Here is a 266,445-nt window from a genome sequence, read left to right on the forward strand (position 1 = left end):
TCTTTAAATAGTGTGAGTTTTCTAACATGATTACAGTATAGTTATCAGTGTCACAAATTTACATTGGTAACCTACCATTTGTTTAATAGTTTTATTATTTTTTAATTTTAAACTTTTTTGCATATTTGTATGTGTGTATATTAAAAATAATTTTTAAAGAAAAGACTTTCTCACTATGTTAAGTAACTGCCTTAAACATTAGTTATACTCAAGTAGTACATTGTATGTCATATAGATAAGAACCAGCTAGATCTACTTAAAAACTAAACAACTGATATTAGGAGAATCTAAAAAATAACTTAGAAAAACACTAAGTGGAGAAGAAAGTCAGTTCAGTCTAGTCTTTTCATGTCAACATGAACTATGTAGCTGCCTTTTTTCTTTTCTTTCACCATATTCTCCTCATATAAAATAATAGCTTCCAAACAAGGTGACCAAGGCTTTTTCTTTACTTTCATTGAACAATGTGCAGAGATTGACTAGAACACTGTGGCAGAGGCAGTGTCAGCTGTCTGGAGATAAGTGCTCAGAGCCTTGCTCCAGTCCAAACCTGAACCTCCAGAACAAATATCAGGAAAGGCTTTTTAATAAGTTAAGATTCTGGGTGAATTGATTAAATTAGATATTGTGAGATTTGGTAAAGGCTTGCACCTAAGTAGCTGTTCATTGTGAAATGAAGTCCTAATTTATTGTTTTGAGTTTAATACGTGGTTGTTTTAAGGAGTGTATTTTGGTAATGATATGCCAAAGCAGAAAATTATTGGCAAAATTAAGTTGAATCAGGCTGGAAATGATCTTTTCTTGTTCAAGTAAAATTCAGTTTAGTTCTTTGTTTAAGCTTGAGAGACATCTTCCCTGTCTCAGACCATTACTGCTACCCTCCCAAAAGTCAGCCAAACAAGTACAACTGAACCAACTCCTTCCTTGTCCCTCCCTACCTCAGCTCCAGTCATAGAATTTATAATAAATAAAATACACTTCAGCTATATGCAAGTCAGATCAGACTATTTCTCCAGAACTTGTCCTCTCCATAAGCCTTTATTCTAATCCATTCTCTTCCACATCCCTGGTTTTTATCCTATTGGCCTCATGCCTAGATTTTTTATTTCTATAACTCCTTTTAACTGAATAGTCTTTTTAGACAGCCCACTTTTTCCATCTATTGAAGTCCTGAGTCAAGCGATGTTCCATATCCAAACCAGTCTCCTAGCCTAATAGGATCTCCTAGGAGATATGTCAGTTGCTATCTCCCTGTACCCCAATAGGGTAACCTAGCCTAACCTAGATCTCAGGGCTTCAGACCATTCTGTTATCTTATCTGAAAAGTGGGCTTTCAATAGCCGATACTTAAGCCTTCAAGTTTCAACCTGTAGTATACTAATTCTTCCTGTTGACAGAGAACTTAAATTGCAGAATCAACCTTTTTTGGTAATTTCTACAGTCAAATATTTGTCAATCAACAAATATTTGCTAAGCAACTACAGTAAATCAGATATTGTGCTATGTGTAGGGATTCAAGAGGACCAGTAAATAAGAGCTTTTTCCTCCCTGTCTGGATTCTGAATAATTTAAGAAAAAAAATACCAAGGCAGATGGAAGCAAAGTATCACCTCTGTTGCTCATAGAACAAGATTGAGGACGTAGATTCGTGAGAGAACCAAGTGGGCTGATGAACTGAATCTCAGATTTAGAAATACCTACCCACATGGTCCCTGCAGTGCTAGACCAGGATAGACCTTTCCTGCACAGGGACTTAGGTCCTAGAGGTGAAGTGAAAAACATCCTCTTGCAGACAGGCAGCTCCCAAGAGACAGAACAGTGCAACTGAGAATGCCCAATTGTTCTTCCCAATTTTTCATTTCTCTTACATGAGGAGTGTGTAAAGGGACAAAGAGATGCTGTAATTATGTTTGGGGAAATATATTCCATGTCAACCAGGAATGGGGTAATGGAATTCCCTTCTGACTGAATGCAGAAGTCTTTTTGATGGGCACAGTGGTGCACAGACATGGTCCCTCCCCTCATGGGGTTTATAATCCAGCAGGGGAAGGCAGATATCAAACATTGCAATTACAAATGATAAAGTGGGATGCAATTCTTTTGTGCATTGTACTTTCAGGGGGCAGAACTTGAGTGATGAATTGCAGATTTTTTTGTTTTTTTTCGGTACGCGGGCCTCTCGCTGCTGTGGCCCCTCCCGCTGCGGAGCATAGGCTCTGGACGCGCAGGCCCAGCGGCCATGGCTCACGGGCCCAGCCGCTCCGCGGTATGTGGGATCTTCCCGGACCGGGGCACGAACCCGCGTCCCCTGCATCGGCAGGCAGACTCTCAACCACTGCGCCACCAGGGAAGCCCGAATTGCAGATTTTAAAACTATTTTTTCTTTACCAATCCTTTTGTCTCTCTTCACCTGGTTAAGGCTGGATAAATGCTATGACCCTAAGACTTTCTTTTTGTGTGCTTTCGTCTAAATATCCTGTTTCTACTCATAGTCTTTCCTTACATTAGACATAATATAATTGATTGTCTCATTTTACTAAGTTATAACCACTTTTCAGTCTGACATCGTGGAGATTACACCCTGGTAATGCTCATGGAGTGTTGGGTGTTCCAAACTTTTCAGTTTCATATTTACAATCTCTTAACTTACTCCTCTTGGGAGCTCATAATATTTATTGTGTGTGGATTTTTACAAGTGTAAATCTCAGATTTGTTTTTGTTATTTTAAAATTTGTGAGCAACAATTCATGGAAACCAAATTGATTTTCAGAAATAACTATCCTCTATCAGTTCATATTAAGATATATGATTAATTCATAAAGGACCAATGATTATATAGTTCACCCTATAAAGAAAAGGCAAAGCATATAGGAAGTGTTATCAAAGTAGTGAGATCAAGGAAATAACACTGCTGAAGTCAAACACAGAATTTTTTGTTTTGTTTTGAAATTTCACTAAGTGTGAGGACATCCTTTGGAAAGCTTGTGCCATTTCTAATGCTGACTCTTGCTTCATTAGATTTTAAAATGGTAGATAAACAACGGTTGTTAGAATAATCAACAGTGATTGGTAGATTAAAATGGTTGAATAATAAATAGGAATTTGCCAATTGTTTCCACAGTAGCTAATCAGCAGCTTGGCGATATTTCTATTCATTAATTATAGAAATGTTTATGTTACATTGAAACATTGTTTACCTAAAATTTAGAAAGATAAGTTGTAAAGGAAAAGTGATTGAAAATCAAAGTATAAACAATTTTGTTTTTATGTACGTTAAAATTCCAAATAAATCCTGCCATGCTAATGCTATGCCAAGAGCATTACATGTATAAGAAAACAATTCAGATGGAATTATTTAGAAATCTGTTTTTCCTTCTCTTTAGCTTAGGTGGAAGGTGTTAAAATTTTAGTGTTTTCTTTTAGTACATGACTTTTAAGTGTGCATGACAATTTCTTGCTCTACTAAAACTTTGCAAGATGAGCTGTCAGAATTTTTATGAAACATTCGTAAATAAAAAGTACGCATTTATTGTTATCCCGTGCATCCATTCCTACAATCAGCAAATCTGCTGTCTCCACATTCAAAATATATCATCTGAATCCAACCACTTCTCTTCTTATCTGCCCCTGTTATCCTCATCCAACTCACTGTCATCTCTTGCCTCAACTAATAACAACCTAATTTGTTTCTTTGTCTCTGCTTTTTCATCTACACTGTGGTCTCCATATACTTCCTACTGCCAGAGTGGTCCGTAGGTGTGAACCAGGGCCTGCAACATCCTGGCTCCAGTTCTCCATGGCTTCGCATTACACACAATTCAAAGTCCCTACCACGTCTCCTGGCTACCCCTCTTCCTGGCTACCCCTCTGGCCTCATTTCCTACTGTTCTCCCTTTCCTTCCCGGCCTCCTTGCTGTTTTTTGAATATACCAAGCTCTGTCCAATCTTAGGGTTCTTGCACTTGTTATTCTTTCCGCCTTGAATATGTGAAGTTCTCTTCTTAAAGGCCTGTCCGTTCTGTTCCTGCAATTATAATGTCGCCTTTATGTAGCAGGAACTCCTTGCTATTTCCCAGCTCCTGGTATATAGCACCTGGCACATAGGAGGCACTCAATAGAAATTGCTAAATGAATAAACAGGCTGATGACAAAATCAAAGGTAACATTCTATATTTTAAAGATGGCCCAGATAAAAGACAGTAATGGTGATGTGTCAGGAGAGCTTTCATGTTTCTCCAATGCTTGTAATATTTAAGTGTACTGTAGAAACTAGTGAGCACTAAATAGTCCATGAAACTTTGGGATACAATGATGAAAGAAATGATGCCTTTTTAGATTGTTGAAAAATGAGAGCGAAGAGATGTGAAGATTAAAAATTAATCAAAGAAGATAAACAAGGCCATTTAAGTCTTTACAACTGTTATACACTTTTGTCATATATATTTGCTCTTTTGCCTTTCAACTATGGGTAAGCTACATTATGTCATCTCTATTTATGATTGTCTAAGTTTTCTTTTTTTATTATTTATATTTTTGGTACTTCACCCAATTCTTTGTAATGACATTTAAAGTTTTTGCAAAGTAAATTTCCTGCATCTTCTTCCTGTATTAAATCTGTGTTCAAAGGATAAAATACAACTGAAGAAAGGAATACTTTTAATTTTATTCTCTATTGAAAGCAAGCAAAATTTAATGGTTTTGATGTCATATCTAGGTGTTGTAGTTTATTTATTTGTGGTTAATATTTCATCTGGAATTGACATAGAAGTACAGTGTTTATTTTATCTTACTGGATCACACTTAGGTCATATTCTTCATGAAATTAATAACTGTTGCCTTTCCAACATTAAGATGCTCCATGGAAAAATATAAAAATAGAAACCAGGAAGTAAGTTGAGTTTATAAATCATTTAGCTACCTGCCCAGCTTATGCTGAGTGGAAAAGGAGGGCTTGAAGGGTTAATAAAAGAATAGGTGGTTAGGTTCTACCCTTGCCTGGGGAAAGCTTGCTCAGACAGCAGGGAGATCCTGACAGCCATTGTTGCCTAGGTCACACAGCACAGAGGCACCATTGGAAGGCTAATGGATTTGCCACTTGCTGGCTGCTTGGCCTAGGGTAAATACTCAGTACCTCTTAAGGGAGCAGTTTATTGGAAGAAGCTTGCATTCTTCCAGTCTTGTACACAAAGGGAAGGAAAATAAAAGAACAGGCCTTTGTGGAAAGGAAGCCTGTTGTATGTCTGAGACTACATTTATTTTATTTAAGTCAGTATATGAGTATCTTCTAAGTACTTAAAAATTCTTAACTGAATATAATTCTATAACAATTTTATGAAATATGTAGTATCATTGTCCTTATTTTACTGATGAGAAAACTAAAGCACAGAGACATTAAGCAGTTTGCTCAAGGTCACACAGCAAGTAAGAAGTATAAGATTCAGGGATTTGAACCCAGGCAATCTGTCTCTGGATTCATGCCCTTAACACTACTCTCTGTTGCTTCCCACACTGACCTAAGAGTGTGGTTCTTGGACATTAGCGAGCAGCAGAATCACCATGACAGGAATTAGATGGGTCATAGTCTCAGATGAAATGTATGCCTGTCTTGGTAATGATAATCCATTTGTACTGCTGTAGTTACTGCTTATTTTTATTTTAGTATTTTGAATGATATTATTTATTTATATATTTACTTACTTTTTGCCTTTTTAAACATTTATTTTTGTCATAAAATACACATAACATAAAATGCACTATTTAAACCATTTAAAGTTCAATAGTGTTAAGTATATTTACAATTCTGTGCAATCAATCTCCAGAACTTTTTCATCTTGCAAAATTGAAACTCTATACCCATTAAACAACTCCCTTCCTCTAGGCCCTTGCAACCACCATTGTACTTTATGTCTCTATGAATGTGATTAATTTAGGTACCTCACATAAATGGAATCATGTAGAATTTGCCCTTTTGTGACTGGCTTATTTCACTTAGCATAATGTCCTCAGGGTTCATCCATATTGTAACATGTGTCAGAATTTTCTTCCCTTGTAAGGCTGAATAATATTCATTCTATGTATATGCATAGGTACAACATTTTGTTGATCCATTAATTTGTTCCTTCCATCTTTTGGCTATTGTGAATAATTCTGCTATAATTGTGGGTATACAAGTAAGCTTATTTATTTTAAACGCTAGTTTAATTTTATTAACTAGATTAGTATGCCCAATAATTACTTTTTATTTCTACCTTTTAAATTTTTCTCTGTTTAAAATTTTTCCATAGTTCAAATTACATTTGTTACAGAAACTTCTGCATTTTTTTTGGTGAATTCTTTTATTATTACTATTAGTGTGCCTGGTTTGCCTGTTTCATTTGTTTAACTTAGTTTCATATATAAAATAAGGAAGTTCTACCAGATAAGAGATTTTCATAATATTTTTCATGAATATGAGGTAAGGATTGTGCGAATATTTGAGTCAGATTTTATTTCTTGACTGTATTTTAAATATATTTTGTTTGTTTAACAACAAGAACACTCAAATGTGATCCAAAACAAACTTTACATAACAAAAATCACCAGCACATTAACATATGCTGTCAAGTTAACACACTCATTCAAAATTCAGTTATTCATCATATGTTTATTGATCTCCAACTTTATGCCGCCACTGTGCTAGGTGGTAGTTGAATTAGCAGTCATGGTCCATATCCTTAAAAGGTTTTCAGTCCATAGGTGAGGCAGATATTAAAAATAAACAGACACATAAAATCCGTAATTGCAAACTGTGATAAGTTCTGAGAGTAAAAAACAGGGAATAGTTAGAATAATCAGTGAGAGCTTTATTTAGCAAGTGGTGGGGCTGGCTAGGAAAGGGCTTTCTGAGTAGGTGCTGTGTAAGCCTGGAGTGAAGAATGAGTGGGGGGGTCAATGGCAGGTCAGGTCGACGTAGAGCAAAGAGTTGTGCTGAATATCTTTTGTTTGCCCCTCCAGATCCACTCTCCTCCTTTCTCTACCTTTCACTTTGCTCTGGGCGGCTGACCTGAATGGACTACAACAGGTAGTTGAACTTCAGTGGTTCTCAACTGGGGAGTGATTTTGATCCCCAGGGTACATGTGACAGTGTCTGGAGATATTTTCAGTTGTCACAGTATCTAATGGAACGCCACTAAAGACCCTACAATGCACAAGACAGCCTTGCCTCCCCACACAGAATTACTGGCCCGAAATGATGTCAATAGTGCCATGGTAGAGAAACCCGGTGGAGGGAGGAAAGCAATGTCAGGGATTTTATCCCTCTGGCTCTTTACCTGTAGAGTTACCTTCAGGTGGCTGTATCTCTTGCCTGAAGGTGCCTGCTCCTTATGAAATGGAGACTCTGCTTGATTCTCTTCTTATCACTGAGTCTAGGAGTGCTAAACACTATCCCCTGTGGTTCCTCTTTACCTACATCTTCGTAAATAATCCCTTTGTAAGTAAATACACTTCGAATTATCCTTTTCAAATGTGCCATCTATTTCCTGTTGGAACCCCAAGACTATTCCCGATAGAAGAAATAACCTGTGTGAGGACTTCATGAGACAGAGCCATGGGAGAGAGATTCTTCTGTTAGAGATGCTGCATGAGGCAGAAAGGAGGGACACAAATACACAGGCTTTTCCTTTTATTCCACCACCCAGTCTCCTGTAGTGTCTCCCATTGGCTGAACCCAATCAGAAGACAGCTAACACGTGTGTTTGGGAAATGCAGACTACAGGAGTCACTGAAGGACAAGGAATGGATCCAAGGGCAAATACAAATAGGCTTGCACAGAGACAGTATCCCTAGAACAAGAACATTAGGTTACTGCTGTGGCCCATGAGGAGCCTGATGGTGGCCTGGATTGGGGTGATGAACTAGGTTGATGGAGTAGAGACAGAGAGAAGGGAATACAACTTCTCCCACTATCTTTGGACATGCTCAGGGAACACAAACTTAATGCTATAGGACCCAGGTGGGGATTGAGTGTGTGTGTATGTGTGTGTGTGTGTGTGTGTGTGTGTGTTTGTGTGTAAGCCCATCTGGAAAGAGCAAACCATCTAAAGTAGTCATAGGTAGGAATATGACCCCAGTATTTCCAGATCCTCAGAGATTTCAAAAGAAACCAAAAATCCAGATTTTTAAGTAAAATCTTTCAATTTTTAAACAATGGCAATTAATTAAAAAACACATGCTATGAACTAAACTGGACTCTGGAGTCTAGAATGATGAGTTTACAACCTCCAACCTATATAAGCTAATTGTAAAAAAGATATAGGATAAAGTTTCTAGCTCTGCTTTGATCTCTATTCTCTATTTCTATTTTTTTTTAAACTCAGGATCTATGAGTCAGTTCCATCAAAAAAATGTATTTTCCAACAAAAAAAATTATAGAACCAAATTTCATGCTGATATTGACTGGTCTGCCACTGTCTTTCCATAGGTCAGGCCTGAAAATATTTGGTTCATCAAAAAAGCCACGTTGTGCTTATTGATCACTGTTACTATAAACAAATGGTACAAATTTAAATCTGCATAATGTAGTTATAATGAATTAAACATTGCTTTACAGATTTTATACAGTGAGCTCTGTGTGAGATTTTTCTGAGGAAAAGAAAAAAGGGTTTCATTAAAAAAATTGAAAACAAGTAGACTAGATAAATGCACTAAGGTTTGTGATTGGAAAACTGATAAGCAGAAGGCCTGAAGCTCAGGACTAAAATAGAAAAATCAATCTGTCAGTGGCAGTCCTTAAGTATGATTGGCCTGTTCTCTTTGTTAATACTGGGGCTAATGCATAGTTTAGAGCTAAATTACTCCAAGCAAAGTCAACATATAGGACATATATACACTAATATGTATAAAATGGATAACTAATAAGAACCTGCTGTATAAAAAAATAAATAAAATAAAATTCAAAAAACAACAACAAAAGAAGTCAACAAATAATTGTGACATGCTGTCTCCAGAGATGTGTTGATGCCAGGGAAATCAGATCTACATAGAGGAGTGGGAAATATGAAATTGGAGACTCTAAGCCAACATGTAATAGAACTTGACCAAATCACATTTTAATAGAAAAATTAAAAGAAATCAAACAACAACAACCCAAAAGCTCCCATCCCTAACCAATCAAATTGTTTTCATGTTTTGGGGTTCCTTTTTAGCTGTTATTGCAAAATGGTTTTACAATATGGTAATGCTGGTAGCAGAGTTGTGATACATGTTGTTAGAGATTTAGGTTTCATCCTTTTCAGACTTTAAAGTAGTAATGTGTCCATTAGGCTGGGTCTTAGGAAAATACTTTGGGCCCTAGGATAAACTCTCAATTCCTTAAATAAGCTATCTGTCTCCTGCTTTTCCACCGAACCTCAATTCTCACCACGCAAACATTGCGCTCTTGTGCCCCTGAGCTCTTGTGCTCCAACAGTACTTAAGTACTTTCTGTTGTCTGATATCACCAGCCTGTACCATGCTACCCTGGGCATGTTTATGTTGCCTTTTTTTTTTAAACATCTTTATTGGAGTATAATTACTTTACAATGGTGTGTTAGTTTCCACTTCATAACAAAGTGAATCAGCTACACATATACATATATCCCCATATACCCTCCCCTTTGAGTCTGCCTTCTACCCTCCCTATCCCACCCCTCTGGTTGGTCACAAAGCACTGAGCTGATCTCCCAGTGTGATGCAGCTGTTTCCCACTAGTTATCTATTTTACATTTGGTAGTGTATGTATGTCAGTTCTACTCTCTCACTTCGTCCCAGCTTACCCTTCCCCCACCCCGTGTCCTCAAGTCCATTCTCTATGTCTGCGTCTTTATTCCTGTCCTGCCCCTAGGTTCATCAGAACCATTTTTTTTTCTTTCTTAGATTCCATATATATGTGTTAGCATATGGTATTTGATTTTCTCTTTCTGAATTACTTTACACTGTATGACAGACTCTAGGTCCATCCACCTCACTACAAGTAACTCAGTTTCGTTTCTTTTTATGGCTGAGTAATATTCCATTGTATACATGTGCCATATCTTCCTTATCCATTCATCTGTTGATGGACGCTTAGGTTGCTTTCATGTCCTGGCTATTGTAAATAGAGCTGCAATGAATATTGCAGTACATGACTCTTTTTAAATTATGGTTTTCTCAGGGTATATACCCAGTAGTAGGATTGCTGGGTCATATGGTAGTTCTAGTTTTAGATTTTTAAGGAACCTCCATACTGTTCTCCATAGTGGCTGTATCAATTTACATTCCCACCAACAGTGCAAGAGGGTTCCCTTTTCTCCACACACTCTCCAGCATTTATTGTTTGTGGATTTTTTGATGATGGCCATTCTGACTGGTGTGAGGTGATAACTCATTGTAGTTCTGAGTTGCATTTCTCTAATGATTAGTGATGTTGAGCATCCTTTCACGTGTCTGCTGGCAATCTATATATCTTCTTTGGAGAAATGTCTGTTTAGGCCTTCTGTCCATTTTTGGATTGGGCTGTTTGTTTTTTTGATATTGAGGTGCATGAGCTGCTTGTATATTTTGGAGATTAATCCTTTGCCAGTTGCTTCATTTGCAAATATTTTCTCCCATTTTGAGGGTTGTCTTTTTGTCTTGTTTATGGTCTCCTTTGCTGTGCAAAAGCCTTAAAGTTTCATTAGGTCCCATTTGTTTATTTTTGTTTTTATTTCCATTTCTCTAGGAGGTGTGTCAAAAAGGATCTTGCTGTGATTTATGTCATAGAGTGTTCTGCCTATGTTTTCCTCTAAGAGTTTTATAATGTCTGGCCTTACATTGAGGTCTTTAATCCATTTTGAGTTTATTTTTGTGTATGGTGCTAGGAAGTGTTCTAATTTCAGTCTTTTACATGTAGCTGCCCAGTTTTGCAGCACCACTTATTGAAGAGGCTGTCTTTTCTCCATTGTATATTCTTGCCTCTTTTATCAAAAATAAGGTGATCATATGTGCGTGGGTTTCTCTCTGGGTTTTCTATCCGGTTCCATTGATCTATCTTTCTGTTTTTGTGCCAGTACCATACTGTCTTGATTACTGTAGCTTTGTAGTATAATCTGAAGTCAGGGAGCCTGATTCCTCCAGCTCCGTTTTTCTTTCTCAAGATTGCTTTGGCTATTTGGGGTCTTTTCTGTTACCATGCAAATTGTGAAAGTTTTGATTCAAGTTCTGTGAAAAATGCCATTGGTAGCTTGATTGGGGTGCATTGAATCTGTAGATTGCTTTGGGTAGTATAGTCATTTTCACAATGTTGATTCTTCCAATCCAAGAACATGGAATATCTCTCCATCTGTTTGTATCATCTTTAATTTCTTTCATCAGTGTCTTATAGTTTCCTACATTCAAGTCTTTTGTCTCCTTAGGTAGGTTTATTCCTAGATATTTTTTTCTTTTTGTTGCAGTGGTAAATGGGAGTGTTTCCTTAATTTCTCTTTCAGATTTTTCATCATTAGTGTATAGGAATGCAAGAGATTTCTGTGCAGTAGTTTTGTATCCTGCTACTTTACCTAATTCATTGATTAACTCTAGTAGTTTTCTGGTAGCATCTTTAGAATTCTCTATGTATAGTATCATGTCATCTGCAAACACTGACAATTTTACTTCTTTTCTGATTTGGATTTTTTTTTTTTTTTTGCGGTACGCGGGTCTCTCACTGCTGTGGCCTCTCCCATTGCGGAGCACAGGCTCTGGACGTGCAGGCACAGCAGCCATGGCTCACGGGCCTAGCCATTCTGCAGCATGTGGGATCTTCCCGGACCGGGGCACGAACCCGTGTCCCCTACATCGGCAAGCGGACTCTCAACCACTGCGCCACCAGGGAAGCCCCTGATTTGGATTCCTTTTATTTCTTTTTCTTCTCTGATTGCTGTGGCTAAAACTTCCAAAACTATGTTGAATACTAGTGGTGAGAGTGTTCATCCTTGTCTTGTTCCTGATTTTAGAGAAAATGGTTTCAGTTTTTCACCACTGAGAACGATGTTGGCTGTGAGTTTGTCATATGTGACCTTTATTATGTTGAGGTAGCTTCCCTCTATGCCTACTTTCTGTAGAGTATTTTTTCATAAATGGGTGTTGAATTTTGTCAAAAGCTTTTTCTGCATCTATTGAGGTGATCATATGTTTTCTTTTTAAACATCTTTTTTGGAGTATAATTGCTTTACAATGGTGTGTTAGTTTCTGCTTTATAACAAAGTGAATCACTTATACATGTACATATGTCCCCATATCTCTTCTTTCTTGCAATCATATGGTTTTTATCCTTCAGTTTGTTAATATGGCATATCACATTGATTGATTTGCATATATTGAAGAATCCTTGCATTCCTGGGATAAACCCCACTTGATCATGGTATATGATCCTTTTAATATGCTGTTGGATTCTGTTTGCTAGTATTTTGTTGAGGATTTTTGCATCTATGTTCATCAGTGAAGTTGGCCTGTAGTTTTCTTTTTTTGTGACATCTTTGTCCGGTTTTGGTATCAGGGTGGTGGTGGCTTTGTAGAATGAGTTTGGGAGTGTTCCTCCCTCTGCTATATTTTGTAGGAGTTTGAGAAGGATAGTGTTAGCTCTTCTCTAAATGTTTGATAGAATTTGACTGTGAAGCCATCTGGTCTGGGCTTTTGTTTGTTGGAAGATTTTTAATCACATTATCAATTTCTGTGCTTGTGATTGACCTGTTTACAATTTCTGTTTCTTCCTGGTTCAGTTTTGGAATGTTGTCCTCTTCTAAGAATTTGTCCATTTCTTTCAGGTTGTCCATTTTATTGGCATATAGTTGCTTGTAGTAATTGCTCATGATCCTTTGTATTTCTGTGGGGTCAGTTGTTACTTCTTTTTCATTTCTAATTCTGTTGGTTTAAGTCTTCTCCCTTTTTTTCTTGATGAGTCTGGCTAGTGGTTTATCAATTTTGTTTATCTTCTCAAAGAACCAGCTTTTAGTTTTCTTGATCTTTGCTATTGTTTGTTTCATTTTTTTTTCATTTATTTCTGATCTGATCTTTATGATTTCTTTCCTTCTGCTAACTTTGGCATTTTTTTGTTCTTCTCTTTTAGGTGTAAGTTTAGGTTGTTTATTTGAGATTTTTTCTTGTTTCTTGTGGTAGTATTTTATTTGTTATAAACTTCTCTCTTAGAACTGCTTTTGCTGCATCCCAAAGGTTTTGGGTTGCCGTGTTTTCACTGTCATTTGTTTCTAGGTATTTTTTGATTTCCTCTTTGATTTCTGCAGTGATCTCTTGGTTATTTAGCAGTGTACTGTTTAGTCTCCATGTGGTTGTATTTTGTACAGATTTTTTCCTGTAATTGATATCTAGTCTCAGAGTGTTGTTGTTGGAAAAGATACTTGATACGATTTCAGTTTTCTTAAATTTACCAAGGCTTGATTTGTAACTCACAATATGATTTATCCTGGAGAATGTTCCATGAGCACTTGGGCAGAAAGTGTATTCTGTTGTTTTTGAATGGAATGTCCTATAAATATCAATTAAGTCCATCTTGTTTAATGTATCATTTAAATCTTGTGTTTCCTTATTTATTTTAATTTTGGATGATCTGTGCATTGGTGAAAGTGGTTGTTAAAGTCCTATACTATGAATGTGTTACTGTTGATTTCCCCTATTATGGCTGTTAGTATTTGCCTTATGTGTTGAGTTGTTCCTGTGTTTGGTGCATAAATATTTACAATTGTTATATCTTTGTCTTGGGTTGATCCTTTGATCATTATGTAGTGTCTTTCTTTGTCTCTTCTAATAGTTTTTATTATAAAGCCTATTTTGTCTGATATGAGAATGGCTACTCCAGTTTTCTTTTGATTTCCATTTACATGGACTATCTTTTTCCATCCCCTCACTTTCAGTCTGTATGTGTTCCTAGGTCTGAAGTGGGTCTCTTGCAGACAGCATATATATGGTTCTTGTTTTTGTATCCTTTCAGCTAGTCTATGTCTTTTGGTTGGAGAATTTAATCCATTTACATTTAAGGTAATTATTGGTATGTATGTTCCTATTACCATTTTCTTAATTTCTTTGGATTTGTTTTTGTAGGTGTTTTCCTTCTCTTGTACTTCCTGCCTAGAGAAGTTCCTCTAGCCTTTGTTGTAAAGCTGGCTTGGTGGTGCTGAATTGTCTTAGCTTTTGGTTGTCTGTAAAGGTTTTAATTTCTCTGTCAAATTTGAATGAGATATATCCTGGGTAGAGTAATCTTGGTTGTAAATTTTTCCCTTTCATCACTTTAAATATGTCCTGCCACCTCCCTTCTCCTTTTAGAGTTTCTGCTGAAAGCTCAGCTGTTTACCTTTCTGGGATTCCCTTGTATGTTATTTGTTGCTTTTCCCTTGCTGCTTTTAAAATTTCTTCTTTGTATTTAATTTTTGATAGTTTGATTAATATGTCTCCTGGTATGTTTCTCCTTGGATTTATCCTGTATGGGACTCTCTGTGCTTCCTGGACTTGATTAACTATTTCCTTTCCCATATTAGGGAAGTTTTCAACTATAATCTCTTCAAATATTTTCTCAGTCCCTTTCTTTTTCTCTTCTTCTTATGAGACCCCTATATTTCAAATGTTGTGCATTTAATGTTGTCCCAGAGGTCTCTGAGACTGTCCTCAATTCTTTTCATTCTTTTTTCTTTATTCTGCTCTGTGGTAGTTTTTTCCACTATTTTATCTTCCAGGTCACTTGTCTGTTCTTCTGCCTCAGTTATTCTGCTATTGATTCCTTCTAGAGAATTTTAAATTCCCTTTATTTTGTTGTTCATCATTGTTTGTTTGCTCTTTAGTTCTTCTACGTCCTTTTAAAATGTTTCTTGTATTATCTCCATTCTATTTCCAAGATTTTGGATCATCTTCACTATCATTACTCTGAATTCTTTCAGGTTGACTGCCTATTTCCTCCTCATTAGTTTGGTCTGGTGGATTTTTACCTTGCTCCTTCATCTGCTGCATATTTCTCTGTCTTCTCATTTTGCTTAACTTACTGTGTTTGAGGTCTCCTTTTCATAGGCTGTAGGTTCATAGTTCCTGTTATTTTTGGTGTCTGCCCCCAGTGGTTAAGGATGTTTCAGTGAGTTGTGTAGGCTTCCTGGTGAAGGGAACTGGTGCCTGTGTTCCGGTGGGTGGGGCTGGATCTTGTCTTTCTGGTGGTTAGGGCTGCATCAGTGGTGTGTTTTGGGGTGTCTGTGAACTTAGTATGATTTTTGGCAGCCTCTCTGCTAATGGGTGGGGTTGTGTTCCTGTCTTGCTAGTTGTTTGTCATGGGGTGTCCAGCCATGGAGCTTGCTGGCCATTGGGTGGAGCTCAGTTTTAGTGTTGAGAAAGAAGTCTTTGCGAGAGCTCTCACTGATTGATATTACATGGTTCTAGGAGGACTCTGGTGGTCCTATGTCCTGAACTTGGCTCTCCCACTTCAGTGGCTCAGGACTGACATCATACCAGCACACCAAGACCCTGTCAGCCATACAGCTCAGAAGAAAAGGCAGAGAAAAGAAAGAAAAAACAATAATTAAAAGAAATAATTAAAATAAAAAAATAAGAAAGTAATTAAAAAAAAGAAAAAGAAGAGAGCAACCAAACCAGTAAACGAATCCATCAATGATAACAAGCGCTAAAATCTATAGCAAGATAAACATAAAAATCAGAAATAAGTCAGTTGCAGGCAGCAAACCCCAAGTCTACAGTTGCTCCCAAAGTCCACTGCCTCAATTTTGGGTTGATTTGTTATGTATTCAGGTATTCCACAGATGCAGGGTACCTCAAGTTGATTGTGGGGATTTAATCTACTCTTCCTGAGGCAGCACGAAGAAATTTCCCTTTCTCTTCTTTGTTCGCACAGCTCCTGGGGTTCAGCTTTGGTTTTGGCCCCTCCTCTGTGTGTAGGTTACCCTCAGGCTTCCAGGTACATGGGGATTTTCTTGCCTTTTGGGAAGTCTGAGGTCTTCTGCCAGCGTTCAGTAGGTGTTCTGTAGGAGTTGTTCCACATGTAGATGTATTTTTGATGTTTTTTGATGTATTTGTGGGGAGGAAGGTGATCTCCACGTCTTACTCTTCTGCCATCTTGAAGGTCTACTTCTGTTGCCTCTTTTTTATGGAAAGTTCTTTTAAGCCTACATTTACTTGTTACTTACTCCATGAAGACTTTCTTACCTGTAAGGTAGAACTGACTGTTTTCTCCTTTTAATTCATGGAATATGGTTACATTCTTCTCATGCTTAAAAGCTTCTTGAGGGCTGGGTCCATGACAGATTTATATGTATCTCTCTGGTGCCTATTCCAGTCCCTGGTACAAAAGAAGTGCCAAATAGATGTTTAGTGACTGAATGGTGTCTGCTTTTTGTAGCATTTTCAAGGATGTCAGAGCAAATGTGTAAGATTGTTGCACTCAGCAATTCACCAAATATTTATCTAGTGTACCTACTATGTGTCAGACATTGTTCTGGATGCTGAGGCTATACCAGTAAACAAAACATTGTCCACATCCTCATATATTTTAGAGGGGAAGACAGAAAATGAACACATAAACATTTACTGTATCTGGAAGGGGTAACTGCTCTAGAGAAAAACACAGCCACCAGATAAGGGATAGAGGTGATGTGGGTGGCTATTTTAGAGAGGCTTGCCAAAAAGTCCTCCTAGAAGCCCTTTCCATGAGTTCTGAATGAATTGAGGTACAGATAACGCACATATTAAGGAAGAGAGTTTTAGAGAGGAGCAACAAGTGTGAAAGCCATGAGGAGGAAGCATTCTTGACTTTTTTGAAAAACAGCAAAGAGGCCAGTGCTGGCTGGAGGGAGAAAGGAGCTAAGGAGAGAAGGGCAGAGAATAAAGTCAGTGAGGTATCCAGTAGTCAGAGCCTGATAGGTCACTATAAGGAATTTGCATTTTATTCTCAGTGTGGTGGAAGCAATTGTGTGTTTTGCATGGGGAAGAGACATGGTATAATTGATCACTGTGGTTGCTCCGGGGAGAATAGACTATGGGAGCAGGAAGAGAAGCTGGAAGATTGTTTAGTTTTGCTAGGGCTGCTGTAGCAAAACACCGCAAATTGAGTGACTTAAGCAATAGAAATTTATTGTCTCATGGTTTTGGAGCTAGAAGTCCAAAATCAAGGTGCTGGCAGGACTGGTTCCTTCTGAGGTTGTGAGGAAAGAGTCTATTCCAGGCCTCTCTCCTTGGCTTGTAGATAGCCATATTTTCCCAGGACCATTTCACATCATCTTCCTTCTAAAACTGAGCAGAACCCTGAGCACGCCCCCCACCCCAAGTACAAAGACCCTTCCATGTCTCTTGCTTCTTATTTACAGAAAAGCTGTAGTCTCCCAGGCCTCCCTGAGTCACAAAAAAGCAGGCTCAAGCAGCTAATGATTAGGACAATAATGTCTGATGTATATTCCTGAGTTGTTTTATAAATACTGTAACTGCCACCAGAGGGAAAAAACTAACTGCATGATGAACAGACTGCAGCCATGACATAAACTGCTCCTTCTTGAGCAATACTCAGTCTATGGCTGGCATGGTTCCAGGAACTGACCTTAGGAGAATGGGATTAACACTATTGCTTAGAGTAATCTATGTCTTTGTGGACATCGAAATAATTGTAGCTTGTTCTGCCTGTATATGTAAATGGGCAAGTACAACTGTCAGCAAAGAGATGCTACAGACACATGTTGATATCTTCAACTCTGAGAATACAGCGCCCTATGTTAGCATGAAGAAGTTACAGAAGACGGACCTTTGCCCATGATCCCAAAGAAATGGAATGATGTTCTGACAAGTGGGGATTTATGAGCAGCGTTTGGCAGGAAGAAAATCTTTGCAGGAAAGAGCTCTCTGCAGGAGGCACCCTTTTGTCTTGTCACTAACCTTAAACCAGTCACCCCCAAGCTCTATACATCTCCGGCCCTAGCACACCTTTCAAATCTTGTAATCACACAATACCTTGCCTAACTTTTCAGTTCTTTCTGTAGATCAATGAAGTAGAAATGAAGAATAAGTAATTAACAGATACCAGATCTCTTCCCTTCAGTAATCTCACGAACAAACTGTGTGACCAACCTGTGAAAAACATCTAGAGGAAGATCACAAGAAGTTGAGGAGCCTGCACACAGTGGCAGATGGCTCTGGCCCCCATCTCAGTGATGAACTGAGATGACTTCCCTTCTTCTCTTTAAAACTTTCATTGCCAAGCAGAATATTCAGAGGTGATTTTGGGGGACACTGAGTCCACCATCTCCCCAGATTGCTGGCATTCTGATTAAAAGCACCTTTCCTTTTTACCAACACTTGTCTCTCTATGGAATATTGACTTGTTGAGTGGACCTGATTTGGTAACATGTCAATGCATGTCTGTCTGTGTACAAATTTCGCCTTTTTGTAAGGACACCTTGTTCTTAATGGATTAAGGGCCCACACTGTATTGGATTTGAAGGTCATTCTACTCCTGTATGACCTCATCTTAACTAATTACATCTGCAAACCATCTGGACTCTATTTCCAAATAACATCACATTCTAAGGTACTGGGAGGTTAGGACTTCAACATATCTCTTTATTTATTTATTTTTTGCGGTGCGCGGGCGTCTCCCTGCTGTGGCCTCTCCCGTTGCGGAGCACAGGCTCCGGACGCACAGGCTCAGCGGCCATGGCTCACGGGCGCAGCCGCTCCGTGGCATGTGGGATCTTCCCGGACCGGGGCATGAACCCACGTCCCCTGCATCGGCAGGTGGACTCTCAACCACTGCACCACCAGGGAAGCCCTTCAACATATCTTTTTGAGGGGACACAATTCAATCCATGACAGAAACTTTGAAACACTTGCTCCTTATATTGTTCATACTTGATTGTCTTATTGATTCACTGATTCATTATTTTTCATTCCTTTAACAAAGGTGCATTAAGTGTTTTCCAGGAACTTTTGGTATGGTGGATATAGCCATAAGTAGACAGAAAACATTCCTGCCCTTATGAAATGTACACTCTGAGATAAACACTCCTTCCTCCTCCCAGTAAGATTTTAGATCATCTAGCCTTTCAGGCTCTGTTCCTCTTTAACCAAGGTCTGAAACTCAATTGCAAACTCCTGACAGCAGAAGCTCATTAGGAGGCTCTGTTGGTGGCTGTAGTTGATCACTATGCTCATTGCTATAGGTCAGCTTCTCTGCAGGATGTAGTGGAGTAATAGAGCTCTCCTGGAAGCTGTTGCAGCTATGAATATGTGTCTTCAGAGATCTGTGCAAGAGTTGCCTTAAATCAAGGAGAATATGGATGGCCTTCACTATCACAGTGCTAGTGCTAACCTGATGGGAAGACAGTTCTTAGGAAGTGGAGAAGCTTCATCAAAGTCCTCCTCAATCTCTTAAAGATAGCTACCTCACAGGGAATGACTGGCTGCTGTAGAATTTTTGATGAGTCCAAGGTATTTAGTTATCCATGACATGCTGGACATTCAGCCTTGGAAATGGGTGCCTGCTTATAAAGCCATAATGTTTCTCATTGCCTTTGTTGGGCTACTCTGGAGCAGAAACCCCCAGCAAGGGTCAGGAGGAATCTAAGAGAAGGATTTCCCACAGGATGTTTGTCTCTTGTGGTTGCAAGGCGTAGAATGGAGTGATCTTCACTCTAATGGTTCAATTATGTTGAACTTAAATGATTTTCTCTGTTTTCAAAAGACATGGCAGAATGTGATCCTCTGCAAAATATTTGTTTGAGAGATTCTGAATTAGCCTTGGGATAGTGAATGGTTGGTTCTTAGAATATCAAATGCTAGGAACTTTAGGCAACTATCTTAAAAAGGATATGATTGATTATTTAAGTCCTTACATAAGTATGAGTTCTTCCTATTTCTTTTTTACCAAGCACTATATTAGCTGTTGTGGATGATGGGATGTCTGAGACAAGTTTTCAGTCTAGTTGAGGATGTAATCTTAACAGCCAACTTACACATGTGCTTTAGACAAAAATTTTGAACTGTCATAGTTCCTTTCTCATGAAGTCTGAATATGGTGAATTGGAGTCCTCATATTTTAGGAAACTTTTTGTTGGGTTTTACAAGTGTTTACTTAGCTTTAGACCTCAATTTCATGATGCCTCCATTTCCAAGTGGAAAAATCAGGATACTCTTATGTTATTCACTTAGATAAAATAATGTCTTATTTAGGGGTGCTATGTGTGTGTTTTTTGATATTATGGAATATATTTTGACCAGATTTTGAGTTGGGAGTAAAAAAGATAAATATATTCCATAATACTATCTGACTAGACCCAAAGATAAGTCTTGAGACTATCTAAGGAGGAAAAAAAGGGAATAATTCCCTTTATTTTGGAATCTTTTCCTTTATTTTAAATGATTACTGGAGTTCGAGTTGGCAAATCTCAATTCTTTCTACCAAATGAGTGTGATTAGTTTCATCAGTAGAATGGGATAATGCCCAGAATAGAATAAGTGTGAAAGGCCATAGCACAATGCTTGGCACACTGAAGATATTATTTTGTGTTAAACTGTTGTGAGACTGAGGGAATTAATTTGTACTTCTATCCACTGTGTTAGATTGACAATAAGTTCACAGAATTCATTACAGAAAATTGTGAGAGGTTCACACAGAAGGTAAGGGGATACTTAACACGATGGACTGAGAGAGTATTTTCTACTGGACTGTTACATTTCTTGCAAATTGAATCCAGTTTCCTCTGAATTTTTATATGTTTTGTAACTCAGACTTCATTTGTGATTCATCTCTCCCAAATTCATCACTAGAAGCTGTTGCAGTCTCTTGGTGTTATTTGTGACAGTGAGTCACCTGGCCCATTTCTGTGTTTAAAGTATTCCTATTTGTGTTACATATATCTTTAGTCAGTGGTCTCTTCATTACTGTAAGCTAGTTCCTTCTCTACATTCCTAGGAGTTTCCCACAAATTATATTACTGACTATGGTATGTGTGTGTGTTGTGTTGTATGTGTGTGTATGTGTGTTTTGTGTATGTGTGTGTGCATGTGTGTGTGTTGGTGTTGTATGTGTGTGCACGCATGTGTGTATGTTGTATGTATTGTGTGTATGTTGTGTACATGTATGTATGTGTTGTGTGTGTGTGCATGCATGTGTGTATGTGTTGTGTGTATGTGTGTGTAAAGGAAAACTTACTTCTATTTTTCTCTACTCATACTCATAACACTTTATGAGTCACTGGTGTAACTCTGTGACCCTGACCAGTGTGGCACTGGTGTCACTTCTGATAACGTGTGGATTTTTCCCTCAGACAAGTAATTCTCTGACACCAGCCTGCAATTCAGTTTGATTCTGACACTAACTGGAGTTAGTGCAGAGCCCACTGATTAGGGCTAAGTCCCACAAGACTTCCCTCCACTTCAGCTACCAATCACAAGTAGTAGGTCCCCAGGTTACCCACAACGTCTGTCCAACTTGGCTATAAATCAGAGGTTTCCAAGAACCTCTCCTTGTATTCAGTCATTTGCTAGAACAACTCACAGAATTCAAGGGAAACATTTATGTTTATCAGTAAGTGGAAGCTCTCTGAATTCCATACTTCTGGGATTTTTTATGGAGCTTCATCACATAGGCATGACTGATCATTAGCTTAATCTCCAGCTCCTCTCCCCTTCCCGGGGTATGGGGGGATGGGGCTGAAAGTTCCAAACTTCTAATTATGGCTCAATCTTTCTGGTGACCAGCCCACATCCCCAAACTATCCAGGAGCTCACTAAGAGTTTCCTCATTAGAACAAAAGATACTCTCTCCTAATACCCAGGAATTACAAGGGCTTTAGGAGCCCTGTGTCAGGAACCAGGTTCAAAGACCAAATATTAGAACAAAAGATGCTCCCAGTGTTCTGATCACTTAGGAAATTATAAGAATTTTAGAAACTTGTGCCAGGAACAGGGTGGGAGATGGGGGAGAGGCAGAGAACAATATATATATTTTCTGTTATTTCAGTGTGCATTTCTAAGGCTTCCCTGATCACCCCAGCTAAAAACTCTCCTTTTTCCAAACTTTCATTGGTTTATTCCCACTGCTCTAATGATTTAGCAATTAAAAAACCTTGCTGTATGGTTATTCAAATCCATGCCTAGTAAAACACTGACCTCCTTGAAAGAGCAGAAGCAATATCTGAACAAGTTTTGTCTTTACCATGTATAGTAGATGTTCAGTGACTTTTTACTGATTGAATGAATACTTGTTTGTCTTTGTGTATACATGCATTCATAACACCATGGCATTTCATTTCTATAAATGATGTCTTCAATCAAAGTATACAGCTGTGTTTGAGAGACTCCTGCCAGTATGTTTTCTACACTGTATATAGGAAATGCGTTTTCAGTTTAGGAACTGTAGCTATTTGAAGAGATTGAAATTTTGTCTCTTAGATTTGCACTTCGCCTAAAATCTTTGCTGAAAAAAGAGCAGTCATGTTCCTTACAGAGGAGCACCAGGTGTTCTATTAGCTGCTGCTGTTTCTCAGTAGTTCACAGTCATATCATATTTTTAAAAAGCTGTGTTACACTGTTACACTACATCCTTGAAGGGCTTCTTCTGCCTTCCTTCTTGGGGGTTTCTCTGCTTCTGCTCACAGGTTGTATTGCCCTGAGTGCCAGTTTTCCATATGTACCACACAAGGCAACAATAACAAAAGGACATGATTAGTGCTCCCATTTTGAATGTGTAGTATCCTCATTGGAGGATACTACTTTTATAATTTAAGCTCACTAGCATTTTCCCCCTTAATCTCTCAATGTAGGAACTTCAGTCAGATATGCATGTATTTAAATTCTGGTGCATCTAGTTATTAGCTGTGTGATCCTGGACAAATTGACTTAAACTCTAAGTCTTAGTTTTCTTATCTATAATGTAGGGGTAATAATCCTACCTACCTGATGGGACAGTAATGAGGACTGTGGTCATGTAGCACGGGCCCAAGCACACAGTGGATGATCAATAAATATTAGTGAAATATTGATCAAGAAATGCTGTGAGTTTGGAGCTGATGTCTGTAAATCTAGCCTAGTGCCTGGGACAGAGTGTGTTCTCAAAAGATAGTAGCTAGTATTACAGTAAAGATGTTTGTGATGATATTGGTGATAACAGTGATAAAAATGATAGCAACTATGACTTTATCATTGTCAAGTAATATTTATTAAATGACTCAAAAAGCCAGAACTGACTTCAGCCATGTATCCTGTTCTCTCTGCCTTACATTTTCATTTATAATATAAATGTGTGGTTTGCATCTTTTGCCCCATAGACAATCTGGTTGAAGATTTTCCATTTCTCCTGCTACTTTCCTGCTCCCTTCAACTAGGGAAGTATTATCTCTTTACTCTCATCCAAACATGATATGTTTTCCCTCACTTTTAAATTCATTCTCCTTAAATCTGCAACTGTCCAAATTCTATTCAGTGCTCAAGAATCATCTTAAGGCTCTCTCTTCCATTATGTTACAGAACTATAATTATCATGTAACCTAGACCCAATATTTTACAGTTGAAGAAACTGAAATCTAGAGAACACCTGCCTGCCCAACATCTTCTGGGTTGTCAGTCATAGTGGAACTAGAACTTAGATCTCCATTTTTATTGGACCGTGCTTCTTCTCAACATATACAGGATTTAAGGTCCATGTTTTCAGCATGGATGCCCATGTTGAGGTCTTCCCTCTCTGTGCTAGAGACTTCATTTTTTTATCCTATGCTTAAGGACTTATTAGAGATTTTTTTCTCTAGTGGGCCAGTCTTGACTCTGCAATAAGATCATGAGCTTCTTTTTAATGTCACCATGTCTTGGCCTTCTTTTTCAAATCTCCAGCACAGTGTTTTGTACTTATACGCTACTCAGTGATTTGCTAACTGAATTGATTTTAATTAAATTGTAAGAATGTCACGCAATTCCAACAGCTGTATTATTTTTTTTTTTTTTGCTTAGTTTTCTTGATCTGGTTCTCTATTTCTTTATATATTTGAAAGAGTATATCTCTGAATATCTGCTGACCAAGTAGCTGAATTTTCTCCGGGAAATTTTCAGGGAGGCTTGCTGATGTCCTGAATACTTTCTCAAGTGTAGACTGGCAGGTTGGCTCAAATTCCTTCAAGTTTATTATTAGTTCCATAGTGCTGCTTCAACACTGCAGAGTAGCATACGATCAATTGCACCTCCTCATGTGTATCTACTTTAAGAACATTATCAAGCAATAGAAGATGAATGCTTCTGGGGCACTGCACAATGTTCATAGCTTACAAAGTCATAACAGGAAATTTAAATTTAAGTGTGTGTTACATCTTTCTTACTGCAGATGGATTCAGTTGAATATTGATTGACTGTCATGTGCCAAGTGTTGTGCCAGGCACTGTCATATATGTCATTTAATTTGATTCTCACAAAAATTCTGTGAAGCCAAAGTTATTACACCCATTATGTCGATGTTTAAATTAAGAAAGGGAGAGGCGGGCTTCCCTGGTGGCGCAGCTGTTGGGAGTCCATCTGCTGATGTAGGGGACACGGGTTCGTGCTCTGATACGGGAGGATCCCACATGCCACGGAGCGGCTGGGCCCGTGAGCCATGGCCGCTGAGCCTGCGCGTCCGGAGCCTGTGCTCTGCAACGGGAGAGGCCACAGCAGTGAGAGGCCCGCGTACCACAAAATAAATAAATAAATAAAGCAGATTTAAAAAAAAAAAAAAAAAGAAATGGAGAGGCTATGTGGTCTGTACAAGTCACACAGACAGGAAACAGGATAGCTATTTGAACAATAGATTTAAACAGAATCTGTTGCTGAGTCCAATACTCTTTCCACTATCCAGTATTCCAAATAAGCTTTAAAAGTATTTATACTTTGTTTTATAATTTTAAAAATTTCCTGTACATACACAAGACTTTCATTGAATGTATACTATCATCATTGCTATATCTTTGTAAATTAAGATAATTTTCAAAATTGGATTCCTATTTCCCTGTCTCCCTCTTGAGTATAACATTCCAATAAAGGTTAAATGGCATGGTTAGTATACACAGAAGTTTTTGGTTAATAATTTGAAAGTCTTGCAGGCGTAAGCTGTATATACAAGTTAATGCTGATGATTTTTTGGTTTAAAAATATAAGACCAAATATATCAAATCCTGTATTATATTATTAACTCTGATTACCGTTCTTTTGATTGTTAAGATACTATCACTATGCATTACTATTATGTAGCCTATTGTTCTATTGAACAGACCCAGAATTCACTAACTAATTTGGTGATTAAAAAAATCTTCTCACATCAGTGTTTAAAAATAGGCTCTCTAATATTCGGAAATTTCATTTAGTGGTGAAGAGGATCTATATCTATAAAAAGGATATTATTAACCTTTTATCTTAAATTTAATTACAAAAATTTGGGCTTGTGTTTTGTCTCTTGGTCTGCCTCAGTGGCTGTTTACCTTCTGAGCACTGTGGTGGCAAGTCAGAGTCAGTGGAGAACAGCCCTTTTAGAAATCCTGCCATGTACAACAACACAGATGGACCTTGAGGGCATTATGCTAAGTGAAGTAAGCCAGGCAGAGAAAGACAAATACTGCATGATATCACCTATATGTGGAGCTTGAAAAAAATTGAACTTATAGAAACAGTGTAGAAAAGTGGTTTCCAGGGGCTGGGGGTGGGTGGAGAAAATAGGGAGAGGTTGGTCAAAGGATACGTACTTTCAGTAATAAGATGAGTAAGTTCTGAGAATCTAATGTATAACATGCTGACTGTAGTGTATAACACTGTATTGTATAGTTGAAATTTGCTGAGAGTAGATCTTAAATGTTCTCACTAAAAAAAAAAAAAATGGTAAATATGGTATGTGAACTGATGGATAGTTTTAATTCAATGGGGAGAATCCTTTCACAATGTATGCATACATCAAGTCATCACGTTGTACACCTTAAATATCTTATAATTTTATTTGTCAACTATACCTCAATAAAGCTGAAAAAAAAAGAATAGTCCTTTTAATGAAGATGCGAATTGCTGCAAAGTTGTAAGAAGTTGAATTTCTAGGCCAGATTCAAATATGATCTATGGTATCTCCATGCTTCTGTCATGCCTCTGGGCACTGCAGCAAAGCCAAGGATAAGGAAAATTGAAATTGTTGCAGATGTACATGGATTGAAGTGTGGATAAACCTGAGGATGTATGGCAAGAATAACTGTTTATCTCACACACCAGCTTCTGCTGGGATCTAAGAAAAGGCAATTTTCTATTAGCATGATTGTTCAAAAGACAAATACTCTAATTAGATTTTTTTTTTTTTTTTTTTTTTGCGGTACACGGGCCTCTCACTGTTGTGGCCTCTCCCGTTGCGGAGCACAGGCTCTGGACGCACAGGCTCAGCGGCCATGGCTCACGGGCGGGCGCAGCCGCTCCAGGGCATGTGGGATCTTCCCGGACTGGGACACAAACCCACATCCCCTGCATCGGCAGGCGGACTCTCAACCACTGCGCCACCAGGGAAGGGAAACCCTCTAATTAGATTTTTTAAACTGTTGCTACCTGAGGAAGTTTAAGATACTTTGATATTATTTTTAAATAGAATTTCATCCCCCCATAATCATTGTAAACTAAATCCAGACTTTCAAAAAAGTCTACCAGGCTACTGAAAAGCTACCGTTTTCCAAGCAGCAGATATTCTGCATTTATAATCAAAGTATGTTTAACCAAAAAGGGATATAATTTAGCTAGTTATGGGTGTTGCCAGTGAAAAAAAATCAATGCTTTTATAAGCTTAATAAAAGTTGGTTCAAAATACATTTTCTGCCACTGAATTCTAACAATAGTGCTCTGTCCACTAGGAAAAACTTTCAGTGGACCAATTTTATCTACTTTCTTTTGATGTGAACACAGTTGTTTCCCGAATGTAAAATTGACTCCTAAGCAAGAAGAAAATTATAAGTGAGTGCAACATGACATTATACATTTGTCAAAACCTGTAGAACTGTGCAAGACAGTGAACCCTAATATAAACTATGGGTTTTGTTAATGATAATGTATTAATATTGGTTCATCAATTGAAACAAATTTACCACACTGATGCAAGATGTTAATAACAGGGGAAACTGTGGGGAGGGAAGCTGGGTATATGGGAATTCTCTGTTCAATCTTCTTGTACACCTAAAACTACTCTAAAAAAATAAAGTCTGTTAATTAAAAAGGAAAGGGAGTGCAGAAGTAGATTCCTTCTCTTTCTGTGACATTGAAAGGTCACAAAATTTATTCTTTTTAAAACCATTAGATTTAATTTTATTTTATTTTTTATTGAGTATAACTTACAACATTACATTAATTTTGGGTGTACAACAATGATTTGACACTTGAATATATTGTGAAATGATCACAATAAATGCAGCAAGCATCTGTCACCATACATAGTTACAGAATTTTTTTTCTTGTGATGATCACTTTTAAGATTTACTCTCTCAGCAACTCTCAAATATGCAATATGGTATTATTAACTATAGTTTCTAGGCAGTATATTACATCCCCCATGACTTATTTATTTTATAACTAGAAGCTTGTATGTTTTGATCTCCTTCACCCATTTCACCCATCCCCCCTGCCTTTGGCAACCACCAATCTAGTCTCTGTTATCTATGAGCTTTTTTATTTGCTTGTTTTAGATTCCACATATAAGTGAGATCATATGTATTTTCTCTGTCTAACTCATTTCACTTAGCATAATGCCTTCAAGGTCCATCCGTGTTGTCACAAATGGCAAGATTTCATTCTTTTTATGGCTGAATAATATTCCACTGTGTATATATATATCATGCCTTCTTTATCCATTCACATATCAGTGGACACTTAGGTTGCTTCCATATCTTGGCTATCATAAATAACGCTGCAACAAACATGGGAATGCATATATCTTTTCAAGTTAGTGTTTTTGTTTTCTTCAATTAAATACCCAGAAATGAAATCAGATTATATGAGGAACCATTGATATTTTAAGTTCACTACACTGAAGATTATTATGACCATGGTAAACTGTTAGTTATGTGTTTCTTATCCAAGTAGAATGATACAAGATATTAATTAAAAATTGCATTGTGGAAGTTATTTTGAGATATAAATTTTGATTTAATTTTAAGAAATTTAAATAGTTTTTTTTAACCTCAAGGTTTCTCAGTGCTTTTAATTTAGTAATGTGCAATACGACTTTCCAAAAGGGAGATACTGTTTCTGAAAGTTTTAAATTGTGGAATTGTTTTGCAAAGGACAAGTGTTTCCCAGGTGGAAACATCATGAAAGATACATGGCTGACTTTCTGAGAGAAGACATTATTATATATGTTGAAATGATAGTGAATCTGAGTCAATACTGACTCTCTGAATTCCCCTCAAATTCATTCACTCCTCAGTTCATTTATAATTTTGCTTGTGTTTATCAAATCATTTGCATCCTCTTACCAGCATCCTAATTTATAACCTAAATATCTAATTGTTAAAAGAGTAGCTAGGTGACACTCCTCTTCAGCAGCGTCACTGTTATAATGACCTCTTTGACTTCTTTTGTAAATTTATTTGCAGGTGGAACCTTTAACTCTCATCTGAGGGTTCAAGTCCGTTCTAGGCTCTGGGCTAGGGTGGTCAGCCTTCCTGGTTTGCCTGAGACTGAGGGGTTTCCTGGGATGTGGGACTTGCTAAAACCTGGGAAGTCCTTGGCAAATGAAGACTAGTTGGTCTCTCTACTCTGGGTCCGATTTTGATAAGAGACCTTAGTACTGTAGTTGGTTTTAATGCTAGCCCCCCATGAAAGAACTTGAGACTTAGATTCAGAAATTGAATTCTTACTTGGCAGTCCAACCTCACTGACTTGATTCTTTTATGCTCCCTTATTCCTGAGTCCTTTGCCATTTACTGTTTGTAAAGCCAGGTCTTCAGCACCTTCATTTCCTTCAGTCTTGAGTCCTGCCATTGAATTATAGTCCTTACAGAGGAACCTGGGAATCTAGTTCTTGCCAGGCTTCTCTGAAAAAATCTCTTTTTTAATATCTGAATTCTCATTTCTTGTTTGTTAGGTAAACCTCCATCAATTGTCTGCCTCACTTCAGTGGGGTTGCTGTATCTCTTAAGATCCTGGTGACCCTGAGTCTAGCCCTTCCTATTGCTGGGTCTGCTTGGGTTTGAAAAATCAAGACTCAAGGTATAGGACCAGATTTGCAAGTTTAGAAACTCTAACTTATTGTTCACTCAGCAATTTCTTCTTGGGAATTGACTTAATTTTTTAAAAACAGCTATTTAATTTATACAGAGTGAATACACTGGTCTTAAGAGCTAGACTTTGAAGATTTTTGACAAATGCTTACATTTATGTAATAACTCACACCTCTGTCAAGATGTCAAACATTTTCATCACTATAGAATTTCCCTCAACTGTGTGGCTCCCCCAGACAATCATAGTTCTGATTTCTATCACCATAGAATAGTTCTGTTCTAGAACTTTATATAAATGGATTTATATAGTAAATACTCTCTTTTGTCTCATTTTCTTCACATAGCATGTTTTTGAGATTCATGTATGTTGTTGCATATTTCCATAGTTCATTCTGAAAATGTAATATCCTCTCATTGAGGACTTTAAATGGTTTTATCCAGTAAGGAGTAGGATCTATTTAGGTGTCATTTTTTTTTTAACTAACATATTAAATGATCTAATTTTAGGAAATTATTTTTTCTGTGGTGTATAAAATAGATTTAAAAGAACATTTTAATCATCTAAATATTACTGAAATGAGTAGGCTGAGAATTAAAGCCCTAAATAGTAAAATACACCCCAGTACAATGTTGGCATCTATCACTCTGTCACTTGTGCCTTCAAGAATTAACACCTAATAGAAGAAAAGTAAATGGTTTTAGCCTATTCATAGTTGTCATTCTTTTTTCATTGCTGAATAGTATTCTATTATATGAATATACCATAGTTTGCTTATCCAGTCTTCTGTCGCTATACTTTGAGTTGTTTCCAGTTTTTACCAATTATCAATAAAGCTGGCATAAACATTGATGTATAACTTTTTTTTTGGTGGACAAATGTTTCTATTCTCTTAGGTGACTATCTTGTTGTCATACTGTAGGTGTATGTTTACCATTAAAAATCATCAAACCATTTCCCAAAGTAGTTTTACCATTTTATGCTCCCACTAGTAATGTAGGAGAGTTCTGGTTTCTCCGTATCCTACTCAATACTTAGTGTTGTTAGTCTTTCCAATTTTAGCCATTTTTTGTGGGTGTGAAATGGCATTTACTGCAGTTTTAATTTGCATTTCCCTGATGACCAATTCCATTGAATACTTTTTAATGTACTTATTGACCATTTATATATCTTCCTTTGTCAAGTCCTGCTCAAGACTTTTGCCCATTAAACAAAATTGTTTTTATCATTGAGTTGTAGGATATTTTTATATAATCTAGAGTTTGTGAATATCAAGAATATTTTCAGATATGTTTATCAAGAGTATTTCCTTCTAGTCCGTGGCTGTCTATTCATTTTCTTAATGGTTACCTTGGAAGCTTTTAATTTTGATCAAGTCTATTTTTTTTTCTATTACAGTGAGTGCTTTCTGTGTCCTAAGAAATCTTTGCCTACTCCAAGAACAGAAAGCTATTTTTTCTTCTAAAAGATACATTTTATTCTAATAGCTTTATAGATTTTGGCTTTCATGTTTCAGTGAAAATTTATCTTGAATTAATTTTTGTGTTTGCAACATGAGGAGTTGAAGTTAATTTTTTCCTCACTGATATCCAGTTATTGGGAATTGACTTCTGATATCAAAACTTAGAATAAAGTAAATTAAAAGCTGGAATGCCAATTACATTGTGCTATATAAAGTTATTTGGCTAATCAATACATATTTTTGCTTGAGACATAGTCTTGTAGGTAGGCCCATTGCCAAGACTAAAAGTTAATACTCACCTGCTTCTTGTTGAACTTGAAATTAGAACAAAGCAACCTCCAAAAACTTATCCACTGGATGAAAAAGAAAACTCATGCAAGACTTTTTTTTCTAGATTCCCTCCTGAATGAAATTATGGCAGCAGCAACAACACAAAACCTGATGTGGTCCTGCATGGTTTTATGATGTGTTTCAGTGTCTACAATCACTGCTTGGTTTATATTTTTTGCATGTTGTATCCTTTCTGTTAACATGTGGTAGAAGCTCCTTATTCATGTAAGTATGCTAGTTCCAAAACACAGTGTAGAGTGGTATAAAACTCAGTCTTACTTGGTTGCAATTGACAGACAACCTACCGCAAAGTTGTTTAAGCAAAAAAGGAATTTGATTCAATTATGTAACTTGAGAAGCCCAAGGGTTGAGGTTGGTTAGGCCATATATGTATTGAAAATTTCCCTTAAGTAGAAAAATATTTTTAAACAGTTAAAAAATTTTGGTAATTAAAAAAGAATAGTGGAAGTAGTCCACTGTTCTGAGCTCTCATTCTAGAAAACTAATATTTATAGATTAACATTCTATATTTAAGAACTTATGACATATATATATATATATATATATATATATATATATATATATTTTTTTTTTTTTGTGGTATGCGGGCCTCTTACTGTTGTGGCCTCTCCCATTGCGGAGCACAGGCTCCGGACGCGCAGGCTCAGTGGCCATGGCTCATGGGCCCAGCCGCTCCGTGGCATGTGGGATCTTCCCGGACCGGGACGTGAATTCGTGTCCCCTGCATCGGCAGGCGGACTCTCAACCACTGCGCCACCAGGGAAGCCCTATGACATCTATATTTAAACATCTATATTTAACATTTAGCAAACTATATGGAGACTTAAAAATATACTCTAACAGTCAAAGACAGGACAGATTACTTAAATAAAATTGAGATATCTGTCCCAAATAGTACTCTAGCAATTTGCATCCATTCCCTAAAGAATTATCCCAATTTTAAAAAAAAGAACCCTCATTTGTTAACTCAAATTATTGGTATTTTCTTTCCACATTCAAATTACAATCTAAGAATCAGTTTGCTGAGTTTGGTTTAGTGGGTATTTATTCAGGATTTTTATGAAAGATAAGGAAACAGAGAAGAGGAATTGTGCCGTTCAAATGACCTCTGCAGTCCAGGTGGGACCCAAATGCTTACTTCGCTTCTGAGGTTATTACATTCTTGTTTGCTTTGACATTTAGAGATACTCCATATCTCTCTTTGTGCTGTTTGCAAAAAGCTGAGCTAGTTGAAAAGCACAGATTGACTATATTTCCAATGGTGTTTTGGTCTGCAAGCATTTGTTTCTCAGCCCTGCTGTGTGCTGAGCCAGGGCTGCATGGAGTGGGGTTGTTTCTCCCGGTTGTGCAGCTCCCGGGTGTGCAGACTGGCTGCCTGATGTCGTAGCTGCTAATAATAGCTGCCAACGAACCCTGTCCCTTTCCACTTTACCTGGTCCTCTTTTCATTGGAAAACACTAGCTGTAGCCGCACATAGACTTTTTCCTCTTTTCCTTTCTCCCTCTTACCCCTCCCTAGACCTCTCTGGGCTTTGACGTCACGTGTGCTCCTTTTGGTTGCCATAGCAACCCCATTCCCCAAGCCCTCTGTCTGTCTCCTCTGGTAGGTTCCACAATGGTACAGGCAGCATCACGCTGCACAATGGTTTCCAGACAGTGAAAGAGGGTGATTCAGCAAGCCACTCTTCTTCTTCTTCTTCTTCTTCTCCTTTTTTTAAAACCTCCCCTTCTCTTTTTATTTTTATGGGGGTGGTTGGTGCTTGTTATATGCTTACCTTTTTCCTTTCCTTTTTCATTTTTACACTATTCCTTTTTTCTCCTCAACCCTCAATTCCTAGTGGCTTGAGTGACTTTAGGATTGGCTTTTCTTGGAAATCACCTGTCCATCATTAATTTTAAACAATTTCCCCACCTCCAAAGAATCTATTCCTTATTACAGTTTGGAATGTGGTTAATGAAAAACAAGTAGGGAGGATTTCTGGGGCAAACACTGCTGGATCAGGATCGTAGTTCTCAAGCACGGAATGGTAGGTGGCTCTTTGCTCATTCTGGGTTCTAACCTGTTTTATTTGGAGGGTGGGGGTGATGTCTATTGATTGTTTCTGGTGGGGTGGGAGAGTGAGCATGGAAGAGGGAGGCAGAGATGGGGTGGATAGGAGGTTAATGAAGTGAACTACCTCTGAGGCAAGAAGCCACCAGCCTTTCCTTCTCTGCGGAGCATCTCTCCCCAGACTTGGGCATGTTGAAACCTTTCTGTTTGGAGTGAGGTTTGGCAGAGGGTGGGAGGGAGCATTTTTATTGTGACCAGGGATTTTTAGACTAATGCAGAGCTACAGAAGGGAAGAGAAAACCAAAGAGACAGAGAGAGAGAGAGAAAGAGAGAGAGAGAGAGAGAATGAGAAACAGCTGTACTTGTTAGAAGTGCTGACCTCAGTCCCAGATCTAAGAAATGCCATGGGTTCCGTAACACATTAAAAAATCACATCTTTAAGATATGTAGAGTTTAAGTTATTCAAGTTTACTTCCTGAGAGATGTAGCTTAAATAAGTATTTTGGGGCATATTTACATATTTTAGTTCAGGAGTGGTATTTTTAGTTGGAAAACTAATGGCATTACTCTTGCAGAGACGCTCTAGGCTAAATTTGGGCTGGGAAGAGGAACACAGAATGGGGGTCAGGTTAGAGATAAAACATTGGCACTGCAGTTGCATAGGTAAGGGGTCCCTTTAAGAAAGTGATCTAGTCACAGCAGGCAGCATTTTTTTTTTTTTCTTCATGGCATGGTTCCCAGGTACTCTGTACTAGGATACTGTGTCCCCTAGAAATGTCAGAGCTCATTTGGGAGAAAAAGATATATCATCAAAAATGAGCATGGCAATGTATTTAGCAGAATTTATGTATTTGTGCCTGCAGCAAAATAAATGTGATTTATTGGAAAATCTTCAAGTAAATCAAGACTAGAGCTATTTAAAGAAAATTACATATATATATTTCTTTTTTCCCTCTCCCTTTAAGTCTAGAGACTGAGTCTCTGTTTTTACCCCCTTAAAGGCATAATTTCCTAGGGTCCTGTAATTTAACCACAGAAAAAGAATGGCTTATCCCATGGCAGTTGGCTCTGAAGCAATCACAAGGTTGTTTACATGGACTGTCTTTGCTGCAGAGCCTGACAGTGTCTTTACAGCAGCCCTGCCTGCTTTGGTGTGTTGACAATAACTTTTATGAACAAACTGGATAGAGTCAGACTAAGTCCTATGGGACAGGCCACAGTTCAGACTGAAGGAAATTGGGTCTAAGTGCACCAGGCATTGCCAACCCAATATCCAATTTCTCCCTCTGTCCCTAGTCTGCTAGTTGTCAGACCCTGAAAGACCTCACAGAATGCTGATCCATGTATTAAAATGGTTGCAGGAAAGGCCTGCATTTCTCTCAGAGAGGCTTCTGTAAATTTTCTGCCTTGGGTGAATTTTTGTGTTATAAATATAGACAGTGATGCTCATGCCCATGAATGAGCTCGCAAGCTTCCGACTCCACTTTGGAGCCATTGGATTATTGGGGCCGGACAGTTTGGATGTAGCAGTTTTGCTGTCTCTGGTATGTATTCCCTCTACCTTGATCTCACTCTTAAAATTGATATAAAGTCCTAGATTATCTTATTTTATCACAGAAAGCAAACTGGATTTTCTCTCCTTCACAACAGCACTGGAAAATCCAATGACAAAGGTGGTATGACCTTAGGTATTAAAGAGGCTTCATGCTTCCTCATTTGTACATCACTCCCTCTTGTTATTGCAAGGAATCTTTAATTTGACAATCTCCTGGTGTTATAAAATCTTCACAGTTTTGGTAAAAAGATTCTTGATGATGGGCAGTAAGAAATGATATGCAGAGTGGGAAAAATCAGCTGCTTCCGGCTTCCTGCTTGCCTGCCCCAGAACAGCATCTGCTGTGGGGAGGAGTGTGTTTGCCACGCTGGAAGCTGGGGCTCATGAACAGATCCCAGAGGGACCAAGTGTGTTTTTGCTGTCATTGTCTGGTACGTCTGCAGCTATTAGTATTTAATGGTTTCAGAATACACGGTCAATAATTTTCAAGGTTAAAATGAACTGAGAATTGATGGCGGATGCCATAAAATATATGTAGATTTTAAAATTACAGGAAAATTCATAGGATTTCCCTTGTTAGTGTATCCTATAGGAATATCATGAGCAAAAGGAATCTGCCTAATTTAAGTAATGTGAAAAAGCCTCCCATATTTAAAGGGAAAGCCTCCCATATTTAAAGGGAAAGCCTCCCATATTTAAAGGTTTTTTTGTGCATGTGTGTGTGACTTTATGTAAATGAATCTTAGTGGAAAAGTCTTTTAATACTGATGATGGATAAAGACGAATTGGGTTTTTCTTGTTAAACATGAGGGCAGATGCTCTCCCTTCCTACTCTACTTCTGGCTGCAGGTCACATTTGTAACTATAAGACTTTACATGGAATTGGTGTGTTCAAATTGAATGATTGCCTAGGTGCTAATGAGAATAATGGACTCCTTCAATTAGAATAAGAAGTAACAAATTGACATTTTAAATTCTTTCTCTGTTGCCCCTACTATTTCTTCTTGCTATCTCTTTTAAGCTTTTGGTTGGACACTGCAACACTTATGCAAAAAAGAGGCACAAAGTGTCCAGGAATGACAAGAAAGGAGTACAATGCTGTATTTGTTGTAGGCTGAGTGCTTCCTTCCTACCATACCACGCTTGCATCTCTTACACCTTCTTCTGAGGACCAAGGATTCGTGGAAAAAGTTGGGCCTATAGACTACTGGGGGAGATGTTTATTGATAAAGAACAAAATCCATTTTTTTTTAGCATATTAGAGATATTTGTTGCATTACATAAGTCTGAGATGAGACACTGCTGCTGATTCAGATAAAAGATCTTGCTGCATATTGATTGAAAGAGAAATTGTAATTTAGAATTGGAGCTTGGATTTTCAGAAATTTACCTATCTGTACATATTCTCATAACCAAGTTATGAGAAAATCTCTATGTTTCAGGTTCTGTTTCTCCCCCCTCTGTTTAATGGAAGAGAACTCCATTTCTAATTGTGAATCTTGGTAGAAACTCTAAATGGAGACTTCAGGTGATATTGAAAATCCTTAAATTGAAAGAAACATTTTTAGTTTGAAAAGTGGACTGCAAGTTTATGATTATTTTTGATAAAGGATTTTCTAGTTGAATTGACATTTTAGATTCATAACAAGCCACTATGGCCTTTCTCACTGATCTTATCCCTGGTGACTATGAGATGTAAAACCCATAGGCTTATAGAACTAATGCTCCTAGGAATGGAAATTAAAGTTTTGAATGGAAAAAGAAAGGACTGAAGTTTCCTTAGAAATGTTTTTAACCCATAGTTACTCCAAAACCCCATATGTACCATAATAAACAGGATTTTTTCTACATTTTGTGTGTGTGTGTGTAATTGCTTATTCCTGGGCTTCCTGTATTCACTACTAAATTATAATCTCTGTCAGGGACTGACTGTGTCCGCCTGGTGCATAGTAGGGGCACAATCAATATTCCTTGAATGAATGTCTCCCATGCACATAGTTCTCTAAATACTATGGGTGAAAGAGTTTGGGAAACTGTAACACAGTTTCTGCCATTTGGGAGCTTATAGTCATTTAGGGTGATGAGGTTAAATAACAAAGTGGTATATGATCAAGTGTCCATACTCAATACATATAATAGGAATTCAGAGGAGAAAGACATTTACCTCCTCTGAAATGGTGGTAGGCCACACTGGGATTGTTGCGGAGAGGGCAGGAAGATGTGGTGTGGCAGGATTTCCAGCAGCAGCAATCGTAAACACTTGGCCTGGAAAGGGACTCTTATTTGGGGCAGAGAGGACGTTTATTTGGGGCATGGTGACCATACTTTTCCAAACTAGAAATCAAAAGCTGTGGGTTGATAATGGGTAGAACATTGGAAACTGGAACAGTCTTGGAGAATCGGTCCGGTATAATGTCGAAAAGTAACAGTAACAGACCGAAGTTACAAACTACTTTTGTAACTAGATCAGATTATGGAAAAACATACATAACAGGTCTCCTTCTAGCTTCAGACCAACTTCAGTGTAGTTTTATTTTACTTCACATACTTCAGAGATTTCCAAACTTCTCCTCCTTTAGCCATAACTCTGTAACCCACTGTTCCAAATGAACCCATTGTTTTTAAATGAGAAGCAGACTGTGCAAACATGTAACAGAGAGCTGTCTCAGTTGAAGCTGAATAGGGTGCCTCCTATCACAAAACCAATCCATATCAACCAAGGTAACAATTACTAATTGGGCTTATATTCAGATTGTAAAATTCTAACTATTCTGGTGTTGGTAACAACCAAGTTCTTGTGTTTGTGATAAATTTGAACAGAGTCAACTACCTTGAGATGTTTTATTCCCTCCCCCTGTGTCCCATCACCCATCACCCATTGTCTTTGGCAGTCTTTTGATTTTCTAAATGCAGGTGAAATTCTTATTGAAATGTTAAAATAAAACTTGGCTGTGTTTTTGCTTTGATTTTAGGCTAGCTTGAGAAACACCAACAGCAGGACCATCTCAGATCTTTGTTATGGCAACTCAGGCAAGAAGCTGTTGAATTAGACCCATTTCCTGTAGATGAGAAACCATACAAGCAGTGGTGAGTTGCAAATTTAAAAATGTTCCTTAGCAGGAAACATGTGATCTATATCACCAATTTAAATAGTGCATGTGATTTACTGTATAGATTGGAAAAAAATACTGCTCCAAATAATGTCAACTAAAGAAGTGAAAGTCAACAGGACAGAAAGCTTAACTGATGGTGTGGTGCTATTAATACCACATGTAGGAGCTACAGGTCTTTAGGTGCATAAGTGCATCGTATAACACCATGATGCTACCACTCTGGATGATACCAGCCTAAGTAAGGTGACTACAATGAATAATTTCATGAGGCTGCATAACAGTTGGGTAACAGTATTTTTCAGTGGCTTTTATTATTTGCAGCATAATTCTATATTTTACTGATTCATCCTCTCTAGGAGAAGAATTGGTTCTGAGCTAAATTATAATGCTTAATTCCTTTTAGGAATATATATATGTATATATAGGGTATATGTAATATATATTAACATAACATTTAGATCTTTAGACATAAGGGAAGAGAAATCAACATCACAGTTTTATAAAGCTCAATTTGTGGACATTTTAGCCTACAAATTCTTTGCTTAATAAAAACAGTATTAAAAATAGATCCAGTTGCTTTGCTAGTTGGAATAATTTTAAAATCTTCTTATTTTATAAAATATCAGCACACACAGGCAGAGTATATTTTTTAATCAAATACTTGATGCTTCATAGTCACCAATGTCAATAATAAATAGATTCCAGCAGAGATGAACTAGTTATAATCCGTCAAACAACATCTTTGAGAAATAAGAGTATGACAGTGGTGCTTGTAAGATTCCAAAAGAAGCTGTTTTGAACTAGTGATCAATATCTCTCTTTCATTTGTTTAGTGGCTTATATAACTCTGAGTATATAGGCTGCCCTATGAATCAATGCATAGCCCATAACTGCAGAGCACTGATGAAATTAACCTTATATGAAATTAACCCTATACTTTCTTCACATCATGATTCTCATTACAGTCTGCTTATAATTATATTGAGAAAGCAGATATAATAGTCATCACTATGCTGTGCGTAATCAATATGTATTAGATGTGTTTGTTATGACTGAGAATCATATGTAATTACCAGTAATCAACAATTTCAATTTAAAAGAAGGGTGCTTTTTTATGGCTGAACTTAATATTTTGAGTTATGTGTGCATCCCAGTGATGTAGAAAACATATATTGCCCCATCTTAAACATATATTCATTAAGCAAACATTTATTGAGAATCCATGGTGTAGATATCATCCTTAGCTCTTGGGACAGCTGAAAAAGACAGTACCTGCCTTAAAGGAGCTATGTTTAAAGAATGTGGCACTTATGATAAAGTATGCCATTAGAAAAGGGAGTTATTTCTAAAGAGTGTGGTACTTATCCACTGCTATTAAATGGGTAGGCATTGGGTGATAAAGGAAGTGCAGCAGAGGAGAGTCTAAGACAGATCGGATGGGGATTTGTTAAGGAAGGCTTCCCAGGGGGAGTGATATTTTAGCTGAATGTTAAGGGCAATAAGAGGTTAGCTAGAAGAAGGGGAGCAGTGAGAACATTTTTCATGGGCCCAGCAACTTGAGAGAGTCTGGGTGTTTGGGGGCACTAGATGCTATTTACTATGCTGGGGCATAAATGAGGGTGGTAGAGATAAAGCTGAAGAGGGGTACAGGAGATATATCATGAAGGATCTTTTAAACAGAGCTAAGGAGTTTGTATTTTATTCCAAAATGAAGAAGCTTTGAAAGATTTTAAATAGAATGACATGATGAAATTTATTTTTTAGTAAATATCATGTACCTAGAAGAGTGTATAAAACAAATGCAGTTTAAGGAATAATTATAAAGCAAACCTCACATAACCACCATTCATATTAAGGAGCAGACTCCCAGAAAGCCCTTTGTGCTCCTTTAAGATCACATGCTTTTCCTTTCCCGCTAGAGGTAACCATTACCCTGCCTTTTGTCACGCTTATTCTCTTACTTTTCTTTGTAGGTTTTCAATCTTGTAATCATAGTAGTATATAGTGATATATTCTTAATCACCTGATTTTGTGAAACACTGTAAGATTCTTCCATGTTGATGTATGTAGTTTATTCATGTAACTTATGTAGTATTTTACTCTATGAATATATCCAAATTTACTTAGCCATTATTATGATAGACATTTGGATTATTTCTATATTACTTATGTGTGTGTGTGTGTGTGTGTGTGTGTGTATATATATATATATATATATATATATATATAAAATAACCTGAGTTATTTATGTACTAAGTAAATGTTAAATAAATACATTTACATATAATAATATTAAATATACATATGATACTTTTTATGCACATATATTATTGCTCTAGTATACATGTATAAGAGCTTCTCTAGTATACACATCAAGGAAAGGAACTCCTGAGTTTGCGGGTATGTGCACATTCAGTTTTTCTAAATAATGCCAAATGTTTTCCTCAATTGGTTGCCTCAATTTATATTTCCATCAGCAATATATAAGAAGCTCTATATACTCACCAATACTTGGTTTTTAAGTTCTTAAAATTTGCTGATCAGGTGGGTACCTAATTGTACTCATGGAAGTATTAATTTGCATTGTGCTGACTACTAATAGAAAGCACATCTTTTCATTTTTTATTGGCTATTTGATCTTCCTCTTTTGTAAAGTGCCTGCTCAAGTCTTTATGAGACTTGTCTTTCAAAATAATAACTAGCATTTATTGAGTTCTTACTGTGTATTAAGCACTGTGCTAAGCACTTTACAAACATTTAATCTTCATATCAACCTTATGATTCATAGATAAGGAAACTCAGGTTTAGAGAGGTTAAATAGCTTGCTAACAATCACACAACTATGAAACAGTGTATTTAGCATTTAAGCCCAGGTCTTTCTGACTCCAGAGTTCTTCAATTTCTTGGATAGTGTCTGGAAAGAGATTAGATTAGAGCCAGAGAGAACTTGTAAGGTGCTATTGCAGGAATTCAGCTAAAAAATAATAAGGGCACAAACCAAAGAATCATCAGTAGGACATAAGTACAAAGCAGCTAGACTCAGTAATGAACGTCATGGGTGAAGAAGGGGGAGGATTTTAGAAGTCTCAAGTTTTAAGACCTTTTGGCTAGGTAGATTCAATATTAGTCATACAATGTATATTTATATTCCAGGTGTTGTGGTAGTTTTAAGAATATGTTTTATGATTCCATGATTCAATGAGAGATGAAGTTAATTCACAGTATTATAAAGTTTAGGGTTTAAAGAGACCACAGTGTTTTTTGGGGTCAACTCTTTACTGTTTTAAAACGTGGAACTTGGTGTGAAAAGAGGTTAAGTGTCTTGTTCAAGATCATATGTTACTGTTAGGTTAAGAATAGACACTAAGCTGGCAACGAATGCAAAGAAATAGCAACTTGCTTGATTTTTTACATTAATAAGTTAAAATAAAATCAACCTACTTTATCTCTTAAACATTTCTCACATCAGTTTCCTTTGAAATAAATCTGTTGCTACAGCCAAAATTAGGCCTCATTATCATTGTTAGCAGGTTTACTTAAAGTAGTCTAGCATATTATCTTCTTGCTCATGATTCTACCAGCTCTTATTTGCAGTTGTTACCATGTGACTGCCCTGCTTACTTTGATATGCTCTACGGCCTATGTAATAAATTCCCTTCTACTTAAAATATACCATACTCCCATCCACCTCCAGTTTAGGAATTGATGATTTCTCGAATTGCCTGGGGACACCAGTGTGCTTCAGTCTTATCATGCACTCAAGTGTTTCTTACCTCTGTGATTTACTTCATACTACCTATTCCGCCTGTACTCACCCCACCCCTCCTTTACTTAGTCATTATTCATCGTTTAAGACCTTTGCGATTCAAAGAGTGATCTGGGGACCAGCAGCACGGACATTATCTGGGAACTTGATTAGAACTGCAGCATCTCAAGTCCCACCTACATCTACTGACTCAGAATCTTTCAAACAAGATTCTCAAGTGATTTAGTGTTTGGAGGTGCTGCTTAGACTCACTTTAGACTTCATCAGATGTTATCTCCTTCCAGAAACTTTTCCTGACTCCTTCCATTAGGCATTCCTTCCTGGTGTTCCCACCGTAGCCTATGCATGTCTACCTCACTGCATTACCAGTGTGTTTTATTAACTGTTTATGTGTCTGTCTCTCCACCTTAGCCTGTGAGTAATTTGAGCCAAATCTAATTGTCTTTGACTTTTCCATGCCTAGCACAGTGCCTGATACTTGGTAGTACTGCATGAATATGTGTTGAATGGTTGACAAAAGAAAGAAGAAAGAGCGAGATATATCTATCTATCTAGATAGATAGATAGACAGACAGATAGATAGATAGAAACAGAGGCAGGAAAACAAAAATTACAAGGAGAAAAAACATAGCCAAAGGGACTTTGTAGAGAAATAACTAGACTACAAAATAATGCACCAAATATTGTACCTCTGGATATAATCTGGAAAGCAGCCTGACAGCCTGACGGAGAGTCTACAATTTTTTTAAATAGATCGGGTGATAAATGTGAATATTGTTGCCAAATCCCTCAGAAGCAAGAATTACCTTAATTTCTTAATTTTACCAAAATTTCTTAATTTTGTTATTGTTGTTGAGTAAATTTTGCCAAAATTTGTTTTACTTTTCTAAACAAAATGTCTTACTGTCCTTTTAACTCGTCACAGACTGTTCGGAATATTTTGTGAAAGAAGATAGAGGATGCAGGTTTATTTTGAAGTGGTACTGGAGACAGAAGTTACAGACCTGTGAGTGGAGAGTAGGCACTTTATATAAAGGAAATTTCTGATTATTAGGATTGTTTTTCAGTCTGTGCTTTTTGAAAAGTAGCAAACTTTCCAGCACTGCAAATATTTAACTGTCTTCATGGTTGACCAAATGTACTACTTTATGTGGGAGATTGAACAAAGTGACCTCTGGGGTTTAAGGTCCTTATGAATTATGAGTCTATATATGTTCAGAGAGGTGTGGAAAGAATGAGAGTTATAATAAAGATTATAATAGTGGATAACATTTATTGAGTGATTATTTTGTGCCACACACTGTTCAAGGCACTTTCCATGCACTGATTCATTTAATCTTCATAGAAATCCCACTGAGCATTTCTATTTTACAAATCATGAAACTGAAACATAGGAGGCTTAGTAACTTGCCCTAGGTCATGCAGCTAGTGGTGGTAGCCCGAGGGAATCCAACTCTGGAGCACTTCCTTTTTTATTCCTATGTCGTATCCTTTTCAGAATTAAAGGTAAAAGTTGGACCTAAATGGAGCCTTAAACATTGATATGGTTTCCAGTTAAGGGTAAGAACAGGGATTCCAAGAAATGATAGCAGCATAATCAAAGTAAAAAGTGATAGAAGTGAGCATAACAGGTTTGTGGAACCAAATATCTTATACATGGGATGAATAAGAGAATATTCAGAAATACGTCATTATAGTGCTGCTTTGTCTTGCTTCTCCATGGCTGCAAGTTACCAAGGTGGGAAACTAAATCCTTAGGGCTATTTAACTTTAGTAAGACCAACGTAAGTAGACCTTTTAAAGGCCACTGATTGGTGGTACCTCAAGCTATATCTCTTAGGAAGATAGATTTGAGAGGTCCCAAGAATTTGATGTCAGATCAGGAAAATCATACTGTTTTCCTGGAACTTAGCTGAAGAATGAGTCAGCATAAATTTTAGGATATTTCAGATTCTTCATAAAGAATTCTCCATATTCTGATAAATAGTATCAGAGGAACTACTATTAAAATAAAAGTATGAGATATTAATGAAGATGTGGTTAACATAAGAAACCTTCTCATATTAGGGCTTACTGGAAAATTTAGTCTACAATTTAACAGTATTCATTACATGTATTATTTATGGTGTAGATGCCAGAATTTATATATGCCAGATACTTCAAAGTTTTCTTTCTAGTTGTACTTTTGGAAGCTCTAGTTGGTTTTTTGGTGCTTTTAATCCTTGAGGCCCACTTTCAAATGCCTTTAAACTTGAGAATGGATAACCTTGACAGTATTGTTTTTAGAAAGTCATTTATAAATCTTAAGAATCCACATAATTCTGCTTTGGAATTTAGTTTATTAAGATTTAAAGATATTACACTCCCCCCTTCCCCTTCCCCCCGCAAAAGTTTGAATAAATTGTATTAGGCAAAAACTATGTGAAATAGTGGGTAGGAAACACTTAATTTAAGCTGTTTTTCAGTTTTTATGAGTTTCAGCCAAATGTATCATGTCATGTGTCTGTTGACTATGCTCTTGCCCATCAGTGTTCAGGTCAGCAATGTGGAACATCACAGGCAATCAAATCTCATATGCTGACCTTCTTTTCTAGTCTTGGTCCTAAGTATAGATATCTGACGCTGTGTCGTGTTTTAAGGAGACAAAATGCTCTCTGGTTCTCAACTTTCTCTGTTTCTGAACCAGATATGATGTGTGAAATTTCCACTTACTCCTTTGGTTGAAGACTGTTCCTATTAAAGTGGAAATGTTATGGGAATTCCCTATTGGTCCAGTGGTTAGGACTTGGCGCTTTCACTGCTGGGTCCCGGGTTCAATACCTGGTCAGGGAACTAAGATCCTGAAAGCCATGCAACGGCCAAAAAAAAAAAAAAAAGAAAAAAAAAAGAAATATTATGAGGTAAAGTGGTTGGCTAGCTAACCTGATAAACTAACTTGAGTTAAGGTGTGAATTGGTGTTGATGGATTTTGAATCTAGATAACATCCACACTTGGATAAATGTTTTAATGCATTAACATAGGAGACTAAGGAAATGGAATATATAGGAAAGGTTTTTACATGGGGAAGGAATCAAGAGTGGTCTGAAAGAGAGTGCTTTCTTAGGGGTTTAGCAGATTATTTTAAAATTTTCATTATATTGTTTCTGGAAAAGGAAGAGAACTTGATATTAGAGTCTCATTGCAGCTTTGTCATGAATTAATATTCCTTTGGGCAAGTCTTAACCTAGCTGAATTTCAACTGTGTATGAGGGAGTTGTGATAGATGATGTTTAAATTTCTTTTTAACTGTACAAATTATATGAATTAAATTGTATAGATTGAATTAAAGCATGGAATAATACCCAAAAAGCCAGGCCAAGTGGAGTACCTTGGTGAGGGTAGCCTTGGTCAGTGAAGGAACTTCATAGGGATGAAAAGCTGTTTCATGGACAGCTAAAAGGAAAGAATAGGCCAGATGGCGGCTTAGAAGGATCTTGAACACAGGCTTGCCTATGCCCAATTTTTGCTTTGACCCTCCCCCTTTTATTATCTTTGCCTTAATTCTACCTATTCTCACTCTAAATCTAGAGATAATATATTTTAGTTATAGGAAGTAACTTCTAATTATTGAGACTTTATTATCCATAAGGAAGACAATTTATGCATAAGCAACCAAATTGACTGCATCTATTTCCCTAATTTGTATCTTTCTTTATCCTAAAATTATCCTCTGATAGTGAAGGACTAGTGTGCATAAAGGTTTGTTTATTGATTTATTTATGAGAGGATTCTTTAAAAATTTGTCTTTAAAATCATGGTTTCTAAGCTGTATTGGGATTTACCAACACATCAGATGAAACTATTGGTGTCTTAATCACCTTAGATATTATATCAATACAACACATTTACATGAAGGTTAATAGATATTTTCAGTGGGCAGATTACTGTGGTAGAATCTTTGAAGAATGAAAAAGACACAATTCTTCCCTTTTTCCCTCCCTCCCTCCCTCCTTTTTTCCTTCCTTTTTCCCTTCCTCTCTCCCTGCCATGCTCTCTCCTTCCTTTCCCTCCTTCCTTCTTTCCTTTCTCCCTCAGTTATTTACTGGCTTCCACCTAGCACTGCAGCATCAGAGATAAATTCATCTCATACATAGGATAGATAGTTGCTTTAACAGAGGTGAGTTCAGGGAACAGTGCAGTTACAAACGATTCACCTATCGCCCAGACATTCTCAACTGGGGTTCCACAGAAAGACATGTGTCCCAGTGCAGCAATTCTCAGACTTTGTGGTCTCATGATTCCTTTACACACTTGACAATTATTATATCCTTTGGTATTTACCATGTCAGAAATTAAGATATCAATTTGAAATATTTAGGTAATTAAGAATTAACAGCAGTAAACTGTTACATATGTTAAATAAAATATCTAGAATGTATCTTTTAATGAAAACTGCTTTTTACTAACCAAAAATAATTTAGTGACAAGCATGGTATTACATTTTTGCAAATCTGTTTAATGACTGGTTTAATAGAAGACAGCTGAATTCTCTTATCTACTTATGCCTTCAATCTGCTGTTATATCACACATCACGCAGCCTCTGGAGGACTCTACTGTACATATGAGAGAAAATGAGAGTGAAAATGGCAAACTGTGTCGTAATATTATTTGGAGTTAGTTTTGAGCTCAGGAGCACCTCTGAAAAAGTCTTGGGGACCTTCAGGTTATCTGTGTACAGTGCTTGGAGAACCACTTCTAAAAAGCATTTACTCTATGTAATGAATTAACATCTCTTTTATGATATAGAATGGTAACATTCCTGGAAAAACAGAGAAATAGTGTGTTTGGTCATTCAGAGGAGGAACTCTAGATGAGAGAGTCTATAAGATTATAACCTCTGTGTAGGCAGAGATCTGTTTCTCTTTTTTACCTACTAGCTGTCACAGGGCCTGACACACTGTTGACTCTCTGTGAATGTCAGGGATAGAACATTCTAATTAAGACAGATGTACTTTCATAAGTCACAATAGCCCTAGGTAGAATATGGGGAGTGCAATGGATAAAGGTTAAATGGGTATTGTGGACTTTGAGGGAGCAGCCATTTTCAACTGAGGTATTAGAAGGAATTCATGGAGGAGATAGCATCAGAGTGGAATTGTGAAGATAATTTTAGTAGTCAGTGTTGGATTCGGAAAGGTTACTTCTAGAAGAGGGAACAGAGTGAGAAAAGAGAAGAGTGAGCTTTGGGGTTCAGAAAGTTAGGCTTGTGTGACCTAGGCACAGAGGAGATGGCATTCAGGGAAATCACTGGGAAAAAGATTGGGGCCTGATTAAGGGAGGCTGTGAAATTCCTTCTATGAAGGAATGTGGGTCTGTTTCCATAGACAATGAAGAGCTACTGCTGTTTTCTGAGCAGGCTGAAGAAAATGAATCTGGGAGCAATATTGAGACTGGTTTGGGGAGGAGAGAGGATGGATGCAGCCTGATCTATTAGAGTGAGGGAGGCAATGAGAATACATCTTGAAGAAGAGGTAGTAAGAATCGATGCGGAAGGCTCCAGTAGATAGAGAAGGCCCCCACTTTCAGGTAATTCAGAGTAAGAAGTTGTAAAAGAGATAGCGCTTCAGTCAGTAAGGAAGGGGAATGCTTGGTTCCTTATGATTTCATTGTAGACCCAGCCACAGTATTACTAAGCAATTATACAAAGGTCCTTGGACTTTGGTTTCTCCATATGTAAAATGTAGAAATGGATTGCTTGCCTATTTGTGTCACAAGAGTCCGTGTAAGGATTAATGAGCTTTTTGACAGAAAGGTACTCTATTAATCTAAGCCATCAATAATAAAAATGAGAATGTTTGCCGGGTGCTTTTGCTCCTATGTGGAAGGCTGCTATGCAAATATGAACTACTGCCTGTAACTATTGTCATTGTTAATAATAGTAAAGTCATTACCATGAAATGCCTACACAGCAAACTTATTCTCTGTCAATTCCAAAGTGAGACGATGAAGCCAGGAATGGAAGTCCATTCTATTTTGTTCATTATGAATCTTGCTCACTGTAAACTATTTTAAGAGTATTTGTTTTTAAGAGTATTTGTATTTCATTGTATCTCATTATTTCCATCACTCTATTCTGGTCAGGTTTCTCATCGCTATCAGAGGCCTCCTTATCCTGACTTTTCTCTATGCAGCTAGAGGTGGTACAACATTTGATGTGTCTGGTACTTGCATCTGTGTTCTTATTAATTGTGGCTACTTCCATTAATTTAACACTTAGCTGTATAGCATGGTGCTCAAGCATGTACACTCCAAAGTTAAACCATCTGGATTTAAACCCCAATTCTATTAGCTTGTAGGAGATCCTGGGTGAGTCACATGATCTCTTAAGCTTCAGTTTCCTTATCTGTAAAATGGTACTAATAAAAATGCTGATGTCATAAGGTTATTGTAAGGGTAATGCATGTAAAACACATAGCATAAAGTGCACAGTAACTACCAGGTTTTGTTTTGATTTGGGTCAAATTTATTACCATTATTGTCAACATGTTTTCTTTCCTAATCAGGTTCCTGTTCCATACTTTGTTAATTCATTATTTGTTTACTGAGTTAATCTGTGACCACATGATTTATCATCAACCTTTTCTTTACCTAGAATAACATTCTTGAAGAATCCCCAAAATCTTCATTTTTTTTCATTGCCGTATATATATATATATATATATATATATATATATATATATATATATATATATATATATATATATATTCCTACTGGGTTTTCTCTTGCCTAGCAAATCAGGTATTTAATTGTGCTGTGAATATAAGGGATCTAATAACTTGTTCTAACCATCCAACTGGTATTATTTCCCATGGCACATTGTTATTTTCCCACACAATCTTCCTATAAGGAAAATTTTCTGGCCATCTTCTTTCTTGATTCTTGTATTTTATTCAATCTGTTCCCAAGATCTGTAACAGTATGTTTCTGGCCTTGCTATCCATCATGTCTTTCCAGACTTCTAAAGGCACCTTCCCATATGAGCTCAGATCCATTGGGACCCATTTGAAACATACACCAAGCCCTTGCTACATAGTGTTGAGGTTCAGTGAGTGGTTTGGGCTACAACGAAACCTGTACCCTGCTCACCAAACCAAAGCTTATTTTTATAATTTGCATAAATACTTGGACTACCGTGGTCCTGCTCAGTACCCAATCAGTTGTTATCCATTACTATTGATATGTGATGCTTATAAAGTCCTGTGAGTTTGGCCCCGTATATCATTGGCAGATTCTCCTCTTGTCACAGCTGCATGGACTGAATATTCATCCACTGTCTCGCTCTACGTTGCCTCTAACTTCTATGAGACAGGAAGCACATGAAGGTAATGGTCTTGCTTCCTATGAAAAGTTGATCCTTATTTGCTAATAGTGAATCTATTCAAATTGTAGAGGACAGAATGAAAATGACTACTGAAAATAGCTGCTGTTAGAGGTGGGAAGATGATTGAGTAGTAAGGCAAATCAGAATAAATTAGCATTTAATCAGTTCCTTCTTTTGTAATTCCAGTGTTGAATATCTGTCTTAATCATTCTGACTCAGAAATTGTTTAGATGGATATACTAGGAGGGAGTTTCCTTTTTGAAAATTGTGATGCTCAACCTGATACTGGGTCACTGAGATTTAAATTTAGCACCTCAGCTTTACCCACCTTTCAGTATGAGGTACACTTACTTTAGCCATCTGCTAATTGTGTGATCTTGGCCTGGTTTCTTGGTTTTCTCATTTGCATTTATAGGAACAATAAATGCATCTGTCTCGTAAGGTAGTTTTGAGAATTTCACTTAATTTTCATAGGAGATGTAAAATATAAGAGATCTTAAGTTATTAGAACAATGCCTGGCACAGAGCAAAACTTCAATACCTATTAGCAAGTATTATTACCCATCTGAAATAGCATGGTGGTGCAGAGCTTGATTTTGGAATCAGACTGGGCTTGAGTCCTAACTCTATCGCTTGCTGCCTGTGTAATTTTGGATTCCTCTATAACCTCTCTGAGTTCGTGTTTCATTTATAATTGTGACAGTGTGTATCTACTTCACAGAGTTTATGTGAGGAATAAATGGAAGTCACAGAGTGTAATTTTCATTGAATATTAGATATTATTTTTGTAATCCTTATGACACATGCATTATATAGTAATTATAATAGTAAATGCTCACAGAACACTACTCTTAGTCAGGCAATATCCCAAGTACATTACATGTATTATCTCATTTATTCTTCACAATACCTTACAGTGAGGTAGGTACTAATACTATGCTCCTTTTGCAGATGAGTAAATTGTGGCACAGAAAGGTTAAGCAACATGTTCAAGATTCCAGAGTTAGTGAGTGGTGGAGCAGAATCTGAACACTATGCATTACACTTTATTGCCTCTTTACTTATGACAATAAAGAAACAAGTTGACTACAGTGTCTGGAGAGTGAAATTAGACCGTTAGGCTAATGATTGAGGCTCTCACTGTGTCCTACCCTCTTTCAAACCCTAAATCTATTCATATGGTCAGATAAACCTAGTGAAAATGAAGATTAATAAGGAGCACTAAGGAAGAAGAGAAGGTAAGGCAGTTCGTAAAAGGGGGACCTGAAGTCTCTGTGGTTGAGTAAGGAAGGGAAGCCTCCAGGCCTTCTTGCCGCAGGTAAGCTCTTCCTGTCCTGGGGTGAGGTGAGAGGGCAGGTTCACACAAAGACTTCTCGTCTTGTTTATCTCCAGCTTCTCCCCTTTTCCTGCTTCTGCCCTAGTCACTGCACAACTGTCTGAAGCCCCAGGCAATCACATGTATTTACTATTTATTTATAATTAAAATAAGTGTTATTTTATTGTGCTGTAGCCTCTATGTCCCTGGCAATAGTTGAGATGACTTTGTCCTGTATTGCAGCCCTGCTCTTACACTCTGTATAACAGAATAGTGCCTGACTGCAGAGTATGGGGCCAAGGGGCTTTGGCTTTCAAGTCATACAGATCAGATCCAAATTCCCAATCTGACACTGGGCAGTTACTTAACAATTTTAAGACTTCCGTTCCTTATATATGAAATGGTTATGTTTTACATATCCCATAGTTTTTGAGAGAATTGAATGTGAAACATTTTAATATGGCTTCTGGCTAGAGCAGGGAATTACATTTTGTTATTGTTACTATAACACTAAAACTTTGAAAAATATTGGTTTGCTTTGGTTCATTACCAAGCAGTTTCATATTGAAATAACTAAAGAAACTCAGTTGTTATCATGACATATGTCTGGGGTACTTTCAATAAAATAAAATAATTTCATTTTCATCCTCATTAGCATGTATACTCTGGAGTGACCCCTACTAGGTCTGGGAAAAGCAAGCTGTGGAAAGGGTATAGGGCTGGGAAGTGCAAGAAAAAAAATGGGTCTGTAAAATAGTACTCTGCTGTTTATTTATGTAAGTGAGATGATGTATGTGGAAGTGCTTTGCAGATTCTCAAATTCTTTGCAAATATAAGATTAAAGAATAATTTCCATAGGAATTCTAACAAGAGGAGAAGTGTGGAATTAGCCAAGGAAGGTAGAGAGAAGAGGAGATCTTGCATTATATGTTAAGGAAAGTATGATAGGATTGAAGGAAACTGGAATTTGAGCAACTGGACTCTTAGAAAAAGGCAAATACGTAGATATTGGGAAAGCACATATGATAAGGATAAAATAACCAGTCTGATAGTATTTGAATATTTTGGCAAATTAATGGGGGCTGGAGTGTCAGGTAGAGAATTCTAAATGATATTCGGTCAACCTCAAACCATTCCCAGCATCAGTGCTTGGTCGCACATACTGATTCACATGGTGATCCAGGGAAGTAGAGGAAAACTTTTTCTTTCATTATACATGGAGTGGCAATTGCAGATATATTGGGAGCTCTGCTCCAGCTCTTGATCGATGTGCTGATGTAACGACTCTTCTTGGGTTGCAAGCTTGCTGAATTATACAATCATGTTTGGTGCAGATGTCCACCATCTTACGGACCCAGAATGCTTATCACTTTTCATTTCCCCATTCTCTCTCGGGTGTGAGGCAGTTTCTTTTTCATGACTCTCGAACACAAAGGGACTTACAACCCACCTTGTTCTGTACATCCACTCATGCAAGCGTAGACAGAGACCTTGAGAAGTGCCTGAAGTATCTATCTGAAGTGACTCAGGTATGACTTGCCTTTCTTGGGTGATCAAAATGATTATCAACCTCTATTACAAGTGCAGAAAACTGTTTCTAAATTTAATCTATGGAAAGACTTCTTGCTACATTAAACTTAACATATAGAGGTAAAGGTAATCTGGATGCACTGTAAGTTACCATATGATTTCAAGGATAGAATTAATTACATTTGTTCATTCAACAAATATTTATTGAACACTACTACTATGTGCCTGTTCTAGCTGTGGGGATACAATTATGAATGCAGTGGACTAAAAAAATCATTTCTGACTTCACGAGCTTAAGTTATGGTTGAAGGAGACGGACAATAAACCAAAAGAACAAGTAAAATGTGTTGTATATTAGATTGTGGAAATGGTCAAGGAGAATATTAAGGCAGGAAAATGGATTGAAGAGTGTGTTGGAGGGTTACGGTTTTGGATAGGGTGACCAGGGAAGGGCTTCCTGGAGTGTTATTGAACAAAGACTTCTTTTGATATGTCTTCATGAGCATGTGTTTCCCCTCTCTGCATGATTCTATGTTTGTCCCTTTCAAAGCCCTATACTTGATAAAGTGGAAGCACTTCCTGGATAAGTTCTCTAAGTCTTATCTTCCTGGATTATACCCTCTATTCAAGGGTCTGTGGGTGGCCCTAATTGCTTGATAGAACCTCCAAACAAGTTGCTAAGAATCACTTATAGGAGAAAGTAGTGTTGGCAAGTTTAAGTTAAAACATTCAATTCTGCTTAAGACCAGGTCTCAAACAGCTAAGACCAAGTTCTAGAGTTAGTCACAGTGGTTTAGCTTTCCCAAAATACACATATCACTAATATAAAAGAAAACAATTTAAAGCTTTAAAGTTATCTCTCTTCCATGAAACTGATTCTGCCCTTACTTAGAAATTATCTGACATTAATTTATAGAAGTAATTTCATATTCTAGTTGTTTTCTAAAGGTTATTGTATGGCATTTCTTTGTTCATTTATTATTTGATCTTACACTGATTTCAACATGAGTTATGCTTGTCTTTTTATGTTGGAAAATCTTTTGTTTCTAGTTTGATTTCTTCTGACCAATTTACAACTCAGAGGTCATCTCTGACGTTATACAAGTTGTGTAATGTATTATCCATTGCAGAGAGATAGAGATATAGACAGAGATAGAGAAGAAAAAGAGGAAGGAGGAGAGAGTGAGAGAAAAACAGAGCAAGAAGATAAAAAGCAAAATGATTTAAAAAAAAAACAACTTCTTTTTAGCCTGTCATTTCTATCTGTCGGAACATTATCTGGTTGTTGCTTGTTACCTTATACTCTAAGGCAGGATCATTATGGGCAGGTGTAAATTTTAAAAATCATTTTCACATAGTCTTTATATACCAATGTCTTTAACATGTTTGATACAAATGACATTTATCTTTAGCTTCTAAGAGTTTTGTGATCTTTTATTTATTTTTTTATAAATTTATTTATTTATTTATTTTTGGCTGTGTTGGGTCTTTGTTGCTACGCATGGGCTCTCTCTAGTTGCGGCAAGTGGGGGCTGCTCTTCGTTGCAGTGCACGGGCTTCTCATGGCGGTGGCTTCTCTTGTTGTGGGGCACAGGCTCTAGGTGCGTGGGCTTCAGTAGTTGTGGCACGTGGGCTCAGTAGTAGTGGCTCACCCGCTCTAGTGTGCAGGCTCAGTAGTTGTGGCGCACGGGCTTAGTTGCTCTGCGGCATGTGGGATCTTCCTGGACCAGGGCTAGAACTCGTGTCCCCTGCATTGGCAGGCGGATTCTTAACCACTGTGCCACCAGGGAAGTCCTGTGATCTTTTAATTTGAATAGACTTCTATGCCTAGCACAGTCTAACACATACACCAAATTGTTAATATTTGTTGACCAAATCAAAGCATATATCAGGGGTATCCCAGGCATTTTATGAGTTACCTTTCACTGCCTCAAAGCTATTGAGATGACATTGGAGGTGCAGGGTTGATGTGCAGAGATGGGCATTGACAGTAAAGTCCTGTAGAGAATCTTAGCAGGTGAGTGCAGGTAGAAAATTAGGCTTTCTTCCTTCCTCTTCCCTCCTACATCTTCCTGTTAGTATTGATGATATCAATCTTATCATCATATATGTGTATAAATACATATATATATATATTTGAATGTCTATTATTCTAGGCATTGAGCTCACAAAATGTCACGTCCTTGTAAGATCATAGTCTGGTGAGGGACATTGTTCCCTTCATAACATGTATCACATTTTGTAACTATATAATTCATTTGTATGTTTACTTTAAACAGTTAAATAAATATGAGAACTATTCCTGTGGGGAGGGCTCCAGTATTTTCAGTGCGCATATTACCAGGATACTGAATGTAGTTTAGGTCAGAGAAAGTCTCCTTGAGTAAAGTTGGTTGGGTAGGAATTATCCAGACAAAGGAAAGATGTTGGTGGAATGGGAGAAAGTCTCAGGCTGAGGAAACAGCACCTGTGAGAGTCCAGAGGTGACCAAGATTTGAAGAGCTGCACATTGTGCAAGAGAGAGAATAACAAATGAGGCTTAAGAAATATGCAGGGTCCAGATTCCATCATGAAGGGCCTTGCATGCCATGTTCATTATGACGTAGGAGGGTTGTAAGCAAAGCGTTGGAGGCATGATAAGATCTGAGTGTTAGAAGAAGGCTGCCTTGGCTGTATGGAAAATGTTTAGAGAAGGAGAGGGCCAATGGTAAAGAGACAAGGAGGCTGTTGCAGTGGTCCAGAGAGACATAGTAGTGGCCTGGACTTGCTGCCGCAGAGGTAGAAGAGAAGAGGCTGATTGCGTTCAAGGGATATTTAAAAGGGAGATAGAATCTGTAGGACTTGTTTGCATTTGGAAGATGAGGGAATGACAGAGTCAGACATGATTCCTGGTTTCTGGCTTGAATGGTTATGTAGGTGGTGGTTGCAGTTTTAGAGAAAGGGAGCACTGGAGGAGGAACAGGCTTGGGAGAAAGATGAATTTGGCTGTGGACGTGTTGGATTTGAGATATCCAGTAGGCAGTTGCATACGTATATTTAAAGTTTAGGAAATAGGTATGGGTTGGAGATTATGTTTAGGCTTCATCAGCAAGTAGAAGGACCCTGTAGCTGGTGGAGGGGCGGGTGGGGGAGAGAGAATCTAGGAACAAACCCTGATAAACACAAACAAAGAAGGAGAAACCCAAGAAGTAGGAGGGAAATTATAATAAAAAACAATAAAAGCTAAAATGTGTATGACAATGACAATGACTATGGCCAGGCACTATTTTATATGCTTTTACATATATTAAATCAATTTAATCATTTAGAAAGTTTGGTGGTACTGTTATCTCTGATTTTACAGATGAAAAATATGTGAGTCCAAAAGAGGTTACATGACTTAAAGACTGTCAGACAGCCTGTACATGTAGAGCTGATTTAAATGTGGGCGTTCTGGCTTCAGAGTTTGTGGACTCTTTCTCTATGGTCTTCTGAAAGTCATGAGGTTGTGCTATACAGAAACTCTGGAAAGAGAGGGAGTCTAGAGCCGTGTCACTTCCTAGAGGCCAAGGAACATCAGGGCTGAAAGTTGCCATTAGGTTTAATGACATTTACCACTAACAAGAACTTGTTTGCTGTTGTGGTGGCTCAAGAAGACAGATCACAGGAGGCTGAGGATCTACTGAGAGATGAGGAAATAAAGACAGCATGTATGGATGGTGTTGTCTAGCAGTTTGACAGAGAAGGTGAGGAGAGAGGAGTTGGGAAATTCTAGATGACAGACTTGGGATAGGAAAAATGTCATGGAAACGACTTGATGTGGGGGTAGAGCAGAGAGGATTTTTTTTTTTTTTTTTGGCTGCGTTGGGTCTTCATTGCTGTGCGGGCTTTCTCTAGTTGCTGCGAGCAGGGGCTACTCTTTTTTGCAGTGTGCGGGCCTCTCATTGCGGTGGCTTCTCTTGTTGCGGAGCATGGGCTCTAGGCACACAGTCTTCAGCAATTGCGGCACGTGGGCTGAGTAGTTGTGGCTCGCGGGCTCTAGAGTGCAGGCTCTGTAGTTGTGGCGCACGGGCTTAGTTGTTCTGCGGCATTTGGGATCTTCCCAGACCAGGGATCAAACCCGTGTCCCCTGCATTGGCAGACAGATTCTTAACCACTGTGCCACCAGGGAAGTCCCAGAGAGGGGTTCCGTATGACAGGAATAAATCTGAGAAACATTGCTTTTTCTAGAAAAGAAGGCAGGTATGGCCTAAAATAATCATAAGACAATCCTTGATTATAAATTAGAGTTTGTTGTTTTTAAAAAATCTTTACAGCCGTACAGTAATTAGTTGATTGCCATTACCCATCAGTCAGCAGCATTAAATTTGGATGCAGAACCTATGGCCAGAAACCTACTGATTTGTGATTTCTCTCTTGAGAACCTTGGGAACAAATACATTATAAATTTTACCCAGACATAAATAGAGTACTCTCACCTAGGACAAGTGACAATTATATTTTAGTGCATTTCACTCCATTTGCTCACTTCCTTCCATTTATTACAGATGGCAAGAATTGCCTTGGGGAAGTTTCCCTAAAAATTGCTTTTCCTTATAGCTTCAAATCAGGTTTAATTTTGACCCTAGGCTTTTGTCTTAGAAGGTCGGTTGGACCGTCATCCCTGCTATAACCTCCAGATTATTAAGAACCTCTTGCAAAAGATTTTGTGAAAGTTACAGGATGAACTGGCCTATTTCTCTGTGGGAAGGTAAGGCACAGGGAAATGTCACAAATGCCAAAATGGTACAATGATGCATCAAACCACAGTCAGTGCCTTCATAACAAAGGCGGACTGGAACATGTTCTTTAATATTCTATGGAATTTGATAGGTGGCATTCTGTCCTTTTTCCATGATAGAGAGCTAAATTAATAAGAATATATATATTTTTTGTTTGTTTGTTTTTTACTGAATCCCTAAGATGTATTAATTCCACAAGGTTTTTGTTTTCCCTATCTTAAATCCACAGCATAAGTTTGATGACTTTGTGAAACTTTAGAATAATTTAAAAAACCAAAAACTTCCTGATGGGGGAGAATGATTTATAAAATGATGAACTTAAGTGTAAAGTTGTATTTAATGTAAAGTTTTATTTAAAATAAAGTTTATTTAAAGTTTTATTAAATTTATTTAAATGTAAAATGTATTCAAGTGTGCTTTTATTATTTTAACACCTTTATTTTGTTGTATTAGTTTGTAATTTTTTAAACATCCATAGTACATTTGCACATTATTTGAAGAAAAATGTAGTGTGCCATAAAGAGCTTTGCTACATGGGCTTAATATACCTTTTTAGGAAAAAATTATCAGTTAGTAAGGTTATCAGTTAGTCATTTTCAAGTCCCCATTTGGGGCTAAAATGGGTCCCAAAGGAAAAGGAAAGTAAGATTAATGACAGAAAGACATAGTTAGCCATTAAGTGAATTTCAGTTACAAACCCTATAAAAGCATAGGCAAAACCAGTTAAAGAATCATTTTTCTTTAGTAGTACGTTTTTTTTTTTTTCTTCCAAACAGGCCTTGTAGATAATTATACTTGCTGAATCATTTGTCATATTGTGCATTTCCTCACATTAACTATAAAACATATTTCATGCGGTCCATTTCATGATTGATTTGTTGCTCTTAATAAAAAGTGCTTGAGCCTTCCCCTGTTAAAAGCCTTCAGTGACTATTTGCTTGAGGAAATTCTCAGCATATAGTCTTTGTTGAATGAAAAACAGGCAATGAAGCCAGCTGAGAACATTTTTCTTTTCAGTTCAGTGAAATCATGAGTGAAGGCACACCTGTGCTCTCAGGGTGTGCCTCTTAGTATTCTTTTCTGAGAGTCAGAAACAGAGATGGCTTTTTTTTTTTTTTCCTGTTTGACTTGTTCTGATGAGACTCTACTCTTGAGTTTACAGGCTGATATAAGGATGTGGAGGGGACTCTGTAATCACATTCAAACTTGAACATGGCTATACATCATGTTTGAGAAATTTCCTATATTCAGAGGAAGTCATGGAGTCTGCATTGTGTTCTGTGTCTTGCCTGTGTGCCATTAAGTGAGAGGATGGATGTTCCTTCCCTGCTTCTGTTGCTGTCTGCCTTGCATGGAATTATTTACACCTTTGGAAAGCCCATTTTTCCGACTCGTGCTTTGGTGAGAGCTTGAGAAAGGCTATAGAATGATTGTAAGAACTTTCCTGGTGGATTAAGTCAACCTTGAGAGAGGAAGGCATTGTTCCTACTGTCTTCACACCTCACTTTTTAGCTTCCCTGTAAAGATTAGTCATTAGCTCAGGTGTTTAAATATATAGTGGCCTGCACTCTCTGAGTTTATAGATTTATTGTAGGTCATTCACAACATTGATAAACTGCTTGTCAATATTTATGTTTTCTCATTGGTAATTTTTTTCAAACTTTTTTTATTCAGCAAACATTTATTGAGTATCTAGACATTGTGCTATAATTCTAGGATGAAAATGAATATTATACAATTTCTACACATGATCTATTGGTACCCAGAGGGAACAGTGACAAGTATATTTAATATATTTAATTAGCTTAATATTTTGACAAAAATTCAGAATCCTAACCCATCATTATGACTATGTCCAGTTAACATATAGAAATGGAAGCAACCCCCTTAGTAGTGATCCCTATAGCTTAGTTTCTACCAGAGCTTCCCTCAGGTGTGGAAGAGCAGATAGGGAAACGTAATGACAAAGATGAAGTTTATCTTGAAAGCCTGATGCTTGCATCTGTTTTTGATTCACTCATGGGTACTTACAAATCCCATTAGGTTCATGAGTTAAGCTGGCAGGTACCTGAGGTTCTCATGAACTTTTATTTGAACACAAAGAAACTGAAAATAAGTGCCATATTATTATTGTATCAATTCCCATAGAAAGATACTGATTATTCTGAACAACACAATACACATTTATGTGAATTCTCATACATGTAGATACTCATTTTAAGGGATAAGGACACCTATGTACACATACTCACACACAGCAGGGTACACATATGTTCCTCTGTGTTCTCTCTGGTGACCCCTCATAACTGAACTTTCCTGAGTTAGGGATGTAAAATTCTACTAAATTAAAAGTCTAGAAAATAGTTGCATCTGTCAGTCCTAATCCAAGTAAGCTTTGTTTTAACCCCTTCATTGCTTATGAGATTTATCACTTTGGGCATAGCTGCATTTGAAAACAATAGAAGGCATTCTTAAAATATGTTTTCCCCAAAATGTTCATCCTTCCTCCCTCCCTTCCCCTTCCTTCCTTCCTTCCTTCCTTCCTTTCTTCATTCATTCATTTTGGGAAGGTAGAAATGAGGTGACCTCTAGTAAAAACTAGAGAATAAAATTATTCAGCAAAACTAGGGGAAGAAAAGGCAAATTTGTGACTGAGGATCTTTGCATAGGGGTATGGCAGGAGGCACAGTGGAGAACAAGGTGATAAGAAGAGGTGTGGAGGGGAGGAGAAGTCACACTGTTGTGAGCCCCAAACAGGGATCTCTTTTTGCTGACCTTGTCCTTGACCATGGCAACAGGTTGTGGATAGTAAAATGCATCTTCCTCTTTATTACACAGTGCTGGTTTCCTACTTAAATAAAACTGTAATATAACAACGCAGTTTAGTGTCTAGATTAATTGTGTTCTTAAAATCTCTGTAATAGGAATAATGTGAAAAAGGGTGGAACTAAGAGATCAGTGAATTATGTATAAACTTATATACATATAAGTTATATGTAAAAACTTATATACATTTATCCAGCTGATTAAGATATGTTTAAATATGTTTATATTTGTGGAGAGTGTTTGATTACAAATAGAGTTTATAACATTTAATAAACTCTAAATAAATATTGAGATTTTAGGAAAAATAGTATTTAAAAATACAGTATTATGCTACTTAATGAAGCATTACGTAGAACGTTGAGATCATGTTGTCCTTCAAAGGACTGTATTCAATGCAAGAGTGAAACTTGTAAATGTTTAAACATTTGCAAAAGAAAGTAGTGCTATAAGTAATTCAGGGAAAAGTGTCAAACATTATAAGGTAGAATTCCTTAAGGTTTTATTGGTTAAAGAAGCATGTTGGCCCTGACTGAAGAAAAAAAATTCATGTTTTTTAAACCTCAGGGTGAGATAATTTTTTAAACCCTGGGGTAAGATAATCTGTGGTAGAAGTCAAAAACAAAAATCAAGGTATTGTGCATTTGGTAAACTTCTTTTGGAATACCCAAGGTTTCCAAGATTTGTAAAATTTAATAAAGTATTTGACTTTAAACTGCATGGATTACATACCATGTGAAATAGAAAGAGGATGAGTCCTTGTATATTACATCTACTCCACTACACAGTTATGAAAAGGTTCTTAAAAGAGCTTTAAGAATGCTGAAAGTAATATAACAAGGAACAAGGTGGTTGAATACTTACACAGTGTAGGTTTTAAATCAAGTAAGTGTATATATTTCCTGTGCTACTAGGCATATTTATATAATTGTTATCATGAACAGTTTACTCCATATTTCATTAGCTATTTTATCTCCATACTGAATGTGGTCTACTTTTAGTTCTGTTATTTCTTATTGCTTAATTTCTTTTCCAATGGTGAAAAGAGCTATAGACTTGTACTTGGTAGATTTGCAGCTATTTCATCTTAAAAGTCTCATGTAAACTGACTCCAGATGACTCCAGAGGTGTACTACTCTAAAAGGAGTTTAGGCTGTTATCCAATGGGCCTCCTTTTTCAACACTTAGGGGGAGTTGCCAGAGGAAGGGAGAAGCTATGCCACGCCACCTCACCATTAAATCTCCTCTCAAGTGCTACTGCCCAGCTCAGCCCTTACCACTTCTTGGCCAAACCACGGCAGTTACCTCCCTCCTGGTCTCTGCCTCAGCTCTCTCCACACTTGAGTGCATCAGCCACGATGATGTCAGAATGAAGTTTTGAAAATAGCCTGGACATACCTCCTCCCTGCTGACATGTATCCACCGGTTCTCAAAGTCCAACTTTCTTACCGCAGTAACCAAGTCTCTTTACATTCTTGCCAGCCTCATTTCCTGGCCTTTGTGAATCTGAGACTCTGGTTTTTCCCTGAACATGCCATGTCCTTTCATGCATTTCCTTCTGACAGGAGTATTCTGTGCCTGCTAATTTCAGGCTCTGACTGGGTAAGTCATTTATTTTGCAGTGTCTCTGACTCTGTGAAGGCCTTTCCAGGCATTTTCACACCCAGCAAAAATAATGCTCCCTTTTCTTGTTCCTCATACCTCTTTTGACTGAGATGTCCTCAAAGATAGGGTTATTTTCTTCTTACCAGTCCTCTGCCACACTGTACGAACATGCTAGGTGCTCAATTAATATTGGTTGACAAACGAATAAATTCTTCTTAGAGTTTTTGCTTTATAAGTTCTTCATGTATTCTTTTCTCTGTGATAATTTACCCATTTGATACTGGTTAAGTATGTATTAGTAATCTAAATCAAATTATTGTTTAAACTAAGGAAACAAGGTGAAATGAATTAAGGTATAGCATTCTACAATAAATTATTTTTTACTTAAAAGCTTCTTTACATTGCAACCATAATAAAAATAACAATGTTCTAATTTTATTTTTTGCAACTTTCAAATAAGCATTACAATATTATTGACTGTAGTTATTATGCTATATGTTATATCCCCTTATCTATTCTATAACTGGAAATTTGTATCTCTTGACGTCCTTCACCCATTGCGCACCCTACCCCCACCCCACACCCCTCTTCCTGCTAGCAACCACCATTCTGTTCTCTGTATCTGTGAATTTTGTTTTCTACATTCCATACATAGGTGAGATCATATGGTATTTTTCTCTCTTTGACTTATTTCACTTAGCATAGTTCCCCAAGATCTAGCCATGTTATTGCAAATGGCAAGATTTCTTTCTCTTTTATGGCTAGTAGTATTCCATTGTGTGTATATGTATGTATGTGTTTGATGTGTGTGTGTATCACATCTTTATTTATTCATCCATCCATAGACACTTAGGTTGATTTCATACCTTGGCTGTTGTAAATAATGCTGCAATGAACATAAGGGTGTGTATATCTTTTCAAATTAGTGTTTCCACTTTCTTCAGATTAATATCCAGAAGTGGAATTGCTGGATCATATGGTAGTTCTCATTTTAATTTTCTGAGGAACCACCATACTATTTTCCATAGTGGCTGCACCAATTTACATTCTCACCAACAGTGAACAAGGGTTCCTTTTTCTCCACATGCTTGTCAAAACTTACTTGTTACCTTTCTGATGATAGCCATTCCAACAAGTGTGAGGTGATATCTCATTATGGTTTTCATCTGCATTTCCCTGATGATTAGCTATGTTGAGCATCTTTTCATGTGCCTGCTGACCATCTGTATATTTTCTTTGGAAAAATGTCTTTCAGATCCTCTGCCAATTTTTATTTATTTATTTATTTATTATTTTTTTATTTTTTTCTGTATGCGGGCCTCTGACTGTTGTGGCCTCTCCCGTTGCGGAGCACAGGCTCCAGACGCGCAGGCTCAGTGGCCATGGCTCACGAGCCCAGCCGCTCCGTGGCATGTGAGATCTTCCTGGACCGGGGCACAAACCCGTGTCCCCTGCATCGGCAGGCGGACTTTCAACCGCTGCACCACCAGGGAAACCCTTCTGCCAATTTTTAAATCAGATTGCTTGTGTTTTTTTGCTATTGAGTTGTATGGGTTCTTCATATATTTTGGATATTAACCTCTTATCTGTTATATGATTTGCCAATATATTTTCCCATTCAGTAGGTTGCCTTTTCATTTTGTTGATGGTTTCCTTTGCAATGCAGAAGCTTTTTAGCTTGATGAAGTCCCACTTGTTTATTTTTGCTTTTTTTGCCTTTGCTTTTGGAGTCAGATCCAAAAAATTATCACCAAGACTAATGTCAAAGAGCTTACCACCGATGTTTTCTCCTAGGAAACATGGTTTTAGTTTTTAATCCATTTCGAGTTAATTTTTGTGTATGGTATAAGATAGTAGTCTAGTTTCATTCTTTTGCATGTGACTGTCCCGTTTTCCCAATATCATTTATTAAAGAGATTGTCCTTTCCCCATTTTATATTCTTGCCTCTTTTGTCACAAATTACTTGACCACTTATGCATGGGTTTATTTCTGGGCTCTCTTTTCTGTTCCATTGATCTATGTGGCTGTTTTAATGGCAACACTATACTGTTTTGATTACTATAGCTTTGTAATATAGCTTGAAATCAGAGAGTGTGATGCCTCCTGCTTTGTTCTTCTTTCTCAAGATTGCTTTGGCTATTTGAGGTCTTTTGTGGTTCCATACAATTTTAAGAATTCTTGTTCCAATTCTGTGAAAAATGCCACTGGAATTTTGATAGAGATTGCATTGAATATGTAGATTGCTTTGGGTAATATGAGCCTTTCAACAACATTAATTCTTCCAATCCATGAGCACAGAGTATCTTTAAATTTGTTTGTGTCTTCTTCAATTTCTTTCACCAGTGTCTTATAATTTCCCATGTACAGGTCTTTCACATCCTTGGTTAAATTTTTTCTTGAGTATTTTTTTTAATGCAATTGTAAATGGGATTGTTTTCTTAATTTCTCTATCTGGTAGTTTTCTGGTAGTGTACAGAAACACAGAAGATTTTTGTACATCGATTTTATATCCTGCAACTTTACTAAATTAGTTTATTAGTTCTAAGAGTTTTTTGGTGGAGTCTAGAGTTTTCTATATATTAAATCATGTTGTCTGCAAATAGTGACAGATTTACTTCTTCCTTTCCAATTTGGGTGCCTTTTATTTCTCTTTTTTGTCTAATTGCTATGGCTGGGACTTCCAATACTATGCTGAATAAAAATGGCAAGTGTGGGCATCCTTGCCTTGTTCCTGATCTTAGAGAAAAGATTTCAGCTTTTCACTGTTGAGTATGATGTTATCTGTGGCCTTGCCATATATGGTCTTTATTACGTTGAGGTATGTTCTTTCTATACCTACTTTGTTGACAGTTTTCATCATGAATGGATGTTGAATTTTTTCAAATGCTTTTCCTGCATCTATTGAGAGGTTCATGTGATTTTTATCCTTCATTTTTTTTTTTTTTCTTTTTTTTGCGGTACGCAGGCCTCTCACTGTTGTGGCCTCTCCCGTTGCGGAGCACAGGCTCCAGACGCGCAGGCTCAGCAGTCATGGCTCACGGACCCAGCCGCTCCATGGCATGTGGGATCTTCCCATACCGGGGCACGAACCCATGTCCCCTGCATCGGCAGGCGGACTCTCAACCACTGCGCCACCAGGGAAGCCCTATCCTTCATTTTTAATATGGTATATCATGTAGATTGATATGCATATGTCGAACCATTTTGTGGTGTCTTTGTCTGGTTTTGGTGTCAGCATAATGCTGGCCTCGTAAAATAAGTTTGAATACATTTATTCCTCTATAATTTTGTTTGGAAATGTTTGAGAAGTGTAGGTATTAAGTCTTCTTTAAATATTTGGTGAAGCTGTCTAGAAATGGGCTTTTGCTAGTTGGGAGGTTTTTGATTAATGATTCAATATTTTTTCTAGTGATTGGTTTACTCAGATTTTCTATTTCTTCATGATTCAGTCTTTGGAAGATTGTATGTTTTTAGGAATTTATCCATTTCTTCTAGGTTGTCCAATTTGTTGATGTGTAATTGTTCATAGTAGTCTCTTATTATCCTTTGTATTTCTGTGGTATCTGTTGTGATCTCTTTAATTTCTGATTTTATTTATTTGAGACCTATGTCTTTTTTTCTTGATAAGTCTAGCTAAAGGTTTGTCAATTTTTAAAAAATCTTTTCAAAGAACTATTAGTTTCATTGATCTTTTCTATTGTCTTTTAGTCTCTAGTTAATTTATTTCCATTCTGATCTTTGTCATTTCCTTCCTTCTACTAACTTTGGTCTTTGTTCTTTTTTTTTCTAGTCCCTTTATGTGTAAAGTTACATTGTTTGAGTTTTTTCTTATTTCTTGAGGTAGACCTGTATCTATGTGACCTTTTCTCTTAGAACTGCTTTCACTACATCCTATAGATTTTGGTAAGTTGTACTTCCATGTTCATTTGCCTCAATATATATTTTGATTTCTCCTTTGATTTCTTTGTTGACCCATTGGTTGTTTAGTAACATGTTGCTTAATCTTCAAAAAATTGTGATATTTTTCTGTTTTCTTCTTGTAGTTTATTTCAATTCATACCATTGTGGTTGGAAAAGATGCTTGCTATGATTTTAGTCTTTTAAAATTTATTGATACTGGGCTTCCCTGGTGGCACAGTTGTTGGGAGTCCACCTGACGATGCGGGGGACACAGGTTCGTGCCCCTGTCTGGGAGGATCCCACATGCCGTGGAGGGGCTGGGCCCATGAGCCATGGCCACTGAGCCTGCGCGTCTGGAGCCTGTGCTCCACAACGGGAGAGGCCACAACAGTGAGAGGCCCATGTACCACAAAAAAAAAAAAAAAATTATTGATACTTGTTTTGTGGCCTAACATATGCTCTATCCTAGAGAATGCCCCATGTGCACTTGAGAAGAATGTGTATTCTGCTGCTTTTGTGTGGAATGTTTTATACATATATGAAGTCTACCTATTCTAACATGTCATTTAATGCCAAAGTTTCCTTATTGATTTTCTCTGTAGATAATCTATCCATTGATATAGTTGGGGTATTAAAATCACCTACTTTTATTGTAGTGCTATCAATTTCTCTCTTTTATGTCTGTTAATATTTGCTATATATATTTAGGTGCTTCTATGTTGGGTACACAAATATTTACAAATGTTATATCCTTTTGTTAGATTGACCCCTTTATCATTACATAATGCCCTTCTTTGTTGGTTATTATAGTCTTTGTTTTAATATATATTTTGTTTGATATAGGTATAGCTATACCTATACCTATATCAGTATACCCTAGCTTTTTATGGTTTCCTTTTGAGTGCAATATTTTTTTCCATCCCTTCACTTTCAGTCTGTCTTGTTCTTATGTCTGCGTCTGAAGTGAGTCTTGTACGCAGCAAAGATGGGTCTTGTTTTTTGTTTTTAGTTTTAATCCATTCAGCCAGTCTATGTCTTTGGATTGGAGGATTTAGTCAATGCACATTTAAAGTAATTATTGATAGGCAACAGTTACTGCCATTTTGTTAATTGTTTTCTTGCTGTTTTGTAGTTCCTCTCTGTTCCTTTCTTCTTCTCTTGCTCTCTTTCCTTGTGATTTGATGACTTTTATAGTGTTATTAGAGTCCTTTCTTATTATCTTTTGTATATCTACTATAGGTGTTGGCTTTGTGTTTACCACGAGGCTTACATATAAGTCTATTTTAAGTTGATAGCAACTTAAGTATAAACTCATTCTAAAACTTTGTAGTTTTACTCCTCCCCCACCTTTTATGTTTTTGAAGTCACATTTTACCTCTTTTTATTTTCTGTATCACTTAACTGATTATTTTAGTTATAGTTATTTTTAGTATTTTTTTTCTGTTAACCTTCATATTAGCTTTATAAGTGATTAATTCATTACCTTTACTATATATATTTACCTTTACCAATGAGATTTATACTTTCATGTGCTTTCTTGTTACCAATTAATTAATGCTCTTTCTTTTCAGTTTAAAGAAGTCCCTTTAACATTTCTTGTAAAGCTGGTTTAGCGGTGACAAACTCCTTTAGCTTCTGCTTGTCTGGAAAACACTTTATCTTTCTTTCAATTCTGAATGATAACCTTGCTAGATAGAATATTTTTGGTTAGAATTTTTTTCTGTTCAGTGCTTTGAAAATATTGTGCCACTCCCTTTTGGCCTGCAAAGGTTCTGCTGAAAAATCTGCTGATAGTCTTATGGGGCTTCCCTTGAAGGGAACAAGTTATTTTTCTCTTGCGGCTTTTAAGATTCTCTCTTTATCTTTAACTTTTGACATTTTAATTGTAATGTATCTTTGTGTGAATCTTTTTGGATTCATCTTATTTAGACATTTCTAGGTTTCCTGGAATTGGATGTTTGTTTTGTTCCCCAGGTTAAAGAAGTTTTCAGCCATTATTTCTTCAAATAAGTTTTCTGCACCCTTCTCTTTCTTTTCACTTTCTGGAACCCCTATAATGCAAATGTTATTCTTCTTGATATTGTTCCATATGTCCCTTAAGCTATCTCCATTTTTTAAAACTCTTTTTTTCTTTTTTCTCTTCTGTTTGGGTGAGTTCCACTGCTCTGTCTTCTAGATCGCTAATCCTTTCTTCTGCTTCATCTAGTATAATCTACTGTTGAACCCCTCTAGTGTATTTCTCAGTTCAGTTAGAGTATTCTTCAGCTCTGTGACTTCTGTTTGGTACTTACTTATATTTTCTATTTCCCTATTGAATTTCTCACTATGTTCATCTATTCTCCTGATTTCAGTGAGCACCTTTATGACTATTACTCTGAACTCTCTTTATCAGGTAAATTACTTACCTCTGATTCATTAAGGTTGTTTTCCCTAAGGTTTTTTTTTCTTTATTTGGAATATATTCCTCTGTTTCTTTATTTTGCTTGACTTTCTGTGTTTGTTTCTATGTGTTAGGTGAAAGAGCTGCCTCTCCCAGTCTTGACAGAGTGGCTGTGTATAGGAGATGAACCTTATATTTCAACCTTGCACTAGCTCTTGGTTGTCTCTAGAAATTTTGTGATTGTCTAGCAGCCTGATTTATTCTTGAGAGGTCTCAGCTTTTGAGAGTGGTGTGCCAAGACCTGTCAGTATTCCAAAGGTAGGGATCACAGCACCTAGTTTCAGGCTGTTTGGAAGCCTGACTCTCAGGCAGCTGCTTTTAAAGTGTGCAAATATATACAGTCCCATGGGATCATGGTTGTAAACCCTGTTGCCTCCAGACCAGATGATCTGGAGGTAACCCCTGGGCAACAGTTGCAGAACTTTGGATTTCAGATGAGTATATCAACTCCTTTCTGAGAGGTACTGGCGAGTTCTAGTGAAGCTGAGGGAGAGGACAAATATGGTATTCTCTGGCCTACATTCCCTGAGAGCCCTTCTGTACCCTCTACATGTGTGGCATACCTGAAGTCTGCCCTGTAAGCTGAAGCTCCAAGACAAGTAGATAGACTTTTTTCACAGAAAGACTGGGGGTGTGTTTCAGTCTGCTGTTTGTGTAGTGCCCTGGGAGTGGTAGCCTGCCAAGAACTGTCTCTCCAATTATTACAGTCCCGTGGGACCCAGAAGCAGAAGCTCCCCAGTCACCAGGGTCAGATGATCAAGGAGCCTCCCCTATGTGGACTGTGTGTGCCTACCAGCTTTAGCAAGGCATCAGGAGAGCACAGGACCAGGGCACACCTCCAGGATGTTGTGGGGCGATGGGAGAGTACAGGGCCAGGGAGTGACCACTGGTTCTTGCCAGGCCATGGGAAGGTACAGGGCTGAGATATGCCTGCCAGCAATATCAACATAGAGGGAGAGTGCAAAAATAGTCTGTTCAAGTGCCTCTGTCCCTGGAGAAGGTCCCAGCAGGCCCCCAGGCCTCTGGCAGACATAAAGATCAGCAAATAAATCTCCTTCACATATAGTCTAGATGCTTTTCAAACTTCTGCTTCTGCACGGGTCCCTGGAGTGAGTGAGTCTATGTGTAAGCCCTTTAAGAGAAGCAGCTCAGTTCCCTCCATCCCTTTGGGTCTACTGGACATGAGCCTCGTTGGTCTTCAAAGCCAGATGTTTTGAGGGCTTGTCTCTCTGTTGCAGGTCTCCAGGATTAGCGTTCTTGATGTGGAGCACAAACCCCTTGCTCTTCAGAGAGAACTCTGGATTTGTGAGATCCCTTCCGATCCTGAGTCACTGTGCTGGAGGTGGGGTTTTTGGTGAGAGACCATGTCTCTACCTCCCCTACTCATCTCAGTGTGGCCCTTTTACTAATTGTGAAGAAACTGTTCAGTTATTTTTCATGTCTTTTTCAGAGGGAAGTTTTCCATATGTAGCTGTAAGTTCGATGTGTCCGTGAGCAGTTAAGTTCAGGATCTTCCTATGTCAACAGGTTGAACCTTCCCCCAAATTTTATTTAAAAATTCGGATACAGTCAAATCTTTTTAAAATCTATTTGAATTCCTAGATCTAAGCACGTGCATTTTTAAAAATAATAAACACTCATAAGCAATTAGGGCTGTGTCTTGACAAAATTTAAGAAGTTTCTAACACCACATCCATATCTAAGATTGTTTAGTAGTACTATTTGTTGATAATGTTAATTCAGTAAATGAAATGTGAAAGGCAGCATAGTGTAGTGGTTAAGCAAACTGATTTTAGAGCCAAACTGTCAAAATATTGGCTCCACTAATTACTACTTGAATAACTTTGAGAAGTTACTGTACCTCAATTTCTTTTTATTTTAAATGGAACAATCGTGGTAACCTTCCTTATAAGATGGTTTTATGAGTTATTTCATTTAAAAGTGCCTAAGCTTCCAGTACAGTCCATAGGTATTAGTGGTTATCATTGTTAATATTCCTAAATTACATCACCACCTGCTCTTCCTCTGTGCTCTGTGAAACCCCACTTATTTAATTATTGGTGTAGGGTGTATTTAGGAGTATTTTCCAGTTCAAATTGCAGCATTAGTTGGAAGCTCACAGGTACAGAAGGATGAATTAAAAGGACAATGAAGGGAAAGCTGGAAATTAGAAACAAAGTCGAACTCCTCATTTCCTTTGTGTAAAAGTCCTTGTCCAAAACAATATGCAATTTAGAAGACAATATGCACAACACAGAGAGTGCAATGGCTAAAGTATGAGAGCTTATGCAGGCTATAAACTAAAAAAGAATTTTAAAAAGCACAGTTTTTGCTATGAAGAGCAAATTTTATAGAGACAACAGTGTGTGTGTGTGTGAATAAAGATATGTGTTTTACAGGGTGCTCAGATTTACAAGTAGGTGGAAGAAATTCATAGATGAGAATTCCTGAAAAAGGGGAGTGACTAAGAAATGGGGGGAAAACAGGCTCATTAATGACACTCTTTATGATAGAATTTTTGCAATCGATTTTATGGATAATGTGAGTTTCTTATGTTTATGGAGATAGAATATGTCCTTCTATCCATAACAATTTATTTGGTTATTACATGCACAAAATGAACAGAAGATAATTCCTCAGAGGAAGGAGGAGGGATAAACCCAAATAAATGGCAATCTTAATATTTTTCCAGCTCTAATTATACCTCTGCCTAAACATCATCTTCTTTAGTGAGCATCTCTTTTTAGTAACTATCAGAAGTTGAGTCCAAATATTAAATATTATGAAGGCAATATGGTGTAAGGAATCTGAAAACAAACTGCTGCTTGTGTTCAAATCTTGATTCTGCCTTTTACAAGTTTTGTGATTTGGGTATTGTTTGACCACATTAAACCTCCATTTCCTCTATGAAATGGAGATAATAATAGTACATAAGAAGTAGAGTTGTTGTATGGCCTGAGATAATGAATGTGTCGTTCTAGTATCTGGCATACAATAAGTGATCAATAAATATTGGTTATTATCTCTATATCTTGTCAGTTCTGCCATTAAATTATGTCCTCTAATGCATAATATGGCCCTTCTCTTAGGCTCAGATGTTGATATTGCTTCTCCAAAGCCTTTGCCATGAACTTTCCAATCAAACAGAGAAGCTGTACAACATTTTCAATTTTACCGTTTAGAATTGGTTGATAACAGATGAAGTAATAGTTCAGTCCTGCAATCTAGTTACTTCAAAGAAATACCCCTGTAACGTCACTTGAATTTCTTAGAAAGGAGATCATTTCTCTTAAGATAGGTATTATTTTCATGCAGATGTTTTTCAGTGTATATTGTCTTTGGTGGTTTGACTCTCTTGATTATCCCCAAATCAACTTACATGTTCTATACATAATAAATAATATAGTACTATTGAATGTAATAGTAAAATAATTTTTGATAATTCTATTGTATAGAATCTTCTGACCAGGCTCTGATGCCACAGAGACATGACAGGAAACTTTGATGTCATTAGTAGAATTCCTTTCTATTAAGATTATCTTCTCCCCCGAATTTTCAGTTTTTGTTTAGTCTGTTATAGGAGAGATTATGATTGTAAAATCTGATAGATCTGGTTTAGACTTTGATTCTGACACTTGCTTATTGTATAATCTTGGACAAATTAGTTTTCCAAGGTACTCAGGATGATTTGATGAGGTTTATATGTGATTACATACATAAAACACTTAGTTTAATGTCTGGCACAGAGTTGTCAAACACTATTTCTAATTTATTTCGGACTTGTGCCTTGTCTGGCCTGCCCTGAATTTCTAATAAAAATGAAATGTGAGACCACATCGAGAGATTCAGAGATTACACAGATTTGCTCCTGAGGGACCATTAAGAAGAGAGCAGAGAGAAAGTTTACCTTTCATTACGAGCATTTCCTTTCCAACATGTGTGTGGTGAATTTCTGGTATATCTCCTGCTATAATAAATGTTATTTTTCAAAATGAACTGATTTTTTCTCTGAAATCTGAAAAGTAATACCTCCCTCATTCCTGACCTGAATATTTCAAATTTTGAATGACTTTGGTGAGCATCTAAACCATAATTATTGACCTCAGGAAAGAGAACGGGGCTTCTCTGGGTCCAAGGGCAGGTCCGTAAATAAGGTGCTGTGGTAGCATAGAGGGTAATTCTTGTCTGATACGAGCCTTCTGTAACAAGCAACAAACCTCTGCTAGAGCTGCTGATATCTCAGAACAAGGTAGTCAGTCACGAAGTGTGGACTTGAGTTCTGCCATAGGAGGGCCTCCCAGTTACTGACTCTTCTTCCCCTTTAAGCTCTACAAGGAGGTCACACTTAAGTAGAAGGCTCTTAGACTTCTGTATAGGCATTATTCAGGTTTAATTTATGTTAGAATTCATAACTTCACATGTTTTTTGGCCCTGCCTTGTTCTCTGAGTTCCATAAATAGAAGCTCTGCAGAATGTGTGGTAGCTGTCCAGATTATGTTCTAAAATCTTTCGCATATAAGGGATGTATTCTCCTGAGAAGTGAGAAACTGATGCAGAAAGGAAATTTCAAGGACAACCAAATGCAAATTTTTCTGCTATTTTTCTGATCAGTAAACAAAATTGTCAGAAACTGTTCCCTAAATAGTTTCTCATGACACAAAAAATGCTATAGTGCTGTTTAAATACGTGCATTAATTCGGGACTATATTTTAGTTATTATAGATCAAGACAGATAATTTTATGGAATTATGAACAGTTGATTTACAGTGGCATTTAAAATTTATCTGATAATTCTTTACAGAGCTTCATTTGAAAAGGAGATATATTACAAATTAGACAGTACATACCTGTCTTAGAATTACAGAATAAGTTTACAATTAGGATGTTTAGTAAATAAACCCATATAGGTTCTTTATTATCCCAAACTCTATGGCACTGAGTTCTTATTCTTTCTGGCAATAAATGTAGATATTCTACTTGATTTGGTACTAGACCATTTGGGAACTTGGAAGGGAAATAAACATTAGTCCAGAAAATGTGAATCAATTTAAATCACTGTGGGTTCTCATTAAAGTCTTGAAATATAATAGACTGTGGAGGAATTACATTTCAACAAACAAGGTATAGAGGATCTTACCTGTTTGGTCTCATTATTTCTGAACTATGGATTGATAGATACATTTTCAAATTAAAGACTATATTAATTGGAATATCATAAGATGTCTAGTTTGACACTCTCATGAAAACCACAGATTGGACAGGTTAACTGACTTGTTCAAGGTCATACAGCCACTTGGTAACAGAGCTAGACTCCATGCCTCTTCTAATCACTGTTGTTCTTTAGATTTTGCTACTGAAAATTTAGACTTGACTACTGAAAAATTACTTTCAAGAATTTTCTTGAAAGAGACAAATTTCCAAAAACTCTGAGTCTGCAGCAGAGATTGAAAAGGACTTGGGTGTAAGTAGTATATTTCAGAGATCATTGCAGAGGGCAGGAGTGAGGGAGAGGGAGAGGGGAATGGGAGAAGAAGTCTCTACTGTGGGCAGTAGGGACTCAATTAGGTCAAGACTTCCTGAGAGGCAAACATTAGGTATCCCAGGTTATCTCCTTAAGGACTTGAGACAAAAGCACTTGGGAGCAGTGGCTGCAGTCCCCTATTGGTTGAAGGTTGCCCCTGGGGGCAATAACCCCTCCAGCATTTCAGGCTGTGTTTCCTTGGGGATGCTAAGCAGTCTTTATTGGAATTGGAGAAGGCTTGGCCCATAAAGTATTATAGAAAGAGGTATGGTACCTGCTGGAGTTAGGATACTGCCAAAGTAAGTCGAGTCTGAGCTTATTTGGAACTGTTCACTGCAGCTGTGATGAAAAATCAGAGATGAGTGGAGGGAGAGGTACAGGGCACAAGCAGGGCCTCCTACATCTGCGTCCAGGTTTCTCATAGTAGTGTGTCATTGCATTGCTTCGCATCTTTCCCATGGGATGATTCAGGACCGTCTATCCTTTAGTCAAGAGTATTTATTCTGTTATTTTGCATGAATTTCCTAAAATGGAGGACTCATCTATGTGTGAGGAACGCATTGTCTCTGAAACCCTAAAACTGTTTTTCAATATCTTCTCTGTATAATTCCCATTCTTTTCTTTTTCATTTCTGCCCCTTTCCCTGCTTCTCCCTTTTACCCTTTTCAGCTAATTTGCCATGGCTACTTCCCACTTACCTCCACCCCCAATGCCCCATAGCTTACACTTACTTTCATCTGCCTCTCTGTTTCATTGTTCTCTCCCAGGTATATCTCACCTGCCTTCCTCTAACAATACATTTCCCATTTTCTAACCGAAGATTTTCTTGCCTTCAATACATCAATTGAAGTGATGTTATGAAATACATCTAGTATGCTATTCTTTTGAAACTTTGAACGAAAGACTGAGTGTTGACGGTCTCTTCCTCTATTTATCTTCTGAAACACTCTCTAATGCACATGTTCAATAAATGTAGACATTCCCTCTTTCCACTTAGAATTGGAAGGAACTTTAGAGGTAATCTAGGCTGTCCCATTTCACTTTTCAAGTGAAGAAGTGATATATAGAGAGGGTAAGCAACCTGCTCAGGTCCTACAACTAATAATGACAGAGCTGTGGGATCCCAACACTCAGGGATCTTGTCTGTCTATCAGAGGGCAAGCCTAATGTTAGTTGTTAATTAATGTGAATATTGCAAATTGCAAGCTTCTGATGGTTGGGGGATAGATCTGTTTACTTGATTTATGTAATGCTTAACAATGGGCACAGTAATAGATAACTTAATAACTACAGTTGGAGATCAAGGAAGCCCCTCAAGTAATGCAAGGAAATGAGAGAGGAGGCCATTGTATCATTGATTCCTCCTCCCCATTTATTCTGCCTGATTATTTAGCTTCTTATGGATTATTGAAGCATTAAAATCTACTGATAATTTGAGATACATGAGGCAAGACAGCTTAAAATCAGCCAAATTTTTATAATTATGCATTTTCTCTGATTTTTCAGTTGTAATATTAGTGGTGTCTCCATATACCCAGCATTAAATATAATCTTTGAAAACAATGTAAGAAATATGTACATTCATTTGATTTATTTTAGAATCTTATTTATTCTGTAGTGATTACTGATATTTCAGAATCTTCATAAAATCAATCCTGAATAGATTAGATGCTGTATTAGGTTGAATAGTGTCACCTTGGAATCTGTGGATGTAACTTTGTTAGCGTCTTTGCAGATGTAATTGAATTAAGATGAGGTCATCCTGGTTTTGGGTGGGGCTTAAATCCATTATAATTGGTGTCCTTTAAAGAAGAGGGCGATTTGGACACAGAGAACAGACACACAGGAGAGCAGGCCATGGAAAGACAGAGGCAGAGGTTGGAATGATGCATCTGTAAGGCAAGGAAAGCTAAGGATTGCTGGCAACCATTGGAAGCTAGAAGAGGCAAGGACGGATCCTTCCTTAGTGCCTTCAGAGACAGCATGTTCTGGCCCCAACTTGATTTCTGACGTGTAGCCTCCAGTACTCTGATAGAATACATTTCTCTTGTTTTAAGCCGAGCTTGTGGTACTTCATAGCTCCTCTGGGCATTTGAACTTGCAGCCCCTGAACCAAATGATATCTGCCTGCTCCTCCTGCTTTCTAAGAGAATGGCTATTTTCTTGACTGTGATGGAAATCATATCACCTAATAATTTTTTTGTGCCTGTGTGTGAGAGAGGGAGATGGAGACAGACAGAAACAGAGAGGAACACACACACAGATTGTATCTTACTGAATTTACTGTGAGATTTCACGGAAAAAGATAATTCTTATGTAGACATGTACATATTGACCATATGATAAATTCAGATTTATATTTATATGTCAACTTTCTTTCTATCTGTCCTTGATAAAAAGTTGGTTTTAAAGTATTTGGTTAAGTTTAATTTGAAATAGACAAAAATATATAAATGCCAGGTTTCACCTGACTGCAATTTTTTTTTTAGATTTAAATGTTATTCTTGGTGCATGTGGTAGTCAAGCCATCTATTTATGTGTGTATTGCTAAGGGTCAGCTATGCCAATGTGCTTCCTCTTGTAAGCTCCCTGTTTTTCTTTGTTGGACAGTGTGGTGTTGGTTTTATATGATTTGTGTTGCTACCTAAAGCCTCAGTGTAAAGTCAACTTTAGATAAGGAGAAGCACCAGTCTTTGGTTACAGAAGTGTTTCTTTTTCTTTTTTTCCCCTAGTTTTATTGAGATACAGAAGCACTTCTTAAGAAGATATCACTCCAGCAATGGAGTCTTTTTAAGGAAAATTTATAAACAAATCTCATTTAAGAATAGGTGCAGACAGAAATTAACACAACATTGTAAATCAACTATACTTCAATAAAAAAAAGAAAAGAATAGATGTAGAGATTTACCTGCACAGAAGTCTTAAGTGTGCAATTTTTATTGCTTTGGGGAAGAAACTGATATTTAATTTTGTTTTTCTGTATATATCAGAAGTTATTAAAATTGTTTTTTCAAAAGTCTAGGTGAAGAAATTTTTTTTTAAAGATTTTTTGGATGCGGACCACTTTTTTTTAAAGTCTTTATTGAATTTGTTACAATATTGCTTCTGTTTTATGTTTTGGTTGTTTGGCTGCAAGGCATGTGGGATCTTAGTTCCCTGACCAGTGATCGAACCTGCACCCCCTGCATTGGAAGGCAAAGTTTTAACCACTGGACCACCAGGGAAGTCCCTAGGTGAAGAAATTTTAATGCAAATATGCATTTGAGGCTGAGTGATCTCTGTACACTTAATTTTGCTTGTTCGATATATCTGTCTCAGCATCGAAAATGTATAACTTTACCAAAGTTAGACACTTCTACTTACTTACCTTAGAAAGCAACTTTATACATACATATAAGTAAAATTAACAGGCAGAAACTTTTCTAGTACAACATTCTTGGAAGGTAATTTGACAGTGCAGTATTTAGCAAGGGAACAGCAAAATGTTTACACTGTTGGGTTTAGAAATTCCACTTCTAGAATGTGTGTGTGTAATCAAAAATTATATAAGGATATTTATTCAGTGTAATTTATAACAGCAAAAGTTATGAACAGCCTATCTAGGAAGTAAAGAGCCTCAGTGTGTCTACTGTTATGTGTGTGGCAGAAACTCTAAACTATATGGTCTCTCTGCAAAGGGGGAGAATAGAAGTTGGCATCATTAGTCACAGTCTTTTAAAGTCTCATTTTCTCTTGGCAAGTTAAAAAAGTTTTTCTTAGGGGCAATGTTGGGGATGGAGGTCCTCAAACTCCATGCAGGAGTTATCTCAAGGGTGTCCCATAATGTAAGGTCAGTGTCATTTAAAAAATGTGTGCAGCCATGATCATAGAAAAGATAGAGATTCACCTGGGATTATCTACAAAAGCTAATGAAAATTAAGAGCCTAAGATTTCCATTTTATAACTTTTTTCTGTGTAATATTATTTTATCCTTAAGCTTCATTATTAATGTTTAGCCATTTTTTTTGTTGTTAACACATTTATACTATTCAGGGAATATAAATATGTTATTTTTATTATGTTCTCAGAGATGTTGTTTTTGAGGACAAATATGTGCAATGCTCACAATTGTGTGTGTGTGTGTGTGTGTGTGTGTGTGTGTAACTTAAAACTATATCATCTAAACTATATGATATAGCACTTGGGAATTTGGCTTCCTCCTACTTTGTATCTCTGAGCCTGCTCCTGACTTGGGCTCTCACAAGAAACCTACATAACAACCCATCTTAAAAGTAATGTGACCTGTGCCACAGTAGGAGGTATGGAGTAAATAATTCAAGGCTGCTTTCATGAAAAGCATTCCATAGCAGGAAAGGAATAAAGAATCTTCCTTGAGAAGAAAAACCACTAAATCACACAGTGAGAAATTAGGAAAAAAATAACAACGGAGAGTAAGCCATCATAAATAGTGCCTCAAGGAAGTGAACGATATTTTAAAAACAGGACTCAAGCTTAGAAAGGCGAAAACATTTCAATGAATTTTCAGCTTGCCAGCAATTTTAGAATCAACTTCTCCTTTGACATTCTATTGGTATCATATTTATGTTGCTTGTAAGGAAATTACTAATAGAGGAGCCAAACTATACATTTTTATCAGAAACCTTCACACTTTATCAAGTCTCTTAGCCATATATTACTTGGTATATAAAGGGAGACCCTTTTTTTTTTTTTTTTTTGCGGTATGCGGGCGTCTCACTGTTGTGGCCTCTCCCGTTGCGGAGCACAGGCCCTGGACGCGCAGGCTCAGCGGCCATGGATCACGGGCCCAGCCGCTCCGCGGCATGTGGGAACTTCCCGGACCGGGGCACGAACCCGCGTCCCCTGCATCGGCAGGGGGACTCTCAGCCACTGCGCCACCAAGGAAGCCCCTAGATTTTCTTTAATAAATACAGTACTATAGTATCTGTGTTTGAATCCATAGATGCAGAACCGTGGGTATGGAGGGCCGACTGTGAAGTTATAAGTGGATTTTCCCCACTGTGTGGAGGGTGACCGACTCTAACCCTGTGTTGTTCAAGGGTCAACTATATTTTAAATTGTGATATTAGGCATGAAAATTGATTTCATTTACTTGATTGTTTAAAAGTAATGAGTATTAGTAGAGACTCCTGTTTGTCTTAAAAAGAAATGACAGTGTCAGTTTTGATTTTAATTTTTATTGAAATGTGAAATAATCAACAATGAAATCATGTATCTGTTCTCCTGCTTTACCATCATGTTTCAGAATTACCTTTTCTTTGATTCTTAATCATTTTAATTTTAGTATATGAGTAACTATCATTTAGTTACTGAAAATGATTTTTATATTCTTACATAATGGAAACATAATCTTTCTCAAGGGAGTAATCTTAAAAACAATCCAGTGACAGTTGCTTGAGTTCTAGAATCTACATGGCTTTTTCCTAGGGTAACATTTATGGATGGAAATAGGGAGAGAAATGGAGACATTTTTAAAGGTTAGAAAACAAACAGGAAAAAAATAAATATTGTATTAAGAAGAAATACTCCAAAACAAGCCATATATGTAGGAATTGCAGATTTGAATAAATTCAGAATTAGGAGTGAGGAAACAGAAAATATCTTTTAGCTTGATACTTTAAGGATCAAAATCCTTCAATGGCTTCCCACTGTTTTGGGGCAAAGTCTAAACTCTTTAGCATAGCATATGAGATCCTCCACAATTTGACCCTTAGCCCACAATTCCAGTGTAATCTTAACCTCTTTCCACGACCGCATTGACGTCTTTATCCTCCCAATACCTCATCTTCAGTCATATCCAAGTACTTACTTTTCTATATCTCTTTGTTTTTAACATATTTACCCCCAAATTTGGAATGCCTCCACTGTCAGAAAAAATTGTAAAAGACTTGGAAATGGGCTTACTGGATTTTATCTAGAGGATCCTCTGGAGATTTTTGATTCTATAAGGGTGTGCAGGGTTGATTGATTTTTCTATTGACTAGACTATTTTACACTTCTTTAGTGGTAGAAGTTAAGTGTAGAAAACTGATAGCAGTGCAAATGATTCTTGTTCATAGCAATACAAACAATTCCTGTTCATGGCAATGAAAATGAATTTTATCTAGCAGAGGATATAAATCTCTGTAAGTCAAAAAATATTTGACACATGCTCATTTTATATATGAATGAGAGTAATGTTTTTAACTTTTTGAAAAGTATATTTTAGTATCTGCCTCTTCAACTACCATGTATAAACTCCTATTTATTCTTTAAAATATGATGAAAATACCACCTTCTCAGTGAGACCTTTTCTATTTTTGGTAGCAAAATTAGCTTTTTTGCCTCATAATGCTCCCATTGCACTTTTAATCTATTACTTCTACTGTAGCTCTTAGCAAATTGTAGCAGATGTATCTATATTTCTGCTTTTCCCACTAGACTAGCTCTTCAAAAGCAGAAAACATGTTTTATTCGTCTTTGTATCATCTACTCTTTTGCCAAGCATATACAACATGATATACAGACATTTGCTTGGTAAATGTTTATTGATGAAAGTAGAAATCACAGAAGAGGGTGATGGGCATGTTTTAGCATTTGGTGATGAGGGGGAGTAGGCTTCTCACAGAAAAACCCCAGAATAACTCTTATACTTGTAGACTTTATGGGAAAATATAATTTAGCATGAAATTGAAAAATAGTTGAAAGAAGACACTTAATGAAGCCAGAATGACCTAGAAGAGATACGGATTAAGAGAGCTGAGACTTAGAGGCTTGCATTACGGCTTTTTCCCTGAATTGCTGTAGTCAGGACATTTTTCTTCTGTCATACTTTATATATCTGTAAACTAGGGATAATAATTATTGTAATTATCAAGAGAGAGGAATTCCCATAAGGGGATGTTTGAGTTAAAAGTGGGCAGGAGGCCCATCCACCTCACTACAAATAACTCAGCTCGGTGCTTTGTGACCACCTAGAGGGGTGGGATAGGGAGGGTGAGAGGGAGACACAAGAGGGAGGAGATATGGGGATATATGTATACATATAGCTGATTCATTTGTTATAAAGCAGAAACTAACATACCATTGTTTACCATGTAAAGCAATTATACTCCAATAAAGATGTTAAAAAAAAAAGTGGGCAGGAGACAGTGTTACTTAGCTCATTTGGCTATAAGTGAGAATGAGAGATTTAAAATAAATACAGCTTTTTTACAATTTGAAATATACAACTATGGCTTGAATAAAATTAAAAAGTGACTTGACTCCTTATCCTGAATTTGGAAAAGTCGTTAGGATTATCCTCACATCTTTACCATTTAAATTTTTATTTTATTTGTGTATTTTTAGGAACTAGTTTTTGGCAAAATAAGCAACCATTAGAATGAAGAGATAGACTTTTTTTTGTCAGATATTCTGCACAATTAAATTTAATTTTGTTTGGAAACCTTAAGTTTCAGATTTTCTTATGAATGTTTGGGTATTTCCTCTGAAGCAAAGAGTGATTTCTAGTATTTACTTCATAAATAGGTCACTTACAAATGGTAGACTTAAAAATCAGCAGTAAATTCTGAATTTACATCCTGGCAGGTGAGAGAACCCAAACTATTTACTAACACAGCTCACTGCTGTTTCCATGGCAACAGAGGCCAGTTACTGTCAGCCTGGTCTCTTTGACGGTTGACTTCCACAGTGAACTCTGTGTGATGCTGCCAAATGCCTGGCTTCTGTGCTTCCTGTTCCAAGCAGTTGCTTCTTATTCTGAATACCAATGACTAGTCTATAAAGGCTGTGTCGTTCAATTCCCCTGAAGACGGGCCTGGGAGTCATATATGGAAAAGCAGTGAGCTTTTTGCCTGTAATGAATTAAAAACTATATGTAATTGGATTGTATTTTCCCTAACTAGCTATGCCAGTAATTTATTAATAATGTTACCTTGCTATTATTAGGCAGCTGGGCCTAAATAAGAAATGACAGCACATCGGTCATCAACTGTGTCAAATGCATTTTCAGGAAGGCTCACTGACTGGCTAGCCAGCATCGTCATGTAAATCCAAGTGATCGTGCACATGGTTGCCAGCAGAAAAATACATTTGCAACTGAAGTGCTTTTTAGCTATTTAAAATGTTCATATATTGATTGCTCTGAAATGGAGAAAAAGCAGCTGCCTGAAATGCCAGTGAAATGGCTGAGAAATTTAAAATGAGAGGAGAAAAAAAAATAAGAGCATTTGAATAGAGAAACAAGCTAAGCAGTTTTTGCTCTTTAGTAATGAAGAGTACTATGATTTTGAAGTTTTAGTTATGTGGTGGTTATCAGTGTAGAGAACTGGGATCCTCTCTGACTGGGTCACACCCTATACCAGGAATTTGAAGACCAGATTTGTTGTAATTATATTTCTCTCTAGAGCATAAGTTCCTTGAGGGTAGACTGTTTTCATGACTGCATTCCTGATAGCCAGCACAGGGCCTGACACACACTGAGTGCTCAATAAATATTTAATGAATTAAATGAAACTCAGTGAATCGCCTGCAAGAAGTTTTTGGTATTTAGGCCCATCAAGTTTCCTGGAAGAAGCTATTAGACTCTTCCTTTCATTAAAGAGCATATAGCTGACTACCATGACCCTCACTGCTAGGTATCTGCTGTGGAGCTTCTACAGGCAGGTACTTATGGTAGGAGACGCCACTCAAAGGCAGCTATTACCATCAGCATTTTTTCCCCAGCTAGTGGATACAATTAATCATAGCTTTTGGTGGCATCATTTGCCATTTCTGACTCTTTGATTGGCCATTCCCTCTACATTGTCACAGTCAAAGCTCCCAAGGGTTGTTTTATGTAGGCACTTGCGATGATGCTCCTCTTCTTGTGCCAGATTCTGTCCCTGGAGACTATTTTGTCTGCCTCATTTCCCCTAGCTGCCCCCCCCCCCCACTGCCCTTTGTACATTTGGCAATATCTGCAGTCATTTTTGATTGTCACAAGCTGGCAGGGGGGTGGGGTGGGATGGGGAGTGCTCCCAGCATTTAGTAAGTGAAGGCCAAGGATACTGCTAAACATCCTACAATGCACAGGATAGTCCTCACGACAAAGACCTTTTTGGCACAAAACGTCAACAGTGCCAAGGTTGAGGAAACCTGCTCTGGGGCTTCACGCTCTTTCACGGAACTTCTTCAGAACCTTTCTGAATTACACTCTATGCCTTCCTCATTTCCACTCTCCTCCCCTGCTTTTTTCCCCTTAGGTTTGGCTTATTTTCTTACACTTTTAAAATTTGCTATCTTTACCTCAAGATGTTGCCACAGAGAGAGAGCCTGTCACTCGAGACTCTCACTTGTTTCTACCAGAGTCTGAACTCAGATACATAGTTATCTTGCCAGTAGCCTCAAATTCCAGAGGGTCGAAAGGCAAATATGCAAAATGAGTGCCAGGAATAATCAATCCTAAATATCCCATTGCTTTTAAGAGAGACATAAAAAAAACCTGTACAAATATACCACATGGAGTTTTGAAGCTGCTCTATAAATAATAAATATTTTGTATTGTTCTAAATCTTTTCTCATTGTAGAGAAATTTTAAATTGGGTATTTGTGTATTACATCAAATTCTGGAAAGTGAATGTGGTTCAGTAATCTCAATAATATCATTCTTAGGATGGGTATTTTTTGTCTTTGAAAACTCCAGATTGATCTGAATAATATTATAGGTATTTTTTAAAAAAGAACTGAACATTTTTATTCATGGATATGGGGCTCAAATTTTGGTTCTAACATGGAAAACTTAGATTATTGCACAGCAAACTTTAAGAAGGGAGTATTGATTGTCACTTGTTTAGTGATTTCAGTGACATTTGAAAGGAGGGAGGGAAACATTTCATCTTAAAATTCTTTACATATATTAACTAATTAAGCCTCATAACCTTCTTATAATAAGAAATGTATAGTATCTCTTTTGAAAGATTTGAACAGTGTTTACCATATAATATCCCAGTTTAGCAAATTCATGAACAGTGATTAAGGGTAGTGTTTCTGCTCTCAAATACTATAATTAAATCCTCTTCCCAGGTCCTTTCTTTGTAAGTAGTATAACAGTAATTTTTAGTTTTTGCCTTTAACCAGCTAGTCTTGATAGTTTAAGAGAAAGGAAATCTGGATAATAAATTTACAAAGTACTTAGATAAATTAATATTATACTACCATATCTATATGCTGCCAAAATCAAGTCTGTAATCTCTTTTCCTTTCAGTTTTTATTTAAAATACTTTTAAAAATTCCCTTTCATGAATATTCACATATTTAAAGTTGCAAAATGAGTAAGGTATTATTATTACTACTTTTATTCTGAAAAACTAATTTACTTATTTTAGGCTAGTTCCTATTTATTGCACTAACAAATTGCTTCAAATTGTAGACACATAACAAGGAGGTCATATCTCACAAGTAATCAAATAATTGGTAGGCCCTTCAGGTTTCTTTTTTTATAAGTAGAAATTTAGAGGTTACATTAGCACTGACTGTTAATATTGGCTTGATGGGGGGTGGAGGAAAGATGAAAATGTCTTTCTAGTTTTCCTATCCTCATTTCTCCAAATTTCTCATCTTTCCTACCTCTTCTCTCCATAACGAAAAACAAAGAACTAAATCAAAACCACTCTGCCCATCATCTGTCTTAAGTTTTTGGAAGTTGAGTACAAAGGAAGAAGAAAACAAAAACAGAAGGGAAGGTGATGGGGAGTAAAAGTATATTTGGGTGAGTCACTGAGAGTTCAGGAACCAATATCCAGTTGGCTGTCTGAATTAAATTTGACCGTGCACTAATGGCCAGAAATAAGGCTTGTCAGTAACCATAATTAGGTTACAATAGGCAACCAATGTTTACTAAGCATCTACCATGTGCTTGGCACTGAAATGCAGTGGAATACAGTTGCTACCCTCATGGAGCTCCCAGGGCAGGGGACAGTGGAGCAGTTCTTAGTTCAAGCACTTGGGTATTTAGTGTCTTCAAGGAGTGAAGGCATCATCGGGGAAGGGCTTCAGGTATTTACTTAGCACTCCAATCTTCCTCGTGGCTAGAGGAGGGTCTCAGTGGTGGTTAATGTGACAGCGGCTCGATTTATTTAAAAATTATAGAAAATTCATGGGACTTCCCTGGTGGTGCATTGGTTAAGACTCCACATTTCCACTGCAGGAGGTGTGGTTTCAATCCCTGGTCCGGGAACTGAGATCCCGCATGCCGTGCAGTACAGCCAAAAAAAAAAAAAAAAAAATTATAGAAAATTCAGACCTATTTATTCTATCATTGAGTTTTATTCTTATATTTTAAAAAGTTTGCTTAGTGTATGTATGACAAGATTTTGGGAGGAATTCAATAATGTTAATATTGATACAGCTCCTGCTCTAGAAATGTCCACAAACTCTTGGGGAACACAAACAAGAAAACAGAACATAATAACTGAGTGTGATGAATATTGTTATGGATAATCTAGAGTGCTGTGGAGGGGATCAGCAAAAACTTAGAGAGGAATTGACATCCAGGCTGAGTCTTACGAACAACATGGAGTTAAGCAAGTCCAGTGAGATTATGGGACTAGCATTCTTGGCAGATGGAACAGCTCAAACAAAGGCTTTGTACAAAAGAGAACAAACATAGTGAATCACTAGTGGTCCAAGTGACTACGGGTGGAGGTGAGGAGATGTCAGCCATGAGTCTGGAGAGATAAGAAGGAGCCAGGTCATGAAGGATGTTCTATGTCATTTTAGGGAACTTAGAATTTATCCAGACAAAAAGAGGGAGCCATTGCAAAGTGTATCAGAGGAAGGGGTCATTATAAGATTTATATTTTATACCTATCATGCTGGCTGCGTATTCCTGCAATGTAGGGAAAGGAATAGAGGCAAGATTAGAGATAGGAAAGATGGCTAAGACAATGATAACATTGGATAATGACTATGAAACTAATTACAGGGACAATATTCTCATCAGTAAATTCTCATCAGTAAACATTTTTTTAAATAAAATTATTTAAATATGTACACACACAAAACACTATATAACGTCTCTGTGTTTATAGTTTTTATATAATTATAAAGCCAACAGATTTACAAATTAAATACCAATCAAATTAAAATAATAAAGTTCAAATGAACATTAAATTAACGTGGTAGGTGGTGTGGTTCTGCTGAAAATAAATCCCTGGTATTAAGTTTTAGGGTAGAAAGGGTTTTTAAATTTTTGTTTCACTTGTTTACTTGATTCTTTGCGTATGATGCACCATCATTTGAGTCATCAATATAGTTACTGGTTTCTTTTTTCTCTTTTAGAAACAAATTAGTTTCAAATGACAGTCTCTTTTTTTGATAATGCCCAAATGTAATTGTGTATCACATAGTATAATATTAAAAAATTAAAAATATTATTTAATAAAATATTATTCTTTACTGCATGTTGTTACTGTTAACCAGCTACTGCATACAAATATGGCATCTGTGCAAAAACCTTAGCTTATGACAAGTATATGGTGATGATCCAGCCCAGGTTTTTTTGTTTTCAACATTTGCTATATTGCTGTATATGATGCGATGCCTCAAGTATTTGCACCCTCCCTTCCTTTTTTGTTTCTGAACTACTGTGAAACTTGGGTTGGTACTGCAAACAGTGATGTCATTTAGTCTTTCGTTGACTTGGTTAATGATTTATATATCAGTTCAACTTTCCCATTAGCTCAGGATAATTAAAGAAAGTATTTTAACACCTATTTTTTTATGGCATAAAATAAAAGTCTCAACTTATTAAATAACACAGAAAACTAAGCCTTATTCTATAAATATCTTTTTCATTTACAAAGTATGTTCATGATGTAGAAGTTCTATCTTTATAACTGGTAAAAAATTCAATATGGATGTAATGATATCTGATTGTTTTTGTATGATTTTGGAAACAAGCCTATCTCATTCATTCAAGAAATACTTACTGAGAGCCCACCCTGTGCCAGCAACTAAGGATACAAGTTGTATAAGAGAGACAAAGCAGCTAATTGAAGCCAAAGATGCTTATAACTCTTTAAAAATTAAATACCATACTTCAGTCAGTGGTTCTTAAAGTGTGGTACCTGGACCAGCAGCACTGGTATCACCTAGGAGTTTGTTAGAAATGCAAATGCTCAGGTCTCAACTCAAGCCTATGAATCAGAACCTCTGAGAGTGGGGCCCACCTTCAGTCTGTTTTACAAGCCCTCTGAGGGATTACCACTGCTTTGGCAGGTTGAGATTGATCTCTTCCAACACCAAGGATATAAGAAGACAATTTTTCTAGAGGCAGAGGTCCTAGGAATAGAATTTACAAAAAAGTGTTCTAAGGAATAATCAGAATTGCACATTCAGGGTCATCAAATGACTAAGATATAAGAAGTTCTTGTTATTGAAGAAGAAATGATAGTAGGAATTATTAAAAATTCTAACTTTAATGAGAATTTGACTGTGCTTTTCTTCTTAGAGTGGATTAGGTCCCTTGTCTTATCCAAGCCTTTGGCATGAGATTCCTTGTGCCATTAAATAGCTTATAGGCAAAGAAAATTATGTTTGCATTCCAGTTCTATGCTCAGCAGTCAGTACTGCTCTTTAATTTTTCTCGTTTAAAAAAAAAATCTCATCTATTAGGGAAATTCCTACGTGGTTCTGTTCGGTTCCATTTTATCAGAAGCGTGAAGCTTTTCATCATGTCCTACCTCACAAAAAGGGTCCATTTCTCCGTTTAGGGCAAAGTGTGCAGTGTAGGGCCACCCAGGGTTGGCTCCTTTTAGCTTCTTGGTGTTCCTTCAGATGGTCCTGTTCTTCCCTCCTACTTCTGAGGCCTCAGCCCTTCCTTCTTTTTTAGTTAGTCACTACTGAACTTTCTTCTCTGCTTCCCACAAATATGGCCTTAACTAATCTTTAGGAGCAGGAAGAAAAAAAGTGTGCATTGCAACCGAATTTTCTGTTTTCATTTCCGTTAATACTTTTTTTTTTTGATAATCAACTTCCAAATTTTATGCTTATCTTTTTCTATTTCCATCAGTTTCCCGACATAGTTAACATGAACAGGAAAATCTTTTCAGTAAATTAAGCAACTGAAGACTCAAGTGAAATCTCAAAGGTCTTGAAGAACTCTGGCAAGTCACATATATCCCATGTTGCTTTTGGTTTCTCACCTCTTCTTTGCTTCAAACCCCCAGGCAAGTTTCTTCTTTTTTTCAGCAGCCCATGAATTTTCAGCATCCTTTTTGGCTTTTACAAAGTTGTGGCAGGTAATCACTTTGGCAATTTTTGCACCAAGCTCTCGAGTAGCTACCTGATTGCTGAGTTCCTCAGCCTTCTCAATGTTCCACTCTTCCACAGCCTGGCCTATGCTCTTTTCAAGGCCCGACTTTGCAATTTTTTTCCTTTTAACAGGGGAGTCAAACCTATCGCTGACTCCAAAATACTGAGTAAGCTCCTTCCACTGGGTTTCACTTGAGGACTGTTCACTTTGAGATTCTTCATTCTTCAATTTACCTTTTCTGGAGCGTTTTCTTTTTTTCTTTCTGGATCTTGAAGTTGAGGTTTTCTGTTCAGAATGTTTTGTATGCAGTTCTTGAAATTTATTCCACATATTTAAGGGAATTCCAGAGAGACACTCTTCATATGCATTTACATTTGCTTCTGCTTCAGTTTTTGGTCCATCTGTAGGGATATCTGAGACCTCTGTGTTTGTAATGGTCCCATCTTCTTTACCTTCTTGTAAGTTAAGTTCAGAGCTCTCTACTGTGGCTTCATCATCAGAATTCAACTCAACATCACTTTAATTTAGGCCAGGAGGTAGCAGCCCACTCCACATCTTTTCTGCGGTCCATAGCTGGCCGTCCAGCAGCCATCTTAAGACCCCTGTTAATACTTTGAGTCTTTGTTTTGGTTTCTGTGTTGATCAGGGGAGGGCAAAAATAGTCTTTGGGTTATTAGTAAGAGAGAAAAGGAGGAAGGAAATGCTGAGAACATACAACTAGTAATATGAAGATATATATTGATGCCAGAAGGTATAATACGAAGAGATACATTATATCATATCTTTTCTATTTCTTTTGTGTCATAATAGACAAATAATATACATTGGAGCCAGAGTTATTTTTCTAAACTATTCATTTGACAAATATTCTTTGAGCACTTACTATGTGCCAGAAACTGCAGTAGATGTTAGGGAGACAGTGGTGAACACAGGGAAAAATATCTTTGCCCTCATGAAGGTTATAGTGTAGTGAGCAAAACTGACCAAATACCTCCCCCCAAAACACATACATTAAACGTAGAGCAAGTTAGATGGTGAAAAATTTTATGGTGAAATATAAAGCAGGGAAGGAGATTATGTCGGTCGGAGAATATGGGTTTACGTGGGATAGCCAGGGAGGCCCTCCGTGAGAAGGGGACGTTTGAGCACAGACTTGAGGGAGTGAGGGAGAAAGTCAGACAGAATCTGGACAGTGTTCTCCAGGCAGAGGGAGCAGTCAGCACAAAGTCTCTGAGGCCTGGGGCAAGAGGGGAAAGTAGTAGGTGAAATCCCATGGACCTCACAGGTTAGTGAAGTTTTCGACTTTTTTTTTTTAATTTAATTTATTTTTTATACAGCAGGTTCTTACTAGTCATACACTTTATACACATCAGTGTATACATGTCAATCTCAATCTTCCAATTCATCACACCACCACCACCACCCCCTGCCGCTTTCCCTGCTTGGTGTCCATACGTTTGTTCTCTACATCTGTGTCTCAATTTCTGCCCTGCAAACCGGTTCATCTGTACCATTTTTCTAGATTCCACATATATGTGTTAATATACGATATTTGTTTTTCTCTTTATGACTTACTTCACTGTGTATGATAGTCTCTAGATCCATCCACGTCTCTACAAATGACCCAATTTTTTCCTTTTTATGGCTGAGTAATATTCCATTATATATATGTACCACATCTTTATCCATTCATCTGTCAATAGAGTTTTTGACATTCATTCTTTGAAATTTCTCATTTCAAAGGTTCAATTTTTCATAATCAGGAGTTTCATTCATATATTTTTTAAAGGCTAGGGACATGTGTTCACTTTATTTGTTTATTTATTTATTTAAATTGGCTGCACTGCTTGCAGGATCTTAGCTCCCCAACCAGGGATCAAACGCAGCCCCGGGCAGTGGAATCACAGAGTCCTAACCACTGGACTGCCAGGGAACTCCCCAGGTTGTTTTCTTTTTCTTTTTCTTTTTTTAAACATCTTTATTGAAGCATAATTGCTTTACATTGCTGTGTTAGTTGCTGCTGTATAACAAAGTGAATCAGCATTACATATACATATATCCCCATATCCCCTCCCACTTGCATCTCCCTCCCACCCTCCCTATCCCACCCCTCTAGGTGGTCACAAAGCACCGAGCTGATCTCGCTGTGCTATGTGGCTGCTTCCCACTAGCTATCTATTTTACATTTGGTAGTGTATATATGTCCATGCCACTCTCTCACTTCATCCCAGCTTACCCTTCCCCTCCCCGTGTCCTCAAGTCCGTTCCCTACGTCTATGTCCTTATACCTGAACTGCCCCTATGTTTTTTAGAACCTTTTTTTTTAGATTCCATATATATTTGTTAGCATACGGTATTTGTTTTTCTCTTTCTGACTTACTTCACTCTGTATGACAGACTCCAAGTCCATCTACCTCATTACAAATACTCAATTTTGTAAATTTTTATGGCTGAGTAGTATTCCATTGTATATATGTGCCACATCTTCTTTATCCATTCATCTGTCAATGGACACGTAGGTTGCTTCCCTGTCCTGGCTATTATAAATAGTGCTACAATGAACATTGTGGTACATGACTCTTTTGGAATTACGGTTTTTTCAGGGTATACGCCCAGTAGTGGGATTGCTGGATTGTATGGTAGTTCTATTTGTAGTTTTTTAAGGAACCTCCATACTGTTTTCAATAGTGGCTGTATCAATTTACATTCCCACCAACAGTGCAAGAGGGTTCCCTTTCCTCCACACTCTCTCCAGCATTTATTGTTGGTAGATATTTTGATGATGGACATTCTGACCAGTGTGACGTGATAACTCATTGTAGTTTTGATTTGCATTTCTCTAATGATTAGTGATGTTGAGCATCCTTTCAGTCTGTATATCTTCTTTGGAGAAATGTCTATTTAGATCTTGTGCCCATTTTTGGATTGGGTTGTTCGTTATTTTGAGCTGCATGAGCTGCTTGTAAATTTTGGAGATTAATCTTTTGTCAGTTGCTTCATTTGCAAATATTTTCTTCCATTCTGAGGGTTGTCTTTTCCTCTTGTTCATTGTCTCCTTTGCTGTGCAAAAGCTTTTAAGTTTCATTAGGTCCCATTTGTTTATTTTTGTTTTTATTTCCATTTCTCTAGGAGGTGGGTCAAAAAGGATCTTGCTGTGATTTATGTCATAGAGTGTTCTGCCTATGTTTTCCTCTAAGAGTTTGATAGTTTCTGGCCTTACATTTAGGTCTTTAATCCATTTTGAGCTTATTTTTGTGTATGTTGTTAGGGAGTGTTCTAATTTCATTCTTTTACACATAGCTGCCCAGTTTTCCCAGAAAAGAGGCTGTCTTTTCTCCATTGTATATTCTTGCCTCCTTTATCAAAAATAAGGGGACCATATGTGCATGGATTTCTCTTTGGGCTTTCTATCCTGTTCCATTGATCTATATGTCTGTTTTTGTGACAGTACCAGACTGTCTTGATTACTATAGCTTTGTAGTATAGTCTGAGTCAGGGAGCCTGATTCCTCCAGCTCAGTTTTTCTTTCCCAAAGATTGCTTTGGCTATTCAGGGTCTTACGTGTTACCATACACAATGTGAAATTTTTTGTTCTACTTCTGTGAAAAATGCCATCGGTAATATGATAGGGATTGCATTGAATCTGTAGATTGCTCTGGGTAGTATAGTCATTTTAACAATGTTGATTCTTCCAATCCAAGAACATGGCATATCTCTCCATCTGTTTGTATCATCTTTAATTTCTTTCATCAGTGTCTTATAGTTTTCTGCATACAGGTCTTTTGTGTCCTTAGGTAGGTTTATTCCTAGGTATTTTATTCTTTCTGTTGCAGTGGTAAATGGGAGTGTTTCTTTAATTCCTCTTTCAGATTTTTCATCATTAGTGTATAGGAATGCAAGAGATTTCTGTGCAGTAATTTTGTTTCCTGCTACTTTACCAAATTCATTGATTAGCTCTAGTAGTTTTCTGGTAGCGTCTTTAGGATTCTCTATGTATAGTATCATGTCATCTGCAAACAGTGACAGCTTTACTTCTTCTTTTCTGATTTGGATTCTCTACATTTCTTTCTCTTCTCTGATTGCTGTGGATAAAACTTCCAAAACTATGTTGAATAATAGCAGTGAGAGTGGGCAACCTTGTCTTTTTCCTGATCTTAGTGGAAATGGTTTCAGTTTTTCACCATTGAGAATGATGTTTGCTGTGTGTTTGTGATATATGGCCTTATTGTGCTGAGGTAAGTTCCCTTATGCCTACATTCTGGAGCGTTTTTATCATAAATGGGTGTTGAATTTTGTCGAAAGCTTTTTCTGCATCTATTGAGATGACCATATGGTTTTTATCCTTCACTTTGTTAATATGGTGTATCACATTGATTGATTTGCATATTTTGAAGAATCCTTGCATCCCTGGGATAAACCCCAATTAATCATGGTGTATGATCCTTTTAATGGGCTGCTTGATTCTGTTTGCTAGTATTATGTTGAGGATTTTTGCATCTATGATTATCAGTGTTATTGGCCTGTAGTTTTGTTTTTTTGTGACATCTTTGTCTGGTTTTGGTATCAGGGTGATGGTGACCTCATAGAATGAGTTTGGGAGTGTTCCTCTCTCTTCTATATTTTGGAAGAGTCTGAGAAGGATAGCTGTTGGCTTTTCTCTAAGTGTTTGATAGAATTTGCCTGTGAAGCCATCTGGTCCCAGGCTTTTGTTTGTTGGAAGATTTTTAATCACAGTTTCAATTTCAGTGCTTGTGATTAGTCTGTTTATATATTCTATTTCTTCCTGGTTCAGTCTCAGAAGGTTGTGCTTTTCTAAGATATTGTTCATTTCTTCCAGATTGTCCGTTTCATTGGCATATAATTGCTTGTAGTTATCCATCCTGATTCTTTGTATTTCTGCAGTGTTAGTTGTTACTTCTCTGTTTTCATTTCTAATTGTATTGATTTGAGTCTTTTTCCTTTTTTTCTTGATGAGTCTGGAAATGGTTTATCAATTTTGCTTATCTTCTCAAAGAACCAGCTTTTAGTTTTATTGATCTTTGCCATTGTTTCCTTCATTTCTTTTCTTTTTCCTTTTTTTTTTTTTTTTGTTTGCATTTCACGGGCCTCTCACTGTTGTGGCCTCTCCCACTGCGGAGCACAGGCTCCAGTCGCGCAGGCTCAGAGGCCATGGCTCACGGGCCCAGCCGCTCTGTGGCATGTGGGATCTTCCCAGACCGGGGCATGAACCCGTGTCCCCCGCAACAGCAGGTGGACTCTCAACCACTGCGCCACCAGGGAAGCCCCCTTCATTTCTTTTTCATTTATTTCTGATCTGGTATTTATGATTTCTTTCCTTCTGCTAACTTTAGGGGTTTTTTTGTTCTTCTTTCTCCAGTTGCTTTAGGTGTAAGTTTAGGTTGTTTATTTGAGATTTTTCTTGTTTCTTGAGGCAGGAATGTATTTGTTATAAACTTCCCTCTTAGAACTGCTTTTTCTGCATCCCATAGGTTTTGGGTTGTCGTGTTTACATTGTCATTTCTTTCTAGGTATTTTTTGATTTCTTCTTTGATTTCTTCAGTGATCTCTTGGATATTTAGTAGCATATTGTTTAGCCTCCATGTGTTTTTATTTTTTACAGATTTTTTCTGTAATTTATATCTAGTCTCATAGCATTGTGGTCGGAAAAGATACTTGATACGATTTTAATTTTGTTAAATTTACCATGGCTTGATTTGTAACTCAAGGTATTATCTATCCTGGAGAATGTTCCATGAGCACTTGAGAAGAAAGTGTATTCTGTTGTTTTTGGATGGAATGTCTTATAAATAACAATTAAGTCTATCTTGTTTAATGTATCATTTAAAACTTGTGTATCCTTATTTGTTTTCATTTTGGTTGATCTGTCCATCGGTGAAAGTGGGTTTAAAGTCCCCTACTATTATTGTGTTACTGTCGATTTCCCCTTTTATGGCTTTTAGCATTCGCCTTATGTATTGAGGTGTTCCTATGTTGGGTGCATAAATATTTAGAATTGTTATATCTCCTCTTGGGTTGATCTCTTGATCATTATGTAGTGTCCTTCTTTATCTCTTGTAATAGTGTTTATTTTAAATTCTATTTTGTCTGATATGAGTATTGCTACTCCAGTTTTCTTTTGATTTCCATTTGCATGGAATATCTTTTTCCATCCCCTCACTTTCAGTCTGTATGTGTCCCTAGGTCTGAAGTGGGTCTCTTGTAGACAGCATATATATGGGTCTTGTGTTTGTATCCATTCAGCCAGTCTATGTCTTTTGGCTGGAGCATTTAATCTGTTTACATTTAAGGTAATTATTGGTATGTATGTTCCTATTACCATTTTCTTAATTGTTTTGGGTTTGTTATTGTAGGTCATTTCCTTCTGTTGTGTTTCCTGTGTAGAGAAGTTCCTTTAGCATTTGTTGTAAAGCTGGTTTGGTGGTGCTAATTCTCTTAGCTTTTGCTTGTCTGTGAACATTTTAATTTACCTGTCAAATCTGAATGAGATCCTTGCTGGGTTGAGTAATCTTGGTTGTAGGTTTTCCCCTGTCATCACTTTAAGTATGTCTTACCACTCCCTCTGACTTGTAGAGTTTGTGCTGAAAGATCAGCTGTTAACCATTTGGTGATTCCCTTTAGTGTTATTTTTTGCTTTTCCCTTGCTGCTTTTAATATTTTTTTTGTATTTAATTTTTGATAGTTTGATTGATATGTGTCTTAGTGTGTTTCTCCTTGGATTTATACTGTATGGGACTCTCTGTGATTTCTTGACTTGATTGGCTATTTCCTTTCCCATAGTAGGGAACTTTTCAACTGTAATCTCTTCAAATATTTTCTCATTCCCTTTCTTTTTCTCTTCTTCTTCTGGGGTCCCTATAATTCAAATGTTGGTGTGTTTAATGTTGTCCCAGAGGTCGCTGAGACTGTCTTCAATTCTGTTCATCCTTTTTTCTTTATTCTGCTCTGCAGTAGTTATTTCCACTATTTTATCTCCTAGGTCACTTCTCCGTTCTTCTGCCTCAGGTATTCTGCTATTGTTTCCTTCTAGAGAATTTTTAGTTTCATTTATTGTGTTGTTCATATTTGTTTGTTTGCTCTTTAGTTCTTCTAGTTCCTTGTTAAACATTTCTTGTACTTCCCTCATTCTATTTCGAAGATTTTGGATCAACCGTACTATCATTACTCTGAATTCTTTTCAGGTGGACTGCCTATTTTCTCTTCATGTGTTTGGTCTGGTGGGTTTTTACCTTGTTCCTTCATCTGCTGCATTTTTCTCTGTCTTCTCATTTTGCTTAACTTACTTTTTTGGAGGGTCTCCTTTTTGCAGACTGCAGGTTCATAGTTCCCATTGTTTTTGGTGTCTGCCCCCAGTGGGTGACATTGTTTCATTGGGTTGTGTAGGCTTCCTTATGGAGGGGACTGGTGCCTGTGTTCTGGTGGATGAGGCTGAATCTTGTCTTTTTGGTGGGCGGGACAGTGTCCAGTAGTGTGTTTTGGGCTGTTTGTGAAGTTAGTATGATTTTAAGCAGCCTCTCTGCTAATGGGTGGGGTTGTGTTCCTGTCTTAGTAGTTGTTTGGCATAAGGTGTCCAGCACTGGAGTTTGATGGTCCACTGCCTCAATTTGGGATGATTCGTTGTTTATTCAGGTATTCCATAGATGCAGGGTACATCAAGTTGATTGTGGAGATTTTATCCGCTGCTCTGAGGCTACATGGAGAAATTTCCCTTTCTATTCTTTGTTTGCACAGCTCCTGGGGTTCAGCTTTCGATCTGGCCCAGCCTCTGGTTAAGGTCACCTGACAACGTCTGTTCTTTGCTCAGACAGGACGGGGTTAAAGGAGCAGCTGATTAGGGGGTTCTGGCTCACTCAAGTTGAGGGGTGGGAGTGGTACGAAATGTAGGGTGAGCCTGCAGAGGCAGAGACCGGCGTGAGGTGCGCTGTGTGTTCTCCTGGGGAAGTTGTCCCTGGCTCACGGGACCCTGGCAGTGGCGGGCTGCACAGGCTCCCAGGAGGGGAAGTGTGGATAGTGACCTGTGCTTGCACACAGGCTTTTTGGTGGCTGCAGAAGCAGCCTTAGCATTTCAGGCCCGTCTCTGGTGTCCGCGCTGGTAGCTGTGGCTTGCGCCAGTCTCTGGAGCTTATTAGGTGGTGCTCTGAAACCCCTCTTCTCGCGCACCCCGAAACAATGATCCCTTGTCTCTTAGGCAGTTCCACACTTTTTCCTGGAGTCCCCTCAGGCTAGCTGTGGTGCACCTGCCCCCTTCAGGCTATGTTCACGCAGCCAACTCCAGTCATCTCCCTGGGATCTGACCTCCGAAGCTGGAGCCTCAGGTCCCAGCCCCCACCCGCCCCGGCGGATGAGCAGACAAGCCTCTCGGGCTGGTGAATGCTGGTCGGCACCAATCCTCTGTGCAGGAATCTCTCCACTTTGCCCTCTGCACCCCTGCTGATGTGCTCTCCTCTGTGGCTCCGAAGCTTCCCCCCACCCCCCATGTCCACCAGTGAAGGGGCTTCCTAGTGTATGGAAAATTTTCCTCCTTCACAGCTCCCTCCCAGAGGGGCAGGTCCCGTCCCTATTCTTTTGTCTCTGTTTTTTCTTTTGCCCCACCCAGGTACGTGGGGAGTTTCTTGCCTTTTGGGAAGTCTGAGGTCTTCTGCCAGCGTTCAGTAGGTGTTCTATAGGAGCTGTTCAACATGTAGATGTATTTGTGGGGAGGAAGGTGATTTCCATGTCTTACTCTGCCGCCATCTTGAAGATCCTCCCCCAAGGTCTTTTTATATCTTCCATTTCTCTCGCCATTATGTACATACCTTTTCTATGTACTGGAGCGCATTTATAAAATTCATAAAATCTGCCTTAAGGTCTTTGCCTACTAATTCCACCTTTTCTGCCATTCCTTGCCTGTTTCTATTGATTGATTTTTCTTCTCCTGCTTAGGAGTCATAGTTTTCTGCTCTGCATATCTGGTAATTCTTATTGGATACAGAATATTTTGAACATTGTGTTGTTTTATTCTTTGTTAATGTAGACATGAAAGCCAGGGAGATAGAAGTGTTGGGCCTGGTTTTAGCACGTGATTAGGCTACTTTGGATCATACTGACACTTTCAAATATTGCTTTTGTGCTTTATTTTGGTGGGTCCACAGCAGCCTTTAATTTAGGGATAATTTAACTGACTACACAGGTGATACCCTTCTGAGGATTCTATCCAAGTTCCATGGATTATCAACATTTTCCTCTCTGGCCCATGAAAAGACAAACTATTCCCAGCCTGGCTTGAGTTCTAATAATTTCTTCAGGTGGGTCTTTCCACAGTTGTGTGGAGTGTTAACCCAGATGTGTGGTGATCAGCACCTGGCGAAGCCTCAAAGGGCTTTCTCTTCAGATTCCAGAGCTCTTTATCTGCAGCTCCCCCTTCCTGCTACCCTGTCCCAGGAATTCTAGCTGCCTCAGCCTCCCTGAACTCTCATCTCCTGCCCTGCAACAGACTGTGAGACCCTGAGCTTCCTTAGATTTTTCCTTCCTTGTGGCTCTAAAGCTGCCTCCAATAATTTGGCAATAATTTGGAGAAAATAAAAAGATCACTTCATTTGTTTTTCTTCTCTCATCGGTCACAGTCTTGCTCTGGCTGTTGTCCAATGTCAGAAAATACTTATTTTCACATATAGATCTTTTTTTTTTCTTTTAAGCAGGAGAGCAGTATTCTTGGCTGTTAATCCCTCATGGGGAGAAACAGAAGTCCTAGTATAACTTCTGACTGCCAAACACATGGGCTAATTAAAAGCTTCTCAGACCCTAACCTGTTTATATTTATATGTGAACTCTGGCCCACACTTAAAAACCTATATACAGTGGAAGTATAAATTCTGCCATGGGTTTTGGGTTGGGTTATCGCAGAGTAAACCCAGAGACAGTGATTTAGGTGCAGAGTAATTCATTTGTCAGGCGATCCCAAGGAACACAAATGGAGGAGAGGGGGAAGGGAAAGACAATGCTAAACGGTGTGTTATCAATTCACTCACCAGATATAACAAAGGGCTCAGTCCTGCAGAGGAACTCGGGGAGATAGAATAGATTTAGCATATCTCAGAGCTATCACAACCGGGGAGTAAGGAAGCTGGGTATATATCTCTCAGCTCCTCATCCATCATTTGTTGGGAGGTGCTTCTTTGAGTGTTGATTCTCTGCACTCCTGGTTTGTTCTCCATGCATATTGAGCACATTCCCTGTAGCCAGAGAAAAGCCCTCAGGCCTTCAGGTGTTCACAAGCTTCATGATGTGAAGGTGAAAGCTAAGGGGATGTAAGTGGGTACCAGTAATGTTACTAGCACCAGAAAAAGATGTAAATTAAACTCATAAATCAGAAGTGTTCTTCTTTCAACCCAGCAAACTAAAAAGAGCTGACCTAATAGATGCAGGCTTCTGTCAATCGTCTCTTCCTTTTGTAATAATAGAGAATATTCTCTAAGTTTTTATTTCTCAAAAGTGCAGGAAACTCACAAGGAATGAATAACTCTGCATATTTGATATTTCCATATACTTGAAAATTTGACCTTCTAAGTAATGACATTTTGATATATTAATTTTTTATAGAAATACATCCATACTTTATAAATAGAGGACATGAAATAGATTTGAGATTTTGTTGGGGACTCTGATTTTATTTAATATTGTGTACTGAAACCATAAACACAGTTGCCTTTGTAGATGTGGAGGGAAGGAAATTTAGGATAGATCGGTACCTTGGTAGTAGCTTTCTTGACAAAACATCTCATGCCACCTTAGTTTTATGCATTTGTACCTTTCTCATAACAGGAGGAATGTAGTGTGACAGCCTGGGCAGGGAAACAATACTAGTGAGTTACGCAAAAAATAGTCATGAGATCACAGATACCACAGCCCTCTCTGAAGTGGTTTCACTGCCCCTCTCACCCCCAAGTTATCTCCTTTGCTAAAGCTGTCCCCACCCTCTGACTTGTCAGTGCTGTTCACAACACAACTATTATTACTGCTGTACCACAAACACACTTGATCCCAAGAATCACTTCATTCATTTACTCAAATACTTTTTCCTCCAATATTTTGTTGACAGAATTAAATGAGGATTATGCTTTGACATTTTAAGAATGGTGCTAGAGATTCAGAGGGAAGGATTATATTTTCTTAATAGTCATGGAAGTCAATATCATATTACCCTTTTTTGGACCTCATGCAGTTGCACACATTTCTGTATAGTCCTCTAAAGTTTTTATTAGAAATAGAATACTGGAAACAATTTAAAAAAGAGAATTCTAACTTTAATCACAAGATATTGAAAACTTTGCAAGATTCCTGATGAATTGGTCAAATTTCTTATAAGTATTCTTCAGAATCAGCAACCCTGTTAAATCTGAGAAGTAAGTTTTTCTCTCCATGGGCTCCATTAGTGAAAGGACATTGTGGCTTAGGAAGATTTGAAAAAAGGTCTGATGTAATGGTGGTCTTCCCTGAAGGAAGCATGATTGCCTGGAGTTTTTTTTTTCACTGTAAGCATAAAAATTTATAAAATCATTAAGAAAAAAAGTATATGGCTATCCATATATTTATTTACATTTGACTCCCAATTATTTTATTTTATAAGAATTTGTAGCATTAACCCTTGAAAATTAATTTGTTTTTCCTTCTCCTGCTTTAACCCAAGGGCATTTGGTTCCTTGGAATCCTTTCAGTTTGGAAGCTGGCAAGTACCAGTGCAATGGAATGTCATAGAGAAGAGAGCCAGTACTTAGAAATGAATTATCTGAAAAACTAAAAATTTACACTGAAATGCTATAATTTACAAGTTTTTCATCCCAACATCTAGCCTTCCCATGCCACGTCTCAGTTTGAAATGTCAAAGCTAAATGCATTTCTTAAAAAAAAAATGTGTAAAGCTCAGTCGACTGCCTTTACTCACATAAAAACTTGTACTTTTTCTGTAACTATTGGGCCAATGATGAGGTATGCTTCGACATTTTAACTAAGAACCATTCATCAAAACATCGCATTCTGCTTCTTCAGTATAGGCCAGTGAGATGTGTAATGCGGCTACCTAGAATTGGCTGACTAAGGACTTTTAAAGCATTTCGACAGCTGCTTTTTTGAAGTACTGCTTTTACACAGATAGATCATAACCCTTGCTAGATTGAACTCTGTAAGGGAAGTGACTGTGTTTTTTTTGCTTGTTATATCCCCAGGACCCAATATGGTGCTGAGATGTCAATAAATATTCAGTGAACAGATGATTTAAGTCCCAGATTCCTCCTTTTTTATTTTGAATTTAATTTAATTTATTTTTTTATACAGCAGGTTCTTATTAGTCATCGATTTTATACACATCAGTGTATACATGTCAATCCCAATCTCCCAATTCATCCCACAACCACCAACCCACTGCCCACAACTTTCCCCCCTTAGTGTCCATACGTTTATCTCTACATTTGTGTCTCAATTTCTGTCGTGCAAACCGGTTCATCTGTACCATTTTTCAAGGTTCCACATATATGCATGAATATATGATGTTTGTTTTTCTCTTTTGGACTTACTTCACTCTGTATGACAGTCTCTAGATCCATCCACATCTCTACAAATTACCCAATTTTATTCATTTTTATGACTGAGTAATATTCCATTGTATATATATACCACATCTTCTTTATCCATTTGTCTGTTGATGGGCATTTAGGTTGCTTCCATGACCTGGCTAATGTAAATAATGCTGCAGTGAACATTGGGGTGCATGTGTCTTTTTGAATTATGGTTTTCTCTGGGTATATGCCCAGTAGTGGGATTGCTGGGTCATATGGTAATTCTATTTTTGTTTTTTAAGGAAACTCCATACTGTTCTCCATAGTGGCTGTATCAATTTACATTCCCACCAACAGTGCAAGAGGGTTCCCTTTTCTCCACACCCTCTCCAGCATTTGTTGCTTGTAGATTTTCTGATGATGCCCATTCTAACTGGTGTGAGGTGATACCTCATTGTAGTTTTGATTTGCATTTCTCTAATAATTACTGGTGTTGAGCAGCTTTTCATGTGCTTCTTGGCCATCTGTATATCTTCTTTGGAGAAGTGTCTATTTAGGTCTTCTGAGCATTTTTGGATTGGGTGGTTTGTTTCTTTAATATTGAGCTGCATGAGCTGTTTATATATTTTGGAGATTAACCCTTTGTCTGTTGATTTGTTTGCAAATATTTTCTCCCATTTTGAGGTTGTCTTTTCATCTTGTTTATGGTTTCCTTTGCTGTGCAAAGCATTGAAGTTTCATTAGGTCCCATTTGTTTATTTTTCTTTTTATTTCCATTACTCTAGGAGGTGGATCAAAAAGATTTTGCTGTGATTTATGTCAAAGAGTGTTCTTCCTGTGTTTTCCTCTAAGAGATTTATAGTGTCTGGTCTTACATTTAGGTCTCTAATCCATTTTGAGTTTATTTTTGTTAGATGTTATTTTATGGTGTTAGGGAGTGTTCTAATTTCATTCTTTTACATGTAGCTGTCCAGTTTTCCCAGCATCACTTATTGAAGAGACAGTCTTTTCTCCATTTTTATCCTTGCCCCCTTTGTCATAGATAAGTTGACCATAGGTGCGTGGGTTTATCTCTGGGCTTTCTATCTTGTTGCATTGATCTTTGTTTCTGTTTTTGTGCCAATACTATATTGTCTTGATTACTATAGCTTTGTAGTATAGTCTGAAGTCAGGGAGTCTGATTCCTCCAGCTCCGTTTTTTTCCCTCAAGACTGCTTTGGCTATTTGGGGTCTTTTGTGTCTCCATACAAATTTTAAGATTTTTTGTTCTAGTTCCATAAAAAATGCCATTGGTAATTTGATAGGGATTGCATTGAGTCTGTAGACTGCTTTGGGTAGTATAGTCATTTTCACAATATTGATTCTTCCAATCCAAGAACATGGTATATTTCTCCATTTGTTTGTATCATCTTTACTTTCTTTCATCACTGTCTTATAGTTTCTGCATACAGGTCTTTTGTCTCCGTAGGTAGGTTTATTCCTAGGTATTTTATTCTTTTTGTTGCAATGGTAAATGGGAGTCTTTCCTTAATTTCTCTTTCAGATTTTCATCAGTAGTGTATAGGAATGCAAGAGATTTCTGTGCATTAATTTTTTATCTTGCAACTTTTCGAAATTCATTGATTAGCTCTAGTAGTTTTCTGGTGGCATCTTTAGGATTCTCTATGTATAGCCTCATGTCATCTGCAAACAGTGACAGCTTTACTTCTTCTTTTCCAGTTTGTATTCCTTTTATTTCTTTTTCTTCTCTGATTGCCATGGCTAGGACTTCCAAAGCTATGTTGAATAATAGTGGTGAGACTGGACATCCTTGTCTTGTTCCTAATCTTAGAGGAAATGCTTTCAGTTTTTCACCATTGAGAATGATGTTTGCTGTGTGTTTGTTGTATATGGGCTTTATTATGTTGAGGTAGGTTCCCTCTATGCCCACTTTCTGGAGAGTTTTTATCATAAATGGGTGTTGAATTTTGTCAAAAGCTTTTTCTGCATCTATTGGGATGATCATATGGTTTTTATTCTTCAATTTGTTAATATGGTGTATTGCATTGATTGATTTGTGTATATTGAAGAATCCTTGCATCCCTGGGATAAATCCCAGTTGATCATGGTGTATGATCCTTTTAATGTGTTGTTGGGTTCTGTTGGCTAGTATTTTGTTGAGAATGTTTGCATTCATATTCATCAGTGATTTTGGTCTGTAGTTTTCCTTTTTTGTAGTATCTTTGTATGGTTTTTATATCAGGGTGATGGTGGCCTCATAGAATGAGTTTGGTAGTGTTCCTTCCTCTGCAATTTTTTGGAAGAGTTTGAGAAGAATGGGTGTTACCTATTCTCTAAATGTTTGGTAGAATTCCTGTGAAGCCACCTGGTCCTGGACTTTTGTTTGTTGGAAGATTTTTAATCACAGTTTGAATTTCATTACTTGTGATTGGTCTGTTCATATTTTTTATTTCTTCCTGGTTCAGTCTTGGGAGGCTATACCTTTCTAGGAATTTGTCCATTTCTTCCAGGTTGTCCATTTTATTGGCATAGAGTTGCTTGTAGTAGTCTCTTGGGGTGCTTTGTCTTTCATGGTGTCTGTTGTAACTTCTCCTTTTTCATTTCTAATTTTATTGATTTGAGTTCTCTCCCTCTTTTTCTTGATGAGTCTGGCTAATGGTTTATCAATTTTGTTTATCTTATCAAAGAACCAGCTTTTAGGTTTATTGATTTTGCTATTGTTTTCTTTGTTTCTATTTCATTTTTGATTTTTATGATTTTTATGATTTCTGATATTTAAGATTTATTTCCTTCTGCTAACTTTGGGTTTTGTTTGTTTCTTTCTCTAGTTCCTTTAGGTGTAAGGTTAGATTGTATATTTGAGATTTTTCTTGTTTCTTGAGGTAGGCTTGTATAGCTATAAACTTACCTCTTAGAACTGCTTTTGCTGCATCCCATAGGTTTTGGATCATTGTGTTTTCATTGACATTTGTTTCTAGGTATTTTTAAATTTCCTCTTTGATTTCTTCAGTGAACACTTGGTTATTAAGTAGTGTATTATTTAGCCTCCATGTGTTTGGTTTTTTTAATGTTTTTTTCCCTGTAATTGATTTCTTTTTTTTTTTTTTTTCTGGGACGTGGGCCTCTCACTGTTGTGGCCTCTCCCGTTGTGGATCAAAGGCTCTTGATGCGCAGGCTCAATGGCCATGGCTCACGGGCCCAGCCGCTCCGCGGCATGTGGGGTCCTCCTGGACCGGGGCACGAACCCATATCCCCTGCATCGGCAGGCAGACTCTCAACCACTGTGCCACCAAGGAAGCCCCCTGTAATTGATTTCTAATCTCATACTGTGGTGGTCAGAAAAGATGCTTGATATGATTTCAATTTTCTTAAATTTACTGAAGCTTGATTTGTGACCCAAAATGTGATCTATCCTGGAGAATTTTCCATGCACACTTGAGAAGAAAGTGTAATCTGCTGTTTTGGGATGGAATGTTCTAGAGATATCAATTAAATCTATCTGGTCTATTGAGTCATTTAAAGCTTGTTTTTCCTTATTAATTTTCTCTTTGAATGATCTGTCCATTGGTGTAAGTGAGGTGTTAAAGTCCCCCACTATTTTTGTGTCACTGTTGATTTCCTCTTTTATAGCTGTAAGCAGTTGCCTTATGTATTGAGGTGTTCCTATGTTGGGTGCATATATATTTATAATTGTTATATCTTCTTCTTGGATTGATCTCTTGATCATTATGTAGTGTCCTTCCTTGTCTCTTGTAACGTTCTTTATTTTAAAGTCTATTTTATCTGATATGAGTATTGCTACTCCAGCTTTCTTTTGATTTCCATTTGCATGGAATATCTTTTTCCATCCCCTCACTTTCAGTCTGTATGTGTCCCTAGGTCTGAAGTGGGTCTCTTGTAGACAGCATATATATGGGTCTTGTTTTTGTATCCATTCAGCAAGCCTGTGTCTTTTGGTTGGAGCATTTAATCCATTCATGTTTTAGGTAATTATTGAAAAATTATGGTCCTATCACCAGTTTATTCATCGTTTTAGGTTTGTTTTTGTAGGTCATTTTCTTCACTTGTGTTTCCCACTTAGAGAATTTCCTTTAGTCTTTTTTGTAGAGATGGTTTGGTGGTGCTGAATTCTCTTAGCTTTTGCTTATCTGTAAAGCTTTTGATTTCTCCATTGAATCTGAATGAGATCCTTGCTGAGTAGAGTAATCTTGGTTGTAGCTCTTCCCTTTCATCACTTTAAGTATGTCATGCCACTCCCTTCTGGCTTGTACAGTTTCTGCTGAGAAATCAGCTGTTAACCTTATGGGAGTTCCCTTGTATGTTATTTGTTGTTTTTCCCTTGCTGCTTTCAATAATTTTTCTTTGTCTTTAATTTTTTCCAATTTGATTACCATGTGTCTTGACATGTTTCTCCTTGGGTTTATCCTGTATGGGACTCTCTGTGCTTCCTGGACTTGGGTGGCTATTTCCTTTCCCATGTTAGGGAAGTTTTTGACTCTAATCTCTTCAAATATTTTCTCATGTCCTTCCTGTCTCTCTTCTCCTTCTGGGACCCCTATAATGAGAAAGTTGTTGCGTTTAATGTTTTCCCAGAGGTCTCTTAGGCTGTCTTCATTTCTTTTCATTCTTTTCTCTTTATTCTGTTCTGCAGCAGTGAGTTCCACCATTCTGTCTTCCAGGTCACTTATCCATTCTTCTGCCTAAGTTATTCTGCTATTGATTCCCTCTAGTGTATTTTTCATTTGAATTATTGTATTGTTCATCTCTGCTTGTTTGTTCTTTAATTCTTCTAGGCCTTTGTTAAACTTTTCTTGCATTTTCTTGATCTTTGCCTCCATTCTTTTTCCAAGGTCCTGGATCATCTTCACTATCGTTATTCTGAATTCTTTTCTGGAATGCTGCCTGTTTCCACTTCATTTACTTGTTTTTCTGGGGTGTTATCTTGTTCCTTCATCTGGTACATAGCCTTCCTCCTTTTCATCTTGTCTATCTTTCTATGAATGTGGTTTTTGTTCCACAGGCTGCAAGACTGTAGTTCTTCTTGCTTCTGCTGTCTGCCCTGTGGTGGATGACGCTATTTAAGAAGCTTGTGCAAGTGTCCTGATGGGAGCAAATGGTGATGGGTAGAGCAGGCTGTTGCTCTGGTGGGCAGAGCTCAGTTAAACTTTAATCTGCTTACCTGCTGATGGGCGGGGCTGAGTCCCCTCCCTGTTGGTTGTTTGGCCTGAGGTGACCCAACACTGGAGCCTACCCGGGCTCTTTGGTGGGGCTAATTGAGGACTCTGAGAGGGCTTACGCCAAGGAATACTTCACAGAAGTTCTGCTGCCAGTGTCCTTGTCCTCATGGTGAGAAAGAGCCCCCCCTCCCACCTTGCAGGAGACACCTAACACCAACAGGTAGGTCTGGTTCAGTCTCCAGTGGGTTCACTGCTCCTTCCCCTGGGTCCCAATGCACACACTACTTTGTGTGTGTCCTCCAAGAGTGGAGTCTCTGTGTCCCGCAGTCCTGTCAAAGTTCTGCAATCAAATCCCACCAGCCTTCAAAGTCTGATTCTCTAGGAATTGCTCCTCCCATTGCCGGCCCCCCAGGTTTGGAAGCCTGATGTGGGTCTCAGAACCTTCACTCCAGTGGGTGGACTTCTGTGGTATGTGTTCTCCAGTTTGTGGGTCACCCACCCAGCCATTATGGAATTTGATTTTATTGTGATTGCACTCCTTGTGCCATCTCATTGTGGCTTCTCCTTTGTCTTTGGATGTGGGGTATCTTTTTTGGTGAGTTCCAGTGTCTTCCTGTCGATGATTGTTCAGAAGTTAGTTGTGATTCCAGTGTTCTTGCAAGAGGGAGTGAGAGCATGTCCTTCTACTCCACCATCTTGAACCAATCTCTCAAGTCCCAGACTTTTTCTGATGTTGTGTTCCCCATCATGCACAGGTGAAGTCTGACCCAATTCTCCAGCTGTCTGGGACCCCACTTTGTTTTGATTAGGCCTCTATTGGTTTTAACCTATGGTTGTACTTACTGCAATATTGTTCATAGTTTTCCTGTTTACAAGTCTTCATTCACCACCAGACTGAATGTTCCTGGAAAGTGCCCACCCTGCCTTATATATCCTTGCATCATCGAAGTCTACACAATGGTTTACATAATATCTGATAAACTTTTAGCAAACTTGTCTTTCAACATTTTCAAGAAATATGCAAGTATCTCTTCCTTTTATATATTTGCTTTTCACTAAAAGAAGATAGGTCTATGCCCAAAGGTAAGTTTTGATTTAAAAAGAAAGAAAAAAGGCCAACTTTGTAGAGCTCCTACAAAGGATTGATGGATTTGTTCATTCAATCAGTATTTATTAAGTGCTGAGTGCCAACTGGGTGCCAGACACTGTTCTATGTGCTAAGGAAACAGCAATGAATAAAACAGACCCAAATCCCTATCTTTATGGATTTATTCTTGTTGAAAGAGAAACTGAGGCATTTAAAAATTTTTAAGTGTTTATTTAAGCAAAAATCAATTCTATTTGGGCAGCATCCAATCTAGCAGATAGACAGGAGCTCCGAGGAGCTGTACAAAATGAAAGACTTTTATAGGCAGAAGGGAATGGGAACAAGGCAAAAAAGTGGGTTGGTTATTGCAAGGTTACTTTCCTTTAGGGGATGGCAGGGGTTTACCCAGCAGATTACCTCACTAGTGCTGATCAGGCTGTTACTGATTGACTGGTTTGAGATTTTATTTCTGGGAGAGCTGAAACTGTAATTAAGTCAAGTCTCACTTTGGTGACTTGGGGCTTGGCATAAGTGTCTTTATTTGGGGTTTGTTGCTTGTTTTTTAAAATTCTAATGAAGGAAATAGACCACAAGTAAAACATCTAGTCTATTGCATAGTGATAAAGTGCTAAGGAAAATAAATAAAGCTGGGAAAGGGGATACAAGTAACTGGGAGAATGGGTTGACATTTTTGATAGGGTGGGCATTGCCAGCATCATCAAGAAGGTAACTTTTGGGTAAAGGCCTGAAGAGATTGCCAGCGATGTGGACATCTAGAATAGCATTCCAGGAAGAAGGAACAGCATGTTAAATCCAACAGGCAGTTCTTTAGTTCTCATGTGACTTCTCCTCCTTAGCAGCTCTCGATGCAGTAGATCACTCTGCTACCACGATGCTGCTCTCCAGGTTTCCTCTTCTCTTAACTGATGCCTCCTTTGTTCGTTCTTCTCATGATTTTTAAATGTTGGAGTACTTCGTAGCTCAATCATCATAATTCTTTTCTTCTCTCTCCATTTCCTGTATCACCTCATCCACCCTGTGGCCTAAATACACCTAAATTTGTATTTCCAACCCTGACTTCTCTGACCACTTTATCGAGACCTGTATATCTCATTGCTTACTTGACAACTCATCTACATTCATCCCAAGTTTAGTATGTCCAAAATCAATCTTTTGATTTTCAGCCCCACTTCCAAAAGCTTCTTCACCTTTTCTTTGCCATCTCAGTAAATGGTATCATTATTCATATAGTTTGTTCAAGCTAAAACTTAGGAGTCTTCCACAAACCCTTTTTCCTCTCACCTCTCACAGAAAATCAGTGGGCAGGTCCTGTTGTATCTAACTCTGTATTAAAATATATTTGAATTAATGATACTCTTGGAATGTAAGAACGTTTTATTTATATTATTATAAACTAATATATTATGGTATATATGTGATTTATATAACTATTATAAATATAAATATGGAAATATTATTTATGTCATTATATATAATATAACCCGATATAATGATATAAGTACACATACATGTATATTAATAACACAAATATAAAAATTATCTTCTAATTTTTTCTCTCTGCTTCAACTTTTGTTCTCTGCCTCTGCCTCTTCCTATTTGATTCTCCATACAGCATGTAGAATCATCCTTTAAAACTAAAAATGTGATTGTGTCATTCCTCGGCTCAAAAATCTTTAGTGATTTTACATCTTCCAGAAGCAAATCCAGCCTCCTTATCATATCCAGCAGGCCCTACATAATCTAGTCCTTAGCTGCATTTCATCTCTATAACCTTCCCTGTCACTTTCCACTCCCGCACCAAGCAGGGCCCTGCCTCGGGATCTTTTCTGTGGATGTTCCCTTTGCTGGAACACTCACTTGAATATCCTCACTGCGCCTTCACTTCATTCATGTCTGTCTAAATGTCACGTCAACACAGAGGTTATCCCTAAGTACTCTATCTAAAAATGGAATCCTCCACCAGTCTATATTCCCATGTCTTATTTTATTTTTCTTAATAGCCTTCATCACCATGTGGCAATATAGTACATATTTATTTGAATTTTGAATTTATTTTGAATTTTGGCTTCCATAGCCCCCTATATACAGCCCCATCATAGCAGTTAATAAAGTATATCTTAATTGGAAGTAATTTTTCTCATTCATTGGACTGTATGCCCCTGGAAGGAAACGACATTAACATTCATTTCTGATTTGCCAATGTTCAGAAAAGGACTGCGCACATAGGGGTGCTTCATAGAAGTGTATTGAGTGAATTAATTATTACTTGGTATCATTGTTTCCTCAAGAAGCAATTCCGAGAATCTCTGGTGTTTCCCCAAAGCATTAGGCCAGTAACATTCTTATGATCAACTGTCTTCCACTGGGTAAAATGCAGCCAATTTCTGGTTTAGAAAATGGATAAATGATGTTCTGAAATCATATGAAATTTTAGATTATAATTTTTAAAAGTATGCAGTTTTTCACATGACCAAATGCAGAGTTTGACAATATTAAGACAGCAAATGCAGAGATTAGAATCTTAGATTTTGTAGAATTTGACATTCGTGATCATCTACTCCAATGCCTTGTTTTATACATGATGAAGCTGCGGGCCAGAACTCGGGAGGTGACAAAACTAAAGCTAAAGGAAGAGTTGGGATATCTGGATCACAGTCCAGTTTTTTTCCTCACTGTGCCATTCTTCCATCCTTACTCAATTTCCTTGATCTTGATGATCACATCTCCAATGGTAAACTCAGAAGCCTGTATATATCCAACCTCTTCATTCTATTGTGTTTTATCATATTAGATTTTCATTTGCTTATATAGGAGTACCAGTGATCCAATTCAGTGAGTCATACTTTTCATCAAGAGTACGATGCAGAAAAATGCAGACACAGATCTGATTTTTAGATAAATTCTAAGCTGTAGCTTGAGTCTACAAATCATCAATATTATGGAAGACCATTCTTTTTTAAAAAAAATTAATTAATTTTTGGCTGCATTTGCTTCTTTGTTGCTGTGTGCAGCTTTCCCTCATTGCGGCAAGTGGGGGCTACTCTTCTTTGCAGTGTGTGGGCTACTCATTGCAGTGGCTTCTCTTGTTGCGGAGCACAGGTTTTAGACATGCAGGCTTCAGTAGTTGTGCTCACGGGCTCAGTAGTTGTGGCTCGTGGGCTCTAGAGCGCAGGCTCAGAAGTTGTGGCACATGGACTTAGTTGCTCCACAGCATGCAGGATCTTCCCAGACCAGGGCATGAACCTGTGTCCTCTGCATTGGCAGGTGGATTCTTAACCACTGCACCACCAGTGAAGCCCCTTGAAGACGATTCTTTTTTTAAAATTTAATTTAATGTATTTTTTATGCAGCAGGTTCTTATTAATTATCCATTTTATACACATTAGTGTATATATGTCAATCCCAATTTCCCAATTCATCACACTACCACCCCCACCCACCACTTTCCCCCCTTGGTGTCCACACGTTTGCACTCTACATCTGTGTCTCTATTTCTGCCCTGCAAACCGGTTCATCTGTACCATTTTTCTAGGTTCCACATATATGCATTAATATACGATATTTTTTTTCTCTTTCTGACTTACTTCACTCTGTATGACAGTCTCTAGATTCATCCATGTCTCTATAAATGACCCAATTCATTCCTTTTTATGGCTGAGTAATATTCCATTGTATATATATACCACATCTTCTTTATCCATTTGTCTGTTGATGAGCATTTAGGTTGCTTCCATGACCAGGCTATTGTAAATAGTGCTGCAATGAACATTGGGGTGCATGTGTCTTTTTGAATTATGGTTTTCTCTGGGTATATGCCCAATAGTGAGATTGCTGAGTCATATGGTAATTCTATTTTTCGTTTTTTAAGGAACCTCCATACTGTTCTCCATAGTGGCTGTATCAATTTACATTCCCACCAACAGTGCAAGAGGTTTCCCTTTTCTCCACACCCTCTCCAGCATTTGTTGCTTGTAGATTTTCTGATGATGCTCATTCTAACTGGTGTGAGGTGATACCTCACTGTAGTTTTGATTTCCATTTCTCTAATAATTAGTGATGTTGAGCAGATTTTCATGTGCTTCTTGGCCATCTGTATGTCTTTTTTGGAGAAATGTCTATTTAGGTCTTCTGCACATTTTTGGATTAGGTTGTTTGTTTCTTTAGTATTGAGCTGCATGAGCTGTTTATATATTTTGGAGATTAATCCTTTGTTGATTCATTTGCAAATATTTTCTCCCATTTTGAGGTTGTCTTTTCATCTTGTTTATGGTTTCCTTTGCTGTGCAAAAGCATTGAAGTTTCATTAGGTCCCATTTGTTTGTTTTTGTTTTTATTTCCATTACTCTAGGAGGTGGATCAAAAAAGATCTTGCTGTGGTTTATGTCAAAGAGTGTTCTTCCAATGTTTTCCTCTAAGATTTTTATAAGGTCTGGTCTTATATTTAGGTCTCTAATCCATTTTGAGTTTATTTTTGTGTATGGAGTTAGGGAGTTTTCTAATTTCATTCTTTTACATGGAGCTGTCCAGTTTTCCCAGCACCACTTATTGAAGAGACTGTCTTTTCTCCTTTGTTATCCTTGCCTCCTTTGTCATAGATTAGTTGACCATAGGTGCATGGGTTTATTTCTGGGCTTTCTATCTTGTTCCATTGATCTATGTTTCTGTTTTTGTTCCAGTACCATATTGTCTTGATTACTGTAGCTTTGTAGTATAGTCTGAAATCAGGGAGTCTGATTCCTCCAGCATCATTTTTTTCTCCTCAAGACTGCTTTGGCTATTCGGGGTCTTTTTTGTCTCCATACAAATTTTAAGATTTTTTGTTCTAGTTCCATGAAAAATGCCATTGATAATTTGATAGGAATTGCATTGAATCTGTGGATTGCTTTGGGTAGTATAGTCATTTTCACAATATTGATTCTTCCATTCCAAGACCATGGGATATGTCTCCATCTGTTAGTATCAACTTTAATTTCTTTCATCACTGTCTTATAATTTTCTTCATACAGGTCTTTTTTCTCCCTAGGTAGGTTTATACCTAGGTATTTTATTTTGTTGCAATGCTAAATGGGAGTGTTTCCTTAATTTCTCTTTCAGATTTTTCGTCATTAGTGTATAGGAATGCAAGAGATTTCTGTGCATTCATTTTGTCTCCTGCAACTTTACCAAATTCATTGATTAGCTCTAGTAGTTTTGTGGTAGCATCTTTTGGATGTTTTACTTACAGTTTTATTTCTTCTTTTCCAATTTGTATTCCTTTCATTTCTTTTTCTTCTCTGATTGCCATGGCTAGGACTTCAAAAGCTATGTTGAATAATAGTGGTGAGAGTGGCCATCCTTTTCTTTTGCCTGATCTTAGAGGAAATGTTTTCAGTTTTTCACCAATGAGAATGATGTTTGCTGTGTGTTTGTTATATATGGCCTTTATTATATTGAGGTAGGTTCCCTCTATGCTCACTTTCTGGAGAGTTTTTTTCATAAGTTGGTGTTGAAGCTTGTGAAAAGTTTTTCTGCCTCTATTGAGATGATCATATGGTTTTTATTCTTCAATTTGTTAATATGGTATATCACATTGATTGACTTGCGTATATTGAAGAATACTTGCATCCCTGGGATAAATCCCACTTGATCATGTGTGTGATCTTTTTAATGTGTTGTTGGATTCTGTTTGCTAGTATTTTGTTGAGGATGTTTGCATCTATATTCATCAGTGATATTGATCTGTAATTTTCTTATTTTTTTTGTATTTTTGTCTGGTTTTGGTATCAGGGTGATGCTGACCTCATAGAATGAGTTTGAGATTGTCCCTTCCTCTGCAATTTTTCAAAGAGTTTGAGAAGGATGAGTATTAGCTCTTCTCTAAATGTTTAATAGAATTCACTGGTGAAGCATCTGGTCCTGGACTTTTGTTTTTTGGAATATTTTAATCACAGTTTCAATTTCATTACTTGTGATTGATCTGTTTATATTTTCTATTTCTTCCTGGTTCAGTTTTGGGAGGTTATACCTTTCTAAGGATTTGCTCATTTCTTCCAGGTTGTCCGTTTTATTGGCATAGCGTTGCTTGTAGTAGTCTCTTAGGATGCTTTGTATTTCAGTGGTGTCTGTTGTAACTTCTCCTTTTTCATTTCTAATTTTATTGGTTTGAGTCCTCCCCCTCTTTATCTTGGTGAGTCTGGCTAATGGTTTATTAATTTTGTTTATCTTCTCAAAGAACCAGCTTTTAGTTTTATTGAGCTTTGCTATTGTTTTCTTTGTTTCTATTTCATTTATTTCTGCTCTGATCTTTATGATTTCTTTCCTTCTGCTAACTTTGGGTTTTGTTTTTTCTTCTTTCTCTAGTTCCTCTAGGTATAAGGTTAGATTGTTTATTTGAGGTTTTTCTTGTTTCTTGAGGTAGGCTTGTATTGCTATAAACTTCTCTTTTAGAACTGCTTTTGCTGCATCCCATAGGTTTTGGATTATCATGTTTTCATTGTCATTTGTTTGTACATATTTTTTGATTTCCTCTTTGATATTTACAGGGTTCTCTTGGTTATTCACTAGCGTATTGTTTAACCTCCATGTGTTTGTGTTTTTTACATTGTTTTCCCTGTAATTGATTTCTTATCTCATAGTGTTGTTGTCAGATAAGATGCTTGATATGATTTCAATTTTCTTAAGTTTACTGAGGCTTGATTTGTGACCCAGGACATGATCTATCCTGGAGAATGTTCTGTGCACACTTGAGAAGAAAGTGTAATCTGCTGTTTTGGGATGGAATGTCCTATAAATATGAATTAAATCTATCAGGTCAATTGTATCATTTAAAGCTTGTGTTTCCTTATTAAATTTCTATCTGGATGATCTGTCCATTGGTGTAAGTGAGGTGTTAAATTACCCCACTATTTTTGTGTTACTGTCGATTTCCTCTTTTATAGCTGTAAGCAGTTGCCTTATGTATTGAGGTGTTCCTATGTTGGGTGCATATATATTTATAATTGTTATATCTTCTTCTTGGATTGATCTCTTGATCATTATGTAGTGTCCTTCCTTGTCTCTTGTAACGTTCTTTATTTTAAAGTCTATTTTATCTGATATGAGTATTGCTACTCCAGCTTTCTTTTGATTTCCATTTGCATGGAATATCTTTTTCCATCCCCTCACTTTCAGTCTGTATGTGTCCCTAGGTCTGAAGTGGGTCTCTTGTAGACAGCATATGTATGGGTCTTGTTTTTGTATCTATTGGTTGGAGCATTTAATCCATTCACGTTTAAGGTAATTATCTATAAGTATGTTCCTATTACCATTTTCTTAATTGTTTTGGGTTTGTTTTTGTATGTCCTTTTCTTCTCTTGTGTTTCGCACTTAGAGAAGTTCCTTTAACATTTGTTGTAGAACTGGTTTGGTGGTGCTGAATTCTCTTACCTCTTGCTTGTCTGTAAAGCTTTTGATTTCTCCATCGAATCTGAATGAGATCCTTGCCAGGTAGCATAATCTTGGTTGTAGCTCTTCCCTTTCATCACTTTAAGTATGTCATGCCACTCCCTTCTGGCTTGTACAGTTTCTGCTGAGAAATCAGCTGTTAACCTTATGGGAGTTCCCTTGTATGTTATTTGTTGTTTTTCCCTTGCTGCTTTCAATAAATTTTCTTTGTCTTTAATTTTTTCGAATTTGATTACTATGTGTCTCGACGTGTTTCTCCTTGGGTTTATCCTGTATGGGACTCTCTGTGCTTCCTGGACTTGGGTGGCTATTTCCTTTCCCATGTTAGGGAAGTTTTTGACTCTAATCTCTTCAAATATTTTCTCGGGTCCTTCCTCTCTCTCTTCTCCTTCTGGGACCTCTGTAATGCGAATGCTGTTGCGTTTAATGTTGTCCCAGAGCTCCCTTAGGCTGCCTTCATTTGTTTGCATTCTTTTTTTATTATTCTGTTCTAGAGCAGTGAAATCCACCATTCTGTCTTTCAGGTCACTTATTTGTTCTTCTGTCTCAGTTATTCTGCTATTGATTCCTTCTAGTGTACTTTTCATTTCAGTTATTGTATTGTTCATCTCTGTTTGTTCTTTCATTCTTCTAGGTCTTTGTTAATCATTTCTTGCATCTTTTCGATCTTTGCCTCCATTCTTTTTCTGAGGTCCTGGATCATCTTCACTATCATTATTCTGAATTCTTTTTTGGATGGTTGCCTATCTCCACTTCATTTAGTTGTTTTTCTTTGGGTTTTATCTTCTTCCTTCATGTGGTACATAGCCCTCTGTCTTTTCATCTTGTCTATCTTCCTGTGAATGTGACCATTCTTAACTTTATTTCTGGTAGTGATTGATTCTTTTTTCTTTTAAAATGGAGTTAGGTAGATTTATTTAGTAGTGTGCAATTTATGGATTAATGGTGCATAATTTTAATGTAAGCATTTAAATAATGAAAATTGCATTATGCCTAGAACATTTAGGGGCAATAAAAATAAGATGACTCTCTAGAAATTTGTAGAAGACCTAATGTTTAGAAATGTAGAATAAACCGTTACTCATGACTGTTTTCTGAAAGGTTGGCAGCTGTGTTTCCTATTTGGTGATGAATATTTTTAAGATTACCATATGGAAAAGGGCAAGAATGTATTTAGACAGGATGTAGAGTTCATATAGCCCATTTGTGATAAGAAAAAAAAAACCCAAAACCCCAAATGCACAAAACAACAGAAAGCAAAAACCAATAAGGTTTTGGATAAGACATTTTGATAGAAATAGGTAATAATTAATAGATGCTTTGAAAACTGTAAACTAGAATCACTCTAATACAATTTTCAGTGTTTCTGTTTAATTATGATAAGCATATACAACATTTAAAAATGTTTTTGTTGATTGATTATAAAGGGGAAATACTGGATTTACTGGTCTATGATCCTAGAAAATGGATTTGACTATTTCGAGTTTTCCTTGATTATCCTTTTTCCTCACCCAGCTGGGTAAGTGCTTGTCCTTTGTCCTTCTACAAAGCCTGGAGCAAATCATACTACTTTCCTCATTGAATGAAGTGGTGTGTTTATTCTCTGGTCTTTCATGACTGCAACTGAAGGCCCCTGAAGGCAGATATGATTCTCAATTTCTATTAACAGTGAATTCTGTCAAACAGGCTCTAACTCGCTCTCCATCCATCAGTTTACAAATCCTGTTGGTTCAGCTTTTAAATTTCTTTCCCATCAGTCTTCTCTGACATTGAAAATTATCAACAAACCAACAGAGTTACTCTGCCTAAGGCTACTCTTAGGTGGGTAGCTGGAAGGTGGAGCAGGCTCTAGAGATAACAACCTTCCTCCCCACCCCATCTCTTATGTACCTAAGGATTTCCACACCACCCTCATTCAGCACAGCCTTGAGATCAAAAGCAAGAACTCTGGAGCCAGGCCGCCTGGATATGAATCTCTGCTGTGTCATTTACTATCTCTGCCACTTATCAGCTGTGTGACTTTGGGCAAATTTCTTTCTCTCCACCTCAGTTTCCTCATCTGTAAAATGAGGATAATAATAGATCCTAACTCATATGATTGCTATGAGAATGAAATTAAATGAGTTAATATATATACATATATATGTAAATGTATATATATATATATATATATATATATATATATATATATATATATATGAAATGTTTAGAACAGTGTCTGGTACAGAGTAAGCACTACAAGTGTTAGCTGTTGTAATTTTTATTAGTTATTACTTTTCAGTAATATTGCCTCTCTAGGTAGTGATGGGAGAGAGCAATAACAGAATCTCTGTGAAAATGAGGTGGTAAGACCATGTGGCTGAAGCCCTTTGAGAGACACTGCTCTAGGCTGGAAGGCCAATGCTGCCCAGGCACTGAGCAAGTCAGCTTCATATCTAAAGAGTTGGGAGCAATCCAGTTGCCATCTACTACTATATGGGTCAAGGGATGCACACTAATAGTTATTTGATTCGGTGGCCCACACAGTTCTTTAAAAGTTCATGTAACTATACAAATATTAGGTTTCTCTAAAATTCATGAAGGGAGCAACACTGAACTTATATAACCACTCTCTTCAAATACGAAAATTTCCTTGAGTTTTAAGTAAAAAACTGGAAAGAAATCTCAGTGTTTTTAGAAGATGCAAATTTTGTTGAAAAATATCTTTTAAGAGCAAAGTTCCATGATTTTGGTTAAAAATAATGTCTCACTGGCTTTCTCTAATGCATTCATTTCCATCTTCTAACTTAAATGTCTATAACAACAGAGGAAAACATGAGAAGTCACAACAGGAAAGAACATATGGATTGACAGTTTACTTTTTCTGTATTCCAAGCGACTTTCTACTCATTGCAAGGCCATAGAAACTAGACTGAAAAAAGCAGTGGTTAGTCTCCATTGCAAGAGAGGAAAAAGCTTGCTCTTCTGAAAGTAGGTAGGAAGACCCTTTGTTTCTCAGTCATTTCATACCTAAGCAGTCACCTAAATGGTGTTATCAATCTGTTATCCATATGTTATTCTCTGTACCCACACAGAAGCTGACTCTGTGTCTGAATCAATGGGGAAAACAGTAACAATAATATAGGTGATGATGGTGACCATCATCGTTGGTATTCACCAAGCTCTTGCTGTGCAGGTTGCTGTTCAAAAGACTTCACTTCAGGTCTTTGTTTACACCTCACAATAACTTATGAGGCAGGTAGTATTATTCATGTTCTCTAGATGAGGAAATGGAGGCACCGAGTGTTGTGGAAGACAAACATGAGAAGCACTGTCAAAATGCAGAGGGAAGGGACAATGAAATGATGACAGTGCAGCTGACAGACATGGAAACCAGGGAACGTAAGTCCAACCAACCATGGAATGGAAGTCATTCAGAGGAGTAAATGAGAACAGTTGACGTGAAAGCAGTAACCTTCCCCTGTAATAAATGCACTGAGCATGCACAGCTCTCTGCTAAGGAAGGAGAGGCAGCTGAGCAAAGTCACTAGGGGCAGGCTTTCTACATTCAAGTTCTTCCTCTGCCACAAGCTGGGTGACCTTGGGCCAGTTACTTAACCCTTCTAAGCTTCAGTTTCTTCATTTGTAAAATGGAGATGGTAATGATAGCATGTTCTTCATATGGTCTTTTGAGGATTAGGTGAGTCAGTGTAAAGTAGCACACAAAACTGTGACACATAATAAGTGATAATCATTATTATTATTGAATGGGTGAAAATAAAAGGGAGGAGAATTCATGGTCAAATGATTCTGGGAGTTCTCATTAATTGGGTTTGTTTACTGCATGTCTGTCTCCTCATAGCATTTAATATGTTTACCTAGATTGGAAAACTTCAAGAGGGGGATTTTCAGATTTATTTGACCACAGAAGGAAGCTCTTCCTCTTTCCCATTTCTTTTTTTAACATCTTTATTGGGGTATAATTGCTTTACAATGGTGTGTTAGTTTCTGCTTTATAACAAAGTGAATCATTTATACATATACATATGTTCCCATATGTCTTCCCTCTTGCGACTCCCTCCCCCCCACCCTCCCTATCCCACCCCTCCAGGCTGTCACAAAGCACCGAGCCAATATCCCTGTGTCATGCGGCTGCTTCCCACTAGCTATCTACCTTACTACGTTTGTTAGTGTGTATATGTCCATGACTCTCTCTCGCCCTTTCACAGCTCACCCTTCCCCCTCCCCATATCCTCAAGTACGTTCTCCAGTAGGTCTGCATCTTTATTCCTGTCTTACCCCTAGGTTCTTCATGACATTTTTTTTTCTTAAATTCCATATATATGTGTTAGCATATGGTATTTGTCTTTTTCTTTCTGACTTACTTCACTCTGAATGACAGACTCTAGGTCTATCCACCTCACTACAAATAGCTCAATTTCATTTCTTTTTAAGGCTGAGTAATATTCCATTGTATATATGTACCACATCTTCTTTATCCATTCATCCGATGATGGGCACTTAGGTTGTTTCCATCTTTGGGCTATTGTAAATAGAGCTGCAATGAACATCTTGGTACATGACTCTTTTTGAATTATGATTTTCTCAGGGTATATGCCCAGTAGTGGGATTGCTGGGTCATATGGTAGTTCTATTTGTAGTTTTTTAAGGAACCTCCATACTGTTCTCCATAGTGGCTGAACCAATTCACATTCCCACCAGCAGTGCAAGAGTGTTCCCTTTTCTCCACACCCTCTCCAGCATTTATTGTTTCTAGATTTTCTGATGATGGCCATTCTGACTGGTGTGAGATGATATCTCATTGTAGTTTTGATTTGCATTTCTCTAATGATTAATGATGTTGAGCATTCTTTCATGTGTTTGTTGGCAGTCTGTATATCTTCTTTGGAGAAATGTCTATTTAGGTCTTCTGCCCATTTTTGGATTGGGTTGTTTGTTTTTTTGTTATTGAGCTGCATGAGCTCAATTTTGGAGATTAATTTTGGAGATTAATCCTTTGTCGGTTGCTTCATTTGCAAATATTTTCTCCCATTCTGAGGGTTGTCTTTTGGTCTTGTTTATGGTTTCCTTTGCTGTGCAAAAGCTTTGAAGTTTCATTAGGTCCCATTTGTTTATTTTTGTTTTTATTTCCATTACTCTAGGAGGTGGGTCAGAAAGGATCTTGCTGTGATTTATGTCATAGAGTGTTCTGCCTATGTTTTCCTCTAAGAATTTGATAGTTTCTGGCCTTACATTTAGGTCTTTAATCCATTTTGAGCTTATTTTTGTGTATGGTGTTAGGGAGTGATCTAATCTCATACTTCTACATGTACCTGTCCAGTTTTCCCAGCACCACTTATTGAAGAGGCTGTCCTTTCTCCACTGTACATTCCTGCCTCCTTTATCAAAGATAAGGTGTCCATATGTGCATGGGTTTATCTCTGGGCTTTCTATCCTGTTCCATTGATCTATCTTTCTGTTTTTGTGCCAGTACCATACTGTCTTGATTACTGTAGCTTTGTAGTATAGTCTGAAGTCAGGGAGCCTGATTCCTCCAGCTCCTTTTCTCGTTCTCAAGATTGCTTTTGCTATTCGGGGTCTTTTGTGTTTCCATACAAATTGTGAAATTTTTTGTTCTAGTTCTGTGAAAAATGCCAGTGGTAGTTTGATAGGGATTGCATTGAATCTATTGATTGCTTTGGGTAGTAGAGTCATTTTCACAATGCTGATTCTTCCAATCCAAGAACATGGTATATCTCTCCATCTATTTGTATCATCTTTAATTTCTTTCATCAGTGTCTTATAGTTTTCTTCATACAGGTCTTTTGTCTCCTTAGGTAGGTTTATTCCTAGATATTTTATTCTTTTTGTTGCAATGGTAAATGGGAGTGTTTTCTTGATTTCACCTTCAGATTTTTCATCATTAGTGTATAGGAATGCCAGAGATTTCTGTGCATTAATTTGTTTCCTGCTACTTTACCAAATTCATTGATTAGCTCTAGCAGTTTTCTGGTAGCATCTTTAGGATTCTCTATGTAGAGTATCATGTCATCTGCAAACAGTGACAGCTTTACTTCTTCTTTTCCGATTTGGATTCCTTTTATTTCCTTTTCTTCTCTTCTTGCTGTGGCTATAACTTCCAAAACTATGTTGAATAAGAGTGGTGAGAGTGGGCAACCTTGTCTTGTTCCTGATCTTAGTGGAAATGCTTTCAGTTTTTCACCATTGAGGATGATGTTTGCTCTGGGCTTGTCATATATGGCCTTTATTATGTTGAGGAAACTTCCCTCTATGCCTACTTTCTGCAGGGTTTTTATCATAAATGGGTGTTGAATTTTGTCAAAAGCTTTCTCTGCATCTATTGAGATGATCATATGGTTTTTCGCCTTCAATTTGTTAATATGGTTTATCACATTGATAGATTTGCGTATATTGAAGAATCCTTGCATTCCTGGAATAAACCCCACTTGATCATGGTGTATGATCCTTTTAATGTGCTGTTGGATTCTGTTTGCTAGTATTTTGTTGAGGATTTTTGCAGCTATGTTCAGCAGTGATATTGGCCTGTAGTTTTCTTTCTTTGTGACATCCTTGTCTGGTTTTGGTATCAAGGTGATGGTGGCCTCGTAGAAGGAATTTGGGAGTGTTCCTCCCTCTGCTGTATTTTGGAAGAGTTTGAGAAGGGTAGGTGTTAGCTCTTCTCTAAATATTTGATAGAATTCGCCTGTGAAGCCATCTGGTCCTGGGCTTTTGTTTGTTGGAAGATTTTTAATCACAGTCTCAATTTCAGTGCTTGTGATTGGTCTGTTCATATTTTCTATTTCTTCCTGATTCAGTCTTGGCAGGTTGTGCATTTCTAAGAATTTGTCCATTTCTTCCAGATTGTCCATTTTATTGGCATAGAGTTGCTTGTAGTAATCTCTCATGATCTTTTGTATTTCTGCAGTGTCAGTTGTTACCTCTCCCTTTTCATTTCTAATTCTATTGATGTGAGTCTTCTCCCTTTTTTTCTTGATGAGTCTGGCTAGTGGTTTATCTATTTTGTTTATCTTCTCAAAGAACCAGCCTTAGTTTTATTGATCTTTGCTATTGTTTCCTTTATTTCTTTTTCATTTATTTCTGATCTGATTTTTATGATTTCTTTCCTTCTGCTAGCTTCGGGGTTTTTTTGTTCTTTCTCTAATTGCTTGAGGTGCAAGGTTAGGTTGTTTATTCGAGATGTTTCCTGCTTCTTAAGGTGGGCTTGTATTGCTATAAACTTCCCCCTTAGAACTGCTTTTGCTGCATCCCATAGGTTTTGGGTCGTTGTGTCTCCATTGTCATTTGTTTCTAGGTATTTTTTTATTTCCTCTTTTATTTCTTCAGTGATCACTTCATTATTAAGTAGTGTATTGTTTAGCTTTCATGTGTTTGTATTTTTTACAGATCTTTTCCTGTAATTGATATCTAGTCTCATGGCGTTGTGGTCAGAAAAGGTACTTGATACAATTTCAATTTTCTTAAATTTACCGAGGCTTGATTTGTGACCCAAGATATGATCTATCCTGGAGAATGTTCCATGAGCACTTGAGAAAAATGTGTATTCTGTTGTTTTTGGATGGAATGTCCTATAAATATCAATTAAGTCCATCTTGTTTAATGTATCATTTAAAGCTTGTGTTTCCTTATTTATTTTCATTTTGGATGATCTGTCCATGGGTGAAAGTGGGGTGTTAAAGTCCCCTACTATGAATGTGTTACTGTCGATTTCCCCTTTTATGGCTGTTAGTATTTGCCTTACGTATTGAGGTGCTCCTATGTTGGGTGCATAAATATTTACAATTTTTATATTTTCTTCTTGGATCAATCCCTTGATCATTATGTAGTGTCCTTCTTTGTCTCTTCTAATAGTCCTTATTTTAAAGTCTATTTTGTCTGATATGAGAACTGCTACTCCAGCTTTCTTTGGTTTCCATTTGCATGGAATATCTTCTTCCATCCCTTCACTTTCAGTCTGTATGTGTCTCTAGGTCTGAAGTGGGTCTCTTGTAGACAGCATATATAAGGGTCTTGTTTTTGTATCCATTCAGCCAATCTGTGTCTTTTGGTGGGAGCATTTAGTCCATTTACATTTAAGGTAATTATCGATATGTGTGTTCCTATTCCCATTTTCTAAATTGTTTTGGGTTCGTTATTATAGGTCTTTTTCTTCTCTTGTGTTTCTTTTCTAGAGAAGTTCCTTTAGCATTTGTTGTAAAGCTGGTTTGGTGGTGCTGAACTCTCTCAGCTTTTGCTTGTCTGTAAAGGTTTTAATTTCTCCATCAAATCTGAATGAGATCCTTGCTGGGTAGAGTAGTCTTGGTTGCAGGTTTTTCTCCTTCATCACTTTCAGTATGTCCTGCCACTCCCTTCTGGTTGTAGGGTTTCTGCTGAGAGATCAGCTGTTAACCTAATGGGGATTCCCTTGTGTGTTATTTGTTGTTTTTCCCTTGCTGCTTTTAATATGTTTTCTTTATATTTAATTTTTGACAGTTTGATTAATATGTGTCTTGGTGTATTTCTCCTTGGATTTATCCTGTATGGGACTCTCTGTGCTTCCTGGACTTGATTAACTATTTCCTTTCCCATATTAGGGAAGTTTTCAACTATAATCTCTTCAAATATTTTCTCAGTCCCTTTCTTTTTCTCTTCTTCTTCTGGAACCCCTATAATTCTAATGTTGGTGCGTTTAATGTTGTCCCAGAGGTCTCTGAGACTGTCCTCAGTTCTTTTCATTCTTTTTTCTTTATTCTGCTCTGCAGTAGTTATTTCCACTATTTTATCTTCCAGGTCACTTATCCGTTCTTCTACCTCGGTTATTTTGCTGTTGATCCCATCTAGAGTACTTTTAATTTCATTTATTGTGTTGTTCATCGTTGCTTGTTTCATCTTTTTTTCTTCTAGGTCTTTGTTAACTGTTTCTTGCATTTTGTCCATTCTATTTCCAAGATTTCAGATCATCCTTACTATCATTATTCTGAATTCTTTTTCAGGTACACTGCCTATTTCCTCTTCATTTGTTAGGTCTGGTGCATTTTTATCTTACTCCTTTATCTGCTGTGTGTTTTTCTGTCTTCTCATTTTGCTTATCTTACTGTGTTTGGGGTCTTCTTTTTGCAGGCTGCAGGTTCGTAGTTCCCGCTGTTTTTGATGTCTGTCTCCAGTGGCTAAGGTTGGTTCAGTAGGTTGTGTAGGCTTCCTGGTGGAGGGGACTAGTGCCTGTGTTGTGGTGGATGAGGCTGGATCTTGTCTCTCTAGTGGGCAGGTTCATGTCTGGTGGTGTGTTTTGGGGTGTCTGTGGCCTTATTATGATTTTAGGCAGCCTCTCTGCTAACGGGTGGGGTTGTGTTCCTGTTTTGCTAGTTGTTTGGCATAGGTTGTCCAGCACTGTGGCTTGCTGGTCGTTGAGTGAAGCTGGGTGCTGGTGTTAAGATGGAGGTCTCTGGGAAATTTTCGCAGTTTGATATTATGTGGAGCTGGGAGGGTCTTGTTGACCAGTGTCCTGAAGTTGGCTCTCCTACCTCAGAGGCAGAGCCCTGACTCCTGGCTGGAGCACCAAGAGCCTTTCATCCACACGGCTCAGAATAAAAGGGAGAAAAAGTAGAGAGAATTAGTAGAAGTATGAGGAAAGAAAGAAGGAAAGGAGGTAAGGAAGGAAGGAAGGAAGAAAGAAAGAAAGAAAGATGCAAAGAAGGAAAGAAGGCAAGATGGAAAGAAAGGAGGGAGGGAGGGAGGAAGGAAGAAAGGAGGGAAAGAAGGAAAAAAGACAGAAAGAAAGAAGATACAGTAAAAATAAAATAAAGTATAATAAAGTTATTGAATTAAAAATACTTATTTAGGAAAAAAAAAGGGACGGATAGAACCTTAGGACAAATGTTGGAAGCAAAGCTATACAGACAAAATCTTACACAGAAGCATATACATACACCCTCACAAAAAGAGGTAAAGGGGGAAAAATCATAAATCTTGCTCTCAGAGACCACCTCTTCAATTTGGGGTGATTCGTTGTCTAAAGGAGGGAAGGAAGGAAGGAAAGAAAGAAAGAAAGAAAGAAAGAAAGAAAGAAAGAACGAAGGTAAAGTATAATAAAGTTATTAAAATTAATTATTAAGAAAAAAATTAAAAAAAAAATGGACGGATAGAACCCTAGGACAAATGGTGGAAGCAAGACTATACAGACAAGATCTCACACAGAAGCATACACATACACATTCACAAAAAGAGGAAAAGGGGAAAAAAATCATAGATCTTGCTCTCGAAGTCCACCTCCTCAGTTTGGGATCATTCCTTGTCTATTCAGGTATTTCACAGATGCAGGGTACATCAGGTTGATTGTGGAGCTTTAATCCGCTGCTTCTGCGAGAGATTTCCCTTTCTCTTCTTTGTTCTCACAGCTCACAGGGGCTCAGCTTTGGATTTGGCCATGCCTCTGCGTGTAGGTCGCTGGAGGGCGTCTGTTTTTTGCTCAGACAGGACGGGGTTAAAGGAGCCGCTGATTCGGGGGCTCTGGCGCACTCAAGCCGGGGCGGGGGGGGAGGGAGGAGCATTGTGTGCGGCGCGGGCCTGCGGTGGCAGAGGCTGGCATGCCGTCGCACCAGCCTGAGGCCCGCCGTGCGTTCTCCCGGGGAAGTTGTCCCTGGATCCCGGGAACGTGTCAGTGGCGGGCTGCACAGCCTCCGCGGAAGAGGGGTGTGGAGAGTGACCTGTGCTCGCACACAGGTCCCTTGGTGGCAGCAGCAGCAGCCTTAGCGTCTCCCGCCTGTCTCTGGGGTTCGCGCTTTTAGCTGCGGCTCGCGCCCGTCTCTGGAGTTCCTTTAAGCAGCGCTCTTAAACCCCTCTCCTCGCGCACCAGGAAACAAAGAGGGAAGAAAAAGTCTCCAGCCTCTTCGGCAGGTGCAGACTTTTCCCCGGACTCCCTCCCGGCTAGCCGTGGTGCACCAACCCCTTCAGGCTATGTTCATGCCGCCAACCCCAGCCCTCTCCCTGTGCTCCGTCCGAAACCGAAACCCGAGCCTCAGCTCGCAGCCCCGCCCGCCCCGGCGGGTGAGCAGACAAGCCTCTCGGGCTGGTGAGTGCCGGTCGGCACCGATCCTCTGTGCGGGAATCTCCCCGCTTTGCCCTCCGCACCCGTTGCTGTGCTCTCCTCCGCGGCCCCGAAGCTCCCCGCTCCGCCTCCCGCAGTCTCCGCCCGCGATGGGGCTTCCTAGTGTGTGGAAACTTTTCCTCCTGCACAGCTCCCTCCCACTGGTGCAGGTGCCGTCCCTATTCTTTTGTCTCTGTTTTTTCTTTTTTTCTTTTGCCCTACCCAGGTACGTGGGGAGTTTCTTGCCTTTTGGGAGGTCTGAGGTCTTCCGCCAGCCTTCAGTAGGTGTTCTGTAGGAGTTGTTCCACGTGTAGGTGTATTTCTGGTGTATCTGTGGGGAGGAAGGTGATCTCCGCGTCTTACTCTTCCGCCATCTTCAAGGTCCCCCCCTTCCCATTTTTTCTCATGCAGTATAAATAATGTGTTGTGGGACACTGGTGTTATACAGACCACAGTCTAGGAAATTTTCTTTGTTTCATACATATTGTACAGAAGAATAGAAAAGCAGGTGGGAGAATGTCTTTCATTGATCACCTGCTCTAGAAACAACTAGCCATCAAAGGCCCTTTTAGCTTTACAAAACACCATGAATAGGGCTTCCCTGGTGGTGCAGTGGTTGAGAGTCCGCCTGCCGATGCAGAGGACATGCCGTTCCCCGATCCGGGAAGAGCCTACATGCCGCGGAGCGGCTAGGCCCGTGAGCCATGGCCGCTGAGCCTGCGCGTCCGGAGCCTGTGCTCCGCAACGGGAGAGGCCACAACAGTGAGAGGCCCGCGTACTGCAAAAAAAACCAAAAAACCAAACAAACAAAAAAACCAAAAAACCACACAACAAAAAAAAACCCCAAAAACACCATGAATAGCCTACTTTCTCCAGTGTGCAAAACCAGGTATCTAGGCAGTCAAACCTTGTGATCACTCACCCTTGTCAACGTCACCCTTCACGTTGAAAGTTTTCTCGGCACATTTCCAGAATGTCGTAAAAACAGAGTTAAAATTGTCATGGCTCCAGCCATCTTCATTCTGGAGATTTATTCTACCATATTATAATTTCCTCAAAGTGTTTGTGGTTCATTGTCTATTATCATGTCATAAGGACCCTATTACCTTGTAAGATGGAATTACATTTCTCTAGTGCACTCTACTTTGGTATTAATATAAAAAAAACACGTTATTCAAAAGTTTTTTTTATTTTTTTCCCCCAGAACTGCTGGTAGCTTATATCGATCAGTTTGTGTTTTATTTAATGTTTCTGTATCTGATGGCCTATCCTTACCTGGCTTTCCAGAACTGGACATGAGTTTATTAAGAGAGAAGTTAACTAGCTTCTATAGGAATTATTCCCACTGTACCCCATTACTACTAATCTGGGTGGGGAAATATAATTAGAAATGAAATCTCCTAACATTCCAGTGAATCTTCTCTATGTAGAAAAGTTTTATTATTGAATAAACATTAAATCGGGCTGAGATGCAAATCACAGGCAATCTGCTAAGGAGATTGCAAAGGGAGAAACAAATCTCACCCTGTTATATAGCTAGGCAGATACAATCCATTATGTACATGTTAATTGTCTTTATCAAAAATAAAACCCAAAACTTCATGTATGTTTATGAAAAGCAGTAAGTAACATCATGAAGCCAAGTACCTAGGCTTAAATTCCCACAGAGACAGGGAGACAAGTGCCATCCATCCTCTTAGAAGTTCACTTTTCAAAGAAATGACTCTGAGCCCTCCAAGAAATACATTCCTGGATTGCAGAACTGAAATGAGGCTTATCAAGCTTTTAAAAAGATTTATGTACATCTCAAGAAGACAGAGAAACGTTTCCAATTTCAAGTTTTCTAAGGAAAATGCTAAAGGGAGAGGGACTAGTACTCTTCCTTTTGGGCACTAGGGAAAATTTAAAATAAAGTGTTTTTTAGATCTGTATTTACCATTGCAAGTTCCCATTTTTGTTACTATTTTATAGTTGCAGTACAGTTTTTAAATTGTCTCCATTACTGTTGCTACTTTTCCCGAGCATTTTGCAGTTGTATAAATATCCGTGTCTATAGTAAAATACCAAACCACGCAATTATCAGAATTACAATAGGATGAATTCAAAAAATTAATACAATATTCACCTTGAGGGAATATCTTTAAATATGTCATACTAATGGTATGATTCTTGATTAGACTTCTTGATTCTTGATTAGCAATGTGTAACATTCTTGTTATACATTAATTCACAAACCGTTGTGGAGACTTTCACTTGTACTTTCAAATGATTAACTGAGTGTTATTTTGTAGTCTTGAGAAATCTTACGCAATCTGAGCCTAAGGAGTAGTTTATAATTTGATAATCTAACTTTTTAATTGAGTTTTTTGTGAGTTTAATAAATTTCTTCTGAGCTCTTATCAATCACTTAAGTAACATTGCTAATGTTATATGCTAATCCAGGCCCTTCAGTAATTCAGTTATATGTTATATGCTAATGTTATATGCTAATCCAGGCCCTTCAGTAATTATTCCATCTTCTCAAATAATTTTTCTCACATGCAAAACACAAAGATACCCATGGCCATTCTCTAGTATCAAAGTCCTCTTATGAGGCACCCACTGAAGGGTACAGATTGAATTTTAGTGTTTAATGTACAATGAATTGTCTAGAGAACAAACCCAAATTATGGGACATTTTTTCCATTGGTTCAATCAATAGTTGTATTCTTATTACAGTCAATTAAATCCCCATGAATAACAGGCATCCACTTTTGTTTACTATCTGTACTGGGACTGGAGAGAACTTGCATGATAGGCAATTGAGACATGGCTGAAAGACTGTACCTTTCCTCAGGGAGCCTACATTCCAATGAGATTTCCTTTCCCTCTAATTTATTGTCTCAAACACCAACTCAATAAACTTCATTTCCTTTCACTCAAAGTGTGATTTGTGGAATTCACAAAGTATCCACAGAAGCAAGACTTTGGGGCACCTCTCCTCCCAGACTTTAGGAATTGGGTCATTGGATAACAGTATCAGGGCACACACACAGCATCTTTGTGCTTGGCTGCAAATAATAGAAAACAACATTTATCAACTTGAGCAGCAGAGGGAAGGGTATATGATGGCTCACAGAGTGGCAGAGCATTGGAGATCCAGAGTGAGAAGATGATCAAGAAACAAGAAAGGTAGTCAGTCGAGAGAGCGTAGCCTGATTTCCATCTGGGGGGGTGGGGTTTGGTTAGAATGCCAGGCCGGGGAACTTTCTGTGCTTTGACATGTTATCCTTTCTGGAGTCAAAATTCCAGTCAGAAGTATTTGATTAGGTGAGTCAACTTCTAGTAATGTCAGCTGCATTACAGGAAAGGAGTAAAGGGAGGGAAAGAGTTATTCCATTTTGCTTTTGTTGGGGAGAAGGAATTTTCCTCTACCCTTCAAGGGTTCTTTTGGCTGGTCTAATAATCAAATTGACATGAAACAGATTAACAGGAGAAAAACAAATTTAATTTTGTATGTACAGAAACCCCACATGTATGAGGAATTCAAAGACAGGGTAAAATGAAGTATATATGCCATCCTGAGCTAAGAAATGAGAAAGGGGACTGGGGCTTCAACTAAAAGGAGGGTAATTCACAGGACAATAAGAAAAAGAGCAGATGTTTAGTAATTAGATTTTTGCTTTGCCATGCAGATTGGTCCCTCAGATAAAATTTATCTCCTGTAATAATTTTCATTCTGGGATAGAACCCCCCCCCCCAGGTTTAAATTCTTCTAGGTAGTTAAGCGAGGGACAGAAGTTTCTCTTGAGCCCACAGTGTCTGGATTGCCTTTAGCTCAAAGTAATCTACATGCCAAGGTGGTGCGTTTTGGGGAGGCTCATTCTGAACCCCTTCACTTCCTAGAGTGTGAGACATCACTCTGCTCCCAAACTATTTTGATATTTCTGTCAAATGGTGCTGACTTTTGCACACACTGTTCTAAGTGCTTTGCACATAATAATTCATTTATTCTCAAACAACTCTATCTGGCAGATATTATTCTTCCTATGTGTACAACAAAGGAACTGGGCACAGGAAGTTAATTTATTTTCCCCAAATCACACAGTAAATGGTGGAGATGATAGAATCTGAAGCTGAGTACTCAGGTTCCAGAATGTATGCCCTTCTCCATGTTGGTCAGTCTCTTGGTCAGACATTTGGTATTAAAAAGAAAGAGAGAAAAAAAGAAAGAAAGGAAGGAAGGAAGGGAAAGAGACAAATCAACAATCAAATGTTTCTTTTGTTTGTTGATAAAATATGTGATTTTTATTTTTCTCTTTATTTCGTATATTGTAAATCCAGGTATCCTTTTAAACTTGTAATGTTGATGTTATGCTAGATTTTACAGAAGATTTTCAAAGATAGTACAGACAGTTCCCATATATAGTCTTTACTTAGCTTCTCTAAGGTTAACACTTCACATAACCATGGTACAATGTGCAAAGCAAAGAGATTAACATTGACACATCACTATTAACAAATTATAGACTTTGTGGGGGATAAATTAGGAGTTTGGGATTAACAAATACACACTACTATATATAAAATAGATGACAAGGACCTACTGTATAGCATGGGAATTATATTCAATATCTTGTAATAACCTATAATGGAAAAGAATCTGAAAAAGAATATATATATGTATAACTGAAACTAACACAATATTGTAAATTAACTATACTTCAATTTTAAAAAATGGTTTAAAAAACTACAGACTTTAATTCTATTTCCTCAGTTTTTTCACTAATGTTGCTTCTCTGTTCCAAGAGCCAATCCAGCATCCTATCAATACATGGCATTTACTTACCATGTTTCTTTAATCACCTCCAATCTGTACCAGTTCCTTTGTCTTTTTTTTTTTTTTGTCTCTTTTTAGACTTTGGTACTTTAGATGAATAATGGTCAAGTGTTTTGTAGAACATGATTCAGTTGGAGCTTGTGTGATCTTTCTTTTGAGTAGATTGAGGTTATGAATTTGGAGAAAGAATGACCTTATTAGTGCATTCTATCAGGGAGTATGTAGTATCAAATGTGTCATATTACTAATGATGCTAATATTGATCACTTGATCAAGGTGGCTATATTTAATTTTTTAATCATATTTTTTTCCTTTTAATTAACTGCTAAATTAACTTCTTTGTTTGAAACTTTGGTTAGATTAACATTTCCAATATTTAGTAAATTTTATTTATTTATTTTTTACCAGGTTTTGTTATATTGCAAAACTTCTAACTCATATGGATTCCTGGATCAATAACTCATTCTTCCCTTCTGTGTCTAAGTTTCTGTGATTTAAAACATAATCTGTTTCTTAAGCCACACATAACTAAATGTTCCTTCTGATGTATAATAAGCTGTGTGAAAGATGAGCAGTCCACTATGTCCATATTTTGGAGTAGATACTACAGCCAAAGGCAATCATTATTCTGAGACAAAATGTAGAACCACACTAAGGAGTTAGTGAATTATAGTCAATTCTGTCCATGTAGTGAGTGTCCAGGCCATTTCTTTTGCTGTTCTTGAAAGCTGCATTTGTTAGTAAGGCCTTCAGGTCAAGTTGGCTATTAGCTTATGATACTATGTATAGCTCATTTAAAACAATCCTCCATATGTAAAATTGTACGTCTGTCTTTTGATATGAGTAAAACATGTGCCAAATAGTGTAGAAAAATTATTCTTAAAGAAAATTATCCCTGTGTGAGCCCATGATATTTTGTAATTTATATGTTTTGCTTATTGACATATATACACTACCGAATGTAAAATAGTTAGCTAGTGGGAAGCAGCAGCATATCACAGGGAGATCAGCTCGGTGCTTTGTGACCACCTAGAGGGGTGGGATAGGGATGGGGGGAGGGGGGCTCAAGTGGGAGGGGATATGCGGACGTGTATGCATATGGCTGATTCGCTTTTGTGTCAACAGAAACTAACATAGTATTGTCAAGAAATTATACTCCAATAAAGATTTATTAAAAAATTAAAACATCATAATTTTATATTTATGCTTTGTGTTTAATATATATAATAAATTTATATGTATATATACACACATATATATACATATATATATAAATTTTTCTTACGTTAGAGAACCAGTCTGTAAGCTCTCAACTTTTTGCAACCTTAGGAGCAGTATTATGTGTTGTTTGTGTGTGTTTGTTTCCTTTTCGAAATAAATGGTAACGTCTGCTCCAGGTCTCCAACAGAGAGAAAATTTTTAATGTTTGGCAAAGTATTTGTTACAAAATTAAATTTAGATGAGTGATAGTGAAGGTGTGGCTAAGGGTAGAGAAAATAAAATTATATACCCATTATAAGCCAGTATTTGTTATGCTACCATTCTAGCAATGCTCTTGTGTTTACCAACTCGGAACATAGTAATATTGGTTATTTAGCATCCCATTCTGGTGTACTTTGCTTTTGTAAAACAAATTAGAAATTTTAAAAGTTACACTCTGCTTAGCCATCTAGTAACATAATCATTAGCTTTTATCTCAATGCTTAAGTACTTTTAAAAGCATGTTAGTAATAGCCAGGAGATGGAAGCAATCTAAGTGTCCATCATCGGATGAATGGATAAAGAAGATGTGGCACATATATACAATGGAATATTACTCAGCCATAAAAAGAAATGAAATTGAGTTATTTGTAGTGAGGTGGATGGACCTAGAGACTGTCATACAGAGTGAAGTAAGTCAGAAAGAGAAAAACAAATACCATATGCTAACACATAAATACCGTATGCTAACACATATATATGGAATCTAAGAAAAAAAAAACGGTCATGAAGAACCTAGGGGTAAGATGGGAATAAAGACACAGACCCACTAGAGAATGGACTTGAGGCTATGGGGAGGGGGAAGGGTAAGCTGTGACAAAGTGAGAGAGTGGCATGGACATATATACACTACCAAACGTAAAATAGGTAGCTAGTGGGAAGCAGCCGATAGCACAGGGAGATCAGCTCGGTGTTTTATGACCACCTAGAGGGGTGGGATAGGGAGGGTGGGAGGGAGCGAGACGCAAGAGGGAAGAGATATGGGAACATATGTATATGTATAACTGATTCACTTTGTTATAAAGCAGAAACTAACACACGATTGTAAAGCAATTATACTCCAATAAAGATGTTAAAAAAAACTTAGTATTAAATTTAAGTTTGTCATATAATTCCTTTTAAGTAATTTTATTATTTTGTTACTGCCAAGAGTTAGTATAGAATCCTGGAAATTTGGCTTTTAATCTTGACATTAATATATAAGAAATTCTAAAAATTAAAAAAATAACTCATTTTACTTCCCAGGATATTCCACAAATGATATATCTAAAAACCATTATTTTTTCTTTTTCTTTTTCTTTTTCTCCTTCTTTTTCTTTTCTGTTTTCAGGTGGGTGATGGGGAAGTAGGAAAAGCCATTTGGCCTCAGGGAGCTGGATACAAAATTAAATGTCCCTATAGATCATTTTTGGTTTCTGGTCAGATCGAAGAGCCCTCACTCAGAGAGACCGTGCAGTACTGGTGTGCTGGAGCCGGCTTGTACCAGCTTTAGGAACCAATTGTTAAATTCTAAGGAGTTTTTTTATCGTCCAGTTATTTAACACAGCCTTTATTAAAAATTAAATTGTATATACTCACAAAAAAGTACTATTATAAAGGAAGATAAATAAAAACTCAAGACATCATTTCCTGGTTTTTACAGTTACACTTTACTATTGCTGTGTTATTTACGTTCTTGGGGTTATTTGTCTGCTGAAATAGTCTGTAATGGTGTGCCACTGCACATCTCTTCCCAACTCTATGTACAGGGAGTTTACGTTGGTAGCTTGATAAGCTTATGACTAACAATATTAGTATGTACTTTCTTAAAGAAAATAAAATTTACTGGAAGACCATGTGATTTAAAATCACTATTCTCCTATTATTACTGACTTTTTTCTACCAAACATGCTACACTCATATCTTTCTCAGGGTATTTGAGTTTGCTGTTGTATTCTTTCTGCCTGGAATACTTTTGCCTCCAATATACACTTGGCTAACTTTTTTCCCATCTGAATTTATGTGTCATCCCTTCAGAAAGACCTTGTCTGATTATCCTATCTAAAATAGCCCACCCTGTCCTGCCCACCCCTTGACGTGGCACATTTGTCATTTCATCACCTGTCCCTATTTTTGTTATAACACTTACTACTCTCTGAAACTGCTTAGTTTATTTGTTTATTTACTGTCTTCCTCCCTTACTATAATATCAGCTACCTAAGGGGAGGAATCTTCTATGATCTTTTTATTTCTGGTTTTCAATGCCTAAAAAAGGACTGAACACACAGTAGATGACCAGCATACTTTTGTTTTAAAAAAATAATTTAAGATTTGAATTGACTGTATCAGTAAAAGGCGTCGACATTAAGATAGGGATTGGGAGAGAAGTAATATTTGAATACAAGATAAAATAAAGTTAGTCAAAGTAGTCCCACTTGAAAAAAAAGAGACCCTAAAGTGATGAGATAAGCTATTCTAAACAAAACACAGTTGTTTTTTGAGTATCTTTTATATAAATTAAAAACATTTAACTTTTGTTAAGTTTCTTTGGGGATAGAATTTAGGGATAGATTATGTTAAAATTTTAGTTAGAGATGGGATTTGTACACTGCATTAATTATGCTGTACTTATCCATGGAAATAATGCTTCCAAAGCAACACTAATTACATGAATGAGAGAGGGTTTTATTTTAAGGAACAGCAGCATATTCAGATTTTTTGTGGCATTTCTCCAGCTACAGAAGCTAGCTCTCAAGAACTATTTTCTTTCCCAGAAGAGTTTCGTAAGGTGGAAGCTGAGGCTGCAATTCTATTACAAGCCGAACTTTGTATAATTTGAGCAAATAAAATGCAAAAGAGCATTTTCAGTGACTTTGATGACGGTAGCTATTTCTAATATTTAAGAGCTTAGTCAAGTTTATTGCTAACTTTTAAAAAGTGTGATCTGGGGATGAATAGCCTATCTGTAATCCATAAACTCCTGGAATGTATGGTTCATAAACTGAGGAGTAAAGGGTAATGAGGCAGTTGCTAAAAGGAGTAGTGTGAGAATTGGCAAACATTTGGGGAAAGACCTTTATTTGTTATTTCATTCATTTATACAACAAATAGTTTTTAAGCACTGATTATGAGTTAGGCATTGTTTTAAGTGCTAGGAACACAATGAAAGAAACACTTTCTATCCTCAAACACTCTAATGGGAGAACAAAGTAAACAGACCATTGCAATACAGTGTGATAAGTTCTAGGGTGATGAAGTTCAAGGCCTTCTAAGAGCACATAAAAGAACCAACTAGCCCAGATTTATGAAGTTTGAGAAGTTGATCACATGATCATGATTAGCCCTGCGGATTACAAAGTCTTTGACTGGTATGTGAATGTAGACTGGAGACAGTGGTGTGCTAACAAATGTTTAAAAACTGGCTCTTCAGAGGAACAAAGCCCCCTGATTTGTGGTGTTTGCTCACTTCTGTAGTGTAAATATTTCCACTATGCTGATTTGAAAGCTACCAATATGATGTTGCTGAATGTGAAGGTAAGAAGGGATGGACATAGTTTGCTCTGTGAGCTGATATGAACAGTTTCTCTAGTGATATGATATGAGCACATCTCTAGTTGGAGAAGACAGAGTTGAGGCTAAGAGACTAGTCAGAGGCCACTCTGTTAAACCAGGGAAGAGATGATGTGGTCCAGACTATGTTGGTGAGATCTGAGCAATTTGTAGAGGTTTTTAAGTGATAAGGGAGCAGTTTAGAGTAATGGCTCAGAGTTAAGAGCATAGACTAAGAACCAGACTTTCAGTCCAAGTCCTGCTGCTTGCCCCTTAACTAACAGTGTGATGCTGAGCCATCCTAGCCTCTCTGGGTTTCAGTGTCTCAGTTAAAAATTGGTGATAATGATAGTACCAGACACTTCGGGTTATTAAGGGGAATAACACAGTCAGCACACATGAAGTGCTTCAACCAGTAAACGTTACCTTCAATCAATAAATTACCTTTAGCAACAGAGGAGATATTGGTGAGTAATGACTAGCATGGTGGTGGGTGTGCGAAAGAAGAGTCAAGATTGACTTGTGGTTTTCTAGCCCATCCAAATAGGTACATAGAGATGTAATTTTCATAATTTTCTGAGTGGACTAGTAAAGATGGAAACAGAATTGGGTGTGTAAATAGGAGGTGAGCAAGTACAGATGAAGAGCATACTAGGGGTTTCCAAACTGGGTGCACTTAAGATCATCTAGGGGCTTTAAAAATATGGATTCTATGCCATGCTAGGTTTACTGAATTGACTTCCCCTAAGATAAGAACCAGGTATCTGAATTTTTAGTGTTCCCAAGGTGATTCTGATGAAGTCAGTTCACAGAACAGTGTGTCCCTCCACTTTAGAGGAATATTTCAAGAATTTAAGTTTATGAAGGGAGTTATAGAAGAAAATAGCTCAAGGAAATTGAAGAATGAAAACAGAAGAGATATAAACATGTAATTCTGATGGGAAGGAGCCAGCAGACACAGCATTTGAAGTTGCAGAAGAGAATAAATGATAGAGGAAGGCTCTTGGAAAATGAAATAAGATAGATTCAAGACAAAAGGAGGATGGTTAGATTCTCCACTAACCAAAGGTCATCAGAAGGAATGGGTGTGGATCCAGGTACATTTTTGTGTGTGTGTGGTTTATGGTTAGGGTTAAAGTTATGATTTGTGGAGCTAATTTGAAAAATTCCTATCTGTTGGTTTCATGGATGTTAAATTGCCTCTGGTATTAATTTACCTTTTATTTTTATTAGCAATAGAATCCCACTGAATTTTAGCTAGGCACATAGCCACCCTTGCAGCTAAGTGTGGTTCTGTGATCATATTTGGGCCAATGGGATGTGAATGGAATGATGTGTGCATCTTCTGGGAAAGATAAAGTGGCTTGCCCCAGTCGCTCTTTCTACCCACCTGGCTGAAATGGAAGTCAGTCTTGGACACTGATGAAAACCACATTTTCATCGTGTGAGGGCATGAGCCAATGTTGGGGGTCCTGGCTGTCGTCCTGAGCAGAACCTAGACTGCTTGCTTATTTACCTTTGCATGTTATGTCAAAAACAAATAAGCAGTTGTCGTATTGAAATACTGGGTTTTAGGGCTCCTTTGTTATAGAAGTTTATGCTGTTACACAGATAAATTCTATATTCTCTATGAATGAGGAGATGACATTATTTTCTAAGAATTAAGAGTTGGTGGGAAAGGACATAAGGTTTGTAAAGAATGAAATTAGTTTGAAATAACTGGTGGGTGGGAAATAGAATAATAGAGACAGGTACTAGGAAAATATAGAAACATTGCCTGGTAATCTTGAGGAACTAGAAGACCACTGATTATGGAAAAATATGAATTAATTAAATAAACTCAACAAAAGAGTGGAAAAACAATTACAAAGGTAGGACACAAAATTTCTTTCATAATGTTCAGACTTCCATCTAAAAAATATTTCATGAAAATAAGTATCAAAAGTATATTTTCAGTGTTAACAATACTCATTGAACAAACCTATACACATATAGCTGATAGGTTTGCTTGACATTGAAGAAGTCAAACAGACCTTGAGTACCAGCTACATTTAAATGCCAAATCAAATATGAATAAAATACTAGGAAAGTTGAAATTAAGTAAGATGGAAAATGCTTTTACCTTATCACGGGAAGTTTCCTGAAGGGGATGGCTTTTTAGTTAAAACTCAAAATTCATATATCTTTACATCTTGGAAACTAGAGCACATGTTATGAATTCTACACTTCTACTCTCATACATCTTTTCCAGAGGTAGTAAAAGCAATCATATTTGGCTTCAGGATCTTTTAGGCCTGGGCAGATGTAGCACTATGGGGGCCTTTCATAAGATGGTGAGACTTTCTCTGGTGTAGTGTCCTTTGGGTCTTCCACATCTGATAAAACGTGATTTTAAGTGTGATGTTCCCAGTATGGACCATGTAGAATTAAGTATATGGAGTCACTCATTAGATGTAGACTATATCATTTCCTTGTCATAGATTTCACATTTATCTTACCTGAAAAATTACATAGATTATTTTAAGCTGTGACTTTCTTTATATTCTAGCAAGGGAACACCTAGCAGCCCTCTGTTTTACACAAAATTAGTTAGACTCTTTTTCTCTAAGTAGGTATGGAGATAAGGGTTTTTATATTTTTGCTTATTTGTCAGGCAGTGTAGTTGGAAGTGATTTCTTTAAGAATCCATCATGATCAGAATGTTATATTTATTTTGTGAAAAAACTGGTGTATGTTCACCTATTGACTACAGAAAGTGATTGCCATTAGTTTAATTTTCTTTGTTTTAATCAAGATCCTTTGTTTCAGAAAAGTGGAGAAAGTTTATAATGCCAGTAAAAGCAGTTTTGAAGATGAGTAAGATGTGTCTGTACATGAAAAGCCTTAGAGAAACTTGGTGTACACTGGGAAAATGTTTTAATTTGGGAGACAGAGCCCTAAGCCAAATTCCTTATTATCTTCAATTTAATTGAGAAAATTGCTTAACCTCAGTCTTTCTGTCAAGTCTGATTGACAGATAACTCCTAGCTGGAGGTGCACTGGAATGCTGAGTACCTTAAAATACCTTGAGACCTCTTGAAGAGAGGTTATGTGTATGTAACTGGGACAGAAAATATTAATGTGTGATGAGACATGTTTTTTCTCTGTTCCCCTGCCTAACCAATTTACTATGCAGATTGGCATAATCTCTAGAGGCTGAACAGTAGAATTAGGGGTGAGTATTTGCATGAAGATATTGTCTTAAGAAAAAAAGAGAATAGCAAGAGATAACAAGGAAGTGGGGAAAGGAAAGGGAAAGTCCCATCAAGAGTCAGAAAGATAGGGAAGGAGGTTTAGGGAAAAGATGGAAAGTGAGAGTGGGGAGAGTTAAGCAGTGGGAAGAATACAAAATCAATAGGAATGAGAAAAAAAGAGAAGATTTTAAAGAAATGGGTTATAAATTGGATCTGCTTTAACATTTTCCAAGAGGTACAACTAGAATTGGAATTACTTTTAATTACTTTTGGTTGCTGTCTTTTCTGTCTTTGAATATGACACTTTGTACCAGCTATTTGAGTTTTGTGTAAAAATCACAGAAATTATAAGTTAGGTCCCTATTTTGAAATACTTTAGATTAGTGCTGTATCAAAATCAAATATGGTGAAGGCAAAAAATTTTATACAATATTAATATCTGATTGCTCAGAGAGTCAGATTTGGTGACTCTTGGCAATAAGTCAAATTCTCTGGATGTCACAGATACCACTACAAAATTGTGTTAGTTTCTCCTAAAATACTTTATCGACTTCATGATCTTGAACCAGTGAATATCTATCCTCTAAAAATACAAGTGAAACATGTTAACTCTTTTCCATTGGTTGACTTTATTAATGGGATTTTAGAAAATCATGAAATGTGAACTGTTATTTTGAGAACTTTTTGGGCTTTGTTATTATGTGCAGCTTATATCTTGGCTTTGTTAACTCCTCAGAACAACTGTCTTACTTTTGTTTGGCCTTGGTCAAGCTAATTTTGTGCTCATACAGCTGTTACTTTCTTTTTACAGTGGAGCTGTGGTTGTCTTAAGGTGAGAATGCTGGTGTGTACCTTATAGTAAATAGCAATGGCAGATTTTAAAATATTTTAGTAAAATAATGAGATTCCATAATTAGATATGTTGAAGTGTTAGGTTTTACTTGGTTATTTCATTTTGTAGAATTTTTACAAACCCTGCAAGATAGCATTGTGTTATCTTTATTAAAAATAGATCTGGCAGTTGCCATAGACCCACTACCAGGAGGCAACTGTGTGTTTTGGCGGGTAAAGTAGATTTCTGGGTTAGAAGGTCAAATCATTTGTCAATGCCAGTGCATTTCATAAGAGCAGAGGATGATGCAATTTGCTCAATATGCATGTTGACCCCAGGATATATGAGACCTCTTAAGAAACCTCCTAAGCTTGAGCCATACAGCAAATATCCTCAGAAAAGGTGGAATTTGGCCAGAAGCAAATGACAAAATTGGTTTGCCCTCCCTAGACCTGTGAACCATCTTAGCCCACTTCTGTTTGGACTATTCTTGTATAGACATGAGTTACATTAAAAGCAACAACAATAATAAAAAGAAGGCTGGCAAAATGTAAAAGGGAAAAAAATGTAAGTGTTGACATTAGGTATATTGTGTTTTTATGTTTCTCAACAAAAATTGTAACTTAAAATTTAATAATGAGTATAAATGTATGAAAAAAATCTCAAGCTCTATTTCACATCATACAGAAATTAACTTGAGATGGATTATGGACTTAAAATATAATCTGAAGCCATAAAATTTCTGGAAAAGATTTTCAAAATATACTTTACATTTGTGGTAGGCAAAACTTCTTAGATAGGTACCAAAAAGCATTAATTATAAGAGGAAAAATATGGTAAAAATAAGAGGATAAATTCTGCTTGCCCATAGACAATTGCCAGGAAAATGAAAAGGTAAGTAAGCCACATGCTGGGAGGAAATATTTGCAATACAAAATCTGACAAAGGACTTGTTCCCACAATATATTTTTAAAAATTCCTGTGAATCAATAATAAAATGACAAACAGGTCAGTTGAAGAAGTTGGGGAAGGATTTAAACAGACATTTCACAAAAGAAGATAAGGCAGAGCCAAAAAAGTGCTTCAAAAGATGTCAACATTGTTAGTTATCAGGGAAATGCAAATTAAAATCATAATGAAGTACCATATTATGCCTGCTGGAATGTCTACCACTGAAAAGCTGACTACACCAATTGGTGGTATGAGGAACTAATGGGAGGACAAAATGGGACAACCTCTTTGAAAAGCAGTTTGGCAGTTTCTTAAAAAGTTAACACATACCTACCTATTAACCAGTAATTCTGCTCCTGGATATTTATTTAACTAAGAGACATGGAAGCATTTTTCCACAAAAAGACTTATACTAGAATGTTCAAGGCAGCTTTATTCATAATTGCTCCAAACTGGAAACAACTCAGGAATTTCAGAAACAGCTGAATGAATCAACAAATTGTGTTATATTAATTCAGAAGAATATTATCCATTAATAAAAAAGAATCAACTCTTGATGCATATCACAACATGCATGAATCTCAAAATCATAATTCTGAGAAATATCAGTTAGGCACAAAAGATTATACACTACCTGTTTCTATTTTATGAAATGCATGAACAGACAAAACTAATCTATGGTGATAGAATTCAAGATAGTGGTTGCTGATCAGGTGTGGGGACAGTCTAGAAGTGACATGAAGGAACTTTATGAAATGATAGAGATGTTCTATATTTTTATTGGAAAGTAGTTGCAGGGTGTAAATATGTATCAGAAATCATCAAATTATGCACTTAAGGTTTATGCATCTCACTGTCAATTTTATCTCAATTAAGATTTTAATTCTTAATTATTACACTGTTTCCTAAATGGTACAGGAAAATGGGTCAAAGAAGTAAGTATGAATAACATCTTGGTCTTAAAGTCAAAGGTACATAAAAAGCATTTGATTTACTTTCTATTGTTTTATCAGTATGAGTCAAGGATTTAAGCCTTTGGGACTTCTTAGGACCTAGCTTTTCCCCCTTAATTTCCTGTATTTTACAACTATCTGGATTCCAGAAATTTTTGATTAGCATTTCCATATTCTTCTGCACACAACTTTCTAGTTACCTGAATTTTAATTGCAACTGCAAATTTTACAATGGCATGCTCCACATTTCACAATAGTGCTCTCTCATTTTTGTTCATCTCTCACTTTCCTTCATTCTTTCTTGTTTTAGGCAAAAAGTAAATAAAAATTATCTCCTAAGAAATATACTAAAACGTTGAGTATCCGAAGTCAAAGTAATCTCTTCATTTTATGTGTCAGAATACTGAGCAACCTTTGAACAGTAAGATCCCAAATTTCTAGTTGGAATTAGAACATATTAAAAGTTTGCATTCCATTTCTGAGCCTAAATGGATTCTATAATAAATTGGTCCATGTAATGCTTTAAAAATATTTTTATTTTCTCTAAAAATTTAAGGTATTTTATCATAATATCTGCATTTTTCTTATTGAAATTTGTAAACTTTCTCTTATAATTTGATAACATAATATCTTCGTTAATACTTTTCATGATCTTTGAATTACAGTATGCAATTATTCATAAAACAGCCTCAGGGTAACATATTTTAATTTAAAATTTAGTCTAGCTCACTGTAGAAATATCTTTTAATTATAATTTTCTTATTAAATATTTGTCCTACTATTGTATGGGAACCTTGTTCTTATATGACCTTAAGGACACCAAATATTGAATTTTGTGTCATAGCAGCTTGTATTAGAATGAGGCTTAATTGTTTTATTATAATCTTTATTTTGTTATCTAAGATTTTATTATGAATCAGACTGAGGCTGGGTTTGGCTTAGCAAGTGGTAGTAAGGGTTGTAGTATTTGAAGTGGAAGTGCTCTCTGAATAGGAATAGACACATGGAGGAAAAAGAATATGAATTAATAAATGGGCTGCATAGAGGCAAGAGAGTAGGAACAGAGATACAGGGCCTTGAGTGCTGAGACAAGATGTACAGACTCAGTGTGCTCGTAGGCACTCAAGCACTTTCTGAGTTGAATTATTAAGACCTAGGAAGTGAGAGGAAGAGCTTGAGGAGTGCGGTGAGGTAGTCATGGTGATAAAAAGGGAAGATTTTAGAAGACGGAATTTGAATTAACTGGAAGAAGAGATTTGAAGCATTGAGGCTAGCAAAGAGAATGTTGAATTTTTCAAAATGACAGGAACCAAAAGCATTAAGGAGTTCAGGCATACGTCATAATGACAAGGCGATGTATTCACTACACAGCCTAATAGCTCACTTTAATAGACTAGTGGGTTCAAATAATTTATGTAGTTTATATATAGGAAGTGTGCAGAGAAATGCAGAGACTGTCACATTGCATTGCAAAAATTTGTTTACTTATCTTTTTATTTCATAGTATAGGTATTTTATTACTTTCATGTTCATATAGCCTCCATATTTGGAACAGGGAAAGGTGCATTTTAGCCATTTAATAAATGTTGGGAGACATTATGAAGTCAGTAATTAAATCATCACTGTATGTATAATACCATGTAGCACGCACCATTGTAGACACTGTAAACATAATGAAGAACAACACAGAAGTGGTCACGTCCCTCAAAGTGTTTATATTCTACTGGGGATAAGAGAGTAGAGGAGATAATTATATGTAATTCATTCATTCACATACTGATAAGTTCTATGAATCATTAAAAAATTGGGTAATGTATAGAAAATGTGACGGATGGGTCAGTAACTCTGGCTAGAGATGGCAGGGAAGGCCTGTGGGAGGGTGTAATATTTTATTTAAGACCTGAACAGTGAGGTGGGAGCAGCCATAGTGAAGACCTAAAGAAAGAGTATCTCAGGGAGAAGAAACATCGAAAGCAAATAAACAAAGGTGAAGTTGAGCTTTGCATATTCGAGAGAGGGAAACAAAGACAGCATGACTGGAGTGTAGTGAGTAGTAGAGGATGGAGGGACATGAGACCCGAGAGGCAACCAAAGCATTAGTGCAAAGCCTGTGGGCTGTGCTAAGGACTTTAGAGTTTATTCCAGCTGTAATGGGAAGCCAGAGAGGTGGGGAAGGGATGTGCGCTGACTATGCTTCAGAACTAACACTTTGGCTGCTGTTTGGACATCAAGATTGGGTCAGAAAGCTGTTGCAATAGTTCAGGTGGAAGTTCCTAAAGGCTTAGGATGGAATTGTGTCAGTAAAGATGGTGAGCAAATGGCTTGATGTGGGATCAGTTTTGTAGTAGAGTGCACATGACTTCCTGAAAAATTATATGTGGGGTATGAGGGGAAGACAGGATCAAAGATGACAACATAGGCTTTTCACTTGAACAACTGGGGGGGGATAGTGGAGCTATTTAGAGAGACAGCAAAAATTTGGTGAAGGGAGTAGTGTGTGTGTGTGTGTGTGTGTGTGTGTGTGTGTGTGTGTGTGTGAATGGTTCTATTTTGGCTATGTTGCTGTTTCAATAAATTACTTTCAATAAATATTGTCTGAGCACGTGACATGTTCCATCCACTAGATGCGGGGAAAACAGCCAGAAATAAAATAGAGACTCACCTCCATAGAACTTACATTGTTAGATGTTGATAAATATGGATAAATATAAAAACAGAAGGGGGATGAGAGTGCTGAAGGTGGAATTAGCCTTGTAGTTTTTTAGTGTGGTCATGGAAGGCCATTTTAATAAGGTGACATTTGAGCAGCGGTTTTAAGAAAGTGAGGGCACCAGCCATGAGGATATGCAGGGAAAAGAGTTTCAGGCAGAGGGAACAGAAAATACAAAGGCCATGAAACAGGTGTGTGTTTGGCTTATTAGAGAAACAGCAAGGAGGTCAGTGTGGAATGAACTGGGGATGGGAGAATAGTAGCAGCTGTTGCTGGGAGCGGCAGGGTGCCCCATGATGTGGGGGATTGTGGACCATTGTAAGGAATTTGCCTTATAATCTGAGTGAGAAGCCAATGGTGGATTTGGAGCAGAGAAATGCATATTTTTTTAAAACACCTCTTTAGCTGTGTTGTATGTAGCGTCTGGGGAGGCAAGAATTGAGGTAGTTAGGAGGTTACTTTGATCATTTAGGCCTAAAATATTGGCGTTTAGGATTAGGATGGTAGTAGTGAGGGTGATGAAAGATGATTGAATTATGGAAAGCAGAGCAGACAGTATTTGCTGACAGACTGGATTTGAGATATTGAAGACAAAGAGAAGAATAATTGATAACTGCAAGGTTTTGGAAGGATGGAATTGATAGTTACTGAAATGGGGGAAGACCTCAAGATGGGTAGGTTTTTAAAAGAAAAACAAATATTCAGTTTTGGGCATTTTAATTTTGAAACATCTATTAGACATATAAGTGGTGATGTGGAGTGTGTGCGTACAAACATGCATACACACCTCCCCACGCCCATGCACACACATACACTAGATTTCAATGGGGAAATCCCAACTATAACGATGGATATAAACTTGGGAGTGGTCAGTATTAGATGATATTTAAAGAAGAGACAAAATGAGACACACTAGGGAAGGAAAGGAGGAGAGGAAAGATCTGAGCACTGAGGTCTGGGCACTTCAATTTGCAAGTCAGGAAATGAGGAGACTGAGGAGAGACCAGTTAGGCAGAGAACTAAGAAGCCAAGTGAAGAAATTCTTTCAAGAAGTAGAGAATAGTCAACTGTGTCAAATGATGCTGATAGGTCAGGCATATTTGGGGTCTTACATTTGACCATTAGATTTGGCAGCATAGAGTCATTAAAATTTGACAAGATCTGTTTCAGTGGGTGGTAAGGGCAAAAGCCTAACTGGTATGGGTTCAAGAGAAAAGGAGAAAAGGGATTTGAATTAAACAAATGTAGACTTTCAAAGAGTTTTTTTTGTGAAAGCACACAGAGAAATGGGATGGTAGCTGGAAGAGGACATGAGTTCAACAGAAGCTATTGTGTTATTCTATTTTTAAGTTGTGTAATAACACACATTTGTTAACTGGTAAAAGGATTCAGCAGAGCATGAGAACTCGCTATAAGTCCTTTGAGAAAATGAGAGCATATTAGAGCAAGCACTGGAGCACAGAGGAAGGGTTGGCAGAAATCTGAGCAGCAACACTATTTGCAGTATATCAGAAGGAAAGGCAGAGAGAATGAGGAAGAATATATATATATATTCTTACATCTTTACTGGAGTATAATTGCTTTACAATGGTGTGTTAGTTTCTGCTTTATAACAAAGTGAATCAGTTATACATATACATATGTTCCCATATCTCTTCCCTCTTGAGTCTCCCTCCCTCCCACCCTCCCTATCCCACCCCTCTAGGTGGTCACAAAGCACCAAGCTGATCTCCCTGTGTTATGCAGCTGCTTCCCACTAGCTATCTATTTTACATTTGGTAGTGTATATATGTCCATGCCACTCTCTCACTTTGTCACAGCTTAACCTTCCCCCTCCCCATATCCTCAAGTCCATTCTATAGTAGGTCTGTGTCTTTATTCCTGTCTTACACCAAGGTTCTTCATGACATTTTTTTCCTTAGATTCCATATATATGTGTTAGCATACGGTATTTGTCTTTCTCTTTCTGACTTACTTCATTCTGTATGACAGACTCTAGGTCCATCCACCTCACTACAAATAACTCAATTTCGTTTCTTTATATGGCTGAGTAATATTCCATTGTATATATGTGCCACATCTTCTTTATCCATTCAACTGATGATGGACACTTAGGCTGTTTCCATCTTCTGGCTATTGTAAATAGAGCTGCAATGAACATTTTGGTACATGAATCTTTTTGAATTATGGTTTTCTCAGGGTTTACGCCCAGTAGTGGGATTGCTGGGTCATATGGTAGTTCTATTTGTAGTTTTTTAAAGAATCTCCTACTGTTCTCCATAGTGGCTATACCAATTCACATTCCCACCAACAGTGCAAGAGTGTTCCCTTTTCTCCACACCCTCTCCAGCATTTATTGTTTCTAGATTTTTTTGATGATGGCCATTCTGACCAGTGTGAGAAGATATCTCAGTGTAGTTTTGATTTGCATTTCTATAATGATTAATGATGTTGAGCATTCGTTCATGTGTTTGTTGGAAATCTGTATATCTTCTTTGCAAAAATGTCTATTTAGAGCTTCTGCCCATTTTTGGATTGGGTTGTTTGTTTTTTTGTTATTGAGCTGCATGAGCTGCTTGTAAATTTTGGAGATTAATCCTCTGTCAGTTATTTCATTTGCAAATATTTTCTCCCATTCTGAGCGTTGTCTTTTGGTCTTGTTTATGGTTTCCTTTGCTATGCAAAAGCTTTTAAGTTTCACTAGGTCCCATTTGTTTATTTTTGTTTTTATTTCCATTTCTCTAAGAGGTGGGTCAAAAAGGATTTGCTGTGATTTATGTCATAGAGTGTTCTGCCTATGTTTTCCTCTAAGAGTTTGATAGTTTCTGGCCTTACATGTAAGTCTTTAATCCATTTTGAGCTTATTTTTGTGTATGGTGTTAGGGAGTGATCTAATCTCATACTTTAATATGTACCTGTCCAGTTTTCCCAGCACCACTTATTGAAGAGGCTGCTCTTTCTCCACTGTACATTCCTGCCTCCTTTATCAAAGATAAGGTGATCATATGTTCATGGGTATATTTCTGGGCTGTCTATCCTGTTCCAGACATATTTCTGTTTTTGTGCCAGTACCATACTGTTTTGATTACTGTAGCTTTGTAGTATAGTCTGAAGTCAGGGAGCCTGATTCCTCCAGCTCCGTTTTTCATTCTCAAGATTGCTTTGGCTATTCGGGGTCTTTTGTGTTTCCATACAAATTGTAAAATTTTTTGTTCTAGTTCTGTGAAAAATGCCAGTGGTAGTTTCATAGGGATTGCATTGAATCTGTAGATTGCATTGGGTAGTAGAGTCATTTTCACAATGTTGATTCTTCCAAGCCAAGAACATGGTATATCTCTCCATCTATTTGTATCATCTTTAATTTCTTTCATCAGTGTCTTATAATTTTCTGCATACAGGTCTTTTGTCTCCTTAGGTAGGTTTATTCCTAGCTATTTTATTGTTTTTGTTGCAATGGTAAATGGGAGTGTTTTCTTGATTTCACTTTCAGATTTTTCATCATTAGTATATAGGAATGCCAGATATTTCTGTGCATTAATTTTGTATTCTGCTACTTTAGCAAGTTCATTGAGTAGCTCTAGGAGTTTTCTGGTAGCATCTTTGGGATTTTCTATGTATAGTATCATGTCATCTGCAAACAGTGACAGCTTTACTTCTTCTTTTCCGATTTGGATTCCTTTTATTTCCTTTTCTTCTCTGATTGCTGTGGCTAATATTTCCAAAACTATGTTGAATAAGAGTGGTGAGAGTTGGCAACCTTGTCTTGTTCCTGATCTTAGTGGAAATGCTTTCAGTTTTTCACCATTGAGGACGATGTTGGCTGTGGGTTTGTCATATATGGCCTTTATTATGTTGAGGAAACTTCCCTCTATGCCTACTTTCTTGAGGGTTCTTTCACAAATGGGTGTTGAATTTTGTCAAAAGCTTTCTCTGCATCTATTGAGATGATCATATGGGTTTTCTCCTTCAATTTGTTAATATGGTTTATCACATTGATTGATTTGAGTATATTGAAGAATCCTTTCATTCCTGGAACAATCCCACCTGATCATAGTGTATGAGCCTCTTAATGTGCTGTTAGATTGTTTGCTAGTATTTTGTTGAGGATTTTTGCAGCTATGTTCATCAGTGATATTGGTCTCTAGTTTTCTTTCTTTGTGACATCTTTGTCTGGTTTTGGTATCAGGGTGATGGTGGCCTCGTAGAATGAGTTTGGGAGTGTTCCTCTCTCTGCTATATTTTGTAAGAGTTTGAGAAGGATAGGTGTTAGCTCTTCTCTAAATGTGTCTTAGAATTCGCCTGTGAAGCCATCTGGTCCTGGGCTTTTGTTTGTTGGAAGATTTTTAATCACAGCTTCAATTTTAGTTCTTGTGTTTGGTCTGTTCATATTTTGTATTTCTTTCTGATTCATTCTTGGCAGTTGTGCATTTCTAAGAATTTGTCCATTTCTTCCAGGTTGTCCATTTTATTGGCATAGAGTTGCTTGCAGTAATCTCTCATGATCTTTTGTATTTCTGCAGTGTCAGTTGTTACTTCTCCTTTTTCGTTTCTAATTGTATTGATTTGAGTCTTCTCCCTTTTTTTCTTGATGAGTCTGGCTAATGGTTTATCAATTTTGTTTACTCTCAGAGAACCAGCTTTTAGTTTTATTGATCTTTGCTATCATTTCCTTCATTTCTTTTTCATTTATTTCTGATCTGATCTTTATGATTTCTTTCCTTCTGCTAACTTTGGGGTTTTTTGTTCTTCTTTCTCTAATTTCTTTAGGTGCAAGGTTAGGTTGTTTATTGGAGATGTTTCCTGTTTCTTAAGGTAGGATTGTATTGCTATAAACTTCTCTCTTAGAACTGCTTTTGCTGCATCCCATAGGTGTTGGTCATCGTGTCTCCATTGTCATTTGTTTCTAGGTATTTTTTGATTTCCTCCTTGAATTCTTCAGTGATCACTTCGTTATTAAGTAGTGTATTTTTTAGCCCCCATGTGTTTTTATTTTGTACAGATCTTTTCATGTAATTGATATCTAGTCTCATAGCATTGTGGTCGGAAAAGAAACTTGATACAATTTCAATTTAAAATATACCAAGGCTTGATTTGTGACCCAAGATATGATCTATCCTGGAGAATGTTCCATAAGCACTTGAGAAAAATGTGTATTCTGTTGTTTTTGGATGGAATGTCCTATAAATATCAATTAAGTCCACCTTGTTTAATGTATCATTTAAAGCTTGTGTTTCCTTATTTATTTTTATTTTGGATGATCTGTCCATTGGTTAAAGAGGGGTGTTAACTTCCCCTACTATGAATGTGTTACTGTTGATCTCCCATTTTATGGCTGTTAGTATTTGCCTTACGTAATGAGGTGCTCCTATGTCGGGTGCATAAATATTTACAATTGTTATATATTCTCCTTGGATCGATCCCTTGATCATTATGTAGTGTCCTTCTTTGTCTCTTCTAATAGTCTTTATTTTAAAGTCTATTTTGTCTGATATGAGAATTGCTACTCCAGCTTTCTTTTGGTTTCCATTTGAATGGAATATCTTTTTCCATCCCCTCACTTTCAGTCTGTATGTGTCTCTAGGTCTGAAGTGGGTCTCTTGTAGACAGCATATATATGGGTCTTGTTTTTGTATCCATTCAGCCAGTCTGTGTCCTTGATGGGAGCACTTAATCCCTTTACATTTAAGGTAATTATTGATATATATGTTCCTATTCCCATTTTCCTAATTGTTTTGGGCTTGTTATTGTAGGTCTTTTCCTTCTCTTGTGTTTCTTTTTTTTTTTTGCAGTACGCAGACCTCTCACTGTCACCACCTCTCCCATTGTGGAGCACAGGCTCCGGATGCGCAGGCTCAGCAGCCATGGCTCACGAGCCTAGCCACTCCACGGCATGTGGGATCTTCCCGGACCGGGGCACGAACCTGTGTCCCCTGTGTCGGCAGGTGGACTCCCAACCACTGTGCCACTAGGGAAGCCCTTCTCTTGTGTTTCTTGCCTAGAAAAGGTCCTTTTGCATTTGTTGTAAAGCTGGTTTGGTGGTTCTGAACTCTCTCAGCTTTTGCTTGTCTGTAAAGGTTTTAATTTCTCCATCAAATCTGAATGAGATCCTTGCTGGGTAGAGTAATCTTGGTTGTAGGTTTTTCTCCTTCATCACTTTAAATATGTCCTGCCAGTCCCTTCTGGCTTGCAGAGTTTCTGCTGAAAGATCAGCTGTTAACCTTATGGGGATTCCCTTGTGTGTTATTTGTTGTTTTTCCCTTGCTGCTTTTAATATGTTTTCTTTGTATATAATTTTTGACAGTTTGATTAATATGTGTCTTGGTGTGTTTCTCCTTGGATTTACCCTGTATGGGACTCTCTGTGCTTCCTGGATTTGATTAACTATTTCCTTTCCCATACTAAGGAAGTTTTCAACTATAATCTCTTCAAATATTTTCTCAGTCCCTTTCTTTTTCTCTTCTTCTTCTGGAACCCCTAATATTCGAATGTTGGTGCATTTAATATTGTTCCAGATGTCTCTGAGACTGTCTTCAGTTCTTTTCATTCTTTTTTCTTTATTCTGCTCTGCAGTAGTGATTTCCACTATTTTACCTTTCAGGTCACTTATCCGTTCTTCTGCCTCAGTTATTCTGCTATTGATCTAGAGTATTTTTAATTTCCTTTATTGTGTTGTTCATCATTGCTTGTTTCATCTTTAGTTCTTCTAGGTCCTTGTTAAATGTTTCTTGCATTTTGTCTATTCTATTTCCAAGATTTTGGATCATGTTTCCTATCACTATTCTGAATTCTTCTTCAGGTAGACTGCCTATTTCCTCTTCATTTGTTAGGTCTGGTGGGTTTTTATCTTGCTCCTCCATCTGCTGTGTGTTTTTCTGTCTTCTCATTTTGCTTAACTTACTGTGTTTGGGGTCTCCTTTTTGCAGGCTGCAGGTTTGTAGTTCCCATTGTTTTTGGTGTCTGTCCCCAGTGGCTAAGGTTGGTTCAGTGGGTTATGTAGGCTTCCTGGTGGAGGGGACTAGTGCCTGTGTTCTGGTGGGTGAGGCTGGATCTTGTCTTTCTGGTGGGCAGGGCCACGTCTGGTGGTGTGTTTTGGGGTGTCTGTGGACTTATTATGAGTTTAGGCAGCCTCTCTGCTAATGGGTGGGGTTGTGTTCCTGTCTTGCTAGTTGTTTGGCATAGGGTGTCCAGCTCTGTAGCCTGCTGGTCATTGAGTGAAGCTGGGTTTTGGTGTTGAGATGGAGATCCCTGGGAGATTTTCACCATTTGATACTACGTGGAGCTGGGAGGTCTCTTGTGGGCCAGTGTCCTGAAGTTGCTGTCCCACCTCAGAGGCACAGCCCTGACTCCTGGCTGGAGCACCAAGAGCCTTTGATCCACACAGCTCAGAATAAAAGGGAGAAAAAATAGAAAGAAAGAAAGAAAGAGGAAAAAAGAAAATAAAATAAGTAAGATATAAAAGTAAGATAAAATAAGATATTTAAAATAAAAATTAATAAAAAAAATTTTTTTAAAGTAAAAGAAAACGAAAAAAAAAAAACCCAAAAGAGACAGAACCCTAGGACAATTGGTAAAAGCAAAGCTATACAGAGTAAATCACACACAGAAGCATAGACATACACACTCACAAAAAGAGAAAAAGGGAAAATATATCTATAACTTTGCTCCCAAAGTTCAACTCCTCAATTTGGGGTGATTCGTTGTCTATTCAGGTATTCCACAGATGCAGGGTACATCAAGTTGACTGTGGAGATTTAATCCGCTGCTCCTGAGGCTGCTGGGAGAAATTTCCCTTTCTCTTCTTTGTTCGTACAGCTCCCAGGGCTCAGCTTTGGATTTGGCCCCGCCTCTGCGTGTAGGTTGCCGGAGGGCATCTGTTCTTCGCTCAGATAGGATGGGGTTAAAAAAGCCGCTGATTCGGGGGCTCTGGCTCACTCAGGCCAGGGGGAGGGAGGGGCATGATGCGGGGCGAGCCTGTGGCGGCAGAGGCCGGAGTGACGTTGCACCAGCCTGAGGCGCACCGTGCGTTCTCCCGGGGAAGTTGTCCCTGGATCCCGGGACCCTGGCAGTGGCGGACTGCACAGGCTCCCAGGAGGGGGAGGTGTGGGTAGTGACCTGTGCTCGCACACAGGCTTCTTGGTGGCGGCAGCAGCAGCCTTAGCGTCTAAGGCCTGTCTCTGGGGTCCGCGCTGTTAGCCGTGGCTCGCGCCCGTTTCTGGAGCTCCTTTAAGAGGCTCTGTTAATCCCCTCTCCTCGCGCACCAGGAAACAAAGAGGGAAGAAAAAGTCTCTTGCCTCTTCGGCAGGTCCAGACTTTTCCCCGACTCCCTCCCGACTAGCCGTGGTGCACTAACCCCCTTCAGGCTGTGTTCATGCCGTCAACCCCAGTCCTCTCCCTGGGATCCGACCGAAGCCGGAGCCTCAGCTCCCAGCCCCGCCCGCCCTGGCGGGTAAGCAGACAAGCCTCTCGGGCTGGTGAGTGCCGGTCGGCACCGATCCTCTGTGTGGGAATCTGTCCTCTTTGGCCTCCGCACCCCTGTTGCTGTGCTCTCCTCCACGGCTCCAAAGGTCCCCCCTCTGCCACCCGCAGACTCCGCCCATGAACGGGCTTCCTAGTGTGTGGAAACCTTTCCTCCTTCACAGCTCCCTCCCACTGGTGCAGGTCCCGTCCCTATCCTTTTGTCTTTGTTTATTCTTTTTTCTTTTGCCCTGCCCAGGTATGTGGGGAGTTTCTTGCCTTTTAGGAGGTCTGAGGTCTTCTGCCAGCGTTCAGTAGGTGTTCTGTAGGAGTTGTTCCACATGTAGATGTATTTCTGATGTATTTGTGGGGAGGAAGGTGATTTCCGCGTCTTACTCTTCTGCCTTCTTCCCCGCCGTCTCATCGAGGAAGAATTTTTGATGGAAAGATAAGGTAGGTCTTGAATACATCTGTTTTCTTGAATTATGACATAAGCTTATCAAGTGAGAGTGAAGCAGAAGGGGTTTTTGAAGATTTCAGAAGAATAAGAAAAAGGAATGAAGGTCATCTGAGAGAATGGGAATTGAATTTTTCAGGGAAGAATCATGGATTATTTCTGGCAATGCTGAGAAATGTGGACTCAAATTTGAAGTGAGACTAATCAATATGGTCAGGATTTTCTCCAAAAATGTTCATTTGCTCAGGTTCTGGCAAGAATAATTGGATAGTTGTCTTTAACAAGAGACAGGGTTTCTCCATGCAGATACAATAAAGGAAGAGTCTTCCCAATTGCAGTAAACAGCAACTCCATCCTTCCCTAACCTTGGAGCCATTTTTGACTCTACTCTCTTTCTTCTCCACTTCAAATGCAATATGTCAGCATATCCTATTAGAGAGTGATTATAGTGCTGGACCATGGATGAGATGCTGAATAAAGAGAAGAGGGAACCAAGATTATTGGGGGGCGTGGTGTTGGAAATGAAATGTGGTAAGAGTAATGGATTGGAGATCCTGAGTGAGGATGGTAAATACTGATATGGATTACTAGATGAGTGGTTTGGATTCAAAGGCAGCATTTTGAAATTGAGATTTGGAAGTTCTACAATTAGTGATAATGGTTAATCCTTGAGAGTAGAACCATGTCAGATTGGTGGAGAAAATGTCATTGGACCTAAGGTAGTCAAGGAACTGAGAGGCCAAAGTATTTGTTGGTGGATGTTGAAGTCACTGAGAATGATGATAAAACAGTGGAAGAGAGAAAGACAATGAGTTAAATGTTAAGGTCATCAATAAATATAAGAGGGCGACTGAGAGTTGGATTCATGATATCAAAAAGGAATGAATGGGGCTTCCCTGGTGGCGCAGTGGTTAAGAGTCTGCCTGCCGATGCAGGGGACACGGGTTTGTGGCCCGGTCCGGGAAGATCCCACATGCCACGGAGCGACTGGGTCCGTGAGCCATGGCCGATGAGCCTGCGCGTCCGGAGCCTGTGCTCCGCAACGGGAGAGGCCACAGCAGTGAGAGGCCTGTGTACCGCAAAAAAAAAAAAAAAAAAAAAAGGAATGAATGGTAAAGCCTAATGAAACAGGCTTCAAATGTTAAGATTTTGAAAGATAAAGGGCAAAAATATTTGGAAAAATCACTGGAGCGGAAGGAGCAAACTAACTTCAGTTAAAATCTTTGAGAAACAGGGTGTGAATCAAACTGTAGCTACCACTAGACAGCACTGTAAGGGAAAGCCAGAAGTCAGTCATAGCGGGAAGGTGAAAAATCATGGGGACACAGGAGGGGAAGTTTGCTGATGAAAGACTGAATTCCAGAGGGCAAAGTGGAAGGATGTAGGAGAGTGGGAACAGATTAGGGCATGTCCAGAGTAGTATGGGAATCAACCTTCCTGAGAGAATGGTACATTGGCAGGCTGGGACTTCCAGTGGTGACTGAGGGGGATGGGAAGGTAGAGGCATGATGAGATTAGTCCTGTAAGCCTCAAGGCAAGTGGTATTTGAAGGCCTCAAAGAGGCTGACCTCTTCCTTGAGGGAAAGAAGTAGCTCATAGGAATACTCAGAGAATTAAGATCTTAGGATATCTTGAGACATTGGCAAGAAGGAAAAGGATACAATGGGAGTAATTACATTTATGTGGCTTTTGATTCAGGTGCTTTGTTAGAATTTTTCTTTTGTCTACCAATCAAAAATTGAAGGAGGGCAATTTTATCTTTGCACAAGCAAATTACAGCATTTGAGGGAAAAATCTATACTAAAATAGTAACTTCTATGCGCATTTTCATTCAGGACAGCATTTATCTTGTAGCTATGAATCCATTTCTAACTGACTGAATCCATTTACATTTGAATTACACACCTGTTAATTTGTTTCATCTAATACTCAACATAGAAGCCTGGGTTGGAGACTAAACTCATCCAAACAACTTGGTTGCTCACATAAATCTGAACTCTGATATAAAGAAAATACAGTACGTAAGTACATACCCATACCACCAAAGATGGATTTGATCAGGGTTGAAATGAAAACTTTTATCCTTTTGGGGGAACATACTACTTTTTACATTGCTGTGTTTTTAATATTTTGCATTATCTAGGTCTGTTTGTATAGATGTAAACTTAGAAATCAATTAAAAACTCAAGAGGATTAAGTGAATTTCAGAGTTGCAAACAGAATGAAGCTTCTCAAAATCCTTATGATTCACCAAGATGTTATTAATACACACTAGTGAATCAGGCATAAAATAATAAGCCTCTTTTGTTATTTTTTACATGATTTGAATGGATATTTACATGATGTGTGCCAATTGCTACTCTAATTGATTTAGGATGGTAGAGAAAGTAGGAAAATGTCTATTGGGCTTAGAGGATGCTACTTAACCTCTGTTTCCAGATGTCTCTAATATCACCAGCCTGTGAGTACAAATGGGACCAAATTCAAATGTTTGTCATTATTGCTGTTACTATTCTAACCATCTGCGTGTATGAACCCTTGAAATCTCACAGCAGTACTGTGAGGTAGGGACTATTATGATGTCCATTTTACAGATGAGGAAACTAAAGCACAGACTGTTAAATAATTTGCCCAAGGCCATACAGCTATAAGCGCTAGGCCAGCATTTGAACCCAGGGACTGACTCCAGAGCTCAAGATCTTATTACAGTGCTATATTATTTCACACATCATGGCAGCTCTCAGCTCGGTACCTGCTGAAATTGGACCTCATCTTCCATTTACCAAACATCTCTCCTCTTTTCCTCAGGTATTTTGAACACCTAGCCAGTGTTAAAGGAAATTCCAAAAAGCTCCTCACATGTTCTCTTGAGCTAATCTGCCAACCCTTTTATAGCATTTCTGCCAACTGTTCTTTTTTTTAATTTCCACTTTCCTTTTATCCATCTTTCTACTTATGAAGCAGCCCTGTTGTCAGATGTGAAAATGTTGAGTTAAAAGTGCTGTTCCTTGCTGCTCAGGAAACTGTCAGTCCTTAAGGTCAGAGCAAGCCTGGCATTCATGCTGAAGGGGTAATGAACCTTGCCCTAAATCTGAGTGGCATGCTGTCCTCTTGAGACTGAAACAGCACTGCTCGTGGACAGCATTAAAAAAAAACCTCTTGAAAATAGTTTCTGCAGCTTCTGCCTCTAATGCATCTCTCAGTTTGCATTCCAAATATCCTAAGGGGTTGAATGAGAACTCAAGCATTCTCCTAATCTATTTACATCTATTCTTCTTCAGTGCCCGTGCACCAGAAACAAAACAAAACAAAATGAAATAATAATACATACGTGTTCCTTTCTCTGTCACCAAAGCCAATGCATTTTTCAAGTTGTATCAGTGGGTACTCAAGGGGGTGGCCCACCAGTTCCATAGCCTGGCAGGCCACCTTTGGGCTTAGTAGGGGCTTTGAATTCACAGACTTCATAACAGCATTTTTTTAGGCTGTTGGGCAAATGAATGCTTCTGAACAGGTTCAGAATTTCTATATAAATTCCGTGGCCATCAGAAACTAAGAGAAGGGGACATATTTTAGAAGAAAGGAGCTTATTAAGGAATTCTATTCAACTCTTGAAGAGCTGGGTGCAGGGCCATCCTCAGGCACAAATGTGAATTAGATGATGTCTCTCTTTAGTGTTCCCAGCCTCCTTCTCTCAACCACTCAGTCACTTCCATGCTGTAACTCTTTATCAGAATCAGGAAAAATAAAAGCAAATATAGCTATCCATTTAAGTTTAAGTTTAATAACTTTTTGCATTTTAAATTTATTTCTAGTTATGAGCAAATAGACTTCTTTATTACCAAAGGAGTTTCAGACATCATTGAAGAGGATTAGAAAGAAGGACAGAGGATTTAAAAAATCCTTCTGGCAGCCTTAAAATTACAATTCACAACCTACCAGCTAGTCTGACTTTAAGGCTAATTCAGTTAGTGGGGCTTTTTAAAGATTTTTCTAATGCGTACCAAGAAGCTAAACAGAAGTATCTTGTCTCTTCATGTTCTTGTATGGTGTGAAACTCATTTGGCGTGGAAAATTTTTTACGCTTTGAATGTTTGCATTTTGAAAGACCATATTCTTAATTTGCACTGGCAACTATGTCAACTATCTTGGCAACTTTACAGAAAAAATAGCTTTAATGTTAAAGAAAAATAATACGCTATGAAGGCTGTCATAATATGTTGCACTGACAGGGGAAAATGGATTAATATGGCATTTCTTGTTAACTTCAAACTTCAAATTTAAAACACATGTTATTATAAGCAAGAAATAGAAGTCCTGAACACATAACTTTTCTGCTCTTTATGTCTGGAGCAACTAGAAACAATAGAATATTTATCTCTAAGCAACAATCATAATTAGTAATTATGATCATTTGATATTGTGAGTTTATATGAGAGAAATAGGCAGTGAAAGATTTCTGCAGCTAAACAGAATTTTAAAAACTCTCTATATAGTTGAATGGACCTTTGGAAATGATCCCTTTTTTAGAATGTGCTTTATAATAGTTCTTGCGTTATAATTATGTTGTCAATAATAATAAAATCTACCACGTTTTTTCAGTGCATATTAAATTCCAACATCAATGTACATAATCTTCGGTGTTTATTAAAACCTTGTAGGACAGGTCTTGTTCTCTCTGATTTCCAGATAGTTTTGTTGAGTTGCTCAGGCACCAGTGAAGTGCTACAATTAAAATTCAAACTTTCATTTATCTAGACCTAAAGCCTTTGCTCTTTCAACTATATCCAGCTATGTCTCCAAAGCAAAAATTATTCCCTATTTGTCATGCCAGTATATAAGTGGCAGTGGCTATAAGGGCATGAGCAGTTAGTTTGGATCAAGAAAAATATAGCAAGGTCTTGGAGGATTGGGTAAGTAAACATCAAGGCTCAGGAGTGATTACAGCTAGATTAGACCAAGTTTGGAAAAATAGAAGCACTCATTGTAGATCATGGCTGGTGGCTGAATCAGCTGGACACAGTAGGAGCAGGAAAATTATTTTAAGAGATCTGAAGAATAGAAGAAGCAACAGTGTTTTAGTCAGAGTCCTGCAAGACAGCATACTCACATTTGGTAATTTGAGGAGTATTTAATGACGGGATTAACTTAAACATGTGGACAGTGTGTAGAGAAATAATAGGGGATAGTGTGATCTGAGGAAAATAACAACAGGAAGCTAAGCCTAAAGGGTTTAGGGAATAGTGGTTCCTGAAACCTGCAGATGTGACCTTTACAGTAGCAGCTTCATAGTAGTTGTGACCTTTACAGCCACCCTATGATGGCTGTGATGATGGCTTCCTTATGACGCACTCCATAAGGAGGGAGTAGGAGAAACAAATACCCCAACCTCCTGTTTTACCCTCCCTCAATCTCTATGGTGCTCCTTAGTGGCTTGATAGGAAGCTACAGGACAAGGCGGTGAATGAAGTGCATGTTAGTCAGCCTCTTGGACACAGAGCAGATTGGAGAAAGTTGGAGAGGAGATATAGAGGTGCAGGTAGAAGTTACCTAGCACAAGATATCAGGCAGAGGATCAATAACTTGATTCAAAATCAGGGAGAGAGTAGAGCTGGGACAACTGGAAAGCTGGGTACTAATGGGACTTGAGAGCTGAGGCTCTAGTTTCTTTCATTCAATGCATTAGTGAGAATCATTAACTCATTCACTCATTCATTTATTCAACAAAACATTCTTTAGTTTCTATTTTATGCCAGGCATATTGTTATTGTATTAGGTGCCGTACACAGCATGAGACCAGTCATGAGGTGTGTTAAAAAGGGCAATCATAAACATCCTCCTGGTGTGTTTATTAATTATTTATTTATTGTTCTGTTATCTATTATTACTCTAAACTCTGAAGGCAAGGCCAGGGGTTTTTTTAGGTTCCGTTAGAGAATCAGATTCACAAGATGACCATAAGTCACATATGGCATCAAATTCACTTAGCAGGACATGGGACAGAACCCCAACTGGCCAGCAGGGCAACATCAGGTATTGCTCTTGCATGAGACTAGCCCTTGCAGTAGTTTCTGAAGTCGGTACGGCAGTCCAAGAACTGTAGTCTTTGGTTTCCCAGGTGACGTCTGAGGTTTGAAAGAATGATTCTCAGATGGAGCAGGTATAAAAGTTCCCCTGGCTTAAAAACCCTCTATTCCATAGGAGCCAATATCTCTTGTAATAACTCTCTAAGCAGGGCTTCTATGGTCTTTATAAAAGACATGGTCAGTTACAAGAGTCTAAAACTATGATATCCCTGTCAGGTATTTATCATTCATTTATAGTTTCTCTCACTCCAGATGCAATTAACCAAGCAAAGATTATTTTTACCATAAGCAATGCTGCCTAGTAACTTAGTTGACATACCTCCTCTATCAGGTTGCTAAGGGAACAGATCTAGAAAGTGAATTGAATGTCAAATTCTAAGGGAGAAAGGGAAAAGATTTTGTTCAGCCTTTGCCCACACATATTATGCTTCTAATTAGTATTTGCTGGGTCAAATAGAACCAGAGAAAGACATGAAAAGGGCATGAGACAAAGTTGCTAACTGAGCTAGGGTTTGAAACATCGGAAGACCAATTCCATTTCTGTTACCAAAAAGAAAGCCCACATTCCGTTTTGCATCAGCAAATGATTTTAAATAGTCAGTGAGCTAACAGAATCTTCCAAAGAGATGCTCTGTACTAAAGTGATGAATTGTTGTTTAAACTATTATTATTTGAAGAATGGTGAGCTACAACTAATTCTGTATTCAGGCAGCCCTTGGAATTAGCTGATATCTTAATATTTAGCTTGCAAGGCAAAAAAACTTTTAAAAAGATGATGTGTTTTTCTGTGTCATAAAAAATGTATTAGCATGGCCTTTCATATATGTGTCACATGAGACATATCTCATTGCGTCTCCCATGTCCTCCTAGAGCATACTATACTCCTCTTACCATGTTGTATTATAATTTTTTTGTGGAAAAAATTCTCCCCACTGGACAATAAACCCTGTGAGGACAATACCCTTATCTGTCTCATCATTGCATCTGCAGCATCTAATGCAGTGGCCTGCATGGTAAATACTCAATAAAGTTTCTGGAATGGATGAATAAATAAATGAAAGAATGTAACTACAATGCACACTATAGTGGATTCAAACTTTGGACAAAATTTTTCTATGGTTAAGTGCCTTTGTTAAGTGGCATTAAAACTTGACTTCCCTAGAATTGTATTTTTAATAGCCAATCACATAGGTTTCCTTTTAAGGATGACAGATGGAAATTTACCTATTAATTGGTGAAGAATGCATGTAAGTTTTGAGTTGTAGTATATTTTTTCTACAGTGAACTACTTATTACAAAAGTATTTGCCAGGATGCCTAAGAGCTCGCTCCTGAATTTCAGTGGACTTTTAATGTTATCTTCAAGGTCCTTGCAGAATAATTCTGAAGACTCAACAATGAAATTCAAATCAGAGAATCCACTACACCAAAGAAATAGCCTCTCAAATCCATTTGGGGAGTGATGCAGTACCAATCCTAACTAAAGAAAGAAACCACTTCTTGGAGTTTATTAATTTACTAGACTAATAGCTTTATATCTTACATTTGACAGTTCTTTAAAATCCTTAAAAAGATATTTTCACATGTTATCTTAATTAAGACCCTATTTTAGATATGAAACCCCAATTTTATAAACAGCAAATCCTCAAAATACAATGTGGGCTCTGGACTTAAACAACCTGGGTTTAAAACATGGCTGCCAGCTACAAACTGTGATCTTGGATAAATTACTTCTACATTCCTCAGGTTCTTCATCTAGAAACTGAGGAACATGAAGGTGACTGTTTTATAGGATTATCATGAAAATTGCAAAATGCAAAACTATTAGAAAAGTAAATGGCAGATATTGTAGTAAGTGCTCAATATGTGTTGTTCACTATTATTAACTTGCTTGAAGCCAAACAATTAAGTAGAAGTAAAATTTGAACGCAGGTCATTGTTTTTCAACTTCAGTGTTCTTTCCACCAGTCCACATTTTATGTGTATTATTTATTTAAAATTTATTTAGAACGGGGTATGTTTTGCCCATGTCACACTTTCTCTGGTGTTTGGAGATTGTACTACATAGTTATAATTATATGTTTTGCCTCTGAAATGTGATCATCTTGGTTAAATTTATTAGATAATGGTTGCTTGTTGATGGCTTTCGTTTGTAGATGCAAATGGCTCGGAGGATAATGTTTTTTAAAAATTTTATCTCTATATACTTAAAACAGAAAATTCAGTATACTAAGTTATTAATTACCTGATTATCAAAATTATAAATAAAATTGAGGGCTGAAAGCAAAAGCTTCCTTGATCTACCCATAAATATTTCACTTGTATACAATTAGAACTCTAAATCTCTAGATGTGGTTTGAATGCTTCCTGGTTACATAAAACATAGATTCAATTTCACATCCACAGTATCATTCACCTCCACCATGAGGTTTTAGGTAAAATATTATACTTAACTTAGAAATGGTACTTTACAGAAGACATATAAATTCACATCTAGTGAATGGCTCTAGTAGGTTGGAGTTTGGATATGTTGAGTTTGAGTTCCCTGTGGGACATATAAGTGTAGATGTTTAGGAAGAACTTAGATGTATGGGTCTGGAATTTAGGAGAAAGATTTGGACTGGAAATATAGATATTTGGTATCTAACATAAAGGAGGTAGTTCAAACCATAATAGTGGTTGATATCTCTTAGGGAGAATATGAAGAAAGAGTCTATGGAGGGAAACTTGGGGAAGACTAAAGGTTAAGGGATGTATAGAGGAAGTTGCAAAGGAGACAGAGAAAGAAAAATCCAAGATTCACAAGAAAAGCTGAGAGAGACTTTTGTCCTGGAAACCAAGAGACCCGTTCTTCTTCTTTTTTTTTTTTTTTTTTTAAGAGACCCATTCTTTTGACAAATATTTTCTGAGCTATTACTTTGTCTGAGGTGTTGAGATAAATCAGTGAACTCAGCAGATAAACTTATTTGCTGCTGGGGAGAGATAGACAAAAATATAATAATAAGTAAATTCTATATTTTGTTAAAAGATGAAAATACAACAAAATATAATAAAGCAATGCAAGGGAGACTGAGAGTGCAGGGGTCAGTGCTGTAGTTTAAAATCGGATTACCTGGGTAGGTAGAAAAGAAAGTGGCATCTGAGTAAAGACTTGAAGGAAATTAAGGGAGAGAGATATAATTTCAAAAAGAATTCAGTAGTTCATGTTTCAGAAGGGTTAGGTAAGATAGTAATTGAATAGTTTCCATTTGATTTTTTGAGATTTGGAGTAATGTTGACCTGGACAAAAGGAAATTTGGAAGCATGGGGAGAAGGTAGAAGGTAGATTGCATTGGTAGAATAAATATAAGGTGCAGAAGGAAAGAACGTGGACCTCTCTTTCTACCAGTATAATTATGAAGGGAAAAGAAAAAACAATGTCGTATCCAGAGACATAGATTAATAAAGATTTTGTTTAGCTGGTGTCTGGAAGGATAGGACCGCTGTATGACTAGTGGTTCCCCCAGAGTGTGAGAGCACAAGAGAGGGAAAAGATTACAAACAATTTATTTTGGTTATTGAATTAACCCAAAAGGAAATGTAGATTAAATCAATGTTTAATTCAGAAGAAGTCATCAGTTTCTGTTAGAAAGCCATGATGAAATTTCAAAGAGTAGAGAGGGTGTTTATGGGGGCAGGATCTTGGAACTTCAGAGCTATACTACTGCCTTCTTTAGTGGTAAGCATGGATTGCTGTGGTTTGACATGGCAAATGATTTTTTTTAAAAAAAGAATACCAAATAAAAACGTATGCAGCTACTATTTACCTGTATTAACAAGCTTCATATAAAAGCGTAAATAGGGCTTCCGTGGTGGCGCAGTGGTTGGGAGTCTGCCTGCCGATGCAGGGGACGTGGGTTCGTGCCCCGGTCCGGGAGGATCCCGCATGCTGTGGAGTGGCTGGGCCCGTGGGCCATGGCCGCTGAGCCTGCGCGTCCGGAGCCTGTGCCCCGCGACGGGAGGGGCTACAGCAGTGAGAGGCCTGCGTACCGCAAAAAAAAAAAAAAAAAAAAAAAAAAAGCGTAAATATATTTTATGGTGATAATGAGAGAGACACCTCTACACTATCCCACCTGAGGTCAGTTCATCCCCTTCCTTTCAAGGAAAAATTTAAAGAGTGGACCATTAAGGTAGAAAAGTTTTCTATATAAGATTCATAGCATTTCTCCACATATATGGAAAGGATAAGAGAGGTACCAGTTGGAACCAAATCAACTTGCTAGAGGATTTGCAAATAGACTTAGGCATTTGATCACAACAAAACTCTATGTCTATTGATGCGAGATGCAGAAGGTCCTTGTGAACCAATTGCATCAGATGGAGAACCAGAATTCCCTGTGGAATAATCCATCAGACAAAGAACCAGAATTCATAGGAAAATGGTCACATCAGTGAGATGTGTTCCTTTCTATGTGTTCCTTCCTCTTCTCCTGAGAAGAGTTCCTTTCTATGTAGGGAATCATGGATTCTTCTTTTTAACCCTGGGCTTCACCTCCTTTCCCCAAAGCAGATGGACTTCTACTTCGCAAAAGAACTGAGGCCACCACGTGGGAATTCTCTTAACATCTACTCCTTGTACTTTAATCTCACCTATTGCAACCGCCACCCCCCCCCACCCCCCCACCCCCCCCACCCCCCCGCCACAGAGCTGCCGCAGCCCCTGCCCAGAGCTAACCCCACAGGCACCTTTCCCCCTTCCCCCTTCCCCCCGGGACTGCGCTTCATCAGTTAACTGCAGCCCTGCCCACCCTCTCCTCCCCAGCCCTCGTCGTTTCTTGCCACTGACACCTTCCTACCTGGGCTCCTGTCCTCTGGTCAATCTGTGACTTGCGGTGCCTTCTTAATGTTCAACTTCACCTCTCTGCTTAAAAGAAGTTTCTTGGCTTCCCAAATTATAAATGGGTTATATTCAGATGGTTACTAGACTTATCATGGTGATCATTTCATAATGTATTTAAAAGTCAATTCACTATGTTGTTTACTTGAAACTAACATGATACTGTATGTCAACTTTTTTTCAGTTAAAAAAAAGTGAAAGTTAAAATCAAAAAACAAAGTGGGTGAATCTAATAATTTGATTTTCACCAGCAGTATCTGAGAGTTCATGCTGTTCCACATTCTTGTCAGGACTTGCCATTATCAGGCTTAAAATTTTTTGGCTTATCAGGTGGAGGTGAAGGTGTATCTTGCAGGGGGTTTGTACTCACATTACTCAAGAGGTTGAGCAACTTTTCATTTTACTCGTGCCTTGTGGTTCCTCTTTATGAAGTGCCTGTTCAAGAGTTTCGCCACCCTTCTCCACTCCTGGATTTTTGCTTCAGTTGGTTGCCTATCCTCCTTATTGATTCACAGGCATTCTTTACATATTCTTCTTTGTGAATTTATGAGTGTTTTAAATATTTTATCTTTTCACTCTCTATATAGCCTTTTGATAAAGTTCATAATTTTAATGTAGCCAAAGTTATCAATTGTTTCCTATGTGACTTATGCTTTTTATTTCTTGAGTAAGAAATTATTCCCAACCTCATGTTAATAGAGGTATTTTTAAATATCAAAAAAATAAATAAACAGATCATACTCCCCCCAAAAAAGATTTTGTTTTATTTTATTATTGGTTAAGAAAGATATGAACATAATTATAGACAAAGAGAGGATGAAGCCAGCATAGAAGAGGTTAAAAATCCAGCTGGGCAAGAGGATGTGAATTTATAGGAAGAGGTACCTGAGGACATGGAAAATGAGGGAGAGAGAATGGGATCTACAAGGAGAAAGAGCTTTTCCACTGGGACAAAAATGAATAAGGAAATATTGAGCTGCTTTTAAATATTTAGTGTTGAAAGGAGGCAAATGATGACTTTCATTTTCTCTGTGAAGTAAGGAATTGATGCTATTCATTAAAAATGATAAAGTAGGTAATGAGGATAGAGGCTTGGGATGATTTCACATAGCTACTGTGGGACAAAGAATAAGATGACTAGGACTGCAGAACAATTTTGAGGGTACAGCTGAAGCTGGAATCCATGAATTTTTCATACCATTCATCTTCCTGATTGTGCATTCTGCCTTTTCTCTAGTATGCCTTATCAGTCTAGGCATAGAAGAGGAATGAATAGGCAGCTGAATTGATCCAGGCCTGATGTGTTGCCTGGTATGTGTGATGAATTGATTGGGAGAATGGTAGTTAAGGGGTTTGGTGAGATTGTATTTAAAATGATACTTAGGTTAGTCATAGAAAAGAGAGAGAATAAGCAGGAGTGGGCTGATGAATTAGGACCAAATAGAGATATTTAAGGGCAGAGAAGATGGAGTGGGTATGAGAGAACTGGAGATATAAGAGGATGTGGTTCAATGAATTTGACATTGGTGTTTAAGATTTCAAAAATGTGGCAGTTCTGGCTGATATAAATCCTAAGATGAAGATGCTTGAAGTGAAGTGGAGGTGGGTAATAAATGGAACTGAGGACAAAGAACCATGAGGCAAGACTATTGGGCTGGGTGGTGAGGATCGAATTCACCCGGCATCATGGCAGGGATTAAGAGGGAGGCCGTGAACTGGTATGAAGTTACTGCTGAATCAGTGGAAGATTGCAAAGAGGAAGAAAAGAAGGAGGCGTTATATGGACCACATGAGCCCCATAGGACGACTTCATGATATTTAAGACATTCTGTGAGACCCAAGAAAACTGCCTAGGAAATTCACTCTCAGTGGGTATGGTATACAGATTCAGTATCTGTCCTTTTTTAATAGCAAATTAAGCTTCAGTTTATCATAACCGAAACCAACCTATAATGATTTCTTAATTAACTGGGCTTTGCTTCTTCCACCTTTTTGGATGAGAGCAAATCACAAGAAAATAAATTATTATTAGGGGTTAATAAAAATACCAATTTATTGGTCATGTATAGTTGAGAAGATATTCATGCTTGTATCCTATATTTTCTGTGATTCTTTAAAATAGTACGGTGAGAAATGACATTTGGAATAAAGGCAGAGGAATTGAGAGCATGGCCAGTCACCTGTTATAAAGACCTGGTGCAAACATTAAAAATGGAATGTAATACATAAAGCTTCAGATACTCAATGATACATATTTTAAAAGAATGCAGTTATTTGCTCAGAAAAAAAATAGGTACTTATTAAATAAATTGAAATATTTGTTCATTTTGCAATATATATCCTATTTCTATGAAAGTCTAAAATGGAAAACTTTCTCTAGTTGTAATGGAAATCTCAGTTCTCAGAATAAGTAAAACAGAAACATAATTTTGTAATTTTGGCCAGTTTCAAAACAGATGCATTTAAGGAATGGAAACTTTTATAACATGACTTTTCAGCTATAATTTTCTCATTGTAACTAACTTCCTAAGTTTTTGACTGTGGGCAATTAAAATAAATAGGCAGATTTTAGTTAAAGGTGTATTTCCACTCTCTTCTGGAGAGGATGTGCAAGCCATGGACACCTTCATGCCCTGGTGAAGGCACCAGTTTAGTGTGTCTCTAGACATAGGGAAATTGGTTTATTGTAGAGATGAAAGCCATTGATAATGTTGTTAAACAAAAAAAATAAAACATGACTTGTGGGGGGCTTCCCTGGTGGTGCAGTGGTTGAGAGTCCGCCTGCCGATGCAGGGGACACGGGTTCGTGCCCCGGTCCGGGAAGATCCCACATACCGCAGAGCGGCTGGGCCTGCGCGTCCAGAGCCTATGCTCCGCAACGGGAGAGGAAAAAAAAAAGACTTGTGGGGAAGAATGAGGAAAATATCTTTGCTCTTGTGTGCTTGCTATACATGAGGTTTCTAAATATAGAAACTTTTGTCCAGTACCTATAAATGTATAAGTCAGCTATACTATGCCTGTCTGATGCCTGCCCTCCTTCCTTTCCATATGCCTTCTCCATTCTCTTTCTTTGCATCCTCTGGCAACTTTTTCATTGAATAATTATATATTAAACGCTAAGTACATGCCAAGTAGTGCTGGTATTGTGGATACATAGGGGAAGTATGTCCTCCATCCGTAACCTAAGTTCCACTGGGGAGAAAATGAAGGCCAAGAGATATCTGAAATGACACGAACACAATTTCTAAATCTCAAGGCAATGCTGAGTTACTCAAGAAGCAGATTTTCGTTTAAGTTTAGGGACTTAGCAAAGCAGAGAAAACCTCCACATCCTTTCCCCCAGAAAAAGAAAAGTCAATTCTGATAAAGTTTTCTAAAATTTTGTAATCAGAAAAAAAGTAGAGAGAATCATGATTTCTAAAATATTCAATATGGCTGTAAAAGCTGTCATTCAAGACAAGATTATAGCTTTAATTAGATCTATAGGGCAGGTCTCCAATGTCCCTTACCTGCTACACACAAGAGCAGGTGGAATGGAAAACGTATCATCAGGACAGCATATATACATTGAGAAAGGAATGAAGCTCTTCCACTTGAGAATGTCTCCCTCTGCCATGGCATCCTGTCTAAAAATGTCACATGCCTTGAGGAAGAAATCAGCAAGAGTGAGACATGTTATAGACTGAAAATCTCCATAACACATTCCATTCATGTTCTTCATTCATTGAGACCAGGAAATGCATTTTTAAAAACAGCTATACATTAAAAAAGCAGGTGCATTTATTTTGGAACCTGCAGTGAGTCACTACCTAGTTGTAAACTGTAGAGTAGCGATAGTCCCAGGCAAAACCAAACCAGAAGGGTGTCTCCAGTTCCTAACTCGCACCCACTCCACCCTCCATCCTACTCAGGCCTCCATTTTAGTCCTTTCCTTTTTTTTTTTAAATGAGAGTCTCTTTACCACTTTTTTTTTTTTTTCAGAAAATAGGGTTTCAAGAATATGTTACTCTGGTTAAGCAGATTGGTCACCTCAGTGATATTTCTCATGTGTTGCGTCTTTGCAAAGGAACTGCATTTGGATGTTAGTTTATCTTCTTTCTAAAAATAAGCATTATCTTAACAAGCGTTTTGATACTTTTGGAGAATATTTAGGGGAACACACTGTGTTTATTTTAAGGCTTTTTAAAAGGTATTTACTTTAACATTGAGAACTGTAGATTGCTATCTTTGCTCAAGAATTTGAAAAACCAGGATCTTTTTTAGACTTCTAATGTGGGAGCAATTATCTATTGTGATGGGTAATTCCTTCACTTCTAAGGGTTGCTCCCTGAAGTTTTATTTCAGTGAGAAAGTTATTGGCCAGTTGGTTCAAAACAACACTTTGACTGCATGATTGAGTTTACTTCTTCCCAGCTATGATTTCAACAGTTATAGCATTGGTCACAGAAGGAAAATAATAGTTTTCTCCAACAGTCAATCTGTCATGTCCCCTGGCTGTGTTGTGGCTCATGACCACTGGTGAAATTAATCAGCTTGGCTCTTTGAGAACATGTTTTCTGGACACTAGTACATCGTTAAGGCCCAGGAAGCTTGTCCATGACTTGTTTACAGCAATGACTATGTTTCCAGAAATTGCATAATTTATTTTCTTTGTTCTTTCGTTGCTACTTTCTCTATTCCATAATAAAGAAATTTAAAGAGAGGGAATATCAGATGACTCCTCTTGAAAATTTAGACTTAATCTAATTAAAAATTTAAGAAATAACTTGATTCTTTACAGACACCTGCCAAGTGGGTTGATGGTTTCATGCAGCCTGGTTCAAAATTGGGTAAATTTTGCCTGTTTGTAATGTTTTTCACTCTAAAAGTCTCTAGGCTTTCAGTCAATATTAATAGCAGAAACATAGTTCAACAGGAATAACAGCTATTTTTATGATACACTTATCTTGAGGCTGTATAATCTCCTTCTGTTAATGTTGTTTAAAATAGAACAGAGCTTGTCTGTCTGAGATGTTTTAAAACCTCTGATGTGGGTACTTAAGAAGACAGCAAATACAGTACAAGGATCACTATGAAATTAGCAGCTTGCCTCTGTGGTTACTGGACAGAAAAGTTTATTTCAAAACTCTGTAGGCTAGACAAAGATATTTAATCAATGATCACAGCTCCATGGGTTTGATAAACTCTTTGCAAAAGTTTGTAAAGATCATCATTCCTGTGAATCTAGCTGGAGAGTTTACTATGGAAAGACCTTAAAAGGTCATTTAGTCAATCTTCCTGCTTTCAGACAAAGACAAATTATAAGAAATAGCCAAAGATACTAGTTTTAGCTGCCTTATTTTTGTGTACTTCTTCCAACCTCACTTCATGTGATTTCCCCCCTTTCAGACATGAGGCTTTTTGTAGTACAGTCACTTAACATCTTTATTTAACATTCCCATTATGGTTCAGCCATGTGTAGGCTATACAGTTAGGGGTGAGCTTTTTAAGACTTCATTGTATAATCATGAAGTTTTTCCAGTTTAATCCTTCAGGTATAAGCTTCTTGGCTGAAGTTGTCATTAGGGTGCCCACCTGGTCAAGAAATCTCTCTTTAAAATATTTGAAAAGACTGTTTAATATGGGATTCAATGCCAAAGATTTGTTGGCATTGGTCAAACCCACTATATGGACCAAAAACCATATCCCATTGTAGACATCAGTTTCTGCAGCCTGCATTTGCAGGCTGATCTGGTTCTGACTGACCTCAAGTTGTTTCCAACCCCTCTTCTTTCTTCTTTCACTATAGAGGCTGGAAAAGGATTTTTAAAAATTCTCTTTCCAGTCTCTTCTGCTAAAAGTGGTGACCACTGGCACATAGTTCTGCCCAAGTGGAAGTCTGCTGAGACAGTGTCTCAGAAAATTTCACTTTGTAAGGTAACAGGGACTAATTTGGTGGGCACTGGTCCACCCCTACTTGTTTTAGCAGCTAAGGAGGATGAGCCTAGAGTTATAGCAACCATCTTGTGATGCTGAAAGACCCTGCACGGGGGAATCACAGAAACACTGGCATTACATAACTGAGCCACTAGATCAATGCCAGCAACCACCCACGTCCAGATGTCTTTTTAAGTGACAAAAATAAATTTCTATTTAATTTCACCACTAAGTTTCATCATATGTACCTGAAAGCATATGGTGTATGTGCATGTATATATATATATATATATATATATATATATATATATATATATACATATACATATAATATATATAATGTATAAATATAACAAAGTTCTGGTTTTAGCTATCAGTTTATCCTTACTAGGGATTTGATAAGAAGCTGGAGGTTGAAATGAAGAGATTTTTCTTGGATCTAGTCAGATTTCTTCTCTTTTGTTATTTTGGTTTGCTGACTCAAATTAGTTTTACAATTTCTTGTGCTAAATTCTACCTTTTAAAACAATTTCAGAGCCTTCTAAGTCTTTCTGAATTAGTTCAAAATTTAGATTTCCAATAGTATCTTTATTATATCTTTATATATAGTATCTTTATAGTGCTTCTGTCTTCTCACCGTCACAATACTGAAATTTATGCTTTGTTCTTTGAAATATGTAATAAGATTGACAATTCAGCTGCGCTTTAGTCTAGAAATAATGGCATTGCTTCTCTTTGAGGGGTCGCTAGTCTGCTTCCCTATTGCCTCTCACTACGAGAGCAAATCTTTCTGGTTGGCCCTGTATTACGATAGAAGGATATCTTGTGTCCCAATTCACAATCTAGGTGGGAAAGAAGAGTTGGATGGAGTCATGAGCTCTATGAAATTTCCTCTGTGGTACCATCAAAAATATTTTCTGGCTACAGCCATTTGAGATTTTATTTAATCATCTCCTGTGGACTTAGTTCTAGGCTACATTTTCATAAAAATCCCCAGTGTTTATCATGCATATATTAGGTGCTCAGTAAAGGTATATCATTTAAATGTTAAGTGATAAATTGAGATTAAAAGAAACTTTATTGAGTTCTCTTGTTCAGTTCTCTTGACTTGGTTAGAATATAGTCTATCTAAGTTAAGGTTGTGACTTGGATTTACAGGAAGAAGTTAGTAAATTATCTTAACACTGTAATTTAAATAACCAGAAAATTTCAAAGAATACTTCAAAACTAATTGAAGAAAAGCTTAGCAAAATTAGTAAAGCAACAATGAAGCACTGACAAATTATGATTGTCAAGAAAGTAAAGAGAGGGTCTCACAAATACCATAATGGTAATTAAATACATCTCTTGAGCTTTTCGCCTCTGGTTTTAGATGGAGAACTAGAAAAGCCAGAGAAACACAGCCTTGACCCTTTATTTAGCTCTGTTAACTCAACAGAGGATAATGGTGGTTGAGGTGAAGAAAAGTGTAAAGCTACTTGAAGTATGAAAACAAAAAACCAGAAAGACTTTTGAGACTAGGCAGGCCTGGAGTCCTAGAACTTGTCCCTTTTCTTACTTTTTGGAAGCACATTGTCACTTGGAACTTTTTGCCACTCTCAAACCTTCCCAACACTTTTGTAGTTATATGCTGCTGATGAGGTTTATCCCACTGCCTACAAAGCCTTTTCTCTACTGTAAAACTTTTAGTCAAGGAATAAAATGTTAACTCTTCTGTGAAACGTTCATAAAGTACTTCAAAATATCTTAGAGTTTCTATTCTCTGTGCTCTCAGAGCACCTGCACAGCACACACACACACACACACACACACACACACACACACACACACGAGTTTATATATTCTAACACCATCGCATATTATGGTAATTTGCTGATTTATATGTCTTTCTCCTTTCCTAGACATTAATTCTGTGAGGGTAGGGGCTGTGACTCATTTATCTCCCTAAACCAGGACCTCACAATGTCTGAGGCAGAGTAAATACTCAATAAATCCTTGTCAAGTAAATGATTGTCCTAGAAAGGGAATGACTCAGCAGTAAGATTCAGTGGAGGTCACATAAATGTATTACAACAGGTCTCAGGATCAGGGCAGAGGGAAAACACAAGTCAGATTAAACAATGATTGTTAACAAGTTAGAATTTGTGTACAAGGTACTTAATTATGCCAATAGTTATCAGATGCCTTTGGGTATAAGAAAGACACCTAGATTCAAGTTGGCTTAAACAATAAGGGAAATTTGTTGTCCAAACAAAAGACAGTGCAGAGGCAGAACATAATGAAATGGGGGCTCCAGCTTCACAGCTTCATGACTCTTTTGGCTCCTCCCCCTTCCTTTATGTGGGCTGTGACCTCAGACTGGCTTCCTTCATGATTGGCAGGTGGCTGCCAGCAGCATCGGCTGTAACACACATCTTTGTTCTGGGGTAGACCTCCCTTCCTACCACAGAGTAAACGTTCTTCCCTTTAGTCTGGTCCAACTTAGGTTGTGCACTAGCCCGGACTGTCAAGGTTGTCAAGGAATGCCATTTAATGATTGGTAAGATAGTTGGGATGACTGTGATTTGCTTACTAGACAGGAGACCCTCTTGAAGTTGTAGGGAATTAACTACCCCCAACCAAGCAGGCTGAGAGTGGTAAGGGTGTAATGGTTAAGAGCACAGACAGCCTCACTGCCTGCGCTCAAATCCCACCTCTTCAGTTTACCTGCTCTGTGAATTAGAGCAATCTAACTCAGCGTCTTCATTTTTTAGTAGGGGTGGTAATAGTACTTACTTCATAAAGTTACCGTGAGGTTTAGTGAGTTATTAGATGTAAATTATTAAGAAGCAGCGGAGGCACTCTTGAAGTGTTCGTTATCACTTTTTGATTATTTAACAAAAGTTGGTGTTATATTAAAAAGGTAAAAGCAAACATGCAATTGTAAAGCAGTTATACTCCAATAAAAATATTAAAAATAAAAAGGTAAAAGCAGAGAATAGATTCTATGTAGGCAAGCAACAATGTTCATTACATAAATTTTTGTTTTCTTTAACAATTTGACTTTAGGATTATCCAGTTTATTTTTGAATGTTTATCACTATGTAATGATAAGTTTCAAATTTAAATGGAAAGATAATCATATGGAAAAGTATATGCTTAACTGTCTCTTAATCATGTCTGCAAAGTAAAAGAGAATATTGCCCGTTTAATCTTAGAGTATACATTCTGCCAATCTTGTGGCCATGTAAACCAACTAGAGACAAAATACCTAAAAATAATTTAGGCTAATGTATTCATAGGGCTTAATCAGATTCTTAAACATCATCTACTTTACCCTTTCATTTTGCAAATAAAATTTAGACCTCAAGGAATCAAGTGAACTTGCCCAAGATTATACAGTTTGTGGCAGGACTGATCAAAGGCTTTAAACTTCACTCACATATTGTTTTACTGGTCCATATAACATGCCTCTTGAATGCTAGACCCACATGCCTAAGTAATTAAACTTAGAAATATGGTCCTTTTATTAAGAATTAGCCCTTGTGCCAGTGTGTGTTCTGTAATTTGTAGTATAGAACTATGTATACAGTAGGACTCAGCAAATCAGTGTCTTCAAAGAAACTTGAATATAAGCTGTATAAAGAGCTCTTACAGTTAGTGTTATGGCATATACACAGGATTAAAAGAGACAGGTTATGCAGGCTATTGGATATGATTTATTTAAGTCATATTTTTCAGGAAATTGGTTGCAAATACTAGCTTGAAAATTTAGATTATGGAATGACTTAGAATGTCAAGTAGATATCCTGGAGAGAACTATATTCATGTTTATAAAGAGGAAAAATGCACATCGAGACACATATTGGGTAAAATTCCTAAATATCAGATATTGGAAAATGTTATATAGAAAATATTGTGTCAGTGTTCAAGGATTAGGGAGTAATCTAGAGCTTTCCAAATTTCACAGTATAAGTTTAAAAAGAAAATTTCTCAGACTTAAAGAGATCACATGTACAATTCAAAATAGAAAAGGCAGGGACACTTAGGAAGCTCAGCCCTTTGATTCTTCCTCTTAAAGCTGCCTTTTAAATTGGTTGCTGACATTTTACTGCCTTTCCAACACGTCTTTCAGGAATCACAATATGCACATACACACTCTGTATGGTACTTTATAGTCCCTCCCTGATGTTCACTGGAAGCATCATAAGCCACTTTACAATTCCTACAGGACACTGTTTTTATTAGAGTTGCTTCTCAGCTGGCACTTCACTTATTCGTGCTGAAAGATGCTATTAAGAACTATGGTGAATTGAAACACTCGAACTGGCTTTTCGTTTGATGCATAATTAAATAGAGACCATAGATCAAGTAAGTGTTAATGAGCAGTGATATATTTAAAAATCTATTTTGGAAATTGCAGTTATCTCAAATGCAAGAAACTTTACCTTTCGCATAATCCTTGTTGCATAGGTTTTGCACCATTCAGTGTCTTCTCTGATTTCATGTTATTATTTACTAAAAATGATTTTGTATGAATGAGTTATAATTTCACAAATTTTAAGAAGCACAAATGGTTGGCATTGTTTTTCTAAGCATTTTTTAAAGTACCTAAACACTTTGCTTCTCTTTTTCATACAGACTTTCTCTCCTAGTTTTATGCTTCTTTAGTTGGAAACTAAGAGTTACAAAAACATCCAGAAAAGTGTGTATCTGTAGCACTGTGGATATGCTTGTATCAGCCTCCACTTAAGTGACTCTTAAATCAGTGCTTCCATTTGGTCTTCTTTCCAGCACTCCAGCATTAATCATGAAACAAATATTTATCAAGTTGTCAGGTCGTGTTCTCAGTATTCCATATGCAGCAGTGACTCAAAAGTCATGCCTGCCATTGTGAAACTTACTACATTCTAGTGGGTCTGGGAGGAGGTTGGGGATGTAGAGGAGGGAGGAAAGAAAATAAACAAGCAAATATACTGTAAGTTTACAGAGAATAGTGCTATGGGCTGAGTAAAGCAAGAAACAGGGATTCAGAGTAATGAGATTGGCAGTGGGGTAGCAATTTTAACTAGGTGGTCAGGGAAGATGTCACTGAGGATGCGATATTTGAATAAAGACCTGAAGAACGCCAGGGCAGGAGATATGTGGGTATCTGGGAGAAGAGAGTTTCAGGTGGAGGGAAGAGTGTGTGCAAAGACCCTGAGGTGGGAGTGTGCCTAAGGTATCTACCATGCCAGTGTGTCTGGAGTGGAATGGGTGGGTGAGGCAAGGAAGAGTAAAGAACAAGTTTAGAGAGATTGAGGGTTTGCCTCAATTGAGAGATTGAGAGATTGCCTAACCTAGTAGACTATTGTGAGGATTTGGGATTTTACTTTGAATGAGATTGCAGTTGTTTGGGGTTTTGACAAGCAAAGAGATATGCTTTAACATTTTAGCAAGGTTCCTCTGGTGGTTGTGTGTAGAATAGACCAGATGTATGATCAGCAACTTAATATTCTCACAATTAAGTCTTCTAGGCACCTGGAATTCAACATGTCCGAAACTGAACCTCTTGTCTTTACCCACTAGTCTCTTCCTTTTTCTGGAGTCCCAATTTTGGTTAATGGCACCATCATTCACTATTCCCCTTCTTTCTCACTTTCTTTTACACCCATATCTCTTCAAATTCTATTAATTTTACTTCCTAAATATCTCTTCAACCTGCGTTTGTTTTTCCATCTCCCCACGGCCCGTTGTAGTTCAGACCTCTGCTTGAACCATCACAATAGCCCCTTTGCCTTCTTTCTTTTAGTTTTTTTCTGAATCCCTCTAATTCTAGGTTATGCATATCTGTTAAAATATTTTTAAAATACATATCAGATTGCATCACTCTTCTGCTTGAAATTCTTCTGTGTTTCATTTTGGGATATGAATTTTCTAGCTTGGCATTATTAATCATTTTATAATCTGACCTTCATTTCTATCCAGCCTTATGAAAGTACAGGACTAAATGTCTGAATCCCACTTCCAGTCATATGCTCTTACCTCTTGTCCAAATGGCTAACATCTACTCATCTTTCAGGACATGTGGTAGACTGAATAATATCCCCCAACCCCAAATATCCACATCCTAATTCCCAGAACCTGTGACTATGGTACCTTACATGGGAAAACAGACTTTACAGATTAATTAAATTAAGAATCTTGTGATGAGGCTATTATCCTGTATTGTTCAGGTGGGCCCAATATAATCACAAGGGTCCTTATAAGAGGGAGGGAGGAGGGTCAGAGTCAGCAGAAAGTGATGTGATAACTGAAGCAGAGGTCAGAGAGAGAGAGATTTGAAGGCCCTACATTGCTATTGACTTTGAAGATGGAGAAAGGCGGCCATGAATGCAGGAGGCCCTAGAATCTGGAGGAGGTAAGGAAACAGATTCCCCCTTGGAGCCTCCAGGAGGAGCCATCTGTGCCAACACCTTAACTTTAGCCTGGTGAGACTGACTGTGGACTTCTGACCCCCAGGAACTGTAAGCTAATAAATATATGTTGTTTTAAGGTACTATGCTCGTGATAATTTGTTATAGCAGCAATGGGAAATTAACAGAGGACACAAATCAAGCATCTCCTCTTTCTGAAACTTTTCCTCAGCGCACTTTTCACCTGCACCCCTCTGCCTCAGGTGCTGGGGCCCCGCAGCAACTTTTCTATTCAGCTGTCAGTACCTTGTTCAAAGCATTGCAACTATTTACTTGTCTGTCTCTCCATAGATTGTGAGATGCTTGAGGGCAGAGATTTTTACCTCATTTATGTTTATATTTTCAGTACAAATCACTGGACTTTGTAAATAGAGGATATTCAATAAAAGATAAGTGGCTTTTCACTACTAAGTGATATATGTCAATTACCACTGAACAGAAAGTAGGAACTCATCTTACTACATTTTAATGCAATATAACATGTATACAGAGAAGTATACAGATCCTAAGTGTGCAGTTTGATGGATTTTCATGAGGTGAACACAGTCGTATAACCAGTAGCTAGATCAGGAAGCTAAACATTGTGGGCACCCAGGAGCCCTCCCTGTCCTAACCTCTAACACCAGGGAGTCTGTGCAAACAAAGCATACTTTTGATAAGAATTAGGAATACTGAATTTCCAAATGAATATCCCTTTTGATCAGGCGAGAGTGATTGACAGGAATGTGTGAGACTCAGATAAAACTCCTTCCTTCTAAGGCAGTGGTCCCCAACGTTTTTGGCACAAAGAGCCGGTTTTGTGGAAGACAATTTTTCCACGGAATGGGGGGGCAGTTGGTTCAGGCGGCAATGCGAGTAATGTGGGGGATGGGATGGTTCAGGTGATCATGTGAGCGACAGGGAGCGGCAGATGAAGCTTTGCTTGCCCGCCGCTCGCCTCCTGCTGTGCGGCCCGGCTCCTAACAGGCCGCGATCCCATAGCAGTCCATGGCCCGGGGGTTGGGGACCTCTGTTCTAAGGCCTCTATTTCTTTATCTAGAAAGTGAGGAGGTGCCCTGTAATCTCAGTTCATCTTAATGTGTGAGTCTAAGACCTGGTTCTTTGATATATGGGTGAATTTGTGCAGGAAACATGGATTTGGTGATTGAAGGCTTGTATAGCATTAATTTAAATTATAGGAATAATATGATTTAATCCAGATTATTTTCCCGGAAAATGAATGTAGCACCAGAGTAGAGGAGCGGTGACCTGGTATGATTTTTTTGGTCTTGATTCTTCTCTTTCCTCCTAATTTGTTGCTGCATGGCTTTCAGGAAATGTGTGAGAATAACTGCCCACTTTATGAAGTAAATAAGATGGATGAAAATTTTCTTACAAAGAGTTGGATTTCCTAAAAAGGTCTTAGAGATTGTTGATTTAACTCTAATATTGTAATTTCTCCCTTAATTTACAAGGCAGTGTTTCTAGAGTATTATAAGTTTTGAGAACTAGAGGATTAACTCTGGGATCAGTAAATAAAAATTCATATAAATAAGAAAACTGACAATGGTGATTTTATTTATTTATAATTTTTATTTTTATTTACTTATTTTTTTGACATCTGTATTGGAGTATAATTGCTTTACAATGTTGTGTTTCTGCTATATAACAAAGTGAATTAGCTATATGTATACATATATCCCCATATACCCTCCCTCTTGCATCTCCCTCCCACCTTCCCTATCCCACCCCTCTAGGTGGTCACAAAGCAACAATGGTGATTTTAAATGGAAAAGTTGATTTATTGTTCAATTGCTTGAAAAAGAAAACAAATTATCTTGTTAATACATTTATCAGAGGATCAACGATTTGTTTTAATATAGGGTTTATTATTGAAGAATTTGGGCTAGATATTCATGGTTTAGATAAAAGCACTCAAGATATTATATTAAAGGAAATGACAGTGAAAACCAAATATCTAATACGGACATAAAACAGAAATGGTTCATATTTTGTAAGTAACATTATAATATACATCAAATTCAATTGAGAATTTTGAATATAATCTATTTTGAATTTTGGAATATTTTTTGGTAAGAATATTATTGTTTATTACTCAAAAGATGATAGTGAAAATACTACTTATTGAGCAAATAATATGTATCAAAATCTTTATATTAATTTCTTATCTTTATGACTCCATATATCAACTCTGAAATGGAGATACTATTTTTCCCATTTTACATATAAAGTAATGGAATCACTGAAAGATCAAGTTCAAGGATGCATAGTTAATACATTGTGAGCCCTGCATTTGAGTGCAGGTACTCTGAAGTTTCATTTTTTTTTATCATACCAAGCAGCTTCACTCTGATACATATTATGATTGAGAGGACAGACATTTTACATATTCTTCTTGGTTATAAAGGAAAAGACCTCGCCAATTATGTTTTATTCCTCCTTTCATTTCCCCCCATCATATCTAAAATCAGCATCACCTAGAATGCATAACTCAGAAGGAAGGCACACACCTTGCGAGGCACAATACCATATCCTGGGTTTCCAAGCATCTCTTTTTTGGTTCTTGCAATGACTGCCACAAAGGTAGGTTAGGAAAACCAGGTCAAAGTGAAATGGTCAGAAAAATCTGTTGTTGCTCTAGAAGGTGCCTAGTGCAGATACATGCTAAACCAGATGGGTAAGAAATAGTTCTTCCCAGTTTGCAGTACAAGGTGGCATCTTTCCACTTCTTTTCAGACTTGGGGGTAAGGATTACCTTGAAAACCCACCACCAAAATGTGGATCAGAAGAAATCGAGCCTGCTTGAAAAACATCGTGCTCTTTTTTTCCCATTAATAGGCAAGGGATAAATTGTGGTTTATTTACTCAGTGAAATATTATACAATAGTAAAAATGATGAATTGAGTTGCATGCAACAGCGTGGATGAATTTTACAAGTATAATGTGGAGTGAAAGGAAAATTTTAAAGATTGTATATAATATGATTCTAAACATTGCCAAGCACTTGTTTGTCACTATTGTGTCAACTTTCAGAGAATGCTCTCTGGGGAGGGAGATTCATGCCTGGAAGAAACAAAATAGCTGAGACATACCTATTCAGCCAAATCTTTGTGGCAGTTATTCAGAAAATTTATTTTTCACTAGAATGTTTTTAAACGAGTTCTTCCCCATACCATAACTTTCAATTATTCCTGTAGACCTTATATAACCATCAATTATTCCGACTTCACTGAGTACTTAGGTTATATATGGATTTCTGAGTAACCCAAATTAGTTAAATGTATGGTTTTTTTCCTTGGGTCTTTGTGTTCGGTTCTTTGTCCATATTTGACTATTGGCTACTCAGAAACAAGGGCTGTGGCTCTACTTTCTGCATTTTCTGTGATACCAAGAGCTCAGAAGATTGGAATGTAAACCTGGCCTTTCTATTTCTGACATATGATACTTGGAAGACATTTAACCTCTTTGGGTCTCAGTTTCCTTATCTTTAAGATGGGAATAATAACTGTTTCACCTATCTACTATTAAAGGGCCTGCATTATGTGAAAACCCTTGGACTCCCAAGGAGGTCTTTGAGACTTGTAGACATGAACAGTCTCATCATCAGCCCTGCATGGCCTGTTACACAGCCCTCACCCCAGTAAGGACAGACCAAGAGAGTCACATCTTTATGCCTTTCTTTATGTTCTTTCCTTTGACTTTTTTTTTAACCAACAAAAAAGCATATGAAAGTAAATAAAAATTAAAAAGGGGAGGAAGATAAAAGGAACATTTATTATATTTCTCATTATGCATTCCCTGATATATATTTTTAGAAGACCTGGAAGACTGGGGCAGAAGTTTGATTAAACTAAATGGTTGAATTTAGTGTAAAGATACATACGTTAAAAGAAATAAATTCTGTTATATACTTTTGCAAAAATGTTTTAATGTCCTGGGGAAATGAGTATAATCCAAGTTTCTACCTTAGGGGTTATATTTGTGTGGAATCTAAACAAATCTAACTGGTAATTTTGCTCATGTTTGTAGTATAGTCCAGGGGTCAGCAAACTATGGACCGTGGGTCTCATTTGGTCCACCAGCTTCTTTGTAAAAAAAGTTTTTTTGGAACACAGCCCATGCTCATTTGTTTATGTATAGCAGAGTTAACAGTTGTAACAGAAACTGTATGGTCCTCAAAACCTAAAATATTTACTATATGGCCCTTTATAGACAAAGTTTGGTGACCCCTGGTATAGACCAGTTCCAGTAAAAAATGAACCCATTTATGTTTCTCTGTCATGTAAGAGCACTTGATTCATACATAACCTAATGTCTGGGATTCTAAACTTCTAAGAACGGGACTGGTTTCATGGGCACTTGGCTTAATGCTCTACTACTGCCATCTTGAAATAATAATTGTTGAAAAGGGGTCCTGTGTTTGCATTTTCCTTTTTTAAAATATCTTTATTGGAGTATAATTGCTTTACAATGTTGTGTTAGTTTCTGCTGTACAACAAAGTGAATCAGCTATATGTATACATATATCCCCATATCTCCTCCCTCTTGCGTCTCCCTCCCACCCTCCCTATCCCACACCTCTAGGTGGTCACAAAGCACCAAGCTGATCTCCCTGTGCTATGCAGCTGCTTCCCACTAGCTATCTATTTTACATTTGGTAGTGTATATATGTCAATGCTACTATCTCACTTTAACTCAGCTTCCCCTCCCCCTCCCCGCCTCGTTTCTCAAGTCCCTTCTCTATGTCTGCGTCTTTATTCCTGCCCTGCCACTAGGTTCAACAGTCCTGTGTTTACATTTTGCATGACACCCCCCCACACACACACGCATATTATGTAGCTAGTCCTGTCTAAGAACATGAATTTCTATAGCAGTTAGAGTCAAGAGTTTCTTCAACTTAAATGTGAGGGAAAATGATTAGTATCCCTTTAATTATGCTTCAACATAAGTTACAAGATTTAGCAAATAAAAATACAGATGTCCAGTTAAATGAGAATTTCAAATAAACAACAAATAACTTTTTAGTGTAAGTGTGTCTTAAATATTGCAGGTATTTTGTCTGGCAGTTCTACTTCGACACAACGGTAACAAGCTCTTTAGGGATGATAATAAATATGTATCTTAAATATCTCCAGTGCAATTACAGGACATACTATAGAAATCATTTCAATCACCAGGATAATACATTAGGCTATTAAAAATCCTCTCTTGCATTTTGACTTTCTGTCAGCATTGGTCTTGGTTGAAGATTCTAAAGCTTATCAATTCATCTTTTCTGATAAAATGCTCATATGGAACTAAAATTGTGATATTCCTTCAGCATGTCTTTTCTAGTCATGTTAGCTTTAGATTTTTGGACCACTTTTCCCAGGGCTGTTAAATTGCCATTCATTTTTGAGTAGATAGAAAAGGTCATTAATAAAACAGAAAGTAGAATGAGCAAGTATTTAAAAGTGCAGAGACTTTATAATTGCCAATAAAACTAGAGGTGAAAAATGTTGACTAGATGTTATACAATATTTTAGGATTAAAATCCCTGAAGTAGTAACGTTTTGCTGAAATTTAAATTGTGTAAAAATAAAGGTGATAAATGAAGGGTGGTTTTAAAGAAATAATTTATAAATTAGTTTTATAGTTAGGAATTAGTAAGGTGAACTTGTACAAGTACAATTTCCTTAGTACAGAGGTAATGTATTAACTTTGATCTATTTAAGTATTAGGTTGGAGAGTGATATAAATCAATAATTTCAATAATCCTCATGGTTCCTCACTTGCATAGCAAGCAGAATATTCACAAAAATAATCCTGAGATAAAATTAGTAGAGATAGTCTATTCTAAAAATGAGCAGCAAACAGTAGGTTATCAGGATAGGCATAGGTACCTCACATTCTTTACGAATATTTTCTTAGAGATGAATAAACCAAACTCTTAATATGTTATATGATATTTTCTTTAAGTGGTACAATTAAAATCATATGGTAACTCATACACTGATATTTCACATGCTTAATCTCCCATTTTAAAAAGAAATGAATAACCTTCAAAAAGAAATACAGTCCTCAATGGGAAATGCATTTTGTAATCAACCATACTGTATGAATTTAGTCTTTTTTATGATCCCTTAAAGATAAAAACTGAGAAATACTTTTTCCCGAACTATGACTGATTATTTTCAGTTCTGACAATTCAGAATTATTCTATGAGCATATCATTTTAATTTTAGTCTGAAAATTATGCATGTGGTTTTTCATAAAATAAAATCCAAAAGAGTTGCATTTATCTTCTTACAAAGTACAAAATAAGAGTACAAAATAAGAAAGTTCCTATATATTTCATGTTTTTAATGTGGTACACAATGAAAAGGCAGTTGTTTCCTTGCATTTTTAGTGAACATCCCAATGTGAATAATTTCCTTCATAAAAATATATCAGCTTCTCTTACTATAAAATGGATAGTGGGGCTTCCCTGGTGGTGCAGTGGTTGAGAGTCTGCCTGCCGATGCAGGGGACACGGGTTCGTGCCCCGGTCTGGGAAGATTCCACATGCCGCTGCGCGGCTGAGCCCGTGAGCCTTGGCCACTGAGCCTGCGCGAATGGAGCGTGTGCTCTGCAGAGGCCACAACAGTGAGATGGGCCCCCGTACCACAAAAAAAAAAAAAAAAAAAAAAAAAATGGATAGTGTTTACCTACAAAGACAGGTGCTGGAGAAAAGAGAGCCTAGATTCTAACAGAGTTTTATAAGTTATTTCAGTGCGATTAAAGCTTGATAAACATTGGCTAATGTAATAGGGCTTTCCATTTCAGGTGTGGGCATAATGTAGATTCATCTTGATGGCCCTGCACGCATATTACTGCCATGTGGTTTTTTCACAATGATTACTTTATTATTTTATTATAACCAAATTTTACCTCATTGAAAATATTTTAATGATGCATAAATGATGTATCTGGTAGTGTGGGCAGTAGATACAAAGAAATTAGACTTCACATGGGTCCTGGAATGTGACTTTGCTCTTCCCATTAGGATTTAATTGGGATCTTTATGTTTAAACTTAACAAAAGTTCAGTGGGGTGATGGTGGGCAACCTTTAGGTGCACTACAAACTCATAATGGAGGTTGAAATTTTCAATATATGGAGAATTTAGTTAAATTTTCAAGTTTTGCTTCTCTCAAAAAGCAAATTTAGAGATCTTGTAGAGCTATAATAGAATGTTACTATGTTTAGAATTATGTATAGTCTTGTTTCTTAATAAAATGAGTATCGTTGAAACATGGACTTAGCCTGTACTACATAGTCATTGTTATTCATGAAGGACTCAAATTAAGACATAAAGCTAGGTTGACTGAAACAATACCTTATCTGGGAGTTGGTATTCATTCAGCAGATATCTATTGTATGCCTACCATTGTGGCTGGTACTGTGTAAGTGCTGGGGATATAAACATGAGTAAGAAGTATTCCCTTCTTCAAGAACTCCATTGTTACAGTGGGTTACAGATATTTGTAATTGTAAGGTAAAGAGAGTGGCAGAAATATGCCTATGGTATCTTGGGAGCATACTGGAGCTGCAGTTTTCCTAGTCTGGATCTGGCAGGAGTGGTCTGATGAGGCTTCTAAGATGAATTTATATCTTAAGTGAAACAAAGTATTAATATAAAAATAGGTTAAAAAGTAGAAGTATCTGGGAAAAGGACTTTAGGTAGAAGAAATTGCACGAGGAAAGAAGAAGGGAGAGAGAACATGGTATTGTGGGATATCATAAGCAATTTAGGTTGTTAAAACAAAATGTGAGGTAAGGATGGGAAGGCAGTAAGGCTAGAGAGGCAGACAGCGGTCAGATGAGGGTCAGAGACGCTTGCTCTTAGGTAACGTGGGAAGATCCATATCAATATTGTTTTATGCTTCTTTTTTTTCCCCTCCTGTGTGAGAATAACATTCTTTGAGAATCTCTGAAGACTCTTAGTCTAGCCATACACAATCTCCAAGGCTGGCCTAAATGTCTTTTAGGGCAAACCTTACCTTGTAATTAATTTTGCTGACAGATGGGAAAATTATCTTAAAGACCTGAGAATAATACTATCTATATAACTTTTTCAAAAAGTTTTTAATATTCTGAAAAGAAGATATTTACATTTTGCCACCCCCAGGAGAACTAATATGTGAGGAACAGTGTGATAAAACCTCCTTCTCATTTCTGGTTCATCGTGGGTTTTATGTTATCACAACTGATAAGACAAATTGTGACATTCACAATGTGTTACTATTGGACATAAAATGCTTTTTGCAAAAATCAGGGAAAGTAATCCATCAAATCCATTGAAAACATGCTACCAAGTAAAGCCAGGTAAATTGGATTTACAATGCCTTGCCTTGGGAGTGTATATTTCTCACATGCAGGACCTATAATCATTTGACACGATATTGGTAAATGTTCAGGGACAGCCATATCAGACTCTTAAGGAATTCATTCTCACTATGGAAATGGTCTTCAGTTATACTCATAATATAGAATACAGAATTCTTCAGTATGCTTTCCTAACATGGAATAGAAAATTAAACTCCTGACACATCTGTCATTTCTTATTTTCTGGAACTGTCTTTGAAATTCTTGAGGAGAAATTAAAGTGATGGCTTCCTCCTGGATTCTTATAAGGCAGATCATTTAGAAACTGACTGAAATAATGTGCAATTCCCAGTGTTGAATTAAAATCTTACAAGGGAAATGTGTTCAAGATTTGATGCTCTTTACTAAATTGTGTCCTATAAAGAAATTTCAAAACATCTTGAAATTCTGGCATAATGTAATATAATGATAGGCATTGAAACAGAAAACTACTAGAGCTAATCAATGAATTTGCTAAAATAGCAGGATACAAAATTAATGCACAGAAATCTCTGGCATTCCTATACACTAATGATGAAAAATCTGAAATTAAGAAAACACTCCCATTTACCATTGCAACAAAAAGAATAAAATATCTAGGAATAAACCTACCTAAGGAGACAAAAGACCTGTATGCAGAAAATTATAAGACACTGATGAAAGAAAATAAAGATGATACAAATAGATGGAGAGATATACTGTGTCCTTGGATTAGAAGAATCAACATTGTGAAAATGACTCTACTACCCAAAGCAATCTATAGATTCAATGCAATCCCTATCAAACTACCACTGACATTTTTCACAGAACTAGAACCAAAAATTTCACAATTTGTATGGAAACACAAAAGACCCCAAATAGCCAAAGCAATCTTGAGAACGAAAAATGGAGCTGGAGGAATCAGGCTCCCTGACTTCAGACTATACTACAAAGCTACAGTAATCAAGACAGTATGGTACTGGCACAAAAACAGAAATATAGATCAATGGAACAGGATAGAAAACCCAGAGATACTCCATGAACATATGGTCACCTTATCTTTGATAAAGGAGGCAAGAATATACAGTGGAGAAAAGATAGCCTCTTCAATAAGTGGTGCTGGGAAAACTGGACAGGTACATGTAAAAGTATGAGATTAGAACACTCCCTAACACCATACACAAAAATAAGCTCAAAATGGATTAAAGATCTAAATGTAAAACCAGAAACTATCAAACTCTTAGAGGAAAACATAGAACACTCTATGACATAAAACACTGCAAGATCCTTTTGGACCCACCTCCTAGAGAAATGGAAATAAAAACAAAAATAAACATATGGGACCTAATGAAACTCCAAAGCTTTTGCACAGCAAAGGAAACAATAAACAAGACCAAAAGACAACCCTCAGAATGGGAGAAAGTATTCGCAAATGAAGCAACTGACAAAGGATTAATCTCCAAAATTTACAAGCAGCTCATGCAGCTCAATAAGAAAAAAACAAACAACCCAATCCAAAAATGGGCAGAAGACCTAAATAGACCTTTCTCCAAAGAAGATATACAGATTGCCAAGAAACACATGAAAGAATGCTCAACATCATTAATCATTAGAGAAATGCAAATCAAAACTACAATGAGATATCATCTCACACTGGTCAGAATGGCCATCATCAAAAAATCTAGAAACAATAAATGCTGGAGAGGGTGTGGAGAAAAGGGAACACTCTTGCACTGCTGGTGGGAATGTAAATTGTTACAGCCACTATGGAAAACAGTATGGAGGTTCCTTAGAAAACTACAAATAGAACTATCATACAACCCAGCAATCCCACTACTGGGCATATACCCTGAGAAAACCATAATTCAAAAAGAGTCATGTACCAAAATATTCATTGCAACTCTATTTACAATAGCCAGGACATGGAAGCAACCTAAGTGTCCATCAACAGATGAATTGATAAAGAAGATGTGGCACATATATACAATGGAATATTACTCAGCCATAAAAAGAAACGAATCTGAGTTATTTGTAGTGAGGTGGATGCACCTAGAGTCTGTCATACAGAGTGAAGTAAGTCAGAAAGAGAAAAACAAATACCACACGCTAACACATATATATGGAATCTAAGGGAAAAAAAAAAGTCATGAAGAACCTAGGGGTAAGATGGGAATAAAGACACAGACCTACTAGAGAATGGACTTGAGGATATGGGGAGGGGGAAGGTTAAGCTGTGACAAAGTGAGAGAGTGGCATGGACATATATACACTACCAAACATAACGTACATAGCTAGTGGGAAGCAGCCACATGGCACAGGGTGATCAGCTCGGTGCTTTGTGACCACCTAGAGGGGTGGGATAGGGAGGGTGGGAGGGAGAGAGATGCAAGAGGGAAGAGATATGGGAACATATGTATATGTATAACTGATTCACTTTGTTATAAAGCAGAAACTAACACACCATTGTAAAGCAATTATACTCCAATAAAATGTTAAAAAAAAATCTTAAAATTCTGGCATAATGTATTACAATGATAGGCACTGAAACAATAATCTTTTTTAAAAAATTTTATTTATTTATTTATTTATTTTTGACTTTTGGGTCTTTGTTTCTGTGCGAGGGCTTTCTCTAGTTGTGGCAAGCGGGGGCCACTCTTCATCGCGGTGCATGGGCCTCTCACTATCGTGGCCTCTCTTGTTGCGGAGCACAGGCTCCAGACGCGCCTGCTCAGTAGTTGTGGCTTATGGGCCTAGTTGTTCCGCGGCATGTGGGATCCTCCCAGACCAGGGCTCGAACCCGTGTCCCCTGCATTGGCAGGCAGACTCTCAACCACTGCATCACCAGGGAAGCCCATGAAACAATAATCTTTTAACCCGTTGCTAATAATATGCTGTTTTTCTTCTATTTTAAGATTTAATTACATTTCTCCCCATTATATTTGGCACCATCTAAGGATTCTAAAATGCACTATGATCTTGAAATATAACTGCTCACTCAAGTCTGGTAGAGTCTGGCTTTAGATGGAGAGTAAACATTGAATAAGATACGCAAGTGATAATTTCAGAAACTTGCCTGCTAGGTATCATGTGAGCCCTTACAGACTTAGATTCTTTTTTCATTAAACCATGCCTGCCAAGCTCATCTCATTGAGAATCAAATGTGTGAGCACATGCTGGAAGCCAGAAAGCCCTATGTAATGAAAAATATTTTTTTTTTAAAAAATAAAATTCCATATTTAATTAGTGTGTACAAGGACCACTTGCATTATGCTGTCATAATCAAAAAGTTTTTCTTGATCTACTGTCAGAGAAATCTGCTGTTAGAACTCTGTCTCTATTCCTTCTCTTTTGAAATGTATATGCATATGTATGTCTATGTCCCATCTAGATTTATATTTGTGTGTGTGTGTATATATATATATATATATATATATATATATATATATAAAACAGGGTGTATATACTTGGAAAAATTTATAGAGAATATGTAGGAGAAAAACTTAGCAATGAAGCTTGAATCAGTGAGCACCAGGAATACAGTATCTTATAGAAACATTCCTTAATTACTTTTAAATATGACTAGGCAAATGATATGTGTTAATATTTTTTAATAATTATTAAGTATAAGAATTTAAAAATAGGAATAAATTATATAATCATTCTTTCCTATTGTTTTACTGATAAAATATGAAAAGCATGTCAGGGTCACCAAGACTATACCCAGGTTTTGATATTGACTAGGAAGACTCACAGGACTCAGAATACAGTCATACTCACAGCTAAGATTTATTACAGTGAAAGGATGCAAAGCACAGTCAGCAAAGGAAAAGGCACATGGGGTGAAGTCTGAAGGGAATCAGACCCAAGCTTCTGGGAGTCCTCTCCCAGTGAAGTCTCAGAGGACATGCCTAATTCCTCCAGCAGCAAATTGTGACAACATGGCTACTGGGGAAGCTTGCTGGAGACTCATTGCCCAAGATTTTTTTTGGAGTCTCGTCATATAGTGATGTCTGCCTGGCATGTACCAAAATTTGAGAGTCTCAGAAGGAAAGCAGGTGTTCAGCATAAACCACATTGTTTGTGCAAACAGTTCTGGGGCTATTATCAATTTTGGCAATGGTGGGAACGTGCCTCAAATCCAAGTATCCATACTCCAGCCAATGGCCAAACTTTCAAGCAGGGCTTTTTAAGGATAGCAGTCTCAGGCCTGCTATTGACTCTTTTCTGCACAGAAACCAAATATATTAAACTATTCAGATTCTTGTGTGGGTATTGAAACCTTTTTTCCCCTTCTAGGGTATTAATATACTTTAGCAGTTGAATTTCCAAACTAATTGGGAACAGTCAAGTTCAAGGTTTCTTTAGGCCAACTAAACATCTGCTGTCTATAAATTTTCGATTACTGCAAAATAAATGAGGTTTAATTTTCATTGCAGTAGAGAATTGTACTTAAGATATTATTTCTATAAATGGTGAATCTCATTAATTTTGAGTAATTTTTTTTAACTTCCATTTCAGAAGATGAGGTTCTCTGAACTTATTTCCTAAACTTGGGAGAAAACACAAACTGAGGTATATACAGTCCCATGAAGTGACTATGTCCTCCTAAATTTGGAGGGTAAAGAAAGGGAAGAAATACATATGTTCATAATTTTAATCAATAGTCCTGATATTTGGTTATTGACACTTGATCTTCAACTACTCAACCTTCTTCAATTCATACTGACCCAGAGCGATCATTTTAAAACATAAATCTGCTAATGTCATGCTTACCCTGAAACCCTTTGATGGTATTGATTACTCTGACTTTTCAGTCCCTCACATTTCTCTTGCTCCCTCTGTCCTATGTTAGTCCTTCCTGGAATTTTCTTCGCTTCCCTTTCTATCGAGTTCACTTCTACTCATTCTTCAGCTTTCAGCTCAGGTATCAATTCCTTAATCTTCCTCACTGTCTAGGATGTGTCTAGGTCCACACAATATAATAGACTTTTCTTCCCTGGAACTTGTCACAGTTGAAAATTGGCACTTCCTGAAATGGTTTTGATAAATATCTGTCTTTCCCAAGCTCCACTGTGTCCTTGGTGTGTAGCAGAATTCCAGACTTATAGTATGTATTCAGTAAATGTTTGTTACATGAACACTTTGGAAAAGTGTCATATGTGTATGTTCTCAGATCATCAGAACTGAGGTAGGGCTCTAACTCCTGCATATGGAATTTTGGGTATTCAAAATGGTAACTAAGCCATAATTCAAAAAAGATTTAAAATAAAAACTGTGACGTGTTTAATTCATTAATGTAGAGGGGTGTTGTGCTTAGCTTGCAGAGGGAAGATGGACACTCACCCCAAATGTGGTTTGTATGTTGAGACTTATGGTGCCACTCACGCACCAAGAGAGTATGAAAAGGCATATTGCTCATATAATGGAGTTTTCTGGGGGAGAGCAGGACATGTTCCTAAGCAGGTCCAAAATTGTCATGAGAAAGCAGGGAAGAGAGACTGGCTTAGGCTTTTATTATGGTTAGGGGTAGGGCTGGGGTGAGAGTTTCTATCTGCATGGTCCAGAGCTTGTGTGATTTGAATGTCCTGCTGGTGCCAAATCAGAGAGCATCTGGGGCTTTCTTATCAGCTTACCTAGAAGCAGGGAAGAAGTGGAAATGGGGTGAGGTTGAAATAGGGGAGGCCACTTCTTCCTGCAGGTAGGATTTGCCGGGGGCCCGGGTTTGACTCTGCCCTGTAGCAAGGAGGCCTCAGTGGCCCTGCTGATTTTGCAGGGTGTGTTTACATGACCCAAGGCAGCTGAGTGTGGAGGATCTTGGACTCAGGTCCTGTGAGAGCTTATCTTTTCAGGAGAGCACAGAATACATCCAGAAAATGCCATTCTGATGGAATGTAACTGAGGAGGGCAGTTTCTTGCATCACAGTCCATGGGTAATTTATGTCCATTATCGGTGGTCCAGAGATTCCAGGAAACATGAGAGAAAGTTTCTGAAGTCTTTACAGTGAAGAAGTCTCAGGAAAGCAGGGGGCACTAGTAGAAGTGCCTTTTGTATTGCATTTTGGACAGATTCTAGAGCTTTCTGTTATAGGAGTTTCCATTTATGATGGGCTGAATTATAAGTAACAGCATAAATGGGCTTTAGTAAAATTTGTGAGGAATATGGTACCTCCTGCATCCAGAAAGACATAAAATACGCTGGGCTTATTTTAACACTGAGTGATGAGGGTTAACAAATGTTTCTTGGCAGTGTCAGGGATGGAGTGACTCTTGGCTTACCAAATAATTTTCAGGAATTTAACTGAGGTGGTGGGGTCTTGTACTATGTGTGGGGCAATGCCCATCCCATTTTTGTGAACTCATTTGTGAATGTTTGTATGTCTTGACTAAGAGTGTAAACTGAATCTCCTTGGAGGATGTCAGTGTGATGTAATACTTGCTCCTAGAGAAAGTTGGATGAAGTTTAGATCTTGCTGCAAAGATTGTGTGTCATGGCAGGGCTGTTGAATTACTCAACCATGGGTAACCAGGTAAGGGTATATAGTGTCCCTTCAAAGGTGAAGGCAAACTGTAAACTGTGACTGAGAGGCTGTTGAAATAGGCACTGAAGAGAACATATTGACCAAATCTATAAAAGCAAAATATACACCAATGGCTGATTAGATGAAATCAATAATTTTAATAATATTGGGTGTGGGGACCTTAATGGGTGAGACTACAATGTTAAGGTTACAGTAATCCACTGTGAAGTGCCATTCATTCTTCTAGGTTTAGAAAAAGGCCAAATTTGGCTGTTGATGGAGGAACAATGGTCATTACCACCCTTTTTCTAAATTGGTCTTATAACAGTCCTTGAAGGGGAAGGAGTCTATGGAGTCCCTTTCTATCAAGCCAATTGCAAGTGCCAAAGACTTAATTTAATTTTAATTTATTACTCTTTGGGTCAGAGTATCCATGACCACTATAAGGTATTATGGGCAATGGACATCATGGCTATGGGAAATTTAGGCAAGGCAATAGTTCTGGTGGTTAAGGTGAGGCATAGATATTTACCTCTATTTTATATTTTGTAACTTTCCTATGACTATAGAAAGTACTTTGTTTAAATTTAGTAGGATCCCCTAGTTTAACTGTCATTTGAGTCCTCAAATTGACTGAGGCCATGAGAGTCTGGCAATTGGTGCATTTCGATATATGTTAAAGTTGATTCAGAACCTACATTGTAGAGGCATAAAAACCAATCAGTTCTCTTTAATTTTTTTGTTGTATAAATTCTTTTAGTAAAATGTGAATTTCTAATTAGTCAAAGTGTGTACCTCTGTTTCAGTTTTTTTGTTTCCATCTCCTGTATCAGTTTTCAGTTTGTTTTTGTTGCCCTTGGGTAAACCTCAGTGGGAAGGAGGTCTTCTGTGTGCTGCTCATATTTATGTTTCTTCTTTCAGAAGCCTCAGGTCAGTATCTTAAAGATTAGGGTTCTCCTCCATGTCAATGGTTGCTTTATAGAGTTTAAGGAACCCAGGTTTATGTTGGCTTTGGATTAACCCCTTGGCTGTGTCATGGGGGGGCCATGGGTGTTTTTCTCTATAATCCTAAGGGTAAAGAGCTTGTTGTTGACAGAGGTATAGGCAGCAGTGTTAGCAAAGGCAGTTGATAGTGTCCTAGTTTCAGCCATCTACTTTTAGGAGTGTGACCTCAGCATGCCACATAGTAACTGCTTTTTCTCCACACAAGAGATCACCCAGTGGGCCTGCCTGTTGTACAGGATATTGGTCTTTCTCCTGAGCACTCTATAGAAAGGGCCAATTCCTCATTGAAACACACACCCTGAGCTTAGTGTCAGTGGCTGTATATGCTAGAATCAAGACATGATTCACAGCTATGCCCAGGTCAAGACACATGATCCACAGCCACTTTAAGGAAGGCCCCAATTCCATACTCCTGTCCTAAACGCCAAATAGTGAAACTTCTGATGTAGGTCAGTTGAATCCATAGCAGAAGCTTGAGAGAGGACCCAGCAAATGCAGCCCAAAAAGTACCACAACTCAAAGTACAAGCTAGTCAGCAGGCAGCAGAGCTGGTTAGCAAGCCAAAGCAAGAGAAGAAAGACCCCTCCCCCCACCCCCACCAGTGGTACTGTTTATCATCTAGACATGCTTGCTGTGTCAATTGTTATGGTCACCCTGAAAAGGAGAGATGGATACCCCACCCAAAATTTACTTCAGATGTCAAGATGGTACCATACTTCCTCCAAAAAGGTATGAAAAGGCTTATCACTCAAATAAAGTGGCTATCTGGGGGGAGCAGATAGGTTCCTAAGCAGGTCCAAAAATGGGTTGAGAGAGCAGGGAAAGGAGACTGGGTTGGGGTTTTATTGTGGTTAGGAGTCAGGCTGGGATGAGAGATCCTGTGTGCATGGGTCAGGGCTTGAGTGTTTTGAACTTCCTGACGTCACCAAGAGAGGGAGCATCTGAGGTTCCTTATCAGTTTTCCCAGATTTGGGGCAGGAGGGGAGGGGGAAAGGGGAAAACTGGAAAAGTGTCAGAAATCAAGCATGATAAATGGAATCAGACCCTGTATTACAATGGTGGGAAAGAGCTACATGTATAGAGTGGCCTATTTTGGTATTTGAGGTATATCTGTTTATAAGGAAATGTTGGATGTCTCATTTTTATGTAAATGCTACTTTTACTTGTGTTAAAAACCATGCAGAGATAACCTTTCTTGCTCTTTTTTAATCCTCAAATTTTGTATTATCTGATATAGAAATTTAATAATACTGATTTAATAGGTCTATTATTAGTATTGCAGACTTTAATTACTATTCTATAAGTCCAGTTTAAAATCATGAATTCCATCTGAATATTATTATGTTCTCATACGGAATTCATCTGGGAAATCAGTCAACTAGAATGGGCATAAGCAAATAAGCTTCTCATTTTGGATAATCATTATAATTTATGACTTATCTATGACCACAATATGTAAATAGTTCTTAAAAAGTTCAAATGTAAAACTGAACCAGTGGGCCCATTTAGTGAGAGTTCTCATAAGAGTGTTTTCTTTTGTGATTATGTGGATGAACTTGGTCAGCTCTGGCCTTGCAGTTTGAAGCTGTGGTTTGGCATCATTCTCCTAGAAGCTGCCTATTGGCATGGGTCTTGTACTATACCACATTTAATTTATTTTTTTATATTGTACAAATAGAATGTAAATTCAATGAAGGCAGGAATTCTTTTTTTTTTTTTTTTGGTTCATTGCTATATCCTCAGTGCCTAGAGCAGTGCAATAATAGCTACTGAAAAAAATATTTGTAATTGAGTCCCTTGGCAAGTACTTTTTACCTCTTTGATAATTAAAAACAATTGTAATTTTGATAATTATAAACCTAATTTGAAGTTCAAAATCATGGTGTCCCTGAAACAAAGAGTACCGTGGTGACTTTTTTAAAACAAAAACTTATGGAAAGTACTTTTTTTCTTTCGTGATTCTTTAAATTTGAATATATTAAGACAGGTTAGAAGGAATCATAGGTAAAGCAATTTGTTAAGCATATAGAAGTGCACATATTAATTATGTTTATTTGGCACATTTGGTTTTAAGAATATGGAAATTTTATATGAGCCCAAGGGTAGGATGTATATTGTAGTCAGTCTTCAGGGGAACTAGATATATAAGATTCTTACTTTAGATTCTCTTTCTTTTTCAGGAAAGGACATGATCTTCTTTTCTTATGGTTTCTTAGTTTCCATTTTCTCATATCACTGGAAGTATTGTACTGTGGTTAAGAATAAGGAATATGGATTCAGATTGTCAGGGGTTGAATTCTGGATTTACACAAATATTTGACTTTGGACAAGTTACTTACCTTCTCTGTGACTCAGTTTCCTAATCTGTAAAATGTGGCTAAAAAGAGTCTCTGTCTCATAGGGTTATTATAAAGATTAAATGAGATCAGGCATGTAAAGTATTTAGCATAGTTTTGGGCACATAGCATAAGCACTCAATAAATCTGATCAATTACTAAATTTTAATGATAACTGAAATGTATTGTTATAGTAGCATGTGCTTTCTTTTTACACTTCCATAGCCTCATTGTAAAACACAACTTATTCCTTCATTTAACTTACACAGTCTCTTAATTTTCCAATTCCAAATTTTCAAGAAAAAATGTGGTTGACCCAGATTACAATTTTGAGCCACAACACAAGAGATTTTATGTAGCTCTCTGTCCTAGGTCAGCCCAGTCCAATCAGCTGTGATGGTGGGGAGTGGCTCACAAAGTACAAAATATAGCTGCTTAGACAGTAAGGGCTATGGACCTAAGGACCAACATCTGTAGTTTAGTAATATGCAATTATACAGATCTACAAATACTCGTGTATATATACTGCTTGTTTATAAATAATTGTCTGGATCTACAATCAAATACTACATAATATCAACTAAACCATTCTGTTAACGAAAACTATCTTATGATCAGTCAATGATGTAAAATCTATTTATATAATTGGTTTACTTAAAGAATTATATTTTTCCCACATTTGAGAATACTTAATCCATTTGATTTTTGAAGTATTTCAAAATTGAGATAATATTTATACTAGTAGAGGTTATTTGAAACTTAATTGGAAATATTTTTATTTTACAGAACTATTTCATTGACATCCAGATTTTAACAAATAAAAAGCAAAATTGAAAAGGGATTAAATGTGCTTTAAGAAAAAAAGGCTGTGAATATATTAGATTTGCTTTGCCAAGTCAGGCTAATATTGTCTTTAACTCTTGGGTCTGTGATGAAATGCATTTCTAGGGCAGTTTTATTCTCTTTGCAGCTGAATATTTCCATGTATTTGTAGCTTAGTCTAACAGTCCTGAGTACCAGGACTATCTACTTTATATTGAATTAAAATTTTCTCAGGGCAAGTAAAGAATATCTTCTCTTGTACTTTTCTAGTTTTATTCATCTGGACAACAAATTATTGATTTTAATTATCCAATCCAGATATCTATATGTGAAAAAAAATCTAGAAGTCTTCTTTAACTGAGGATGTTATGAAAATGATGACAAAATTTGTCAAGAGCGTCAAACTAATTTTCCTAATGAGATCAACATACAATTGAATATGGAAGTAATGTGTTCCATAAGTAATCTCCAGTTCCTCCCCATTAAGGAGGAAGTTAGTGATAATCTTTAACCATTGACTGAAGAAAGCCTTTGTATTGCATCTAATTGCACCTTTCCTGGGCACCATGTAGTTTTTGTTCTGTAAAGTCTCTCCTCTGCAAAGATCTCTCTTTCTTGCTCTTGTTAGGTTAGGCAGAAAGGAATTTAGTAAAAGGTCATTAGGTGGTTCATAAATCTTCTGGATGACTGGAGGACCAAGGGTGATGAGCATAGGCAAAAACCCAAAGAAAGAAATGATTCTGGACTCTGGTGTTTCTGGACACCTGCTACCACTGCCCATTCCCGTTATCCAATGCTGCTAAGCAATATTCTCCGTCTGACCTACAGCTTTGAATTACTTCCTCAAGATGAAGAAATTTGGGGTAGTCACTTCTGACTGTGCTTAGGTCATTGACCACATTCTGTACTAAAGGAGGCAGGGAAAAGAAATATTTTTCCTCTTTCCATTTCAGTAGGAAAAGGCTGGACCCTGATTCCCACCTATTTTGGGATTCCTCACAAAGTGAAGGGTTTTTCTTACTGGTCTACCAAAGCTACAAATGTGAGCTGTACCATATTATGAAGCCTTAGCGTTTGCTTAGGCAACAGGCAAAGGCAGATACTTTGCTTGATTAAAGCATGGGATTTTTGTTTGTTTGTTTTTTAACATCTTTATTGGAGTATAATTGCTTTACAGTGGTGTGTTACTTTCTGCTGTATAGCAAAGTGAATCAGCTATACATATACATACATCCCCATATCTCCTCCCTCTTGCATCTCCCTCCCTCCCACCCTCCCTATCCCACCTCTCTAGGTGGTCACAAAGCACCAAGCTGATCTCCCTGTGCTATGTAGCTGCTTCCCACTAGCTATCTGTTTTACATTTGGTAGTGTATATAAGTTCATGCCACTCTCTCACTTCGTCCTAGCTTACCCTTCCCCCTCCCCATGTCCATGCGGACGTCTGCATCTTTATTCCTGTCCTGTCTCTAGGTTCTTCATAACCATTTTTTTTTTTTTTTTAGATTCCATATATATGTGTTAGCATACGGTATTTGTTTTTCTCTTTCTGACTTACTTCACTCTGTATGTCTTGTCAGGTCACTTTTGAAGGAAATTCTTTGTAACTGATTAACAGGGTGACACTACGTCAGCTTCACTGGCTATTTTGGTTATTAAGACCCCTGATCCTAACGGATAATATTTGGGAGGCATATTAGTTTAGAATCCCAGTTCTGAAAAGTGTAAATCTTATGCTAGTTTGTAGATAAGCATAAGTGAACAGAGTATCAGGCTTTTACTTGTAATACCCAATTTTTCTGTATGGGTGTGGTTAAGGCAAGCCTTGAAGTATGTCCCATTGAGTTATTTACAAGGACAGACTCATAGTTGGATTTGGACTGGTATATTATGTGGTAAGAAACTTGGCAAGTCAATTTGGCTAAATTCCTCTACTAATTTTTTCTACCCTGTCTTGGCTCATGGGATAGTTCAGATAAAGTGACTATCTACAAATTCTTTAAATTTATCTGAAATAAATGCAAATCCTTTGTGAGAAACAATAGTGTCTCATTATCCACATGTAAGAATGGACTGTCATCAATGTTCTAGACTTTTCCTTGGAGTTTGAACCCTGACTCTTGCAGCCAGTTGGCATTTCCTAATCCCCTTTTTCTCAGTGATCTCTATTGCAGCTGAGCTAGCCAAAGTCTGTTTTTAAAACAGGGAAAGGGAGAACTTCCCCGAACGTGTTCATTGGAGAGGAAAGTGATACAAAAAATAAAAGTGCTAATCCTCAGGCATACTCAAGTTGTTCCTTTAAAAGTCCCTTATGTTGTGAGACAATTAAGACACAACTGAATCTACTGAACATATTTAAAGGTTATAGAGAGCCTAGAGATTGAGACAGAAATAAATTAGGTAAAGTAAACAAAAAGAGAGATGTTTGCCCTGATCCAAACATTAAAATGCTAGATAGAAAGGCCATAACAAATACAGTATAATACGATACTCCTTTGTACTGAAAATGTTACTAGAAGAAACATAAAATATTGTTTATTATTAAGAAATAGTTGTACATTTTTGAACTTGCTTTTCTACCTCTAAACACAGATGGAGTTCAACATATACACATACATTTTCTTCTAACTACCAGCTAGTTAATTATATGATTGATGTATGTAGGGGAAGAAAAGAAAATATTCCTCTGTCACTTTTCATATATTAATACTGAATGGAAGTTAAGGAAGACTCGTGACATCACTGCTTCTTCTTTCCTACCTCCACTAAGTCCACTTATCAAAATGTAAAAGCTTTGTTATTATTTTCTAAAAGAGAGTGGACATGGGCTTCCCTGGTGGCGCAGTGGTTGAGAGTCCGCCTGCCAATGCAGGGGACACGGGTTCGTGCCCCGATCTGGGAAGATCCCACGTGTCGTGGAGCGGCTGGGCCCGTGAGCCATGGCCGCTGAGCCTGCGCTTCCGAAGCCTGTGCTCTGTAACGGGAGAGGCCACGACAGTGAGAGGCCTGCATACCGCAAAAAAAAAAAGAGTGGATATGATTCATGATTCTTATATTCCTTTGAAATCATATTACTCCTATAATGACCTTATATTTTTCCACATTATCCATTATTCAATTAAAAAACATAGAGGTTCAAAATGTTAGTATATTGTCGACCTTGGCTTTTTGTTCATGTTCTTTTTTTTTTTTTTTTTTAATGGTGAATGAAGCATTTGGCATGAGTAGCTCTTATAAGTGATGGCTAAATACAGGTCAGCTTTCTAATGGCTTTTTTTGAACTTTATTTTTTGTTGTTGTGACATTTCAACTAATCATGAAATATTATAGATGAAATTAAACCAAACTAAATTTATATGGCATAAAATTTTATTTTGTCATGAGTCATATTAAAATGGCTTTTGATTTGATTAGACATTTTTAAGTAATTTTGTTGACATTTATGTAGCACACATTTGAAAACAGTTTTTTTAATGCCACTTAGTATATCATAATTTACTCAGATTGGATGTGGATACAATTTCTAAACATAAGCTTTGCAAAAGTGTGTGCAGTTTTATGTTGTAGGATTAGGTGATATATTGTTATTCATATATATATATTTCTGAAAAAATATTAAAGCAATTAATTTATTATAAAAAGCACTTAACAAAGAGCCTTGTCTACAGATAACTTTCAATATATGTTTGTTCCCTTCTCTTTACTTCATTTCATAATCTTTAATTTGCTTTGGTTTACACTAGCAGGTAATTAATACAGTTTGAATGCAAGAGTATTAATATTCTACTTGAAGAATATAAAGGATTTTTTCTATAAAATAATTATCTAAAGAAAAAACCTTCAGATTGTCTATTAATTTAGTTATTATTAAAGAAAAGACCTTCCTCTAAAAGGTTAAGGTTGCTAACCAAGGTAATCTTGGTTAAACTTGCTGCAATCTTTTTAATAACCACAAAATAATAATACTGTATATTTCTATATTTCCTAAAATAATAGACATATTCTTATAAGAAATATTCTTTTGAAATATCCACTGCAACTAGGCTAAAGAATAAATTGAGGGAACATTTGACCTTATGTGAATTTATGGTTTATTCTGCTGGAAGCATTGGATTGTGATATGAGTTTGTGTTGGCAGTATCCCAAATATCCTCCTTTTCTTTCCTCACTCTATGAAGTGTTGATTATACAAAGAAACCTTAACATCGCTAAATGAAATGAGTACCTGTTTACATTTTTGATTCCTTAAGTTTGTGCTTTACATTAGAATTTTAAAAGATTTGGCTGCGCAAGATAGGATGTGTGCTAATTATGCATGCAGTAAGGGGCTAGTCAGAGAAATCTGTCTTGCAGAGAAGCTGTGAAGAAGACAATGAGAATGGCTCTGTTTTTGCATGTGTTCTTATGAAATACTACAGCAGGAAGATGAAAGTGGAAGGGACAGAGTTGCATGGATAAAAAGAAAGGGTGGTAAAGCTTGTATCTGGGCCTTTGGATGGTGATAAATATGTTCCTACAAGAAGAGTTGGCTTGAAGCCTTGGAAAAACTGCTTCCATTTCCGTCCTCCTTTGTACTTATCTCTACTTCAGAGTTTATGGTTAATTATTTTTACAAATCATTTCCCTCTTGCCCTCTTCACTCCAATTCAGTTGCTAAGTGACTGGAAGATAAAGTGACCTCTGAATTTATTCTTCTCATTATATTGTTAGATTTTTCCACATCACTTAAGGGATGGATTTGTTTGTTGTAAGTTCAACACCTCTCCAGCATTCAAGTTGACATTTCACCTAATTAATAGCCTCTATTGGCCTAGTTATTCTGGGGATGCATAATTAAGGCAATAATGCTACTTGTTCAGTGGAATTAATATTTCATTTTGCCTTTTAAATTAATTGCCCAAAGGTTTATTGCTTTTTCTGGCTATAGGCATATTATTATGTCTATTTGTGTTAAAATAAGCATATTTTTAAAGTCCACCCTTAGAAAAACTAAAAAGTTACTGTAATAGAAAATTTTGAGGATTTAAAAATAAACCCATATATATGTACAGTATTTTAATTTACTTAAAATTAAAATGGAATTCCTTAAAGGCACTAATTATGACCTTTTATCTTTGAATTGTTCACTTTTGTACTTGGAGTCCCCTCTATAGCACCTGACGCAGAATGGATACTGGATATATACATACATTTTTCACTGACTTCATGTGATGGGAATTTGAATTTTCTTTTTAAAATGAAGTTAATATAAAAATGGTTATACATAAGTAATTCTGAGTAAAAATCAATATAAACACTATTTCTATTTTTACTCTTTGGCACTTGTGGTCTGAATGTTTTTATTTTCTGTGATGTGAAATGTTAATGACTTATCTATCAAATTGTATACATGAAAACACACAGCACTTACTATATAAAAGGCACTATATACTCCATGCTTTACAAATATTATTAATGTGGAATCACTAAGGGAAAAAATAACATACTTTCCCTCAGGTAACTATTTAGAAAAAAAGACCACGTGTAATTCACATGTGTACACACACAAACCTAGAAATGCTCGCAGGTGTGGAGCATGCAGATGTTAGGTTCTGAGTGTTCTGTGTATAGAATGATGGCTGTGGTGGTGGGAGATACATAGGGTTTCCTGCAGTAACTGAGGAGCTGAGTTTTATACCTCTTGATATTTAGATGGAAAAATGTCATGACAAATGTTGAAGAAAAAGATATAACCAGGCAAAAAAATAGTGGTTTAGATCCCTCACCTGGGCAAAATACCTTTTGCGATAGATAATGAGATTTGAACTGGTGGTGTCTGTTAAATCCACTAGAACCAATTCAAGAAATATTTTATTTGTTTTATAAACTATAAGGATGATTAAAAAATCCTGTTTCTCTATGTTAATGTAATTGTATACAGGCTATTTTAGAAAAATAAGTAAAACACGTGTGTCTAGGTGCAGGCCCCATATACATGAAATTTAGGAGAAATTAGAAGAGAAAAAAAATCAGTTCCTGGGAGGCCACTGATAATATATTTAACATGTTTGCTGGCCAAGATTTTGAGAAATCTAATCTGTGTTTACCGCATAGCATTTGGGACATTTGGGACATTTGGATTATAGTCCTATTGCCTCGCTGATGAGATATGTGAATTTGGAATATTTCCTAACTATTTACCATTAGGCCTCAAGTTTCTCATCTGTGAAATGAAGTTGCTTAGATGCTTGCTATGTTTTCTTTCAGTTCAAAAGCTTTACATCTGTTATTTTACCATATGCTGTAATAACATTTTTCCTTATTAAAAGATATAGTCTTCATTGTAAAACCTAGAAGATATGTAAAAGCACAAAGCGATAAATATGGGCACACTTCTATCTCTGTAAAACTATATTCATATCTATTCAGTTTTTAAAAGATTGGGGACATATTGTGGTATTTTAAAAGTTTTTCCACTTTACAGTATATTGTGAATGTTTATCCATCTTATCATTTACAAATGCTTAAATGGAATTGTTATATGCTTTTATGATAATTATTTTATTAATCCATTTTTATGGAGCATTTAGTTTTCCAATTATTTTACTATAAATAATGCTGTGGTGAACATTTTTATAGATTAATCTTTGTACAGATACTTGATTATATATCCTTAGCATAAGTTCTTAGATATGGAATTATTTGTCTTAAATGCATTTTTAAGCCATTGAATACATTGTTGTCAAGCTACCCCCAATACTGAATGGATATTTATTTGCAACATCTATTGATTCATTCAATAAATATTTATTTAGTGCTTATTTTACATTGTGTAAACATGAATGAAGTATTGAGAGAAATGGATGTCTGGGAGGAGGAGAATAGGTAGGTCTGTTTCTCTGCATTGGATATATTAATTATCCAAAAACTTCCACAATTTGATGAGTAAAATACTGTCTTATTTTTTATTTCTTTGCTCTTAAGATAAAACCCTTTAAAAAAATACTTTGATAGCCATTTTGTATTGGGACTATTTTGTTGTACTGACTACCTTGCTTGGTGTCTGTGTCTCTCTTTGGTGAAGGAGGAAGGTGACCTCTAATGTTAATTAGTTCTCTTTCAACTGGTTGCCAATCATACTATGTTTTTGTCATGAAAATTAGAATTTTTCTTATCAAAATTAGAGCACTTTACTTCCCATTATATGTTGGTGATAAACTGACCTTTTTTTGTTTGTATGTTTCATTGTTCTCATTATATTGATTCTATACTGTGTTTTAAATTGACTTATTTCTAAAGCACCGTTTTTTCTACCTTAATACTTTATTGTATGCCCATCAGTCTTCCTTCAGTCCAATTGCTCTTTTCTGAGGATTGTGACTCCTATCTCTAGTTGTTTTTAAGATTTTATCACTGTTTGGCTCTTCTACAGTTACTTGTAATATTTCTAGGCATGGATTTATTCTTATCTATCCTGCTAAGGACTTCATTATGTTTTTCAGCTTTTTAGGAGAATTAACGGTCATTATTACTTCAGATATTGCTCCTTGTCCTTTCTATTTATTTGCTTTGTTTCTTCTGGAACTCCAATTATATTTATTTTGGACCTTGTTAATGTATTGTATATGTCTCTCAATCTTTCATATTTTCCATCTCTTTATTATTCTATCATAAATTCCTGTGAATTCCCTTCCAGTTCATTAGCTCAACTGTTTCTATTTAACCTGTTTAACCTATTAGGCTTTTAATTTAAAAGCTACTTTTTCCACAACTTCTATTTAATTCATTTTCAAATCTATCCATTTTTCCTCTAATCATAGTGATAGCTTATTTCTTATGGCATTTATTCTTTAATTATTTTATTCATTCCTACGTATGGTCTTTCCAATTGTTTTTCGTCATGTCTAAAGTTCTTGTGGTGGTAATACTTCTTTTATAGTATCTGACGATGCTCACTTGTGGTGTTTGCTTTCCTTGTGATATTTATGGAAAATATGTGATTCATTTTTCAGTGTTTTTTTTTTCTTCATTTCTTGTACCTGGTAACTTCCAGTGGTGTGCTAGTAAATGTTTAATTATTAGTTCTCTGAGAAAAAGTGCTCGGGTTTGTAGCATATCCCCAGCACAGCCAATTTTAAACTACTGAAGTGGTGTCATCAAGCATGGAGGTGGGAAGTGATGTGCACACTCAGGTTTTGTAAGCTGGTTGTAGGAGCCAACTTCAGAACACCACTGGCAATTTTCCTTTTATAATATAAATTCAGCTGTGTTAATTTTTGTTATAGTTTACCCAGTGCATGTAGAGTTTTGTGATATGAGTTTCCATTAGCTAACTCTTCCAGGACCAGAAGCAATGCTATATGTTCAAAATTAAGAAAGCTTAAAAATGTTTGTATGTGATAATTCTTATATTGGTGAATTTCACCATTTCTACATCTTTTATATGTCCTATCTCTTAATACTCCACACTTTTTCTTATGCATTTGCCTCATTCCCCCATCTCTTACATTCTGGTCTCTATTGCTTTACTCCTGCTAAATAAGCTTATCAAAGGATTTCTGTGGAAGGAATCATCTTGTTACATAAACAATATTTTAAGAGATACTTAGCTTTTAGAGGTAGACAAGCACAGACTCCTTAGAAAGAGATAGCATATCTCCTGAAGCTAATGATGTACTCCTAGATATTTGTGGGTAGAGTGTGCTAAATCAGAGGCAACCTTTTTCTGTAAATGGTGAGATAGTAAATATTTTAGACTTTGCAGGCCATACAGTCCCTCTCCCAACTACTCAACTCTGCCTTTATAGTGTGAAAGCAGTCATAGATAATATGTAAACTAATAGATGGCTGTGTTTTATTTATAAGAAGGTAATGAGTTGAATTTGGTGTGTGGGCTACAGCTTACTGAGCCCTGCTCTAAATGGTCGTCCATTATTATTAAGATTTAATTTTATATATATATATATATTTTATTTATTTATTTTTTTTGCGGTACGCAGGCCTCTCACTGCTGTGGTCTCTCCCATTGCGGAGCACAGGCTCCGAACGCACACGCTCAGCAGCCATGGCGCACGGGCCCAGCCGCTCCATGGCATGTGGGATCTTCCTGGACCGGGGCACGAACCCACGTCCCCTGAATCGGCAGGCGGACTCTCAACCACTGCGCCACTAGGGAAGCCCAGATTTAATAATATTTTAAAGTGAGCATATGCACAGTTGTTAATAGAAAATTAAATTTAATTTCACTTTCTATATCAGCACTTGAAAAGATAATTACTAGTTTTTAGATATAATTACTTTTTTCTTTTGCACATGGTTAGGAGAACCATTTTGGGCATAGAAGAGACAGTGTTTTTTGTAATTAACAGTGACTTTGTATTTTAATATTGTATATGTGCTTGCAGGCTATTAAGAGAGTCATTTATACTAAATCTGATATGCGTTAAATACAAAAATTATTTATAGACAATGAGTTTGTGGTATACGAAATCAACTTCACAACTGCTGGACCTTAGACTGTTTTTTGGAATCAGTAGTTCATTTGGTTTGCTCGTGTGTATATTGCATTTCAGTGACAAACTGTGGGAGCCTGGAGCTGCCCAGAACAATTTGATTTTTTCATCTGTGAAGATTCTCAAACCTCCTGTGGTTTAGTTGGCACGTCTCACATGCAAAAGAATTTAAGTATTGATCTAAGCTATTAAAACACATCATAGTTACATTCTTTTATAGCAACTGCTGTGCACCAGTTCAACCTAATGAATTCTCAAGTGTATCTCATTTTTACAACATGGCCTACTGCTTTGCTCAGAGTAGCCATTAACTCCTATCGGCATGTAATGAGGAGAAACTCAGTAGAGTACATAGCAGGAAATGAACATATGAGGGTTTTCCCAAAAGACCAACCAGTAACTGAAAGCACTAAGCTCCCCAAATTATCATCCCCTCCTTTTTCAAGCTACTTATAGGTCCCATATTGTACCAAAATGTTGTCACTAATTTCACCTTAGACTAATATCACGATAGTGCCCTGGCCATTTGTGTTATTCCTATGCAATGGTGCCAAATGTTCTCTGCCAGGCTACTAGGAAATATAATCACCAAACTAGTTTTCTGTAATTCACTAGGATTATGATACTGAACATTCTCTTTCCTTTAATGTCCCTTTGAGGAACAAGAAGATTCTGCCTTGACATAGTAACTTAGTCATAGAGCTACATTTGGAATCTTTATAATGCAAACCAGGAAAGGTCAAGATGCTTGCTTTTCATAGCAAGATTATTCATTCATTAAAAATTAAAATACATTTTTCATTTCAGATGGGGGGCTGGATGTTATTATTTCCCACATGCCCAGTTCAGCAGTACAGAACGAAAACTGCCCTGCATGGTAACATTTTTGTAGGTATCTTTGCTGGACTCTTTCATACTTTCATTACTGCAAACGTCTCATTCCTAATTTGTTCTCATCAAATTTATTGAAAATTCATAGGTCTCAATATGAAAAGATAATGAAAATAGTTAGATTTGTGGTAGAGAAGGAAAGAGGCTTTTTTCCTTTGATTTACTTTTTATTCAATAAACATTTACTCAACATTAGCTCTACACTAAGAATAGCACTGGGCCCTGGGGTTGTGAACATCAATAAAACATAATCACTTTCCCCAAGAAGTCAGTTTCCCCATACTACATTCCATAATGTAGTATGGAAGAGACATATGAACAAACAGTTACAATATTATAAGATACTCATAATAAAAATACGAACAAAATGCTGTGAGAAGACTAAGGAAAGTCTGAAGAGTGGCTGGGAGAACATTTCTCCATTTAACACGTGCTACAACATAGTGAAAAAGCAATGGAACCACGTATTTTAAATGCTGGAAATGAGAATTTGGAAAATGGAAATAAAATAAAAATGCCATTTATAATAACATGAAAACATAAATGCTTAAGAATAAACTTAAATGTATGAAAGGACTGTACACATAAAATATATGATTAAATATAAAATAATTTTCTTTGTAAATTCTTAATTTCTTAAAATAGAATGGCTTATGCAAAGAAAAAATCATGGCAATGTGTTGTAGAGTTTATAAAATATGTATAATTAAAATATATGACAACAATAGCTCAAAGGAAAATTGAAGCATACTATTGTAAGTTGCTTAAACTATATGTGTGAAGTAGGATAATATTATTTGAACCTAGTTTACTAAAAATAAATGCATATTGCAAACTCTAGAACAACCATTAAAAAAAGAAAAAGAAATATAACAATTTATTGCATAAAATAAAATAGGAAAAAAAAGATACACAGTTCTTCCAAAGAAAGCTCAGAAGGAAGAAAAATGGAATAAAGAATATAGGGATAGAGGAGCTTCAAGATGGCGGAAGAGTAAGACGCGGAGATCACCTTCCTCCCCACAAATACATCAGAAATACATCTACACGTGGAACAACTCCTACAGAACACCTACTGAACGCTGGCAGAAGACCTCAGACCTCACAAAAGGCAAGAAACTCCCAACGTACCTGGGTAGGGCAAAAGAAAAAAGAAAAAACAGAGACAAAATAGGGATGGGACCTGCACCAGTGGGAGGGAGCTGTGAAGGAGGAAAGGTTTCCACACACTAGAAGCTCCTTCATGGGCAGACACTGCAGGTGGAGGAAGGGGGAAGCTTCGGAGCCACAGAGGAGACTGCAGCAACAGGGGTGTGGAGGGCAAAGCAGAGAGATTCCCGCACAGAGGATTGGTGCCGACCAGCACTCACCAGCCCGAGAGGCTTTTCTGCCCACCTGCCGGGACAGATGGGCGCTGGGAGCTGAGGCTCAGGCTTCGGTCGGATCGGATCGCAGGGAGAAGACTGGCAGCATGAACACAGCCTGCAGAGGGTTAGTGCGCCACGGCTAGCTGGGAGGGAGTCCGGGTAAAAGTCTGGAGCTGCCGAAGAGGCTTTTTCTTGCCTCTTTGTTTCCTGGTGTGGGAGGAGACGGGATTAAGAGTGCCGCTTAAAGGAGCTCCAGAGACGGGCGTGAGCCACAGCTATCAGCACGGAGTCCAGAGACGGGCATGATATGCTAAGGCTGCTGCTGCAGCCACCAAGAAGCCTGTGTGCAAGCACAGGTCACTCTCCACACCTCCCCTCCTGGGAGGCTGTGCAGCCCGCCACTGCCAGGGTCCCGTGATCCAGGGACAACTTACCTGGGAGAATGCATGGCATGCCTCAGGCTGCTGCAACGTCATGCTGGCCTCTGCCGCTGCAGGCTTGCCCCGAACTCCATACCCCTCCCTCCCCCCGGCCTGAGTGAGCCAGAGCCCCCGAATTAAATGCTTCTTTAACCCCATCCTGTCTGAGCAAAGAACAGACACCCTCAGGCGACCTACACAAAGAGGTGGGTCCAAATCCAAAGCTGAACCCTGGAAGCTGTGCAAATGAAGAAGAGAAAGGGAAATTTCTCCCAGCAGCCCCAGGAGCAGCAGATTAAATTTCCACAATCAACTTGAAGTACCTGCATCCCTGCATCTGTGGAATACCTGAATAGACAACGAATCATACCAAATTGAGGAGGTGGACTTTGGGAGCAATGATACATCTTTTTTCCCCCTTTTTCTCTTTTTCTGAGTGTGTATGTGTAAGCTTCTGTATGATTTTGTCTGTATAGCTTTGATTTTACCATTTGTCCTAGGGTTCTGTCTGTCCATTTTGTTGTGTTTTGGTTTTTTATTACTTAAAAATTTTTTTTCTTAATAATAATTTTTTTATATAAATTTATTTTATTTATTTATTTGACTGCATTGGGTCTTCGTTTCTGTGTGAGGGCTTTCTCTAGTTGTGGCGAGCGAGGGCCACTCTTCATTGCGGTGCACAGGCCTCTCACTGTCGCGGCCCCTCCCGTTGCGGAGCACAGGCTCCAGATGCGAAGGCTCAGTAGTTGTGGCTCACAGGCCCAGTTGCTCCGCGGCATGTGGGATCCTCCCAGACCAGGGCCCGAACCCGTGTCCCCTGCATTGGCAGGCAGATTCTCAACCACTGCGCCACCAGGGAAGCCCCAATAATTATTTTTTATTTTAATAACTTTATTTTATTTTATCTTCTTCTTTCTTTCTTTCTTTCTTTTCTCCATTTTATTCTGAGCCGTGTGGAGGACAGGCTCTTGGTGCTCCAGCCAGGCATCAGGGCTATGCCACTGAGATGGGAGAGCCAAGTTCAGGACACTGGTCCACAAGAGACCTCCCAGCTCCACGTAATATCAAACGGTGAAAATCTCCCAGAGATCTCCATCTCAATGCCAAGACCCAGCTAAACTCAACGACCAGCAAGCTACAGTGCACAACACCCTATGCCAAACAACTAGCAAGACAGGAACATAACTCCATCCATTAGCACAGAGGTTGCCCAAAATCATATGAAGGCCACAGACACCCCAAAACACACCATCAGATGTGGACCTGGTGGATTGGCAACTATATGCCAATAAAATGGACAACCTGGAAGAAATGGACAAATTCTTAGAAATGCACAACCTTCTGAGACTGAACCAGGAAGAAATAGAAAATCTGAACAGACCAATCACACACACTGAAATTGAAACTGTGATTAAAAATCTTCCAACAAACAAAAGCCCAGGACCAGAGGGCTTCACAGGTGAATTCTATCAAACATTTAGAGAAGAGCTAACACCTATCCTTCTCAAACTCTTACAAAATGTAGCAGAGGGGGGGACACTCCCAAACTCATTCTACGAGGCCACCATCACTCTGATATCAAAACCAGACAAAGATGTCACAAAGAAAGAAAAGTGCAGGTCAGTATCACTGATGAACATAGATGCAAAAATCCTTAACAAAATACTAGCAAACAGAATCCAACAGCACATTAAAAGGATCATACACCATGATCAAGTGGGGTTTATTCCAGGAATGCAAGGATTCTTCAATATACACAAATCAATCAACATGATACACCATATTAACAAATTGAAGGAGAAAAACCATATGATCATCTCAATAGATGCAGAAAAAGCTTTCGACAAAATTCAATACCCATTTATTACAAAAACCCTCCAGAAAGTAGACATAGAGAGAACTTTCCTCAACATAATAAAGGCTATATGTGACAAACCCACAGCCAACATCATCCTCAATGGTGAAAAACTGAAAGCATTTCCACTAAGATCAGGAATAAGACATGGTTGCTCACTCTCACCACTCTTATTCAACATAGTTTTGGAAGTTTTAGCCACAGCAATCAGAGAAGAACAAGAAATAAAAGGAATCCAATTTGGAAAAGAAGAAGTAAAGCTGTCGCTCTTTGCAGATGACATGATACTATACATAAAGTATCCTAAAGATGTTACCAGAAAATTACTAGAGCTAATCAATGAATCTGGTAAGGTATCAGGATACAAAATTAATGCACAGAAATCTCTTGCAATCCTATATACTAATGATGAAAACTCTGAAAGTGAAATTAAGAAAATACTCGCATTTACCATTGCAATAAAAAGAATAAAATATCTAGGTATAAATCTACCTAAGGAGACAAAAGACTTGTATGCAGAAAATTATAAGACACTGATGAAAGAAATTAAAGATGATACAAATAGATGGAGAGATATACCATGTTCTTGGATTAGAAGAATCAACATTGTGAAAATGACTCTACTACCCAAAGCAATCTATAGATTCAATGCAATCCCTATCAAACTACCACTGGCATTTCTCACAGAACTAGAACAAAAAATTTCACAATTTGTATGGAAACACAAAAGACCCTGAATAGCCATAGCAATCTTGAGAAAGAAAAATGGAGCTGGAGGAATCAGGCTCTCTGACTTCAGACTGTACTACAAAGCTACAGTAATCAAGACAGTATGGTACTGGCACAGTAACAGAAATATAGATCAATGGAACAGGATAGAAAGCCCAGAGTTAACTCCACGCATATATGGTCACCTTATCTTTAATAAAGGAGACAAGAATATACAGTGGAGAAAAGACAGCCTCTTCAATAAGTGGTGCTGGGAAAACTGGACAGGTACATGTAAAAGAATGAAATTAGAACACTCCCTAACACCATACACAAAAATAAACTCAAAATGGATTAAAGACCTAAATGTAAGTCCAGACACCATCAAACTCTTAGAGGAAAGCACAGGCAGAACACTCTATGACATAAATCACTGCAAGATCCTTTTTGACCCACCTCCTAGAGAAATGGAAATAAAAACAAAAATAAACATATGGGACCTAATGAAACTTCAAAGCTTTTGCACCACAAAGGAAATCATAAACAAGACGAAAAGACAACCCTCAATATGGGAGAAAATATTTGTAAATGAAACAACTGACAAAGCATTAATCTCCAAAACATACAAGCAGCTCATGCAGCTCAATATCAAAAAACAAACAACCCAATCCAAAAATGGGCAGAAGACCTAAATAGACATTTCTCCAAAGAAGATATACAGATTGCCAACAAACACATGAAAGAATGCTCAACATCATTAATCATTAGAGAAATGCAAATCAAAACTACAATGAGATATCATCTCACACCAGTCAGAATGGCCATCATCAAAAAACGTATAAACAATAAATGCTGGAAAGGGTGTGGAAAAAATGGAACCCTCTTGCACTGTTGGGGGAATGTAAATTGATACAGCCACTATGGAGAACAGTATGGAGATTCCTTAAAAATCTAAAAATAGAACTACCATATGACCGAGCAATCCCACTACTGGGCATATACTCTGAGAAAACCATAATTTAAAAATAATCATGTGCCAAAATGTTCATTGCAGCTCTATTTACAATAGCCAGGACATGGAAGCAACCTAAGTGTCCATCAACAGATGAATGGATAAAGAAGATGTGGCCCATATATACAATGGAATATTACTCAGCCATAAAAAGAATGAAACTGAGTTTTTTGTAGTGAGATGGGTGGACCTAGAGACTCATACAGAATGAAGTAAGTCAGAAAGAGAAAAACACATACCGTATGCTAACACACGTATATGGAATCTAAAAAATAAAAAAAGAAAGAAAAAAGAAAATGATCAGAAGAACCTAGGGGCAAGATGGGAATAAATATACAGACCTACTAGAGAATGGAGTTGAGGATACGGGGAGGGGGAATGATAAGCTGGGACAAAGTGATAGAGTGGCATGGACATATATACACTACCAAACGTAAAATAGATAGCTAGTGGGAAGCAGCTGCATAACACAGGGAGATCAGCTTCGTGCTTTGTGACCACCTAGAGGGGTAGGATAGGGATGGTGGGAGGGAGGGAGATGCAAGAGGGAAGAGATATGGGGACATATGTGTATGTATAACTGATTCACTTTGTTATAAAGCAGAAACTGACACACCATTGTAAAGCAATTATACTCTAATAAAGATGTTTAAAAAAAAAGAAATTGAAAATATAACTACCATATGATCCAGAAATCCCATTTCTGGATATATATCCAAAGAAAATAAACCATTATCTCAGAGAGATATCTGTACTCCCATGTTCACTGCAGCATTATTCACAATAGCCAAGGTATAGAAATCAGAGAGTAGATAAGTGATTGCCACTGGCTTGGTGGGGGAGGAGAAATAGTGTAGGGAGACGTTGGTAATAGGGCACAGACTATCATTATAAGTTGAGTAAGATCCACAAGAGGATCTAACGTATAACATGGTGACTATAGTTCATAGCACTGCATTATATAATCAAAACTTCCTAGAGAGTAGAACTTAAATGTCTCACCAATAAAGGGGGCAGGGAATATGTGAGGTGATGGATGTGTGAATTAACTAGATTGGGGAAGTTCTTTCACAACGTATGCATACAAGTCATCATATTAAACTTTTCTTTAATTTTTTTTTTTTTTTGCGGTACACAGACCTCTCACTGTTGTGGCCTTTCCTGTTGCGGAGCACAGGCTCCGGACGCGCAGGCTCCGCGGCCATGGCTCACGGGCCCAGCTGCTCCGCGGCATGTGGGATCTTCCCGGACCGGGGCACAAACCCCTGTCCCCTGCATCGGCAGGCGGACTCTCAACCACTGCGCCACCAGGGAAGCCCCCATATTGAATACTTTAAATGTCTTAAGCAATTTATTTGTCAGTTATACTTCAATAAAGCTAAAAACAGAAGAGAAAAAAAGAATATAGGGATAAAATACAAAACTAATTGTATGATGGTAGACTTAAACTCAATAACATCCATAATTACTTTAGATGAAAATGGATCAGTGTACCTGTTAAAAGGCAGAGATTATCAACAAGTCATCACTTCTCTTCAATATTGTACTGGAGGCAGGACAATTAGGCGAGAAAAGTCAGATTGGAAAGGAAAAGTGAAAACTGTCTTCACTTGCAGATGACATTTCTGTGTATAAAGAAAATCCTAAACCATCAACAAAATATTTACTAGATTTAAGTGAATTTAATAGGGTTCTAGATACAACATCACTTACAAAAATCAACTTTATTTTTAGAAATAAGCATTTAGGAAATGGAAATGAAAACATGCCATTTACAATAGCATCAAAAAATATAAATGCTAAAGAATAAACTTAAAAAAAAAATAAGGTCTATCTATATACTGTAAACTACAAAAGATTCCTGTGATAAATTAAAGAGAACTGAAGTAAATGGACAAATATACTATGATTGTGGATAAAACACCCAATATTAAGATATCTATTCTTTCCCAGGTGAGCTATAGTTCTGATGCAATCCCAATCAAAATTCTAGAACGCTTTTTTAAAATTTTGAAATGTTAGGCTGATTTTAAAATTAATGTGGAAATGCAGAGGCCTAGAATAGTCCCAAAAATAAAAGAGAAGAAAAATTTGGGGACTTACCTAATTTTAAGACTATTATAAAGCTACGCTTATCAAGACAGGATAGTATTAGGGTGAAGACAGACAACAGATAAATGGAATAGAATAGAATCCTGAAATAGACTTGCATTGGTACAATCAACTGATTTTTTAACCAAGGCAGCAAGGCAACTCAATATGGAAAGGCAAATCTTTTCACTAAGAATGCTTGAACAACTGCGTATCATTAAGGAATAAAAGTGAACCTCAGCATATACATCACACCACGAATTAAAGTTAATTGGAGAGGTATCATAGACCTAAAAGTAAAATCAACAATGTAAAGCTTCATGAAGAAAATGTGGAAGAATATCCTCATGAACTTGGATTGGGAAAGATCCCTTGAGAAAATGAAGAAAGCACTAATAATAAAAGAAAAATAAACCGTAAAATAAATTTCATAAAAATTAAATATTACTCACTAAAAGAAAGCATCAATAAGCTGAGTATGCAAGCTACAGACTGAAAGAAAATATTCATAATATATGTAACTGACAGTAAACTTTAATCTGAAATAGAGAATTTCTGCAATTTGTATAAAAAGACAAACAACTCACTTCCGCCACCCACAGTCCCACCAAATGGGCAAAGTATTATACTTGAAAAGTCACTCTACCGAGTAAGATAAATAAATGGCCAATAAACTCATGAGAAACATTCTCAACACTATTAGTCATCAGGGAAATAAAAAATAAAACCATAATGAAATACTACTAAACACTCACTAGAATGATTAAAATTTAGAAAACTGATAACAACACCAAAATGTTGACAAGGATGTGAAGCAACCGAATTTTTATGCATTGCTACAGGGGGTAGAAAATGTGTCTGACAATTTTTAATAAGTTAAATATATTCCTATCCCACGATCCAACAATTCCTTCTTTAGGTATTTTTCCCAAAAGAAATGAAAACATATTTGTGCAAAAATACATGTATATAAATGTTCGTGCAGCATTATTGATATCCAAAAAATAGAAACACCTAAAATGTCTAAAAGCAGAATAGAGAATAGATAAACTGATACATTTTACTCAGCAGAAAAAAAGAACAACTACTGATACTTTTGCCAACATGGATGAATTTTAAAAGAAGCCCAATGAAAAAGAGTATATACTGTATTATTTCATTTATATAAGTTCTAGGACAAGAAAAACTAATCTATATAGAGAAAGAAGTTAGAACATTGTTGCATGGGGGGTGGGGACTATTGTCAAGAAAAGGGTACGGGGATTTTCAGACTTTACCTTTATCACAATGTGAGTTACATGGATATATGCATTTGTCAAAACTCATCAATCTGCACACTTTAGAACTGTTCATTTTGCTGTGTATAAATTATACCTGGGCAAACTAAATTTTTAAAAAATTAAAAATAAGAAGTGGAGGTAACTATCTGGCAAAAATTATGCATGAATCTCATGGAAATGCAATAAAACAATCTCACAGATTGAAATTTGAGGAGTAAATTTTTTCTTTTGTTGTTTTGTTTTACTTTTTATTTATTTTATGACTGTATTTTAGTAACATTTTTTTCCTGTAGCAGATTTAGTTTCTCATATAACAAAAAGTCTAGAATTAGAAAAATCCAGAATTTCTTAATTCAGTAGTTTAATGGTATCATCAAGCACAGAGTTCTTTCTATTGTTCTGCTTTACACTGCTCAGCATTTCTTAAGATCATTTCCTATTAGTGGCTTTACAAGCGTTTTTGTTCCAGACATCCATGAAGAGACAACAATGCCTAGCAAGAGAATGAAGGACCTTGTTCCTTGTGTCACATGAACCTTTTTCTATTATAAAATATCACAGACATATCAAATAGCCTATATTTTATACCTGTAGGGTTTAAAGAATAATAGTGAAATAATGTTGCATGACATCACTACTCAGCTCAAAGTAGTCATAACGAATACCATTGAAAACCCCTGCATGCCCCTATCTAGGGGTGTTCTTCCCCTCCCTAGGAGATAGCCAATCTCTTGAATTTTGCATTTTTTATTCTTTTGCTTTTCTTTATAGTTTTATCATAGTAAAAAGACATTCTTAAATAATATATTGTTTAGTTGTGTATATTTTGTAACTTTCGTAAGTAAAGTTACCCATGACTTCTTTTCATTCATTTACCATGTTTATATTTGGCACATTGATATTTGTTTCTTTATACAACCATTTCATTACCATATGGTATTCCACTAAATGAATGTACCATAGTTTATTTATTCATTGGTCTTTCTGTGATTATCTTTTTCCAGTATTAATTTTTATTATTTATTTTACTATTACAAAAGTATTCTAATGAACTGCCTTTTATATATATCTTGGTAGTAAAACACAAGAGTTTCTCTGGAAATATGTGTAGAAGTAGAATTGGTGGGTGTTAGGCTATGCAGAAGTTTACTGTGTAATGCTATTTTCCCCCTAAATTTGGTTGTTCCAACTGTCAAAATTATCAGCAGTGTATAAATATTCCCATCTGATCAACCGCTTTGCAAAAACTGAATATTATCATACTTTTCAGCTTTTATTAATATGATAGGTACAAAACAGTATCTCAATGTGGCTTTAAATTACACATATATTTATGAGCCTTTTTATATTTCTTTTTTTAATAAAATGTATTCCATATTGTTTGCCCATTCTTCTGTTGGGTTCTTTATCTTTTTCCTCTTATATTTTAGGAGCTATTTATAGATTCTGGATAAATCTTCCTCTGGTTATATGTGTTTCAAATATTTTTTCTAAATTTATGGACTACTTCTTTATCACATTTTTTCATAAACAGAAATGATTCATTTTAAATAGTCTATTTTATCAGTAGTTTCCTTTTTAACTTAGCATATTTACATATTATTTATGATGTATTCCTCAGACATTCAACTACATTTCCTTCTATATTATTTAAAGTTTGGCCTTTCCTGAAAATTTTAATATGTCTGGAATTGTGTTTTGTATGCAATATGAGGTAGGGGTTGTCAAGAACTTTGAAGAGTTTTAGCTGTTACCCTACTTGCAAGCTAACAAGGTAGCTTGCCACAGTTTCATGAATGCTGGCAGAAGATAAGCGATTCCTGGGTCAGATCAAAGTTCTTTACTACTCACGTTAATAACAGGAGCTAGAGTGTCAGAATTCATGCCAGTTTCTCAGGCTCATTTCCCACAGAACAACTCAAAGAAGGTCAGGTGACTACTGCACATACAGTGAGTGGTGCTATTGAAGAGGAACCCCAAGCTTAGGGAACCCAAATCTCTTATGGTGGATGGTTAGCATGCCTGACCTTTGCCCCAGAGGGCCACCTTACCTATATTATACTGGAGAGCAATCAAACCTGCCTTATGCTCCAGAAGGAGATATGTTTGCTCTATAACCATGCTTGAGAAGATAGTCTGGAATAAAGGCAGCCAGTGCCTCTGCCTGTAAGACATGCAGAAATATGAGAAGCCGATAGAGAATTGTCTCTAACAAGGACAATTCCTCCCTCCCCTTGCCCCAATATTTATGACCAATTGTCTCAGCTTGGTTTAATGCATAGTCTCTCCTTTCCCCAGATATCTTTAATATAGTCAGGTTTAAATGTCTATATTAACATAATTTAGCATAATCAGTTTCCATATATGTATGTGTCTGTTTCTGGGCTCTCTGTTCTATTAATCAGTAGTCTACCTCTGTATCCACCCTGCGTACCTTACTTACTACAACTTTATAATAAATCCTGATCTCTGGTAGAGCAACTCCCTCCCCAGCCTCCACAAATACCCACCTTATTCTTCTTCAGAAATGTCTCACATAGTCTAGTCCTTTCATTCTTCCTTGTATTTAAAAAATCTACACAGGTTCCAATGTAAAATATTTTTTCTTGCAATTCAGACCTTCCTTCTGGGATTGTTTTGCTTGCTCCAGAATTTTGTTTGAAACTTTCTATAGTAAACTTTATGCAGGTGTCTCTGTTGTAACTTCCCACCATAGATAGCTTCCAAGCTTTGGTTCCTGTACTCTGCATGCTGCCCTTTAAAAGCTAAATTTCTGATCTTCAGACATCAGCAGATGGTCTGAGGATGAGTGACAGTTTCAGCTCATTTATTTCTCTGCATGGATCCTTTCACATTGTTTTCAGCCTTTCAGAATTTTTCTTGCCTTTTTTTGGGCAGCTCAGCTATTCATTTTAAAAGGCATTTTGTCTATTTCACCTAACCTTTCTAGAAGTTTTGCACTGAAAGTGGTTTTCAAGATATCTAATCATTCATATTGCCAGAAACAGAAGTCTTGTGTCAATAGTGGTTTTAAAATTGTTTAATCTCACAGAATTGTATCTTGCACACAATACATATTCAACAAAGTGTGTTTAATTGAACTGAATAAGATTTTGGTTGGGTTTTTCTGATGCTGCCTCATCATTCCCAAATAACCCAGTACCTAATTTGGCATTTCCACTGTTAGATTATTATCCTCTCCTTAAAACTTTACAACATTAAAAAATATTTTAAACATACAGAAAGCAATATACTTGAAATCTTTGTACTTACCACCAAGATTAAATACATGTTAACGTAGTGTCCTATTTTCTTTAATCTATGGTTATATGGGTAGATAACAAAGCAATGTATATTATTTTGTGTACTTTAAAATTTTACATTAATAATACAGTGATATTCATACTTTTTTGAAAGCTTATTTTTTTCCCCACTCAACATCATGTTTGAAATATTTTCCATGGTGATGCCCTAAGCTTTGATTCAATTATTCCAAGTCCTGTCTGTAATTTTATTATAAATTAAGTTTTATTTAATAGTCCCTTTATTCTACAACAAATATTCTTATTATATATATATCCTCTTGAGCATGTATTTGAGAATTTTTAAAAATTAGTTGCCTAGAACTGAAAGTGTTCTATAATAGGATGTACTTAACTTTAACACATTAGGTATATCCAGTTTCTTATATCTGGTCTTTATGATTGTGGTGACATTGATCATTATAGAAGATAGGACATTTTTAAACCTTATTTTATTATTTAATATTTACAATTTGTGAAAAGCACCTAGTACTGGTCTGGACAAGGATTATGCTGAATATATGTAGTGCCTGAAACCTTGTGTATAATTCAAATTATGCTGAAGTTTATACTATTCAATAATGAATAATTAGGTGATTTGGAAATTCATGCCCCCATTTTTTTCTATAGGTATTTATGAGCCTCCATTTATTGTACTACTGCAGTGAACCAACCTTGGATGTGAAAATTGCCTTTTGTCAGGTGTGTGTTCCTTACAGGTAAAACAAGGTACAGTATATTCACTTGTATTTCCATTTTGCCATCCCATCTTGCAAATGTTCCACACTAAAGTTAATGTTTATGTAATGTTAAAAGTAGCTTAGGAAGTAGAAGCTGGCACCTAGATGCTTTTTTTCCCCCCCAGTTCATTTATGTTAGAATAGGAATGAAGATAATTCTTTTTAATGTTTATAAATATAGTACTTGATCACTGCATAAAGTGATTTCTTACTAGATTTAACATCATTAATATGTCTTTTTCAAATCCTTAAAATGTGGTTTTATTCATCAAACTAGCTAAAGTCTATGATATTATTTTTCATCCAAGAACTGATGAGCCCCAAGTAGAGTACCTCTAGTACTGAAATATAATAATATGTAGGTAGTGCTCAGTTTGTTTTCTGATGTTCAGTTCTAACCAGTAGTTGATAACAAAGATAAAACAACAATAATGACTAATAAAGGTATCTTTAACCTACAGTGAACACTAGTGAGAATATGTTGTGCATGGACCAGATAAGAGTCTGCACTCCTGTGTTCATACAAGTGATATTCTTAAGAAAGAGCCCAGCTGGGGTACCTGTACCTACTCTAAGTATGTTTAGGTAGTTCTAACTTAAGCCTGTTGTCATGGCATAATTAATAGTGCTCATTTTTACTCTCAGGAATTTTTATTTGGCCAGTAAATTTCATGGTAACTCTATTCATACCCCAAGCAGAGAGCACTTCTGTTTTTTCTGTAATGATTTTCATTGCATGTTATCATCACGATGGGCTGAAAACAGAGAATGACATGCATCCCTTGAAACAGGTTTAAAGAAAAACTCTGCAGCTTCTATTATTTTAATACAATATTTTCTGATTCTAGAAGTAACATGTACTGATTATAGAAAATATATAAAAATACAAAGGGAAACAAAACATTGGTAAATCTATTCTCCCTGAGCGTAGTTAGAATTTCTATGGAAAAGTAAAATGTGTTACGTGCTATGAATGGGATTTACTGTCTGTTTCATCTCCCTGACCTGTAAATTCTTGCAGTGCCAAAAGCCTCAGACTTTCAGATAACTTCTCTTCTCTAACTAGAACTCTGGATCTGGACATCTTGGTTTAGAAATTCCAAATCTGCCACTGATTAGCCATTTACTTGTGAGCTTGGGCAAGTTAGTTAACCTTGCTGTGCTTCAGTTTATTTGTAAAAAGGGAAAAAAGTAATAGTACCTACCTTCTAGGTTTATGAGAATTAAGTGAGCTAATACTTGCATAGAACTGAGTACAGTGCTGGAATATATTTTTGTTAAATAGCTAACTAAATCTTAAATATATTTACATTCACTCTTCTGGTGCTCCCATTGAGTCCTAGTGTTTAAAATATTATCAGTATCTTGAATACTCCCCAGTTATATCTCCAACACAAACCTCTCCCCGAAACCAGACTCATAAACCCAATTGCTTGTTCTATATCTCAGCTCAGATGGCTAATAGGCATAGCAAATGATACATATACCAAACCAAACCCTTGATCTTTCCTCTAAAATTGCTCTGCTCTAATTCAGTAAATGCTAAATCCATCTTTCCAGTTGCTTAGAGCAAAATCTTCAGAATCATCTTTTGGACAATAATTTACATCCAATCTGTCAGCAAATTCTGTTGGCACTACTTTAAAAATATATCTGGAATCTCACTACTTCTCACCATTTTCTCCAGCACCATTCTGATCCAAACCTGGATTATTGTAAGAGCTTCCACTTTTGCTCACCCCCAAATGGTTTACTCTCAAAACATCAGCAAGAGTGATATTTGAAAAATATAAGTGAGATCATGTCACTCCTTGGTTAAAAACAAAAAAAAGCAAAGCAAAAAAACCTTCCAGTCAAGTGAGATGTCTTCCCATCTCACTTATGGTAAAAATTCTTAAAATAAATACACAAGCCTTTGCCATGTAGCCACCCGGACACCCCTCCTTCAAATGCTCTTCCTTTATTATCCACTTGGCTCACGCCTTCACCACCTTCAGGACTTGGCTCAAATGTCATTTTTAAGGGAGTCTTTCCTGCCTATCCTATTTAAAATTGCCCCTTCCTAATCTATACTGCCTATCCCACACCGACTACCCAACTTCCCTGTCTTTCTATTTTTTTTCCCTCCATAACACTTTTTGGTATCTGATACACTATATATGTAACTAGCACGTTGCTTCTCTCTCTCTGCTAGAATGCATTTTTCAGTTGGGCAGGGATTGTTTTTCAGTGGTGTGCTGTGAGCTCACATAGGCTCACAAGAGTTGATTGTGCACATCCCTTCTCAGCTTTAAGTTCAATGATGTCAAGTTGGTAGATTGAACTTTGTCATGATAGGAATATGTACATTGTGTAAATAAACAATTACTGCCGATAAGTTCTCTCCTCTCTCTCACCCCCAGCCATTTGTTGAACAATTAGCAGCACATGGTTGGGATTTTGTCTCTTTTGCACACTGCTGTACTGTAGCACTAAGAATAGTATCTGGCATAGTGTGGGCTCGCACCAAATATTTGCTTAATGAATGAATGATATATGTTTGGTTAATGCAATCAATTGCAACTGTGGTAGTGCCCTGGTGAAAAATGAGCAGACCTGAATTTCTGGTTAAAATATCTGGGCCTACCATTTGCAAGCTGTATGACTGTGAGCCATTTCCTTAGTGTCCATGATCCTAGCCATTTACCATGGGCATTAGTACTTAAGAAACAAACCACAAACAAACAAAAAAGTTTATTTTTTACATATTTCAAGATTAAGTCTGAATTTCAAAAATTATCAATAAAAAAGCCTTAAAACTTCAGCTATTACTTTTAATCCAAAGAGTTTTTTTGTAGGTTGAAGTTATTTTTAAATCAGCTCCCAAATTTGGGTACAGATGCAGAATGTCTATTTCTAGGAAGAGTTCTTTTAAAGCAAAGGAATAAAGAGAAGTGAAGCATGAACTTTCTTAATGACTCTGATTTTTTTGCTTACTATGAGCTTTTGATATCTAGAAAATATACATGCATATTCTGTAACTTAAAAATATCATAGCAAGCAGAGTATTTCTAGTTGTGACTCAGAGTGCTTTATTTACTTTCCGGGTAGAATTTTTTTTTTTTTCGGTACGCGGACCTCTCACTGTTGTGGCCTCTCCCGTTGCGGAGCACAGGCTCCGGACGCGCAGGCTCAGTGGCCATGGATCACGGGCCCAGCCAATCCGTGGGATCTTCCCGGACCGGGCCATGAACCCGTGTCCTCTGCATCGGCAGGCGGACTCCCAACCACTGCCTCACCAGGGAAGCCCAGGGTAGAATTTTTATTTGATGATAATGTTTATTTTTTTTCTTTCCTGTAGCTCTGAGCCTCATTTAGTATTCTAGTAATTTAAATAAAATACTGTATTTTTAGAGGCAGAATTATCTACTTGGGTTTACTTTCAAACTATGTGCTTTGGAAGCTTCTCATTTCATGAGATATCTCATGGATCCTTGGTATGCAGTGGTGTTTAACACCATCTCCAGCAGAGTTAGGTTGCTCCCAACTTCTTGCCACACAGACAATACACAAAGACCTTTAAGTAATTTGTCAACAATTAGTGATCAAGTGTATCCAGAATTCAGGTCTCTTGAGTCTTAATCTGTGGCTTTAAAAAATTATATCATATTTATAATTTTTTCACTGTTATCAGTAAGAAATCACAGAAAATATAGAAAATAAAATTGCCTAGGTAGTTATTTATCAACAGTAAATATGTACATTATCTGTAGTAGTATTAACCTTTTTTTCTTAGTTGAATTATTTGAAGAACATGGGATTCATTGAGCTACTCCTATTAATTTCGTTGCTTTTTTCTTTAAAAAAGATCAAGCAGCTTTTGCAGGCAAGACGTTTCTTGTAATATTCTGGAGAGAAATTTGTCTTAGACGATGAAAAAATAATCTTTAGTTTGCACTTGTATGAATCTTTTACAAAAATATAGACTGACAGGGAATTGAAAGTGCAAAAGCTCTTGATCCTCCTGAGAAATAGGTAAGCCTTCGTCGCCTGCTTTTCTCAATTAAATAAAAAAGGGCAGAACTATTAAATTTCACTCTATGAATTTTTAAAAAAAATCTGTGAAAAGTGCTATTTTTGGAACTCTGCTGTACTGAATAGTACAGGGCTTTATACACATGAAATATAAGAAATATATACACAGAGAGATAATGTGTGTTGGGAAACCTAATGCACACCCACTGGTGTCTACAGCATTTACCACATCCTGATTTGTGTTACCATTGGTTGTACAGGTTTGTGTTTTCCCCACTCAATGGTGACTGCCTCTGGGGCAGGGCCAGGGCATCTTCATCCTTGTCTTCCAAGCCTGGAATTCTAGCTTAATTCAGTAAATGTTCAATAAATGCTTTTGGGTAAAAGAGGGTAAATAAAAACTCAGAAAAACACTGTGTCCTGAGTGGAAATTTGCTTGCCTTTCAAAATCAAGTCAACTTCTCAACATCTTACCATCTTACCATCTTGTATTATATTAATATATTTAATTGCATTTTGGTTAATTTGCTAATCATAAATCAGTGTTAGTCTAATATTTCTCTAAAAACGTATTAACTTATTGTCCTCTCTAAATGTTTACTGATGCATGAGTTGGTTATGAATCATTTAAAATGATTTCTTGATTTTCAGAAAGCCTGAGAGATAGAAGGTTCAAATCAGTGAATCAACAATTATGAGTCCAAGTAACACTAGAAATAAAGGGACTGAGCTCAGTGGGCTTCTTTCTGTTAGGACATAGAAACTCTTCATGCCTTCTTACATTGTCTATGCAATGAGACATCTACACATCGACTGATTATTTATTGATTCCATCTTTCATTTATTCAACACATCTTTACTCAGTGCCTATAACATGTATCTGTAACTTGTAGAAATTAGGGGTACAGGGTGAGTATGGTTACTCTCCTCAAAGAACACACTGTCTAGTCTAAAGCACAGTAGAGAGTGGCTAGGCTTATAAACATAAGGAAAACCTATTCCACTTTGAGTTAAAAACCTCAGTGGTAACTATGGGCTAAACAATAACGAGTGAGAAAAGAAAACACCCCAATACTTACCAAATGCTTACTATGTATGATGACTTCACTAAGATTTTATTTCATTTAATCTTTAGAGTGCCATTAATTACCAAGACAGAATTCAATTATGTTTTATTCTGGAATTGGAAATCTCAGCCATTATACTAGAAGGTCTTTCTCTAGTCCCATTATGAACTTTTTGAAATCTTCTATCAGTTATACAGTGTTTTGACTGAAGTGAGTAGCAACTAAATATAACTAAGAAAAAAATACTATGATTAAATGCAAAGAAGCTTAAGATTCTATTGGTCACCAGTAGGAAAAAAAGAAGACTTTTATATATATTCCAAAGGACAGTTGTGATATATAAGGTCTAAAATATTACTGGGGATATGACAGAAATAGCAGTCTCTTTGTAGAGCTCTTACTGACAAAATTGTTCTTCAGTGTTTTTTGAGGTCTTAGTGTTTTTTGGTATAGCACCTTGTTAGATATGATAGCCAAGACTGAGCATGTTGAATTTTTTCTAGTTAAAGCAATGCTTTTCTTATAATAGATATAAAATATTACTAGATGAGTTGACTTGTTAACTAAATGTTATTTTGCTACTCTAATGTCTGGATAACAAAAGCAATATGTGTGTATATGTAATAATTTTCCTAGCCACAGATGATGGCTGTTCTAAATAAATAAAAACTTAACTCTTCAGCAAATTTCAAAAGAGTAAATTTAGTGTTACATTTGTGTCTTCTACCTGGGGCAGTTTTTTTCTTAAGATTTATTAAGTTATTCCAGTTAATAAATAGATTCAGTTATGTTACTAAATCTTATCTAACAAAAAATGTACAGGTCCTACTTAAGATTCGGTTCTGTAATGATGAACTTCTCTGTATTAGTTTATGAGTATGTGTTTGGTTTGCTTGAAGCACATAAAGTTCGGACTTGACTTCTTCTTGAATGATCTTGACCTGAATGTAAATGTAGCTTAATACTATGAGTTTAATTATGGTTGAGGTAGTAATCAGTTAAGTGAAGTTATTGCTTATATCTGTCAAAATTGTTATGCTCAAAAATATCCCAGAATTATCTGTGGTTTTTCAGTGCATAGTTAATAATGCTGTGTCAGAAAAGCACCAAATTGTGGATTTCATTTTAATCTATATAAGTGTTCCTAAGAAATCAACTAATTCCTTAAATACACTGTTTTAATTTATTACGCTTTGAATGTTAAGACTTTAGAAAATATATTAAATGATGATTTTTCTTTTCTGCAGAGGCATTTTCTGAGGTTGTGGTGTGTGATAAGCAAAGGCTGAATTTTTCAGTAGGTTAAGAAAAATAATGTCCACTTTTGTTCTGAGTTCTAAAACCAATACTAATCAGGAATGTGTCATTCAACTCTTCTATTGTTCACCTTCTCTAAAGGTGAATATTTATTTGGCTGTTTACTCGATACATCTCTAACTCATTCTAAAAAAAGGCAAGGTAGTTACAAAATACATATTTAAGAGAAGAAAACCAATATGTTGAAGAATGTGTAATTACTAAAATTAGGTATAAATTAGATCTTTTTATAATTGTACAATGAGAGAATGATAATAATATCATATAGGATTTAAGAATAATATTCTTTATGGTATAAATGAAAATAAGACTTTAGTGTTCCATATTTTTTTAAAATAATGTATATTTTAGTTCCACTTTGATTCAGAAATTTTTTTTTAACGTCTTTACTGGAGTATAATTGCTTTACAATGTTGTGTTAGTTTCTGCTGTATAACAAAGTGAATCAGCTATATGTATACATATATCCCCATATCCGCCCCCTCTTGTGCCTCCCTCCCACCTTCCCATCCCACTCCTCTAGGTGGTCACAAAGCACCAAGCTGATCTCCCTGTGCTGTGCAGCTACTTCCCACTAGGTATCTATTTAACATTTGGTAGTGTATATATGATAATGCTACTCTTCACCTTGTCCCAGCTTACCCTTCCTCTACCCTGTGTCCACAAGTTCATTCTCTACGTCTGTGTCTATTCCTGCCCTGCCCGTAGATTCATCAGAACTTTTTTTTTTTTTTTTTTAGATTCCATATATGTGTGTTAGCATACGGTATTTGTTTTTCTCTTTCTGACTTACTTCACTCTGTATGACAGTCTCTAGGTCCATCCACCTCACTACAAATAACTCAGTTTCATTCCTTTTTATGACTGAATAATATTCCATTGTATATATGTGCCACATCTTCTTTATCCATCATCTGTGATGGACACGTAGGTTGCTTCCATGTCCTGTATATGGTAAATAGAGGTTCAGTGAACATTTTGGTACATGACTCTTTTTGAATTATGGTTTTCTCAGGGTATATGCCCAGCAGTGGGATTGCTGGGTCATATGGTAGTTCTATTTGTAGTTTTTTAAGGAATCTCCATACTGTTCTCCATAGTGGCTTTATCAATTTACATTCCCACCAGCAATGCAAGAGGGTTCCCTTTTCTCCACATCCTCTCCAGCATTTATTATTTGTAGATTTTTTGATGATGGCCATTCAGAGTGGTGTGAGGTGAAACCACACTGTGGTTTTGATTTGCATTTCTCTAATGATTAGTGATGCTGAGCATCTTTTCATGTGTTTGTTGGCAATCTGTATATCTTCTTTGGAAAAATGTCTATTGAGGTCTTCCACCCATTTTTGGATTGGGTTGTTTGTTTTTTTGACATTGAGCTGCATGAGCTGCTTGTAAATTTTGGAGATTAATCCTATGTTAGTTGCTTCATTTGCAAATATTTTCTCCCATACTGAGGGCTGTCTTTTCGTTTTGTTTATGGTTTCCTTTGCTGTGCAAAAGCTTTTAAGTTTCATTAGGTCCCATTTGTTTATTTTTGTTTTTATTTCCATTTCTTAAGAGGTGGGTCAAAAAGGATTTTGCTGTGATTTATGTCATAGAGTGTTCTGCCTATGTTTTCCTCTAAGAGTTTGATAGTGTCTGGGCTTACATTGATGTCTTTAATCCATTTTGTGTTTATTTTTGTCTATGGAGTTAGGGAGTGTTCTAATTTCATTCTTTTATATGTAGCTGTCCAGTTTTCCCAGGATCACTTATTGAAGAGGCTGTCTTTTCTCCATTGTATATTCTTGCCTCCTTTTTCAAAAATAAGGTGACCATATGTGCATGGGTTTTCTCTGGGATTTCTTTCCTGTTCCATTGATCTATATTTCTGGTTTTGTGCCAGTACCATACTGTCTTGATTACTGTAGCTTTGTAGTATACTCTGGAGTCAGGGAGCGTGATTCCTCCAGCTCCGTTTTCCTTTCTCAAGATTGCTTTGGCTATTTGGGGTCTTTTGTGTTTCCGTACAAATTGTGAAAGTTTTTGTTCTAGTTCTGTGAAAAATGCCAGTGGGAGTTTGATAGGGATTGCACTGAATCTGTAGATTGCTTTGGGTAGTAGAGTATTTTCACAACGTGGATTCTTCCAATCAAAGATTGTGGTATATCTCTCCATCTGTTTGTATCATCTTTAATTTCTTTCATCAGTGTCTTATAGTTTTCTGCATACAGGTCTTTTGTCTCCTTAGGTAGGTTTATTCCTAGATATTTTATTCTTTTTGTTGCAATGATAAATGGGAGTGTTCCCTTAATTTCACTTTCAGATATTTCATCGTTCATGTATAGGAATGCAAGGGATTTCTGTGCATTAATTTTGTATCCTGCTACTTTACCAAATTCATTGATTAGCTCTAGTAGTTTTATGGTGACATCTTTAGGATTCTCTATAAATAGTGTCATATCATCTGCAAACAGTGACAGCTTCACTTCTTTTCTGATTTGGATTCCTTTTATTTCTTTTTCTTCTCTGATTGCTGTGGCTAAAACTTCCAAAACTATGTTGAATAATAGTGGTGAGAGTGGACAACCTTTCTTTCTTCGTGATCTTAGTGGAAATGTTTTCAGTTTTTCACCATTGAGGATGATGTTGGCTGTGGGTTTGTCATGTATGGCCTTTATTATGTTGAGATAAGTTCCCTCTTTGCCTACTTTCTGGAGGGTTTTTATCATAAATGGGTGTTGATTTTTGTCAGAAGCTTTTTCTGCATCGATTGAAATGATCATGTGGTTTTTATTCTTCAATTTGTTAATATGGTGTATCACATTGATTGATTTGAGTATTTTGAAGAATCCTTGCATCCCTGGGATAAACCCCACGTGATCATGGTGTGTGATCCTTTTAATGTGCTGTTGGATTCTGTTTGCTAGTATTTTGTTGAGGATTTTTGCATCTATGTTCATCAGTGATATTGGCCTGTAGTTTTCTTTCTTTGTGACATCTTTGTCTGGTTTTGGTATCAGGGTGATGGTGGCCTCATAGATTGAATTTAGGAGTGTTCTTCCCTCTGCTATATTTTGTAAGAGTTTGAGAAGGACAGGTGTTAGCTCTTCTCTAAATGTTTGATAGAATTTGCCTGTGAAGCCAGCTGGTCCTGGGCTTTCTTTTGTTGGAAGGTTTTTAAGCACAGTTTCAATTTCAGTGCTTGTTATTGGCCTGTTTATATTTTCTATTTCTTCCTGGTTTCTGTCTCAGAAGGTTTTGCTTTTCTATGAATTTGTCCATTTCTTTTAGGTTGTCCATTTTATTGACATATAGTTGCTTGTAGTAATCTCTCATGATCCTTTGTATTTCTGCAGTGTCAGTTGTTTCTTCTCCTTTTTCATGTCTAATCTATTGATTTGACACTTCTCCCTTTTTTTCTTGATGAGTCTGGCTAATGGTTTATCAATTTTGTTTATCTTCTCAATGAACCAGCTTTTAGTTTTATTGATCTTTGCTACTATTTCCTTCATTTCTTTTTCATTTATTTCTGATCTGATTTTTATGATTTCTTTCCTTCTGCTAGCTTTGGGTTTTTTTTTTTTTCTTCTTTCTCTAATTGTTTTAGGTGTAAAGTTAGGTTGTTTATTTGAAATTTTTCTTGTTTCTTGAGGTAAGATTGTATTGCTGTAAACTTCCCTCTTAGAGCTGCTTTTGCTGCATCCCATCGGTTTTGGCTTGTCGTGTTTTCATTGTCATTTGTTTCTAGGCATTTTTTGATTTCCTCTTTGATTTCTTCAGTGATATTTTGGTTATTTAGTAGCGTATTGTTTAGCCTCCATGTTTTTGTGTTTTTTACAGATTTTTTCCTGTAATTGATATCTAGTCTCATAGCTTTGTGGTCAGAAAAGGTATTTGATACGATTTCAGTTTTCTTAAATTTTGCAAGTTTTTATTTATGACCCAAGACATGATCTATCCTGGAGAATGTTCCACGAGCACTTGAGAAGAAAGTGTATTCTGTTGTTTTTGGATGGAATGTCCTATAAATATCGATTAAGTCTATCTGTTTTAATGTGTCTTTTAAAGCTTGTGTTTCCTTATTTATTTTCATTTTGGATGATCTGTCTTTGGTGATAGTGGGGTGTTAAAGTCCTTTACTGTGATTGTGTTACTGTCGAGTTCCTCTTTTATGGCTGTTAGCATTTGCCTTGTATATTGAGGTGTTCCTATGTTGGGTGCATAAATATTTACAATTGTTATATCTTTATCTTGGATTGATCTCTTGATCATTATGTAGTGTCCTTCTTTTTCTCTTGTAATAGTCTTTATTTTAAAGTGTATTTTATCTGATTTGAGAATTGCTACTCCAGCTTACTTTTGATTTCCATTTGCATGGAATATCTTTTTCCATCCCCTCACTTTCAGTCTATGTGTGTCGCTAGGTATGAAGTGGGTTTCTTGTAGACTGCATATATATGGGTCTTATTTTTGTATCCATTCAGCCAGTCTGTGTCTTTTGGTGGGAGCATTTAATCCATTTACATTTAAGGTAATTATCAATATGTATGTTCCTGTTTCCATTTTCTTAATTCTTTTGGGTTTGTTATTGTAGTTCTTTTCCTTCACTTGTGTTTCCTGCCTAGAGAAATACCTTTAGGATTTGTTGTAATGGTGGTTTGGTGGTGCTGAATTCTCTTAAGTTCTTTGTTTGTAAAGGTTTTAATTTCTCTGTCAAATCTAAATGAGATCCTTTCTGGTTAGGGTAATCTTGGTTGTAGGTTTTTCTCTTTCATCACTTTAAATATGTCCTGCCACTCCCTTCTGGCCTGTAGTGTTTCTGCAGAAAGATCAGCTGTTAACCTTATGGGGATTCCCTTGTATAGTATTTGTTGCTCTTCCCTTGATACTTTTAATATTTTTTCTTTGTATTTAAGTTTTGATAGTTTGATTAATATGTTTCTTGGCGTGTTTCTCCTTGAATTTATCCTTTATGGGACTCTCTGAACTTCCTGCACTTGATTGACTATTTTTTTTCTATGTTAGGGAAATTTTCAACTATAATTTCTTCAAATATTTTGTCAGACCCTTTCTTTTTCTCTTCACCTTCTGGGACCCCTATACTTCAAATGTTGGTGTGTTTAATGTTGCCCCAGAGGTCTCTGAGACTATCCTCAATTCTTTTCATTATTTTTACTTTATTCTGCTCTGTGACAGTTATTTCCACTATTTTATCTTCCTGGTCACTTATCCATTCTTCTGCCAAGTTATTCTGCTATTGATCCCTTCTAAAGTATTTTTAATTTCATTTATTGTGTTGTTCATCATTGTTTGTTTGCTCTTTAGTTCTTCTAGATTCTTGTAAAATGTTTCTTGTATTTTCTCCATTCTATTTCCAAGATTCTGGATCATCTTTGCTATCATTACTCTGAATTATTTTTCATGTAGACTGCCTATTTCCTCTTCATTTGTTAGGTCTGGTGGGTTTTTACCTTGCTCCTCCTCTGCTGCATATTTCTCTGTTTTCTCATTCTGTTTAACTTACTGTGTTTGGGGGCTCCATTTCGCAGGCTGCAGGTTCATACTTCCCATTGTTTTTGGTGTCTGACCCCAGTGGATAATGTTGGTTCAGTGGGTTATGTAGGCTTCCTGGTGGAGGGGACTGGTGCCTGTGTTCTGGTGGGTGGGGTGTATCTTGTCCTTCTAGTGGGCAGGGCTGCATCTGCTGGTGTGTTTTGCAGTGTCTGTGAACTTAGTATGACTTTAGGCAGCCTCTCTGCTAACAGGTGGGGTTGTGTTCCTGTCTTACTAGTTGTTTGACATGAGGCGTTGAGCACTGGAGCTTGCTGGCCATTGGATGGAGCTGGGTCTTAGTGTTGAGAAGAAGATCTCTGGGAGAGCTCTTGCCGATTGATATTATGTGGGGCCGGGAAGTTTCTTGTGGTTCAGTGTCCTGGGCTTGGCCTTCCCACCTCAAAGACTCAGGCCTGACCCCCAGCTCGAGCACCAAGATCCTGCCAGCCACACGGCTCAGAAGAAAAGCAAGAGAGAATAACAAAAAAACAAAAACAAAACCAACAGGACCCTAGTATAAATGGTAAAAGCAAACCTGTACAGACAAAATCACACAAAGAAGCATATACATACACACTAAGAAAAAAAGGAAAAAATATATATATATTAAAAAAAAGGAAGAGAGCAATGAAACCAATAAGCAAATCCATCAATGATAAACACTAAATACTATACTAAGATAAAAATAAAACCAGAAACAAATTAGACACAGAAGGCAAACCCCAAGTCTGCAGTTGCTCCCAAAGTCCACTGCCTCAATTTTGCAAACATTCATTGTCTATTCAGGTATTCTTCAGATTCAGGGTCTATCAAGTTGACTGTGGGTATTTAATGTGCTGCTCCTGAGGGTTATGGGAGAAATATCCCTTTCTCTTCTTTGTTCACACAGCTCCTGGGGTTCAGCTTTGGTTTTGGCCCCACCTCTGCAAGTAGGTCTCCCTCAGGTGTCTGTTCCCTGCCCAGACAGGAGGGTGTTAAAGCAGCAACTGATTAGGGCTCTCTTGCTCACTCAGGCTGGGGGTAGGGAGGAGTATGGTAGTCATAATTGGAATGTGAGGTGAGCCTGTGGCAGCAGAGGCCGGCATGACGTTGCAACAGCCTGAGGTGCACCGTGTGTTCTCCCGGGGAAGTTGTCCCTGGATCTTGTGACCCTGGCAGTGGTGTGCTGCATATGCTCCGGGGTGGTGTTGTTAGTGACCTGCTCTGGCACACAGGACTCTTGGTGGCAGCAGTCACAGAGTTAGCAGTTCATGTCAGTCTCTGGGGTCTGAACTGATAGCTGCGGCTCACGCCTGTCTCTGGAGCTTGCTTAGGCAGTGCTCTGCTTTCTGTGGGCACACTGGGAAGGAATCCCCTCTCCTCACACACACCAAAACAAAGGTCTCTTGCCTCTCCGGCAGGTCCAGACATTTTCCTGGACTCTTTCCCGGCTAGCTGAGGAGCACTAGCTTCCTTCACTCTGTCTTCATACAGACAACCCCAGTTCTCTCCCTGGGGTCTGATCTCCAAAGCCTGAGTCTCAGCTCCCAGCCCCAACCTGGTCTGGTGGGTGAGCAGACAAGCATCTCAGGCTGGTGAGTGCTGGTCGCCACCGATCTTCTGTGTGGGAATCTCTCTGCTTTGTCCTCTGCACCCCTGTTGCTGTGCTCTCCTCCATGGCTCCGAAACTTCCCCCCCCCCCACCCACCATCTCCGCCAGTGAAGGGGCTTCCTAATGTATGGAAACTTTTCCTCCTTCACAGCTCCCACCCAGAGGTATGGGTCCCATCCCTATTCTTTTGTCTCTGTTTTTTCTTTTGCCCTCCCCAGGTACGTGGAGATTTTCTTGCCTTTGGGGAAGTCTGAGATCTTCTGCCAGCATTCAGTAGGTGTTCTGTAGGAGTTGTTCCACATGTAGATGTATTTTTGATGTATTCGTAGGGAGGAAGGTGATATCCACGTCTTACTCCGCCACCATCTTGAAAGTCCGATGTTCCATATTCTTAAATGTAGCATTTCAATTTTCCCTTCCAAAAAAACAAAAGCATGTTTTACAGATAAGTCAGTGAAATCCAGATAACTCACTTTAAACATTTTGATTCTTAAATGAATTTTTCTTCTCCTTATGATGAAACAACCTTTTCCTCCTACCCTGAGAAAGTATTTTTTAAAAATTAACCGTTATTTAATTAACCTTGAAATTTTGTCCCATCTTGATTATATAATACCTCTTATTATTGCCTATTTTATGCTTCTTTTTTCTTTATTAAAGACAAATTGCAGATATGCAGATCAGAAGTGTACATAGAATTCAAAGTGATTAGCTTAGTAGTTAGATCATTGTGATAATGAAGCCGGCATTCTAACTTTGATCCTGTAAGGGACAATTTAATATTAAGCTCCATGAGGACAGGAGCTTTATGTTCTCAGTGCTTAGAACATTACTTGGCACATTGTAAGGCCAAAAAAAATATTATTGAATGAAAAACATACTGCAATAGTGGATAGACCTCAAATCTCAGTAACTTATTAGAACAAAAGTTTATTTCCTGTTATACAAAGTCTAGAACAGGTTGGTAAGGACTCTCCTCTATCTGGTGACTTAGGAATTTTGTCTTCTGTCATCTTGTGACTCAGGAACTGCCATCTTGTGATGTCCAGTTAAGGCATCACAGTGTGGAAAGAGGTGGATTGTAGAGGCACACCTCTTAAATGCCTCTGCATTTAGATGATACCTGCCACTTCTTCATGTAGTCCACTGGCCAGATACAGCAACTTGGCCCCAACAGAACTGCAGGGGAGCTGGGAAATGTAGTAGAGCATGTGGGTACCCACAGAACAACTGTCTTCACCACAAATGAAAACACAGAAAAGTATTTTATTACCTGACCATTCTGAACCCTCTTGGTTATACATTGATTTTATAGCAGTATCATAGTGTCTTGGGATGGCACTATGGCCCAGGCCAACTTCTGGCTAAAAACATTCTAAAACTACTAATTAGCTATGTCTTTAAATGTTATCTAACTTCTCAATAATAATGATAACTATAGTACTAGTAATAGTAATAATAATAACAAACAACTTTTTAAAAAAATAAATTAATTTTATTTATTTATTTTTGGCTGCATTGGGTCTTCATTGTTGTGCACGGGCTTTCTCTAGTTGAGGTGAACGGGGGCTACTCTTTGTTGTGGTGCGTGGGCTTCTCATTGCTGTGGCTTCTCTTGTTGGGGATCACGGGATCTAGGCACACGGGCTTCAGTAGTTGTGGCTCATGGGCTGTAGAGTGCAGGCTCAGTAGTTGTGGCACACGGGCTTAGTTGCTCCACGGCATGTGGGATCTTCCCGGATCAGGGCTCGAACCCATGTCCCCTGCACTGCTAGGCAGATTCTTAACCACTGTGCCACCAGGGAAGCCCAACAACAAACAACTTTGTTGAGAGTTTCCTGTAAGCTTATACCATGCTGAGAGCTTTACATAGATTAGCACGTTTAACTTTCCCACTAATCAAAAGAAGTAGATTACAGGCATACCTTGTTGCATTGTGCTTCACTTTATAGTACTTCACAGGTACTATTATTTTTACAAATTGAAGTTTTGTGGCCACCCTGCATTGAGCATCTGTATTAGTGCCATTTTTCTAACAGCATTTGCTCACTTCGTGTCTCTGTGTCACATTTTGGTAATTCCCACAGTATTTCAAACTTCTAACTTATTATTATATTTTTTATTATATTCTGTGATTGGTGATATTTGATATTACTATTGTAATTATTTTGAGGGGTACAATGAACGGGGCCCATTTAAAATGAGGACCTTAATTGATAAATGTTGTGTGTTCTGACTGCTCCACCAACAGGCTGTTCCCCTGTCTCTCTCCCTCTCCTTGTGCCTCCCTATTCTCTGAGACACAAAAATATTGAAATTAGGCCAATTAATAATCTTACAATGCCTTATAAGTATTCAAATGAAAGAAAGTGTTGTATGTCTCTCACTTTGAATTGAAAGCTAGAAATGATTAAGCTTAGTGAGGAAGGCATTGAAAGCTGATATAGGCCAAAAGCTAAGCCTCTTGTGCCAAATAGTTAGCCAAGTTTTGAATACAAAGGAAAAGTTCTTGAAGGAAATTAAAATCACTACTCCAGTGAACACACAAATGATAAGAAAATGAAACATCCTTATTGCTGATATGGAGAAAGTTTTAGTGGTCTAGATAGAAGATCAAACCAGTTACAACGTTCCCTTAAACTAAAACCCAATCCAGAGAAAGGCCCTAACTCCCTTCAATTCTATGAAGGCTGAGAGAAATGAGGAAGCTACAGGAGAAAAGTTTGAAGCTAGCAGAGGTTGGTTCATGAGGTTTACGAAAAGAAGCTATCTTCTTAACATTAAAGTGCAAGATGAAGCAGCAAGTGCTGATGTAGAAGCTGCAGCAAGTTATCCAGAAGATCTAGCTAAGATAATTAATGAAGGTGGTGATACTGAACAACAGATTGTCAACATAGACGAAACAGCCGTCTGTTAGAAGAGGATGTCATTTAGGACTTTCATAGCTATAGAGGAGAAGTCAACGCCTGACTTCAAATCTTCAAAGGACAGGCTGACTCTCTTGTTAGGGGTTAATATACCTGGTAACTTTAAGTTGAAGCTAATGCTCATTTGCCACTGCAAAAGTTCTAGGGCCCTTAAGAATGATGCTAAATCTACACTACTTGTGCTCTAAAATGGAACAAGGCCTAGATGACAGCACATCTGTTTACACTATGGTTTACTGAATAATTTAATCCCACTGTTGAGACCTACTGTTCAGAAAAAAGATTCCTTTTGAAATATTACTGCTCATTGACAATGCACCCGGTCACCCAAGAGCTCTGATGGAGATGAAATTAATGTTGTTTTCGTGCCTGCTAACACAACATCCATTCTGTAGTCCATGGATCAAGAAATAATATCCAGTTTCAAGTCTTATTATTTAAGACATTTTGTAAGGACATAGCTGCCATAGACAGTGATTCCTCTGATGGATCTGGGCAAAGTAGATTGAAAACCTTCTGGAAAGGATTCACCATTCTAGATGTCATTAAGAAAATTTGTGATTCAAGGGAAGAGGTCAAAATATCAATTTAACAGGAGTTTGGAAGAAGTTGATTTTAACCCTCATGGATAACTTTGAAGGGTTCAAGACTTCAGTTGAGGAAGTAACTGCAGATATGGTGGAAACAGCAAGAGAACTAGAATTAGGAGCTTGAAGATGTGATTGAATTGCTGCACTCTCATGATAAAACTTTAACAGATGAGGAGCTGCTTCTTACGGATGAACAAAGTAAGTAGTTTCTTGAGAAGGAAACTACTCCTGGTGATTATGCTGTGAAGATTGTTGAAATGGCAACAAAGGATTTAGAATATAACATAAACTTAGTTGATAAAGCAGCAGCAAGATTTGAGAGGATTGACTCCAACTTTGAAAGAAGTTTTACTGTGGGTAAAATGCCATCAAACTGCTTTGCATGCTACAGAAAAATCATTCGTAAAAGGAAGTCAATCGATGTGGCAAACTTTACTGTTATCTTAGTTTGAGAAGTTTCCACAGCCTCACCAACCTTCAGCAACCACCACCCTATCAGTCAGCAGCATCAACATTGAGGCAAGAGCTTCCACCAGCTAAAAGATTATGACTCGCTGAAGGCTCATTATGGTTAGCATTTTTCAACAATAAAATATTTTAAAGTTAAGGTATGTATTTTTTTTATACTTAACAGACTACAGTGTAGTGTAAGCCTAACTTTTATTTGCACTGGGAAATGAAAAAAATTGTGTGACTCACTTTATTGTGGTGATCTGGAACAAAACTCACAATTTCTCCAAGATATGCATTGTACTGCCCTCATTCCATAAATAAGGACACTAGGGCTAAGATTGTAAAAAGCTTGCCCAAGGCCTCACAGTAAGGATTCTTAGATAAAAGCTGAATTTTTACCCTTTGCTGAAATCCTCACTCTAGGATTTCTCAAGTGCAAAATGAGAATACTAAGTCTTACATGAAATGATTTATTAGACACCCAGCACAGCATCTGGTCCTAATACTAGCTTGGTGCTTAGTAGGTATTCAAACAGTACTAGCTGTCTTCCTTTATATAAAAAGAACAGGCAGGCAGAAGCCATGCCTGCCTGCTCTACTATTGATTACTCTTATGTGCTTTTTCACATAATTGAAAATTGTGATTAAACATAATGTAAATCTTAGAGTTTTTACTGCATTACTGATTTATAATAAGCCATTGATTCCACAGAGTAACCATCTCTGGGCCAACCAACATAAAAGTGATTTAGATTCCACACTGTAATCCTCCTTGAAGAGTAACACTTCAAGAAGTTGAATGGGGAAAATATACTCAGGACAAAACAAAATCTAATCCTTAATGTTGTTAAGGATTATCTCAGATATCCCTCTTTAAAACTAATATGTAGATAATTTGATTCGGATTTTAAATGGATTGAACGCATGCCTTTCTGCCATAACAAACAGAGTAGCAGGCATTGTTTCTGCTGACTTTATATAACAATCTTGGAGGGGCAAGAGCAACTCAACATGCTGGCCATAACTGTAAGACTGAAGAGCTCAATATCATTTGTGTCAAAAGCAGAATCACCACTTTTGGCAGATACTTTTCAGTATCCAAACGACAAAATAATATCCAACAGATTGACCAGTTCATTTTCTGGAGATGCATTTTGTAGCGAATTCATCTTAGCTATCCTGTTGAGCTAGATCAATGTTACATCCATAGAATCTTCAATAGTGCCTGGCATATAGTAGGTGCTCTATAAACATTTAACAAATTCTAGGCAGCTCTGAAAATCCAGCTTTCCATCAACAACACAAGATTGTCTACTTCAGCCCTGAATTGTTTAGTGTTATGTTCAAACTCCAGTCTGAGACAATTGATAAATGAAAGAGAAGGATGTGTTATTCACTCATCTCTCTCAAGCTCTATTCCTACAGCTCACCTTATCATAAGAAAACTACATCACTGTTCTAAGTTATTTTAGCTGAACTAGTGAATGGTTTAGTAAAAGAAGAACACATGTTTTGGAGTTGGACAAACTTTAATTCATATTAATTGATAGCATTAATCAATAGTTCCAAGACTTTGAGCCAATTAACAGCTCTGTATGCCACTTTCCTCATCTGCTGTTAGTGTTAAATATAGTATTTAACAGAATACAAAGTTCACCTTTACTAAGTAAGTGACTAATGCTGGTTCATCTTTCTTTCTCCCCTTGTCTTATTGAGAGGTGATATCATATGAAGCATATTTCTATGTCTTTGATGAAAAAGTACTGTATCTACTGCCTGTTGTTTGATTCCAGGGTTATTATGTAAAGAACTACTGAATATTTTTTCCTGGGGTTGAGTGCTAGAGAAATTTTACCTTTCCTATGAACTACTGTATGGTATACTTTATGAAATTAATGACTCAAAACTTGCCACTCACTGTGGTCTTCTTGTTGTCATGTTTTTCCTTTGGCTTGCTGGAAGCATGACACTAACTTTTGTGCTCAAGACAGTAGATGTTCAAAACTTAAGTCTTCTGGTAAAACAGTCATCTCTTAGCCTGCTTTATTTGACATTTATTCTTAAAACTGGATTTAATGGTTTTATTGTTTCTATATCTTTTATGGTGAGCTGCACAAATCCTTTTTGAAACCATACAGAATATAAATAATAAATGAATGAAGGAATAAAATGACTTGGTTTCATAGGTGTTAAGTGCAGAACTAATCCAGACTTGGTGCTCTTTTCAGCTGAAACTGAAAGTTTTATTCAAGAGAAACTAAGGAAGTGTAACATCTAAAAATTCTTAAACCTTAATGTTTCCTGTTCAGGAACTGACTAGCAGTAACACAGGCCAGTCATGCACAAGTGAAAATGGGGAGGGAGTGAAATACAGGTTATTAAGTCTGAGAAAAATGCAATCAAAGCTTTGGACACCTGCAGGATAAGATCAGTAATGTGGGACATTTTTCTTTTCAAACTCCATAGCTATGGGCTAGCACCTGAACTGATGATAGGAATCATGACACAAGCCCTTTCTTATAGGTCTGTGTAATATGCTGTCTTTTCACAGAACAGATTATATTCAAATTTCCTCTCTTCCTATCAAACTGCCAGCAGCAATAAAGTCTTCTTTGAATTTAGATTAAAATTTTTTTGGCAGATAGGGGGCAAGGAGGAAATGAGTTTGCTTTGAATTTTTTCAAAGAAAATTTTATTATATCAATATAAGATAAATCATTGAGTCATTTAAATATAAGATTAATATTCAGTGGGGGAATAAGTTACTTTTAAAATTAATTTGAATCAATGGTAGAATAGACTATTCTAAACCTGTAGTTATTTTGAGCCGTATTGATCTCCAAAAGTCACCACTGTGATGTTTTTCATTTTTAATATAACATTTCTGATTTATAATTAATTTAATAAACATCTTAATTTTTTCTCTGGAAAAACACTTTTCATTTTGACAAGCATTTATGAATACCTGTGAGTTTCATACATTCTTCTCAAATGTTTTAGTATAAATTTAATATAAATAGATGATGGAATGTTTATTTTCATGAGATAATTGAGAGAAAATTGACTGGACACTCTATTGTAATTGTGAGATAGGAAAACACATCCCGGGAAAATGACAGCTGGGCCTGCTTATAGAGGTGCTGATACCAAGGAAAGTCATCATGGCATTATTTTTAACTTCCACATCCTTTGTTTACTTGGTTTGACCTGCATTTCCTCCAGTTTTTGCCACTCCAACTAGCCTTTTTTGAATGGTGACATCTCTTACTCTTCTCTAAAATAGTGGTTCTCCAAGTGTGGAACTTGTTAGAAATACAAACTCTTGGCCTTATCTTAGTCCCACTGAATCAGAAACTTTTCAGTGGGACTCAAAAATCTATGTTTTACAAGCTCCTCAGGTAGTTCTGATCCATATTAAAACTTCAGAATCCCTGACTTAAACTATTGGCCAGTCATGCCTTCCCAGTACGAATTTCTGATTCTTCCTGTCTTGGGTTCAAATCATCAGTTCTGTGATCTGAATAGGAATATACTAAAACATATAACGGGTGAAAAATCTCTTCAGCATTGATAATATTTTTCCATAGTGTGTTTAATGACATATTTTCATAGGCTTATTTTTATTTATTTATTAAATTTATTTATTTAAAATTTTTTTTTTTGCGATACGCGGGCCTCTCACTGTTGTGGCCTCTCCCGTTGCGGAGCACAGGCTCCGGACGCGCAGACTCAGCGGCCATGGCTCACGGGCCCAGACGCTCCGCGGCATGTGGGATCTTCCCGGACCGGGGCACGAACCCGTGTCCCCTGCATCGGCAGGCGGACTCTCAACCACTGCGCCACCAGGGAAGCCCCATAGACTTATTTTTAGAGAAAAGTTTATATTTGAACTTTATAGTCATGATAAGACTGCATAGAAATTGAGGAAGGAAATTGTGTGTGTGTGTGTGTGTGTGTGTGTGTGTGTGTGAATTCACAGATTTTACAATGATGATTTTTAATCTTATTGTGAGAAATTATATGCTTTCAAATGGATAAAAAAATCACTGAGTAGCTTTTATTTTAGAAAATGTGTCAGGGCATTAGGTATTTAATTTGAATAGATTTATTTGTTTCTTTTTGACTGGGAATACTTTTGTAGCTAAAATTTTGCTCTTAGTCTAAGCTCTATGATTGTTTTAACCATTTTACCAAACTACCACCAAGTCTGTATGTAACTTCCCCATTACATGAAAAGGTATGCACTGGGAAAAATTACAGGGTACTTCTCAGGCGTGTGAACAATTGCTGTGATGAAATGATATACTCCATTATAGCACTTGGCCAGCTGGTGACTTGTCCTGAGTACCACGACTTCGTTAGTTCTTGAGTCTGGAGCAGCGGGTGTCTTTCAAATACTTGAATCTGAGATGTAGGGTAATCCTTGTCCTAACTAGGACTCTGGTTCCAGTTTGTGTTTGCCATGAACAATGGAATTTGGCAATACGTAAAGACACCAAGTGTATGTTCCCTGATGCAGAAGCAGAAATATTATTTCTGCTTCATAATAAGTGTTTTAGTTTCCAAATATCTCAGGCAGAGCTGTGTGATCTGTTTCACAGCCTTCAGGCAGTCCTTCCACTCCAGTGTGTGATTCTCAATATGCATCAGAATACTTAGAAGCCTTATTAAAACAGAATGTTGGGCCCCAGAGTTCCTGATTTAATAGGTGTGGGGTGGGAGTGAGCAGCCTCATTTCTAACAAGTCTACAGGTGATGCTGATACTGATGCTTCAGGGAGCACACTGTGAGAATGATTTTCTAATGCTGCCTTTCTCAAAGTCAGATCCTCAAATCAGAATCACCTGGACTGCCTAGTAATCTCCAAATCCTCAGGACCTATGCTGAAGACCTGAATCCAAATCTCCAAGGTTTTATGTCAGTAATTTGTATTTTATCAAGCTCCCCAGGTAGTCCAAATCCGCACTCACATCTGAGAACCAGTTAGAGGGGAGGACTGGGCATATAGTTAGCCAGAGAAAACACAAATCAAGTCTCTTTCCAACATTACCAATTTTATACCATGACTTGGCATTCATGGTTGTTTTATACATAGTAGTTGGATGAATTAATGATAATGAATGAATGCAGGCAATTAGTTGCTACTCCCTGTTTGTTCCTAGCATCTTTTCTTTATTCTGCTATAAAATATATTTTCCATATTTTAACTACTTGCTTATTTTACTGCCTCCATCTAGATGGGGAACTTATCTTTTTTTTGTATCTCCAGTGCCAGAAGTCTAGAACATAAAGGTTATTACATATGATTACTACATACATGCAATGCAGTTGGAATAGCGACGTTTCAGAGGTGAAGAGAATATGTGGGGAAAGGGAAATAGATTACTTAGGTTTGATGAGACTAGTGTGTGCTAAGAGTTTTGTGGGTGGTCAGGAGCTAGAGTAGTACAGGATGTGAAGGGTCAGAACATGACAAATGGCAAGTCGGGCACTTTGTACCAAATTAACCTTGACAGATGAAATTCATTTGTTAGTCTAGCTCCAGTTGCTTTTTTACCTTTCCTTACCAAGGGAAAAAAAATAACTTTAGCAGGGTTAGTTTACTGATACATTAAAAAGTCTAGCGTAGAAATGGACTATGGTGTAGAGAACAGTTCCTGATACTGTAGTTGAAATAAAGGATCGTTATAATGTTCTTGTTTCTGCTATTGTCCACACCCATTGTCTAAATTCTAAACCCTGTTTAGTCTCCATGAATGGGCTCACAATGCCCTGATTCTTAATAGTGTTGTTTAATTTCCTATTCTGTACTTCATAGACTGCCTCCTGGATTTCAGACCTCTCATGATTTTATTTGTGAATTACCTGAATTTTCAGTCTCCATCCAAACAACCTAGATTCCTAATTTATAGTCCACTCTGTTCTTTGAGGTCTGTGTGCATTTGTACTGGATTGTTGCTAGCATATGTCTCCCAGTCATAGGCTGGTGCCTGTCACGACTGTTCTGCTCTCAAGCCCATCTGGGGTCTTAAGGTTCTTGTACTAGATTCGTAGGTTTTGCCACCCTTGTCCACAAAGTCCCCATTGTATTCTCCTCATTACTAATGCTGTCTGTCTCTCATCCAAGAGCATACAGGGCAAATTAGTTTGTACTCCTATTTCAATTTTTTAATTAGAAATGAAATGCCAAAAATGTCTAAGGAAATGGCTTTATTACCAACTACAGGTCCAGAGCCTAAGGAGGTTTAAATCTTCTTTCAGATTATGTGAGAATTAGATTTTCGGAGGTCAGTATATATTAAAACCGTACAAAGATCTTTAGTTTAGATTCTGGGCTCAGAACATTAAAGCCAGTTTTGTTTTGTTTTTTACTAATTAAAGCTTGGACATACTCAAAAGATGTAAGTATGTAATTATTCATTGTGTGGGAATGTCCCACTCATTGCAGGACAACCAGCATTGGTCGATAAGCCACATCTTCTATTATTGTGGCACACCAAAACATGCCCACAGATCTCCCAAATGCCTGCTAAGGGTTAGTGTCACCTCTAAAGAAAACTACTGGTTTAGAGTATTCAATTTTCAAGTGCTGGAACTGGGAAGGAACCCACAGAGCATGTGAGTGCTCAAAACCTGAACAAAATCAGCAAGAAAGAGACGAGTGACTATTGGGTAAACATCCGCCAGTGTGTGCCACAAGGAAAAGGCTAGCTAGTATTCTGTAAGGTTCCTTCTCACTACAGAATCCAAACTATTTAATGTCATAAAAAGCAATGTAAGATCATTTATGGGTAAATAATAATCATGGATAATGGATATTTACATTATATATATTCCTAAATCATGATTCAAAATAGCAATTTCTTCAATTGCTAAATATAATTAATAGAACTTCTCTTATTGATAAACAAAAGATATAGCAATTGAGATACTTAAAATCTAAGCTGGCAATAAATAAAAAAGCTGTCATGTGGCAGTTTAGAACAGTGTTAGTGACTAAAATTTTTCAATGTTTAATGCAGTAGCATTTTTGGTATTATTGAGAGCAAATGAAATCAACACTATTTAATTCAAATTTGCCTAATTAAAACTATGCATTATTTTATATCTCAGTTCTTTCTGAGAAAAGGATGTAGATACATTCTTTCATTCTTCCTCATATGGCTGTTATAACAGATGATCAGGGATCACCTCTGAAGTACCTAACATAGTCTCTGGGGCCAGTATATGTTCAGTAGGTGTTTGCTGCATAAATAAATGGTTTTAATGAAACATTTCAGAAAAGATGATGCAGATCTAAGAATATTTTATCATAAATAGTTTTAATATTGAAAACAAATTTTTCTTTGCATTTTTTCTAAGATATTTTACTCCAGGTTATCTTACATGGACTAATATATATATTTTTTTCTGTGTTAAATGCAGGTCTATATAATTATTACAGATGACAAAGTATTAGTAATCATTGAAAGAACAGGCTTTTCTGTATCTCATTGTCATTCTGGTTTTTCTCTTGTCTCAAGTTTTTGTTGTTCTTTTTCACAGGGATTCGATAAACAAGTGGATGTGTCATATATTGCCAAACATTACAACATGAGCAAAAGCAAAGTTGACAACCAGTTCTACAGCGTGGAAGTGGGAGACTCAACCTTCACAGTTCTCAAGCGCTACCAGAATCTAAAGCCTATTGGCTCTGGGGCTCAGGGAATAGTTTGGTAAGTGGGATGGATTTAACTTCTATTTTTCGAAGGAACGTGCTGTATGTGTTGACTACATACACAACACAAACACACAAACACAAATAAATAGCATGACTTGAGGGGGGAAAATCCATTCTACCAAAGAAAAATAAATTTATGAGCATTATTAGTAATTTACTACCCATTGGCTAACAATATGTACATCTTTGCTTGTGACTAGTTTTTCTAGTCACAAAAAAATCCATTATGCAACAACCATAGAGAAACCAAGTAAACCAGAGGTTTTCTAGCTGTTGCTAAAGCATTTAAAAAATTTTATTTGGATGTTTTCACAGCAAGAAATGAGAGAATATGTGTTCAGATAACCAGCAAGTAAAATTCCCTAGTCTGAAGAAGTATAAATGAGATCTCAAATGTCCCAGTGACTTTTAAAGTTCAATGTTTAAAATTCAGTTGCCTATTAGAAAAAGTGGCATTTAAAAAAAATGTTTGTTGAATATTTCCAAAATGGAAAGATCCTGGGCTCCTTAGTAACTACTCTTTTATGACATTTTGAGTGGCAAATTGAAATGATGACAAATCAGGATTTGACTTACCTGTTATAAAACTCTTGCAAAAGTGATGATAGATTGATAAGGATTTTTTTTTAGGTAGTTTTAACTTGCAGTTTAGCAACCAAATGTATTTAGTATGAACTTATTAGTATAATAATTTTCAGTTTGGTGGCTCACAACTATAAGTAAAAATTTAGGGCATGAACTATAAATATACACATATTTATTTATAAAGGATATTTACTTATAACAATATATTTGTTATGTGAATTACTGCTAAATTAATAATATCCATTTAAAAACAAAAACATCCCTTTTAAGAGATGAGATGAAGTTGAAATAAACATTATTTTAAAAAAAATTTTGTTTTAAAACTCCCTTTTTCCACTCATTTGATTTTTCTTTTTTTTTTTGGTGAAAGAAATCTAATACGGTACAATTATTTTTCAAACCTTCATTTTATATTTCATAAGATGATTCTAAAATCTGGTTCACTTCATTTTTAAACTTTTTTTGTTTTTTTAAGACTATATTTTAGAGCAGTTTTAGGTTCACAGCAAATGGATAGGAAGGTACAGATATTTCCCATATATCCCCTGCCCACCCACATACATAGTCTCCCCCAGTATCAACATCCCCCACAAGAATGGTACATTTATTACAACTGATGAACCTACACTCACACATCATAATCAACAGAACCCATAGTTTACATTAGGGTTCACTCTTGGTGTTTTACATTCTGTGTGTTTGGACAAATGTAAAGTGACATGCATCCATTATTATGGTATCATACGGAGTATTTCCACTGCCCTAAAAATCCTATATACTCCACCTATTCATCCTTCTCCCTACCCCTAACCCCTGGCAACCATTGATCTTTTTACTGTTTCCATAGTTTGCCTTTTTCAGAATGCTGTATAGTTTGAATCAAACAGAATATAGTCTTTTCAGATTGGCTTCTTTCACTTAGTAATATGCATTTAAGTTCCCTTCATGTCTTTTCATGGATTAAAAGTTCGCTGAATAGTATTCCATTTTCTGGGTGTACCTTAGTTTATTTAACCATTCATCTACTTAGGACATCTTGGTTGCTTCTGAGTTTTGACAATTGTAAGTAAAGCTGCTTTAAACATTTGTGTGCAGATTTCGTGTGGACATAAATTTTAACGATTCACTTCATATTGACAACTCATTTTAAGTTCACTCTCAGTGCTTAGTCAATGCAAATGGCAGAAGTGCCTGGTTGGTGCACTACTAAATCATTTACTAGCACTTAAACCTCATTTATCAAATATACCAATGCTTTTATTGAAATTCACCTAGTAAATTTCAATCTCTCCTAATGTCAATCAGGAGACAAAAATCAATTGTTTTTGCAATTTGAAGATGGAACATTTTAATATTTTAAAATAATGGGCCAAGCCTTTTATTTTGTAGGTAAACAGCTAAGTAAATTTTTATTTTCAATGTTTATTTGTTTATTTATTATGGTGCAAGGATGCAGGTGAACCTCTTTGTGACACAAAATAATTTCAAGGTGTGGTAGGCAGAATAATGGTCCCTCAAAGATGCCCAGACCATAATCTCCAGAATTCTTGATATGTTATCTTATATGACAAAACTTTTGACATATAACTTTAAGATTAAAGGCCTTAAAATAGGGCAATTATCCTGGAATATCCAGGTGGGACCTATCTAATCATATGAGTTTTTAAAAGTGGAAAGAAAGAAGAATGGGTCAGAGAGATGCAATGAGAGAGAAGGGATAAGAGATTCAAAACATGAGAGGGACTTGCCTTATTGTTGCTCGTTTTGAAGATAGAGGAAAAGTGTCAGGAGACAAGGAATGGGGTGGCTTCTAGAAGCTGGGAATGGCCCTCAGCTGCCAATTAGCAAGAAAATGGAGACCACAGTCATACAACAATGAGGAATTGAAATTTGCCAGCAAATCCAAATGAGCAAGGAAACATATTGTCCTCTAGCACCTCCAGAAAGGAACTCAGCCTGCTGATATCTTGACTTTAGCCCCGTGAGACTCATGTAGGACTTCTGACCTAAAGAACTGCAAGATAATAAATTTATGTTGTTTGAGCAGCTAAGCTTGTGGTGATTTGTTGTGGCGTTAATACTAATACACATAGTATAGTAAAGATTCTACTATTAAGATGATTGCTATTCTTCAAAAAGCTGGCACACTGAACTATAGTGTTGTCAAAGGAAGGAGTTCAGGGTGCCTCTGTCAATCCTCCCCAAACTGTGGAATTCCCTTTTTCCTTCCAAGATGCATATCTTTTACCTTAGATTACATGTGACCAATGCTAGGAGGATAAAGTGTGTTTGGGAGAGATCAATAATAATTATTAGTAAGGTTTAATTTATTTTCTAGATTACAAGATATGTTTATATTTTCTTCTGCATTCTACTGAATGGCTTGGATACCACTTGGAGAGTGGGAACCCTGTTTAAGAGGTCACTGCATTCATGAAGAACTTTCAAAGAGAAATAGAAAATAAAACAAAACCAAAAATTCTTATGAAGGAGGAGAGATAGGAGATGGAGAAAACAGTGATTCCTAGCTACCTTTTTTAAATGGAAAATTGTAGAACATGAGAAAGTTTTTCTAAGATCCTCAGTTTGGATGCTCAAATATTCATTGGAATTGTTTCATTTTCTTTCAGATAAAACTGCCACGAAAATGAGAACTACTAATAAAAGGAAGTTTTATTTAATGATTCAAAAATAGGCCCAAAGCAACATTTTGCTTAAGAAGTTAACAGATTGTCCCAGAAAGATTTGAAAATCTACTAGTACTAATAATTTTGTATGTTTTATAGGGCATATTGGGCTTCTGTTTCTCCTTGTATAGGATGGATATCTCATACAAGGTCTTAGGTATAGTAACTGAAATAAACTCCAGTAAATAAAATGTCCTTGATCAAAATTTTTACTCCAGGCTTACAATAAATTTATCATCAAATTTGTCAGTAAAAGGACAACTGAATTCCAAAATGTTAGTCTTGGAGTTTCCTGGGATTATTATTAGTCTTTTAGTCAGTAGCTGAGGGAAATAAAACTAGCAAAGATGAAGTTGAAGGGGCAGAAATGGGATGGCATGTTTCTCTACCTCATCTTCAGTCTTCCACTCTACCATGGGCACAGATGCCACAATTCCAGCACATTCCTCTCTGGACATGAATATAGTTGTCTCTTCCTCAACCTAACTTTGAGTTATCTTTGTTTACTTATCATAACCTGGGTTTGTAATGTACTATTTTTCTTGAAGATCTATTTTTGTAGTAATTTGTCCTCTCTATCAACCTGCCTTATATTTAATTTCCTTCCTTTTGCCTTTTGTCAATGGTGCGTTCATCCACTTCTCTCACACTGAACACGCATCCATCCCCCAGCATGCTTGTAAAATCCACACCTTTCCTCTATTCGTGAAAACTCAGATTTGCATATTTTGAACGTCCCACACAATCCTGAGTATAGTAATTGGGAGAAATGGAAACTCAGTATCTGGGGCCCAGAAGGAGGTGGAGGGCGGACAATGTGAAACAGATGATTTATTTATTTTACTTTATTTTCTTTAAAGCAGGAATAAGACATGGAGGAACCAAATCCAAAAGAGATGCTCATTAGCAATTCTTTTATTTTGGCATATATTACTATAAAATTCTGTGTGTGTGTATTAGAAGGATTTTTAGTTTTCAGGTATAATTGTTGATATATTGGTACTTATGTCACAGAATCCCCATCCTCCTAACTTGTTTGAAATGGATTCTCATTTCTCCTGCTTCAGTTACCTTAAACTTGTTATTGGTTTCTTACACTTTGTTTCCTCTCTTTGGATGGCTTCACTGCTTACTTTTTATCAGGAAAACAAATAGGCAATACTAAAATATCTTCAAAAAGAATTCACCATTATCATGCTATTTTTTCATTCACCATGGATGATAGACCAACTATATCAGTAAGAATCATTAAATAAAATCTAATATGAAATCTTTTGGAATAAGTAAAAAATTTATTTCTACCATGGAGGAAAAAATGAATATTATCCATTGAAACAAAGAGAAACAATGATTATTCTCCTTCTCCAAGTGAACAAAGAAGTCCTCTATAGTTTCCTAGGTGGGGAATTGTAAAGTGATCTATAAAATGTGTTTTTTTTTGTTTGTGTTTTTCTTTTTGTTGTTGTTGTTATACTTTAAGACTTTATTAAAGAATACATAAGAGAGAAATTTCAGAAATGTATTCAACATTTTGAACTAATACCCTTAATCAGGTACACTTAATATTTGACCAAACCCGTTTGTATTTTATTTCATTTAGAAAAGTTTATATTTTATTAAAACTTATTTGAGTTGCAGAATGCCTTTCATCAATAATGTAGTCTTTTATCAGCCTTTAGAAACAATTTTTTTTACATCTTTATTGGAATATAATTGGTTTACAATGGTGTGTTAGTTTCTGCTTTATAGCAAAGTGAATCAGTTATACATATACATATGTTCCCATATCTCTTCCCTCTTGTGTCTCCCTCCCTCCCACCCTCACTATCCCACCCCTCTAGGTGGTCACAAAGCACCGAGTTGATCTCCCTAAGCTGTGCGGCTGCTTTCCACTAGCTATCTATTTTACGTTTGGTAGTGTATATATGTCCATGCCACTCTCTCACTTTGTCACAGCTTACACTTACCCCTCCCCATATCCTCAAGTCCATTCTCTAGTAGGTCTGTGTCTTTATTCCTGTCTTACCCCAAGGTTCTTCATGACATGTTTTTCTTTTAGATTCCATATATATGTGTTAGCATACGGTATTTGTCTTTCTCTTTCTGACTTACTTCACTCTGTATGACAGACTCTAGGTCCATCCACCTCACTACAAATAACTCAATTTCGTTTCTTTTTATGGCTGAGTAATATTCCATTGTATATATGGGCCACATCTTCTTTATCTATTCATCTGATGATGGACACTTAGGCTGTTTCCATCTTCTGGCTATTGTAAATACAGCTGCAATGAACATTTTGGTACATGACTATTTTTGAATCATGGTTTTCTCAGGGTATATGCCCAGTAGTGGGATTGCTGGGTCATATGGTAGTTCTATTTGTAGTTTTTTAAGGAACCTCCTACTGTTCTCCATAGTGGCTGTACCAATTCACATTCCCACCAGCAGTGCAAGAGTGTTCCCTTTTCTCCACACCCTCTCCAGCATTTATTGTTTCTAGATTTTTTGATCATGGCCATTCTGACCAGTGTGAGATGAAATCTCATTGTAGTTTTGATTTGCATTTCTCTAATGATTAATGATGTTGAGCATTCATTCATGTGTTTGTTGGCACTCTGTATATCTTTGGAGAAATGTCTATTTAGGTCTTCTGCCCATTTTTGGATTGGGTTGTTTTTTTTGTTATTGAGCTAAATGAGCTGCTTATAAATTTTGGAGATTAATCCTTTATCAGCTGTTTCATTTGCAAATATTTTCTCCCATTCCGAGGGTTGTCTTTTGGTCTTGTTTATGGTTTCCTTTGCTGTGCAAAAGCTTTGAAGTTTCATTAGGTCCCATTTGTTTATTTTTGTTTTTATTTCCATTTATCTAGGATGTGGGTCAAAAAAGATCTTGCTGTGATTTATGTCATAGAGTGTTCTGCCTATGTTTTCCTCTAAGAGTTTGATAGTTTCTGGCCTTACATAAAATGTGTTTTTAACAACAGTAGTCAGGAGCCAGATGAACAAATCATTTCAGAGCATTTTTCTCATCATCAGAAGAGGATCTCATTAGCATTGTTTCTACTACAAGCTCCAGAATAAAAAGAATGTAGGAAGAAATCAACAGCAGGGAGTTCATTATCTTCTCTTACTTCTGTCCTGCTGCTGCTTGCCAAGCCAAGAAACATTTCTGTTTTCTCAATTCTTTCTCCAAAGATGATTTAAACTGACAGTGAAAGTGGCGGCAAAATTCAACGACCAAGTTTAGCAGAGAAAACTTGCAAAGTTTGGTCTCCCCCTTAACTGAAAAGAGCTGATTGCACAGTTTTAAACGACGGGACGTAAAACCATATTCTTTCTTTCTTGGGCTTGTTCTCTTTGTCATCTACATGTAATTAACTTGTAAGCAGTCCCAATCCAATTTTGCAAGGTGATCTTTTACAAGATATTTATGTCAAAGATGTAAGCTAAATACTGAAAAAGCATAGATTTATAGTGGCTTATTGTAAAAAAATCTGTACCTGGAAAATTAAATATTTAGAAACAAATGTTATATACTCTATATTAACTAAATTTTCCTAAAATTCCAGTTAGAGCAGGATGATATAGAAGTAGAAATAATTGTAGTCATAAGATGCCCTGGAAATAATTCAGTGGATTAATCTATCTTAAATTATATATATATTCATATATGTATATACAGAATGAATGTATAACAAATACATAATTTATAATATATTACATATGTATATATAATTTATATACATACTAACCCAATGGATTAGTTTATCTTAATTGAATTTATATGCTATATATTTTACACACATGTATTTTATGTATATAGGATATAAATTATTTTGTTTTTCACAAAAATTTAAAAAATCATGTCTGGTGAATGTCCTTCAACCAGCGGTCTGTAGCAACAAGCTCCTATGCAGATAAACAATCTAAGATTTAAATTGCCAGTCATGTTCAGCAGAACCTTGGGTGTTCACATATTCTTATTCCATCACCCTCCTTTGATAAGTGGATATTGGTGAGTATGGTGAGCCTGCCTAGCAATGTCCTATCAGCCCAGTCGAGTTAAGTGTTAGATAGACTGAAGAGAAGTCTTGAGTTCCTGTACCTGTGGCTTTTTTTTTTTTTTCTATTTAATATGGGTGTGATCTACCTTGAAGGAGGACAGGGATAGAAAACATTCTATAAGAAGCATTGTGATCCAGGAAACTTAGTCACAGCATTGTATCTAGTGGGCCCTTCCTTGGCTCAGCATCTGAAACTGCAGCTATATTATCTTTGTACCTATGTATACATATGTGTTTGAATCTTATTTACTCCCAAATAGGATTTAAAGTTATGGAAAAAGATAAATGTGACTTAGTATCCACCTAACATAAGGGATTTGAGGGAAGATGGTAACCCTATCCCTTGGAGTAGAGTCTCCTTAAGGAGGTAATGATATGTGATAAGGCTAAGTTGTTGACTGAAGGAGTAGAAAGAAAGGGGTTTTCTTTGTGGTTTGTTTTGCTTTTGTTTTTTAAAATGTGGAACATAGTTTGAATCTTTGCCTTCCTATTTCCACATAGTACTAGTAAGTAGAAATACTCTGGGTAAGCCAGAGCACTCATCAAAAACCAAACCAAACACGACAATCCAACAGAATCAAGAGCCAACCCCCCAAAATCTCAGAATTTGTTCAAATGCTCAAAATAATTACTGATAATAGTGCCAAGTCAAGACACATTAGTAGAACAATCACCATTTGAAGAAGTGGAATCTTCTTCAAATAATAATAGCTTCTATATGCTTTAAAAAATGGTTTATGGAAAGTCCCCCCTTTTTAATGTGCTCATTTTCATTAAAAAAAAAAAAGACATTATTGACTCACTGATGCTTTTAGCCCCTTTTCTTATCTTGGTGATGAATTGGAGCTATTCTATCTAGACTCTGATTTAATCACCCTTGAAATAATGGCACACATTTACAAAATGACTGGCAAAGGTTAGGAGATATCTGTAGATATACACCAAAACAAAAGAGTTTGAACCTTGGCCATGTTAGGGTATATGATGGAAAGATAGTCAATATCTATTTATTGCTGATTAAGATTGGGAGGGAAATTAATTAAGTAAATTATCTGAATTCTGTAAAATATTTACACATTTAAATATTGATTCAATTACAGATATTTTAAGATACCTTATATTATCGTGTTCAGTCATTATAGTTATAGATATACTTACACCTTAGAATAATTGAATTTCCCATTGTGCTTTATCAATGATAGTATTTAACATTCAGTCTTTCAGAACCTTGGTTTACTCATCTGTAAAATGGAGATATCAGGGGCTTCCCTGGTGGTGCGGTGGTTGGGAGTCCGCCTGCCGTTGCAGGGGACACGGGTTTGTGACCCCGTCTGGGAAGATCCCACATGCCGCGGAGCGGCTGGGCCCGTGAGCCATGGCCACTGAGCCTGCGCATCCGGAGCCTGTGCTCCGCAAGGGGAGAGGCCACAGCAGTGAGAGGCCCGCATGCCGCAAAAAAAAAAAAAAAAAAAAAAAAAAAAATGGAGATATCAGTATCTTGCAGTACTCAAAAAGTATAAAACAAACTAGATATATGAAATTGCCTTATAAATCTGGTATTGTCATGAATTTTAGTAGGTTCAAGGAAGGTAGACTTAATGTTACTCTTTTATATCAATGGAAAATTGCAAAAGGTCAACATGTGTAACCCAAGAAGATGGCTGATTGTAACAGTTGCTTAATCTTCAGACTGTGCATATTGTTTGCATATTGTAGTTGAGAATATGAGTTTTAAAAAATGACTTAACTAATGCTCCATGATTGAGTCAAGAAAAGAAACATCTGAACATTTTCATTCCTATCTTTCAATCTGAGTTTCAGTTAACCTAGGATATTTATAATATTTATACAAGTTTTAAATATTAGTTTTTAAATTTGCAACATGGCTACACACACGCAGCTAACCATCTTTAAGCACAGAATTTGGGTAGAAGAATTTTATGGTAATGAGGTTGATGGTACAAAGAGAGATGGTGAAATCATCCAGAGAGTGATCAGACTTCCTAAATAACACAAGAGACCTGATCAGTGGGTCCTGAATGATGATTTTGTTTCTGAAACTTCCATGATCCTGTGGTGCATTTCTCTTCTTAGAGTTCCAAACGAGCCATTATGCTAAATGATGCAGCTTTACTAACACATTTCCATTTAGCCTCTGACCAGGGGCCATGATTACCATCTGATCCACATCTGGAATATCAGCACATCTTGTATCCTTGTTATTTTCCATTAATTTTATAATTTAGACCCTTTATTTCAAACTTATTTTTTAATTAAAAAATTTTCAATTATGGTTTACTACAGGATATTGAATATAGTTCCCTGTGTGTATATGTTTTTAATTGCAACCTTCTTGATATAAGGAGCATTGAGCTTTAAATATTGCCTTTTGTATTGGTAGGGCAGTTGAGGCTGTAATGGTCCAGTGTAGTAGGACAGAATAAGACACTGTGTTCTCCTTCCATATTTCACTGTTAATTCTTGGCCCTGTTGCATAGCACAAGCCCCAAATATTTACTTACTGTATTGCTTGATTGGTGATTAAGACTTGTAAGTATCACCTTTTATCCTTCACAGAGAAAATGTGGCTCTGAGTAACCATGGGCAAGATTTAGTAGCAGTATGTTTACAGGGAAAAAAATTATAAATTCCATACTTCTGTTTGTTAACCATAAAGTATGTATGTGTTCATCAGTGTAATAACTGATGCTGAAGGGGTTGGTCGTATATAATATTAAAAACTATATTTGGTTTTACAGTGTATTATGGACATGTATTCTGAATTCTGTCTTTCTTTCATAAATTTGTAATCAATTTATATCATTGTAGTTAAAATTGATAGCAAGAGTTTGTAGCCCAGAAGCATTTTTGTTGGTAGAAGGGAAAAATAGTCATTTAAATTCCATAAATAATTATTCACTTATAGATGACTGAGTCTTCTCTATAAATCAGTTATTGATATAAATGCTAATGTCCTTATCAGCAGAAATAATTAGTAAATCAATTCTATTTTTTCAGTTTCTACTTCAATCCCAAAGATAAAAAGTTTGTGACACTAATTCTTATTTCTTTTAGGACCTGTCTTCTAGGGCAGCGGTCTCCAACCTTTTTGGCACCAGGGACCGGTTTCCTGGAAGACAGTTTTTCCACAGACGGGGTCAGGGTGGGGTCATCGAGGGAGAGGGCGTGGTTCCGGAATTAATGCCAGCGTCGGGGAGCAGCAGATGACACTTCACTCGCTCGCCGACTGCTCACCTCTTGCTGTGCAGCCCAGTTCCTAACAGGCTTCGGACTGGTACTGGGACCCCTGTTCAAGGGCATCAATAGGTATTTTTATTGCAAAAATAAAATTAGTTTATGCTTCATGAACTCTTTTGCCAGATGCATACATTCTGATTGTTAGGATTAAAGTGCATTCATGGTTATAATTTTTTAAAGAAACCTGAAACCCAAATATAAATACCTAAAGGCTTCATCCTGCACTATCCTGCATTTTGGGAAAGACAGCATTCCTCACAGAAAGGAAGCAATGTCTTCAGTTAAATGAAATTATGCTAAATAACAGATGGCAATTGCTGCTCCTCGGATTCCAGAAATCATTCTCATTTACTACTCTGAGACCTGTCCATTCTATCTGTAGATTAAGATAATTTAAAAAAAAGAAACAAAAGGAGAGCAGGTAGGTGTTATAAATAATGTAACTAAAAATACTGAGGCTTTGAGGAGCTTTTTATAAGGCTTAGAGGAAAGGTACTTGGCCCCTCTCTTCTATGGAGTCATGCTTCTGGCCTGTTACAGCATCATGTTCTGTTTATAGAGTCTGAGCTCTCTTGCTAATCATGGATTTGAACACAGAAGCTGAGGACAAAGGAAGACATCTTTTAGAAGTTCGAGTGACAGCCCTATCATCCTCTGGTTCTGCTCTCTATTCCTGGATTTGTTAAATTTATTTAAAATATTTGACCTTGTCAAGTGAATTTCACTTTACACGTCCAGTGTTCTGAATCCAGCGTTGAACCATTGCATTTAAGCTTTTTTGTATGATGGGGTTGTCAGTCACCAACAGAGAGGGAATTTAGCCACTTCGTTTAACATGGGGTTTCTTTTCTTTAAAGACATGTACTTAAGAGACCTCTTAGCTGTGCTTTTTTTCATCTATATTCACCTTTATTTTTTATCGTTAAAAATGTTTTCCACAGAAGATTTTAATATATCTATTCATAAAGTCAAGATTTTACTTCCAATCCAGGGACATACAATGCCAAATATATTTTAAAATTTTTTCTTTGGGCTCATCTAGAACCGGAAAATATGGCTGGGGAAGGTGTGCCCTGCACCAGGACACATGGATGGGGGAGTGTGTAGGGGCTGATACCCAGGCTGCCCTTCACCTGCACAGCAGCGTGCCCGGGTCGGGGTGTTCCCTTTATCCTGAGGAGCTACGTTTTCCTAGTTCACACATCACACCTGAACTGCTATTGAATGAATGAACTTTAGATTTCAGGTGACTGAGGAGAGACGCTCAATTTATCTAGCAAAAATACTAGTTGGAGAGTAACTAGTATGCAGTGGAAATCTAGTAAGTTTAGGATGTTAAATAATTCACTGGCACGGGAATGTAAGAAATTGGAAGGGAATAGGGAGCAGAGGAAAATTAAAAGCCAAATTGTCACACGTTAACGCTGTTCCTTCTCTCACCTCCTTTCTGTCCCTGTATCTCCTTAAAGACGTCAGTCTTTCAAGGCATCCCTGTTCTCTGAGTCTGTCATTCTCCTGCTGGATTAACATATTTCCTATTTAGCCTGAAACCATGAAAATAATTTCACAGTCTCAGAGGCTCTCTATTTTCTTACCACTCTATCTTCTGTAGCTCTCTGTTTTTTCCAAACCCTCATCCAGGGCAGCCCAACTGGCTGTTTTCTCTGCTCCTGCTGGAGCCTGAGCCCAGCTGGAGAAATCACCTAATTATGCTGACTTCCTCCATTATGAGTTTATGAGCTTCATCTTCAGCCGGGCCCTTGTTGCTGCTTAGCAATCCTTTTACTTATGTGTCTCATCAGCCCCCTACCTCATTTCCCATGATAGCTGTTACAATCCTTTTATAACCTTAATTGCAAGCACCCAGTTCCACTTCACCCACCCTATTCTTTGTGGAAGGCTTGCTTCCTACTTCCTGGAGAAAACAGGTGGCCTCAGTCAGGCATGTGAGCTCTCAATTTCCCCTTCCACCTCCTAACTCTGCAGTCTTCCCTGCCCGGTTAGCTCCTGCATGAGGGGCTCTGGAGGCGGGCACCCACCAGTGTTCTTAATTCCATCCCCTGCCCCTGGGGTCTGTCACTGGTTCTCTGTCTCACTTCAACTGTCTCTTCTCCAGTAGCTTCTTCTGCCCTGATGGTAGAAGATCTTCCACCCAATTCTTATGTAAAAAAAGTTATTTTGCATGTGCTTGCCCCTCAAGTTTTGCCCCTCTTTGACTCTCTTTCCTTCATCATCAAACTTCTGGATAAAGTAGTCTGAATTTAGTGCTTCTGCATACTATTTAAATTCTCATTTCACAGACAGTCCCAGTTCTATTACCATCATCCCTCTGATGGAGTAGGTTGCTATGGAGAAGGCTATCATTAACCCCTAAATGGCTAATAATTGACTGACTTCTTTTTCAGCCACCACTTATTTACTTCTCTGTAACGTTTGGGAATATTAAGTATTCATTGACTTCTTCTCGAATGTCATCTTCCTTTGATTTTCAAGCTAGGAATTTTCAAAATCTGCCCTTTGTTTGGAATTGGATGAACTGGCCAGCACATGAAGGGCAGCATAACATAGTGGTTAAGAATGCAGACTCTGGAGCCAGACTGCCAGGTTGGGATCTTGGCTTACTCTTACCTGTGAGTGTCCTCAGTTACTTCATCTGAAGATGGGGCTAATAGAAATATGTATGTATAGAATTGTTGTTAAAACAAACTAAATTAGTTAATACAGTGCTTGGCTTTAGTAAGCAGCCAATACATGTTAGTTTTCATTAGTGTTAGCTGGCCTGGGTCATGGCCATTTTCTGAGATTGGCTAGATAGAGAACAGTCTTTGATAGTTCAATACTCAGCAAGATAATAAAAGAATTCAAAGCTCCTGAAGGCAAGATTGGAATCAGGAGCCAGAGCAAAAATGAGCTAGAAAGGTGAGTACTAATTCTAACTCCTAACGAGAGGGAGATTCTAAATGAGAGATGGAGGCAAACGCCAAGAACCAGTAGAGAACTAGATCAAAGTGGGAGAAATTTGGGAACAATGGAATGAAACTAGGACAAGTGTCATGAATATTATTGGCTGGTGGGTGAGTGGTAGTGATGTTAAACTGGGTTGAAGCCAGCTGTTTCCTGATTCCTTCCTACTTCTATAACCAAGAATTATCTGTCTCTTTTATTGGTCATCTTTCTCTACTCTTCAAATATTTGTATGCTTTAAATGTTCTTCCGCCTTTGGCTTTTCATTTCCCTTCACAGTTCAATGTCTAATGTCTTCCACGTTTATATCATTCTGGCTACACCTTATCTCTTTTTTTTTATTGACATAATGGATATTTCAATGATCCACTTCAAATATATATTTTTATTGAGGTATAATTGCCATATAGCAGTATATTAGTTTCAGGTATACAGCATAGTGATTCTATATTTGTGTATATTGCGAAATGATCATCACAGTAAGTCTAGTTAACATCTGTCACCATACACAGTTACAAAAAATTTTTTTCTCGCGAGGTGAACTTTAAGATTTACTCTCTTAACAACTTTCAAATATGCAATACAGGATTATTAACTATGGTTAAAAATGTAGGTCATCTATACAGCGATCTGAGGAGCCAGGCTGATGAAGGCTCTGCCATATTCACCTTGCAGCATCTAAGGTCTCCAAACAGCGGAGGGGGGTAAAAGCATGGAGGAACTCTTATTGGACAGACCCAGAAGTGGTGTGCTTTCCTCTGTTTACAGTCCACTGGCCAGAGCTGTTACACGGCCACCCCTAACTGTTGAAGAGCCTGGAAATGTCATCTAGCCAAGTGCCCAAGAAGAGGAAGGGGCTAGGATTTGTAGTTCCTATTTTAAATGTCTATCATCACCCCTCTGAATCCAATGTCAGTACCTCTCTGATATGCTTCCACATCACCCTGTATTTGCTTTATCAATCATCATTATGCTATTTTTTATATTGTTTCTTTATAGTATCTCATTTCCCACTAGACTGTAAGCTCTTACAGGCAGAGACTGTCAAGCTTGCTCCCAATTGTGTCTCTAAAGCTTAGCACAGTGCTGGCTTAGAGCAGGCACTTAATAAGTATTTTCTGCTGTTAAACTTCCTGTTTTCTCTTCTTCATCTCCTTTTCACTCCCCAGCTCACTGGAGTCCGCTTCTGTTTACCCTGCTCTGGGGGAACTGCTTTCACTAAGTTCCCAGTAACCAATTCCAAAGACAGCAAGCACTCTTGGATCTCTGTCCTCTTCGGTTTGGCACTTGCCACTTCATTTTGGTACTCTCCTCTTGAAAGTTTACCTCTGAGATTTTCAACTCTACCTTCTCAAATCTTATGTGGACTCCTTTTCCCTAAAATTGGCTTGCATGGGGGGCTCTTAAGTGTTAAGGGCCTGCGACCTTACAAATAAAGGAAAGAGTACATTTTTAAAATCAGGAAAATCCGTGTACCCCATCAGAGAGGAAATGCTGGATGCTGGAGGTTAGGTGTGCGGAGAGGAAGAGTGAGAGAGAGAGAGAGGTCTAGAGAAGCAAGAGAAGAGGATAGAGACAGAGATGTAGAAACAGAAATAGTGGGGGAGAAATGGGTGACAGATGCACAAAAGGAAGAGGAAGAGTGGAGACGGAGAGACATAGGGACACAAAGAGGCCGTTGAGAGACACCCAGAGAAGGACAGAGACAGAGAGACTGAAGATACCAGAAAGTGAAAACATATTTGTTAGAGAACAATTTCTGAGGAAGCAGGAAGATACTAATGGGATTAGCTTTAAACAGAGACAGTAATTCTTCATGAAAGAGCAAAACTGAGAAAAATGCTTTTTCTTTCTTTTGTTTACAGAGAACTGTGTTTGATATATTGTGTAACATTTCTTCACTAATGTTGCTTTACTCTCAAATAGAGGTAGAGATTTGAATAGACAAAGAAGTCTTTTGACCATGCAGCTACATAAGAAAAGGCAATTGAAAGGAAAAGTAGGACAAAAGAGAATACCATTAGTCACAGAGCAATTCTTATAAAATTGACACTTCACTGTTTCTTTGCACTTTGAGGAGGATGAAACTTATTGGTTGAAGTGTCTTATTATTAATACCTTCTCTTTTGGTAAATATGGTAATAGGTAGGGAATAGAAACATAGACGCAGCTACCATGTCCATAGCAGACAACTTATCTAATGGTGTTCATAGATCTCTGCTTCTTTTATAGCTCATTATAAGTTTTTAACATCTATATTACTTGTTTTGTCCTGAAAGCAAACATGAAGTTTCTAGATCAGAGGTAGAATATTATTACTTTCAACAACAACTGCATCAGTTACCTATGTCCCCTTCTCCCCTTTCAGGGCTATACTATAAAAGCCAAATGTTATCCTGTACATGCAAAGGGGTTTTTATACTACCGAGAAGAAGAAATTATGAACCTCAGAGTTTGTATAGGAAATGCTACACAGCTGCAGTCTCCTCCTTTTGAGAGGGAGGGAGGGAAGGAGGGGGAGAGAGAGAGAGATCTAATATCCCCAGTAGCAACAAATCTTCTCCAGGAACAGAAAGGAAAGGTCCCTATTTTACAGTCCATTGGAATGTAAAAGGATGGCTCTGGGTTTCACTTACTTTGAAATATAAACACATTTTCTCTGGAAGTCTCTGTTTATTCACTCTTTAATTTCCAGGATTTGTGCTTTAACCAGGTTCCAGTTTTCTTTGCTCAGAAAGCCCTAATAATGCAGAAACATTAAAATACCTCTATGAAGTACGTACTATTATTTACATTGATAATATGAAAGTCCAGCTTTATAAAGAAATAACGTTTCTGGAATCAAATAACTTTGTAAAATGGCTATTTAAAAATAAGTGTTTTGCCGTTAAAAAGATGTTTGTTTTTAACAATCCTCATTTAACTAAAATGCAAGATATTTTACTACTTTAAACTAATTTATAAGTGCACATGATGTGGCTATATATATAAACTTATTGTTTTGTGTGCATAAATAAAAATAACCCCTTTAAACATACCGGAAGAAAAGAGACCAGTGACTTGGTCCCTCTTTACAGGTATATTGCTAACTCCTGTCATATGAACTCAAAAATATTTATTAGTTAATTTAGTTTGGAACACAATAATAGCACAAACAATGTGGTTGAGATTCAAAGTTATTTTCATCCAATTTAACATGCTTAGCACCTGATAACTATTTTTCTTGGTTATCAAAAAGCATGTCAGAGGAGCTTAAACTTTTGCCAATATAAGAATTTTTAAAATATGAAATATACCTTTGGGAATTGGAAGAATGTGCATTAATAAGATTGAAAGGGTAAGCAATTCTTTACTTTTGTTTCCATGTCTGTTTCCTCGTAGTGCGATGATTTGCCTCAACGTCAGGACCCTCATGTATTTCATTGAATTCACTTATTTATTTATCACCTATTATGTTCCAGGCACCATGCTAGATGCTGGACCTACTGTCATAAGGAAAAGTGGATATTTCCAAATTGTTGTCTAGTACATAGGATCCAGTTCTATATATCTGTGTTAGATAGGATATACCTAAAGATACTCTAACAAAGATATACAAAGTATAGTGGCTTAAACATTGCTTTCTTCCATAAAATTCTGAGCTGCTAAATGGTTCCAGGGGGTAGGGCAATTCTGTTTCACAAGGTGATCCTGAGATCATGATGAATCTTAACAATGTTGTTCTTGCCCACATGGCCAAAGCCACTAGGATCACATTCCAGTTTGTGGGAAGAGATGAAAAGCAAGTGGAAAGCAAGTGAAATTATGTTTCACTCTGTTCCCATCCATCATCCTAATCACAAGTTACATCTGGCTGCAAGGGAAGCTGGAAAGTATATTTTTGCTGAATACCATGTGCTTATCTAAAGTAGGGAGGTTCTTATAACTATGAGAGGAAGAGGATGGATTTTAGAACATTACTCTCTGAAATAGTCAGTCTTCAGTTTCCGGATCTGATGACTGATATCCAATTCCTCTTCTTGTTCATCTGACTTTGACTTGTGGGCCCTGCTTCAAATCAGTGTGGGTTTTAGCTCTTGATCCCTCTAAGCTATGTTCTAGCTAGCTGTATTATATGGATTAGGGCCAACTGATTCTCAAGAATGCCACAGTGTAACATAAATTACATGATAAACAAATGGATTAGTATCCTGCTAGTCTGATTCAATCACCCTGTCTCCTTCACCCTGTTTTCCTAAAATCTTCCACACTGTTTGGAACACAAGAGGGACTGAATGAATAATGAACAAATAAATGGCATGTAGTATAGTAGTGGCTCAACTTATGGTCCTATTTTTTCTTATTTTATTTTTGTTCAACTCTGTGAATCACATTACTGGGGACAGGAAGAGAACCAGGCATAGGGCTTTGAATGTTTAAGGTAAGAGTTATTGCTTGCATTTTTTTATCTTCTGTTCTATATTAAGTATCCAAGATATTTGAGGACAATCATATACTTAAAACATGTGAAATTATAGAAAAGAAACATATCATCTAACTGCCTATTTTACAGATAGAAAACTGGGGCCTAGATAGAGAAATGTTTGCCACTTGTCATATGTTATTCATATTAGGGCCTTTTGACTTTCAATTCCTTGCTCTTTTTAATATCACATCGATCCATTGATTCTGAGCTTTTAAGTGCCGATAACTGGCAGGCACACAAAGGCTCATACTCTGAGTCTCATACTCAAATCAGCTGCCTCTAAACCAAGTGCACCTTCTTTGTCCTTAGTAGTTCTCAAAGTGTGGTCCCTTGGCCTGCAATATCAGCATCCAACCTCCTGGGAACTTGTTTGAAATGCAAATTCTTGTGTTTTACCCCAGACCCAGGAACTCAGAAACTCTAAGGCCCCAGCCCAGCAAAGTGAGTTTTAACAAGCCCTTCAGGTGTTTCTGATGCTCACTCAAGTTTCAGAGCCACTATCCTGCTTTGACAGGACAGCACACAGCATATATTAAGACATTATATGGTATAGACAACCAACACCAAAGCTACCAATTATTGAGTGCCTATGATATGCCGTTCTCTGTATAGATACTCTATGTATCTACTCTCATTTAATCGTCACAATAGACTGGCAAAATTGTTAATATCATCAGTATTTCATAACTGAGGAACGAAGGCTTAGTGAGGTTAAGTTGCCCCCTAACTCACACACCCAAAATCAGACAGTGGAAGGGACAAGGTTTTGGGGGTTTTTTTCCACATAATTTTATTTTTTTGGACAATTTTTTTTCTTTTTTTAAAAATTATTTATTTATTTATTTTTGGCTGCTTTGGGTCTTTGTTGCTGCACATGGGCTTTCTCTAGTTGTGGTGAACTCTTATTGTCTAACTCCAATGACCATGTGTCTTCTAAAGCACTGTTTTAAAATATATATATATATATATATATATATATATATATGAATAACTTACTCATTGAGTGTTATGGAAAATAAGAATATTTGAAACACAAAGTTTTCAGGACCATGAACTGCTTTCAAGTTTCCTCTAGTTATAATGTGTTCTCTAAGATGATGCTTCGAATTTTAACAACCTTCTTTTGGTATTGCTGGTATATGCAAAATAATATTTTGACACAAAAACTTGTCAGCTTAAGTAATTTGTCTCCTCTGTTTTTACTGTTTGTAGAACTTGGTGAGTGGTCTGGTAGAGACAGGTGTGGAACCTTCACAGTTGATGTTTCTCCCAGAAGGCACTGCTTGAGAATTGCCTCATGACCCTTAAGAAATGGGCTTCATCCTGAGTATGTCCGAGAGTCTACATGGCCAGAAATATCCTAGTTTCTGCAAATGAAGGGAGACTTGACTCTGAAATAAATTAAATACTCTTTATCCTGTAGTTCATCATTCCCAAATGACTGGGGGACCAGTTGACCTGTCTCTTCTCAAACAGTTATTGATACCCAGAGATACCTGAGTGTGTAGAGTATAGATGGTGAAACCTTAATACACTTTCTTACTTGACCTTTTACTTTTGTAGAGAGTGAGTCCTGAATAAACATCGCCCCTTAATAATTTGCCTAAAGTGAGTGGCTCTGGTTAGTGCTAAGAGGAAACTCTGGAGACTGTTTTTGTAGAGAAGTAAGATTTTCCCAGAGAAGCAGGATATATGTATATCTGCTATACCTATATATACATGTGTGTATATATATATATATTAGAGTGTGTCTGAAATTTTGTAACTAATTCAATTCTTTTAACATTGTGTAGGCAAAAACCTATATTTTGGGGCTGGTTATATTCATTACATGTTTACTTTGCATTTTTTATAAACTTTTGGTGATGAACATTTAAAAAAATCATTCCCCTCAGTATTACATATTTCTTTAGCATCACAATTTGAGTTAATTTTATCACCCACCTGAAGTTCCCTTCTTTTTGAATGGCAGTTTGTAGATTAAAAAAACAAACTTAAAAAAACAAACACCAGGGCTTCCCTGGTGGTGTAGTGGTTGAGAGTCTGCCTGCCGATGCAGGGGACACGGGTTCATGCCCCGGTCCGGGAAGATCCCACATGCCGCGGAGCGGCTGGGCCCGTGAGCCATGGCCGCTGAGCCTGCGCATCTGGAGCCTGTGCTCCGCAACGGGAAAGGCCACAGCAATGAGAGGCCCGCGTACCGCAAAAAAAAAAAAAAAAACAAAAAAAAAAATACCAAAGGGATCTGGATTTAAAATCTGTTTGGGTTTGCACAATGCCATTACCATGTATACTACCTGAGTGACATAGGTAGGTTACTTACAATCTCTGATCCTCATTTTCAATGTCAGTAAGGGAGCATAAAAAATGCCCAGCACAGTCTTTGGATGTATAGTAGATATTTAATTCCTGTAATTCCCTCCTTCACTATGGCAAAAAATTATGACAAACAAAATGGATTTCCTCCAAAAAACCAAAGGAACTAGCAATATTTTCATTTTTTTCTCCCAGAAAAATAAAAATCCTACAGATAGTTTTGAGGAAACAATGCTATTCAATGAAATAACTATAAAAATAATAACACATATATCATTTATTATGTTAATTGATCTTTGTGGTTGGAATCTTTAACATTTTTATTAACTGAAATGGAAGGAGAAAAAAAACTTCCAGTAGTATATTTTAGGATTGACCTATCCTTGGGCTTCAAAAGAGCAGGATTGGATACAGAGTCTCTGGAAGCAACTGAATTGCTAAATTTGGGCAGTTTGTGTTGATATTTGGGTCCATCTATTGATGCTTCAAAATAGTGACTTAATTGGGAGTCCTAAAACAAAGGAGCAAAGGAGATAATCTAGCTAAATTATCTGAGTCATCAAAAGGATGAAATTCCTATTACTTTCTTGGTAGTTTGCTTGTAATCCCTTCATAATTGTTTTGTTCTTTCCCATGGGACAATTAAAATCGAGATGGTTAGCTTCCCTTTGTCCTTGTTCCGTGTGACGAATTCTAACTGATTTAGACTGAAGTAAAAACTCGTTGACGAGCAAGGAGACCTGGATGACTAAATTCACTGCTAAAACTTTCTGACTGGGATTCCCTGGTGGCGCAGTGGTTGAGAGTCCGCCTGCAGATGCAGGGGACACGGGTTCGTGCCCTGGTCCAGAAGGATCTCACATGCCGCGGAGCAGCTGGGCCCGTGAGCCATGGCCGCTGAGCCTGCGCGTCCGGAGCCTGTGCTCCGCAACGGGAGAGGCCACAGCAGGGAGAGGCCGTGTACCGCAAAAAACAAACAAAAAAAGTTTTGACTTGAGTCTGTCTTGTTCAACTGAGGCTGCTGTAACAAAATACCATAAACTGAGTGGCTTATAAACAACAGAAATTTATTTCTCATAGTTCTGGAGGCTAGAAGTCCAAGATCAGGTTGTCTGAATTGGTCAGGGTTCAGTGTCTTGTGAAAGCCTGTTTCCTAGTTCATAGATGGCTGTCTCCTCACCGTGTTATCACATAGTGAGAGAGGAAGCAAGCTCCCTCAGGACTCTTGTAAGGACACTAACCCCATTTATGAGGGCTCTATCCTCGTGATCTCATCTAATCCTCATTATCCCAAAGATCCCACTCCTTAATACCATCATGTTAGGGGGTAGGGTTTCAACATTAATTTGGGAGAGGGTACATAAAAATTCAGTCCATAGCAGGTCTGTGGTGGATACACACTGAGGTAACCCCCAATGAGTCAAACCCTTGTATAGCCCTCTCCTTTTGGGTGCAGATGGAACCTGTGTCTTACTTCTAGTCAGTAAGTATGGAACAGGTGATTGGAAGGATAATCGCTTCCTTGACTAGGTTATAAGACTCCATCTTATGAGACTGAGTGAGAGATTCTGCTGCTAGCTTTGAAGGAGTGAGCCCATGTGGTAAGTGGGCCATGAGCTGATGACCTGTATGTGGCCTTCAAAAGCTGATAGGAGCCTCAGGCTGATGGCTAGCAAGAAAATACAGCCCTCCATCTTACAACCACAAGGGACTGAATTCTTCTAACAACTATGTAAACTCAGAAGAGAATCTTGAGCTCCAGAAAGTTTCTTTAGCTTGCAGACACCTTGACTGCACCTTGATTGTGAGACTCTGAGCTAAGGATCCAGCGAGGCTATGCATGCATTGACTCCGGACCCACAACAACCCTGAGATAATAAATGTTTGTTATTTTAAACCGTTAAGTTTGGGATAATTTGTTATTCAGCCTGGAAAACTAATGCAAGGTCATCTCATTTGCCCTCTCAGGCTTCTTCAGTTAATCCTCATAAGTAGATGAGATTCTTGGAAGGATGGTGCCTTGGAAATGTGTCAAACATACCTACATTCCCGTGTCTGGAGGATTTTAGACAAGTTTATGTCTAATGGCTATTGAGTCATTAACTTGTTAGCACTAGAAGTAGGTTTTGCATTGTTAAACTTTGCTGAAATCAAGGAATTCAACACCTATTTTACTTAAATATACACCTTATGAGTTAAGGGGGGGTGGTGGTCACTCCTTAACACAGAGCATGATGAAACACAAATAAGCCTTCTCAGACAGAGTTTTCCAAAGAATACTGTGTACCTGGTTTTGTCCTTCCTCTAACTACCAGGAGGTTCTGCTCAGTGAAGATATTGAGGTAACAGTATCTGTACAGTTTGTTGGGGAGTACTCTGATGATTGTATAGAATTAAATGAGAATGACTGAATCCATGCTGTGAAAAAATAAAAAGATAAATACTTCAGAATATAATTAAGTGACAAATCATAATGAATACATAGTGAGGTTTTGACCAAACATCCTGTTTCTCCTCATCAATGGAATTATCATAGACTTTAACATTCAACATACATAGATTTCAGCCTAGCCTCTGCCATTTATTAGCGATATGACCTAAAGCCCCCAGAGCTTTTCTCCTTATTTGCAAGATGAGTATAATAATACCTACATCATAGGATTATGTGAGGTTTTGTAAGGATTAAATTTTATAATATAAGTAAAATACAACATGCAGTGTGTGACACATATTAGATGCTCAACAAATTCTGGTTCCGTCTCTTCCTCCCTAGGCCCCAAACAACACACACACATGCACACACACTCACAAATATGTGTGCATACCCACACCCACAAACACCTAAAAGAACTGGTGAAAATTCTTTGGTCTGGACTAAAGATTATTTTCTATTCTGGTCTGGTCTTGATATTTCTTTTTGTCTTACTAAATGTGAGTTATGCTTGTCTTTTTTATTGCGTCAATATTATATCAAAAGATTATTTTCTTTAGGGTTAACCTATTACATTGCTCAAAGTGCATTTTAAAAAGTCTAATCTGTATTGGTAAATTCTACAGAGCTTTGTTTTGTTTATATTGAACACAGGATCCTCCCTCCCCCTTACCCCCAACGAAGATATGGACCTCATGATGTAATTTCCTCAGTTCAGGGATTGATTTCTCCTTTGTCACTACATCTGAGGTGTTTACTGTACCTTTTAGTATCTTGTTCACTGGTCCAGTATCTCATATTCACCATGGAATTATAATTTTTTGTAAGATACTCGTATCATTTTTTTAAACAATATCCATTTTGTAAGATAGTTTCATGATTCCTTCACATAAACCTCGGTCATTAACCATGCTGAGCTTGACTTGTATGTTATAGTACAGCTGAACTCTAGAACATAGGACAGTCTTGTAGAACCTGGGTCTCAAATAAGCTATATGGCTTTGGGTAAGTCAGTAGTCTTCCTTAGGCCTCAATTTCCTCTTGTATAACCAAAATTAGCGTATTGGTTAAATGATTAGAAGTCTTTCTAGCTAAAAATTCAGAGTCTTGATATGTAGCTCATTTGCTATTTATGGAAATGCACAATATGCTTTTTCTTCTCTTTTGAAAATTACTGCTGACAAGCACAGTGCTTTCAGCACTTAACAAAGTATTTATTGCGCATCTGTTAGGAAGCATGGCTTGGGAGCCTGGGAAGTAATTACCAAGTCTCAAGTCTCTGCAGCTAATAGTTTGTGTGTCTGTGTGGGTTTGTATGTGAGTGTATACCTGTCTGCACACAAGCATACCCACATGTATGTTTAAATT

General features: G+C 37.2%; 1 long non-coding RNA gene and 1 pseudogene across 1 annotated transcript; one reads left to right on the plus strand and one right to left on the minus strand.

Annotated features, from left to right (window-relative positions):
* Positions 1–32,644: 32,644 nt before the first annotated feature.
* On the plus strand, positions 32,645–242,172 carry LOC138414082 (uncharacterized). Its single transcript, XR_011246474.1, has 4 exons — positions 32,645–33,034; positions 37,585–37,699; positions 216,976–217,074; positions 242,128–242,172. It is a non-coding gene; the product is annotated as an uncharacterized lncRNA (long non-coding RNA).
* LOC132425355 (protein FAM204A pseudogene) lies at positions 86,899–87,597 on the minus strand (annotated as a pseudogene).
* Positions 242,173–266,445: the final 24,273 nt, after the last annotated feature.

The sequence above is a fragment of the Delphinus delphis genome, chromosome 5 (assembly GCF_949987515.2).
Source record: "Delphinus delphis chromosome 5, mDelDel1.2, whole genome shotgun sequence".
Lineage (NCBI taxonomy): Eukaryota > Metazoa > Chordata > Mammalia > Artiodactyla > Delphinidae > Delphinus > Delphinus delphis.